A 243,793-nucleotide genomic window follows, 5' to 3' on the forward strand; every position below is an offset into this window, starting at 1 on the left:
TTGCTCCTGCCTGGAGAGCCCTGAGACCAGCCCAGGAAGAAAAGGAGGGAAGGGGCTTCACCTTCAACTTTTACTCAGAGGGAGAGGAGGAGAACAGAAAACATTTAACATCTTTACCATTCTGCAAGGAGTTGGAGAGAGGGGGAAAAGACCAACAACATCCAGTGTGGAAGGAGGGAGACCCAACATTCTACAGGTGGGTGTGGGTGCATTTCCCCAAACAGACTTTGTTGTATCGGTGGGGGGAGGAAAGAAGACCACTGAGGGCCGGAACATCGCGGGGGGTGTGTGTGTGTGTGGTAGTGTGTGTGGGGGCCTTGCTTACAACTAGGCCCCCCCCCCACAATTGGAACCCCCCCCACCCCCCCCACATTTGCCTAGCCTGGGATAGCTGGAGCTACCAGGCTGAAGATTGTTGTTTTTCTTAATCATCCAATTAAAGATCGTTAGGAGTGCCTGGTGGCTCCAGCTACCCCAGGTGAAGACATCTTCTCCCCCCACCTGAAGACCACCTCAAAGACTTTTGTGTTTTGCCATCTGGGGAGTGCACCCACCCACAGCTGCGAGGAGAGACCTGCCCTCGCAGCCCCCCCCCCCTTCCCACCCCCCTCTCTCTTTTCTCTGTTACTCTGTTTCTCCCCTCTCTCTCTGAGAGCCCTTCCTTCCAAATTTAATTTAAAAAAAAACAATTTAAGACAACTGAGCAGAGGGAGCAAGGCCCCTCCCCAATTGCCAACTAGGGGAGAGGTGTGCCTCATTAAGGGCTCCTCTGCTCAGTCATTATACAAGAGGCCAATAAAGACCATTAAGGCCTGTGACTTTGGGGTGGGTGTAGCCCTTAAAGGGACCCCGTGATGGCGACCCCATCCACGCCGGTGGCAGGGCCAGCGAAGACGTATGCGCAGGTGGCAACCGCTTCCACAGCACCTCCTGCGCCACCCGCTGCCCTGCCACCATTTACACTTATAACAAAAAAACACGGGGTCAAGAGCTACACTCACCCCACAATGAGCATTGAAGAGTGCGTGCGGGCGATGGCTGGGGTAGTCGGCCCCTCGGCCATTGTCGCAGCCTCCAAGATGTCTGGGAAGGCCGTGTTCTTCCTGGGGTCGGAGCGGGCGGTGTCCCTGGCCCTCGAAAGGGGGCTCACGGTGGGCGGGACGTTCCTGCCGGTGGATCCCCTCGAGGCCACCGCGCAGAGGGTCATCGTGTCGAACGTCCCGCCCTTTGTTCCCGCTGAGCTCCTCCTCCCTCACCTACAACAACTGGGGGAGGTAAGGTCGGGGATCAACCCCATACCGCTCGGCCTCAGGGAGAACAGCCTGCGCCACGTGTTTTCCTTCCGCCGCCAGCTCTTTGTCCGGCTGGCGCGGGAGGAGACGACGGAGGGATCTTTTAATGTGGTGCACGAGGGGACTGCCTACCGCGTCTTCTGGACGTCGGACGGCGTGCGGTGCCATGCCTGCAGGGAGGTGGGGCACGTTCGCAAGAACTGCCCCGTCTCCAAGGCCGCCAAACCACCGAAGGCGGCCAAGGCTGGCGCCGCCGCCACCCCTCCCCCTAGTTGCGTCCGCGTGCCGGGAGCCATGGGTGCGCGGGCATCATCGGAGGCCTTTGTTTTCAGGGCCTCCGGCGGGGGGGAGGGAGAGCGTCCGACCGGAAAGAAGGCGCGGAAGAAGACAAAACATCAAGAGGCGGGTCCCCTCAGTGCGCCGGATAATTTGACCACCGCGCTCAGCCCAACCCCGTCACCGGCGAGCGCGGGGTGCCCCGAGCCCGTGCCCGAGCCCTTGAACAACACCACAGAGGGGCCCGGGCGCGGGCAAGAAAAGGAAAAGGGGGGGGCGGAGCGGGAGGCCTCGGCAGACATGGAGGTCTCCCTGACTCCGCGCGCCCCCAGGAACAAAAAGAGGCACCGCCCCAATGACGCGGAGGGGGAACAACATCCCTCCGCGGAGGAGTCGGTGCCCGCCGCGTGTCCCGCGTCCCCCACCAGCGCCCCCAAATTGCGCTGCAGGCGCGAGGAGTCTTTCCCCGGGGAGGGTGAGACAGTTGAGGCTGCCCAGCCTCTGCCTCCCGGGGATGGAGTGGAAGATCTGTCTGTCGTGGGGGGCGTGGGGACCGCGGAGGAATGCGTAGCCGCCGGGCCGGGCGTCCCGGGGACTGAGGCGAGCGAGGCCGAAAAGGCCGAACCTGAGCCCGCCCAGCTATTACCCAACTTCCCCCGGGAGTTGCTCGACCCGGCAGAAACACAATATATTGATTTTAATGAAACTGTAGATGCTGGGCCGGGGGGTGGCAGCGGGGAGGGGGAGGAACACCCACCCTCGCCCCTTACTTTGGAGCTGGTGCACTTGGAGGGCCTGGGGATTTCCTATGGCCGGGTCTCTCCTTGTTCCCCGGTTCCTGGGGCGGAGGGGGAACCCCTTCCGCTGTCATTTCCCGACCCGGCACCAATTTTAAAAGAGCCCAGTGGGGACTCCTCTGCCGACGATCCTGGGGGTGGGATCGGGGCAGAGCCAGGGCCGGTTGGAGCGGCCGGTTCATTTGCCGTACCTTGTGCGGTCGATGGGCCGGCTGCTGGCGGCCACCTCCCGGAGGAGGACGGGGACTCGGTGGGGGACGCGGGAGAAGAACTAGAGACCACCGCCAGGGAGGCGGTGGATCTGCTCGCGGCCGCCGCTGAGGCCCTCCTCATTCCTGCAAAGGAACTCCGGGACTTTTTGGCCCAGAGCCGGGGTCGCCGCGACCAAGCCCGACTGGCCCTGGAAAAATGGTCCGAGCCGGAGCTGATCAAGGGGTCCGTCCGCGCCGCCGTTAAAACCTTGGCCGCGGGCGGGCCCTTGACAAAGGAGCAGCACCTTGAGCTGCGCGAGCTCGAGGGACTCCTCGCTGGGCTGCGGAGGGAGCGGAGTTCAACAAAAGACTCCGCTCCCTCCCCCACAATAGGTTAAGGTAGAGGTTGCACTATGCTTTTGCCATGAAGATAACCATAGCCAGCCTCAACATCAACGGCGGCAGAGGGGCACGCCGTAGATTTGACAATTTTTCGCTCCTGCGGGAGGGGAAATATGCGGTGTGCTTCCTGCAAGAAACCCACACCGTTCCGGGAGACGAAGCCACGTGGCTCCTGGAATGGCAAGGAGAGGTCCGCATGAGCCACCTCACCGCCATTTCTAGTGGGGTGGCCATCTTGCTGGGCCCGCATTTTCAGCCGGAGATCTTGGGGGTCGAGGAGCCCGTGCCAGGCCGCTTGCTGCACGTAACGGTTCGCCTGGGGGACGTGCCGCTCCATCTCGTGAACGTGTACGCCCCTCATCCCGGCCCGCAGCAAACGCGCTTCTTTGAAGAGGTGTCCGCTCTTCTTGGCTCCGTCGACGTCGGCGACTGCATTGTCCTCGGGGGGGATTTTAACTGCACCCTCGAGGCGAGGGACCGCTCCGGTGCCCCGCAGTGCATGACGGCGATGGAGAAGTTGAGGGACCTGGTCGGGTCCTTCGACTTGGTGGACGTCTGGCGAAATCTCCACCCCGACTCCAGCGCCTTTACTTGGGTGAGGCCTGGAGTTGGATGGTCTAGAGTCGACCGCCTTTACGTGTCTCGGGCGTACGTTTCCTGCGTCCCGGCGGCCTCCATGCGGCCGGTGCCGTGTTCGGACCACCACCTGGTGTGGGCGGAGCTCGCTTCGCTCCGCGCGAGGACGGGGTCCGCGTACTGGCACTTTAACAACCGGCTGCTGGAGGACGTGCGGTTCCAGGACTCGTTCCGTCGATTCTGGTCCGACTGGAGAAGGAAGCAGGGGGGCTTCCCCTCCTTGAGGCTATGGTGGGACGTGGGCAAGGCTCACGTCCGCGTCTTCTGTCAAGAGTACGCGAGGGGGTCGACCAAGAGGCGGGCGGCCAGAGTCGGGCGCCTAGAAAAAGAGGTGCTCGACCTGGAAGCCTGTCTCGGTCAAGTCGTCCAGGACCCGGCCCTGCGGACGGTGTACGAAGCGAAGAAGGCCGCGCTGAAGGACCTGCAGCTCGTCGGGTCCCGAGGCGCGTTCGTGAGGTCGCGGATCCGGTTCCTGCGGGATCTGGACCGCGGCTCCCCCTTCTTCTACTCGCTGGAAAAAAGGCAGAGTGTCCGTAAGCAGCTCTTGACGCTGCTGGCCGACGACGGCTCTCTCGTCTCGGATCCGGAGGGCGTCAACAACAGGGTCCGTGAATATTACGGGGCTCTGTTCTCTCCGGATCCGTCCAGCGAGGAAGCGCGTAGAGTTTTGTGGGAGGACCTGCCGAAGGTCAGCCCGGAGGGCGCCGAAAATCTGGAAGCTCCGCTAAGCCTGGCGGAGCTGACCGGTGCCCTCGCCCGGCTCTCGAGGGGAAAATCCCCGGGGCTGGACGGGCTGACCGTGGAGTTCCACAGGGCGTTCTGGGACGTCCTGGGGAGCGACTACGCGCGGGTCCTGGGGGAAAGTCTGGCGACCGGGGAGATGCCCCTCTCTTGGCGCAGGGCAGTCATCGTCCTGCTGCCTAAGAAGGGCGATCTCCGCCTCCTTAAGAACTGGCGCCCGGTCTCCCTCCTCAGCACGGACTACAAAATCTTCGCCAGGGCGATGTCTGCTCGCCTTGGTGCCGTGCTGGACCACATGATCCACCCCGACCAGTCATACACGGTCCCGGGCCGGACAATCCACGATAACATCCATCTGGTCCGGGACCTCATCCATTGTTCCCAGGAGGCTGGTCTGTCGGTCGCCTTCCTATCCCTCGACCAAGAGAAGGCGTTCGACAGGGTGGATCACGACTATCTGCTCGGGACTCTGCGCGCTTTCGGGTTCGGGACGCATTTCGTCGCCCGGATCCGACTTTTGTACGCCGCCGCGGAGTGTCTGATTAAGGTTAACGGGTCCTTGACGGCGCCCCTTCGCTTTAGGAGAGGGGTGCGCCAGGGATGCCCCATGTCCGGCCAGTTATACGCTGTTTGCGTGGAGCCTTTCCTGCGCCTCTTGCGGACGAGGTTGACGGGACTGGCTCTGCAAGGGCCGGGCGTGGAGGTCGTCCTCTCGGCTTACGCCGATGACGTGCTCCTCGCGGTAGAGGATCCCGCTGACCTGCGGAGGATGCGTGAGTGCCAGGAGATTTACTCGGCCGCGTCCTCCGCCAGGATCAACTGGGAGAAATGTTCCGGACTCCTGGTGGGTCAGTGGCGGGTGGACTCCCTGCCGGAGGAGCTCAGGCCTTTTGCCTGGAGCACGACCCATCTCCTCTATCTGGGAGTCTACCTTAGCCCCGACGAGGGAGCCTGGCCGGCGAACTGGCAGGAGCTGGAGGCCAAGGTCGCTGCTCGCCTAGGGCGCTGGACAGGACTGCTCCGAGTGCTGTCCTACAGGGGTCGAGCGCTAGTCATAAACCAGCTGGTGGCCGCAATGTTGTGGTACCGGCTGGTCACTTTGACCCCTCCCCCTGCGTTTGTCGCCAAGATACAGAAGAAGCTGGTGGACTTCTTCTGGAACAACAGGAAGCACTGGGTCTCTGCTGCGGTCTTGAGTCTCCCGCTTGAGGAGGGCGGTCAGTCGTTGGTGTGCGTCAGCGCCCAGCTCGCGACTTTCCGTCTTCAGACCCTGCAGAGATACCTTTACGTCGAGCCCCCTCCTAGGTGGTGCGCTCTGGCGAGTTATTTCTTCCGCCAGCAGCTCGACCTCAATTATGACACGCAGCTCCTGTTTGTGAACTTGGGGGGTGCCAGGACCGCCCTCCGGGAGCTGCCTGTCTTTTACAGGGAACTCATCAGGGTCTGGAACAAAGTCTCCACCAAGCGCAGCTCTCCGCCGGCTGGAGTGGCGGCCGTCCTGCAGGAACCGCTGCTCGGGAATCCGTACCTCCACGGCCGAGGCTTTATGTGGCGGTCGGAAGAGAGGGCTGTGGCTGGTGAGGTGACCAGGGTCAGGGACCTGCTCGATGGCGGAGGAGCGGGCTGGATGGCGCCAGACACGCTGGCGCGGCGCCTAAATTCTGCCAACGTCCGCCACGCGGCCGATGCCATCGAGTCGCTAAAAATAGCTCTGGGCCCTGACTCCGTTAGGTGTATCGAGGAGGCTCAAGCACGTGGGGAGATCCCGTCCGAACTGACCCCCGTCCGGACGGAATTCCTCATCGGCGCCAAACCCCGGAACCTCCCTCGGGGGCCGGCGCCTCACAACTTGAGCCGCCTCGGGGAAATCCCCTCCGTGCCTTTCAGTTCCGCGCGGAGGGGTTTCCTGTACGGGCTGCTCCTGCACACCCTCAACTTTGCCATCCTCGCCGGCCGTCCGGACACGCCATGGCGTACCATCTTGCCGTCCGGAGGAGGCGGGGGTCTCCGATGGAGGGCACTCTACGCAGGGGTCCTCCCACTATTCATCGGGGACTTGGCCTGGAGGGTGGTGCACGGAGCAGTGCCGTGCAATAAATTTTTAAGCCGGTTCACGGACTCCCAGGCCGCCTGCAATTTCTGCGGTCTGGAGGAGTCCGTGTTCCATGTTTTTATTGAATGCACAAGGTTGCAGCCCCTGTTCCACTATTTGAAGGGGCTGCTCCTGAAATTCTGGCTGCACTTCAGTCCCACTCTCCTGATCTTTGGGCACCCTGTGCGGAGGGGAGCGGGTAGGTCCGAAGGCCTCCTCGTAGGACTGCTCCTGGGCACGGCCAAGGGTGCCATCAGCCGGTCCAGGCAGCGGGCGGTCGAGGGGGTCGTTCAACCTGACTGCCTGCCTCTCTTCCGCTCTTACATCCGGTCCAGGGTGTCCTTGGAGATGGAGCACGCGGTGTCCACCGGTACGCTCGCGGCCTTCCGCGAGAGGTGGGCACCGGAGGGACTGGAGTGCATCATCACGCCCGGCAACCAAATTTTAATTTGATTTTACGTTTTAAAGTTTAATTTGTTTTAATTGCCGGTGCTTTTAGTGTCCCCCTCTCCTTTAATAGGGGGCACTGGGGAAAATTGTGATTCTAGTGCCAAAAAAAAAAAAAAAAAAAAAAAAAAAAAAAAAAAACACAAAAAAAACACAAAAAAAAAAGGGGGGGGAAAAAAAAAGGGCCTTGTAAATGTCTGGAGTGTCACCCAGGTCGGGTGGCACCGTTTAATGTCTTTATGTTTTGCAGGTAAACTCAAAAGAGTTTCATGCACAAGGAACCAATGGTAGAGCAGTAGAGGCGTGTCCTGCTCAGTTGGAGCTGTGAGCAGTGAGTGGAGCTGCTAGCAACTTTTGCTCCTGCCTGGAGAGCCCTGAGACCAGCCCAGGAAGAGAAGGAGGGAAGGGGCTTCACTACAACTTCTATCCAGAGGGAGAGGAGGAAAAAGCAGAAAACTTTTAAACATCTTTATCATTTCTGCAAGGAGTTGGAGAGAGGGGGAAAAACCACAACAACATCCAGTGTGGAAGGAGGGAGACTCTACATTTCTACAGGTGGGTGTGGGTGCATTTCCCCAAACAGACTTTGTTGTATCGGTGGGGGGAGGAAAGAAGACCACTGAGGGCCGGAACATCGCGAGGGGTGTGTGTGTGTGTGGTAGTGTGCGTGGGGGCCGTGCTTACAACTAGGCCCCCGCCACAATTGGAACCCCCCCCACCCCCCCCCCATTTGCCTAGCCTGGGATAGCTGGAGCTACCAGGCTGAAGATTGTCATTAATCACCCTATTAAGGATCGTTAGGAGTGCCTGGTGGCTCCAGCTACCCCAGGTGAAGACATCTTCTCCCCCCACCTGAAGACCACCCCAAAGACTGTGTTTTTTGTGTGTTTTGCCATCTGGGGAGTGCACCCACCCACAGCTGCGAGGGGAGACCTGCCCTCGCAGCCCCCCCTCTCTCTTTCTCCGTTACTCTCTGTTTCTCCCCTCTCTCTCTGAGAGCCCTTCCTTCCAAATTTAATTTAAAAAAAAAAAAACAATTTAAGACAACTGAGCAGAGGGAGCAAGGCCCCTCCCCAATTGCCAACTAGGGGAGAGGTGTGCCTCATTAAGGGCTCCTCTGCTCAGTCATTATACAAGAGGCCAATAAAGACCATTAAGGCCTGTGACTTTGGGGTGGGTGTAGCCCTTAAAGGGACCCCGTGATGGCGATCCCATCCACGCCGGTGGCAGGGCCAGCAAAGACGTATGCGCAGGTGGCAACCGCTTCCACAGCACCTCCTGCGCCACACGCTGCCCTGCCACCATTTACACTTATAACAAAAAAACACGGGGTCAAGAGCTACACTCACCCCACAATGAGCATTGAAGAGTGCGTGCGGGCGATGGCTGGGGTAGTCGGCCCCTCGGCCATTGTCGCAGCCTCCAAGATGTCTGGGAAGGCCGTGTTCTTCCTGGGGTCGGAGCGGGCGGTGTCCCTGGCCCTCGAAAGGGGGCTCACGGTGGGCGGGACGTTCCTGCCGGTGGATCCCCTCGAGGCCACCGCGCAGAGGGTCATCGTGTCGAACGTCCCGCCCTTTGTTCCCGCTGAGCTCCTCCTCCCTCACCTACAACAACTGGGGGAGGTAAGGTCGGGGATCAACCCCATACCGCTCGGCCTCAGGGAGAACAGCCTGCGCCACGTGTTTTCCTTCCGCCGCCAGCTCTTTGTCCGGCTGGCGCGGGAGGACACGACGGAGGGAGATTTTAATGTGGTGCACGAGGGGACTGCCTACCGCGTCTTCTGGACGTCGGACGGCGTGCGGTGCCATGCCTGCAAGGAGGTGGGGCACGTTCGCAAGAACTGCCCCGCCTCCAAGGCCGCCAAACCACCGAAGGCGGCCAAGGCTGGCGCCGCCGCCACCCCTCCCCCTAGTTGCGTCCGCGTGCCGGGAGCCGTAGGTGCGCGGGCATCGTCGGAGGCCTTTGTTTTCAGGGCCTCCGGCGGGGGGGAGGGAGAGCGTCCGAGCGGAAAGAAGGCGCGGAACAAGAAGAAACATCTAGAGGCGGGTCCCCTCAGTGCGCCAGAAAGATTGACCACCGCGCTCGGCCCAACCCAGCCACCGGCGAGCGCGGGGTGCCCTGAGCCCGTGCCCGAGCCCTTGACCAATACCGCAGAGGGGCCCGGGCGTGGGCAAGAAAAGAAAAAGGGGGGGGCGGAGCGGGAGGCCTCGGCAGACATGGAGGTCTCCCTGTCTCAGCGCACCTCCAGCAACAAAAGGAGGCGCCGCTCCGTTGAGGCGGAGGGGGAACAACATCCCTCCGCGGAGGAGGTGGTGCCTGCCGCGTGTCCCGCGTCCCCCACCAGCGCCCCCAAGCAGCGCCGTAGGCGGGAAGAGTCTGTCCCCGGGGAGGGTGAGACAGTTGAGGCTGTCCAGCCTCAGTCTCCCGGGGATGGCGTGGAAGATCTGCCTGTCGTGGGGGGCGTGGGGACCGCGGAGGAATGCGTAGCCGCCGGGCCGGGCGTCCCGGGGACTGAGGCGGGCGGGGCCGAAAAGGCCGAACCTGAGCCCGCCCAGCCAATACACAACTTACCCCGGGATTTGCTCGACCCGGCAGAGAATGAAACAATTGATTTTAATGATACTGTACATGCTGGGCCGGGGGGTGGCAGCGGGGAGGGGGAGGAACACCCACCCTCGCCTCTTACTTTGGAGCTGGAGCACTTGGGGAGCCTGGGGATCTCCTATGGCCGGGTCTCTCCTTGTTCTCCGGTTCCTGGGGCGGGGGGGGAACCCCTTCCGCTGTCATTTCCCGACCCAGCACCATTTTTAAAAGAGCCCAGTGGGGACTCCTCTGCCGACGATCCTGGGGGTGAGATCGGGGCAGTGCCAGGGCCGGTTGGAGCGGCCGGTTCATTTGCCGTACCTTGTGCGGTCGATGGGCTGGCTGCTGGCGGCCACCTCCCGGAGGAGGACGGGGACTCGGTGGGGGACGCGGGTGAAGACCTAGAGACCACCGCCAGTGAGGCGGTGGATCTGCTCGCGGCCGCCGCTGAGGCCCTCCTCATTCCTGCAAAGGAACTCCGGGACTTTTTGGCCCAGAGCCGGGGTCGCCGCGACCAAGCCCGACTGGCCCTGGAAAAATGGTCCGAGCCGGAGCTGATCAAGGGGTCTGTCCGCGCCGCCGTTAAAACCTTGGCCGCGGGCGGGCCCTTGACAATGGAGCAGCACCTTGAGCTGCGCGAGCTCGAGGGACTCCTCGCTGGGCTGCGGAGGGAGCGGAGTTCAACAAAAGACTCCGCTCCCTCCCCCACAATAGGTTAAGGTAGAGGTTGCACTATGCTTTTGCCATGAAGATAACCATAGCCAGCCTCAACATCAACGGCGGCAGAGGGGCACGCCGTAGATTTGACAATTTTTCGCTCCTGCGGGAGGGGAAATATGCGGTGTGCTTCCTGCAAGAAACCCACACCGTTCCGGGAGACGAAGCCACGTGGCTCCTGGAATGGCAAGGAGAGGTCCGCATGAGCCACCTCACCGCCATTTCTAGTGGGGTGGCCATCTTGCTGGGCCCGCATTTTCAGCCGGAGATCTTGGGGGTCGAGGAGCCCGTGCCAGGCCGCTTGCTGCACGTAACGGTTCGCCTGGGGGACGTGCCGCTCCATCTCGTGAACGTGTACGCCCCTCATCCCGGCCCGCAGCAAACGCGCTTCTTTGAAGAGGTGTCCGCTCTTCTTGGCTCCGTCGACGTCGGCGACTGCATTGTCCTCGGGGGGGATTTTAACTGCACCCTCGAGGCGAGGGACCGCTCCGGTGCCCCGCAGTGCATGACGGCGATGGAGAAGTTGAGGGACCTGGTCGGGTCCTTCGACTTGGTGGACGTCTGGCGAAATCTCCACCCCGACTCCAGCGCCTTTACTTGGGTGAGGCCTGGAGTTGGATGGTCTAGAGTCGACCGCTTTTACGTGTCTCGGGCGTACGTTTCCTGCGTCCCGGCGGCCTCCATGCGGCCGGTGCCGTGTTCGGACCACCACCTGGTGTGGGCGGAGCTCGCTTCGCTCCGCGCGAGGACGGGGTCCGCGTACTGGCACTTTAACAACCGGCTGCTGGAGGACGTGCGGTTCCAGGACTCGTTCCGTCGATTCTGGTCCGACTGGAGAAGGAAGCAGGGGGGCTTCCCCTCCTTGAGGCTATGGTGGGACGTGGGCAAGGCTCACGTCCGCGTCTTCTGTCAAGAGTACGCGAGGGGGTCGACCAAGAGGCGGGCGGCCAGAGTCGGGCGCCTAGAAAAAGAGGTGCTCGACCTGGAAGCCCGTCTCGGTCAAGTCGTCCAGGACCCGGCCCTGCGGACGGTGTACGAAGCGAAGAAGGCCGCGCTGAAGGACCTGCAGCTCGTCGGGTCCCGAGGCGCGTTCGTGAGGTCGCGGATCCGGTTCCTGCGGGATCTGGACCGCGGCTCCCCCTTCTTCTACTCGCTGGAAAAAAGGCAGAGTGTCCGTAAGCAGCTCTTGACGCTGCTGGCCGACGACGGCTCTCTCGTCTCGGATCCGGAGGGCGTCAACAACAGGGTCCGTGAATATTACGGGGCTCTGTTCTCTCCGGATCCGTCCAGCGAGGAAGCGCGTAGAGTTTTGTGGGAGGACCTGCCGAAGGTCGGCCCGGAGGGCGCCGAAAATCTGGAAGCTCCGCTAAGCCTGGCGGAGCTGACCGGTGCCCTCGCCCGGCTCTCGAGGGGAAAATCCCCGGGGCTGGACGGGCTGACCGTGGAGTTCCACAGGGCGTTCTGGGACGTCCTGGGGAGCGACTACGCGCGGGTCCTGGGGGAAAGTCTGGCGACCGGGGAGATGCCCCTCTCTTGGCGCAGGGCAGTCATCGTCCTGCTGCCTAAGAAGGGCGATCTCCGCCTCCTTAAGAACTGGCGCCCGGTCTCCCTCCTCAGCACGGACTACAAAATCTTCGCCAGGGCGATGTCTGCTCGCCTTGGTGCCGTGCTGGACCACATGATCCACCCCGACCAGTCATACACGGTCCCGGGCCGGACAATCCACGACAACATCCATCTGGTCCGGGACCTCATCCATTGTTCCCAGGAGGCTGGTCTGTCGGTCGCCTTCCTATCCCTCGACCAAGAGAAGGCGTTCGACAGGGTGGATCACGACTATCTGCTCGGAACTCTGCGCGCTTTCGGGTTCGGGACGCATTTCGTCGCCCGGATCCGACTTTTGTACGCCGCCGCGGAGTGTCTGATTAAGGTTAACGGGTCCTTGACGGCGCCCCTTCGCTTTAGGAGAGGGGTGCGCCAGGGATGCCCCATGTCCGGCCAGTTATATGCCGTTTGCGTGGAGCCTTTCCTGCGCCTCTTGCGGACGAGGTTGACGGGACTGGCTCTGCAAGGGCCGGGCGTGGAGGTCGTCCTCTCGGCTTACGCCGATGACGTGCTCCTCGCGGTAGAGGATCCTGCTGACCTGCGGAGGATGCGTGAGTGCCAGGAGATTTACTCGGCCGCGTCCTCCGCCAGGATCAACTGGGAGAAATGTTCCGGACTCCTGGTGGGTCAGTGGCGGGTGGACTCCCTGCCGGAGGAGCTCAGGCCTTTTGCCTGGAGCACGACCCATCTCCTCTATCTGGGAGTCTACCTTAGCCCCGACGAGGGAGCCTGGCCGGCGAACTGGCAGGAGCTGGAGGCCAAGGTCGCCGCTCGCCTAGGGCGCTGGACAGGACTGCTCCGAGTGCTGTCCTACAGGGGTCGAGCGCTAGTCATAAACCAGCTGGTGGCCGCAATGCTGTGGTACCGGCTGGTCACTTTGACCCCTCCCCCTGCGTTTGTCGCCAAGATACAGAAGAAGCTGGTGGACTTCTTCTGGAACAACAGGAAGCACTGGGTCTCTGCCGCGGTCTTGAGTCTCCCGCTTGAGGAGGGCGGTCAGTCGTTGGTGTGCGTCAGCGCCCAGCTCGCGACTTTCCGTCTTCAGACCCTGCAGAGATACCTTTACGTCGAGCCCCCTCCTAGGTGGTGCGCTCTGGCGAGGTATTTCTTCCGCCAGCAGCTCGACCTCAATTATGACACGCAGCTCCTGTTTGTGAACTTGGGGGGTGCCAGGACCGCCCTCCGGGAGCTGCCTGTCTTTTACAGGGAACTCATCAGGGTCTGGAACAAAGTCTCCACCAAGCGCAGCTCTCCGCCGGCTGGAGTGGCGGCCGTCCTGCAGGAGCCGCTGCTCGGGAATCCGTACCTCCACGGCCGAGGTTTTATGTGGCGGTCGGAAGAGAGGGCTGTGGCTGGTGAGGTGACCAGGGTCAGGGACCTGCTCGATGGCGGAGGAGCGGGCTGGATGGCGCCGATGCCATCGAGTCGCTAAAAACAGCTCTGGGCCCTGACTCCGTTAGGTGTATCGAGGAGGCTCAAGCACGTGGGGAGATCCCGTCCGAACTGACCCCCGTCCGGACGGAATTCCTCATCGGCGCCAAACCCCGGAACCTCCCTCGGGGGCCGGCGCCTCACAACTTGAGCCGCCTCGGGGAAATCCCCTCCGTGCCTTTCAGTTCCGCGCGGAGGGGTTTCCTGTACGGGCTGCTCCTGCACACCATCAACTTTGCCATCCTCGCCGGCCGTCCGGACACGCCATGGCGTACCATCTTGCCGTCCGGAGGAGGCGGGGGTCCCCGATGGAGGGCACTCTACGCAGGGGTCCTCCCACTATTCATCGGGGACTTGGCCTGGAGGGTGGTGCACGGAGCAGTGCCGTGCAATAAATTTTTAAGCCGGTTCACGGACTCCCAGGCCGCCTGCAATTTCTGCGGTCTGGAGGAGTCCGTGTTCCATGTTTTTATTGAATGCACGAGGTTGCAGCCCCTGTTCCACTATTTGAAGGGGCTGCTCCTGAAATTCTGGCTGCACTTCAGTCCCACTCTCCTGATCTTTGGGCACCCTGTGCGGAGGGGAGCGGGTAGGTCCGAAGGCCTCCTCGTAGGACTGCTCCTGGGCACGGCCAAGGGTGCCATCAGCCGGTCCAGGCAGCGGGCGGTCGAGGGGGTCGTTCAACCTGACTGCCTGCCTCTCTTCCGCTCTTACATCCGGTCCAGGGTGTCCTTGGAGATGGAGCACGCGGTGTCCACCGGTACGCTCGCGGCCTTCCGCGAGAGGTGGGCACCGGAGGGACTGGAGTGCATCATCACGCCCGGCAACCAAATTTTAATTTGATTTTACGTTTTAAAGTTTAATTTGTTTTAATTGCCGGTGCTTTTAGTGTCCCCCTTCCCTTTTATAGGGGGCACTGGGGAAAATTGTGATTTTAGTGCCCAAAAAAAAAAACCAAAAAAAAAAAGAAAAACACAAAAAAAAACACAAAAAAAAAAAAAAAAGGGGGAAAAAAAGGGCCTTGAAAATGTCTGGAGTGTCACCCAGGTCGGGTGGCACCGTTTATTGTTTTTATGTTTTCACAGGTGAACTCAAAAGAGTTTCATGCACAAGGAACCAATGGTAGAGCAGTAGAGGCGTGTCCTGCTCAGTTGGAGCTGTGAGCAGTGAGTGGAGCTGCTAGCAACTTTTGCTCCTGCCTGGAGAGCCCTGAGACCAGCCCAGGAAGAGAAGGAGGGAAGGGGCTTCACCACCAACTTTTACCCAGAGGGAGAGGAGGAGAACAGAAAACTTTGAACAACTTTTAACATTCTGCAAAGAGTTGGAGAGAGGGGGAAAAGACAAACAACATCCAGTGTGGAAGGAGGGAGACTCTACATTCTACAGGTGGGTGTGGGTGCATTTCCCAAAAAGACTTTGTTGTATCGGTGGGGGGAGGAAAGAAGACCACTGAGGGCCGGAACATCGCGGGGGGTGTGTGTGTGTGTGGTAGTGTGCGTGGGGGCCGTGCGTACAACTAGGCCCCCCCCCACAATTGGAACCCCCCCCACCCCCCACATTTGCCTAGCCTGGGATAGCTGGAGCTACCAGGCTGAAGATTCTTTAAATCACCCTATTAAAGATCGTTTGGGATTGTGTGCCTGGTGGCTCTAGCTACCCCAGGTGAAGACGTCTTCTCCCCCCACCTGAAGACCAACCCAAAGACTGTGTTTTTTGTGTGTTTTGCCATCTGGGGAGTGCACCCACCCACAGCTGCGAGGGAAGACCTGCCCTCGCAGCCCCCCCCCCTTCCCACCCCCCTCTCTCTTTCTCCGTTACCCTCTGTTTCTCCCCTCTCTCTCTGAGAACCCTTTCCTTCCAAATTTTTTTTAAAAAAAAACAATTAAGACAACTGAGCAGAGGGAGCAAGGCCTCTCCCCAATTACCAACGAGGGGAGAGGTGCCTCGTTAAGGGCTCCTCTGCTCAGTTAATATACGAGGCCATTAAAGACCATTAAGGCCTGTGACTTTGGGGTGGGTGTAGCCCTTAAAGGGACCCCGTGATGGCGACCCCATCCACGCCGGTGGCAGGGCCAGCAAGGACGTATGCGCAGGTGGCAACCGCTTCCACGGCCCCTCCTGCGCCACCCGCTGCCCTGCCACCATTTACACTTATAACCAGGAAACACGGGGTCAAGAGCTACACTCACCCCACAATGACCATCGAGGAGTGCGTGCGGGCGATGGCTGGGGTAGTCGGCCCCTCGGCCATTGTCGCAGCCTCCAAGATGTCTGGGAAGGCCGTGTTCTTCCTGGGGTCGGAGCGGGCGGTGTCCCTGGCCCTTGAAAAGGGGCTCACGGTGGGCGGGACGTTCCTGCCGGTGGACCCTCTCGAGGCCACCGCGCAGAGGGTCATCATTTCAAACGTCCCGCCCTTTGTTTCCGCTGAGCTCCTCCTCCCTCACCTGCAACAACTGGGGGAGGTAAGGTCAGGGATCAACCCCATACCGCTCGGCCTCAGGGAGAGCAGCCTGCGCCACGTGTTCTCCTTCCGCCGCCAGCTCTTTGTCCGGCTGGCGCGGGAGGAGACGACGGAGGGATCTTTTAATGTGGTGCACGAGGGGACTGCCTACCGCGTCTTCTGGACGTCGGACGGCGTGCGGTGCCATGCCTGCAGGGAGGTGGGGCATGTTCGTAAGAACTGCCCCGCCTCCAAGGCCGCCAAACCACCGAAGGCGGCCAAGGCTGGCGCCGCCGCCACCCCTCCCCCTAGTTGCGTCCGCGTGCCGGGAGCCATGGGTGCGCGGGCATCGTCGGAGGCCTTTGTTTTCAGGGCCTCCGGCGGGGGGGAGGGAGAGCGTCCGACCGGAAAGAAGGCGCGGAAGAAGGCAAAACATCTAGAGGCGGGTCCTCTCGGTGCGCCAGATAATTTGACCACCGCGCTCAGCCCAACCCAGTCACCGGCGAGCGCGTGGTGCCCCGAGCCCGTGCCCGAGCCCTTGAATAACACCACAGAGGGGCCCGGGCGCGGGAAAGGAAAGGAAAAGGGGGGGGCGGAGCGGGAGGCCTCGGCAGACATGGGGGTCTCCCTGCCTCCGCGCACCCCCAGGAACAAAAGGAGGCGCGGCTCCGATGAGGCGGAGGGGGAACAACATCCCTCCGCGGAGGAGTCGGTGCCCGCCGCGTGTCCCGCGTCCCCCACCAGCGCTCCCAAATTGCGCTGCAGGCGCGAAGAGTCTGTCCCCGGGGAGGGTGAGGCAGTCGAGGCTGCCCAGCCGCTGCCTCCTGGGGATGGAGTGGAAGATCTGCCTGTCGTGGGGGGCGTGGGGCCAGCGGAAGAATGCATTGCCGCCGGGCCGGGCGTCCCGGGGACTGAGGCGGGCGGGGCCGAAAAGGCCGAACCTGAGCCCGCCCAGCCAATACCCAACTTCCCCCGGGAGTCGCTCGACCCGGCAGAAAAACAAACTGATTTTAATGAAACTGTAGATGCTGGGCCGGGGGGTGGCAGCGGGGAGGGGGAGGAACACCCACCCTCGCCTCTTACTTTGGAGCTGGAGCACTTGGGGAGCCTGGGGATCTCCTATGGCCGGGTCTCTCCTTGTTCTCCGGTTCCTGGGGCGGAGGGGAAACCCCTTCCGCTGTCATTTCCCGACCCAGCACCATTTTTAAAAGAGCCCAGTGGGGACTCCTCTGCCGACGATCCTGGGGGTGGGATCGGGGCAGTGCCAGGGCCGGTTGGAGCGGCCGGTTCATTTGCCGTACCTTGTGCGGTCGATGGGCTGGCTGCTGGCGGCCACCTCCCGGAGGAGGACGGGGACTCGGTGGGGGACGCGGGTGAAGACCTAGAGACCACCGCCAGTGAGGCGGTGGATCTGCTCGCGGCCGCCGCTGAGGCCCTCCTCATTCCTGCAAAGGAACTCCGGGACTTTTTGGCCCAGAGCCGGGGTCGCCGCGACCAAGCCCGACTGGCCCTGGAAAAATGGTCCGAGCCGGAGCTGATCAAGGGGTCTGTCCGCGCCGCCGTTAAAACCTTGGCCGCGGGCGGGCCCTTGACAAAGGAGCAGCACCTTGAGCTGCGCGAGCTCGAGGGACTCCTCGCTGGGCTGCGGAGGGAGCGGAGTTCAACAAAAGACTCCGCTCCCTCCCTCACAATAGGTTAAGGTAGAGGTTGCACTATGCTTTTGCCATGAAGATAACCATAGCCAGCCTCAACATCAACGGCGGCAGAGGGGCACGCCGTAGATTTGACAATTTTTCGCTCCTGCGGGAGGGGAAATATGCGGTGTGCTTCCTGCAAGAAACCCACACCGTTCCGAGAGACGAAGCCACGTGGCTCCTGGAATGGCAAGGAGAGGTCCGCATGAGCCACCTCACCGCCATTTCTAGTGGGGTGGCCATCTTGCTGGGCCCGCATTTTCAGCCGGAGATCTTGGGGGTCGAGGAGCCCGTGCCAGGCCGCTTGCTGCACGTAACGGTTCGCCTGGGGGACGTGCCGCTCCATCTCGTGAACGTGTACGCCCCTCATCCCGGCCCGCAGCAAACGCGCTTCTTTGAAGAGGTGTCCGCTCTTCTTGGCTCCGTCGACGTCGGCGACTGCATTGTCCTCGGGGGGGATTTTAACTGCACCCTCGAGGCGAGGGACCGCTCCGGTGCCCCGCAGTGCATGACGGCGATGGAGAAGTTGAGGGACCTGGTCGGGTCCTTCGACTTGGTGGACGTCTGGCGAAATCTCCACCCCGACTCCAGCGCCTTTACTTGGGTGAGGCCTGGAGTTGGATGGTCTAGAGTCGACCGCCTTTACGTGTCTCGGGCGTACGTTTCCTGCGTCCCGGCGGCCTCCATGCGGCCGGTGCCGTGTTCGGACCACCACCTGGTGTGGGCGAAGCTCGCTTCGCTCCGCGCGAGGACGGGATCCGCGTACTGGCACTTTAACAACCGGCTGCTGGAGGACGTGCGGTTCCAGGACTCGTTCCGTCGATTCTGGTCCGACTGGAGAAGGAAGCAGGGGGGCTTCCCCTCCTTGAGGCTATGGTGGGACGTGGGCAAGGCTCACGTCCGCGTCTTCTGTCAAGAGTACGCGAGGGGGTCGACCAAGAGGCGGGCGGCCAGAGTCGGGCGCCTAGAAAAAGAGGTGCTCGACCTGGAAGCCCGTCTCGGTCAAGTCGTCCAGGACCCGGCCCTGCGGACGGTGTACGAAGCGAAGAAGGCCGCGCTGAAGGACCTGCAGCTCGTCGGGTCCCGAGGCGCGTTCGTGAGGTCGCGGATCCGGTTCCTGCGGGATCTGGACCGCGGCTCCCCCTTCTTCTACTCGCTGGAAAAAAGGCAGAGTGTCCGTAAGCAGCTCTTGACGCTGCTGGCCGACGACGGCTCTCTCGTCTCGGATCCGGAGGGCGTCAACAACAGGGTCCGTGAATATTACGGGGCTCTGTTCTCTCCGGATCCGTCCAGCGAGGAAGCGCGTAGAGTTTTGTGGGAGGACCTGCCGAAGGTCGGCCCGGAGGGCGCCGAAAATCTGGAAGCTCCGCTAAGCCTGGCGGAGCTGACCGGTGCCCTCGCCCGGCTCTCGAGGGGAAAATCCCCGGGGCTGGACGGGCTGACCGTGGAGTTCCACAGGGCGTTCTGGGACGTCCTGGGGAGCGACTACGCGCGGGTCCTGGGGGAAAGTCTGGCGACCGGGGAGATGCCCCTCTCTTGGCGCAGGGCAGTCATCGTCCTGCTGCCTAAGAAGGGCGATCTCCGCCTCCTTAAGAACTGGCGCCCGGTCTCCCTCCTCAGCACGGACTACAAAATCTTCGCCAGGGCGATGTCTGCTCGCCTTGGTGCCGTGCTGGACCACATGATCCACCCCGACCAGTCATACACGGTCCCGGGCCGGACAATCCACGATAACATCCATCTGGTCCGGGACCTCATCCATTGTTCCCAGGAGGCTGGTCTGTCGGTCGCCTTCCTATCCCTCGACCAAGAGAAGGCGTTCGACAGGGTGGATCACGACTATCTGCTCGGAACTCTGCGCGCTTTCGGGTTCGGGACGCATTTCGTCGCCCGGATCCGACTTTTGTACGCCGCCGCGGAGTGTCTGATTAAGGTTAACGGGTCCTTGACGGCGCCCCTTCGCTTTAGGAGAGGGGTGCGCCAGGGATGCCCCATATCCGGCCATGTATACGCCGTTTGCGTGGAGCCTTTCCTGCGCCTCTTGCGGACGAGGTTGACGGGACTGGCTCTGCAAGGGCCGGGCGTGGAGGTCGTCCTCTCGGCTTACGCCGATGACGTGCTCCTCGCGATAGAGGATCCCGCTGACCTGCGGAGGATGCGTGAGTGCCAGGAGATTTACTCGGCCGCGTCCTCCGCCAGGATCAACTGGGAGAAATGTTCCGGACTCCTGGTGGGTCAGTGGCGGGTGGACTCCCTGCCGGAGGAGCTCAGGCCTTTTGCCTGGAGCACGACCCATCTCCTCTATCTGGGAGTCTACCTTAGCCCCGACGAGGGAGCCTGGCCGGCGAACTGGCAGGAGCTGGAGGCCAAGGTCGCCGCTCGCCTAGGGCGCTGGACAGGACTGCTCCGAGTGCTGTCCTACAGGGGTCGAGCGCTAGTCATAAACCAGCTGGTGGCCGCAATGCTGTGGTACCGGCTGGTCACTTTGACCCCTCCCCCTGCGTTTGTCGCCAAGATACAGAAGAAGCTGGTGGACTTCTTCTGGAACAACAGGAAGCACTGGGTCTCTGCCGCGGTCTTGAGTCTCCCGCTTGAGGAGGGCGGTCAGTCGTTGGTGTGCGTCAGCGCCCAGCTCGCGACTTTCCGTCTTCAGACCCTGCAGAGATACCTTTACGTCGAGCCCCCTCCTAGGTGGTGTGCTCTGGCGAGGTATTTCTTCCGCCAGCAGCTCGACCTCAATTATGACACGCAGCTCCTGTTTGTGAACTTGGGGGGTGCCAGGACCGCCCTCCGGGAGCTGCCTGTCTTTTACAGGGAACTCATCAGGGTCTGGAACAAAGTCTCCACCAAGCGCAGCTCTCCGCCGGCTGGAGTGGCGGCCGTCCTGCAGGAACCGCTGCTCGGGAATCCGTACCTCCACGGCCGAGGCTTTATGTGGCGGTCGGAAGAGAGGGCTGTGGCTGGTGAGGTGACCAGGGTCAGGGACCTGCTCGATGGCGGAGGAGCGGGCTGGATGGCGCCAGACACGCTGGCGCGGCACCTAAATTCTGCCAACGTCCGCCATGCGGCCGATGCCATCGAGTCGCTAAAAACAGCTCTGGGCCCTGACTCCGTTAGGTGCATCGAGGAGGCTCAAGCACGTGGGGAGATCCCGTCCGAACTGACCCCCGTCCGGACGGAATTCCTCATCGGCGCCAAACCCCGGAACCTCCCTCGGGGGCCGGCGCCTCACAACTTGAGCCGCCTCCGGGAAATACCCTCCGTGCCTTTCAGTTCCGCGCGGAGGGGTTTCCTGTACGGGCTGCTCCTGCACACCATCAACTTTGCCATCCTCGCCGGCCGTCCGGACACGCCATGGCGTACCATCTTGCCGTCCGGAGGAGGCGGGGGTCCCCGATGGAGGGCACTCTACGCAGGGGTCCTCCCACTATTCATCGGGGACTTGGCCTGGAGGGTGGTGCACGGAGCAGTGCCGTGCAACAAATTTTTAAGCCGGTTCACGGACTCCCAGGCCGCCTGCAATTTCTGCGGTCTGGAGGAGTCCGTGTTCCATGTTTTTATTGAATGCACGAGGTTGCAGCCCCTGTTCCACTATTTGAAGGGGCTGCTCCTGAAATTCTGGCTGCACTTCAGTCCCACTCTCCTGATCTTTGGGCACCCTGTGCGGAGGGGAGCGGGTAGGTCCGAAGGCCTCCTCGTAGGACTGCTCCTGGGCACGGCCAAGGGTGCCATCAGCCGGTCCAGGCAGCGGGCGGTCGAGGGGGTCGTTCAACCTGACTGCCTGCCTCTCTTCCGCTCTTACATCCGGTCCAGGGTGTCCTTGGAGATGGAGCACGCGGTGTCCACCGGTACGCTCGCGGCCTTCCGCGAGAGGTGGGCACCGGAGGGACTGGAGTGCATCATCACGCCCGGCAACCAAATTTTAATTTGATTTTACGTTTTAAAGTTAATTTGTTTTAATTGCCGGTGCTTTTAGTGTCCCCTTCCCTTTTATAGGGGGCACTGGGGAAAAATTGTGATTTTAGTGCCCAAAAAAAAAAAAAAAAAAAAAAAGTAAAAGGGCCTTGTAAATGTCTGGTGTGTCACCCAGGTCGGGTGGCACAGTTTAATGTTTATGTTTTGCAGGTAGACTCTAAAAGAGTTTCATGCACAAGGAACCAATGGTAGAGCAGTAGAGGCGTGTCCTGCTCAGTTGGAGCTGTGAGCAGTGAGTGGAGCTGCTAGCAACTTTTGCTCCTGCCTGGAGAGCCCTGAGACCAGCCCAGGAAGAGAAGGAGGGAAGGGGCTTCACCACCAACTTTTACCCAGAGGGAGAGGAGGAGAACAGAAAACTTTGAACAACTTTTAACATTCTGCAAAGAGTTGGAGAGAGGGGGAAAAGACCAACAACATCCAGTGTGGAAGGAGGGAGACTCTACATTTAACAGGTGGGTGTTGGTGCAGTCCCAAAAAGACTTTGTTGAATCGGTGGGGGGAGGAAAGAAGACCACTGAGGGCCGGAACATCGCGGGGGGTGTGTGTGTGTGGAAGTGTGTGTGGGGGCCTTGCTACAACTAGGCCCCACACACAACTGAACCCCCCCCCCCCCCCAATTGCCTAGCCTGGGATAGCTGGAGCTACCAGGCTGAAGATTTTTTTCTTAATCACCCTATTAAAGATCGTTAGGAGTGTGTGCCTGGTGGCTCTAGCTACCCCAGGTGAAGACATCTTCTCCCCTCACCTGAAGACCACCCCAAAGAGTTTGTGTTTTGCCATCTGGGATTGCACCCACCCACAGCTGCGAGGGGAGACCTGCCCTCGCAGTTCCCCCCCCACTTCCCACCCCCCTCTCTCTTTCTCTGTTACTCTGTTTCTCCCCTCTCTCTCTGAGAGCCCTTTCTTCCTAATTTAAAAAAACAAACAATTGAGACAACTGAGCAGAGGGAGCAAGGCCTCTCCCCAATTGCCAACGAGGGGAGAGGTGCCTCGTTAAGGGCTCCTCTGCTCAGTTAATATACGAGGCCATTAAAGACCATTAAGGCCTGTGACTTTGGGGTGGGTGTAGCCCTTAAAGGGACCCCGTGATGGCGACCCCATCCACGCCGGTGGCAGGGCCAGCGAAGACGTATGCGCAGGTGGCAACCGCTTCCACGGCACCTCCTGCGCCACCCGCTGCCCTGCCACCTTTCAGACTAATTACCAGAAAACACGGGGTCAAGAGCTACACTCACCCCACAATGAGCATTGAGGAGTGCGTGCGGGCGATGGCTGGGGTAGTCGGCCCCTCGGCCATTGTCGCAGCCTCCAAGATGTCTGGGAAGGCTGTTTTCTTCCTGGTGTCGGAGCGGGCGGTGTCCCTGGCCCTTGAAAAGGGGCTCACGGTGGGCGGGACGTTCCTGCCGGTGGACCCTCTCGAGGCCACCGCGCAGAGGGTCATCGTGTCAAACGTCCCGCCCTTTGTTTCCGCTGAGCTCCTCCTCCCTCACCTACACCAACTGGGGGAGGTAAGGTCGGGGATCAACCCCATACCGCTCGGCCTCAGGGAGAACAGCCTGCGCCACGTGTTCTCCTTCTGCCGCCAGCTCTTTGTCCGGCTGGCGCGGGAGGACATGACAGAAGGGCACTTTAATGTGGTGCACGAGGGGACTGCCTACCGCGTCTTCTGGACGTCGGACGGCGTGCGGTGCCATGCCTGCAGAGAGGTGGGGCACATTCGCAAGAACTGCCCCGCCTCCAAGGCCGCCAAACCACCGAAGGCGGCCAAGGCTGGCGCCGCCGCCACCCCTCCCCCTAGTTGCGTCCACGTGCCGGGAGCCATAGGTGCACGGGCATCGTCGGAGGCCTTTGTTTTCAGGGCCTCCGGCGGGGGGGAGGGAGAGCGTCCGACCGGAAAGAAGGCGCGGAAGAAGGCAAAACATCAAGAGGCGGTTCCCCTCAGTGCGCCAGATAATTTGACCACCGCGCTCAGCCCAACCCAGTCACCGGCGAGCGCGGGGTGCCCCGAGCCCGTGCCCGAGCCCTTGAACAACACCACAGAGGGGCCCGGGCGCGGGCAAGAAAAGGAAAAGGGGGGGGCGGAGCGGGAGGCCTCGGCAGACATGGAGGTCTCCCTGACTCCGCGCGCCCCCAGGAACAAAAGGAGGCACGGCTCCGATGAGGCGGAGGGGGAACAACATCCCTCCGCGGAGGAGTCGGTGCCCGCCGCGTGTCCCGCGTCCCCAACCAGCGCCCCCAAGCTGCGCTGTAGGCGAGAGGAGTCTGTCCCCGGGGAGGGTGAGACAGTCGAGGCTGCCCAGCCTCTGCCTCCCGGGGATGGCGTGGAAGATCTGCCTGTCGTGGGGGGCGTGGGGATCGCGGAGGAATGCATTGCCGCCGGGTCGGGCGTCCCGGGGACTGAGGCGGGCGGGGCCGAAGAGGCCGAACCTGAGCCCGCCCAGCCAATACCCAACTTCCCCCGGGAGTTGCTCGACCCGGCAGAAATACAAACTATTAAGAAATTTAATGACACTGTAGATGCTGGGCCGGGGGGTGGCAGCGGGGAGGGGGAGGAACACCCACCCTCGCCCCTTACTTTGGAGCTGGTGCACTTGGGGAGCCTGGGGATTTCCTATGGCCGGGTCTCTCCTTGTTCCCCGGTTCCTGGGGCGGAGGGGGAACCCCTTCCGCTGTCATTTCCCGACCCAGCACCATTTTTAAAAGAGCCCAGTGGGGACTCCTCTGCCGACGATCCTGGGGGTGGGATCGGGGCAGAGCCAGGGCCGGTTGGAGCGGCCGGTTCATTTGCCGTACCTTGTGCGGTCGATGGGCCGGCTGCTGGCGGCCACCTCCCGGAGGAGGACGGGGACTCGGTGGGGGACGCGGGTGAAGACCTAGAGACCACCGCCAGCGAGGCGGTGGTTCTGCTCGCGGCCGCCGCCGAGACCATCCTCATTCCTGCAAAGGAACTCCGGGACTTTTTGGCCCAGAGCCGGGGTCGCTGCGACCAAGCCCGACTGGCCCTGGAAAAATGGTCCGAGCCAGAGCTGATCAAGGGGTCCGTCCGCGCCGCCGTTAGAACCTTGGCCGCGGGCGGGCCCTTGACAAAGGCGCAACACCTTGAGCTGCGCGAGCTCGAGGGACTCCTCACTGGGCTGCGGAGGGAGCAGAGTTCAACAAAAGACTCCGCTCCCTCCCTCACAATAGGTTAAGGTAGAGGTTGCACTATGCTTTTGCCATGAAGATAACCATAGCCAGCCTCAACATCAACGGCGGCAGAGGGGCACGCCGTAGATTTGACAATTTTTCGCTCCTGCGGGAGGGGAAATATGCGGTGTGCTTCCTGCAAGAAACCCACACCGTTCCGGGAGACGAAGTCACGTGGCTCCTGGAATGGCAAGGAGAGGTCCGCATGAGCCACCTCACCGCCATTTCTAGTGGGGTGGCCATCTTGCTGGGCCCGCATTTTCAGCTGGAGATCTTGGGGGTCGAGGAGCCCGTGCCAGGCCGCTTGCTGCACGTAACGGTTCGCCTGGGGGACGTGCCGCTCCATCTCGTGAACGTGTACGCCCCTCAGCCCGGCCCGCAGCAAACGCGCTTCTTTGAAGAGGTGTCCGCTCTTCTTGGCTCCGTCGACGTCGGCGACTGCATTGTCCTCGGGGGGGATTTTAACTGCACCCTCGAGGCGAGGGACCGCTCCGGTGCCCCGCAGTGCATGACGGCGATGGAGAAGTTGAGGGACCTGGTCGGGTCCTTCGACTTGGTGGACGTCTGGCGAAATCTCCACCCCGACTCCAGCGCCTTTACTTGGGTGAGGCCTGGAGTAGGATGGTCTAGAGTCGACCGCCTTTACGTATCTCGGGCGTACGTTTCCTGCGTCCCGGCGGCCTCCATGCGGCCGGTGCCGTGTTCGGACCACCACCTGGTGTGGGCGGAGCTCGCTTCGCTCCGCGCGAGGACGGGGTCCGCGTACTGGCACTTTAACAACCGGCTGCTGGAGGACGTGCGGTTCCAGGACTCGTTCCGTCGATTCTGGTCCGACTGGAGAAGGAAGCAGGGGGGCTTCCCCTCCTTGAGGCTATGGTGGGACGTGGGCAAGGCTCACGTCCGCGTCTTCTGTCAAGAGTACGCGAGGGGGTCGACCAAGAGGCGGGCGGCCAGAGTCGGGTGCCTAGAAAAAGAGGTGCTCGACCTGGAAGCCCGTCTCGGTCAAGTCGTCCAGGACCTGGCCCTGCGGACGGTGTACGAAGCGAAGAAAGCCGCGCTGAAGGACCTGCAGCTCGTCGGGTCCCGAGGCGCGTTCGTGAGGTCGCGGATCCGGTTCCTGCGGGATCTGGACCGCGGCTCCCCCTTCTTCTACTCGCTGGAAAAAAGGCAGAGTGTCCGTAAGCAGCTCTTGACGCTGCTGGCCGACGACGGCTCTCTCGTCTCGGATCCGGAGGGCGTCAACAACAGGGCCCGTGAATATTACGGGGCTCTGTTCTCTCCGGATCCATCCAGCGAGGAAGCGCGTAGAGTTTTGTGGGAGGACCTGCCGAAGGTCAGCCCGGAGGGCGCCGAAAATCTGGAAGCTCCGCTAAGCCTGGCGGAGCTGACCGGTGCCCTCGCCCGGCTCTCGAGGGGAAAATCCCCGGGGCTGGACGGGCTGACCGTGGAGTTCCACAGGGCGTTCTGGGACGTCCTGGGGAGCGACTACGCGCGGGTCCTGGGGGAAAGTCTGGCGACCGGGGAGATGCCCCTCTCTTGGCGCAGGGCAGTCATCGTCCTGCTGCCTAAGAAGGGCGATCTCCGCCTCCTTAAGAACTGGCGCCCGGTCTCCCTCCTCAGCACGGACTACAAAATCTTCGCCAGGGCGATGTCTGCTCGCCTTGGTGCCGTGCTGGACCACATGATCCACCCCGACCAGTCCTACACGGTCCCGGGCCGGACAATCCACGATAACATCCATCTGGTCCGGGACCTCATCCATTGTTCCCAGGAGGCTGGTCTGTCGGTCGCCTTCCTATCCCTCGACCAAGAGAAGGCGTTCGACAGGGTGGATCACGACTATCTGCTCGGAACTCTGCGCGCTTTCGGGTTCGGGACGCATTTCGTCGCCCGGATCCAACTTTTGTACGCCGCCGCAGAGTGTCTGATTAAGGTTAACGGGTCCTTGACGGCGCCCCTTCGCTTTAGGAGAGGGGTGCGCCAGGGATGCCCCATGTCCGGCCAGTTATACGCCGTTTGCGTGGAGCCTTTCCTGCGCCTCTTGCGGACGAGGTTGACGTGACTGGCTCTGCAAGGGCCGGGCGTGGAGGTCGTCCTCTCAGCTTACGCCGATGACGTGCTCCTCGCGATAGAGGATCCCGCTGACCTGCGGAGGATGCGTGAGTGCCAGGAGATTTACTCGGCCGCGTCCTCCGCCAGGATCAACTGGGAGAAATGTTCCGGACTCCTGGTGGGTCAGTGGCGGGTGGACTCCCTGCCGGAGGAGCTCAGGCCTTTTGCCTGGAGCACGACCCATCTCCTCTATCTGGGAGTCTACCTAAGCCCCGACGAGGGAGCCTGGCCGGCGAACTGGCACGAGCTGGAGGCCAAGGTCGCCGCTCGCCTCGGGCGCTGGACAGGACTGCTCCGAGTGCTGTCCTACAGGGGTCGAGCGCTAGTCATAAACCAGCTGGTGGCCGCAATGTTGTGGTACCGGCTGGTCACTTTGACCCCTCCCCCTGCGTTTGTCGCCAAGATACAGAAGAAGCTGGTGGACTTCTTCTGGAACAACAGGAAGCACTGGGTCTCTGCCGCGGTCTTGAGTCTCCCGCTTGAGGAGGGCGGTCAGTCATTGGTGTGCGTCAGCACCCAGCTCGCGACTTTCCGTCTTCAGACCCTGCAGAGATACCTTTACGTCGAGCCCCCTCCTAGGTGGTGTGCTCTGGCGAGGTATTTCTTCCGCCAGCAGCGCGACCTCAATTATGACACGCAGCTCCTGTTTGTGAACTTGGGGGGTGCCAGGACCGCCCTCCGGGAGCTGCCTGTCTTTTACAGGGAACTCATCAGGGTCTGGAACAAAGTCTCCACCAAGCGCAGCTCTCCGCCGGCTGGAGTGGCGGCCGTCCTGCAGGAACCGCTGCTCGGGAATCCGTACCTCCACGGCCGAGGTTTTATGTGGCAGTCGGAAGAGAGGGCTGTGGCTGGTGAGGTGACCAGGGTCAGGGACCTGCTCGATGGCGGAGGAGCGGGCTGGATGGCGCCAGACACGCTGGCGCGGCGCCTAAATTCTGCCAACGTCCGCCACGCGGCCGATGCCATCGAGTCGCTAAAAACAGCTCTGGGCCCTGACTCCGTTAGGTGCATCGAGGAGGCTCAAGCACGTGGGGAGATCCCGTCCGAACTGACCCCCGTCCGGACGGAATTCCTCATCGGCGCCAAACCCCGGAACCTCCCTCGGGGGCCGGCGCCTCACAACTTGAGCCGCCTCGGGGAAATCCCCTCCGCGCCTTTCAGTTCCGCGCGGAGGGGTTTCCTGTACGGGCTGCTCCTGCACACCCTCAACTTTGCCATCCTCGCCGGCCGTCCGGACACGCCATGGCGTACCATCTTGCCGTCCGGAGGAGGCGGGGGTCCCCGATGGAGGGCACTCTACGCAGGGGTCCTCCCACTATTCATCGGGGACTTGGCCTGGAGGGTGGTGCACGGAGCAGTGCTGTGCAACAAATTTTTAAGCCGGTTCACGGACTCCCAGGCCGCCTGCAATTTCTGCGGTCTGGAGGAGTCCGTGTTCCATGTTTTTATTGAGTGCACGAGGTTGCAGCCCCTGTTCCATTATTTGAAGGGGCTGCTCCTGAAATTCTGGCTGCACTTCAGTCCCACTCTCCTGATCTTTGGGCACCCTGTGCGGAGGGGAGCGGGTAGGTCCGAAGGCCTCCTCGTAGGACTGCTCCTGGGCACGGCCAAGGGTGCCATCAGCCGGTCCAGGCAGCGGGCGGTCGAGGGGGTCGTTCAACCTGACTGCCTGCCTCTCTCCGCTCTTACATCCGGTCCAGGGTGTCCTTGGAGATGGAGCACGCGGTGTCCACCGGTACGCTCGCGGCCTTCCGCGAGAGGTGGGCACCGGAGGGACTGGAGTGCATCATCACGCCCGGCAACCAAATTTTAATTTGATTTTACGTTTTTTAAGTTTAATTTGTTTTAATTGCCGGTGCTTTTAGTGTCCCCCTTCCCTTTTATAGGGGGCACTGGGGAAAATTGTGATTTTAGTGCCCAAAAAAAAAACCAAAAAAAAGAAAAACACAAAAAAAAACAAAAAAAGGGGGGGAAAAAAAAAAGGGCCTTGTAAATGTCTGGAGTGTCACCCAGGTCGGGTGGCACCGTTTAATGTTTTATGTTTTCGCAGGTAAACTCAAAAGAGTTTCATGCACAAGGACCCCCAGGTCCCTCTGCACCTCAGCATGTTGTAATTTCTCCCCATTCAAATAATATTCCCTTTTACTGTTTTTTTCCCAAGGTGGATGACCTCACACTTTCCGACATTGTATTCCATCTGCCAAACCTTAGCCCATTCGCTTAACCTATCTAAATCTCTTTGCAGCCTCTCTGTGTCCTCTACACAACCCGCTTTCCCACTAATCTTTGTGTCATCTGCAAATTTTGCTGCACTACACTCTGTCCCCTCTTCCAGGTCATCTATGTATATTGTAAACAGTTGTGGTCCCAGCACCGATCCCTATGGCACACCACTAACAACCGATTTCCAACCCAAAAAGAACCCATTTATCCCGACTCTCTGCTTTCTGTTCGCCAGCCAATTCTCGATCCATGCTAATACATTTCCTCTGATTCTGCGTACCTTTATCTTTTGCAGTAACCTTTTGTGTGGCACCTTATCGAATACCTTTTGAAAATCTAAATACACCACATCCATCGGTACACCTCTATCCACCATGCTCGTTATATCCTCAAAGAATTCCAGTAAATTAGTTAAACATGATTTCCCCTTCATGAATCTATGCTGCGTCTGCTTGATTGCACTATTCCTGTCTAGATGTCCTGCTATTTCTTCCTTAATGATAGCTTCAAGCATTTTCCCCACTACAGATGTTAAACTAACCAGCCTATAGTTACCTGCCTTTTGTCTGCCCCCTTTTTTAAACCGAGGCGTTACATTAGCTGCTTTCCAATCCGCTGGTACCTCCCCAGAGTCCAGAGAATTTTGGTAGATTATAACGAATGCATCTGCTATAACTTCCACCATCTCTTTTAATACCCTGGGATGCATTTCATCAGGACCATGGGACTTGTCTACCTTGAGTCCCATTAGCCTGTCCAGCACTACCCCTCTAGTGATAGTGATTGTCTCCAGGTCCTGCCTTCCCACATTCCTGTGACCAGCAATTTTTGGCATGGTTTTTGTGTCTTCCACTGTGAAGACCGAAGCAAAATAATTGTTTAAGGTCACGGCCATTTACACATTTCCCATTATTAAATCCCCCTTCTCATCATCTAAGAGACCAACATTTACTTTAGTCACTCTTTTCCGTTTTATATATATGTAAAAGCTTTTACTATCCATTTTTATGTTTTGCACAAGTTTACCTTCGTAATCTATCTTTCCTTTCTTTATTGCTTTCTTAGTCATTTTTTGCTGTCATTTCAAATTTTCCCAATCTTCTATTTTCCCACTAACCTTGGCCAGCTTATACGCATTGGTTTTTAATTTGATACTCTCCTTTATTTCCTTGGTTATCCACGGCTGGTTATCCCTTCTCTTACCGCCCTTCTTTTTCACTGGAATATATTTTTGTTGAGCACTATGAAAGAGCTCCTTAAAAGTCCTCCACTGTTCCTCAATTGTGCCACCGTTTAGTCTGTGTTCCCAGTCTACTTTAGCCAACTCTGCCCTCAACCCACTGTAGTCGCCTTTGTTTAAGCAGAGCAGAGATGGTAGGAGCTTGATACCAGCAACAGAGGTCGCATAAAAGTGCCACCAAAAGAAATGAAGAAACGGTAGAACCACATTGCAGAAGATTACTGTGCAGTGGTGCATACCATGAGATTTGGAAGCCAGTGTAAAAAGAAATGGCACGATCTTGGTCAAGTAGTTAGTGTGAGTAATATTTCCCATTTTTAATTTAATCGTAATTGTAACCTGGCTATCAGTATGTCCCATCTTGCAGACTGACACACTCTGTAAAAAGTTATATTTTACTCTTTGCAGAAGAAATTGGCCCACAACAAAAGGGAGGCAACTCGGACAGGAGGAGGCATGTCCAATCTGCATCCACTGGCACCCTTGGAACAAAGGGTAGCTGCTATGATGAGTCGTACATGGAGAAAAGCAATCAGTACAGCACAAGCTGGGCCCGCACACGAGGAAGAGGGTAAGTCCTGAAACTGCATCGTGGCCTTTAAATCAACTTGCTGCCTAACCTGCTATGTATGAGAGTACTCATGCCACCCATCCAGCCCCCTCCCTTGCTGTTAAACATTAGACTGTTCTGATGTATTTTGCAGAACATGATGATGATGATGATGATGATGACAATGCTGCTGCTGCTGCTGCTGCCAACACTGAGGATCCTGAGGGTATAGAATAAGAACCAGTACAACCAGCTGCGGATGAACCAGACTGGATGATGGCAGCGATGACTGAAATGTCTGCAGGGGAGAGCTTCCAAATTAATGTTTATGAGCCCCCATCAAGGGGCATCAGAGTTTCAACCCCTAGCATAGGTCTTGGTTCCACCTTCCATGGTTTTGCTTCCGATGTTGCGGGTCCCAGTGGTGCTACTGGTATAATGCAGCATTCTACAGTCAGTGCACTACCGTCCGAGCCTACGCCTCCTTCTCGCATAGGTTCTGGTTCCACCTACTATGGTTTTGATTCCATTGCTGCGGGTCCCAGTGCTACTGCTGATATGGAGCAGTTTACACCCATTCGTCCAACATCCCAGCCCGAGCCTCTCTCTCTAGTATGCCGTCTGCAACACAGAGCGTCCTACCATTCCAGCCCGAGCCTCTCCCTCTAGTACTGCCATCTGGAACACAGAGCATCCCACCATTCCAGCCCGAGCTTCTCCCTCCAGTTCTGCCGTCTGGAACACAGAGTGTCCCACAGTCCCAACTTGCGCCTCCCTGTGTAGTGGTGCCGCTTGCAACACCGAGCGTCCCACCGTCCGTGCCCGCGCCTCCCAGTGTAGTGGTGCCACGAGGCAGACCCAGGCAGAGGAGAAGGAGATTGGAGACACGCTCTCCTGAGATGCAGCGTGCAACAGATGCGGCTCAGGTTGTGACATTGGGTATGGAGACCAATGAGCTTACCTGATCACTCATCGGTGGCATCAGTGCAGTGGGTGAAGAGTTGACAGTCCTGATGGGAGAAATAGCAGTAATGGCACGGGAACTTAGGGAGGGAATGTCCGAGGGAGTGCAATCGACGGCACAGGCCGTCAGGGAGGGCATGCAATCGACGGCACAGGCCGTCAGGGAGGGCCTGGTTGAGGTAGCTGCTGCAATAAGGGTACACAGCCCAGCCAATCAAATGACACCCCCATGAGAAAGTGAACATTCACTGAGATATGGATGAGACATGGTTGCAGCCTTTCTTTGCTGCTTTTGTTCTTGTTCTTGATGTAGCTGTAGTAGCGTTTTTCAAATTGAAATTGTTTTGTAAGTTTTGTAACTTTACAACTTATAAGTGATCTCAGGGTTTTCAAGTGATCTTATAGTGTAAATGCTCTCACATTCTGTAACTTATTTAATTTTGCATCTAAAAAGTGATCTTGAAGTTTAAGTGATCTTAGAGTGTAAAATCTTTCACATAGAAATTGTTTTGTAACTTTTGAAACTTTACAAGTTTATAAGTGATCTTAAAGTTTTTAAGTGATCTTCAAGAGTCATATTAAAAAGTATAGTTTGATACAACAAATATTTTATTACAGTGACATTAACTTTTCAATAAAATATTTTTTCATTAAAACTGTTTCATGTTCCATTAACACAACACAACATAGGAACAACTGCAAAGAATAAACATGTCCATGCGCAACAGTGGTCGCAGAGCCCTCAGGCATCAGTAGTTGAAGCGTTCACGGATGAGCTGCTAGTGCAAGGCTCAAGCAATCGTTAAAGGGGCACGATGGACGGCCCTCCTCCGACCTCGTGCTCTGGCATCAGGCACTTGCATGCTTTCCTGATCGTCGTTATCATCCACATCCCGCTCTTCCATAATACTATCACCATGCACTGGACCCTCACGTAGGTCTTCTGGTTCCACAACAGCTCCTGCTGCCTCGTGATGGCTAAGTTATGAAGCATGCAGCACACAACAGTGAAGTGACTGACAATCTGAGGAGAGTATAGCAACTGTCCTCCAGAATGGTCCAGGCATCAGAATCGCTGTTTCAATATGCCAATGGTCCTCTCAATGATGCTGCACGTCGCAATGTGCACCATGTTGTATTGACGGTCAGCTTCTGTCCGTGTCACGCGTAGGGGCGTCATGAGCCAGGTGGTCAGGCCGTACCCTTTGTCTCCCAGTAGCCAGCTCTGCCCTTCTGGCTGCTGCTGAAACATGTCAGATATAACGCTGTCGCGTAGGATGAACACATCATGGGTGTTGCCAGGGTATCTCGCATCGACTGACATGATGCGCTGCTTGTCGTCACACACGAGCTGCACATTGATAGAGTAGAAACCTTTCCTATTCCTGTACTGCTCAGAATCCTCCACAGGTGCTCGCAAGGCTATGTGGGTACAATCAATGCAGCCCTGTACCTTTGGGAAGCTGGCAATCCTGAAGAAACCCACAGCCCTCTTATGCATCGCTTGTGTGGTCATTGGGAAATTGATGAAGTCATTCCTTCACGCATACAGTGCAGCCGTGACCTGGTAAATGCAGGCATGTATTACACGTTGAGAGATGGCACACATATCTCCAGTTGTAGCCTGAAATGATCCCGAGGCATAGAAAGAAAGTGCAGCTGTTACCTTCACTGCAACAGACAGGGCAGTTGGCATTCTGCTTCTGGGCTGCAAATCTGCTCTCACCATATCACAGATCTCAGTGACAATTTCTCTGTGAAAACGCAGCCTTTTCACACAATCAGCCTCACTCATGTCCAGGTACGAGCGCCTGGCTCGATATTGTCGATGTGGGTAAGGTCTCCTGCCCATCAACCTACGGGCTACGACATTCCTGGTGCGGTGAGCTCTAATCAATTCTCTCCTATGCAGTGAATTGATGGCGAACCATTGCAAAATACGTGGTGTTGACAAAGCAACACCCATTCTGCAAATTTAAGTATAAAACTGTCCATGTGGCTGCCTCTCCCTGTCCAAATGGCCTCAGTCCCCCTCACAGCTCGAAGGCTGCTTGATTGCTGTGTCTTTTCCTGCTGTCCAGTCACTGACGATGCCCCTATCCCTTGGCCAAATGGCCTCAGTCCCCCTCACAGCTCGAAGGCTGCTGCTGTATCTTCGGCTGCCATCGAGCCACTGACATCGCCCCTTAAGCGCGGCCGAATGGCCTCAACTCCCTTGGAAAGCTGCGTGTGCCGGTGTTGATTCTTCGGCTGCCGGCCAGCCACTAACGGAATGAAGGCCTGTCTGAAGCACCGCAGCTCGAAGGCTGCTTGCTGCCGCTGTTGGAGCTGCCGTCGAGACACTGATGCCACACCCCTGCCTGTCTCCAACATGAAAGGCCTGCCTGAAGCACAGCAGCTCGAAGGCTGCTGTTGTTTCACACAGGTGGGAACATGGTTTATTTAATCTTTTCTTTGCTTATAAATTTTTATTCAGGTTGGATTTATTTGTATAATATTTGTATAAGTATAACTAAGGATTGATTGTAGAATTTAATGACTTCCCTTCCCCCCCCCCCCCCACCCCCCTCGTTCCCTACGCCTGATTTTCTAAAGTGTAGACAAGGTTTTTTCAAACGCACAAAAATCTTCACTCACTCCATTCTAAGTTAGTTTGGAGTAAGTTTTCACTGCCTAAACTTTGAAAACAGGTGTAAGTGGCCGGACACGCCCCCTTTTGAAAAAAAAATTCTGTTCCAAAGTGAAACTGTTCTAACTGACTAGAACTGGAGCAAACTAAATGCTGAGAATTCAAATTTCTAAGATGCTCCATTCTAAACCAGTTGCTCAAAAAAAACAGGAGCAACTCAGGCCGAAACTTGGCCCCAATAATCAGGCAATGTTGGAATTAAAAAGAGCTACATTCTTAACTGAGACCAGGCCCGAGTTGTATGAAACGCTGATAAATTTGCTTGTGCCTGACAAGCCAAAAGATACAACACTGAAACAGATTCTAACTAAGCTAGAACAACATTACAGCACCGTTCCATTAGAAATTGCTGAAAGTTATCGTTTCGGAATATGAAATCAGAAGGCCGAAGAAAATATCAGTGAGTATATTGTAGCATTAAAAAAGCTACCTATTCACTGTAATTTTGGAAACTTTCAGAACTGAGCGTTGCGGGACCGCTTTGTTTGTGGGATGAAAAATGATGCGATCAGAAGAAAGTTATTGACGACGCCTAACTTGACTTTTGATTTAGCTTGTCAGACAACTAGGTCGATGACACTAAGTTGGGTGGCAGTGTGAGCTGCGAGGAGGATGCTGTGAGGCTGCAGAGCGACTTGGATAGGTTAGGTGAGTGGGCAAATGCATGGCAGATGAAGTATAATGTGGATAAATGTGAGGTTATCCACTTTGGTGGTAAAAACAGAGAGACAGACTATTATCTGAATGGTGACAGATTAGGAAAAGGGCAGGTACAAAGAGACCTGGGTGTCATGGTACATCAGTCATTGAAGGTTGGCATGCAGGTGCAGCAGGCGGTTAAGAAAGCAAATGGCATGTTGGCCTTCATAGCAAGGGGATTTGAGTACAGGGGCAGGGAGGTGTTGCTACAGTTGTACAGGGCATTGGTGAGGCCACACCTGGAGTATTGTGTACAGTTTTGGTCTCCTAACCTGAGGAAGGACATTCTTGCTATTGAGGGAGTGCAGCGAAGGTTCACCAGACTGATTCCCGGGATGGCGGGACTGACCTATCAAGAAAGACTGGATCAACTGGGCTTGTATTCACTGGAGTTCAGAAGAATGAGATGGGACCTCATAGAAACATTTAAAATTCTGACGGGTTTAGACAGGTTAGATGCAGGAAGAATGTTCCCAATGTTGGGGAAGTCCAGAACCAGAGGTCACAGTCTAAGGATAAGGGGTAAGCCATTTAGGACCGAGATGCGGAGGAACTTCTTCACCCAGAGAGTGGTGAACCTGTGGAATTCTCTACCACAGAAAGTTGTTGAGGCCAATTCACTAAATATATTCAAAAAGGAGTTAGATGAGGTCCTTACTACTAGGGGGATCAAGGGGTATGGCGAGAAAACAGGAATGGGGTACTGAAGTTGAATGTTCAGCCATGAACTCATTGAATGGCGGTGCAGGCTAGAAGGGCCGAATGGCCTACCCCTGCACCTATTTTCTATGTTTCTATGTTTCTATGAGCATGGCCGACCAATATTCCCAAGAATTTCATAATAATTTCAGTCATCAGACAACTGAGGTGAATTGCCTGCAGGTTCAAAGTAAAAGATGGTGGGGCCCCAAAGTCTCAGAAACTGGAAATCGGAACAGAGCATTGACGTCCTGCTATTGATGCCTGGGACAACACATTGCTCAAAGTTGTCCATTTGTGAAGGCAGAGTGTTTCGTCTGCAGGAAAACTGGGCATCTTGCGAAGGCATGCCGACTGAAGGGTAAACCAACTTTCAAAGCTATGAGTAGAAATCCCCAGAGTCTACATAGCATGGAAGAACGACAACAGGACGAGGAGGTGTTAGAGTTATATGTCATCAGGAGCACGAGGTTAATGGACGGCGATTCGAAAAGTATCATCATCCACATAGATGTTGCAGGATTCAAGATACCCATGGAAATCGACACTGGTGCATCCGTGAGTGTAGTACCGGAGTCGCTATACCTCGACAAATTGTGGGATTTCCCATTGGAGAAAGTCAAGATAGAGCTGCGAGGCTACTCGGGAGAGAACATTCCGGTGGTAGGTCGTATCACCGTCCCGGTGAAATACAAGGATCAAGTTCAGAGCTTGCCTCTAATAGTAGTGGCAGGAGACAAGCCTGCCTTACCAGGAAGAAATTGGCTGGGGTCACTGAAGCTCGACTGGAGTGAGATTTTTTGTGTTGAAACGAGATTTGCATCAAAGGATGATGCCATCAAGAATTATCCGAAGGTGTTCTGCGAAACGGGCAGTCCGATCCAGGGCTTCAAGGCGAGTGTCAGGGTACAGAAGGACGCGAGATCGGTTTGCTGCAAGCCACATTCCGTACCACAAGCACTCAAGGAGAAAGTTGAGCAAGAACTCAAAAGACGAGAGACTGAGAACATTATTTCTAAGATAAGATAGAGTGAAGTAATTGGGCTACACCTATTGTTTATTATAATAACTTCTTCATTAAGGTGGGAGAATTGTAAAGTCTGTAGCTCCACGCTGTGGACGCCTGTGTTATTGCAGCTAGTGCTGTTTAATAAAGAACAGGTCACCTGACCAGCAGGTCAGAAGATTCCAGAACCTGCAGCCATCTTACAGGTTGTGTGTTGTGTGCACTCTTGAAGATATTACAATTTGTTTCATGGGTTCATTGCTTAAGAACACATTGCTATTAAGAAGTTGTTGGTTTATTAACAAAGGTTTAACAATCATACTAACATTACCAGTTCATCCACTCGGCTGTATACCTTATCATGGATGAGGTAGACCCAACTGACTGGGATTTTATTAAGCCTTCTGAACATCACATGACTGGCTAAGCCATTCACAATGCAACAGCTCTACAACTATTTTTGGTAGAACCTAAATCAAGCGCCTCCTGATTAAAGGGGGGTGGCACTAAAACTGACAAAATAGACCAATTAACTTTTGATGTTAATGGATCAAATTAAAATGTGGTTGCTGGGGGTGGTGATGCACTCCAGTCCGTCCAGCGCCCACGTCTCGCGGAAGGCCGCAAGCGTACCGGTGGACACCGCACGCTCCATTTCTAGGGACACCCTGGCTCGGATGTAACCGTGGAAGAGAGGCAGCCAGTCAGGCTGAACGACCCCCTCGACATCCCGCTGCCTGGACTGGTTAATGGCCACCTTGGCCATGCCAAGGAGCAGTCCTATGAGGAGGCCTTCCAACCTGCCCGCTCCCCTCCGCACAGGGTGCCCAAAGATCAGGAGTGTGGGACTGAAGTGCAACCAGAATTTGAGGAGCAGCCCCTTCAAATCAGAGGCAGTGGGAATTCGAGCGAGCAGTTGAGGAGGAGGCCTATAAAAGACCCGAGAGGCATCGGAGGCAGCGGGAGTTGGAGCGGGCAGTCAAGGAGGAGGGCTATAAAAGGCCCGAGAGGCGTTGGAGGCAGTGGGAGTTCAAGCGGGCAGGCAAGGAGGCCAGCTCATGCAGGGGCAGGGGCAGAAGGTAAACAAAGAAGTGGAAAGAAATCGAAAGGTGATGTCACAGCCAAGTGGGTAAGTGATTGGCTGGTGGATTGGTGAGTACTTAATCTTTTTTTTTCTTATTTAATTTCGTTATCAGGAGGTAACCTTTGACATTGTTGCCAAATTAGGTTAATCTAAGGATTAAGTCATGGCAGAAGAGCTCAGGCATGTGTCATGCTCCTCCTGTGCTATGTGGGAACTCAAGGACACTTCCAGTGTCCCTGCGACTACATATGCGGGAAGTGTATCCTGCTGCAGCTCCTGACAGACTACATTGTGGCACTGGAGCTGTGGGTGGATTCACCCTGGAGCATCCACAATGCAGAGGATGTCATGAATAGCACGTTTATTGAGTTGGTCACACCGCAGGTAAAGGATACACAGACAGATAAGGAATGGGTGACCAACAGGAAGAGCAGTGGAAGGAAGGTGGTGCAGGGGTCCCCTATGGCCATCCCCTTCCAAAACAGATACACCGCCTTGGGTGCTGTTGGGGCGGGATAACTCACCAGGGGAGGGCAGCATCAGCCGCCAAGTTCATGGCACTGTGGGTGGCTCTGCTGCACAAGAGGGCAGGAAAAAGAGTGGGAGAGCTATAGTGGTAGGGGATTCTATTGTAAGGGGAATAGATAGGTATTTCTGTGGCTGCAATCGAGACTTCAGGATGGGATGTTGCCTCCCTAATGCAAAGGTCAAGGATGTCTCGGAGTGGCTGCAGGACATTTTGGAAGGGGAGGGTGAACAGCCAGTTGTTGTGGTGCCTATAGGTATCAACGATATAGGTAAAAAACGGGATGAGGTCCTACAAACTGAGTTTAGGGAGCTACGAGTTAAATTAAAAAGTAGGACCTCAAAGGTTGTAATCTCAGGATTGCTACCAGTGCCACGTGCTAGTCAGAGTAGGAATTGCAGGATAGCTAAGATGAATACGTGGCTTGAGGAGTGGTGCAGAAGGGAGGGATTCAAATTCCTGGGACATTGGAACCGGTTCTGGGGGAGGTGGGACCAGTACAAATCGGACGGTCTGCACCTGGGCAGGGCCAGAACCAATGTCCTAGGGGGAGTGTTTGCTAGTGCTGTTGGGGGGGAGTTAAACTAATACGGCAGGCGGAAGGGAACCTATGCAGGCAGACAGAGGGAAGTAGAATGGGGGCAGAAGCAAAAGATAGAAATAAGAAAAGTAAAATGGAGGGCAGAAAAACCCAAGACAAAAATCAAAAATGGCCACAATACAGCAAAATTCTAAAGGGGCAAAGTGTGTTAAAAAGACAAGCCTGAAGGCTCTGTGCTCAATGCGAGGAGTATTCTTAATAAGGTGGACGAATTAACTGCGCAGGCAGCAATTAATGAATATGATATAATTGGCATCACGGAGACATGGCTCCAGAGTGACCAAGGCTGGGAACTCAACATCCCGGGGTATTCAACATTCAGGAAGGATAGACAGAAATGAAAAGGAGGTGAGGTAGCATTGCTGGTTAACGAGGAAATTAATACAATAGTAAGAAAGGACATTAGCTTGGATGATGTGGAATCTGTATGGGTAGAGCTGCGGAATACCAAAGGGCAGAAAACGCTAGTGGGAGTTGTGTACAGACCAACAAACACTAGTAGTGAGGTTGGCGACAGCATCAAACAAGGAATTAGGGATGCATGCAACAAAGGTATAGAAGTTATCATGGGCGACTTTAATCTACATATACATTGGGCTAACCAAACTGGTAGCAATACAGTGAAGTAGTATTCCCCGGAGTGCATTAGGGATGGTTTTCTAGACCAATATGTCGAGGAACCAACTAGAGGGCTGGCCATCTTAGACTGAGTGATGTGTAATGAGAAAGGACTAATTAGCATACTTGTTGTGCAAGGCCCCTTGGGGAAGAGCGACCATAATATGGTAGAATTCTTTATTAAGATGGAGAGTGACACAGTTAGAAATATAGAAACATAGAAAATAGGTGCAGGAATCGGCCATTCAGCCCTTCGAGCCTGCACCACCATTCAATAAGATCATGGCTGATCATTCCCTCAGTACACCTTTAATTCAGAGACTAGGGTCCTTAACTTAAGGAAAGGTAACTTCGATGGTATGAGACGTGAATTGGCCAGAATAGACTGGCAAAGGGTACTTGAAGAATTGACGGTGGATAGGCAATGACGAACATTTAAAGATCACATGGATGAACTTCAACAATTGTACATCCCTGTGTGGAGTAAAAATAAAACAGGGAAGGTGGCTCAACCGTGGCTAACAAGGGAAATTAAGGATAGTGTTAAATCCAAGGAAGAGGCATATGAATTGGCCAGAAAAAGAAGCAAACTTGAGGACTGGGAGAAATTTAGAATTCAGCAGAGGAGGACAAAGGGTTTAATTTGGAGGGGGAAAATAGAGTATGAGAGGAAGCTTGCTGGGAACATAAAAACTGACTGCAAAAGTTTCTATAGATATGTGAAGAGAAAAAGATTAGTGAAGATAAACGTAAGTCCCTTGCAATCAGGTTCAGGTGAATTTGGATTGGGGAGCAAAGAAATGGCAGGCCAGTTGAACAAACACTTTCGTTCTGTCTTCACGAAGGAAGACTTATTTAACCTTCCGGAAATACTACGGGATCGAGGGTCTAGTGAGGAGGAACTGAAGGAAATCTTTATTAGGTGAGAAATTGTGTTAAGGAAATTGATGGGATTGAAGGGCAATAAATCCCTGGCGCCTGATAATCTGCATCCCAGAGTACTTAAGGAAGTGGCCCTAGAAATAGTGGATGCATTGGTGATCATTTTCCAACAGTCTATTGACTCTGGATCAGTTCCTATGGACTGGAGGGTAGCTAATGTAACACCACTTTTTAAAAAAGGAGGGAGAGAGAAAACGGGTAATTGTAGATCGGTTAACCTGACATCAGTAGTGGGGAAAATGTTGGAATCAATTATTAAGGATGAAATAGCAGCGCATTTGGAAATCAATGACAGGATCGGTCCAAGTCAGCATGGATTTATGAAAGGGAAATCATGCTTGACAAGTCTTCTAGAATTTTTTGAGGATATAACTAGCAGAGTGGACAAGGGAGAACAAGTGGATGTGGTGTATTTGGACTTTCAAAAGGCTTTTGACAAGGTCCCACACAAGAGATTGGTGTGCAAAATTAAAGCACATGGTATTGGGGGCAATGTACTGATGTGGATAGAGAACTGGTTGGCAGACAGGAAGCAGAGAGTCGGGATCAACGGGTCCTTTTTGGAATGGCAGGCAGTGATGAGTGGGGTGCCGCAGGGCTCAGTGCTGGGATCCCAGATATTTACAATATACATCAATGATTTAGATGAAGGAATTGAATGTAATATCTCCAAGTTTGTAGATGACACTAAACTGAGTGGCGGTGTGAGCTGTGAGGAGGATGCTAAGAGACTGCAGGGTGACTTGGACAGGTTAGGTGAGTCGGCAAATACATGGCAGATGCAGTATAATGTGGATAAATGTGAGGTTATCGCTCTGGTGGCAAAAACACAAAGGCAGAATATTATCTGAATGGCAGCAGATTAGGAAAAGGGGAGGTGCAACGAGACCTGGGTGTCATGGTACATCAGTTATTGAAAGTTGGCATGCAGGTACAGCAGGCGGTGAAGAAGGCAAATGGTATGTTGGCCTTCATAGTTAGGGGATTTGAGTCTAGGAGCAGGGAGGTCTTACTGCAGTTGTACAGGGCCTTGGTGAGGCCTCACCTGGAATATTGTGTACAGGTTTGTTCTCCTAATCTGAGGAAGGACGTTCTTGCTATTGAAGGAGTGCAGCGAAGGTTCACCAGACTGATTCCTGGGATGGCAGGACTGACATATGAGGAGAGACTGGATCGATTGGGCCTGCTAATGTAAAGCCTCTGTTTAAAAAAGGGGGCAGACAAAAGGCAGGTAACTATAGGCCGGTTAGTTTAACATCTGTAGTGGGGAAAATGCTTGAAGCTGTCATTAAGGAAGAAATAGCGGGACATCTAGATAGGAATAGTGCAATCAAGCAGATGCAACATGGATTCATGAAGGGGAAATCATGCTTAACTAATTTACTGGAATTCTTTGAGGATATAACGAGCATGGTGGATAGAGGTGTATTTAGATTTCCAAAAGGCATTCGATAAGGTGCCACACAAAAGGTTACTGCAGAAGATAAAGGTACGCGGAGTCAGAGGAAATATATTAGCATGGATCGAGAATTGGCTGGCTAACAGAAAGCACAGAGTCGGGATAAATGGGTCCTTTTCGGGTTGGAAGTCGGTGGTTAGTGGTGTGCCACAGGGATCGGTGCTGGAACCACAACTGTTTACAATATACATAGATGACCTGGAAGAGGGGACAGAGTGTAGTGTAACAAAATTTGCAGATGACACAAAGATTAGTGGGAAAGCGGGTTGTGTAGAGGACATAGAGACGCTGCAAAGAGATTTAGATAGGTTAAGCGAATGGGCTAAGGTTTGGCAGATGGAATACAATGTCGGAAAATATGAGGTCATCCACCTTGGAAAAAAAAACAGTAAAAGGGAATATTATTTGAATGGGGAGAAATTACAACATGCTGCGGTGCAGAGGGACCTGGGGGTCCTTGTGCATGAATCCCAAAAAGTTAGTTTGCAGGTGCAGCAGGTAATCAGGAAGGCAAATGGAATGTTGGCCTTCATTGCGAGAGGGATGGAGTACAAAAGCAGGGAGGTCCTGCTGCAACTGTACAGGGTATTGGTGAGGCCGCACCTGGAGTATTGCGTGCAGTTTTGGTCACCTTACTTTAGGAAGGATATACTAGCTTTGGAGGGGGTACAGAGACAATTCACTAGGCTGATTCCGGAGATGAGGGGGTTACCTTATGATGATAGATTGAGTAGACTGGGTCTTTACTCGTTGGAGTTCAGAAGGATGAGGGGTGATCTTATAGAAACATTTAAAATAATGAAAGGGATGGACAAGATAGAGGCAGAGAGGTTGTTTCCACTGGTCGGGGAGACTAGAACTAGGGGGCACAGCCTCAAAATACGGGGGAGCTAATTTAAAACTGAGTTGAGAAGGAATTTCTTCTCCCAGAGGGTTGTGAATCTGTGGAATTCTCTGCCCGAGGAAGCAGTTGAGGCTAGCTCATTGAATGTATTCAAATCACAGATAGATAGATTTTTAACCAATAAGGGAATTAAGGGTTATGGGGAGCGGGCGGGTAAGTGGAGCTGAGTCCACGGCCAGACCAGCCATGATCTGGTTGAATGGTGGAGCAGGCTCGAGGGGCTAGATGGCCTACTCCTGTTCCTAATTCTTATCTTCTTATGTTCTTATGTATTCACTGGAGTTTAGAAGGATGAGAGGGGATCTCATAGAAACATATAAAATTCTGACGGGACTGGACAGATTAGATGCTGGAAGAATGTTCCCGATGTTGGGAAAGTCCAGAACCAGGGGACAAGGATAAGGTGTAAGCAATTTAGGACTGAGATGAGGAGAAACTTCTTCACTCAGAGAGTTGTTACGGCTAAAGGGATCAAGGGATATGGAGAGAAAGCAGGAAAGGGGTACTGAGGTGAATGATCAACCATGATCTTATTGAATGGTGGTGCAGGCTCCAAGGGCCAAATGGCCTGCTCCTGCACCTATTTTCTATGTTTCTATGTTTCTATGGAAGAGGGGCTGCAACGTCGCACATACAACATAGACGTGGTACATGGACTCCTCCAGACCGCTGAAATTGCAGGCGGCCTGGGAATCCGTGAAGCGATTTAAAAACTTATTACACAGGACTGCTCCGTGCACACTCCAAAAACCTTTCAGGTGCCCCCTTGTTTTTTTTTATTTTGGGTTTTTTTATTCCCGAGGGTACCAAAACACAAATTATACAAGTGCCCCCTGGCTAAAAGGCGGGGGCACTAAAACTGGCAAATTAAACAAATTAAACTTTAAACAATAATGATCAAATTAAAATTTGGTTGCCGGGGGTGATGATGCACTCCAGTCTTTCCGGCGCCCATCTCTCGCGGAAGGCCGCAAGTGTACCGGTGTATACCGGGTGCTCCATCTCCAGGGACACTCTGGCTCGAATGTAACCACAGAAGAGAGACAGGCAGTCGGGCTGAATGTCCCCCTCGACCGTCCGCTACCTGGACCGGCTGATGGCCCCCTTGGCCATGCCCAGGAGCAGTCCTACGAGGAGGCCTTCCGACCTGCCCGTTCTCCTCCACACAGGGTGCCCAAAGATCAGGAGCGTGGGACTGAAGTGCAACCAGAATTTGAGGAGCAGCCCCTTCAAATAATGGAGTAGGGGCTGCAACCTCGCACACTCCATAAAAACATGGAATACGGACTCTTCCAGACCGCAGAAATTGCAGGCGGCCTGGGAGCCCGTGAACTGACATAAAAATTTATTGCACGGGACTGCTCCATGCACCACCCTCTAGGCCAAGTCCCCAAATGATAGTGGGAGGACTCCCACGTAGAGAGCATTCCATTGGGGACCCTGCCTCCTCCGGACGGCAAGATGGTGCGCCATGGCGTGTCCGGATGGCAGACGAGGATGGCAAGGTGGAGAGTGTGCAAGAGCAGCCCGTACAGGAAACCCCTCCGCGCAGAACTGAAAGTCATGGAGGGGATTTCCCCGAGGAGGCTCAAATTGTGAGGCGCTGGCTCCCGAGGGAGGTTTCGGGGCTTGGTGCCGATGAGAAATTCCGTCCTGACAGGAGTCAGTTCGGACGGGATCGCCCCACGTGCTTGAGCCTCCTCGACACACCTAACGGAGTCAGGGCTCAGCGCTGTTTTTAGCGAGCTGGATGGCATGCCAGTACGTCTGGCGCCATCCAGCTCGCTCCTCCACCATCGAGCAGGTCTCTGACCCTGGTCACCTCGCCAGCCATAGCCCTCTCATCTGCCTGCCACTTAAAACCGCGGTCGTGGAGGTACGGATTCCTGAGCAGCGGCTCCTGCAGGACAACCGCCATTCCAGACGGGGGATTGCTGCACTTGGTGGCGGCTCTGTTCCAGGCCCTGATGAGTTCCTGGTGAAAGACAGGTAGCCCCCACATGGCGGCAACAGCTCTACAACTCTTTTTGTTGTAATCAGTTAATCACGTGCCCCCTGATTAAAGGGGGGTCACACCAAACATTTTCAAACAAGTGACCTCTTTTTTTTTTGCTTTTTTTTTGTTTTTTTTTCTGGGGGCACGAGAGGCAAATTATACAAGTGCCCCCTGGCTAAGACGGGGGTGGAGGGGCACTAAAACCGACATTTAAACAAATTAAACTTTAAACAAAGGTAATCAAATAAAAATTTGGTTGCCGGGGGTGATGATGCACTCCAGTCCCTCCGGTGCCCACCTCTCGCGGAAGGCTGCGAGCATACCGGTGGACACCGCGTGCTCCATCTCCAGGGACACCCTGGCTTGGATGTAACCGCAGAAGAGAGGCCAGCAGTCGGGCTGAATGACCCCCTCGACCGTCCGCTGCCTGGACCGGCTGATGGCCCCCTTGGTCATGCCCAGGAGCAGTCCTACGAGGAGGCCCTCCGACCTACCCGCTCCCCTCCGCACAGGGTGCCCAAAGATCAAGAGTGTGGGACTGAAGTGCAACCAGAATTTGAGGAGCAGCCCCTTTAAATAATGGAATAGGGGCTGCAACCTCGCACATTCCATAAAAACATGGAACACGGACTTCTCAGACCGCAGAAATTGCAGGTGGTCTGGGAGCCTGTGAACCGACTTAAACATTTATTGCACGGGACTGCTCCATGCACCGCCCTCCAGGCCAAGTCCCCAATAAATAGTGGGAGGACTTCCGCATAGAGTGCACTCCATCAGGGACCCCCGCCTCCTCCGGACGGCAAGATGCTGAGCCATGGCAAGGTGGAGAGTGTGCAGGAGCAGCCCGTACAGGAAACCTCTCCGCGCAGAACTGAAAGGCACGGAGGGGATTTCCCCGAGGCGGCTCAAGTTGTGAGGTGCCGCTCCCGAGGGAGGCTTTGGGACTTGGCGCCGTTGAAGAATTCCGTCTTGACGTGGGTCAGTTCGGACAGGATCTCCCCACGTGCTTGAGCCTCCTCAACACACCTAACTGAGTCAGGGCCCAGCGCTATTTTTAGCGACTCAATGGTATTGGCCGCGCGCCGGACGTCGGCCCAGTTTAGGTGCCATGCCAGCACGTCTGGCGCCATCCAGCCCGCTCCTCCGCCATCAAGCAGGTCCCTGACCCTGGTCACCTCGCCAGCCATAGCCCTCTCATCCGCCTGCCACCTAAAACTGCGGTCGTGGAGATACGGATTCCTGAACAGCAGCTCCTGCAGGACAGCCTCCACTCCAGATGGGGGAGAGCTGCGCTTGATGGCGACTCTGTTCCAGACCCTGATGAGTTCCTGGTGAAAGACAGGCAACCCCCGCATGGCGGCAACCACACTACAAACCTGTGAGTATACTCAAGGTGCATACATTACACACATGACCAATGTTGTGGTGCCAATGGGACAGATTGTATTGAGTGAGTCTCCAAGAACGGGTTCCAAACTGCTTGATAGTTGCCACGTTGCAGGCGGAAGCCAGACATCATTTGTTCTGACTGGCAGATGAGGATGGGGTGGCACTCAGCCTCAGATAGGCCATGAATTTTCCTGCAGTTGGCAATGAGATTTGTGCTACCTACTCATTGGAGGAGGCGCTTCCTCTCCAAAAGGCAGGCCCAAGCAAGCAATGAGCTGGGTCTTTAGGATTGTGAGGCCATGTTCCTTGTGATCTCCTGGATTGCTACCCAAAATGACTGCATTACAGGGCCTGACCCGAATATGTGGAGGAGGGGACCATTCTAATCACAGCCCTGTCAGTAAAAGCCTTAGCTTTCTCAGGCACATCTCTTCTGTCATTCCTAGTTAGCTGTACCTAGTACATCTGAACCAGTGTATTATCTAAAGGCATTTCTTTCATGGCTCTGACAGACAGTAACTAGTGGGGTACCACAAGGTTCAGTGCTGGGACCCCAGCTATTTACAATATACATTAATGATTTAGACGAAGGAATTGAATGTAATATCTCCAAGTTTGCAGATGACACTAAGCTGGGTGGCAGTGTGAGCTGTGAGGAGGATGCTAAGAGGCTGCAGGGTGACTTGGACAGGTTAGGTGAGTGGGCAAATGCATGGCAGATGCAGTATAATGTAGATAAATGTGAGGTTATCCACTTTGATGGCAAAAACAGGAAGGCAGAATATTATCTGAATGGTGACAGATTAGGAAAAGGGGAAGTGCAACGAGACCTGGGTGTCATGGTACATCAGTCATTGAAAGTTGGCATGCAGGTACAGCAGGCAGTGAAGAAGGCAAATGGCATGTTGGCCTTCATAGAGAGAGGATTTGAGTACATTAGCAGGGAGGTCTTACTGTAGTTGTACAGGGCATTGGTGAGGCCACACCTTGTATATTGTGTACAGTTTTGGTCTCCTAATCTGAGGAAGGACATTCTTGCTATTGAGGGAGTGCAGCGAAGGTTCACCAGACTGATTCCCAGGATGGCAGGACATACTTTTGAAGACAGACTGGATCGACTAGGCTTATATTCACTGGAATTTAGAAGGATGAGAGGGGATCTCATAGAAGCATATAAAATTCTGACAGGATTGGACAGGTTAGATGCAGGAAGAATGTTCCCAATGTTGAAAAAGTCCAGAACTAGGGGTCACAGTCTAAGGTTAAGGGGTAAGCCATTTAGGACCGAGATGAGGAGAAACTTCTTCACTCAGAGAATTGTGAACCTGTGGAATTCTCTACCACAGAAAGTTGTTGAGGCCAGTTCGTTAGATATATTCAAAAGGGAGTTAGATGTGGCCCTTACAGCTAAAGGGATCAAGGGGTATGGAGAGAAAGCAGGAATGGGGTACTGAAGTTGCATGATCAGCCATGATCATATTGAATGGTAGTGCAGGCTCAAAGAGCTGAATAGCCTGCTCCTGCACCTATTTTCTATGTTTCTATGTTAATATGATAGCAGCTCTTTCCTGCTATTGCTGGTCCTCCTCTGCCAATTATAGTGCGAGTGGAGCATTGAATCCGAACAGCGTACATCGCAGTGTACATCTCAGCTCGAGTATATAGTGACTTACCTTCTAGGAAGCAGTCAAACAGACTGCAGCCTCTACGGCAATGGTGGCTTCATAATATGGTTCATTTTCCTCCTGATTTTGCAGTAATAACAACTACCCACCGACATGAAGCCACTTCTTCTAAACGGTAATTTGGCAGCAGGCAAGAAACAGGTGGAAAATGTACTGTAAATAACTCGCCTGAAAGTACTGCTTTGTAACACTCCAATAGCACAGGCACTTCGGCAAAAACCGGAGGCACATAGTGGATATTTATTTGTCTAGATGTATACTCCTATCATAACGAACCACCATTACCACAATGCTAAACTGATGAATGTCTACTTTTATAAATTTTCAAACTTATACTGCTACATATTCTGCTTGATATATTTGTATTTCATCTCCTTGTCAGTTATTTATGGTTTGATATCTTCTGATATCTTTTGTTTTATCTGGAAATGTTTCTGATCATATCCTTACCAAATGTCTACAGGCACATACTTTCCAGCAGGGATCACTGTTTAGATGATTTCCCCTCCCCGACCCAGGCCAGGAGTGCTAAGGTCAATTGTAGTTCCCTATTGCTGAAATCAGATAACTGGGTAGAGACAGGAATCACACCAGGGATCTTGCGTGATAAGATTATAAAGCGTTTTTTATTTTGTTTTGCGGTCTGTGTATAGGCCAAAGGATTACTGGGTCTTTTTTCTTATCTGGATCAAACAGAAGTATCCTTGCTGGTTTCATCTAGGAAGCATTGCAATAGTACGTCTTTTTACTGAGTAAAACCATTCATTTCATTTATAACAATCACATTATCACAATCATCTCAGCCTGTTCAGTGATGTGTGCCCCTTTGTTTAGTTTGGTTTGTAGCGAACTCTGCAGTGGTTAGTAACCAATGACTGATGAACACCAACAATAACATACTGGCAATTATCTAGCGCTTTAACACAGAAAATGTTCCAAGGCACTTCGTAGAGGAGTAATCAAAAAAATGGATGCCCAGCCAAAGAAAGGGATATTAGGAGGGGAAGGAGGTTGGCTTTACGGAGGCTCTTCCAGAGAATTCCAAAGCATGGGGCCCAGATGGCTGCAGGAAGAGCCCCTAATAGTTGGCTGAAGAGAAGGGTGGATGCACAAGAGGCCAGAGCCAGAGGAATGAAGAATTCGGATGGAAGCAGGGTGACATAGGGTTGGAAGAGGTTACAGAGATAGGAAGGGACGAAGCCATGAAGGGATTTAAATATGAGGAATTAGAATTTTATATTTGAGGAACCAGAAGCCAATGCGAGAACTGGGCTGAAGGGTGAGTGGGACTTGGTGCGGGAAAAGATACTGGCAACAGATTTTTGGATGAGCTGACGTTTATGAAAATAAGCAAGTTAGTGCTGCTCGGACACCCGAGTCTGACTGTAGCTGCAATCAACTGAAAGCTTATCGCTGTGTCTCTGTCCATTATAGATCTCTTCATGTTCCATTGAATATTTAATTTCAGTGTATGTTGTAATTGAGAACAATGTGCACTTTTGTGATGCAATAAAAAATACTTCACATCTAAATAGAATCAATACATACTGGTTTTCTGATGTCGGGAAGTGCCAGATCTTTATCAATGGCATCATAAGAACATAAGAACATAAGAAATAGGAGCAGGAGTAGGCCATAAGGATCCTCGAACTTGCTCCGCCATTCAATAAGATCATGGCTGATCTGATCATGGACTCAGCTCCACTTCCCTGCCTGCTCCCCAAAATCCCTTATCCTCTTATCGTTTAAGAAACTGTTTATTTCTGTGTTAAATTTATTCAATGTCTCAGCTTTCACAGCTGTCTGAGGCAGCGAATTCCACAGATTTACAACCCTCAGAGAAGAAATTTCTCCTCATCTCAGTTCTAAATGGGCGGCCCCTTATCCTAAGATCATGCCCTCTAGTTCTTGTCTCCCCCACCAGTGGAAACATCCTCTCTGCATCCATCCTGTCAAGCCCCCTCATAATCTTATACTTTTCGATAAGATTACCTCACATTCTTCTGAATTCCAATGAGTAGGGGACCAACCGACTCAACCTTTCCTCATAAGTCAACCCCCTCATCCCCGGGATCAACCTAGTGAACCTTCTCTGAACTGCCTCCACAGCAAGTATATCCTTTCGTAAATATGGAATCCAAAACTGCACACAGTATTCCAGGTGTGGCCTCACCAATATCCTGTACAGCTGTAATAAAGCTTCCCTGCTTTTATACTCCATCCCCTTTGCAATAAAGGCCAAGATTCCATTGGCCTTCCTGATCACTTGCTGTACCTGCATACTAACCTTTTGTGTTTCATGCACAGGTCCCGTTGTACTGCAGCACTTTGCAATCTTTCTCCATTTAAATAATAACTTGCTCTTTGATTTTTTCTGCCAGTGCACGACCTCATATTTTCCAACATGTTACGCTCCTAATAAAGTGATACAACTGAGTATTGTATGCAATGAGTAAGTGTGACCTTAGCTCCTTTAATTAAACACCAGAGTGCTGGTACAGCGTGGGAGGCCTGCTTATAAACAGTGCTCCCAAAGGATGCTGGGATCCCTTGGGACTCCAACAGGTAGGCCCTTTCATGGTGGTGTGATACAGGTTGCCAAGGGTTACATATATAACATCACTCCCTCCCAAAGTCAATAGTACACTTATTTACAGGGTGAGACGATCTGTGGCTTTTCACTCCCTTGTCGATCGTCTCGGTACAAATGCAGGTGTGGGTGAGTTGGTTAGTTCTTCACTGGGCTGCTGGGTAGCCGGCCTTGCTGGGCTGCTGGGGATGGTGAGTTCGGCTTCGTGGTCAACCATGATGTCAGTTGCCACTTGTGTGTGTGTTGGAGGGTCGAAGGTGGTGGTGTCCTCTTCGGGTTGCTCGTGGCTGTTTGTGAACCGCAATTTGGTTTGGTCCAAATACTTTCTGCACGTTAGTCCATTGGCCAATTTGATCTGAAACACCCTACTCCCTTCTTTGGCTATGACCATGCCAGCAAGCCATTTGGGACCATGTCCATCGTTGAGTACAAATACTGGCTCATTGACTTCAATATTGCATGACAAGTTTGCGCGATCATGGTACATGCTTTGTTCATGCCGCCTGCCCTCGACGTGATCATGGAGATCAGGGTGGACAAGAGAGAACCTTAATTTGAGCGCCCATTTCATGAGCAGCTCGGCTGGGGGAACCCCGATGAGCAAGTGGGGTCTGGTGTGGTAGCTGAGCAGAACTCGGGACAGTCGGGTCTGCAGGGAGCCTTCCAACACATGTTTCAAGCTTTGCTTGATGGTTTGAACTACCCGTTTAGCTTGGCCGTTGGATGCGGGCTTGAACGGGGCAGTTGTGACAAGCTTGATCCCATTGCGGGTCATGAATTCCTTGAATTCAGCACTGGTGAAACACGGTCCATTGTCGCTGACAAGAACATCCGGCAGGCCGTGTGTGGCAAACATTACTCATAGGCTTTCAATGGTAGCGGTGGACGTGCTTACAGACATTATTACACATTCAATCCATTTTGAATAAGCATCCACAACAACCAAGAATATTTTGTATAGAAATGGGCCTGTAAAGTCAATGTGGATCCTAGACCACGGTTTGAAGGGCCGCGGCCATAAATTTAGCAGTGCCTCTCTGGGTGCACTGCTCAGTTGAGAGCAAGTGTTGCATTGGCACATGCATGACAATGACTCTACGTTTGAGTCAATGCTGGGCCACCACACATGGGATTTGGCTATGGCTTTCATCATTACTATGCCTGGGTAAGTACTGTGTAGGTCATGTATGAACGTTTCCCCACAAAAGACAGACCGCCTGTAAGGACATTTCGTCTTTGCGCCTCTGGAACAGCTTGATCTCTTCCTGCATCTCCGCTGGGACACTGGACCAGCTCCCATGGAGGACACAGTTTTTTTACCAGGGACATTAAAGGATCCTGGCTGGTCCAGGTCCTGATCTGATGGGCCATAACGGGTGACTTTTCGCTTTGGAATGCATCCATCCTCTAGAGCAAGTCTGCAGGTTGTGCCAATTCCACCCCGGTGGTGGGCAATGGTAGCCGGCTGAGAGCATCAGCGCAGTTCTCTGTGCCCGGTCTGTGGCGGATTACAAAGTTGTATGCCGACAGCGTGAGCGCCCATCTTTGCATGCGGGCAGAGGCATTGATGTTAATCCCTTTGCTTTCTGAGAATAGCGATATGAGCGGCTTAAGCTTAGTTCCTAGCTGAAACTTGAAACCAAACAGATATTGGTGCATTTTTTTCACCCCGTAAATGCATGAGCTTCTTTTTCAATCATGCTGTAAGTCCTTTCGGCCTTGGACAAACTCCTGGACGCATAGGCGACCGGTTGCAATGTTCCCGATTCGTTAGCCTGTTGTAACACACACCCAACCCCGTATGACGACGCATGGCAAGCTAGCACTAATCGTTTACATGGGTTATACAGAACAAGCAGTTTGTTTGAACATAACTGATTTCTGGCTTTCTCAAAAGCAGCCTCTTGTGATTTCCCCCATACCCAGTCATCTCCCTTGCACAGTAGCACATGTAGGGGTTCTAGCAAGGTGCTTAACCCAGGTAGGAAATTACCAAAATAGTTGAGGAGTCCCAGGAACGACCGCAGCTCCATCACGTTCTGTGGTCTCGGCGAGCTCTTGATGGCTTCCGTCTTGGCGTCGGTGGATCTGATGCTGTCTGCCGCGATTCTTCTTCCTAAGAACTCGACCTCTGGCGCGAGAAAAATACACCGAGCATTTCAACCTGAGTCCCACGCGATCTAGGCGACTTAGAACCTCTTCCAGATTCTTCAAGTGTTCGATGGTGTCCTGATTTGTGACCAGTATGTCATCCTGGCAAACCATGGTGCGTGGAACCGACTTTAGCAGGCTCTCCATGTTCTATTTGAAAATTGCCGCGGCCGAACGAATCCCAAACAGGCATCAGTTATAGATGAACAGACCTTTGTGCGTGTTGATGCAGGTGAGGCCTTTCGAAGATTCCTCCAGCTCCTGCGTCATGTAGGCCGAGGTCAGGTCCAACTTGGTGAACGTCTTTCCTCCAGCCAGAGTCGCAAATAGGTCATCTGTCTTGGGTAGTGGGTACTGGTCCTATAGCGAAAAACAGTTAATCGTTACTTTGTAGTCCCCACAAATTCTGACCGTGCCGTCGCCTTTGAGTACCGGGGCAATCGGACTGGCCCACTCATTGAACTCCACCGGCGCGATGATGCCTTCTCACTGCAGCCTGTCCAGCTCAATTTCCACTTTCTCTCGCATCATATATGGTACTGCCCGTGCCTTGTGGTCGATGGGTCGTGTACCGGGAACCAAGTGGATCTGCACCTTCGCCCCCGAGAAACTTCCAATGCCTGGCTCAAACAATGACAGGAATCTGCTCAGAACCTGGACACATGCGGCGTCGTCGACGGATGAAAGCGCTCGGATGTCATCCCAGTTCCAGCAGATATTTCCCAGCCAGCTTCTGCCATACAGTGTGGGGCCATCTCCTGGCACAATCCACCGTGGGAGTTCGTGCACTGCCGCATCATAGGAGACTTTTACTTCTGCGCTGCCAATAACAGGGATCAGCTCTTTGGTGTCAGTTCTTAGTTTGGTGTGAATGGGGTTAAGCTTGGGTCTGTGTGCCTTGTTGCTCCACAGCCTGTCGAAGGCCTTTTTGCTCATTATCGACTGACTTGCACCCGTGTCCAGTTCCATGGATACTGGAGTTCCGTTCAGTTCAACTTTTAACATGATCGGTGGATATTTTGTGGTGAAGGTGTGTACTTCGTACACTTCTGCCTCCTCAGTTCGAGTCTCTAGTTCAGCCTGATCCACTATGGATCGATCTTCCTCTGCAACGTGGTGGTTTGCAGGGTTTGCAGCTCGTCTGCACATTCGCTGGAGGTATCCCATTGTTCTCAGCCTTTGCACGCATAGTGTTTGAAGCGGCATTGATGGGCCCGATGATTACCTCCACAGTGCCAACAAGGTGTTAACGGCCTCGCATTAATAATTGATGGTGGATTCTGAGGTCGTGCACCTGCCGGCGTGTACGTTCTGCCATATGCATTCCTGCTTGAAAACGACATTACTTTGTACTAGCCAAAACATCCTTATGCTGCGAAATTTGTTTGGTGTTATCGCTGGTGGACATAAATGCCTGGGCTATCGTTATCGCTTTGCTCAGATTCAATGTTTCAACAGTCAATAGTTTGCGAAGGATAACCTCATGGCCAATGCCAAGCACAAAAAAGTCTCTTAGCATTTGTTCAAGGAATCAGTGTAACTATTTACAAGGTGATCTGGGGACTTTCTTTCCCTGGTTGATCAGGATGAACTAACAAGAGCCTTATCTTCAGTGCCTTTTTCATGAGCAGTTCAGCAGGTGGAATCCCAGTGGGGTCTCGTGTGGTAGCTGAGCAGGACTCGGGATAGGCGAGTCTGCAGTGAGCCTTCAGTTACTCTCTTCAAGCCCTGCTTGATAGTTTGCACTGTTCTCTCTGCCTGACCATTGAATGCTGGTTTGAATGGGGCAAATGTAACATGTTTGATCCCGTTACGGGTCATGAATTCTTTGAACTCGGCACTGGTAAAGCAAGGCCCGTTGTTGCTCACAAGGACATCAGGTAGTCTGTGCGTGGCAAACATGGCCCGCAGGCTTTCAGTTGTGGCAGCGGACATTATCTCACATTCAATCCATTTGGAGTACACATCTACAACCACAAGGAACATTTTACCCAAGATCGGGCCTGCATAGTCAACATGGACTCTAGACCACGATTTGGAGGGCCAAGACCAAAAGCTTAGTGGCTCCTCCCTGGATGCATTGCTTAACTGCGAGCATGTGTTACATCTGTGCATGCAGGACTCTAAGTCCGCATCGATACCGGGCCACCACACGAGGGATCTGGCTATCGCTTTCATCATTACGATGCCTGGGTGGGTACTGTGGAGGTCACTGATGAAGGTGTCTCTGCCCTTGTTGGGGACCACTACCCTATTACCCCACAGAAGGCAATCTGCCTGTATAGACATTTCATCTTTGCGCCGCTGGCACGTCTTTATCTCTTCCTGCATTTCCAGAGGGACACTGGACCAGCTCCCGTGAAGCACACAATTTTTAACTAGGACAGTAAGGGGTCCTGGCTCGTCCAGGTTCTAATCTGTCAGGCTGTGACAGGTGATTGCTCACTCTCGAAAGCTTCCATAACCATGACTAAATCTGCGGACTGCGTCATTTCCACCCCCGTCGTGGGCAATAACAGCCTGTTGAGAGCAGTTTTCTGTGCCTTTCCTGTGGCAGATGGCATAGTTGTATGCCATCTCTGGATGCAGGCCGATGCATTAGTATTTATCCCTTTACTCTTGGAAAACAGGGATATAAGTGGCTTATGGTCAGTTTCCAATTCAAATTTTAGCCCAAACAGATATTGATGCATTTTCTTTACCCCATAAACACACGCTAACGCTTCTTTTTCAATCATGCTGTAGGCTCTCTCAGCCTTCGACAGACTCCTGGATGCATAAGCAACTGGTTGCAATTTCCCAGAATCATCAGCTTGTTGCAATACACACCCGACGCCGTATGATGACGCATCACATGCTAGTACCAAACGCTTACATAGATCATACAACACAAGCAATTTGTTTGAGCATAACAATTTTCTAGCTTTTACAAAGGCACTTTCTTGGTTTTTGCTCCATACCCATTTGTCTCCTTTACACAGCAACGCATGCAGTGGTTCTAACAGTGTGCTGAGACCCGGTAATAAGTTACCAAAGTAGTTCAGGAGTCCTAGAAATGACCGCAGTTCTATCACGTTCTGTGACCTCGGTGCATTCTCGATTGCCTCCGTCTTCGAATCAGTGGGCCTGATGCCGTCCGCCGCGATTCTCCTCCCCAGGAACTCCACCTCAGGCGCCAGGAAAATGCACTTCGAGCGTTTTAACCTGAGCCACACGCGGTTGAGTCGACTAAGAACCTCCTCCAGGTTCTGCAGATGCTCGACTGTGTCCCGACCTGTAACCAAAATGTCATCCTGGATGACCACCGTGTGCTTTCCATGTTTCTCTGGGATATCGCTGCGGCTAATCGAATTCCAAATGGGCATGTTATAAATGAAGAGACCTTTGTGTGTGTTGATGCAGGTGAGGCCCTTTGATGATTCCGCCAGTTCCTGCGTCATGTAGGCCGAGGTCAAGTCCAGCTTTGTGAACGTCTTTCCTCCCGCCAGTGTCGCAAAAAGGCCGTCGGCTTTTGGTAGTGGGTATTGATCCTGCAGGGAGAAACGATTGATAGTTACTTTATAATCACCATAGATTCTGACAGTGCCATCTCCCTTGAGCACTGGAACGATCGGACTGGTCCACTCGTTGAATTCGATTGGCGAAATTATGCCCTCTCTTTACAGCTGGTCTAGCTCGATCTCTACCCTTTCTCTCATCATGTACGGTACTGCTCTCGCCTTGTGATGAATGGGTCGTGCCCACGGAATTAGGTGGATCAGCACTTTTGCTCCTTGGAACTTCCTGATGCTTGGTTCGAACAGCAAAGGGAACCTGTTTAAGACCTGGGCACACGAAGTGTCGTCAGTGGACGAGAGCGCTCGGACGTCATCCCAGTTCCAGCGTATCTTTCCTAGCCAGCTCCTGCCAAGCAGCGTGGGACCATCGACTGGTACCACCAGAGTGGTAGCTTGTGCACTGCTCCATCGTAGGAGGCCTTTACAGTAGCATTGCCAATTACGGGAATCAGTTCCTTTGTGTAAGTTCTCAGTTTCCTGTGAATGGGCGTCAAGACTGGCCTTGAGGCCTTGCTGCACCACAATTCTTCGAAAGTCTTTTTGCTCATAATGGACTGGCTCGCGCCCATGTCCAGCTCCATTGACACCGGGAGTCCATTTAATTCAACTTTCAGTATTATCGGGGGACACTTTGTGGTAAATGTGTGCACCCCATATACCTCTGCCTCCTCGGTCTGGGGCTCTAGTTTATCGTGATCTGCTGTGGATCTGTCCTCCTCTGCAACATGGTGGTTTGCAGGATTAACAGGGTTTACAGCTCGCCTACACATACGTTGGAGGTATCCCATTGTTCTACAGCCCTTGCAAAAGTACCCTTTGAAGTGGCAGGAATGGAAATGATGATCACCCCCGCAGCGCCAACAAGGTGTTAATGACCTTGCATTCATCACCCTTGATGGTGAACTCTGAGACATCTGCGGACGCGCAGCTGCAGGCATGTGGGGCCTGCCCTGTACGTTGAGATTTGAAATCGACATCACTTTGTTCAGAGTACTTGTTCACACTCGTGTGCTGAGAGACTTGCTTTGTATTGTCATTGGTGGCAATGAACGCCTGGACTACCCCTATTGCCTTACTTAAGGTTGGGGTTTCTACAGTCAAAAGTTTGCGAAGTATAATTTCATGGCCAATGCCAAGTACGAAAATGTCTCTGAGCATGTGCTCCAAATGTCTTTCAAATTCGCAATGTCCTGCAATGTGCCTTAGCTCGGCGACATAACTCACCACTTTCTGGCCTTCAGAACTTTTTTAGGTGTAGAACGGTACCTCGCCATCAGAACGCTTTCCTTCGGGTTCAGATGCTCCCGGACCAATGTGCACAAATCATCGTACGATTTCTCTATGGTTTTCGCTGAAGCAAGCAAATTTTTCATGAAGCCATACGTTGGTGCCCCGCAGACGGTGAGGAGAATCGCCCTTCGTTTGGCAGTGTTCGCTTCTCCTTCCAGCTCATTGGCCGCGAAGTCGAGTCGCTCCACGACGGTTTCCCAATCATCTCCCTCCAAGAATTTCTCCAGAATGCGTTCGTCATCTGTATCTCGTCGCCAGTTGTTATGTATGAATAAAGAGTCTGACTGGATACTGTGAGCTCAAAGTAAAGTGTGACCTTCGTCTTTTATTGCAGGTCTCCAGAGTGCGCCTCCAGTCTATGAGGCCTTCTTAAGTACCTGTGCTCCCAAAGGATTGTGGGATCCCTTGGGACTCCAGGGGATGAGCCCTCTGGTAGCTGTACAAGGTATATACAAGTTTACATATATAACATCTATATTATTTATGTTCACTTATGATACAAATACATTTAGCAGTATATAAAATATCAGATGCTCAGGCTGAGTTACAGATTTGTATGCAATTCCTAATTATTTGAGGCTAATGGGTATAGTGGCACAATCCTGTATCAATACATAACCCCATAATCATCAAGAGTATCGGATACATTTGTAATTATTGCCAGCCATGACTCCTTTTGAACGACAGGTACACAGTAATTCTTTCCCCTATAATTGTGGAAAGCCTTCAAGGTAATGAGAGAATGAGTTGACTACACTGGTGAGGACACCATCAGTATTTAAGTACAGTGTATGATAGTAAAAATTGACATCTTAAATCAAAGCCAAACATCAGGAAATGATACATCTACATGATACATCAATAAAAGCTTACACATTATAATGGTATTTGTTTTCTGAAAACTCCAAGGACCAGCTGTTGAATAATTAACCGTGAATTTTTCCAGATTTTCAATGGTCCATTTTTTTAGTCTTTGAAGTCAGGATTTCAGCATTACTGTACTCCCTGCATTTCACTGAGACCAATGCCAAGCTCCAGATATTTACCTTTAGAAAATACAAGGCAGTAGAGCCCCATAGACATAAAATATAAATCTGAATGCACCAGATTTTTATGTACAGTTTTTGTTTGCTACAAGTTGCAGTTAGCTTGCTGAAGAAACCCCTTTTAACCCTTCACTTTTACACCTCATAATCACAACCCTCTGGCAAGTCATCGAGAGACTCGAGCTTATTTCAATCGCTACAGGCGACTGAGAAACATCAGCTGTTTCACTGACGATTGCCGTGCATGTTATGGAACCATAGCAGAGGTAAATTTGATCCACTTCCTCTGAGCACTTAAACAATTACAGCTGTTAGAATCAGACTAAATTAATCACAAATGGTTCCGTGGGGCCCAGCACTGGGCGTTTGGGATTTGTGTCACAAATTTTAATCGGGTTTCCGCAAGGACCACCTTGATATAGTAGGATGTTTGTAATAATCACGTTTTGTAATAATGCCTGCCTGTACAATAAGACTAATAGAAGTGACTTCAGCATGTCATTAATCTAACTTTAGCTCTGCACACAACAGTGATTTCCTCTTGGGTAATCAATCAAAAGTTCACATCTGTGAGGTGATCAACTCAAAAAAAACACACAAAATGGATTTTGCGCAACAAAAGATTTAGTCAAACCATTTTAAATACCATGCAAGCAATAAATAAACTTACAGTGCCAGGACTAAAGCTTTTTTGCAAGAAAAGATCAATGCACATTTTAACAGTCCAGTAAATTATCCTGCTGAGTAAATTGATCTAAATGATTTTCCTGTGAACCTGGCACCAGCTTAATTGGACACTACCAAAGCATGATGTTTTACGAGATTGCAAGTGCTACCTTCTTGCTTGACACAACACAGATTATGGATAATAGGAAAAAGTTGATCTATACACAATACTCACTTAATTTAAAAAAAACACGGAGTTGGTTTCCACATGTACGCTGACGACACCCAGCTCTACCTCTCCACCACTTCTCTCAACCCCTCCATAGTCTTAAATTGTTAGATTGCTTGTCTGACATCCAGTACTGGATGAGCAGAAATTTTCTCCAATTAAATATTGGGAAGACCGAAGCCATTGTCTTTGGTCCCCGCCACAAACTGCATTCCCGAGCCACTGACTCCATCCCTCTCCTTAGCATCTGTCTGAGGCTAAACTAGACTGGTCGCAACTTAGGCGTGATATTTAATAACTTTATTTATTTATACTTATATATTTGACCCTGAAATGAGCACTCGGCCACATATCCGCGGCATAACTAAAACTGCCTATTTCCACCACCATAACATTAACCGCCTCGGCCCCTGCCTCAGTTCTTCTGCTGCTGAAACCTTTATCCATGCCTTTATTATCTCTAGACTTGACTACTCCAATGCACTTCTGGCTGGCCTCACACATTCTACACTACATAAACTTAAAGTCATCCAAAACTCGGCAGCCCATGCCTTATCTCGCACTAAGTCCCGATCACCCATCACCCCAGTGCTCGCCCACCTACATTGGCTCCTGATTAAACAATGCGGCAATTTCAAAATTCTCATCCTTGTTTACAAATCCCTCCATGGCCTTGCCCCTCTCTATCATTGTAATCTATTTCAGCCTAACAACGCCACGAGATGTCTGCACTCCTCAAATTCTGCCCTCATGAGCATTCCTGATTATAATTGTGCAACCATTGGTGGCTGTGCCTTCAGCTGCTTGGGCCCTAAGCTCTGAAACTCCCTCCCTAAACCTCTCTGCCTCTCTACCTCTCTTTCCTCCTTTAAGATGCTCCTTAAAACCTATCTCTTTAACCAAGCTTTTGGTCATCTGCCGTAATTTATTTTTATGTGACTCGATGTCAAATTTATCTGTTTTGTCTTATAACTCTGCTGTGAAGTGCCTTTGGACATTTTACTACATCAAAGGCACTATATAAATAAAAGTAGTTGTTGTTAATGTTGGACTATTGAAGCACTGACACAGCATTGACCAGAGCCCCACCAAACCATAGTAAGTGGCTCTCTTAATCACACAGTGCAAGCACCATGTAGTATGGTAATGAGCCATTCTTCCCAGCAAAGTACCAAGTTCAATCCTTGTTCTCTGTTAAGTCTGATCAACCTCAGTTGGATTAGTAGTGGGGTCATTGTAATTTGCCTCAGTGTCCCGGAAATAGTGAAGAGAAAGCTAACTACTGCCTCCGCTACCATTCACTGTCCATTGCTCCCTACTAGAAAGTGTTTCTGTATGGACCTTGAGAAAGGATTGGATCGATGTCAGCTGTGATGTATCTCTTAGTTGAATAGTCTGTTGATATACAGGAGATAATTTTGACATTAACAATACCTGTAGTATAAAACGTGCAATATCGGCTTAGCTGCCTGTTAAACATCTCTCCCGATTTTAGTTTCCACTGACTTTTTTTTACACTCACCCAAAGTCCAAATTACCCCCACACTGTCTAGACTCACAGGAGGAGTGTTTTTACTGACAGTTCCCGCAGCTCACCAGCCACATTTAAATGAGGCCCGAACCCAGATATGGTTCAGGCATCCCGACGCCAGCTTTGGGCAGATGGTGCCGATGCCGCGCCAGCTCCACGCCCAGTTTGGGAGGAAGTCGAATTTCTCTCCCACACATGGCCACTTGGGTAAAGTACCAGAAACCTACTGTACCCCAGCAAGAGGCAGCATCTTCAAGAGACGAGGGAAGAAAATTGATGGAAGAGGGGGGAAATGGACGACAATGTTACCAAGATGGTAACCGCTTTTTTTTCCAGAACAGAAAAGAATTGAAATTGTACTTTAGTTGCGAAGGAAACTGTAGTTTAGCATTCAGTTTTTCCTGCATACTATCCAAAAACATCACGTTAGTTAGGCTGTATTTCAAAACAAACAATGCTCAAGTTCCAGCTGCATAATAGTGTCCATACAGAGTGATTTCCAGGCTATACTGTCATTTTTGCAGAATCTTCAAATAACAGGGCCCAATTTCACAGGAATCTGATTGCTTTTGGGGAAAAGTGCTTTTTTCTTCTCCACTTGGAATATGTAGCATAATTGGAATTTCTATATTGCGAGCCAAAAATTCAAAGTATTTTTTTTATAATCGGGTTGGGCGGGGTTGGGCGGTAGTCAGGAGTGAGTGGAATGAAAGCAGCCACCAATAAGGTAATGAGCGATTCCATCTCCGTTTTGTGCAATAACTGCACAATGCCAAATACTTAACCACTGGGTGTCATTTAAATGTCATTTAAAGGTAGTCATTTAAACGAGACATGTGGTTCATATTATGTTATAAAGAGAGCGAATGAAATATGATTCATTGTCATAGCTCTTCTAACGATGAAAAGTAGATTAGAGCCTTCAAATCTGTACAAGGTATCATCAACTAAAAGTATGTCACTAATGAAACAAATCACCATCATAGACAGTCCCTCGAAATCGAGGAAGACTTGCTTCCAATCTAAATGTGAGTTCTCAGGTGACTGTACAGTCCAATACGGGAATTACAGTTACTGTCACAGGTGGGACAGACAGTGGTTGAAGGAAAGTGTGGGGACACCTAAGGATTAATGAAACAGAATGGTGCCAAGTGACACTGAGTGAGTGGAGAACTTGAGGCAGCATCTTGCCGCAGCATAACAGGGTAGACAGTTCTGGCAGATGATCCATTAAAAAAACAATTCCTCTTGTGCTTCGAATTTGCTACTTTGACTAAAGCAATCGATTGCAATAGTCAAAGTGGCCCTTAGCAAAGTTGATTTCTAGGAACGCACTAGCATTCCTTGCAACTAGTGTTGCTAAGGGCACCTAGTGCTGCTACGGTGCAAATTGTGGGAAATACATCGTATGACATCATCCCATCATATGCATCTTATAGTGTACCTTCCCATGGGTAGGCATATTATGGCCCCGATAATAACTCCGAAGCGGGAAGAGAGCAGGAGGGAAGGATGAGTGGGTGGGAAATCCGGAAATAAGGGTTTCCCATAAGGCCTGCCAGATTCAATGTCAGGACCCGTTTAAAATGTTTTCAGCAGGTTTCCCACCCAACAGCCAGAAAACTTGACAGGGTGCCTGTCAGACGGGAAAGCAGCTGGAAAGCAACTGGGGACGTCGGGGTTTGGATTGGAAGGTCGGGGAGTGATCAGGGTGGTCGGGATTTGGGACAGGGGGGGTCCAATTACTGGGGGAAGGAAGGGTGTCCAGTCTAGGGGGGGGGATAAAGAGGTTAAGTTGGATGGGCCGGTGGGAAGCACACCTGCTCCTCCTGGCCCACAAGCAGTGCAATTACATAGAAACATAGAAACATAGAAAATAGGTGCAGGATTAGGCCATTCAGCCCTTCGAGCCTGCACTACCATTCAATATGATCATGGCTGATCATTCACCTCAGTACCCCTTTCCTGCTTTCTCTCCATACCCCTTGATCCCGTTAGCCGTAAGGGCCATATCTAACTCCCTCTTGAATATATCTAATGAACTGGCCTCAACAACTTTCTGTGGCAGAGAATTCCACAGATTCACAATTCTCTGAGTGAAGAAGTTTCTCCTCATCTCGGTACTAAATGGCTTACCCCTTATCCTTAGACTGTGATCCCTGGTTCTGGACTTTCCCAACATTGGAAACATTCTTCCTGCATCTAACCTGTCCAGTCCCGTCAGAATTTTATATGTTTCTATAAGATCCCCTCTCATTCTTCGAAACTCCAGTGAATACAGGCCCAGTCGATCCACTCTCTTCTCATATGTCAGTCCTGCCATCTCGGGAATCAGTCTGGTGAACATTCGCTGCACTCCCTCAATAGCAAGAACGTCCTTTCTCAGATTAGGAGACCAAAACTGAACACAATATTCCAGGTGAGGCCTCACCAAGGCCCTGTACAACTGCAGTAAGACCTCCCTGCTCCTATACCCAAATCCCCTAGCTATGAAGGCCAACATGCTATTTTCCTACTTCACCGCCTGCTGTACATGCATGCCAATTTTCAATGATTGATGTACCATGACACCCAGGTCTCGTTGCACTTCCCCTTTTCCTAATTTTCCGCCATTCAGATAATATTCTGTCTTCACGTTTTTGCCAACAAAGTGAATAACCTCACATTTATCCACATTATACTGCATCTGCCTTGCATTTGCCCATTCACCTAACACGTACAAGTCATCCTGCAGCCTCTTAACATCCTCCTCACAGCTCACACTGCCGCTCAGCTTAGTGTCATCTGCAAACTTGGAGATATTACACTCAATTCCTTCTTCTAAATCATTAATGTATATTGTAAATAGCTGAGGTCCCAGCACTGAGCCCTGCGGCACCCCACTAGTCACTGCCTGCCATTCTGAAAAAGACCCATTTATCCCGACTCTCTGCTTCCTGTCTGCCAACCAGTTCTCTATCCACGTCAATACATTACCCCCAATACCATGTGCTTTAATTTTGCACAACAATCTCTTGTGTGGGACGTTGTCAAAAGCTTTTTGAAAGTCCAAATACACCACATCCACTGGTTCTCCCTTGTCCACTCTGCTAGTTACATCCTCAAAAAATTCTGAAAGATTTGTCAAGCATGATTTCCCTTTCATAAATCCATGCTGACTTGGACTGATCCTGTCACTGCTTTCCAAATGCGCTGCTATTTCATCTTTAATACTTGATTCCAACATTTTTCTTACTACCGATGTCAGGCTAACCGGTCTATAATTCCCCATTTTCTCTCTCCCTCCTTTTTAAAAAAGTGGTGTTACATTAGCTACCCTCCAGTCCTTATGAACTGATCCAGAGTCGATAGACTGTTGGAAAATGATCATCAATGCATCCACTATTTCTAGGGTCACTTCCTACAGTACTCTGGGGATTTATCGGCCTTCAATCCCATCAATTTCCCGAACATAATTTCCTGACTAATAAGGATTTCCTTCAGTTCCTCCTTCTCGCTAGATCCTCTGTCCTCTAGTATTTCCAGAAGGTTATTCCTGTCTTACTTCGTGAAGACAGAACCAAAGTATTTGTTCAATTGGTCTGCCATTTCTCTATTCCCCATTATAAATTCACCTGATTCTGACTACAAGGGACCTACGTTTGTCTGATATCACTTCTGGAAGAGAATCCTGGAAGTGGCATGGAGCAGCTCCCCACTTTACTTTCCTCCGCTCCTTGTCCAGGTTACACCAGTTCAAACTGCCTCTTGGTGCCTAAGATGGGAAATGTTCTGTTGCCACAACTAAGATCCCTCAATATGATACGCACAAAGTTTTTGAGAAATAAACAGCACAAGTAATCTCCAGCAATTATGACCATGGCCATTTTGGAACCGTACAGACAGCTGCACTAGCCAATTATTGAGGGTCATCGTGAATTCTGTGGCTCAGAATATTTGAACTTTTAGCGATTCTATGAAATTCAAGCAAATAAACCAGGAGAAAGAAAATATTGAATTTTAATTATTGTTTATATTTTCTGCCCTTCACCTGCATGAAGCTTTCTATGTTAAATACCGTTCCTCAGCCAACTGCAGATGGTTGATCTGCTTCCAGGCCTCTGCCAAATGCCAGCAGTGTTTTCTATTCAGCTGCTCCGAGAGTGGCCTTGCACAACTTGTCCTCTAAATACCCCCCGCCACCCTTCTCTGGCCAACTGCATGATCTATGGCCTGTGCTTTCCCTGACTGCACAACCATGACCAGATACTCACTATTGGGTTTCATCACCTCTGTGGGCAACACATTCACATTAAATTCCTGCTTGTGCTATTTCAATTAATTGGGAGAAATTTCAAAAATCTGAAACCCTGACTACACCCCACCTCAAACTTCCGGTTTTAACAGAGGCGGGCTGGTGGCGGGCGACTAACCTGCTCACGAGGAGCTGGTCAGTTATTTAAATATGCTAATGAGGCTGCTGCCTCAAATTGTAAAGGTCTTTTAGATTTAATGGCTGAAGTGAGGCTCAATCATGCTACTGGCCGGGAAACAGAGAAAAAAATCCAATTAAATGCAGCAGGACCTCTGCGATACCCGGATCTTTGGGTTTCAAGCCTCCCTCACCTCCCTGTACATTTCAGGATCATTAAATTCCTGTCTGTGCTATTATATAGAATTAAATAGAATTATACTGTACAGAAAAAGGTCATTTGGCCCCACAGGTCTAAGCCGGTGTTTATGCTCCACACGAGCTTCCTCCCTCCCTTCTTCATCTAACTTTATCAACATAGCCTTCTGTTCCTTTCTCCCTCATGTATTTATCCAGCTTCCCCTTAAATGCATCTATGCTATTCGTCTCAACTACTCCCTGTGATAGCGAGTTCCACATTCTCACCACTCTGAGTTATTGGATTTATTAGTGACTATCTTATATTTATAGCCTCTAGTTTTTTACTTTACCACATTTTGATTTATTCAGTTCCTGTCTGTGCTATTTTACGCAAGGGGAAAATCGGCCAAAGGAAAAGACCTTCAGAGCTGGTGATGCCGGCTGGCCCCCCAAGCAACATTTCTCAGCCTCCCTCCACTAGTGGGTGCTCAAGATACATCCATACTGACACGGGAACCTGTCGAAGATATGTTACTGGTGACCGCACCCTGACCAATCTTCCCTTTAAGCACGGTCGCGCAGCACTCTGGAGCTCCTGCACAGCTGGCTCGCCAGCCTTTCAATGAGAAAAGCCACACATGTGTGATATTTTGAAGGGGCCACGCAGCCCCTTAAAGGGGCCGCGCACCCAAAGTAAAATTAATGGGAACACTGACTCTGAGCCTGGATACTCCAGCAGGGTCAGGAGCGGAAGTTAGCAACACTTACACTGGCAGAACTAGGCCGAGAATTTTCTGGGCCAATGTCTACATGTGTGCATTTGATCTGAGTTAATTTAGGCCAAAAGATAAATCAGTCTGCTTTTGCCCAAAATTAAAAAGTAAGGTATTTTCTTTGCATTTGCTCACACAAGACTTGGTTTGAACTTGCTTCTGGCAAAAGCATCGATGTGTTGGGATTGTCAAAAATCTGCATAAAAATACTTAATAATGGGAACAGCATTGAGCTCACCGGAGACACACAGTGGTGTTGCGTTACATCCTTTGCCAGTTAGCTTTCCCCACTTGACAGAATACAGATATTCTGTGTTTTTTCCCACACCGCCCAGTCACCAGGACAGCAATACAATCCATGTTTTAAGGTCTGCACAACTGCAGACGTTTCCTTCCCAGATGTTTCGTCCAAAGTACATGAAGGAAAACATTATTTTTTTAAACAGTTCTGTTAATTTACAGTAATCTCAGAAGAGTAATGAGTACAATGTTTTGGGGGGAAATAGTTAACCTGCAAAAATATTGAAAATTCCACTTAGCTCAAATAGAAGAAATCTGTAAGTTTTTTTAATGCAACATGATTTCCACTCTGGCACAGGAGTGTGATGTAATGTTTGTCATGTTATAGAAGCAGAGAATCATACAGCACAGAAAGAGGCCATTCAGCCTGTCCTACCTGTGACTGTCATACTTTTCATGAGCCTGTAATATTTTTATTATTTACTCTCCCTCTGAAAGGTGTGACAAGGCTTACAATATTTTTTAAATCTATCTTTCTTTGCTTTATATCTTTACAAAAACATACTGCATACTATACTCGAGACCTAGAGCAGGTAACCACAGGCACGCCAAGGCTTTTGCTGGCTAAATGGAAATGAATAAGCTTCTGATTACACCCCTCCTGCCGAGTGGCCAATCGAGGGTATATTTTACAAATTTCTGGTATGGAGATTCACCTACCAGGAGGACATAGTGGGGACTTGAGTGCCCATAGTGGACCCTGAAGATTTTTTGCAACCCATTAAAACTCAAGAGTGCATTCACAAAATCCTCACCTGTGTTTCCACTTAATATGTACTAAACAGTCAAAGAAATCCCAAGTACTTAGTACAGGCAGGGGGAGAGACTCAGATTCCAATGGGTCTCTCAGCCATGGAAATGCTTTAATGCACTGCACCAGCAGAGTTTGAAATTCATTAGTGCAACAGTTTTCCCTTGAGAGCTCAATGGACAAATGTGCTGGCCGATGTGCTACTGAGACACATAAATCAAGCCCATCTTGTGATAGGTTATCAGATCTCAGCCAGGACAGCAATGGGATTGCTGCAATTGGTTTCAATATCCCATTAGCAGAAAGATGAAATAAATCACCTTGGGTTCCTGCTCCTGATCACTAACTAGGAAGTACATCTAGGAACATATCAGATGGGGGAACAAGATTTGGAATAGTTTTGAACCACTATGAATGAGCCAGATGACATACTGCCTGGGCTCATAAATGAAGAATGGTCATTTAGCATCCATGGAACTGTACCCCAGCATGAGTCAATAGCTTTACAAGAAATGAGGAAAAAGACACTCATTTTTGGCAATGAGACATAACCTATTGGTAAAAAAAAACATCATCACTGGGAGACCAATAATTACATTGACATTTGGGTCATTCAAAGCTGATCACAGAGTGAGACCTCAATAAAATATAACCCTTTTAAAAATGATCATCCACAATTGGACATTGTTTCCTATGGACTAGTGTTTGGAAAAACCTGCCAGGATTCCCGTTCCTGATAACTATCCATTGACTCCTGCTGGAAAGTGGGTATGTCCATGGATGTCATTTAGGAATGGGATCATGATGGGATTTACAATCACGGTAGAACCTAAGAAAATACGAAATAGGAGCAGGAGTAAGATATATGGCCCCTCAAGCCTGCACTGCCATTTAATAAGATCATGGCTGAACCTCTACATCAACTCGACTTTCTTGCACTGTCCCCATATCCCTTGTTCTGTCAATCTCAGACTTGAATATATTCAATGACTGATTATCCACAGCCTTCTAGGGTGGAGAATTCCAAAGATTCTGAGTGAAGACATGTTTCTTCACCTCAGTCCTAAATGGCCAACCCTTTATCCTGAGACTATGCTCCCTAGTTCTAGACTCTCCAGCCAGGGGGAACAATCTCTCAGCATTTCAATGAAATCACCTCTCATTCTTCTAAACTCCAGAGAATATAGGCCAATTCTACTCAATTTCTCCTCATAGGACAGCCCACTCATCTCAGGAATTAATCTAGTAAACCTTCATTGCACCCTCACGAATGTCCTTCTTTAGGTAAGGAGATCAAAAATGTCCACAATATTCCAGGTGTGGTCTCAACAAAGCCCTATATAATTGCAGCAAGACCTCCTTACTCTTATACTGCAACCCCTTTGAATTGAAGACTAACATACCATTTGCCTTCCTAATTGCTTGCTGTACCTGCATGTAAACTTTCTATGATTCATATACAAGGACACCCAAATTCCTCCGACTACCAACATTTGCTAGTCTTTCACACTTACCCACAATATACTCCATCTGCCACCTTCTTGCCCAATCGCTTAGCTGGTCTACAGCCCTTTGCAGCCTCTTTACATCCTCCTCACAACTTACTTTGTCACTTAGCTGTGTAGCATGAGCAAACTTGGATATATTACACTTGGTTCCGTCATCCAAGTCATTGATATTGATTGTAAATAGCTGAGGCCCAAGCACTGATCCTTGCAGCAACTCCATTACTTACATCGTGCCATCCTAAAAATGACCCGTTTATTTGTATCTCTGCTTTCTGTCCATTAACCAATCCTCAATCCATGCTAATATATTACCCCCAAACCCACGAGTCCTAACCTTGTGTAACAACCTATTGTGTGGCACCTTCTGAATGCCTTCTGAAAATCCAAATATACTACATCCACTGGTTCCCCTTGATCTACCTTGCCCGTTGCACCTTCAAAAATCTGTCAACTCCCTTTCATAAAACCGAGTTGACTCTGTCTAATCATATTGTGGCTACTGACATTCACTGTCTGGGCTCACACTTAAAGAATGTCCACCACAACGAGGTTTAATTGGTGATATGTTTCCCATTCTACATTGACGAATGTCACCAGCAGGCAATACCCTAACCTAATTGGTCTTTCACAACAGTTGTGAGGCTGCAGGTATTCATGCTGCTGTTTCTCAATGTGCTGTTCCAAAGAAAATTCATCTGCTTTGATATTGTAAGCCAAAATCATTTTAGAACAGATTCTAAATTAATAATTCAACACTCCATGCCACACTAAGGTATAATAAGGGTTCATACCCATGTGAAGATTGTGCTTAATCTTGGGAGTGGAGTCAGTAAGCAGTACCTGAGGGCTCAAGGGCAGCACAGACCTGCCCACTCTGCGATATGTGCGAGCACTAGGTCCATGCAGCAGAGCAGGTCTCCAGTCATTCTGATTAATCCTTGCCATTGGATAAAGGCTTAGCTCTGTCAAGCCCGTGTGGTGACTGATGTGCAACGGTCACTACACGTTAAAAAAAAATCCATTCAGGACTGGAACATCGGGTCATCCTAGACTGGCCATCCTAGATTGGGTCTTGTGTAACGAGAGAGGATTAATTAACAATCTGATCGTGCGAGGCCCCTTGGGGAAGAGTGACCATAATATGGTAGAATTCTTCATTCTGGTGGCAAAAACACGAAGGCAGAATATTATCTGAACGGTGACAGATTAGGAAAAGGGGAGGTGCAGCGAGACCTGGGTGTCATGATACATCAGTCATTGAAAGTTGGCATGCAGGTTCAGCAGGCAGTAAAGAAGGCAAATGGAGTATTGGCCTTCATAGCTAGGGGATTTGAGTATAGGAGCAGGGAGGTCTTACTGCAGTTGTACAGGGCCTTGGCAAGGCTTCACCTGGAATATTGTGTTCAGTTTTGGTCTCCTAATCTGAGGAAGGATATTCTTGCTATTGAGGGAGTGCAGTGAAGGTTCACCAGACTGATTCCTGGGACGGCAAGACTGACATATGAGGAGAGACTGGATCGACTGGGCCTGTATTCACTGGAGTTTAGAAGGATAAGAGGGGATCTCATAGAAACATATACAATTCTGACGGGACTGGACAGGTTAGATGCAGGGAGAATGTTCCCGATGAGGGGAAGTCCAGAAACAGGGGACATAGTCTAAGGATAAGGGGTAAGCTATTTAGGACTGAGATGAGGAGAAACTTCTTCAGTCAGAGAGTTGTTAACCTGTGGAATTCCCTACCGCAGAGAGTTGTTGAGGCCAGTTCATTGGATATATTCAAGAAGTAGTTAGATATGGCTCTTATGGCTAAAGGGATCAAGGGATATGGAGAGAAAGCAGGAAAGGGGTACTGAGGTGAATGGCCTACTCCTGCACCTATTTTCTATATTTCTATGTTTCTATGTTTCTATGTTTCTATGTTTCTATTAAGATGGAGAGTGACACAGTTAATTCAGAGTCTAGGGTCCTGAACTTAAAAAAAGGAAACTTTGACGGTATGAGACGTGAATTGGCTAGGATAGACTGGCGAATGATACTTAAAGGGTTGACGGTGGATAGGCAATGGCAGACATTTAAATATCACATGGATGAACTACAACAATTGTACCTCCCTGTCTGGAGTAAGAATAAAAAAGGAAAGGTGGCTCAACCGTGGCTAACAAGGGAAATTAGGGAAAGTGTTAAATCCAAGGACGAGGAATATAAATTGGCCAGAAAAAGCAGCAAACCTGAGGACTGGGAGAAATTTAGAATTCAACAGAGGAGGAAAAAGGGTTTAATTAGGAGGGGGGAAATGGAGTATGAGAGTATGGAGTTTTTTTTTGCAGGGAATATAAAAACTGACTGCAAAAGCTTCGATAGATATGTGAAAAGAAAAAGATTAGTGAAGACTAATGTAGGTCCCTTGCAGTCAGAATCAGGGTAATTCATAATGGGGAACAAGGAAATGGCAGACCAATTGAACAAATACTTTGGTTCTGTCTTCACTAAGGAAGACCTCTCGAAAATACTGGGGACTGAGGGTCTAGCAAGAAGGGGGAACTGAGGGAAATCCTTATTAATCAGGAAATGGTGTTAGGGAAATTGAAGAGACTGAAGGCCGATAAATCCCCGGGGCCTCATAGTCTGCATCCCAGAGCACTTAAGGAAGTGGCCCTAGAAATAGTGAATGCATTGGGTGTCATTTTCCAACATTCTATAGACTCTGATTCAGTTCCTATGGATTGGAGGGTAGCTAATGTAACACCACTTTTTAAAAAAGGAGGGAGAGAGAAAACAGGGAATTATAGACCGGTTAGCTTGACATCAGTAGTGGGGAAAATGTTGGAATCAATTATTAAAGATGTAATAGCAGCGCATTTGCAAAGTAGTGACAGCATGGATTTATGAAAGGGAAATCATGCTTGACAAAACTTCTAGCATTTTTTGAGTATGTAACTAGTAGAGTGGATAAGGGAGAACCAGTGGATGTGGTGTATTTGGACTTTCAAAAAGCTTTTGACAAGGTCCCATACAAGAGATTAGTGTGCAAAATTAAGGCACATGATATTGGGGGTAATATATTGACGTGAATAGAGAACTGGTTGGCAGACAGGAAACAAAGAGTGGGAATAAACGAGTCCTTTTCAGAATGGCAGGCAGTGACTACTGGGGTGCCGCAGGGTTCAGTGCTGGGACCCAGCTATTTACAATATACATCAATGATTTAGACGAAGGAATTGAATGTAATATCTTCAAGTTTACAGATGGGTGGCAGTGCGAGCTGCGAGGAGGAATGTAGGAGGCTGCAGGGGGACTTGGACAAGTTGGGTGAATGGGAAAATGCATAGGCAGATGCAGTATAATGTGGATAAATGTGAGGTTATCCACTTTGGTTGCAAAAACAGGAAGGTAGATTATTATCTGAATGGTGACAGATTAGGAAAAGGGGAGGTGCAATGAGACCTGGGTGTCATGGTACATCCGTCATTGAAGGTAGGCATGCAGGTACAGCAGGCAGTAAAGAAGGCAAATGGCATGCTGGCCATCATAGTGAGGGGAGTTGAGTATAGGAGCAGGGAGGTCTTACTGCAGTTGTACAGAGCCTTGGTGAGACCACACCTGGAGTATTGTGTGCAGTTTTGGTCTCCTAATCTGAGGAAGGACAGTCTTGCTATTGAGGGAGTGCAGCGAAGGTTCACCTGACTGATTCCCAGGATGACAGGACTGACATATGAAGAATGACTGGATCGACTAGGCTTATATTCACTGGAATTTAGAAGAATGAGAGGGGATCTCATAGAAACATAGGACAGGTTAGATGCAGGAAGAATGTTCCCAATGTTGGGGAAGTCCAGAACCAAGGGTCACAGTCTAAGGATAAGGGGTAAGCCATTTAGGACCGAGATGAGGAGAAACTTCTTCACTCAGCAAATTGTGAACCTGTGGAACTCTCTACCACAGAATGTTTTTGAGGCCAGTTCATTAGATATATTCAAAAGGAAGTTGGATGTGGCCCTTATGGCTAAAGGGATCAAGGTGTATGGAAAGAAAGCAGGAATGGGGTACTGAAGTTGTATGATCAGCCATGATCATATTGAATGGTGGTGCAGGCTCGAAGGGCCGAATGGCCTACTCTTGCACCTACTTTCTATGTTTCTATGTCCTTCATTGAAACATTTGTGAACTCTCGTGGAAGCAAGTCACCCTCGTTCGAGGGACCGCCTATGATGACCCGAGAATGGCAATGGGAGATGGTCCAAGAAAGGGAGAGAGAACTAGTGAGATTGCCCATTGTCCACACCTATACTCATACATCTCCTAGCTACCAATCTGAGGCTAGTATTAGCAGAAGTCTAGAAGATGTCTCCCTTGCTTTCTGTTACTATTGAGGAATAACACACAACGTGGGGCAGCGATGTGGGAAGGGGATTCTAAACAGATGGGAGAAAAGTAAACATGGAGGTACAAATATATAAACTATTCACATACTTTATAATTATTTTACATTCAATGAACTTTTACAATGTAAAATTAATTTACCCACATTGAAGTACAAGAGATAATTTTTGTTGAAGTGTTTGAATGAAGAAGCTGTTTATGACACGATTAAAGAAGTGTTTAAAGACGTGTTCGTGAGGCAGATTGCTGGAAATGTGCAGCAGGTCTGTCAGCTTTGGAAGAGGAAAGACCTGCTAAGTATTTCCAGTTTTACTTTTCAATCTCGCGGGGAAATCAGTTATTTGTAATCGAGAGAAATTGAATGGTAGGGTAGGAGATTACCCAAGTTTAATTTAGTTTTAATAAATAACTAAGTTAGCATGTGAGGTTTGCCCTGGCATCCATCATCTTACCTAGGTTAGTACCTGTTAGTATTAGTGCCTGAGTTACTACCTGGATGGTTCAGCAGTGCTATACCGAGGTTGGGGACCAGTCTGCTGAAATTCTCAGCATAGCATAGTCATCAAAAAGTCCTGTATATCATCATCATAGGCAGTCCCTCGAATCGAGGATTACGCTGCCACGCCAAAAAGTTCACAGGTGTTTCAATGAAGGACCTAAAATTTCAGGTCCCAAACTAAATCTTGATGGGTGGAAGATGCCTGTGCGTGGATTTCTTTAACGTGTGGTGACCGTTGCACACCAGCCACCACAAGTGCTTGACAGAGCTAGGTCTTGGTCCAGTAGCAAGGATTAACCAAGATGACTGGAAACCAACTCTGCTGCACAGACCTAGTGCACACACATATCGCAGTGTGGGCTGGCCCATGCTGCCCCCGAACTCACGCCTCTCCTGGGCCCCGATCATGTCCCTCTACAATCTCTCGCCACTCTTTTGCCCCGACCTCGCCGCTCCTGCTGCACCTGCCCATGCTCCAATTACTGACATGGACCTTGCTAACATCCCTTTCCACTGCCGTTGCCCTCCTGCTCCAGCACGTGCTGCTCCCTGGAGTGGTACGCCGCCACGCTCCTTCCACTCCCCTGCCTGCTCCGATGGTGATCGCAGGCCGGGGACCGCACAGACTGCTGGGCCACTCAAACATCCATAGTAACAAATTCTATATTTTATTTCTCTCGGCACAAAAGTTAGAAGCTTAAGTGTCGGTTTCACCTTCGTAGACTCATAGAAATGCTTCTCTTTTTTTTTCGTCTTTTAAACCTATACTTACCATACTAATCTCCCGAGGGAGGTGAATAACCTCAACTAAAACATCCAAGAAGATATGAAAATTTTCAGTGACTCCAAAGGTAATCGAACAAAAACTTTAACCTCACATTTTGACCTTCTCTGTTCAACACGGACCAGCTACATTCCACAGGTGATAGTTCCATTGTCCTAGCTACAGTGTTTCACAGAGTATTTAATCATCAGTCTTTGTACTTAGCGTTATAACCTCTGAACCAGATATTTAACCAGCTCATTTTCAAAGACCTTCAACTGCATTTGCTGAGAGTCTATTCCACGTAACTACTACCCTGTGGTGAGTAAAAATGCTTCTGATCTCCAGTCACATTTGAAGCTTGTTAATTTTGTATTTGTGTGCTCTGGTTCTTCAATCAAACCATCAACTTCCATCCATATTATCCATGCCTTTTATTGAGGCTCTCATTGTGAATTCCCAATTAGTTTCAGCCTTGTCACTTTTCATTGAAGCCAATCTAATTATTGAATAGTTTCAGTGAACAGTTAATCATCACAATTAAATCTTCCGATTTCATAGATCTGAATCTTAAAAAGTAATTGCTGTGCTAAGAATCGCTATTTTACTCATTAAAAAATCAAAATGATAATCTACATGTGTGCAATGCCTCAACTGTCAGCAGTAACATGTTGCTGAGGAATTAATTCATAACTTTACTTAAGCTTTTAAAAGAAACAAAAGACTTGCATTTATATTACGCCTTTCATGACATAAGGACGTCCCAAAGCGCTTTACAGCTAATGAAGTACTTTTTGAAATGTAGTCACTGTTGTAATGCAGGAAACTCGTCAGCCAATTTATGCACTACAGTGTGCCACCAGGAGCTATGCACCCATGAAATAAGCAGTGTGTCCTGAGTGACTGCGGGTGCTTGACATTATTTCACATGTGCAAAAGATCCACTGGTACATGGGTTCTGGTATTTTCACACACAAGAAACACTGCCCTAACTACAATGAAAAGGCCACAAATTCACTGTTGGCCAGACCCAACGAGGGATAGGGACACATCTAAAACATCAAACTGTTGCAAAACATTATGATTTCAATGAAAACCTGTTTGAATTTTCTATTTATATTAACTTATTTATTTAAATAATTGTCTAAACTGTGAGTTAGGGTGACATAATTGAGATATTGACATAACCCAGGGGGCTTCAGCAGTGTGCCTTTACCACTGGACACTGTGGCTTCTCCAAGCATATCATCAGCACTCGCTGTTTAAATAAAAACTATAAAATGACAGAAAAAAATTCAAAGGGATGTCAAAGCTGATCCTAATTCATTTTAACAGGTTCTTTGAGGTTTATAACCACCTCTTTAAGACATTTGTTTAAAGTCTTGAATAAAATGCCCAGTATTGGATAGCTTGGCCATTTTGTACACCAATAGCTTCCTCCTAACAGACACACACACACACACACACACACATATTACTATTGATATCCCAACAACAAGCCCCTGGGTCTAGTGAAATACTCCATCAGCACCTCTGAATATTGTAAGTATTAAAAAAACAGGGTTCAACAGAACTGCTCCACTTTAGGAAGACTCTCCCGCTAAACAAAGCAATACACCAACCTCAAGTCAGACAGACGCAGAGGGGACACCGCCTGGATGAAATGTTAAAAGACTCCATCGGGACCTATCTAAATCAGATAATCTGTTGAATACTTGGCTACGAGAGAAGTCGATTCACAAATGGTTGTGGAGCAGCCAGAGATTTCAGCAGAAACAGGTTAGCTTAAAATGGAGAGGAAGGACTACAAGATGTTCACTATAGAATCAAGGTCGAAGGGGAACAGTGCAAAAAAATTAAATCATCAGGGGACATCTGTGATAACTTGAAGGGACGACAACTTGAGTTTAGAGGAAACAAAGAGCGAAGGGAATTCATAAAGAGTACATCTGTGAGAAGTTAAAGCAAAAAGCAGTAAATGTCAGAAGGGGGAAGCAAAAGTAAGCTGGAGGCCATGAGCTGTTAGGATATTTACGAAAGCTACCAGAGCACATATTGTACTGCCCTGTGCCCGATAAGAATGGGGTGAGCCGGGGGATAAGATCATGGCGTGCCACTCACCATCTTCTTGCTGACCTCGCACCCCACACCATTTTAATGGGTGCGTTTTGGTCATCGCGTGCCTAGGCTGGCAAATGCTTCATTGAAGATTAAATGTTGTGATCTGATAAATTCAACCTGAACCCGCCATTACATAGAAACATAGAAACATAGAAAATAGGAGCAGGAGTAGGCCATTCGGCCCTTCGAGCCTGCACCACCATTCAATATGACCCTGGCTGATCATTTTTGCAACTTTAGAAACATAGAAACATAGAAAATAGGTGCAGGAGTAGGCCATTCGGCCCTTCGAGCCTGCACCGCCATTCAATGAGTTCATGGCTGAACATGCAACTTCAGTACCCCATTCCTGCTTTCTCGCCATACCCCTTGATCCCCCTAGTAGTAAGGACTTCATCCAATTCATTTTTGAATATATTGAGTGAATTGGCCTCAACAACTTTCTGTGGTAGAGAATTCCACAGGTTCACCACTCTCTGGGTGAAGAAGTTTCTCCTCATCTCAGTCCTAAATGGCTTACCCCTTATCCTTAGACTGTGACCCCTGGTTCTGGACTTCCCCAACATTGGGAACATTCTTCCTGCATCTAACCTGTCTGAACCCATCAGAATTTTAAACGTTTCTATGAGGTCCCCTCTCATTCTTCTGAACTCCAGTGAATACAAGCCCAGTTGATCCAGTCTTTCTTGATAGGTCAGTCCTGCCATCCCGGGAATCAGTCTGGTGAACCTTCGCTGCACTCCCTCAATAGCAAGAATTTCCTTCCTCAAGTTAGGAGACCAAAACTGCACACAATACTCCAGGTGTGGCCTCACCAAGGCCCTGTACAACTGTAGCAACACCTCCCTGCCCCTGTACTCAAATCCCCTCGCTATGAAGGCTTTCTTAACCGCCTGCTGTACCTGCATGCCAACCTTCAATGGCTGATGTACCATGACATCCAGGTCTCGTTGCACCTCCCCTTTTCCTAATCTGTCACCATTCAGATAATAGTCTGTCTCTCTGTTTTTACCACCAAAGTGGATACCTCACATTTATACACATTATACTTCATCTGCCATGCATTTGCCCACTCACCTAACCTATCCAAGTCACTCTGCAGCCTCATAGCATCCTCCTCGCAGCTCACACTGCCACCCAACTTAGTGTCATCTGCAAATTTTGAGATACTACATTTAATCCCCTCGTCTAAATCATTAATGTACAGTGTAAACAGCTGGGGCCCCAGCACAGAACCTTGCAGTAGCCCACTAGTCACTGCCTGCCATTCTGAAAAGTACCCATCTACTCCTACTCTTTGCTTCCTGTCTGACAACCAGTTCTCAATCCATGTTAGCACACTACCCCCAATCCCATGTGCTTGTGTGGGACCTTGTTGAAAGCCTTCTGAAAGTCCAAATATACCACATCAACTGGTTCTCCCTTGTCCATTCTACTGGAAACATCCTCAAAAAATTCCAGAAGACTTGTCAAGCATGATTTCCCTTTCATAAATCCATGCTGACTTGGAACTATCATGTCACCTCTTTCCAAATGTGCTGCTATGACATCCTTAATAATTGATTCCATCATTTTACCCACTACTGAGGTCAGGCTGACCGGTCTATAATTCCCTGTTTTCTCTCTCCCTCCTTTTTTAAAAAGTGGGGTTACATTGGCTATTCTCCACTCGATAGGAACTGATCCAGAGTCAATGGAATGTTGGAAAATGACTGTCAATGCATCCGCTATTTCCAAGGCCACCTCCTTAAGTACTCTGGGATGCAGTCCATCAGGCCCTGGGGATTTATCGGCCTTCAATCCCATCAATTTCCCCAACACAATTTCCCGACTAATAAGGATTTCCCTCAGTTCCTCCTCCTTACTAGACCCTTTGACCCCTTTTATATCCGAAAAGTTGTTTGTGTCCTCCTTAGTGAATACCGAACCAAAGTACTTGTTCAATTGGTCTGCCATTTCTTTGTTCCCCGTTATGACTTCCCCTGATTCTGATTGCAGGGGACCTACGTTTGTTTTTACTATCCTTTTTCTCTTTACATATCTATAGAAACTTTTGCAATCCGTCTTAATGTTCCCTGCAAGCTTCATTTTCCCTGCCCTAATCAAACCCGTTGTCCTCCTCTGCTGAGTTCTAAATTTCTCCCAGTCCCCGGGTTCGCTGCTATTTCTGGCCAATTTGTATGCCACTTCCTTGGCTTTAATACTATCCCTGATTTCCCTTGATAGCCACGGTTGAGCCACCTTCCCTTTTTTATTTTTACGCCAGACAGGAATGTACAATTGTTGTAGTTCATCCATGCGGTCTCCAAATGTCTGCCATTGCCCATCCACAGTCAACCCCTTAAGTATCATTCGCCAATCTATCCTAGCCAATTCATGCCTCATACCTTCAAAGTTACCCTTCTTTAAGTTCTGGACCATGGTCTCTGAATTAACTGTTTCATTCTCCATCCTAATGCAGAATTCCACCATATTATGGTCACTCTTCCCCAAGTGGCCTCGCACAACGAGATTGCTAATTAATCCCCTCCCATTACACAACACCCAGTCTAAGATGGCCTCCCCCCTAGTTGGTTCCTCGACATATTGGTCTAGAAAACCATCCGTTATGCACTCCAGGAAATCCTCCTCCACCGTATTGCTTCCAGTTTGGTTAACCCAATCTATGTGCATATTAAAGTCACCCATTATAACTGCTGCACCTTTATTGCATGCACCCCTAATTTCCTGTTTGATGCCCTCCCCAACATCACTACTACTGTTTGGAGGTCTGTACACAACTCCCACTAATGTTTTTTGCCCTTTGGTGTTCTGCAGCTCTACCCATATAGATTCCACATCATCCAAGCTAATGTCCTTCCTAACTATTACATTAATCTCCTCTTTAACCAGCAATGCTACCCCACCTCCTTTTCCTTTTGTTCTATCCTTCCTGAATGTTGAATACCCCTGGATGTTGAGTTCCCAGCCCTGATCATCCTGGAGCCATGTCTCTGTAATCCCAATCACATCATATTTGTTAACATCTATTTGCACAGTTAATTCATCCACCTTATTATGGATACTCCTTGCATTAAGACACAAAGCCTTCAGGCTTGTTTTTTTAACACCCTTTGTCCTTTTAGAATTTTGCTGTACAGTGGCCCTTTTTGTTCTTTGCCTTGGGTTTCTCTGCCCTCCACTTTTCCTCATCTCCTTTCTGTCTTTTGCTTTTGTCTCCTTTTTGTTTCCCTCTGTCTCCCTGGATTGGTTCCCATCCCCCTGCCATATTAGTTTAACTCCTCCCCAACAGCACTAGCAAACACTCCCCCTAGGACATTGGTTCCAGTCCTGCCCAGGTACAGACCGTCCGGTTTGTACTGGTCCCTCCTCCCCCAGAACCGGTTCCAATGCCCCAGGAATTTGAATCCCTCCCTGCTGCACCACTGCTCAAGCCACATATTCATTTGCGCTATCCTGCGATTCCTACTCTGACTAGCACGTGGCACTGGTAGCGATCCCGAGATTACTACTTTTGAGGTCCTACTTTTTAATTTAGCTCCTAGCTCCTTAAATTCGTTTCGTAGGACCTCATCCCTTTTTTTACCTATGTCGTTGGTACCAATGTGCACCACGACAACTGGCTGTTCTCCCTCCCTTTTTAGAATGTCCTGCACCCGCTCCAAGACATCCATGACCCTTGCACCAGGGAGGCAACATACCATCCTTGGGTCTCGGATGCGGCCGCAGAAACGCCTATCTATTCCCCTCACAATTGAATCCCCTATCACTATCGCTCTCCCACTCTTTTTCCTGCCCTCCTGTGCAGCAGAGCCAGCCACGGTGCCATGAACTTGGCTGCTGCTGCCCTCCCCTGATAAGTCATCCCCCTCAACAGTACTCAAAGCAGTGTATCTGTTTTGCAGGGGGATGACCACAGGGGACTCCTGCACTACCTTCCTTGCACTACTCTTCCTGCTGGTCTTCCATTCCCTATCTGGCTGTGGACCCTTCTCCTGCGGTAAGACCAACTCGCTACACGTGCTACTCACATCATTCCCAGCATCGTGGATGCTTCAGAGTGAATCCACCCTCAGCTACAATTCCGCAATGCGGTCCATCAGGAGCTGGAGGCGGATACACTTCCCGCAGATGTAGTTGTCAGGGACACCGGAAGTGTCCCTGAGTTCCCACATGGTACAGGAGGAGCATATCATGTGACCGAGCTCTCCTGCCATGACTTAACCCTTAGATGCACTTAAATTGGCAACAACAATGTTAAAAGTTACTCACTGTTATAGAAGAGAAAAAAGAAAAACTACTCACCAATCACCAGCCAATAACTTACCCCCTTGGCTGTGACGTCACCTTTCTATTTCTTTCTACTTCTTTTTTCCTTCTCCCTGTAGCTGTACAAGCCACGCCTCCTCCTCGACGCTGGGCCCCGGACTCCCTGCTGTGCCTTTTATAGGCCTCTCACCGAAGTCCCGACTGCCTCTCCACACACCTCCTCGACGCTGGGCCCCGGACTCCCTGCTGTGCCTTTTATAGGCCTCTCACCGAAGTCCCGACTGCCTCGCCACGCACCTCCTCGACGCACTTAAGTACCCCATTCCTGCTTTCTCTACATACCCCTTGATCCCTTTAGCCGTAAGGGCCACATCAAACTCCCTTTTGAATATATCTAACGAACTGGCCTCAACAACTTTCTGTGGTAGAGAATTCCACAGGTTCACAACTCTCTGAGTGAAGGAGTTTCTCCTCATCTCGGTCCTAAATTGCTTACTCCTTATCCTTAGACTGTGACCCCTGGTTCTGGACTTCCCCAACTTCGGGAACGTTCTTCCTGCATCTAACCTGTCCAATCCCGTCAGAATTTTATATGTTTCTATGAGATCCTCTCTGATTCTTCTAAATTCCAGTGAATAATAGCCTAGTCAATCCAGTCTTTCTTCACATGTCAGTCCTGCTGTCCCAGAAATCAGTCTGGTGAACATTTGCTGCACTCCCTCAATAGCAAGAATGTCCTTCCTCAGATTAGGAGACCAAAACTGTACACAATATTCAAGGTGTGGCCTCACCAAGGCCCTGTACAACTGCAGTAAGAACCTTCCTGCTCCTATACTCAAATCCTCTCGCTATGAAGGCCAACATGCCATTAGCCTTCCTCACTGCCTGCTGTACCTGCATGCCAACTTTCAATGACTGATGTACCATGACACCCAGGTCTCGTTGAACCTCCCCTTTTCCTAATCTGTCACCATTCAGAAAATATTCTGCCTTCCTGTTTTTACCACCAAAGTGAATAATCTCACATTTATCTACATTATACTGCATCTGCCATGCATTTGCCCACTCACCTAACCTGTCCAAATCATCCTGCAGTCTCTTAGCATCCTCCTCACAGCTCACACTGCCACCCAGCTTAATATCATCTGCAAATTTGGAGATATTACATTCAATTACCTTCATCTAAATCATTAACATATATTGTAAATAGCTGCGGTCCCAGCACTGAACTTTGTGGTACCCCACTAGTCACTGCCTGTCATTCTGAAAAGGACCCATTTATTCCTACTCTTTGCTTCCTGTCTGCCAACCAGTTCTCTATCCACATCAAGACATTATCCCCAATACCATGTGCTTTAATTTTGCACACTAATCTCTTGTGTGGGACCTTGTCAAAAGTTTTTTGAAAGTCCAAATACACCACATCCACTGGTTCTCCCGTGCCACTCTACTAGTTACATCCTCAAAAAATTCTAGAAGATTTGTCAAGCATGTTTTCCCTTTCATAAATCCATTACTTTAACTTCATGTCACGAGTTCGGCACCTGGTGCCGGCTTCACCAGGGAAACTTGGCACCAAGGAGTAGCAGGCCTAGAAGAGGGCGGAGAAGGAAAATTATTTTTAATTTTTAATCCTTGTGGGCCAGGAGTTCTCCTCCAGACCCTATGAGATAACATAGGGCCTCTCCATCCCTGGGGCCCCTTCCCCCAACTGTGATCACCTATTACCACCAGCCCCCATCCCCGATCCACAATATGACTACCGGGGACCATTCCCACAGGCCTCACTGCCCCCATGCTCGGTGTTTGCCACAAGTCAAAATTGGGGCTTAATCTACAAACATTGAACAATTATTAAGTCTCATAAATTATTTGATGGTTATTTGATATCAGGTAGTATAACCTGTACTGACAGGTTTCTTTTACAGCTATAATACAGTACTGAGATGTCACACAATTCCAGCTCTTCCTTTTGTCTTATTTTGAGTTTTAAAAATAGTTAAAGGTGATGCCTTACATTAATGGTTTGAAAGACATTTTATCACTTAAGGAATTGAGTACTATGGATTTAACAGTAACACATTATTATTTTATTACAGAGCAGGACCAGAGGGCACAAATGGGTATAATTAGAATCAATAGTGGGTCTCTGTCTCTACTGCCTTCTTTGACATAAAGATAAACTGCTAGATGACATAGAATTACATGGAATATATGGCACAGAAACAGACCACTCGGCCCAACCAGTATATTCCAGCATTTATGCTCCACTCAAGCCTCCTCCCATCTTTCCTCATCTAACTCTATCAGCATAAGCCTCTATTCTCTTCTCCCTCATATGCTTATTTAGCCTCCCCTTAAATGCATCTACACTATTCACCTCAACCACTCTCCATGGAGCATTCTTACTGCTCTCTGGGTAAAGAAGTTTCTGCTGAATTGCCTATTGGATTTCTTGGTGACTATCTTATATTGATGGCCTTTAGTATTGCTTTTCCCCACAATTGGAAACATCTAGAACGGCGCCACCCCGCAAGCCACGCGCTCAAAACCGCAGCGAAAACTTTCTCGGTATTCTCCACTCCCTCAGGTCGATCCAGGCCCTCAGCGCGGCGCAGCACAAGCTGTGGGGGGGCGGAGCCAGGTCCCTGCGCTGACAACAGTGCCGGGACCTCTGCACATACGTGCTACAGTGTGTGTGCATGTGCAGTAGCTCCAGGCGCCCGAAACTGTGTTGGAGGGGCCCGAAGCACACCGCCCCTAGCCCTGGCCGAATAGGTTCACTGGGACGACGAAGATCAGGCTGCACCTCCCTCCTCCAGCTCCTGCTTTGGCTGTAGCTCCAGCTTCCTCCCCTGTTCAGCTCACTCTCCCTCTGGCTCTCTCACCCCCCCTCCGCCCAGCTCCCGCTCCGCTGCCCAACCCCCCACAGCTCCCGCTCCGCTGCCCGACCACCCCCCCCCCAGCTCCCGCTCCGCTGCCCAACCCCCCCAGCTCCCGCTCTGCTGCCCGACCCCCCCCAGCTCCCGCTCTGCTGCCCGACCCCCCCCAGCTCCCGCTCTGCTGCCCAACCCCCCACAGCTCCCGCTCCGCTGCCCGACCACCCCCCCCCCAGCTCCCGCTCCGCTGCCCAACCCCCCCAGCTCCCGCTCTGCTGCCCGACCCCCCCCAGCTCCCGCTCTGCTGCCCGACCCCCCCCAGCTCCTGCTCCACTGCCCGACCCCCCCAGCTCCCACTCCGCTGCCTGACCCAACCCCCCAGCTCCCGCTCCGCTGCACGACCCCCCCCAGCTCCTGCTCCGCTGCCCGACCCCCCCCCCCAGCTCCTGCTCCGCTGCCCGACCCCCCAGCTCCTGCTCCGCTGCCCGACCCCCCCCCCAGCTCCTGCTCCGCTGCCCGACCCCTCCCCCAGCTCCTGCTCCGCTGCACGACCCCCCCCCAGCTCCTGCTCCACTGCCCGACCTCCCCCAGCTTCCGCTCCGCTGCACGACCACCCCCCCAGCTCCCGCTCTGCTGCACGACCCCCCAGCTCCTGCTCCGCTGCCCGACCCCCCCCCCAGCTCCCGCTCCGCTGCACGACCACCCCCCCAGCTCCCGCTCTGCTGCACGACCCCCCAGCTCCTGCTCCACTGCCCGACCCCCCCCCCCAGCTCCCGCTCCGCTGCACGACCACCCCCCCAGCTCCCGCTCCGCTGCACGACCCCCCAGCTCCTGCTCCGCTGCCCGACCCCTCCCTCAGCTCCTGCTCCGCTGCACGACCCCCCCCCCCAGCTCCTGCTCCACTGCCCGACCTCCCCCAGCTTCCGCTCCGCTGCACGACCACCCCCCCAGCTCCCGCTCTGCTGCACGACCCCCCAGCTCCTGCTCCGCTGCCCGACCCCCCCCCAGCTCCTGCTCCGCTGCCAGATCCCCCCAGCTCCTGCTCCGCTGCCCGACCCCCCCCCAGCTCCTGCTCCACTGCCCGACCCCCCCCAGCTCCTGCTCCACTGCCCAACCCCCTCCCAGCTCCTGCTCCGCTGCCCGAACCCCCCCAGCTCCTGCTCCGCTGCACAACCCCCCCCAGCTCCCGCTCCGCTGCACGACCCCCCAGCTCCTGCTCCGCTGCCCGACCCCCCCCCCCAGCTCCTGCTCCACTGCCCGACCTCCCCCAGCTCCCGCTCCGCTGCACGACCCCCCAGCTCCTGCTCCGCTGCCCGACCCCCCCCCCCCAGCTCCTGCTCCACTGCCCGACCCCCCCCCCCCAGCTCCTGCTCCACTGCCCGACCTCCCCCAGCTCCTGCTCCACTGCCCGACCTCCCCCAGCTCCCACTCCGCTGCACGACCACCCCCCCAGCTCCCGCTCCGCTGCACGACCCCCCAGCTCCTGCTCCGCTGCCCGACCCCCCCCCAGCTCCTGCTCCGCTGCCCGACCCCCCCAGCTCCTGCTCCGCTGCCTGACCCCCCCCCAGCTCCTGCTCCACTGCCCGACCCCCTCCCAGCTCCTGCTCCGCTGCCCGAACCCCCCCAGCTCCTGCTCCGCTGCACGACCCCCCAGCTCATGCTCCACTGACCGACCCCCCCAGCTCATGCTCCGCTGCCCGAGCCCCCCAGCTCATGCTCCGCTGCCCGACCCCCCCCCAGCTCATGCTCCGCTGCCCGACCCCCCCCAGCTCATGCTCCGCTGCCCGACCCCCCCCCCAGCTCCCGCTCCGCTGCCCACTAGCCCACCCCCCTCCCCCAGCTCCAGCTCTGCTCCAGCTCCGCTCCCACTTCCTTCGGCGGGGCCCACCCGCCCGCCATCTTGCTGGGGGTGGGCCCCGCCCGAAATCTTCGGCCCAGCTTCTTCACGTCGGCATGGCCCGTTCAGCCTCCTCCCTCTCCTCTCCCCCCCTCCTCTCTCCTCTTCCCCCCTTCTCTCTCCTCTTCCCCGCACCCCCTCTTCTCCCCGGCCCCCCTCTCTCCTTTCCCCCTCCCTCCCTCTCCTTTCCCTCTCCCCTCCCTCCCTCTCATCTCCTCTCCCTTCCCTCCCTCCCTCCCCCTCCTCTCCCCTCCCTCCCTCTCCTTTCCCTCTCCCCTCCCTCCCTCTCATCTCCTCTCCCTTCCCTCCCTCCCTCCCCCTCCTCTCCCCTCCCTCCCCTCTCCTCCCCCCCTCCCTCTACCCCCCTCTCCTTCCCTCTTCCCCCCTCCCTCCTTCCCTCTCCCCCTCTCTCCTTGCCTCGCCCCCCCCCTTCCCTCTCCCACCCCCCGTCTCCTTCCCTCTCCCCTGCCAGCTTCCCACCTCCCTCCCTCTCCCCTCCCCCCCACCCCCTCCCCTCGCTGTCAGAAACACATAGACACTGACAGATAGAGAGAGGGACACTGACACTGACAGGCAGAGACAGAGAGAGACACACTGACAAATAGAAAGAGAGAGAGACACACTGGGGGGTCCATCCCAGCATGCTGTTGGAGGGCTCCCGGTGCTACAGTCGGTGAGTAGAAACTTAATTTTTTATTTATTGATTTTTAATTTTTTAATTTTTTATAAAAAAATTTTTGATTGATTTATTGGTTGATTTATTGATTTATTTATCATTTATTATTGATGGCTCTTTATTTGTAAAAGTGATGTGTTTCATGTTTGTAAACTTCCCTTTCTCTCCGCCGCACCCCCCCCCCCCCCACCTCCCCATTCCCTACGCCTGATTTGTAACCTACGCCTGATTTTCTAAGTGTAGGCAAGGTTTTTTTGGGCGTACAAAAATCTGCACTTACTCCATTCTAAGTTAGTTTGAAGTAAGTTTTTACTGCCTAAACTTTCAAAACAGGCGTAAGTGGCCGGCCCCCCACCTTTTGAAAAAAAAAATCTGTTCCAAAATGAAACTGTTCTAACTGACTAGAACTGGAGCAAATTAAATGCCGAGAATTGCAATTTCTAAGATACTCCATTCTAAACCAGTTGCTCCAAAAAAATAGGAGTAACTCAGGCCAAAACTTAAACCCACTGTCTCTGTGTCTACTCTATCAAAACCTTTCATAATTTTAAAGACCTCTATTAGGTCACCCTTCAGCCTTCTCTTTTCAAAAGAAAAGAGATCCAGCCTGTTCAGATCGTGGAGGGAAGGGAGAGATCATGGTGGGGGGAGGAGAGTTCGTGGGAGGAGGGGAGCGATAATGGGGGGGGTGGGGGGTGAAGGAGGGACATTGTGTGGGGGAGGGGAGAGATCGTGGGGGGAGGGGAGAGATCGTGGGGGGGAGGGGAGAGATCATGCAGGGGGAAGGAGAGATCGTGGGGGGGAGGAGAGATATCATGGGGAAGAGGGGAGAGATCGTGAAGGGAAGGGGAGAGATCATTGTTGAGGGGGGGGTGGTAGGTCCGATTCAAACTCCAGCTATCCAGCTGGCAGAAACAGTGAAGGCCGGTGGTTAAAATATAAGTTGTTTCCCGCAGAATTCCCGCCGCAAATGCACCTGCCACTATTTTAGCCCTCCCAATTCTGGCTTGGTTGTGGGGGGGGGGGGGGGGGGGAGGGTGGGAGCGGCAGGAAGGTGCCCACCACAGGCAGGCAGGGGGTCCTCAGCAGTATGTCATGAAGTAATTCTGACTCCAACATGATTTTTACTCCGGATAGCAGCTGTGGCGCCCAATGTCAGTGGCATCAGTGAAACCTTGCTGCAGGCAGGATCATGACAGGAAGAGGCCCAGGTAAGAACATAAGAACATAAGAAATAGGCGCAGGAGTAGGCCATACAGTCCCTCAAGCCTGCTCCGCCATTCAATAAGATCATGGCTGATCTGATCATGGACTCAGGTCCACCTCCCTGACACTCCCCATAACCCCTTATTCCCTTTAAGAAACTGTCTATTTCTGACTTAAATTTATTCAATGTCCCAGCTTCCACAGCTCTCTGAGGCAGTGAGTTCCACAGATCCACAACCCTCTAAGAGAAGAAATTTCTCCTCATCTCAGTTTTAAATGGGCGGCCCCTTATTCTAAGATGTTGCCCTCTAGTTCTAGTCTCCCCTATCAGTGGAAACATTCTCTCTGCATTCACCTTGTCAAGCCCCCTCATAATCTTAAACGTTTCGATAAGATTGTTAAGTATCGAATAACTCCACGAGGCTAAGCATGGTGAGTTAGTTCAGGCATGACCTTACTCCAGTTTATTTATTCTCAAAGTGAAGATTCAACAAGGCTGCCAACATTATACACATGGCTTGCACATGTTTGCCAGTGCCCATTAGGACTCTGACAGTCGCGCCCTCCGGTGGCAGGTAAAACCCAATTCACATATATAACATCATTCCCCCCAAAGTCCTTGGTACAGGTTGTATTTACAAATTGAGAAGGTCCGGGGCCTTCCGCTCCCTGGTTGACCTTCTCAGTTCGAACCCAACCTTGGGTGAGTTAATAGGACCATTGCTGCATTGCAAAGCAGTCGGTCTGACAGGACTGTCGGGGATGGGAGGTTCGTCTTCGTGAATGACACAAGGGTCAACTGATGGTTGGATGTGTGTTGGTTGGTCGATGATGATGTCATCTTCAATTTGTTCTGGGTTGTCTGTGAATCGCAGTTTGGTTTGGTCGATGTGCCTCTTGCACGTTTGGCCATTTAGCAGTTTGACTACAAACACCCTGTTCCCCTCCTTGGCCAAAACCATGCCAGCAACCCACTTTGGACCATGACCATAATTGAGGACAAACACAGGCTCATGAACAGCAATGTCACGTGATACAGCCGCGTGATCGTGGTACCATTGCTGCCATTACATTCTGGTTTCGACATGATCATTGAGATCTAGGTGTACAAGGGAAAGCCTGGTTTTGAGGTCTTTCTTCATTAACAACTCGGCATGAAGGACCCCGGTGAGCGAGTGGGGTCTCGTCCGGTAACTGAGCAGAATGCGGGACAAGCGGGTCTGTAGGGAGCCATGAGTCATGCGTTTTAGGCTCTGCTTAATGGTTTGGACAGCCCGCTCCGCTTGACCGTTAGAGGCGGGTTTGAAAGGGGCAGACCTAACATGCTTGATGCCATTAGGGTCATAAACTCGTGGAACTCCGAACTGGTGAAACACAGTCCGTTGTCGCTGACAAGGACGTCGGGCAGGCCATCGGAGGCGAACATGGCCCGGAGGCTTTCAATAGTGGCTGTGGATGTGCTGGATAACATGATTACGCATTCAATCCATTTGGAGTAAGCGTCCACTACAACTAAAAACAGTTTGCCGAGATAGGGGCCGGCAAAGTCTATGTGGATCCTTGACCATGGTTTGGATGGCCATGACCACAGATTCAGCGGAGCCTCCACAGGTGCGTTACTCAATTACATGCAAGTGTTGCACTGATGCACTCATGACTCCAAATCCGAGTCAATGCCGGGCTACCAAACATGAGACCTGGCAATGGCCTTCATCATGACAATGCCATTGGGTGGGTATTTCCCTGCCTTTTTTGGCATAACAACACAATTACCCCATAATAGACAATCAGATTCTTTGCGGCAGCTATAAGGCTTAATTTCATCCTGCATTTCCCTGGGAATGGCAGACCAATTTCCATTTAGAACACACCTTTTTACACTTGCCAGTACAGGATCCTGGCTGGTCCAGGTCCTAATTTGGAAAGCCGTGATAGGTGATCCCTCTCTCTCGAAGGCATCCATGAGCAGCAGCAAGTCTGCGGGCTGCGTCATTTCCACGCCGGTTGTGGGCAATGGTAGCCGGCTAAGCACATCAGCACAGTTTTCAGTGCCTGGTCTGTGGAGATGACATAATTATAAGCGGATAATGTCAGTGTCCATCTTTGGATGCGGGACGAGGCATTGGTGTTTATACCTTTGCTCTCAGAAAACAATGAAATGAGTGGCTTGTGGTCTGTTTCAGGCTCAAACCGAAGCCCAAACAGGTATTGATGCATTTTCCTAACCCCATATACGGATGCTAAAGCCTCTTTCTCTACCACACTATAGGCTCTTTCAGCCTTAGACAGGCATCTGGATGCATATGCAACTGGTTGGAGTTTGTCAGATACATTGGCTTGCTGGAGCACACAACTGACCCCATATGATGAGGCGTCGCAGGCCAGCACTAACCGCTTACATGGGTCATAGTGTACCAGTAATTTATTGGAACATAGCAGGTTCCTGGCCCTCTCAAAGGCTCTGACTTGAGATTTGCCCCAAACCCAGTCGTTACCCTTTCTCAGCAACATGTGCAAGGGCTCTAGCAATGTGCTGAAACTAGGTAGAAAATTACCAAAATAGTTGAGAAGACCCAGGAACGAACGCAGCTCCATCACACTCTGGGGTCTGGGTGCATTCTTGATGGCCTCTGTCTTCGAGTCCGTAGGCCTGATGCTGTCTGCTGCAATCTTTCTCCCCAGGAATTCGACTTCTGGTGCCATGAAAACGCACTTGGAGTGTTTTAACCTGAGTCCCACTCTGTCCAGATGACATAGAACCTCTTCCAGGTTGGCAGATGTTCGGTGGCGTCGCGACTAGTGATCAGGATGTCATCTTGGAACATGACGGTTCTCAGGATGGACTTCAGAAAACTCTCCATGTTTCTCTGAAATATGGCTGCCGCCGAGCGAATTCTGAAAAGGCACCTGTGGTATATAAACAGTCCTTTGTGCGTGTTGATGCACATCAGTTTTTTCAAAGATTTGACCAGCTCCTGTGTCATGTAAGTGGAGGTCAGGTCCAATTTGGTGAATGACTTCCCCCCCCCCGCTAGCGTTGCAAACAGGTCATCAGCCTTGGGTAATGGGTACTGATCCTATATCGAGACTCGGTTGATCGTTATCTTGTAGTCGCCACAGATCCTGACCGTGCCATCACTTTTCAACACCGGGACAATTGGACTGGCTCATTCATTGAACACGACTGGTGATATGATTCCTTCGTGTTGGAGTCTGTCCAGTTCGACCTCGGCCTTCTCCCTCATCATGTGTGGAACCGCCTGAGCCCTGAGATGAACGGGTCTTGCATCCGGGCCTAGGTGGATCTGCACCTTGGCTCCCGTGAAGTTGCCGATGCCTGGTTCGAACAACGAGGGAAACTTGCTCAGCACTTGAGCACAAGAAGCATCATCCACTGATGATAAGGCTTTAATATCATTCCAGTTCCATTTAAGTTGCTCAAGCCAACTCCTGCCGAATAGTGTTGGGCCATTGCCTGGAACGATCCACAACGATAAATCATGCACAGCTCCATCGTATGGTACCTTTACTGCCGCGTTGCCAATGACTGGAATGAGCTCTTTGGTGTAGGTACGCAACTTTGCATTGATTGGGCTCAGTTTGGGTCTTTTTGCCTTAGTGTCCCACAGCTTTTCGAAAGCCCTCTGGCTCATTATTGACTGACTCGCACCGTGTCCAATTCCATGGATACTGGAACCCCATTTAATTTAACTTCCAGCATTATCGGAGGACTTTGGTAAAAGAATGTACCCCATACACTTCTTTGTCCTGTACCTCGGGTTGAGTTGCCTGTGCCGCTTGATCCACGCTGGATCGATCATCTTCAGCCACGTGGTGTGTCGCAGCATGCTTGCTCGGTTGCGGACACATTTGCTGAAGGTGCCCAATTGTTGCACAGCCTTTGCACACGTATTGCTTGAATTGCCATTGATGGGCCCGATGATAGCCCCTGAAAAGCCAACAGAGCGAAATTTGATTCACCCCAGATGGCGGACTTTGAGCAGATACAGGTCGTACGAATGCAGATGAGTAGGCTCTGCCATGTGCAGCTCTGTCTGCTGACGATATTATTTTATGCACAGTACTTGCCAGTGAGTTTCAATGCTGGGAAGATATCTGTTTCAAGTTTTCATCCATGGACATGCAAGCCGGGGCGATTGTGATGGCCCTGCTCAGGTCTAGAGATTCAGCAGCCAGCAGCTTTCGAAGGATGACCTCGTGACCAAAGCCATGCCGAAAAAGTCCCGCAGCATTTCCTCCAACACAGCTCCGAATTTGCACGGCCCAGCGAGACGTCTCAGGTCGGCGACAAATTCCGCCACGTCCTGGCCCTTGGAGCGATTGTGTGTATAGTAATTATACCTCACCATGATGATGTTTCCCTTTGGTTTAAAGTGGTTCCGAACTAGTGTACTCAATTCATCATAAGTCTTATCCATTGGTTAAGTTGGTGAGAGTAGATTCTTGATAAGGCCATAAACTTTTGACCCACAAATGATGAGGAGAACCGCCCTGTGCTTAATTGCGTTATCGATTCCTTCCAATCCATTGGCTACGAAGTACTGTTGAGTCAAATAGTGAAATCCTCCCAGTCTTCCCCTTCCATGAATCACTCCAAAATTCCAACAGTCATGGTTGCATGAAATTTTTCATATTTTTCATATTTTTAACTCGTCGCCAATTGTTAAGTATCGAATAACTCCACGAAACTAAGTACGGTGAGCTAGTTCAGGCATGACCTTACTTCCAGTTTATTTATTCTCAAAGTGAGAATTCAACAAGATTGCCAACATTAAATACACGGCTTGCACATGTCTGCTAGTGACCATTAGGACTCCGATAGTCGTGCCCTCCGGTGGCAGGTAAAACCCAGTTAACATACATAACAACGATCACCTCTCATTCTTCTAAATTCCAATGAGTAGAGGCCCAACCTACCCAACCTTTTCTCACAAGACAACCCCCTCATCTCCGGAATCAACCTTGTGAACCTTCTCTGAACTAGCTCCAAAGCAAGTATATCCTTTCGTAAATATGGAAACCAAAACTGCACACAGTATTCCAGGCGTGGCCTCACCAATATCCTGTACAACTGTAGCAAGACTTCCCTGCTTTTATACTCCATCCCCTTTGCGATAAAGGCCAAGATTTCATTGGCCTTTCTGATCACTTGCTGTACCTGCATACTAACCTTTTGTGTTTCTTGCACAAGTACCCCCAGGTCCCGCTGTACTGCAGCAATTTGCAATCTCTCTCCATTTAAATAATAACCTGCTCTTTGATTTTTTTTCTGCCAAAGTGCATGACCTCACACTTTCCAACATTATACTCCATCTGCCAAATTTTTGCCCACTCACTTAACCTGTCTATGTCCTTTTGCAGATTTTTTTGTGTCCTCCTCACACATTGCTTTTCCTCCCATCTTTGTATCATCGGCAAACTTGGCTACGTTACATTCAGTCCCTTCTTCCAAGTCGTTAATATAGATTGTAAATAGTTGGGGTCCCGGCACTAATCCCTGCGGCACACCACTAGTTACTGGTTGCCAACCCGGAATAAACCATTTATCCCGACTCTCTGTTCTCTGTTTGTTAGCCAATCCTCTATCCATGCTAATATATTACCCCCAACCCTGTGAACTTTTATCTTGTACAATAACATTTTATGTGGCACCTTGTCAAATGCCTTCTGGAAGTCCAAATACACCACATCCCCTTTATCCACCCTGTTCGTTACATCCTCAAAGAATTCCAGAAAATTTGTCAAACATGATGTCCCCTAAGTTTGATTCAAAACATTATTTTTTACAGATTTCCATTTGGCCCAGGAAGAGCTGGAGTGCTACTAGCCCTACTAACAAACCTTGGATCTCCCTTGCCCCATACTTCCCACACACCTATTCCCCTGCCACAAGCACCATCAGAATCCTCCCTACGAAGGCTGCCTCCTGCCGCTTGAAACCTTGCTACCGCCTGCCAGCCAGGTAGTGATTCCCGCTGGCTCCAGGCAGGAAACTTGGCTCCTGGATGCAGATGAGGTCCGTAAGCGATACAGCCATCCAAGCTTCTACTCACACCATTGCCTGCATGCCGCACTCATGCCCCGAGTTAAAATTGGGGCGTTTGTCTTACACAGGATTGTAAGAGCTGAGCTTTGTGCTACTCTGTTTAATTAAATGTGCACAATTCTCCTTAAGATGTGAAAGACTTGCATTCAAACCGTGCCTTTCACGGCCTCATGATGTCGCAAAGCGCTTTACAGCCAATGAAGTACTTTTGAAGTGTCGCCACTGTTGTAATGTAAGAAACGTGACAGCCAATTTCCACACAACAAGGTTCCACAGACAGCAATATGATAATGAGCAGATGATTTATTTCTAGTGATGTTGGTTGAGGGTTAATCATCATCATAGGCAGTCCCTCAAAATCGAGGAAGACTTGCTTCCACTCTAAAAGTGAGTTCTCAGGTGACTGTACAGTCCAATACAGGAATTACAGTCTCTGTCACAGTTGGGACAAAAAGTCGTTGAGGGAAAGGGTGGATGGGGAGTCTGGTTTGCCGCACACTCCTTCCGCTGTCTGCGCTTGTTTCCTGCATACTCTCGGCGACGAGACTCGAGGTGCTCAGCGCCCTCCCAGATGCTCTTCCTCCACTTAGGGCGGTCTTGGACCAGGGTTTCCCAGGTGCCGGTAGGGATGTTGCACTTTATCAAGGAGGTTTTGAGGATGTCCTTGAAACGTTTCCTTTGCCCACCTGGGGCTCGCTTGCTAAACATCCATAAGACAAAGTTCCTCCACTAACCTGACCCCGCCATACAGCACTACCCCCAGGTCATCAAAATCCATTCATGGCCTTGGACAACGTGGACCATTTTCCATACCTCAGGAGCCTACTATCAGCAAGGACAGTCATCAACGATGAGGTCCAACACCACCTCCAGTGCGCCAGTGCAGCCTTTGGTCACCTGAGGAAGAGTGTTCAAAGACCAGGACCTCAAATCTGGCACCAAGCTTATGGTCTACAGGGCTGTAGTGGTACCCGCCCTCCTATATTGCTCAGAGATGTGGACCATATACAGGAGACACCTTAAAGCACTGCAGAAATACCACCAATGCTGCCTCCGCAAGATCCTGCAAATCCACTGGGAGGATAGACACACCAACGTCAGTGTTCTCGATGAAGCCATTGAAGCACTGACCACACTCGACCAGCTCCGCATGCCCGACACGAGACTCCCAAAGCAAGCCCTCTATTCGGAACTCCTTGAGGGATAAATATTGGCCAGGGCACCAGGAAGAACTCCCCTGCACTTCTTTGGAATCGTGCGATGAGATCTTTTACCTCCAACTGAGAGGGCAGTCGAAAGATGGCACTCCCTCAGTACTGCACTGGAGTGTCAGCCTGCAATTTGCACTCAAGTCTCTGGTGTGGGGCTTGAACCCACAACCTTCTGACTCAGAGGCGAGAGTGCTACCCACTGAGCCACAGCTGACAGTAACACAGCAGCAATCAATAAAGCCAATGGAATTTTGAACAATGTAGCCAAAAGAGTAGACTTGCAAGTCAGAGAAAGTCATAATCAAACTGTATAGTGCTCTGGTCAGAGCACACCTTGTAGTCAATTCTGGTCATTGAGACACAAGGAAGACACTGGCATCGGAGGCTGTTCAAAAAGAGCCACAAGGCTGATCCCTAAATTAAGAAATCTGAGTTATGAGAAAACATTGGAGCAACTTGGACCTTTTAAGCTCAAAAGAAAGCATCTGAAACATGTTCTTATAGAGCTCTATAAGATTGTAAACAGTATGAAATGCAGAAGGTTACTCAAATCAAATTGCAAGAATAGGACAAAGAGGCACAGGTTCAACCTAGTTAAAGGTAAATTTAGGACTGAAAGCAGGAAGTTTTTCTTCACACAAAAAGTGGAATGGTGGAGTAGTCGAAGCAAAAACTTTGAAATCATTTAAGAAACAACTAGATATTCAATGAGGAGTCTCTGGAGCCATTCTGGATGGATTAACTAAGATGTGCCCAATGGCCTTCCTCACCCTGTGGCCCTGTGAAGAAATAATTGTGCCATTTTGTGATTAATATGGGATTCACAGGATATCATAGTATCATAGTGGATATGACCTAAAACAAGCACCAAGCACCAAGCTATACAGCTCACCACTGGCAACCATTAAGCAGTAGATTTTCATTTCAAACTCCAAAATCCTTTGTGCGTATCCTGTTTTGAGCATTTATGTCTCATAAGATGGAAAAATATACATGCCTTCTTTATTCTCGTGTTCTTACTTTTCTAAATTAACTTAAGCTGCAGACTAATCCGTCTGTAGACATCTTCGTTACCATCATAAGTTGGTATTGCCCATATACTTGAACAGTACTTTGAGGTATTGCTCCCTAATCTTAAGATAACTTCGCCGAGTTAACAGAAAGTCATTTTTATCAGTGCATTGTATGCCTAGGTTCTTACAGTATTTACTTCATTTACTCTATAAATACGTTTCTGTAAATCGACTGCAGTTGGATGGAACAAATCAATGTCACTTGTAAATCCCAGCTAACATCTTTCCACGTATCTTCATTTCTCACATCAGCCACCCAGAGATTCAGTCAAGATCTTTTCCTGCTATAGATTGAGCAAGAGTAGAACAACCTGGTCCTGTCGGCATCCGGCATTCAACTGATCTCAATCCAGCCAGTCAGGCCCTTGGCCACGCTGATTTATAAAGGTGTGTTATCGAGTCCAGCAAATCTTTCAGCGTTCCGTATGACCCCACAACAAGCTCAGTTTAATCCCACAAAGTGTTATTCGGCATATTTGGTATGGTGGAAAAGAGGATTCCTGATAAGAACAAATGTTTCCGTCTGAGAATTTTATAAGTAACGGTTGGAATATCCAGACAGGAAGTTTGGAACACTGACATGACTGTTTCAACATAATACCTATATAGATAAAATCTCCCTTTTCAAGGTTTGCCAAACTTTTCCTTTCAGAAATAACACAACCTTACCAAGCGATGTACATGTACTGTAATTTCTTCTGGCTGGCCCGGTTAAAGTGAGCCTGCTTCATTGCAGAGCGAAGACAGCCCAGAGGTGAACCCCAAACTTTGTGGCTAAAGTGTAACCTTGCAGTGTGCACTAAAAAGAAGCACTCCTGCCGAGAGAGGCCAGCTGTTACACGATACTGGGGCCAGTGGACCAGACTGACACAGAGTGGTACTTAAACCTGCAGGTGCCTGTTAAATTTCACCAGAAAGATTTACAGAGAAGTGTGAAAAGAATGCTTCTAAGTGTTAAAGCTCCTTAAAATTAAATTAATGATAATAATACGCTCCAGCAATCCTCCCCCAACTTGAAAGATGTAACTCTCATAACTTATATGCTCTGACTGACGGCTCGCTGGAGAAATTGGAATTTAAAACATGGTTCATTCTGAAGAAAGTATGCTTGTAAATTTATCTACCTGTAAGACAATGTCAAATCTTCTGTCTGAACTTTGTGTGTTATTTTAATAGATGTCAAACCCCATTCTTAAATCACTAACTGCAATATCTCTGAGTGTATTTCACATGTGTGGTCTATGGAAAATTATTCTTTTTGCCTTTCATTGTTAAAATGCAACCCCATGTACAATACATCAGGACTACCACACAAGCCTTCCCACATCATGTATGAGCATCAGACCTGCCGAGCTTCTTCTCTCTGCTGGGATAGATTTTGACTTCGTCCAATCGTGTAAAACGGGTGATTGTGAGCCGGCAGCCTGTTTTACATCTCTCATAATTGAAGTCAATGGAAATAAAAATCAGGAGAGATGTAAATCGGGCTGTCGACTCGCTATCACCCATTTTATACAAAGCCAAAATCTACCCCATTGATTTGAGAATGCTTTGCTGTCCTATGGGGTAGAAAGGACCCCCGACTCGTTCTCCTGAACAGAGAGGCCCAGGCTCTCCACAAAGTGAGTCCCAGGCCTCATCCACACCTTCGGGGTGAACTGCCAGCACCAGTCCTGTCTGCACACGCAGCTCGCCCCACGAGAAAAATCCATTTCAGGCCACTGGCACTGGCTCTCAGGTAAGTTTCAGGAGATGGAGTGGACCGGCCAATGAAATAAAGAAAGACTTGGATTTATGTAGCGCCTTTCACAACCACCGGACGTCCCAAAGCGCTTTACAGCCAATTAAGTACTTTTGGAGTGTAGTCACTGTTGTAATGTAGGAAACGCGACAGCCAATTTGTGCACAAGCAATCTCCCACAAACAGCAATGTAATAATGACCAGATGTTTTTTTGTTATGTTGATTGAAGGATAAATATTGACCAGGACACCGGGGGTAACTCCCCTGCTCTTTTTCGAAATAGTGCCATGAATCTTTTATGTCCACTTGAGAGAGCAGACGGGGCCTCGGTTTAACGTCTCATCCAAAAGACGGCACCTCTGACAGTACAGCCTAGATTTTTTTTTGTGCTCAAGTCCCTAGAGTGGGACTTGAACCCACAACCTTCTGACTCAAAGGCGAGAATGCTACACACTGAGCCACAGCTGACACAATGGGTGAGGGGGCGGGGGGGGGAGGTTGTTCCTCCTGGCTCCATAAAAAGGTTTTTGTGGGGTCCTTCAACAGGTGTTAGGCCCTGTATTAACTCATTTAAGGGTTATCCTCACCTCCAATATTAAGTGTGAGGACTCATGGGCTTCTTTGTCTCTAAGATTGAGACCATCCGTTCGGCCGCCTCTGCCTCTTCCCTTCCTTCCCCAGCCCACCGGGCCAAACTTCCTTTAAGAATCACCCCTGCCCTAGCCCTGACCTCACATCTTTCTCCAGTTTCTCTCCAATGTCCCCTCATGACCTTTCCAAGCTTATCCTGTCCATGAGACCCACTTCCTGCTCCCTCGACGCTATTCCCACCAAACTGCTGACCACCCAACTTCCTTTTCTGGCTCCCATGTTAGCTAACATTGTTAATGGTTCTCTCTCCTCAGGTACTGTCCCTCTCTTCCTCAATTTTGTTGTTATCACCCCTCTCCTCAAAAAAAAACCCTCGACCTTGCAAACTACCGCCCCATCTCCAACCTCCCTTTCCTCTCCAAATGGCTCTCATCAAAGTCACAAATGACATCCTTTGTGATTGTGACACAGGCAAACTATCTCTCTTCATCCTTCTCTGTCTGCTGATTTGACACGGTTGACCATTTTGTTCTTCTCCATGCCTCTCCACCTCTGCAGGACTGCATTCGCCTGGTTTCATTCTTGTCTATCTAATCGTAGCCAGAGAATCATCTGCAATAGCTTTTCTTCCCGCCCCCACATCGTTACCTCTGGTCTCCCCCAAGAATCTATCCTTGGCCCCCTCTTATTCCTCATCTATATGTTGCCCCTTGGCGACATTATCCAAAAATACAGCATCAGTTTCCACATGTAAGCTGATGACACCCAACTCTACCTCACTGCCACTTCTCTCGACCCCTCCACATCTCTAAATTGTCAGACTTTCTTGTCCGACAATGAGTTCTGAATGAGCAGAAATTTTCTCCAATTGAATATTGGGAAGACCGAAGCCATTGTTTTCGGTTCCCGCCACAAACTCTGTTCCCTAGCCACTGACTCCATTCCTCTCCCCAACGTCTGCCTGAGGCTAAACCAGATTGTTCACAAACTTGGTGTCATATTTGACCCTGAAATGAGCTTTTGACACATATCCACAGCATAACTAAGACTGACTATTTCCATCTCCTTAATATCGTCCATCTCCGCACTTGCCTCAGCTCATCCGCTGCTGAAACCCTCATCCATGCCTTTGTTATCTCTAGACTTGACTATTCCAATGCACTCCTGGCTGACCTCCCACATTCTACCCTACGTAAACTGGAGGTAATCCAAAATTCGGCTGCCCGTATCCTAACTTGCACCAAGTCCCGCTCACCCATCACCCCTGTACTCGCTGACCTGCATTGGTTCCCGGTTAAGCAACGCCTCGATTTCAAAATTCTCATACTTGTTTTCAAACCCCTCCCTATCTCTGTAATCTGCTCCAGTCCCACAACCCCCAAGATATCTGCGCTTCTCTAATTCTGTCCTCTTGAGCATCCCTGATTATAATCGCTCAACCATTAGTGGCCATGCCTTCTGTTGCCTAAGCTCTGGAACTCCCTGCCTAAATCTCTCCGTCTCTCTTTCCTCCTTCAAGACGCTCCTTAAAATATATCTCTTTGACCAGGCTTTTGTTCACCTGCCCTAATTTCTCCTTATGCGGCTCGGTGTCAAATTTTTAAATCTCATAATACTCCTGTGAAGCGCCTTGGGATGTTTCACTACATTAAAGGCGCTATATAAATACAAGTTGTTGTTGTTATAACATCTGTTTTTAGCATCCATCTGGGATGCCTCAAAAATGGTTCCCTCAAATTTAGCAGTGAGTCCAACACTTGCGCAGAGTGGCTCCATGGTGAGGGATTGCATTACTACAAACTTGTGTCACAAATAAAGAAAATAACTTACATTTAGAGAGCACCTTGCACAATCTCAGGATGTTCCAAAGTGCTTCACAGCCAATGAAGTACTTTAGAAATATAGTCACTGTTACAATGTAGGAAACATGACAGGCAACTTATACACAGCATGGGCCCACAAACAGCAATGAGATATATGACCAGATGATCTGTTTTCAGTGGTGTTGGTTGAAGGATAAATATTGGCTAGAACACCGGGAGAACTCCCTTGCTCTTTATCAAATAATGCCATGGGATTCTTTACATTCACCAGTGAGGGCAGACAGGGCCTCAATTTAATATCTTATCTGAAACAAACCAGAGAGGGTGCAGAGGAGATTTACTAGAGGGCTGAAAGATTTCAGTTATGTAGAGAAATTAGAGAAACCGCAGTTGTTCCCCTTAGAGCAGAGAAGGTTTAGGGGAGATTAGATAGAGGTGTTCCAAGTTATGAGGGCTTTTGATAGAGTAAATAAAGAAAAACTCTTTCCACTGGCAGGTGGATCGTTAAACAGAGGACACCGATTTAAGGTATTTGGCAAATGAACCAGAGGCAAAATGGGGAAAAAAATTACGCAGTGAGTTGTTATTGTTATATATGTATACTTGTATTTACTCTGTACAGCCACCAGAGAGATCATCCCTGGAGTCCCAAGGGATCCCATAATCCCTTGGGAGCACGGGTATTTAAGGAGGCTTCACAGGTTGGAGAGGCACTCTGGAGACCTGCAATAAAAGACTACGGTCACATTTTACTTTGAGCTCACAGTGTTCAGTCTGACTCTTTCTCCATACACAACAACTGCCGATGAGATACAGATAGCGAATCCAAAGATACAGAGAACAGTGGGCATCCTGGAGAAATTCTCGGAGGGAGATGATTGGGAAACTTTTGTGGAGCGACTCGACCAATACTTCGTGGCCAACGAGCTAGATGGGGAAGAGAGTGTTAACAAACAAAGGGCGATCCTCCTCACCGTCTGAGGGGCACCAACGTATGGCCGCATGAAGAATCTGCTCACCCCAGCGAAATCCACGGAAAAATCATAGACGATTTGTGCACACTGGTCCAAGAGCATTTGAACCCGAAGGAAAGTGTTCTGATGGTGAGGTACCGGTTCTACACCTACAAAAGGTCTGAAGGCCAGGAAGTGGCGAGTTATGTCGCCGAGCTAAGACGCCTTGCAGGACATTGCGAATTTGAAGGACATTTGGAGCACATGCTCAGAGACTTTTTCGTACTTGGCATTGGCCACAAAACCATACTTCGCAAACTTTTGACTGTAGAGACCCCAACCTTAAGTAAGGCCATAGCGATAGCCCAGGCGTTCATTGCCACCAGTGACAATACAAAGCAAATCTCTCAGCACACAAGTGCTGCTAGAAGTACTGTGAACACAGTGATGTTGTTTTTGAATCGTAACGTGCAGGGAAGGTCACACATACCTGCAGCTACACGTCCGCAGATGTCTCAGAGTCCATCATCAAGAGTGATGAATGCAAGGCCATTAACACCTTGTTGGCGCTGCGTGGGTGATCATTGTTTCCATTCATGCCGATTCAAAGAGTACGTTTGCAAGGGCTGTGGAACAATGGGACACCTCCAACAAGTGTGCAGGCTAGCTGCAAAGCACCATGTTGCAGAGGAGGACAGATCTACGAAGGATCACGATAAACCAGAGCCTCAGATTGAGGAGGCAGAGGTACATGGGGTGCACACATTCATCACGAATTGTCTCCCGATAATGCTGAATGTTAAACTGAATGTTGGACTCCCAGTGTCAATGGAGCTGGACATGGGCACGAGCCAGTCCATCATGGGCAAAAAGATGTTCGAAAGATTGTGGTGCAACAAGGCCTCAAGGCCAGTCTTAACTCCAGTTCGCATGAAACTAAGAATTTATACGAAAGAACTGATTCCTCTAATCGGCAGTGCTACCGTAAAGGTCTCCTGCGATGGAGCGGTGCACAAGCTACCACTCTGGGTGGTACCGGGCGATGGTCCCACGCTGCTCAGCAGGAGCTGGCTGGGAAAGATATGCTGGAACTGGGACGACGTCCGAGCGCTATCGCCCGCTAACGACACTTAGTGTGCCCATGTCTTAAACAAATTTCCTTCGCTGTTCGAACCAGGCATCAGGAAATTCCAAGGAGCAAAAGTGCAGATCCACCTAATTCCGGGGGCATGACCCATCCATCACAAGGTGGGAATAGTACCGTACATGATGAGAGAAAGGGTAGAGATCGAGCTAGAGCGGCTGCAAAGAGAGGGCATAATTTCCCCGATCGAGTTCAGCAAGTGGGCCAGTCCTATCGTCCCAGTCCTCAAGGGAGACGGCACCATCAGAATCTGTGGTGATTACAAAGTAACTATCCATCGTTTCTCCCTGCAGGACCAATACCCAATATCAAAGGCCGATGACCTCTTTGCAACGCTAGCGTGAGGAAAGACGTTCACGAAGCTGGATCTGACTTCAGGCTACATGACGCAGGAACTGGAGAAATCATCGAAGGCCCTCACCTGCATCAACATGCACAAAGGGCTTTTTGCTTATAACAGATGCCCATTTGGAATTAGATCGGCGGCGGCGATATTCCAGAGAAACATGGAAAGCTTACTGAAATCGGTCCCGCACACCATGGTCTTCCAGGACGACATCTTGGTCACAGATCAGAACACAGTCGAGCATCTGCAGAACCCGGAGGAGGTTCTTAGTCGACTCAACTGCATGGGGTTCAGGTTAAAACGCTCGAAGTGCATTTTCCTGGCGCCTGAAGTGGAGTTCCTGGGAAGGAGGATTGCAACGGACAGCATCAGGCCCACCAACACGAAGATGGAGGAAATCGAGAACGCACCAAGGCCACAGAACATGACGGAGCTGCGATTGTTTCTGGGACTCCTGAACTATTTTGGTAACTTCTTACCAGGTCTCAGCATACTGTTAGAACCACTGAATGTCTTACTACGAAAAGAGAATGAATGGGCTTGGGGCAAAAGCCAAGAGAATGCCTTCGTAAAAGCGAGAAAATTGTTATGCTAAAACAAATTGCTTGTGTTGTATGATCCATGTAAGCGTTTGGTACAAGAATGTGATGCATCATCATATGGCGTCGGGTGTGTATTGCAACAAGCTAATGATTTCGGGAAACTGCAACCGGTTGCTTATGCATCCAGGAGTCTGTCCAAGGCTGATAAAGCCTACAGCATGATTGAGAAAGAAGCATTAGCGTGTGTCTATGGGGTAAAGAAAATATATCAATATCTGTTTGGGCTAAAATTCGAATTGGAATCTGACCATAAACCACTTATATCCCTGTTCTCCAAGAGTAAAGGGATAAATACTAACGCATCGGCCCGCATCCAGAGATGGGCGCTCAGGTTGTCCACATACAACTAAGCCATCCGCCATAGGCCAGGCACAGTAAACTGCGCCGATGCTCTCAGTAGGCTGCCATTGCCCATCACGGGGCTGGAAATGGCGCAGCCCACAGATTTAGCCATGGCTATGGAAGCATTTTAGAGTGAGCAATCACCCGTCACTGCACCGGCAGATCAAAACCTGGACAAGTCAGGACCCCTTATTATCTCTAGTCAAAAGCTGTGTGCTTCACGGGAGCTGGTCCAGTGTCCCAGTGGAAATGCCAGAAGAGATAAAGCCATTCCAGCGGCGCAAAGATGAAATGTCTATACAGGCAGACTGCCTTCTGAGGGGCAATCAAGTAGTGGTCCCCAAGAAGGGAAGAGACACCTTCATCAATAACCTCGACAGTACCCACCCAGGCATCGTAATGATGAAAGCGATAGCCAGATCCCACGTGTTCTGGCCCAGTATCGATGCGGACTTAGAGTCCTGCATTCACAGATGTAACACATGCTCGCAGTTAAGTAATGCACCCAGGGAGGCGCTGCTAAGTTTATGGTCTTGGCCCTCCAAACCGTGGTCTAGGGTACATGTCGACTATGCAGGCCTGTTCTTGGGTAAAATGTTCCTTGTGGTTGTAGATGCGTACTCCAAGTGGATTGTGTCATGTTTGTAACTACAATGTAACACCACTGTATTTACTGTATACACTCAACTCAGATGCACACCTTGACCACAGGGGATGAACTTGTGGGAGACACTCCTTACCTGATCACACAGGTATATAAAGGGAAGTTCCACGCAGGGTCATCACTTCTGGAGTCCTGTAATAAAGAGTCAAAGTTACAGAGGGGCCTTGTCCCTGGAATGTGCCTCGTGTGGTTTCATGCTGTAGAGTAAGGACTTTACATTGGCGACGAGAAACGGGAATTCACGACCCATGAGAATGGCCACCGGTAGCACAGAGGAACGGTACTGTGTTGGGACAATTTTGTCGAGAGGCTTCAGCAAAGCTTCGTTACTAAAGACTGGCTGGGGGTTGCAGCGGCTGACAAGCTCATCTCCTGACCAGCTGCGGGCCAAAGACTTATGCGCTCATGAAGCACCCGAAAAGCCGGCGGACAAAACCTTTGAAGAGCTTAGCAAATTAATCGGGGAGCACCTCAAACCGGCAAGCAGCATACACATGGCTCGACACAGATTCTACACCCACCGACGTCGTGAAGGATAGAGCATACCGGACTTTGTAGCGGCCCTCCGGCGTCTGGCCAGCCTCTGTAAGTTCACAGATGCCTGCAGGGGGGAGTTGCTAAGGGACTTCTTTATCGAGGGTATCGGTCATGCGAGAATTTTTCGCAAGTTAATTGAGACCAAGAACTTGACCTTGGAAGCGGCAGCGTTGTTAGCTCAAACTTTCATGGTGAGGGAGGAAGAGACAAAAATGATTTACGCGCGCCATTCTGCCTCTAACGCGGCGATGGATCTGAGAGTCAACATCATCAATGCTACTCAGAGCCCCGCAGGCAGGCAGGGGCAGTCCGACATTTACCAGGCAGCATTGGCCCCAGAACAGGACCTCAACAGAGACAATGCCAGGGTGAACGGATGTTCACGCCGTCACAGTAGACAATGCGGCCCGGGATGGGGCCATTGACATCCACTAATAGGGTACTTAAGAGCAGTCAAAGGGACAGTCAGCATGGAATTCCTAGCCATAGTCCCTCTGTCCCCAACAATGGAAACTTTAACTCATGCTGGGGGTGTGGGCGAAAACACTCAGCCAGATCTTGCAGATTCCAACAGTTTATCTGCAGAAACTGCAATCTCAGTGGCCATTTAGCTCGAATGTGAAGAAAACCTGCAACCAGACTAATGTATGAGGCAGATGGACCAGAGGAGGGTTCTGTGAGGCAGAATGACTTTTGGGGCAAATCGATGGATGCCGAGGTTCAGTGGGTCCATGCAACGAATATTCACAGTTCATACACCAAAACGCCACCAATGATGATGAGGGTTTTGTTGAACGGTATCCCAGTACGCATGGAGCTGGACACCGGGGCCACCATGGGCGTTCAGCAATTTGAGAAGCTATGGCCACTCAAAGCTAGTAGGCCCAAATTAGAACGTATCGAGACACAATTATGGACTTACACCAAAGAAATCGTTCCGGTGCTAGGCAGTGCAATGATGGTTGTCACACACAATGGGTTAGTGAAGGGGTTTTCCCGGGCAATGGTCCCACACTGTTGGAGAGGAGCTGGTTAGCCGAGATGAACTGGAAATGGGGGGATGTTCACGCAATGTCCTCGGTGGAGCAAAGTTCGTGCTCACAAGTCCTACAACAATTCGATTCACTATTCCAACCTGGCGTCGGGACTTTCAAAGGCACTAAAGTAGTGATACACACCACCCCGGACGCCATGCCAGTGCACCACAAAGCCAGAGCGGTGCCATATGTAATGCGAGAAAAAATTGAGAGCGAATTGGACCGGCTGTTGCGAGAGGGCATCATCTCGCCTATTGAATTCAGCGACTGGGCGAGCCCCATCGTTCCCGTTCTAAAAGCAGATGGCTCTGTCAGGATTTGTGGCGATTACAAGGCCACCATCAATCAGGTGTCCCTACAAGACCAATAGCCGCTAGCAAGAGCAAAGGACCACTTCGCCACGCTGGCAGGCGGCAAGCCGTTCACCAAGTTGGACCTCACTTCAGCCTATATGACCCAGGAACTGGCCGACGAATCCAAACTACTGACCACTATCACCACGCACAAAGGACTGTTCGTTTATAACAGGTGCCCGTTTGGCATTCGATCAGCGGCCGCGATTTTTCAACGTAACATGAAAAGCCTGCTTAAATCCATTCTGGGAACGATCGTATTCCAGGACGACATCCTCATCGCGGGTCGAGACACCGAGGAACATCTCCACAACCTGGAGGAGGTGCTACGCCGACTGGACCAGGTAGGCCTGCGACTCAAAAAGTCTAAATGCATGTTCTTAGCTCCTGAGGTTGAGTTTCTGGGCAGGAGGGTTGCTATAGATGGGATTCGGCCCACCGAATCCAAAACAGAGGCGATTCGACGAGCACCCAGGCCCTGCAACACATCGGAGCTGCATTCATTCCTGGGACTGTTGAACTATTTCGGGAACTTTCTGCCGAACTTGAGCACATTGTTGGAGCTGCTACACGTACTCCTGCATAAGGGTTGCGATTGGTTTCTGAGGGACTGTCAGGAACGGGCTTTTGATCGGGCACGAAACCTACTTTGTTCAAACAAGTTGTTGACCCTGTAAACATTTAGTTCTGACATGTGATGCATCGTCCTATGGGGGTTGAGTACGTGTTGCAACAGGGTAATGTTGAGGGTCAGCTACAACCTGTGGCTTATGCCTCCAGGTCGCTTTCTCAAGCAGAACGGGGATATGGGATGGTCAAGCAGGAAGCGCTTGCATGTGTCTATGGTGTAAAAAAAAAATGCATCAGTACCTCTTCGGTAGGAAGTTTGAATTAGACAGACCACAAGCCACTCACATCCCTGTTGTCAGACAGCAAGGCTGTCAATGCCAACGCATCAGCTCGCATACAGCGGTGGGCTCTCACGCTAGCTGCTTATGACTACTCCATCCGGCACCGGCCCGGCACTGAAAACTGTGCTGACGCGCTCAGCAGGCTCCCACTGGCCACCACCGAGAGGGCAGCTGAGCAAAGCGCTGAGATGGTCATGGCTGTCGATGCCTTTGACAGTGCAGGCACCCCCATCACAGCCCGCCAGATCAAAATCTGGACAAACAGAGATCCCCTTCTATCCTTGATTAAGAAATGTGTCCTGACTGGGGATTGGGCGCCCGCACACGGAGCATGCCCTGAGGAGGTCAGACCGTTCCACAGGCAGATGGATGAGCTCTCCATCCAAGCCGACTGCCTACTATGGGGCAGCCGGGTAGTCATGCCCCAGAAGGGCAGTGAGACATTCATCAGGGAACTCCACAGCGAGCACCCAGGCATTGTGATGATGAAGGCCATTGCCCGGTCACACGTTTGGTGGCCTGGAATTGATTCAGACCTGGAACACTGTGTTCGCAGGTGCACGACCTGTGCCCAGCTGGGTAATGCCCCCAGGGAGGCCCCGCTCAGCCCGTGGCCCTGGCCCACCAAGCCATGGTCCTGCATTCACGTTGACTACGCGGGCCCGTTCATGGGGAAGATGTTCCTCATTGTAGTAGATGCGTACTCGAAATGGATCGAGTGCATCATCCTGAATTCATGCACGTCATCCACCACCGTGGAAAGCCTACGTGCGATCTTTGCAACCCATTGCTTGCGGACATCCTGGTTAGTGATAATGGCCCATGTTTCATGAGCTATGAATTCCAGGAGTTTATGTCGGGCAATGGCATCAACCAGGTCAGGACTGCGCCGTTCAAGCCGGCCTCCAATGGCCAGGCGGAACGGGTAGTCCAAATCATTAAGCAAGGTATGCTCAGGATTCAAGGACCCTCCCTACAATGCCGCCTAGCGTGCTTCCTGCTGGCCTATAGATCCTGCCCGCACTCGCTCACGGGGGTCCCGCCCACAGAGCTACTAATGAAATAGACACTCAAAACTCGGTTGTCCCTCATCCACCCAGTCCTGACCGACATAGTTGAGGGCAAGCGCAAGTCACAAAATGAGTACCATGACCATAATTCAAGGGGGAGATGTATAGAAATAAATGATCCTGTATTCATCCTCAATCACACCATGGGGCCTGCAATTGGCAAAGAGGGGAATAGGGTCATTGTGGTAAAACTTAACAATGGCCAGATATGCCGTAAGCATCTGGACCAAGTTAAAAAAAAGGTTCAGCATGGATATGGGGGAACCTGATGAGATGGAGCTCACACTACCGCCAGTGAACGTGCAACAAGAGCAATCAGAAGAATGCACAGTCCCTGTGGTCAGCCCGGACAGGCCGGAATCACCACAGGTGACAGACGCTCACGTCAGTGTCCAACAACCAGAGCCCCAACTGCGGCGCTCCACGAGGGAGCGTAGACCACCTGAAAGGCAAAACCTATGATCCCAATAAGACTTTGGGGGTGGGAAGGTGATGTCATGTTTGTAACTACAATGTAACACCACTGTATTACTGTATACACTCAACTCAGATGCACACCTTGACCACAAGGGGTGAATTTGTGGGAGACACTCCTTACTTGATCACACAAGTATATAAAGGAAGGTCCCACGCAGGGTCATCACTTCTGGAGTCCTGTAATAAAGAGTCAAGGTCACAGAGTGGCCTTGTCCCTGGAATGTGCCTCATGTGGTTTCATGCTGTAGAGTAAGGATTTTACAGATTGAATGTGAGATAATGTCGGCTAGCACGTCCGCTGCCACTACTGAAAGCCTGCGGGCCATGTTTGCCACACATGGCCGACCCGATGTCCTGGTGAGTGAATTCAAAGAATTCATGACTCGTAACGAGATCAAACATGTCACATCTGCCCCGTTTACACCAGCGTCCAATGGTCAGGCAGAGAGAGCAGTGCAAACCATTAAGCAAGGCTTGAACAGGGTAACTGAAGGCTCACTGCAGACTCGCCTATCCCGAGTCCTGCTTAGCTACCGCACGAGACCCCACTCACTCATTGGAATCCCACCTGCTGAACTGCTCATGAAAAGAGCACTTAAGATAAGGCTCTCGTTAGTTCATCCTGGTCTACATGAACAGGTAGAGAGCAGGAGGCTTCAACAAAGTGCATACCATGATAGCGCAAATGTATCAAGCGAGATTTAAATCAATGATCCTGTATTTGTATTAAATTAAGGCTAAGGTCCCAAGTGGCTTCCCGGCACTGCCATGGCCAAAGAGGGGAGCAGGGTGTTTCAGGTCAAACTTTCAAATGGACTCATTCACCAAAAACACTTGGACCAAATCAAACTCAAGATTCACAGACTATCCTGAGCAACCCATCTTGGACCCTACCTTTTTTGATCCCCCAACATACACACCAGTGGCAACCGGCATCACGGTTGACCACGAAGCAGAACCCATTATCCACAGCAGCCCAGCAGGGCCCAACACACCAGGCAGCCCAGCAAGGCCAGCTGCACAGCAGCCCAGCGAGGGCCCAACAAATGATTCACCAAACCAGCTTTCACACCGAGATGATCAACCAGGGCAAGAAGGGCCCCAGATCGACTCACATTGTAAATAGTTACACTATTGACTTTGGGGGGGAGTGTTGTTATATATGTATACTTGTATTTACTCTGTACAGCCACCAGTGGGCTCATCCCCTGGAGTCCCAAGGAATCCCATAATCCCTTGGGAGCACAGGTATTTAAGGAGGCTTCACAGGTTGGAGAGGCACTCTGGAGACCTGCAATAAAAGACTAAGGTCACACTTTACTTTGAGCTCACAGTGTTCAATCTGACTCTTTCTCCATACACAACAGTTATGATCTGGAATGAACTTCCTGAAAGGGTGGTGGAAGCAGATTCAATAATAACTTTCAAAAGCGAATTGGATAAATACTTGAAGGAGGAAAATTTGCAAGGCTATAGGAAAAGAGCAGGGGAGTGGCACTAATTGGATAGCTCTTTCAAAGAGCCAGCACAGGCATGATGGGCCGAATGGCCTCCTTCTGTGCCATGTCAATATATGATTCTAGATTTTCAGGAATGGAGACTATCCGAAAACTCTCCTGATATGACGACAACACTGTATCAAGTTTTGTGCTGTTATATTTTGATTAAATTGTAAAATAAAACTCACTGCCGTGTGTTCAACAGCTAAAACGAGGCAGAATTTGGGTTATGGTGGTCCTACCCATTACAGCTGCAAAGTGATAGGTTTGATAGAGACAAAAAAAACACATCTATTTAACTAAAGAAATACATACTTGCATTTCTATGGCACCTTATCATGTCAAAACATCTCAGAATGCTTCACAAAATTAATTAATTGTGAGTGGAGTGTGCCATCATCTAGTTGCCAGAACCCAGTGATTTGTAAGATCACACTCCCAGTGCCTGCAGCTGTGTAATTGTGATTTTGTAAGCATAGAAATAGGATTTATGGTTGCAGTTCTGGGGCCACGTGGATAATCCTTTATCTCAAGTATGACCCATCGCAGAAATGTTTCTTTGTTTTGGGCCTGTTTGTAAATTCTCACTCAACATACCATTAATCTTACTTTCGTCATACACTATTTGGGTTTAAATATGTAACCTTATATTATGATTTTCCTCTATGTTTTTGAGTGTAAGGGGTTTTCAGGGAGTGTTGTTATACCTTGGGTGTCTCTCTCTGGGCTTCTGCCCTCACAGCTTATGCCTGGCCTGTGAGGTACCCTGAGTGCTGCAAGAGCACCCCTGGAGAGACTGTGTCCACAGCTTATGAAGGGGGATTTTGAGACTCGTGCGTCCCCACAGCTTATGCCTTGCCTGTGAGGCATCTGTGTCAAACACTCCTATCCCCTTCTTCCCTAGCCTGTGACACACAATTGAGCATTTTCGAGGTGCTCCTAGCTTCCTTTACACTGTTCTGACATAAGACTCACGATCAGGAGATGTAATACAATAGATATGAGACAAGGTGATTCCAAGAGGAACTTAAGGCTTCCAATTTATTTGACAAGGTGTATCTCAACAAACAGCAATACACCAACAAAACAATCCCCCTAAATCCCACTAAACGGACACAACGCAAATATTTAGACAAGTTTAGCAGTACAATGCCCAACCTCTCACCTTTCCTGGCCTAACTGAGTTGAGAGTTCTGGGAACCAGAGGTTATACTCACTACTGTGCCTTCTGCAGTCTGGTGGTTTGTTTCTTCTATCTTCAGTGTCTTTGGACACTGGTTTTCCTTCAGTGTCGAGGGGCTTGCTGGTTGTTGGATCACGAGGGCAGGGAACCACACACACTACGTCAGAAACCCCTTTTTATAGCCAGATTATCCAGTCCACCTCTCCTGCTGAAATCGATTCTTCCCATTGGTGGGCTTTGTGATTTTGAAAAATGCAGCAGTTTTAGATTATTGCGGGTTTTTTCCACTGATGTTAACCTACTCAAGGTTTGAATGAGTGTTGATTGCGTTGGCCTCCTGTAGCCATTGTGTAGGCCCTTGGGTTGCTTTGGGTTCCCTGGTTTCTGAAGGTCTGCATAATTTTCCTCCAATTCAGGTTTTCTAACCTACTCAAGGTTTGAGTAGGTGTTAATTGGATTGGCCTCCTGTAGCCATTGTGTAGGCCCTTGGTTTGTTTTGGGTTCCCTAGTTTTCAAAAGGTCTGCATAATTTCCTTCCATAGTGTAAACATGGGGAAGACAATAGCCCGATAATGGCTATGGGTCAGTCCCACAGTTTTCGAGCAAGTGCTCTCCCATTGGCTTGAAAGCCACATGCTTCGGGCTGACTCTGTCCCACCATTGGCCCTCCAGTGTCCTCCCCCGTCCAATCACTGCTCTGCCAAGGTCAAACCGTATCGGTTTCAATTCACAGCACAGACCGATCCCACAGCCCTTTTCCTTCTGGGTAAAATGAGGGGGTTTTCGTCCTCCCCTACATGAGACATTAGAAAACTTTGTGTATGGAAGGAGGGAGGAAGAAAGGACAAGGAAGGTGGTAGTTTCAGGTTCAGTTTTGCCTAGCAGCAGTAGCAGAAGCCTGTGGCCAGCTCTCTGGTTCATCAAGAAATAATATGCTGTATTTCCAAACAAGAACACATTATTTACATGAGCCCTTGCTGTCTCAGGCAGCTCTTCCAGTTCTCCCCAATGCTACATCGCTATCTGCCCTATTAAAAACAAATTTCATATCGGCACACGCTTCCTACCCATCACACTTCAGATATCCATCACAGATGCCACACACAAAATATACGAACAAAAAAGAAAAATACCAGTGTCACGAGGGCTTCAAGATTGCATTGAAGGTAGCATTTCTAGTGCTAATGCAGTGGAGTGCACCAGAAGAGCGACCTGACCTGAAGTGAGTGGCGGGGCCAATATCTTGTGCCTGGTGGTAATTTAAATATTGTGATTAACTATACGTGCAGTGCCTGGGATTGGGGGCACAGCCAATTGCAGGGAATAACTTTAGATTTTAAAGGCCAGCCGCCATGTTGTGCTGGCTGGATCCTTGCTGTTGAGGCTGTCGGGGAGCAGGTACAGTTACTTTCAGCAGAGGATGGTAAATCAGCCTGATGCCAATCCTGACAGCAGGTTGTAGAGTTTATTGATCTGCCAGTAATATAGGAGGCGGTGTTTCTCCCGATGTTGGAGGCGAACAGAGTGATCAGTTCCACAGGAATGTGGTGAAACACAGGGCAGTGTGCTCGCTTTGAAAGGAATCTCACCTTCTGTGAAGGGAAGCACCTCCTGTGGCAAAACGGTCATTTCAATCCCAGCCTCGGTCATTTCCTATTCCCATTCTCTCTCGGTCTCTCGAAAAGATCATACACCATTTCGATGCTTATAGCCGGTTAATCGTGTTAACATCCACGTGCTCGCTATAAGCGGTGGGGTCTGTATTTAAAGTGTGTTCCAAAATGACATGCCTGGTGATGGAATATGGGAACCAAGTCATTTCTGTGTTCTGACGAATGGTCATTGACCTGAAACGTTAACTCTGTTTCTCTCTCCACAGATGCTGCCTGACCCGCTGAGTATTTCCAGCATTTTCCGCTTTTATTTCAATTTTGTGTGAATCTGATATCTGAGCCACACAGATTTACAGAATTCCAGGTTGTTGTTTATTAATTGGCTAGCCACAATCATTAATGGAATCAGTAGGATGGACTGGTCAACTAGCCACTCAGCTACAGATAACCCTGCAAGCCCAATTGGAGCTAATCGCAGAGAGCTTATAAGTTCTCTGTGTCGGTAAACTGCATGGTTTTAGCCACAATTCCAGTAGTACCACTGCACACAATTGGGAGGGTCCCTAAATCTCAGCTCTTGACAACTTGCATCCAAGTTCTCTGGACTTGGTTAAGTGGCATGTGTCCCTAAAAGGAGAGAGTGGACTCTCTATCGGGCAAAAAGAAACTCGAACTGAGTTGGTTTGGAAACCCTTTCGCAAATTAATGGGCTTCTGCAGGTGTTAACCAACTAGCCCATAAAAAACTGTTATTTTCCGATACTGCTTCCATCATGTTATATGTATTTGTAGATTCTGATTATAGTATTTGCAGTTCCTGTTCGCAGCCCATAGCTACAGATTCTAATTTGTCAACCATTGTTATGGGTTCTACTCTTCTGATTGGTCAGTGAGGGTGACCCAGGTTGCACCAATCAAAAATCAAAATTAACAAAAAATGCCCCCTTTTTAAAGGGACGCAAACAATAAAATCCCAAATATAAATAACACAAAGGAATTCTGTCAAATTAAATAATAATATTATTCCCTGTGTCTACCATGCACTACAGTCCCTGTGGTGCCCACCAGTCACTGAATGCCTCAAGCGTACCAGCAGACATGGCATGCTCCGATCCAGAAGCAAGATGTTGGCAATGGGGGTGCGGCACCTTGGGGTGCTGTTCCGCGCTCTGGGACCACTGGGAGCCCTCTGCCACCAGTGTTCCTGGCTAACAGCTCCAGGGCCTCCTCCATCCCTTCCAAGTTATGTATTATTTGTTGGACAAAAACTCGGTGCCAAATATGTTCTTGGTACTTAGTAGGCTTTTTGCTGCTGGTGAATCTCCCTCGTGCCTCCCACAACATCCAAACAAGCACACACCACACCCACACACACTTTCAGTCCCTCTCTGCTCCCTCTCTCTCCTGAATGGGGAACAATGAAATAGCAGACCAATTGAACAAATACTTCGGTTCTGTCTTCATGAGGGAAGACACAAATAACCTTCCGAATGTACTAGGGGACAGTGGGTCTAGTGACAAGGAGGAACTGAAGGATATCCTTATTAGGCGGGAAATTGTGTTAGGGAAATTGACGGGATTGAAGGCCGATAAATCCCTGGGGCCTGATCGTCTGTATTTCAGAGTACTTAAGGAAGTGGCCCTAGAAATAGTGGATGCATTGGTGATCATTTTCCAACAGTCTATCGACTCTGGATCAGTTCCTATGGACTGGAGGGTAGCTAATGTAACACCACTTTTTTTAAAAAGGAGGGAGAGAGAAAACGGGTAATTATAGACCGGTTAGCCTGACATCAGGCGTGGGGAAAATGTTGGAATCAATCATTAAGATGAAATAGCAGCGCATTTGGAAAGCAGCGACAGGATCGGTCCAAGTCAGCAAGGATTTATGAAAGGGAAATCATGCTTGACAAATCTTCTGGAATTTTTTGAGGATGTAACTAGCAGAGTGGACAAGGGAGAACCAGTGGATGTGGTATATTTGGACTTTCAAAAGGCTTTTGACAAGGTCCCGCACAAGAGATTGATGTGCAAAATCAAAGTGCATGGTATTGGGGATAATGTACTGACGTGGATAGAGAACTGGTTGGCAGACAGGAAGCAGAGAGTTGGGATAAATGGGTCCTTTTCAGACTGGCAAGCAGTGACTAGTGGAGTGCCGCAGGGCTCAGTGCTGGGACCCCAGCTCTTTGCAATATACATACATGATTTAGATGAAGGAATTGAGTGTAATATCTCCAAGTTTGCAGATGGCACTAAACTGGGTGGCGGTGTGAGCTGTGAGGAGGATGCTAAGAGGCTGCAGGGTGACTTGGACAGGTTAGGTGAGTGGGCAAATGCATGGCAGATGCAGTATAATGTGGATAAATGTGAGGTTATCCATTTTGGGGGCAAAAACACAAAGGCAGAATATTATCTGAATGGCGGCAGATTAGGAAAAGGGGAGGTGCAACAAGGCCTGGGTGTCATGGTTCATCAGTCATTGAAAGTTGGCATGCAGGTACAGCAGGCGGTGACGAAGGTAAATGGTGTGTTTGCCTTCATAGCTAGGGGATTTGAATATAGGAGCAAGAAGGTCTTACTGCAGTTGTACAAGGCCTTAGTGAGGCCTCACCTGGAATATTGTGTTCAGTTTTGGTCTCCTAATCTAAGGAAGGACGTTCTTGCTATTGAGGGAGTGCAGCGAAGGTTCACCAGATTGATTCCAGGGATAGCTGGACTGTCATATGAGAAGAGACTGGATCAACTGGGCCTTTATTCACTGGAGTTTAGAAGGATGAGAGGGGATCTCATAGAAACGTATAAGATTCTGACAGGACTGGACAGGTTAGATGCGGGAAGAATGTTCCCGATGAGGGGAAGTCCAGAACCAGGGGACATAGTCTTAAGGTAAGGGGTAGGCTATTTAGGACTGATATGAGGAGAAACTTCTTCACTCAGAGAGTTGTTAACCTGTGGAATTCCCTGCCGCAGATTGTTGTTGATGCCAGTTCACTGGATATATTCAAGAGGGAGTTAGATATGGCCCTTACAGCTAAGGGGATCAAGGGGTATGGATAGAAAGCAGGAAAGAGATACTGAGGTGAATGATCAGCCATGATCTTATTGAATGGCGGTGCAGGCTCGAAGGGCCAAATGGCCTACTCCTGCACCTATTTTCTATGTTTCTATGAATCGCGGGAATCGAGCGTTGCCATGCCGTTGCTAAGGAAGGCGACACTTTATGGCAGAAGGTCAGAGAGATTGAATGCTAACGCCCATTTCATATCGCTCGTAGTAATGCCCAATTTCAAAAATGGAAACTAGAGGCTTTGAGAATGGGCGACAAGTCGGCGATCTGAAAACCCATTTTTACTGCTTGCGCCGGAAATAATGCCCATTTTTGGGCGATCTGCACAAAAGTATAAAATATAGCCCATGATCCTCCAACTTGCCGCCCCCCTCCGCACTGGGTGGAGTGTGGAACTGAAGTGCAGCCAAACATTGAGGAACAGCCTCATCAAATAGTGGAATAGATGCTACAAACTCTCACATGCCATGATTACGTTAAAAACAGACTCATCCAGGCTGGAAAAGTTACAGGTGACCTGGGAATCTATGAATCAACTTAAAAATCTATTGCACGGGTCAACACTCTCCAAGCCAGATCGCCAATGGAACAGGGGAGGACTCCCGCGTAGAGCCCTAAACTGGGGACCCCCGCCTCCGCCAGCCAGCAAGATGGAATGCCAGGGCATGTCCAGACAGAAGACGAGAGCAAGGAAGTGGAGAGTGTGCAGAAGCAGCCCGTACAAGAAACCCCTCACTGCAGAGTGGGGTTATGGGTTCTAGTTTGTGCAGGTTGTAATTTACAGGTTCTAATATGTACTGACTCTATAGTTTGCTGTGTTTGTTTGTAGGATTTAGTTTGTGCTGACTCTAGTTTGCAGACTTTGGTTGTAGGTTTGAGTTTGCAGACTTTGGTTGCGGGTTCTAGCATGTGCTGCCTGTAGTTTGCATTCTTTGGTTGCAGGTTGTGTTATTTTCAGCAGCTTCAGTCGGTGCTGCAGCGCCACCCGGTGGAACACTTGGCACACGCCCGAGACAGGACTCGGTCGGTGGCGGACGGCGGTTGGTGCAGGCGGTGCTCCGGGTCCGCTGAGGCTGCGAGCGGTTGTCAGCGGGTCGGTACCGTTTTGTTTTCTCTAACTAAAGGCGGCCGATACTGATGCGCGGTTCGCGCTTTTTAGCCTTTCCGCTCCATTACTGTGACTTGGTACTCGCGATCCGGCTTGCCGTTACCGCGGCTGAGCCCGGCGGAGGCCGAGTGAGAGCTGTCGCTGCCGCTGCCGCCGGATCTCAGTGAGGGTTCTCCTGCAGCAGTGCCACCTGCAGGCTGGGAAGAGCAGCAGCTGCTGAACCTGTGGTGGATTGTGTCCAGGGTCATGGCTCAGTCAATAGGCAATTTTCAGTAGGTGGGGAGTAAATAAACCCACATCAGTTTGTATGCATTCCCATTTCAAAATTATAATTTTGGAGGAAAATGAGGAAGGAGGGAATGTGCGTAAAGATAAAAGAAATAAAGAACTTCAATGTATATAGCAGCTTTAACAACCTCAGGATATCTCAAGGTGCTTGACTGCCAATTAAGTACTTTAAAAAAAAGTGTAGTCACTATTGTAATGTCGGAAATGCAGCAGCCAATTTGTGCACAGATTTAAAGTAATTGGTAGGAGGTTTGGAGATGGTTAGAGGGGAGATTTTTTTCACCCAGAGGGTGGTGGGGGCCTGGAACATACAGCTTGAAAGGGTGGTAGAGGCAGAAACCCTCCCCACATTTAAAAAGTACTTGGATATGCACTTGAGGTGCAGTAACCAACAAGTCCAGGCAATATCCTCATAAATCTCTGTACCCTCTCTAGTGCAATCACATCTTTCCTGTAATGTGGTGGCCAGAACTGCATGCAGTACTCTAGCTGTGGCCTAACTAGTATTTTATACAGTTCAAGCATAACCTCCCTGCTCTTATATTCAGTGTCTCGGCTAATAAAGGCAAGTATCCTGTACGCCTTCTTAACCACCTTATCTACCTGTCCTGCTACCTTCAGGGATCTATGAGCACGCACTCCAAGGTCCCTCTGTCCTTCTACACTTCTCAGTGTCCTACCATTTATTGTGTATTTCCTTGCCTTGTTAGCACTCCCCAAACACATTACCTCACACTTCTTCGGATTGAACTTCCACAAGCAGCAATGTGATAATGACCAGATAATCTGTTTTTATGATGTCAGTTGAGAATCTTAGAAATTTACAACACGGAAGGAGGCCATTCGGCCCATTGTGTCCATGCCAGCCAACAATGAGCTATCCAGCCTAATCCCACTTTCGAGCTCTTGGTCCATAGCCTTGTTGGTTACTGCACCTCAAGTGCATATCCAAGTACTTTTTAAATGTGAGGAGGGTTTCTGCCCCTATCACCCTTTCAAGCAGTATGTTCCAGGCCCCCACCACCCTCTGGGTGAAAAAAATCTCCCCTCTGACCCACTCCAAACCTCCTACCAATTACTTTAAATCGGTGCCCTTGGTTGTTGACACCTCTGTTAAGGGAAATACGTCCTTCCTATCCACTCTATCTAGGCCTCCCCATTATTTTATAACACCTCAATAAGTCTCCCCTCAGCCTCCTCTATTAAAAGAAGACAATCCCAGCCTATCCAATCTTTCCTCAGCTAAAATTCTCCAGTCCAGGCAATATCCTCATAAATCTCTGTACCCTCTCTAGTGCAATCACATCTTTTCTGTAATGTGGTCACCAGAACTGCATGAAGTACTCTAGCTGTGGCCTAACTAGTATTTTATACAGTTCAGCATAACCTCCCTGCTCTTATATTCTGTGTCTCGACTAATAAAGGCAAGTATCCTGTACGCCTTCTTAACCACCTTATCTACCTGTCCTGCTACCTTCAGGGATCTGTGAGCACGCACTCCAAGGTCCCTCTGTTCTTCTACACTTCTCAGTGTCCTACCATTTATTGTGTATTCCCTTGCCTTGTTAGCACTCCCCAAATACATTACCTCACACTTCCCCGGATTGAATTCCATTTGCAACTGTTCTATCCACCTGACCAGTTAATTGATATCTTCCTGCAGTCTACAGCTTTCTTCTTCATTATCAAACACACGGCCAGTTTTTATATCATATGAAAACTTCTTAATCATACTCCCTACATTCAAGTCTAAATCATTGATATATACCCACATATTGCCATGTCCACGCACAGATTACCTTCATGGTCTCTAATATGCCCTACTCTTTCTTTAGTTATCCTCTTGCTCTTAATGTATTTATAAAACATCTTTGGGTTATCCTTGATTTTACTTGCCAATATTTTTTCATACTTTCTCTTTGCTTTCCTCATTTTCTTTTTAATTTCACCCCTGCATTTTCTATACTCTACTAGGGTTTCTGCAGTATTGAATCCTCAGTATTTGTCATAAGCCTCCCTTTTTTTCTTTAACATCCTTGAGTGCCTCCCAATGCTCTGACACTGATGTACCTCAAGCAGCTGTTTCCATCCACTTTGGCTAAATCACATCTCAGCTTAGTAAAATTGGCTTTTGCCCAATTGAGAACTTTTATTCCTGGTGTATCTTTGTCCTTTTCCATAACTACCCTAAATCTAACTGAATTATGATCACTAGCACCAAAATGCTCTCCCATTGATACCCCTTCCACCTGCCCAACTTCATTCCCTAAAACGAAGTCCAGAACTGTCCCCTCCCTTGTTGAGCTTGTTACATACTGGCTAAAAAGGTTCTCCTGAATGCATTTTAGGAATTCTGCACCTTCTATACCCTTCACACTAATTCTATCCCAGTTAATATTAGGGTAGTTGAAATTCCCTACAATTACTGCCCTATAGTTTTTGTACTTCTAAGAAATGTGCCTACATTTTTGCTCTTCAATCTCCTCCTGATTGTTTGGGGGTCTATAGTACACTCTCAGCAGTGTATTCACCCCTTTTTTGTACTTCAATTCAACCCAAATGGCCTCATTTGATTATCCTTCTAACATATCAACCCTCCTCTCAGCTGTAATTGTTTCTTTAATCAATACTGCGACCCCCCCACCTTTTTTCTATCCCCCCTCTCTATACCATCTGAAAACCCTTAACCAGAAATGTTGAGCTGTCATTCCTGCCCTTTTAGCCATGTCTCAGTAATAGCTAAACTATCATGCTCCCATGTTGTGCCCTACGCTCATCTGCCTTATTTCCCAGACTCCTTGCATTGAAGTGTATACCATTTAGCACTGCCAAGCTCCCTTGTTGTCTATTTTCTAGCCTTTGTTTCCTCTGCATTCCAAACTTGCTTACTAATTTTCTGCCTTCCATTTCCAGCTTTGCTTCTCTCATTTCTGAACCTACTCTCAGGTTCCCATCCCCCTGCCAAGCTAGTTTAAACCCTCCCTAACAGCACTAGCATGCCCCCGCAAGGATATTGGGGGTTAAATTTTGGACAGGACACCTCAGTGGATCAGATGGAGCTGAGTGGGAAGACTCCCATTGGCCAGTCTGTTTCATTAATGAGCTTGGCTATCTGATCAATAATCAGCATTGCCTTGGAATTCTTGGTGAACCCTGGAGGAGGGCGACTAATTTGACTTCACTTTGGAAGAACTCCCCACTCTTATTTGTAATAGTACTATGGGATCATTTACGTCCACCTGAGAGGGCAGACGGGCCTCGTTTTAAGGTCTCATCCAAAAGACGACACCTCCAACAGTTCTCCCTCAGTACTGCACTGAAGTGTCAACCTGGATTATGTGCTCAAATCTCCAGAGTGGGGCTGCCATGATGTTTCTGTGTTATTTGGGTTCATTTACACCACAGCTGTACCTTTTGGAGCGAAGTGGTTTCACTTTGCATTGGCGCTGCATGCCCCAAGCCTTAGGGAGTTGAACCAGCTAGAACCAGTTACCAGCTCAGACCACTGATAAGATTCCTGCTGTTCAGACACATTGCAGGGTCAGCTGGAGCTGAGTGGGAAGACTCCCAGTGACCTGCAGATTCCAGTCTTGAGCTTGGCTGGCTGATCAATAATCAGCATTGCCTTCGAGTTCTGTGCATCTGCCTTGCTGAACCCTGGAGAAAGGAGTCTAATTTTACTTCACTTTGGAGCTTGGCTGAATGGAAGAAGACGAAGTCTCAGTGTGCTTCGTGTTGGATTCAGTTTGGACCGTAATACCCAATTTACACTACCCAGGTTTTAGCATTCGTGCAAAGCTGAAATTGCTATGCGCCAACATTAAACTAACATGGATTTCCCAATTTTGTACATGTTTTCCACACTATCTTTCTCGCTTCCCACCTATTAATGTGCTGATTCAAGCTTTTTAATTAATATAATTGTTCATAAATTACACTGCGGCATAGGAGCGGGCAAGTGCTTAATTCGATTGAAATTCTTCTCGCTGCTATTTCAGTGGAGGCATTAACCCATTCAGAGTGAGCAATTTCAAACAGATTAATATCTTAGACCTCAGTTTATCATGTTCTGACTGTTTTGTATCTGATCCACAATGTCAGAGTTAATATTGTTTCTTAAAACCAAACGTTTCATGAGTTACACGATGGTAATGATTTGATTGTCTACTGAAAACCACCCAGATAACTTTACCGTATAGCTGCACTGATAGTAGCATTTAGAAGCCAATAACTTTATTGCCTTATAACACATGTCTGCAGCCCAAGGCCCCTTCACCATTTTGACTGCAGAGCAAATGATGATCACCGTTTGTAGTCTAAAGTGGTATCCATGGAGGGTTACTGACTTATTTCAACTGTTTCAATTAGCAGATTTCTCCAATGCAAACAAATAGTTTAGTCAGCCAGTGCAGTTGTAAATTGCCTGTACCTTGGCACTGAGGTCAGACAGAAACCCTCCATGTGACAAATTATATGACCTTTGACTATGTGTTGAAAGAGAAACACAATGGCACTACCAAGAACATGAGAGAAAATGTGTGTTAAATGGCGGTTTTGCATGATAATCGGGGTGGGAGGGGATAGACCTCAGTATCATTTTCATCATGATAATATGTAAGTGGTACAGTACGTTTCCAGCCATTTTAAATAATTGTGTTACTTTCCCAAGCAACAGAAGAGGATTTGCAAGACGGTTTTTCATGAAAATGTTGCCTCTTTAAAACTACAAACTCAACCTTTTGCATACTTCAGTGAGTGTCAAAATTTCAATGATGCTCTTTGCTGCAAAATTAAATCCCATTTATACGTCCCTCAATCCATCTTCTGGACTTTACTTTGCATTTTATTTGATGTTGTTCCAGTTCACACGGTAATTATAGCCAGTGGATTGCATGGGTGAGTTCCAAGTGTGATGCATTTTGTGTTCAGGCAACAACAATTGAAAAGGACTTTATAAGTTGAGTTCCAAGTGCGAATTTTTAAAACATTTTCTCATCTCTGACCATCCAGTGGCTTCAGAGGTAACTATCATGCTTCACAGATTCAGTCCGTTGCAGTTTTGAACTCCCTGACCTCTTTTTCCATTACATTGATGACTGTGTTGGTGCTGTTTCCTGCTCTCATCCTGATCTGGAGAATTTTATTAACTGTGTTTCAAATTTACAGCCATCCCATCCCTTTATGTGGACTTTTCCTTTCCCTTCCTGGATTTCTCTGTCTCCAGGAATGGGCTTTCCAGAGATGTGTATTACAAGCCTACTGAGAGTCACAGTGACCTACTTATACTCCTTCCTACACCATTTCCTGTAAGGACTCCATTCTTTTCTCCCAGTTTCTCCTTCTCCATCGCATCTGCTCTGATGATGCCACCTTCCACATGAGTAATTCTTAAATCCCCTTCCTTTTCCTCAGCCATCCCATTTCCTGTGCTTCTACCCTCGCATGTCTCACCTTCCACCCCAGCAGCATTAACTCCAACGTTAACTCTGCTTCCTCCACAGATGCAGCCTGACCTGCTGAGATTTCCAGCATTTTCTGTTTTTACCCCCAGCAGCTTTGTCTTCCAACATATCATCTTCTGCCATTTCCAACGTGATCCCACCATCAAACACATCTTCCCCGCCCCTCTCTGCCTTCCGAAGGGACTGTACCTTCAGTGGCAGCCTCGTTCACTCTTCTGTCACCCTGACCAGCGGTCCCCTTCCCATGTAAACGCAGGAGGTGCAACACCTGTCTATTCACTTCCTCATACACCACTGACTAGGTTCCCAAACACTCCAGCAATGTACGTGTATGGTGCATCCTCCTCTACACTGGGGAAAGCAAATGCAGATTAGGCGGCTACTTTGCGAAACACTACTATTCTGACTCCCAGGTGTGACCTGAGCTCTCTTTTACTTGCAACTTAAATTCCACCCCCCCCCCCCCCACTCTTTTTATTTGGTCTTCACCTCTGTTCCAATGAAGTTCAATGCAAACACGAGGAACAACACCCTATCTTTCTATCGGGCACTTTGAACACCTCTGGCATTAATATTGACTTTAATTATAACTCGCATTTTCTCTTTGGCAGAATTGCTGGTGGTGTGGGATGACTGCTGGTGTTTCACGACCAGAGGGTGGGTGGGGGTGAGAGAGAAGGGTCATGTGGTCAATTCCCCCTTCTTGCGATAAGATCCTGATAGTTCAGAAGCCTGACAGTCAGCAGCATCCGCAAGGGAATAAAAACTAGATTGTGCAAAAGATCAGCTGCTTTGTGTTTACCTTCAGGGGGCATTGTTGCCATGGTAACATGTCTTGCAAATAGACTGTACAATGTGTGTTCAGGCTTACAGTGCGCTGGGGCACATTGAGAGCTCAGCTATGTAATGCTCTCATTGTGTCATCCATCACACTAGGGCTATAAATATTATAGTTTGACTAAAACTAAGGTAAAACTCTGAAAACACGGTGCAATATTTCCCAGAGGTCAGCGTATATCAGGCATATTTCTTCCTTCAATTTTCTCCGTTCGTCTCATGTTGGGACTGATTCTTACCGAGGTGTAATTCCAGGGGTGTCAGCCGCCCTTCACTACCTCATCCATGTTATTACTCAATCTCGTATGACTATACGCCACTTGTCCCTCTAAGAAGTTGGACGCGGACCACTCGGGGCTGCATGTGAGCCTCGATAGCAGGCTATTTGCCACGAAAGGAGTCATAGCCAAGTCAAATCTCACCTGGAGTCTATGTGCATACTTTGGGCATAAGTCACTGTATAGCAATCAAGAGAAGAGGACACGTTGATGTTTCCGTTCCCTAGAATGGGGCACTCAGGGCATTTGCAGCATCAAGCTGATGGTCAGCTAACACAGTAAGGATTGAATTGATTCTGGAGCATTCTGTTTCGTATGGCATTGCCTTTATAGTTTAGGCCATTGGGGGGAGCTCCAACATGCTCGATATGTTATATAAATAATATCTGTAAAGCTTACTGTTCAAACGAATGAGGCATTCCTCAAACTCCCAAATGTGAAACATCATAACAATAGAGTTTTATAATTCTTCAAATCTTTAAATAACACTCATTACTTAGAATTGTTCTAAACACAAGACTAGCTAAGTTAACAACAACTGCTTGCATTAACATAGCATCTTTAACGTAGAAAAATGTCCCAAAGCACTTTGTAGCAGCAGAAACAAACAAAAATGTGCACCAAGCCACAGAAGGAGCTATTTGATGGGGTAACCAAAACTTGGTCAAGGACCTGGATGTTAAGGAATAGAGGGATGTAGAGAGGCAGAGGGGTTTAGATTGGGAATTCCAAAGCAAGGGGGGGAAAACATCTTAAGGCACGGCCGCCGATGGTGGGATATAGCAAAGAAGGAAAACAAAAGGCCAGAATCAGGGGAACGGAAAGTTCTTGGTGTGGTTGGGGGGGTGGGGTTGTAGGGCTACAGAGATGGGGAGGGTCAAGGCCATAAAGGGATTTAAACATGAAGATGAGAATTTAAAGTTGGAGGCACTGGAGCAGCAGATGGGCAGGAGCAGTGTTATATAGCTGGAAGTAGGTGGTCTGTGTGATAGAGAGGATATGGAGAGGAAGTTCAGCTCGGAGACGAATAGAATGTTGTAAACAGTCTGGTTCAACCTGAGAGTGGCCAGAGAAGGGATGGAAACAGTGGTAAGGGTACGGAGTTTGTATTCTGGCCTCTTACACATCCCAGATTTTCATTGCTCCACCAATGGCAGCTATGCCTTCAGCTGCCTAGGCCCCAAGCTCTGAAATTCCCTCCCTAAACCTCTCTACCCCTCTCTCGTCCTTTAAGACGCTCCTTAAAACCTACCTAAAGGGGGGCAGGCAATCATTGTTGCAGCTCTCTACCAGTGCTGTTTTATGTCACCTTATCACAATTACGTGACAGTGTCCCACAGTACTCACCAGCCTATTTATTTGTTTCTCCCTCATTGTGGATTAGCACTTATTCCCCACGCAGCAACTCTTTCAAATTGCCCAGGTGAAATCAGGAACTTGACAGCTGCATTTAATGGCTCATGTTGAGGAACCCACTTTTCATGCTAGTCAGTAAAAGCTGTAAGGCTTTTTTAACCAAGTTCTTTTTTTGTGGCATGTTCATATTCTTTAATAGGAGTAATCCAACAGTTCAGGCACCACCTCCTCTCCACCATCTTTCTCTTTAGTCAAGACATAGGCAAAATATTTACCTATGCAATTTTTGATTATTATTTACAAATTGACAAACCTCTCCTCTCAGGGGTCCCACAAACCTTCTAAAAATCCTTGTATTACTTACATACTTACAAAATACTTTATTGTTCCTTTCCATATTTAAAAGGATCCTGATTATCCCATTCTTAACATTAGCCCAAAAATTGTGGAAAAGTTAATGCCACGTTCACAGCACATGCCATTATTAGTGTGTAAAAAAAAAAGCCCAGAGGTTTGTGGCAAGAAAAAGATACGCCGTGAATTGCAAATCACTACAAATTGCTCTGACAAAAGCGGGAGCTAACCGTCAGCCACCCCATGAGTGTGAAGAAATTGCTCGATTTGCGCCGTAAATACGAATTAAACTCGCCGCATAAAGTTAGGGCTGCTATTTCACAGTGTAAGGTCTCTGTTAATGGGATGATTTATGGTGCTGACATGCCACTCAATGGTGGAGACCCAGAAAGGGAACAATTGAAACTGTGGAGGCTCACTCACGCAGGTAGTAAATTGTTCCTCGAGGTTTTAAAAAAAAAATTAAAATTCTAATTTTTCCTTTCTCTTTTCTCTCTCTTAATCCAACCTTTCTTTCCCTCTTTATTTCTCTTGCTGTATCTAATTTGACTCTAATTCACCCTATTTCCTTCTCCATCATTCAATGTGTTTCTTTCTTTGTCCTTAAATTTAATTGGTTAAGGAGAGTCTATCTTTCACCAAGGTCCCAGATGCCCTGTTGACCTCGCTGTGCCATCATCAACTCACACTTTCAGCAGTTAACAGTGCAAAAATAATTGGAGCTGAAGGATGAGGAAAGAATTTCAACTCATGGTGCTCACCGTGAGGTGCCCCTCCAGCACATTCTGGGACAATCTGTTTTCTTATTTACTCATATTCCTCTTTCGTGTTTTCAATTGGTAACTGTGTCCGGCGTTTGGGGACAGTTGGAAACAGGAGAGGTTTTTAAAATGTATTCATTCACGGGATGTGAGCATCACTGGCAAGGCCGGCATTATTGCCCATCCTTAATTGCCCTTGAGAAGGTGGTGGTCCTTGAACTGCTGCAATCCTTGTGGTGAAGATACTCCCACAGTGCTGACTTTGTTGTAGCAGTTTGATACAACTGAGTGGCTCGCTAGGCCATTTCAGAGGGCAGTTAAGAGCCAACCACATTGCTGTGGGTCTGGAGTCACATATAGGTCAGAATTGGCAAGGACAGTAGATTTCCTTTCCTAAAGGACATTAGTGAACCAAATGGGTTTTTCTGACAATCCGGTAGTTTCATGGTCATCATTATTGATACTAGCTTTTTATTCCAGATGTATTTGATTAAATAAATTTAAATTCCCCAGCTGCCATGGTGGGATTTGAACTCACCTCCCCGGATTATTAGTCCAGGCCTCTAGATTACTAGTCCAGTATCATAACCACTACGCTGCGTTGATTTTAATTTGAGCATTCACATCATATATTTTCCAACAGAACTTTTCATATTGAACGAATAAGATTAGCATAAATAATAAATGTCTACCTGTTTGATATTTGGCAGGTATTGCAATGAATGATCTGAAAGAGGTGACCTATAGAGCTCATCAGATTGAGAAACTTATTTCAGAAAACAGCATCCAGGATATAAAGTATCTTTTGAATGATTTTGAGGGTATTCCAGTCACCCCTGAAATACTCCAGGAGACCGACCTTGTTAAAGCTGTATATAGAATTCTAAAAACTTGCCCTGATGCAGATACCAGAAGGAAGGCACGGAACCTACTGTCTGCATGGAAGAAGCTTTACAGGACCAGTGGGTTCCAGGAAAAATATCAAGAAGACAGACTCCGTGTTGCCGACGAAGAAAAGAATGAGAAGTCAAATAAAATCATTCAAGAAAAAATAAAGGCTGGATATGAGGTAGATGGAATTGAGTCGCCCTGTAGAAACCCTATACGGCAATTCAAAGACATTCAGATAACGATGGGAACTGATGTCATTCACAATCTCCCTACAAATGAATTGCTTGAAGAAACACACAATGAAAAGCAACTTTCAACAGGGAACAGTTCAGTAGTAATCAGCAATGATCCAGCTCCTAAAAAGCAACATACAATAGATATACAGGCTGTACGGTCTAAGTGTGTAGAGCTTCTTTTCCAAGCCCTAATTGGTTCAGAAACAGCTGATGGGACAGTGATTGAAATGTGGCAGAGTGTTGCCAAAGAAGTCGAGCAATCCATATATACATTACACGTGAAAAATGATAAACGGTACAAAGCTTGCATTCGAAGCAAGATTGCAAATTTAAAGAACCCTAAAAATCCTCATTTAAGACAGAAGATATTATCAGGGGAAGTAACTCCACAGATGTTTGCAGAGATGTCAGTGATGGACATGGCAAGTGAGGAGCTGAAACAGCTAAGAGCATTGTACACCACCTCTGGGCTTCAGAACCATCAGCTGCCCCATGGTCTGGAAGGAACAAAGACAAACAAAATCAGATGCAAACGGTGCGAAAAATTTAACTGTACAGTGACAGCAATTGCCAGAGGTACACTATTTATTCCAGGTTGGGTGTGCAATGGAAATCCCGATGAACAGATGATGACATTTGTCATTTGCAATGAATGTGGAGAAAAATGGTATAACGGTGGCTGGATTTCTGTTTAGATGTGACAAAGGAGTGATTTGATTTATTTATTTCCTGTTTAACAACTAGTGACTATCTTGTGTCTGGCTTTGGACTAGGTACTGAATAATACAACAAAAATCTTTTATTTGTTAACCAATAAAAGCATACTTCCTCTTATAAAGTATCTAGGAATCATTGCAGTGTCTGTATTTGTTGTTCTCCTGTGTCAGTTTGCTATCTTTCTACACTCCTGAACTGTATTATGTTTCCAATAACAATGCATAATCTTGAAACCTAATTTTAATGTAGGTCTTCTGCTTGGATGAATGACAAAGGACTGCAGGGTGATGTTTGGTCAGACTACAGATCAATTGGCTGTGAGTTGCTACAGCTGTTGTCACAGTAACATAATGTGATACATAGTAGAAAGATCATTGGCTGATATTGCAGGGAACACACTCCTCAACTGCTAGCCTAGCCCTCAGTCACACTATTGTCTTTCAGGCCAAAATGTCTACCACATGCAGGCCACCGGAGAGAGCTTCTCCAACCTTACTCACACTGAGGTCATCATGCGGAGGCACTCAGCTATTACTGTGGCAGATTGCGAGGTCAGTGGCATCTTACTGGCATGAGATTACCAACTGAGTATCTGTACTGTTGCCCTGGCATCCTTATGAAGTACTGCATAGCCACAACCTTCCACTCCCATCTCTGTCTCCTTAATCCCCATGACGTGATGCTCACCCATTTTTGGCTTCTACCCTCCTTACCTGCAGGTCCATCTCGGCAAATAGTGACATGGGATGAGGAGGATGATGAGGACCAACCCGTCCAGGAGTTGTAGGGTACTGCTCTCTCAGGATAACAACACATGCCAGGATTCCAGCCATCCCCTCACAGCAGTAAACCAGTGGAATGTGGGAGGTGACACCAAGCTGCCAAAGACCAACTTGGCATGAGGCAAGGGCCACCTCAGTCTCATGAGCCTTCTGTAGAGCATGAGCAGTCAACCAACTGCCGTGATCCTAGCACCTAGAGCATGGGAGTAGGTGAACAAGGCACATGAAGGCATTCAGGGGAAGCACAGTGTAAAGAAAGAGTAGGTTAATTGTGTACAGTTTGGAATTCACTGTGATAAAGTATCATGTGCACTGATGTGGTGTTTTGTTGGTGATGAAGGTTAGAGTCATACAGGAAAGGGTGCACTTGTGTGATGCTGAAGTCTTCACTACTATGACGCTTGACATGACCATGTAGAGCAAAGAGGGCTGACGTCATCTTATGGGATGGGTAGCGGTTTTCTGGAAATGTCTCTTTATTGGCAAGTGGGAGGTGGTAGAAGGAGGAAGGGCTACCGTGTGAAAGGTAAACTTTATTCCTCAGAAGAGAAGCCTTCAGTGGTGAGAGGTGCAGTGATGTCTCTTGCAGTCAATGTTGCCTGAGGCTCCTTTGCTCCATCCTGTCATGTTATTGCCCATCCATGATAGTGGCATACTAAAGTGTGCCCTAGCAAACACCATACCTGCCCCTGAGAAGCCCTTGCTGTGGGTAGGAGATGGGAGCGGTCTGAAAATCTGCTGAAATTCTGACCTTCTGAAAGGCAATCAGAAGTGAGTGCAGGTGTCTAGGCAAAATGCAAAAAAAAACTTTGAAAACATTTCCTATTGACAGAAAGTTTCAGTGAAAGATTTGCAGACTCTTCTCTGTCGGGAACTCCTCATTTACCCCAGTACCAGCTGAATCCTGGCAGTTGCCGCCCCTCATACAAGCAGGTGTAAATCCAGGGAACTCCCATCTACAGTGATGGCCAACAGGTGCCACATGTAAATGAGGTCAGTGACAACTCACTGGTGCATTGTGGGCTAGCTCCAGAAGCACAAGGAAGCTCAGGCAACACCATTTAAAGGCACACAGGCATTGGAAATGGCTTCAACATGAATTTCCTCACTGGAATTTGATGTGTTATACACTCATCAAAGAAAAAATTCGACTTTTCCACTGAGACCGATACATTTTCTGTAATCATTGAGTGGTTTCAAAGTCTGAGTATTATCAAAAAAAAACATAGGTTTTCTTGCCTCTCTTGTTATCTGTATCTGAGTTAGGATCTTTTGTCAGAGGTAAAAATTATGTATTAACTTAAAAAAACACTTAAAAAAATTAATTCTCCGGTTTATTTTCAAGTCGTTTGGAAAAACAAAGAAATTTGAGAAATATTGTTGCAGCATGAGGAGAAACACTGCCAATTGCACTGAGATGATCAAACTGAAACCCTGCTTGCTTCTTATGCTCAGACAACACATCCTAGGAGCTGTAGGCCCAGGTATGGAAGGAAATTCCTTTTAGTTAACAGAGTGATAGCTTTGGGAAAAATATCAACTGCAAGACCTCCAAGTAAAAATAATACTGAAATTACAAAAGAGAATTTTATGTGTATGTTTAATATTATTGTGCAATTTGTTATTTTTACATGCCTTTACTATATCAGTGACTTTATTTGAATCCAAAGTTCACAGGATAAGGGAACAAAATACCGAACAAAAAAGATTTTATGTGTTTGCCTCTTATTGATAGCTGTTGCAACAGCCCATTTTAGATCTGTAATTTTTAGAATTTCACATTTGATGGTTTAAATCCATGCTTGATATATGCTAATTTATGCATTCTGCACCCGTTCATTTGTGTTTTATCAGAAATGTTGACAATGATAGGCGGCTGAAAGTAGGACTCAGAATCTTAAGTGTGACACTTGATAAGTGATGTGAAAGTGTAACAGGCAATAGGAAGTGCAGCACCAAAATGTGACAGACAAACTGAGCACGAGATGGGCTGAAATTCCTTGAGCTCACACCAGTGCTGGAAGTAGCAGTGAGGCAGGACTTCTGGCCACCTATCTGGCCGAACAGTGACTACGCCCCAAATTTTGGGATGGGGAACATTAGCATAAAAGTGGGCACGTGAGCGTCTGTTACTTGGGAGTTCAGGAAAATAGGAGCAGCTGTCACTCATCTCACCCTTGACACTCCTTCACTCCCACCACGGCCTCGCCCCACCCTATCTTTGTAACCTCCTCCAGCCCTCCCACCCTCCGATATCTCTGTGTTCCCCTAACTCGGTCCTCTTGTGCATCTCCCACTTCCGGCGCCCCACCATTGGCGACGTGCCTTCAGCTGTCTAAGCCCTAATCTCTGGAATTCCCTCCACAAACCTCTCCACCACTCTCTCCTCCTTTAAGATGTTCCTTAAAACCTCTTTGATCAAGCATCTGCCCTAATATCCCCTATGTAACTCGGTGTCAAAGTTTGTTTGATAACGCTCCTGTGAAGCACCTTGGGATGTTTTACTATGTTAAAGGCGCTACATAAATGCAAGCTGTTGTTGTCAGGGTCCTAGGCCACTGGCGAGGTGCGATTCATCTCTACCATAGTTACAGCAATGGAATGGGGTCACAAATTTCTATCCTTATTTGTAGGTTCAGTTTTGCAGTATGTGGCGATGAATGGAATGAAAAACAATTCCTAGTTTTTAACAGCTTCTAATAATTTTACACAAACTGAAACCAGCCACTGTCTATATTTAAGTCTCGCATTTATATATTATGGAGCAGAATAATTTCCTTATTATGGTTATTATGGTTTCATTAAACCGTTATGATCCTTATATTGTTCAGGTTTCTATAATTAATCTTCAGTGCAAGTGTACATTTTATGTTTATACCAGTAGATTGACCCCATTTGGCATTACTCACAGGTGGTAAGGGCACTTGCTCTCAAGTTAGGTTGAAGTGCAGGAAACATGGCTGTAGAGTTGGCTCAGCAACCACTTTTTATGGTTCTGGGATATGATTGGTCCTTGTTAAGCAGATGACAGATAATATCACAAAGTTAGCATGGCCAAGTCAGAAAAGCACTACCTCTTTGAGCACATCTCCCAAACCCACAACTTCCACCACCTAGACAAGGGCAGCAGGTGCACAGGAACACCATTAACTCCACATTCCCTTTCAAATCATGCACCATCCACACATGGTCATAAATTAACATTCCTTCATTGTCCCTGGATCAAAAGCCGGGAATTCCCGACCGAACAGCACTGCCGGAGTACCTTCACCACACAGACTGCAGCGGATCAAGAAGGCCCATCACCACCTTTTCTAAGGGAAACTAGGGATGGGGAATAACTGCTAGCCTTGCCAGCAAGGACCACAGTTTGAAGAATGATAAACAAAAACATTTATCCAAACATTCATATAGACACAAAATGTTTCATTAGTAAGATTTTTTTTTTAAACTTGCTCGTACATGCAAGCCCATTGGTGCTTTATGATGGTAGGAATTGTTAGGAAATAATTTGCAAAGTGGATTTTTAATCTCCGCTGTACCAAGTAACTAAGGCATTTCTCCTGAGAGGCAGGGAGAATCAAATCGCAAAACCTTTGCACACTTAGTGCATGGATCAAAAACAGCAGATGCCTCGGAAACAGAAAGGGATCGATCTTAACATCACTGAAACCGTATTAACCGTAGGTGCTAAAGGCCTTAAAATGGGGTCGGTAGACTTACCGCCAATGCTCCAGCTGCCACCATTTTGTAAAGGGCCTACCCCTGGGTGGCTGCAGTGCCTGGCTCTAACCATGCAAATCGAAATCTCAATGATGTAGTTAGGACACTGATTGAGATTTTAAGGGATACATGAGTGGAACGTGTATCACGCATGCATGGCCCATATGTGCTGGCATTGAGTGGCCTAAACAGTTGTCTTTAAAGGGACCACTGTTGGCCGTTCGGGAAACAACCACAAAAATATTTTACACTTGTATTTTTATTGAGTCAGAAGGAGCAGGGTGTATCTCCAGGCTCCACAAAAATACTCCGGGCTGCTACAAGCCTGGACTCACCATCTAATCCCAGAGGGCCCTACTCCTCTGCTGTAAGTCAGAGCTGGAATTTGGAGTGCTTACTGGAGCTATGATTATTCGGTTGAACTGAGCTGACCATTCGTCTATAAATATCTTGGTTCTTCCGGATTGGCTGCTGTTCATATCATTAGAGAAAATTCCTTCACTCTTTATATTGGCTCCAGAATGCAGGCTAATTATCCTTCACTTCTAAACCCAAATGAACGTGCCAGGACTTGTTCATAAATTAATTCCCTGCCAATCTGAATTTTGTTTCTGAATTAAAAACCTCAAAGCAACATAAACCATGAACTTTTGGAATTTCAAAGTGTTAGCAACCCCACCTAGTCAGAAGTTTTAAGCTCCACTCCAGTTCTTGAGCTGCTACTTACGTGCAGTATCCAGTTCCTATGGATTGGAGGGTAGCTAATGTCACCCCACTTTTTTAAAAAGGAGAGGGAGAGAAAACATGGAATTATAGACCGTTTAGCCTGACATCTGTAGTGGGGAAAATGTTGGAATCAATTATTAAAGATGTAACAGCAGCGCATTTGGAAAGCAGTGACAGGATCGGTCCAAGTCAGCATGGATTTATGAAAGGGAAATCATGCTTGACAAATCTTCTAGAATTTTTTGAGGATGTAACTGGTAGAGTAGACAAGGGAGAACCAGTGGATGTGGTGTATTTGGACTTTCAAAAGGCTTTTGACAAGATCCCATACAAGAGATTAGTGTGCAAAATTAAGGCACATGGTATTGGGGGTAATGTATTGACATGGATAGAGAACTGGTTGGCCGTCAGGAAGCAAAGAGTAGGAATAAACGGGTCCCTTTCAGAATGGCAGGCAGTGACTAATGGGGTACCGCAAGGTTCGGTGCTGGGAACCCAGCTATTTACAATATATATTAATGAATTAGACGAAGGAATTGAATGTAATATTTCCAAGTTTGCAGATGATATTAAGCTGAGTGGCAGTGTGAGGAGGATGCTAAGAGGCTGCAGGGTGACTTGGACAGGTTAGGTGAGTGGGCAAATGCATGGCAGATGCAGTATAATGTGGATGTGTGAGGTTATCCACTTTTATGGCAAAAACAGGAAGGCAGAATATTATCTGAATGGTGACAGATTAGGAAAAGGGGAGGTGCAACGAGACCTGGGTGTCATGCTACATCAGTCATTGAAAGTAGGCATGCAGGTATAGCAGGCAGTAAAGAAAGCTAATGGCATGTTGGCCTTCATAGTGAGAGGATCTGAGTATAGGAGCAGGGAGGTCTTACTGCAGTTGTACAGGGCCTTGGTGAGCCCGCACCTTGCAGTTTTAGTCTCCGAATCTGAGGAAGGACATTCCTGCTATTGAGGGAGTGCAGCGAAGGTTCACCAGACTGATTCCCGGGATGGCAGGACTGACATATGAAGAAAGACTGGATCGATTAGACTTATATTCACTGGAATTTAGAAGAATGAGAGGAGATCTCATAGAAACATATAAAATTCTGACGGGATTGGACAGGTTAGATGCAGGAAGAATGTTCCCGATTTTGGGGAAGTCCAGAACCAGGGGTCACAGTCTTAAGGATAAGGGGTAAGCCATCTAGGATCGAGATGAGGAGAAACATTTTCACCCAGAGAATTGTGAACCTGTCGAATTCTGTACCACAGAAAGTTGTTGAGTCCAGTTCGTTGGATATATTCAAAAGGGAGTTAGATGTGGACTTTATGGAGAGAAGGCTGGAGTGGGGTACTGAAGTTGCATGATCAGCCATATTGAATGGTGGTGCAGGCTCGAAGGGCTAAATGGCCTACTCCTGCACCTATTTGCTATGTTTCTATGTATCGAGAGATGGCTGCATTGTCTGAAGTGTCATCCTTCAGTTGTGACATCTGCAAGTCCGAATGGGTGTTAAAGATCTCATGGCACTATTCAAAGAACAGAATTGTGGAATCATCTCTTAAATTGAAATTTATTAAAGGTGTAGTAGAAAAACAAAATATTAAATGCTATGAAATGCACTTATCACTGCACTTTCATGTTATAAATAATATGATGTACTTTATTTCTTATTGCAATCACTAACTCAAACTTTAACGTTCATGTTATGCAACTAGGTCATTCATTGTGTAAACGATCTGTGTTACACTGATCATCTATGGTTAACATTGCAATGAAGTCAAGTCACCAGATAAATTAACATTGTTTCTCAGACTAGCTTTTTAAAAAATATTAAAAATAACTTACTTTAAATGAAATTTGTATTATATATCATGGATAGTGGCAATAGAGGCTGTGGATTAACGCGATTTAGATAATGTGCTATTTAATTTCCCTAAAGGTTTTAACTCTCCCACAGCTCCTGTTTCACGATCTGTCATTTTGTGTATCGCATTGTGTACTGTTTTTATGTAGCATCCAGAAATAGATGGATCTTAAAATTATAGCTAGACTGTGATATTTTCTTTAAATGATCGGTAACATATGAATATTTTCACAACACAGCTGCACAACAGAGAGCGCAGCCAGTCCCGGCATTTTGGTACTGCCTGGTCATCATTATCATCAGCGTGGCGGTGATTTGCCAGTGCAGCGAGCTCTTTGCAGCGCTAATCTCAGGAGGAGGCCAAAGGTCGGCTCGGTCTCCCACTGTCAGTGTAGAGGAGCGGGGAAGAAAAGAGCGACCCGAACATTTGCCATACGTGCTCCAAAAATATTAGCTGCCGCCCGATGTCTGTTGATTTTTAAAATTTGTTTATGACATGAATGCAGATAAAAGAGATTTTATCACCAATCATTTGTAATGGAGTTCACCCATTGATTTACTGACCCAGAAATACTGTAGGTCTCCTGGAAAGCTGCCAGAAAATGCAACCCCCAACCACTGCCACCGATGAGCAAAAAATGAAGGTTTAAAAGAAGAACCTTGGCAAAGGAGGTGTTTGAGGTTCCGTCGTCCATACTCACGAGTCCTACCAGACTCCTCATGGCCGTTAACTTTGCCAAAACACCTTTTGCGGCAGCAGGCACTATTGTGATTCAGAAGAGCGCCGCCTGCTGCTTTTTCGCCATTTCATGGTGCTAACGGGTGGCACAATCCACCCAAATTTCTAGGCCCGAGCCTCTTAGAACATGGTATAGGGGCATTAAAAAAAGGTCCGTTTAATGATCGTTATTTTTGTTTACTTTAAATGAGTATATACTTGTTGAGCAAAAGACTGACTCGCCTGTCAAGTAAAAAAGGTAAATAAAGAATTACTAACTTGGCTGTAGAAGCATTTAATTCCATTCAGCCACACCTTGGAATTAATTGGATTGTTGCTTAATCTTGGTTTACTCTCATTACTGATCTTGCACAAGGACCCATGAGTGACTCTGGAATCTGGCATTTCCAGCAGGGAGTGGCACTCGAAGGGAACACATGTTGGGAAATCACTGGCGCGACAGCCCACGATTTTCTGTTTATTATTTCTCCACAAATTCCCAAGGTACCTAATTAACTGCCTGATGTTGTAGTGTTGTCTTAAACCAAACAGACTAGGAAAGGCTGTGGTTAGAGGTGAGTTAGCTGATCTCAACGGGGGTGGTGATAGGTGTACAGTAAATGACTTGAATGCCTCTAACGAAAGGGAAAACAACCAAGATTTCTGCACCTGATCACTATCCATGTGTGTATGTGAGAGCGAGAGTGGGGAAAGGGCAGAGCTCAGCTGCGATTACCCTCCTCCCCCATGGTAGGCTGTTGCTGCTTGTGGAATCAAAACTTAACATGAGTCTCCAGCAAGAAAGGTGGGAACAGGGGAAAAAGTAAACGCCTTGCTTTGTTCGTTTTGTAAGAAGCATCTAAAACTTAACAGTTTTCTTTTCTGACCAGTACTGTTTTTTTGTTCTGGAAAAGATGTAGGTGGCAGCTGCTTTCTTCAGATTGTTGTAGTTGATTTTTAACTTTTAAAAGCATGCACCTATAGAGGTTTACAGTTTTGGCCAGGCCACATGACACTTTTGGGAAGGTACACTGTGGCTCCTACAATTTGGCTTATTCTTCATGGCCCGGTGAGGAGAATCCTCCTGATAAGGGTTGAAGACACCAGCTAAATGACTACCAAGGATTTCCCACCTCACCTCTGGGTGCTGTATTGACTGTCAATCTACTTACATTTCCCTTGTAAAGCACACACTTTGGGAACCAAACAAGAAGTGTGTTACAATGAGAATAGTGTAACCAAGAGTTCTTTAAAATCAATTGACTGATTCAGACTCATTTTTTAAATATTTACATTGAGTTACATTATCACAAGGTCAGAAGATAAATACATCCTGAAAAGTGGTAGCATTGTCCTCACTCATCAAATTTAAACATTTTTGTTAACTATAGTTCCTTTCATATTGTTGCTATTTAAATTTTGATTGTGGGAGGTGGGTGTCCGTGAGCAATCTCCTGGTGTCTATGCTACTCAATCCAGCTCTCTTAGCCCAATAGCTGACTCGGAGACTGTTTCAAGGGTGTGTTACTGTAACTATTGTAACGTATGGTCTTCTTATGCTCCTCCGGGTGCCCAAGAGAAGGATGCAGCCGAGCCAAATATACAACCTCAACCTAGCACCTCATTGCACCTGTGATACCCGTTCCTGTGACACCCAGATATATCCACTTTGAGGCGGTCTGTTAGAGAACTGTAAGACGAAACAATAAGGGAAGCATTGAGAATAAGTGAGAAGAAAAATGTACAGGTGGAGTTGCAGAAGAAAGGGGGGGGGGGGGAAATGGCCCCCTTCTTTAAGGCCCGTTACCTCTAATGGGGTGGTAAGGCGTTTCCGCCTGGGGGCAGGTGACAGGGCCGACCCATCCGCAATTGCCCCTGAGCCGGGGGTGGCCGAAACGGGTTTCCGGCGTGCCCCATGTTTCCGCCCCACCGGAGAAGATACAGGCGTGCCAACCCCTTACCACCCGGTGGCAACCCCTTACTGCCCCGCAGGAGCATGGCCGCCGCCGGTCAATGCCCCTGGCAGCTTCGCAAGGCGGGAAGCTGCCAGTTGGCTGGGCGGTGCGGCCGCCTTTAAAGGGTGAGGACGCACTGTCGCCACTGCCATTTTATTTTAATTGTCGGCCGACTCCTGAGTCAGCCCAGCAATGACGGCCGCTGGTTCAGCCTGGCCACCAACAGGCAGCCCGGAAGCTCCTCTTGAATGCCGGGCTGCTGGCCCGGCCGAACCCCTCCTTGGTGGGCTCCACATCGGCCTTGCAGCGTCCATCCCCTTTAAATGAAGGGGAGGAAAGTCGCGACGCGCCTGCGCAACATGGCATGTCTGCATCGCGCTGACGTCATCGCCGTCCCGCTCCCTCGCAAACCCGCCCCTACACTACCTCAAACAGCGCTCCAAATCGCAGGAAGATGCTGTCAGAGTTAAAGAACCCAATTTTCCAGCTCTTCCCTCTGACTCCCGCCAGACGGTAAATTTCCAGTTAATTCAACGTGCAACGGAGGGCAATTTCGGCCCCACAATCTCCTTGCCAGAAAACCAATTTTAGACCTTTTTAAGCCGTTGTGCCCATGGATTCAGACCACACAAAACCTGCCTGCAAACATTCTATGACAGCTCAACATCAGCACTTCATTTAAGACTATGTTATGCAGCCTGTACAGTTTAGGAGCATTACCAGGAAGCTTACTGCCTGAATCTATGCAGTTCCCCTTGACCATCTGAACAATCTGGAGAACAGCTTGGGGATTGTGGTTATTTCATTGCTCCCTGCAGTATAGCACACATTGGCCAAGGTTCTAAGATCGGGCCAAGCTTCCCCCACATATGCTTTGACTGATTACTATGGAGACCTTGAGCTTGGTCTGCTGCTGGGGCATCAGATTTAGACAGCAATAGCGTAAGGCGTGAAACACATCATTGTTGACTAGAGGGTTCACCTCCACAGATTGCAGGACATTATAAGGAGCAGAAAATTAGGCAGCGGAAGACACACCATACATTCTGACTAAGGGGAAGTACCAGGGTAAAACAATTAACACAGCAGCCCCATACAGAACAAGGGTTGATTGATACTGGAATGTGCTCTGACAGTTCTTTGATAATGGACTGATTCAGGTTTCTGGGGTCAAATAAGATTGCATTCACGACTGCTGATATACAGCTGGGTCCAATTGAGAGCAAACTTTATTTGGCATAGAGATTGGGATTGTGCAAAAGGAACTGTTATGCACTGGCAGGAATAAAAGCTATTAATGAAAGATTTAGTGATTAGATTCTGATAAATGAGGCGTGCTGAGCAGCTGGTTCTTCAGGCAATTCTTCCTTCTTATGATTGGTCTCTTCTTCTTCAGCTTCTTGCTGCTTTTCTTCTCCTGGCTGATTCATTGTTAGGCCCTTGATCAATGCAAGCAAAAGAATCACTGTTTGAGGATTCTGAAGGTGTGTTCCACTATGACCCTTGTGGATTTGTGGACTACAGTGTACACCAGCCAAGCTCTTTTCCTTGGGTCTCGTAAAAGGCATACCTGGAGTCATGGCCTTTTAAATACGGCTAGAACCAGTGACTGCTGCTGGATGAACCATAGGAGTTTTCAGGGTAATTCTTCACCCTCCTTTGCTCCTCCTTTTGAGTTCTATTCCTGCTATTGTTACGTTTAGAATAACTCCACAAGACCGTATCTCTTAAGCTCAAACTGTTGTGACCTTGATCTCGTTATTGTAACTCCAGAGTGAGGAGGCAGCATGGTAGACTGCCTTTTATACCTGCTTGCCCAGGGTGTGCAGGTGACCCTTGGGTCTCCCACAGGTGCGCTCCCGGTGACAAGTCTTATACATTGGTAATGTTTACATACATAACATAATTCCCCTCCCCCCCCCCTCAAAGTCTTATGTACAAGTTACTTACAATTTGAGGTGATCCGGGTCTCTGCATTCCCGGGTTGATTGCCTGAGTTGAAGTCCTGGCATGGTGGGTTCATCCTCGTGGTTGACCGCGAGGTCGATTGCTGGTTGGGTGTATGTAGGTGGATCAGTGATGGTAATGTCCTCTTCAAACTGCTCTTGGTTGTCAGTGAACCGCAGTTTGGTTTGATCCAAGTGCTTTCTGCATGTTTGTCCATTCAAAAGTTTGACAACAAACATTCTGTTCCCCTCCTTGGTTAACACAGTGCCAGCAACCCATTTGGGACCATAATTAAGAACAAACACAGGGTCATTAACTTCAATGTCGCGTGATACAGACGCGCGATCGTGGTACACGTTATGCCGGTGACACCGGGTTTCTACATGATCATTAAGATCCGGGTGGACTAAGGAGAGCCTGGTTTTTAGTGCTCTCTTCATTAGCAATTCTGCAGGAGGAACCCTGGTAAACAAGTGGGGTCGCGTGCGGTAGCTGAGCAGAATCCGAGATAGCCGGGTCTGCAGGGAACCGTCCGTCACGCGTTTCAAGCTCTGCATGATGGTTTGGACTGTCCGTTCCGCTTAGCCATTGGATGCGGGTTTAAACAGCGCAGACCTGACATGCTTGATGCCATTGCGGGTCATGAACTTGTTGAATTCCGAGCTGGTGAAGCATGGTCCATTGTCACTAACAAGGACGTCGGGCAAACCATGGGTGGCGAACATGGCCCGGAGGCTTTCAATGGTGGCAGTGGATGTACATGATGCGATTATTGTACATTCAATCCATTTTGAGTAAGCATCCACTGCTACTAGGAACATCTTTCCTAGAAAGGGGCCAGGGAAATCCACGTGGACCCTTGACCACGGTTTGGAGGACCATAACCACAGACTCAGTGGGGCCTCGCTTGGTGCATTGCTGAACTGTGAGTATTGCATTGGTGTACGCATGACTCCAATTCCGAGTCAATGCCGGGCCACCAAACGTGCGACCTGGCGATAGCCTTCATCATGACTATGCCTGGGTGGGTACAGTGAAGGTCGTGTATAAACGTTTCCCTGCCTTTTTTTGGCAAAATTACATGATTTCCCCCATAGGAGGCAGTCCGAATGGATGGACATTTCGTCCTTGCGTCGGCTTAATTTCGTCTTGCATTTCCCCTGCGACCACCGACCAGCTCCCATTGAGGACACAGCTTTTTACTAGTGATAGCACCGGGTCCTGGCTAGTTCAGATCCTCTCAAAAACATCCATTACAAGGAGCAAGTCTGCAGGTGGCGCCATTTCCTCCCCGGTGATGGGCAATGGTAGCTGACTGAGAGCATCCGCACAGTTCTCCGTGCCTGGTCTGTGGCAGTTTCATAATCATACGCAGATAAAGTTAGTGCCCATCTTTGGATGCGGGACAAAGCATTGGTATTAAAACCTTTGCTTTCTGAGAACAACGAAATGAGCAGCTTGTGGTCGGTTTCGAGCTCGAACCGGTGCCCCAATAGGTATTGTTGCATTTTCTTAACCCCGTATATGCATGCTAATGGTTCTTTTTCAACCATACTGTAGGCTCTTTCAACCTTAGATAACCTTCTGGACACATATGCAATCGGTTGCAGTTTGCCTGACCCATTGGCTTGCTGTAACACACAACCGACCCCGTACGAAGATGCATCACAAGCTAGTACTAAATGTTTACACGGGTCATACAAAACAAGAAACTTGTTGCAACATAACAGGTTTCTAGCCTTGTTAAAGGCTGTCTCTTGAGCTTTACCCCAAACCAAGTCATTACCTTTGCGTAGCAATAAATGCATTGGTTCCAGCAAAGTGCTCAACCCTGGTAGAAAGTTACCAAAATAGTTGAGGAGTCCCAGGAACGAACGCAGCTCCATCACATTCTGTGGTCTGGGTGCATTCTTGATGGCCTCCGTCTTGGAGTCCGTGGGTCTGATGCCATCCGCCGCAATCTTTCTCCCCAGAAATTCGACCTCTGGTGCCAGGAAACATACTTGGAGCGTTTCAACCTGAGTCCCACTCTGTCCAGTCGCTTGAGAACCTCTTCCAGGTTGTGCAAATGTTTGATGGTGTTGCAGCCAATGATCAAGATGTCATCTTGGAACACCATGGTGCGCGGAACCGATTTCAGCAGACTCTCCATGTTCCTCTAGAAATTGGCAACGCTGAACGAAACCCAAAGGGGCATCTGTGATATATGAATAGTCCTCTGTGCATGTTGATGCATATCAATTTTTTTGAAGGTTCAGTCAGCTCCTGTGTCATGTAAGCAGAGGTTAGATCCAGCTTGGTGAACGACTTCCCCTGCTAGCGTTGCAAACCGGTCATCCGCTTTGGGTAGTGGGTACTGGTCCTGTAACGAGACTCGGTTGATCGTTACCTTGTAGTCCCCGCAGATTCTGACCGTCCCATCGCTCTTCAACACCGGAACAATTGGACTGGTCCACTCGTTGAACTCGACTGGCGATATGATCCCCACTCGTTGGAGTCTGACCAGCTCGATTACGACTTTCTCTCGCATCATGTATGGAACCGCCCGGGCCTTGTGATGAATGGATCATGCATCAGGGGCTAGATGGATCTGCACTTTGGCGCCTGTGAAGTTGCCGATGCCTGGCTCGAATAACAACAGGAATTTATTTAGCACTTGGGCGCATGAGGCGTCATCCTCTGAAGACAGTGCTTTGATGTCGTCCCAGTTCCATCGGATCTTTCCTAGCCAGCTTCTGCCGAACAGCGTTGGGCCATCGCCTGGTACAATCCATCGTGGTAAATCATGCACAGCTCCAACGTACGATACCTTCACTGCCACACTGCCAATGACTGGTATGAGCTCTTTGATGTAAGTGCGTAGCTTGGTGTGGATCGGACTTAGTTTTGGCCTTTGTGCCTTGTTGCCCCACAGTTTCTCAAAAGCCTTCTGGCTCATAATTGACTGACTCGCCCCCGTGTCCAATTCCATGGAAACTGGAATGCCATTTAATTTGACTTTTAACATTATTGGAAAGCTTTTGGTGGTGAAGGTATGTACCCCATACACTTCCTCTTCAGCCTCGGGTTGAGTTGCCTCTCTTACACGTTCAGTGTGATCCACGCCGGATCGATCATCTTCTGCCGGCTCTGCCACGTGGTGAGTCACAGCACGTCTGCACATTCGCTGGAGGTGCCCCATTGTTCCACAGCCCTTGCACACGTAGTGTTTGAATCGACATTGATGGGCTCAATGATTACCTCCGCAGCACCAAACATGTGTTAATGGATTTGCATTCACACCCCACGGCGGACTCTGAGTCATCCTAGGTCTGACCTCTGCAGGCGTGTAGGCCCTGCCATGTACACTTCTGTCTGCTGAAGGCGTTATTTTATGCACAGTACTTGCCGGTGAGTTCCATTGCTGCAATGATATCTATTTAGTGTTATCATTCGTGGACATAAAAGCCTGGGCTATCGTGATGGCCTTGTTCAGATCTAGGGATTCGGCAGACAGCAGTTTGCGAAGAATGACCTCGTGGCTGATTCCAAGCATGAAAAAGTCCCGCAACACTTCCCCCAAAAATCCAGCAAATACGCACGGTCCCGCAAGGCATCTTAGGTCGGCGAAATAGCTCGCCATGTCCTGGCCCTCAGAGCGGTGGTGCGTATAAAAGCGATACCTGACCATCAAGATGCTCTCCTTCAGCTTGAGGTATTCCCAAACCAGAGTACACAACTCTTCATATGTCTTGTCCGTTGGTTTCGTCAGTACTAGCAGATTTTTGATGAGGCCATGTATCGTGGACGGTGAGGAGAATTGCCCTGTGCTTGATCACGGTTTCTGCCTTTTCCAGCTCTTTGGCCACGAAGTACTGGTCAAGATGCTCAACGAAGACTTCCCAATTATCACCCTCAACAAATCTCTCAAGAATACCAATGGCAGCCATAACTGCATGAAAGTTCGTGATCTTTTACTCGTCACCAATTGTTACGTTTGCCTTTTATAACTGCTTGCCCAGGGTGTGCAGGTGACCCTTGGGTCTCCCACAGGTGCGCCCCCTGGTGGCAAGTCTTACACATTGGTAATGTTTACATACATCACAGCTATTGGGCCATTCTGAGAACCTCAAACTTGAGAGGGTTTACGCGCAAGCTTCTTGAGACACCACTATGTCTGGGTGTCCTAGAGCCGCAAGAATAGCAAATTGAGGCAGGAGGCCAGGAACACCCCCTTCCCCACCTCATTAGAAATGGAACGTGGGCATGCGTCTAATGCAAGTGCAGATCCTGCTCCACTGCTTGGGAGAAGTCCTGGAAATCCAGGGACAACAATCTCTCTTCCCTATTTCCTGACTTGGATTAGAGAAAAAGTCAGGTAAAGTTGACTCAGTAAGTTTTGCATTTAGTTTTGAATAACTATGTATTTGTGTTAACTAGGGATTTCATTATGTTCATCAATGACTTGGTGGTACTTAAATATAATTACATCATGGTGATCATGTTTTTTTTAAATCTGAATCTATATTGTGTAACTTTTGTTTTTTTATACCCATTTTACCCCACCTCCTCCTCTGAAGGCATTCATTGTTGCTGGGTTTGATTCCATTTGTACCAGTCACCCTCTAGTATTTGCCCAAGTAACCATTCATTATGTGTGAGCCCTATTAAAGGATGCACTTTTATATAGCATCTTGCACGTCCTCAGGATGAAGTGTCGTCCCCACTGTGATGTAGGCAAACACATCAGCCAGTATGCACGCAACAAAGTCCCACAGACAGCAGTGAGAGAAATGAGCAGATAATCCTCTTCAGTGATGGTGGCTGGGGGATCAATGTGAGGTAGAGCACCAGAGCAAGCCCCTGTTATTCTTTCAATAGAATCTTTTACATTCACTTGACCAGATAGACCGACCCTCAGTTTAATGTCTCAGCTTACTTCTGACAATGCAGCACCCCCTCAGTACTGCACTGAAGTATCAGCCTAGATTGTATGCTCAAGTCATGCAGTGGAACTTGATCCCACAACCAAGTGATGTAGAGATGACAGTGCTACCACTGAACCGAAGCTGAAACTTGGTTGAGTATTATTGAGTTTACACATGGAGTAAATTTCCTTTTATGTGCAGAATTGTACATATTATTTACAAGAGAACATTGTATTTATAGTAGACTGAGCATCATGGAGAAACACAGACAGGAAATTCGACCATAGACATCACAGCTGAGACCAATCTTGCCCTTACCCAATGTCCCATTGAGTACAAATTAGGAGATGGTTTATTTTATCCTCTATTTTCCAAGACCACTGAGGATAATTATATTGCCCCAACTACCACCCAGCTAATATCAGATAATTCAACAATGACTACAAATCAGACCTGGGACCTTTTATGGCTCAGTTACATCTTGGCTTTACCAACTGAGCCATCGGGGGAGATAGTGTACAACTTTCTGCAATACTTTGGTTTATCGAATTTTTATTGCATCAGCTAACATTCTATGGCAGTTTATATACATAGCAAAATGAGAAAACACAAGCCATTTTGTCCTGTGTAACATCATCCTTGTTAGGAGAAAGAAACAGTGATGACATCCTCCTGGTGCAGAAAACAACAAAATATTTTTCCATAAAACTGTTACAGGCGCTTCAGAACAACTACCAGGTTTAATTTTGAGTAAAACTACGCAAATATATTGTTTACATGGAGTAAATTTCCTTTTATGTGCAGAATTGTACATATTATTTGCAAGAGAACATTGTATTTATAGTAGACTGAGCATCATGGCGAAACACAGACAGCGACTGGAAGTATGGTCAGAACATGCCAATGTTAAAAATATCACTCCATCAGGACCGAAATGCTCTCGTATATAATTGTAAAAACTGAATTGAATAATTCGTATAATTACTTATCTTCCCGGATAAGTGTTCATGATTATTCACATTCTCCAGAATATTAGGACAAAGAATGACTTATTGCTTTCAAGGTTGATGCATATTTCATTTCTTAACGGGAAAAGGAAGGTCTAGGAAACATACTTTCCCATTCTCTATTGGAAAAAATATACAGGTATAAAAGTATGAATTGATACTTTTTTTAACAACAACAAATGTCTTGCCAGATTGGAGACCCTCCATGTTAGGTCTCTCACCTCTAGGCCACTCCAGTGACATCACTTACAGGGAGGTGTCCCAAAGCAGCCTCATTGATTGCAGTGGCTGCTGTGATATTGAATTGGCCTAGGAACCAACCTGAAGTGACCTAGCCCAGAGAAAAGATACTACTTAGTGGGTACACTGCATATTTTATTTCAGTTTCAAGTGCTTGAATATTTTATAACAATGTAAGAAATATTTCCCAAATGGCTCAGAAGTGAAGTCTCTGTACCATACAGACCAGGTAGTTTCCAGGCCTTGATCCCTGATCTGTGTTTAATTAGCTTACGTCAGCCAGTAGGGAAACTACAATAGGCCCTAAAGCTAGAGCTCCTGCTCCTGAGCATCACAGAGCAACCGTTGCTGGAGATGCACATGGGTGGACAGAATTGGACCTGGCTGTGATTAAATAAACACAAGAGTACTGGCCACTTGGGAATTGTACTCGTGGGTGACCACTGCCTGTGGAACCAATAACCAGTAAGGCAATTTACTGGACGAGAGAATATTGGAGAGATAATTGTATAAAAACTTTCTATAAAAGCAATTAAATGTGTAGCACAATTCAAAATCAAAGCCATTTATGATTGCTTTTGTCGAAGAGCTTATCCCTTGTGTCAACCGTGGCTCAGTGGGTAGCACACTTGCCTCTGAGTCAGAAAGTCAACTTCCACTCCAGGACTTGAGCACATAAATCTAGGCTGACACTCCAGTGCAGTGCTGAGGTGCAGTGCACTGTCGGAGGTGCTGTCTTTCGGGTGAGACGTTAAACTAAAGCCCCATCTGCTCTCTCAGTTGGACGCAAAAGATCCCATGGCACTGTTTTGAAAAAGAGCAGGGCAGTTATCCCCGTTGTCCTGGCCAATATTTATCCCTCAATCAACGTAACAAAAGCAGATTATCTGGCCATGATCACACTTCTGTTTGTGGGAGTTTGCTTCTGCGCAAATTGGCTGCCGCGTTGCCCACATTACAACAGTAACTACATGCCAAAGAAGTATTTAATTAGCCGTAAAGCGCTTTGAGACGTCCGGTGGTCTTGAAAGGCGCTATATAAATGCAAGTCTTTCTTCTTTCTATGCATATATCTATGTGTGAGATGCAGTACACATAGGGTTAATTCATTTACTGATTTAAAAATAACTTTCAGGGAGCATGCAGTGTCACACTGGTAGCATGTGATATAAGTGATACATCAATGATTAGTAGTTAGACAGGGTTCTGTTGTGTGATTAATAGAATGTACTGAAGATGGAGATATGAATGAATGAGTCAAGTTCCACCGGTGACTGAAGTCACATGAGACTCTGCTGCAGCGCCCAACCCAGCTGTGTTACTGTAGCAGAGAGCAGCAGCCACAGAGATAATACCAGCTCCCAACGTCTTACGCAACTTGAAGGCAGCCACTGTCCCTCACAGGAAACAAAACATAGATCCCTTTGGACTCTGCAGTAGAAATGAGCAGGTAGGCACAATGAGCAAAAATAAATTTCACCTGGTTTTTAGGATTTGAGCAGTGTATAAGGCATGAGTGCTATAACGGTGGGGAGTGACTAGCAGAAGGCCTGAGGAAAGAAAATGTACTGAAATCAGCTGTACTAGTAAATGGAGATGTATCAAAATAATTGTACCACAAAGTTAAGAGTATAGCATATTTTAACTTTATATGTCATTGAGCAAGTTGCAGTAGGTGTTCCCTTCCAGTCACAAATTTGTCAAGTAAGTAACTTTATACTTCTAAACAAAGATATTTAAACATCTTTATTGTCCGATATTTAAAAATCTTTTATAAGTAATTCTACGTTATAAGGTTATTATAATTTCATTTCCTGTTCAGTTCCTCTCTGTCATAAACAATTTTGCAGCCAAGAGACCAAGCAAGTAATCTACTGACAAACCTCTCCTAATGTTGAGCTAGGCACGAAGAGGTGTTCAACAATGGCCTTGATTGGCTCACTGATTGATTCTACCTCACTTACAGTGGCCTTGATTGACTCACCAATTGATCCCACCTCACTTACTCACCTTGGCTTTAATTGGTAGCCTGTGAGAGCTTAACCAAGGTTGCAGGGGTACTATGTGGGGAATGCATATGCCTACCATGGTGGCATGGTTTGTTGACATGCTAATTTATTGTGCCACTCGTAAATGTAGTTTAGCTATTGCAGTTAAATTTAGATTTTTTTTTTAACTGTAATTTATGCAAGAAGTAAAATTATTGTAGAGCATGCTAACCCTTACTATGACACCAACACCTTAATTCATCAGGTTGCAATCTGGCTCCAAGGATGCAAATGACATAATTTATGATGCAGAAAAAATCGTGTCATGAATTTTCTATCATAAAATCATGTTAACTTTTAGCCTACTTGGTCTCAGTTAGCTGAAAATCCACATAATCATGACATTGAAAGCATGAGTCTACTGTTACTCCTGGGTGTTTTGCATAGGAACATGAGTAAGCCATTCAGCCCCTCGAGTCTGCTTCACTATCCAATTAGATCGAGGCTGATCTATACCTCCACTCCATTTACCCGCCTTAGCTCCGTGTCTCTTGATACCTTTAACAAACAAAAATCTATCAATCTCAGTTAAGAAAGCTCCAATTGTCCTAGCATCCACACCTTTTTGGGAGATAGAATTCCAGGTTTCTACTATCCTTTGTGTGAAAAGGTGTTTCCTGATTTCCCTCCTCCAATGGTCAAGCTCTAATTTTAAGATTTTGGGCTGGATTTTCCTTTTAAATCGCCCCCGCCCGATTCTTAGCGGTGTTCCGGCAGTTGTGTCTTTTTCAACCGCCGAATGCCGCTGGTGCGCGCTCCCGCGGTTTTCGGGTGCTCCATATCAGTGGCGGCGAAGCAGTGCAGGAGCGAAGTGCAACGGGCGGAGTGCAGCAAAGGAGGCCTATGGACTTGGGAATCTTCAGCTCCCAAGTTGTGCACACGCGCGCGTGGCTGTCAAGCTCCACCCCCCTGTGAGGCATCAATGAGAGGCCAGAGACTGCTGGCCTGAGATCACTGGGGGGGGTGGAGAGATCGCTGTGGTGATGGTGGGTGGGGGGAAGAGAGTGAGATCGCTGTGGGGGTTGGGGGTGAAGAGAGTGAGATCGTTGTGGGTGGGGGGGGGAGTGAGATCGCTGTGGGGGGGTGAGACAGACTGGGAGGTGAGATAGACTGGGAGGGGAAGAAACTGGGCAGTGAGAGAGACTGTGGGGAGAGAGAGACTGGGGGGGGGGGTAATGTGAGTGAGACTAGTGAGTGAGAGGGACTAAAGGAGTAAATAAGGCTTTATTGGACCATTTATATTATTGCCTAACACTAGAAAATACTACAATTCATTTAAAAATACATCAAACTGTGGAGAACTATAAAGATCTGTGTAATATCAAACAAACCTGTCAGATCTGTGTCCATACCGCCCACTTAAGATCCAGTAAGACCTACATTTTCAGGATGGTATTAAGGTCCGGTGGTAAACGGATCTTAATGATGAAACTTCCATTTTGGGCAGTATTTGGGCGGTAATATATGGGTGGACAGTATCGAATACCGCCTGGCGATAATGACTGGAATTTACCGCCAGGTGGTATCTGGGCGGTAAATGTGTTTTTTTCGATGAAACTTGTATTTCTGGGTGGTAAATGGACGATTTGAGAGGAAACTCTAGCCCTCTGTACCCTCATTCTTAATTCCCTCATCAGAGGAAACAGTTTCTCTGTATCTACTCTATCGAATCCTTTTAACATTATAAACACCTTGATCAGATCATCCTTCAATCTTTTATACTCAAGGAAATACAAGCCAAGATTATGCAATCTGTCCTCATAGGTTAACCCTCTAAGCCCCGGTATAATTCAGGTGAATCTATGCTGCACCCCGTCCAAGGCAAATATATAGGGCTCAGTTTTCCCCAGTGATTTGCGCCATTTGTTTGGCACCCGCCACTTTCTTTGGCCTAACTTTTAAAATCCAAGTTTCCCCAAAGATTGTGCGTCAGCATAACTCAGTTATGATTTTTTTTTAGGTCATTTTTTTTTGTGTCATGGGGGGGGGCGGGGTAACCTGATGTCTGCACCAGTTTTTCACAATTATGCAAGTTTGGCCAACTTACAATTCTCCTAGGACGGCGTGTGTGACCACTCCCAAAAAAAACCTTCTGGGCATTTAAGAAAAACCAGCACACATCAAAAAATCGGCTGTGAAAGACGCCATTGTTTTTAGGCGAAGTTTTGGAGGGAGTCAAGAACACACAAATATGCATCATCAAGCTTAAAATTTTCCAGCTGAAAACACAGAAAATGGAAGTTTCATGCAATTCTTTAAGTTTGGATTTTTTTAAAGTGCCACACCACCACCAAACGTCTCCAAACCGGGCTCAAGGGTCGGAGCGTCGGCCGGCAGAATCGGTCCCTTGCCCGGACACGGGGGAGTTGGTGAGGGGGTGGTGGGCGAGGGGGGGGGGCTGCGTGGAAGCCGAATTGAAGGGATGAGAAGCCTTACACTATTCAGCAAACACCATCAAATGAAGCCTGGGGTTGGTGTGGGGGGCTGGATGGAAGCCGAACTAAAGGCATAAGAAGCCTTACATTATGCCACTATGTATCCGATGAAGCCTGGGGGTTTCCCGATCTAAGCAAGCCCAATGCGCATGCTCAGACTTGGGTGTGGTCCATAGCAAGGCATCGACCTTAGGTACAATTTAATCATGGGAGCAATATTGACAATGCCATACCTTGTGCAAGCCTTCTGCATGATGGTGCTGCGGAGGAGACAATTGATTCAACGTCATCGCATGAGGAACCTCAGAGCACGTAGGATGATGGGAAGGAGGCCTTACCCACATCTGGTATATTGAGACAGGCATTCATACCTGCACCTGAGTGATGCAGGCTGTGTCAGAAGGTTACGTTTCCGCAAATAAATTGTAACTGAGATCTGTAAGTTAGTTAGTGAGACCTGCAACCTAGAAGTGTCAGGAGGACTGCTTTGTCAGTTGAAGTGAAGGTTACAGCTGCACTTTCATTCTATGCATCTGGATCATTCCAGGCCACACTGGGGGGTGTGCACCATTTTTCAATGTACAACACATATTTGCATTCGGCAGGTGACTGCTGCACTATATGCCTGGAGAAATGACAACATAAAGATCCCCATGACCACCCAGGCAATGTGTAAAAGGGCTGTGAGCTTCTCCAGGATTACTGGATTCCCAAAGGTACAGGACTGCATTGATTGTACCCACATCGACTTGCGAGCACCTTTTGGAGGATTCCGAGATGGATAGGAACAGAAAAGGCTTCCACTCCGTGAATGTGCAGCTCGTGTGTGACGATATGCATCGCATCATGTCAGTTGATGCAAGATACCCTGGGAGTACCCATGATGTGTTCATCCTATTCGAGACCGCTATATCTGCCATGTTTCAGCAACATCCAGAAGGGAAGAGCTGGCTACTGCGAGACAAAGGGTATGGCCTCGCCACCTGCCTCATGACGCCCCTACGCGTAACCTGGGAATACAATATGTTGCACATTGCGACATGCAGCATAATAGAGTGGACCATTGGCATCTTGAAAGGCTACTTGCAATTGTCCCCTGAGATTGTCGGTCAGTTCACTGTTGTGTGCTGCATGATGCATAACTTAGCCATCATGAGGCAGCAGCAGCAGCTAGTAGAAGACCCATCTGAGGTGAGAGTGGCTGATGATGAGGAGGAAGTTGCAGATGATGATGAGGAGGACGAGGAACCATGCAACTACCTGAACGTGGAGCACGACAGCGGAGGAGGGCGGGCCGTCGTGCCCAATTAACGATTGCTCGAGCCTTGCACCAGCAGTTCATCCCTGACGGCTCAGTGGCAACTATTCCACATGGACCATATTTACTATTTGGACCTGTTCTGTAATGTTGTGTTGTGTTAATGGAACAACTAATGGAAATGATTCAGTTATAATTTAAAATATATTTTATTCAAAAATTTAACAAACATTTGTTTGTACTTACCTTTTAATAAAAATATTCTTGTATCAAACTTTAAAGTTTTCAGTTAAGATCACTTACAAACTTTTAAACTTGTAAATTTACATAATTTACAAAAAACTTTTAATTTGAGAACAGTTACAACAGTAACAACAACAAACAACAACAACAGCAAAGAAAGGCTGCATCCATCTCTCCTCCATCTTATTCTAAGAACGCCCACTGTGCTTGGTCTTGTTGACTCCATCCCTGCAGGTGGTGGCGCAGCGTTTCTTGGGTTGGTACCAAGCTTATTCTTTCGAGCATCTCGGGTAATGCGCACTTCTTGATGAGGGGCGTAGGCAGGCGGTAATGTGGAAAGCCCGGCTTGGGCCTCTTCAGAGACTGGTCTGGGGATTGGAGTGGGAGTGGCAGTTGATTCTGTCAATGGGCTCGGGGTCTGGGCATGTTCCTTTATTGCAGGAGCTAACTCCGACATTCCCTCCCTCGTGCCCTGATAGTGTCTCAACTACCTGCAACATTCCCTCCCTCATGTTCGCCGACTGTGTCTCAACTACCTGTGACATGCCCTCCCTCATATTGAGCAACAGTGTGTCAACTACCTGTAACATTCCCTCCCTCATGTGCCCTGACAGTGTCTCAACTACCTGTAACATTCCCTCCCTCATGTGCCCTGACAGTGTCTCACCTACCTGCGACATTCCCTCCCTCGTGTGCATTGATATTGTATCTGCTGCCTGAGACATTCCCTCCCTCATGTTCCCGGACAATGTTCCCATTTCTCGTGAGAGTATTGTTACTTCTCCCGACAGTCCCGATCCCGATATCTCATCACCCACCCCACTGATGGTGTCCAGGAGTGATCACGTAAGGTCAATGCTCTCCTCATTCATTGCCATCATCTGAACCTCATCTGGTAGATCCTGCACCTCAGGAGAGCGTTGTCGAGCTCTCCTTCCCCTACTCACCCTGGGTGTGGCTCGCTGCATCCCACTGGGACCCGCAGCCTCGGACTGTGGGGCCCTGGGTGTGCCTCACTGCACCCCACTGGGACCCGCAGCCTCGGACTGTGGGGCCCTGGGTGTGCTTGCTGTATCCCACTGAGACCTGCAGCCTCGAACTGTCGGAAACCATGGAATGTCCCAGCAACACTCGTACCACTCAGGAAAGGGGCTGGCACCTCAATGGGCGGCACCTGCACCTCCTCCAAAGTGAGTATAACAGTGGGGGCTTCATCCATCCCCTCCCCTTCCCCCCATGCTCTTGGTCTGGCAGGTGGGATTGGAAGATGTTCTCCTCTTCATGCTCGTCCTTGTTTGAATCATCATCTGCATCGTCAGGATTGGCCTCAAGTTCTGCAAAATATAACAGAACGGACAAATGGTTAGCAACAGAGGAGGGGGCAGGGTGGGTTGCATGACTGGGTTCACACAGCGCAGGCAGCAGGCTGATTTGGAAGACCACGATGAATGATAGCACATTGCATCAACCGAAACGTAGCTGATGAAGACATCCCCATGAACTGAAGCATGGCTAGCCCGCACAGTACTTAACATTTAGCAAAGCCAGACTCTGGAATTTGCAGGACTTACCCTCTCCCTCGAGTGTGGGCCCAGCTTGTGCAGTGGTGGTTGTTTTTCTCCAGGCAGAGTTCATTCCCGTTTGTTGTGTGCCACCTTCCTCTGCAAAGATGCAAACATAACTTTTTAGAGAGGGTGTCTTTCTGCTGGGCGGGTCACATACAGATGGTCACATTTACAATTGTAATTCCATTGAATAAATTAAAATATTACTTACACTAACCACTTGACCAAGGTCCTTCCACTTCTTTTTGCACTGACCTCCAGACCTCGGGGTGGCCACCATTGCACAATAATCTTCTGCAAGTTGGTTCCAGCGTTTCTTCATTTCTTTTGGTGACACTTTTATGTGACCTCTGCTGGTGTCCAGCTCGTGCCATCTGGCCTCAATTACAGTAACCAGCGCCTCCACTTCATGCTGTAAAAAATTCTTAGGCCTTGAGCTGCGTTGCATCTTGTACTGCAGCTCCGATTTTTCCAATGAGAATTAAAGTTCCCACACAAACCTGGCTCTTTAAAAATGGCCGAATGCAGACCGAGAGCTGTACTGGGCATGCACGCCCATAGCAATCACGTCAAAAACTTACTTTTTATTCGCGCATGCGCAGAAGGCGGTGGCAGCATTTATTCAGCACAGACATTAGGCTCCACCCCCCGAAGCTACAGGACAGGCTGCACGGCGCCAATTTCAAAAAATAGAACGGGGAAACTTGCTACTTATCTTTTTGGAGTAGTTGCGACCAGAAAAAACAGGCGTAACTCTGGCAATACACTAAAAAGCGGCATTGAGGAAAATTGAGCCCATACTTTGTGAGGTGCGTTGTCCAGAACTGAACACAGTACTCCAGGAGGGATCTGACCGAGACAATAGAATTGAAACATAACTTCTTCCCTTTTGTAATCCAGCCACCTTGAGATAAATAAACAACTTTCAAAGTCTCCCTATGCTAATATAAACTCCATTGTACAGCTATGTTGCTTATTTTTTTTCATTGTGCAATATTTTGTATTTAATACTCAAAATTACATTTTGTTTGCTATTAGTTTGCCCAGTTACAGATTTAAATTGTTCTGCAAAACCTGAACCTCATTGTCTAATCCTATTTTAATGCCCTATGCAAATTTAAGAAGCTTATAATTGGGTTCTGCATGCAGGCTAGTTATGTACATTGGAGAACAGCCCATGTGCATGACTTCATTCAGCATCACACACCCCTCCCTCCTCCACTCCCCACTTTGATGCCATGTCATTCCTGAGTGCTTTCTATGTCCTGTGGTTTACTGGCAGTAATTAATATTTATCATGCTGTTGAAAGGGTACTGAGACTTGAAATGGACAACACTTAACTTTCTATGGCGAGTTTAGATCATATCTACCGTGCAAGTGCAGGAACGTCACGCCGCTCAGTGCATTTGAATGGTGAGCCAGACAGCGAGATGCCGTTTTCGCGAAGCTTACAGCGGAGCAGCACATCTTAGACAGCAACTTTTGGATTTCCGTGTTTAATCACACATCTGCCCTCGCCTGAAGTTGCTGTGGCATTTTCACATAAATAACAGCATGCGCTATTACCCTCACTGTTTTGACAGCAACTTTTGGCCCATTGCTTTTCTTCTGTTGTTACCACTCTGTTGGATTTGAAGTATGTGGCACCACACTTTATGGCAGATTTCCAAACTCTCTAAACTTTGCCAGGATATTGGATGAATGTCACATTCCTTAAGCCTTTGCTTCAGTTTTATCCTGGAAACATTTCCTCGGACCCCTTAGTGCTCGGTTTCCTGTTATCAGCTTGTTTTGCAAAGCCATTTGTCTCGCAGTCAACAACAGAGGTGTGAATGTTTGAGCATGACTTTGATGCGAGTCATGTTAGGGAACTGTAGCATTTCAGTACCTATCACTCTGTCTTGCTATTTTGTTTTTATCAGAGATTGCGTGTGCTTTTAGCGGAATTTTTCTAGCTGTTTTGTGTGCCAATGTAAAAGCCCAGGTTTTGAACTGTGCACCCAAAACTTGGTCCTATAAATTCAGGCATCAGTGGTTCAAGTGAAATGTTGCATTGGCATTTTGAAGGCAGCTCCTGAGTTCCTAGCGCTGGTATAGTAAGGAGTTTAATTTCTCAAAGCAGTAACCATTTTCCTAAAACTTAAAAAGAGTTAGGTCTGGGAACCTGTATTATTCGTAAGAGTAGATAGTGCCAGCCTGCCAGTGCGCACTGGAGAATTATCACTGCACCCAAAGATGGAGGTCCGAAGATTGTAAGAAATGAATCTTTGGGCCATATCCAAGTATTCAAGATGCCTGTCCCACCTCCATAGGCAGTTCTCCCGATGGAAAAATGCAGTTTGGGCCACCTGCCTCACCAGCAGAGGCCTTCAGGAAAGTGCCAGAGGTGGGAGAGTTGCTGGCAGCAGCCGTACTGTGGAACTGCGAGGCACAGTCCTGCTGGCTCCACAGATCTTTACGGTAGCTGGCGCATCCACATCTTGAAAACCTGAGCGGAGAAGGGCTTGAAACAGGCATTATGCCGCTCATTCACATATGCCGCGGGGCCTAATGCTTGTTTTCAGACCCGACAATGTTCAGGTGTCCTTGGGACATGTCAGTTCTACAGGCATAGTGTGGACCAATTTCCACAGGCATATCCAGGAGCAATTTCTACAGGCATAGTGAGGACCAATTTCTACAGGCCTAGCAAGGACCAATTTCTACACCCTAGTCTTTTTTGTTTGCACTTTATTTTATTTTATATCTTTCTTTTATCTAGTCTTCATGTGCTCTGCAACATTGCCACCCAAGGTGATGGACTGGAGAACTGGCAATGGAATATGGAGTCAGCTTCCACATGTACGCTGTTGACACCCAGCTCTACCTCACCATCACCTTTCTCAACCCTTCCATTGCCTCTGTGCTGTCAGCCTGCTTGTCCACCATCCAGTCTTACATGAGCTGCAATTTCCCTAAGCTAATCATTGGGAAGACCAAAGCCATTTATCTTTGGCCCCTTCCACAAACTCCATACCCTTGTCACTGACTCAGCCATTGACCACACCATCGTCCTCGAACACCGCTCCTCCGTCATCTAGCTGGGTAGGACTGCCCACAACAGGCTCCATTCTTATCTATCCAGTTGTAGCCAGAGAATTACCTGCAATGGCTTCTCTTCCCGTTGCCTCTGGAGTCCTCCAAGGATCTATCGTTGGCATCCTCCTATTTCTTATCTACATGCTGCCCCTCGGCAACATTATCCGAAAACACGTCAGTACGTCACGTGTACACTGATGACACCCAGTGCTTCCTCACCACCACCTCTCTCAAACTCCCCCACTGTCTTTGATTTGTCACCCTGCTTGTCAGACATACAGTCCTGGATCAGCAGAAATTTCCTCCAACGAAATATTGGGAAGACGGAAGCCATTGTCTTCGGTCCCTGCAACAAACCCCATTCCCTAGCCATGAATTACATTCCTCTCCTGGGTCACTGTCTGAGGCGGATCTAGACTGTTCGCAACCTTGGCATCCTATTTCACCCTGAGATGAGCTTCCGACCACATGTCCACTATAGGGGCCAAAATTGCACCTTCTGATAAGGTCTCTGGCCACCTGACAGCGGCGGCCAGGGGGCGGTGCAGAATGGCCACCGAGTCTCCGTGGAGGGGCCGCCATTTTGGAAATTGCCCTTCCTCAGGTTTGGAACGGTGTCCGGGACTGCTCCACCCGTTTTCCTGCTGACACCTTACTGACTGGCGGACACCCCCTCGTGCAATTGCCCCTTGGGAAAATGCCCCTTTCCCGGAATTGCCCTGTGGGAGCGCCGTTGTCGTCACCGCCTATCAGTGCCCCCGATAGCTTTTGTTGTCAGTACACTCTTTGTGGCTTGGCAGCGTGGCCACCCTTAAAGGGGAGGGGTAGCTGCCGGCAATGCCATCTTATTTTTTTTGTCGGTCAACTGCAAGGTCAGCCCGACAATTATGGCTATGGGTTCAGCCGAGCCGCCAACAGGCAGCCCTGGCCCAGCCGAAACCCTCCCTGGTTGCCCAGTGTTTGCCACTAAAGTGGTTGCAGAGTTCACAGCAGTCCACCCCTTTAACTGATAGGGAGAGACGTGACGCGCCAGCACGATGATGTCATCAGCGCGTCACTGATGACTTCGAGTGTCGGCTACTCTGCCCCGCCCCCACTTCCGCCCCCATGATGAGGCCACTTCTGCTCTGCTCCAAAAAAATCCCCGAAGTGCTGAATTTCAACGGTTAGGCTGCCCCATGCATTGGGGCGCTCCTCGTTTCGGGCTATGGTCAATTTTGGTCACCTACTGTCTCTGCCCTGCCTCAGCTCATCCACTGCTAAAACTCTCATCAATTCCTTTGTTACCTCTCGACTTGACTATTCCAGTGCTCTCCTCGCCAGCCTCCCATCTTCCAACATCCATAAACTTAAACTCATCCAAAACTCTGCTGCCCATATCCTAACTCGCACCAAATCACGTTCACCCATCACCCCTTGTGCTCGTTGACCTATATTAGCTCCCAGTCCAGCAAATCCCTCTACAGCCTCCCCACCCCCCACCACCCCCCCGATCTCTGTAATCTCCTCCAGCCCTACAATCCTCTGAGACTTTTGAGCTCCTTCAAGGTGCTATATATTTGCAACTTGCTGTTGTTGTTGTTGTTTTAGCTTGCACGAGACAGCTTGCAATCTCCGCATCCTATTCGACCCCAAGCTGTGCATCTAAATCTATATCCTTTCTATGTCAAAGATTGCCTACTGCCACCTCCATAACATCACCCATTTCTGCTTCTGTCTCAGCCATTCTGCCACGGAAAGCCTCATCCATGCTTTTGTCACCTCCAGACTTGACTATTCCAATGCTCTCCTGGCCAGCCTCCCATCCTCCATAGTCTGCAAACTTCAGCTCATCCAAAACTCTTAGCCCATAACCCATCCTGCGATGAGTATGGCTCACCCGTCACCACTTGTGCTCATTGGCTCCAAGTCCCCTGATGTCTCAAATTTAATCCTGATCCTCGTATTTAACTTCTTTCATGGTCTTGCTGTTCATATCTCTGTAATCTCCTCCTTCCTTAGAAACATAGAAACATAGAAAATAGGTGCAGGAGTAGGCCATTCGGCCCTTCTAGCCTGCACCGCCATTCAATGAGTTCATGGCTGAACATGCAACTTCAGTACCCCATTCCTGCTTTCTCACCATACCCCTTGATTTCCCTAGTAGTAAGGACTTCATCTAACTCCTTTTTGAATATATTTAGTGAATTGGCATCAACAACTTTCTGTGGTAGAGAATTCCACAGGTTCACCACTCTCTGGGTGAAGAAATTCCTCCTCATCTCGGTCCTAAATGGCTTCCCCCTTATCCTTAGACTGTGTCCCCTGGTTCTGGACTTCCCCAACATTGGGAACATTCTTCCTGCATCTAACCTGTCTAACCCCGTCAGAATTTTAAACGTTTCTATGAGGTCCCCTCTCATTCTTCTGAACTCCAGTGAATACAAGCCCAGTTGATCCAGTCTTTCTTGATAGGTCAGTCCCGCCATCCCGGGAATCAGTCTGGTGAACCTTCGCTGCACTCCCTCAATAGCAAGAATGTCCTTCCTCAGGTTAGGAGACCAAAACTGTACACAATACTCCAGGTGTGGCCTCACCAAGGCCCTGTACAATTGTAGCAACATCTCCCTGCCCTTGTACTCAAATCCCCTCGCTATGAAGGCCAACATGCCATTTGCTTTCTTAACCGCCTGCTGTACCTGCATGCCAACCTTCAATGACTGATGTACCATGACACCCAGGTCTCTTTGCACCTGCCCTTTTCCTAATCTGTCACCATTCAGATAATAGTCTGTCTCTCTGTTTTTACCACCAAAGTGGATAACCTCACATTTATCCACATTATACTTCATCTGCCATGCATTTGCCAACTCACCTAACCTATCCAAGTCGCTCTGCAGCCTCATAGAATCCTCCTTGCAGCTCACACTGCCACCCAACTTAGTGTCATCCGCAAATTTGGAGATACTACATTTAATCCCCTCGTCTAAATCATTAATGTACAGTGTAAACAGCTGGGGCCCCAGCACAGAACCTTGCGGTACCCCACTAGTCACTGCCTGCCATTCTGAAAAGTCCCCATTTACTCCTACTCTTTGCTTCCTGTCTGACAACCAGTTCTCAATCCATGTCAGCACACTACCCCCAATCCCATGTGCTTTAACTTTGCACATTAATCTCTTGTGTGGGACCTTGTCGAAAGCCTTCTGAAAGTCCAAATATACCACATCAACTGGTTCTCCCCTGTCCACTCTACTGGAAACATCCTCAAAAAATTCCAGAAGATTTGTCAAGCATGATTTCCCTTTCACAAATCCATGCTGACTTGGACCTATCATATTACCTCTTTCCAAATGCACTGCGATGACATCCTTAATAATTGATTCCATCATTTTACCCACTACCGATGTCAGGCTGACCTGTCTGTAATTCCCTGTTTTCTCTCTCCCTCCTTTTTTAAAAAGTGGGGTTACATTGGCTACCCTCCACTCCATAGGAACTGATCCAGAGTCAATGGAATGTTGGAAAATGACTGTCAATGCATCCACTATTTCCAAGGCCACCTCCTTAAGTACTCTGGGATGCAGTCCATCAGGCCCTGGGGATTTATCGGCCTTCAATCCCATCAATTTCCCCAACACAATTTCCCGACTAATAAGGATTTCCCTCAGTTCCTCCTCCTTACTAGACCCTCCGACCCCTTTTATATCCGGAAGGTTGTTTGTGTCCTCCTCAGTGAATACCGAACCAAAGTACTTGTTCAATTGGTCCGCCATTTCTTTGTTCCCCGTTATGACTTCCCCTGATTCTGACTGCAGGGGACCTACGTTTGTCTTTACTAACCTTTTTCTCTTTACATATTTATACATATCTATAGATATAGGAATAAGGTTGTATTCCTTACAACCCCCCCACACCTCACACGCCAAACACTCCATTCCTCTGATGCTGGCCTCTTATGCATTCTCTCCCGCCTGCATCTCATTATTGGCAACCATGTCTTTAGTGACCCACGCCCCTTGCACTGAAAATGCCTCCCTAAACTCCTCCATCTTTTTGCCTCCCTCTCCTCCTTTAAGACTTTCCTTAAAGCCCATCTCTTTAATCAAGTTTTGGTCACTGCTCCTAAAATAGCTCTTGTCTTTTTGCTCAGTATCCATTTTTTTGATTACAGCCTAGCTAAAGACAAGTTATATAAATGCAGGTTGCTGATCAACCCGCTAATAGAGTGTCCACAATATTGGCCTGGGGTGGCTAGTGCTCTAATTTCTCGCTCTAGGTATAGAAACACTTGGTCTCCCCTGGTGATACATTTGAAATCTGGAACGGATTGTGTGGTGAATCACAAGTATAAACTTACCTACTCCGTGGCTGAAAGATTACTTTCCAAGTTGATATTCTTGTCAAGATCACTGGCAACAAACAAAGATTTCCTTGTATTATGGCCAGCTCTTAGGTTCTACTTCCTAAATGTGCTGGTTGACACTATGGTTACTGCAGCTTTAAAGAGGCATTATTTCTCTCGATGGGAACTTTTTTGTTTCTAGGTTATGTCTCTGGAAAAACGAATTCTAAAAATCTCTCAATGAAAGACATTTGTGCTGTAGCGGATATTGTATCTGCTATCCTGTAAAACAATTTAAATTATTTTTGAAGGTTACTTAGGTCATGTCCGAAGCCAGCATTGTCCAGTTTTAAGATTTTGGACACATAGTGTTGGAAAGCAACATTATGTGTAATTATGCAGTTTAACTTTAACTGGATGTCCAAGTATATTTTCTGTTGTGACTCAATTGCAAGTTAGGGTTTTGGATTTGAACCATTCCTTTTTGTCTGCGGTTCTGTTGTTTATTAAAGGCGCTTGACCATTTACATTTAGTTATGGCCCCATCTGAATCTGTATTTCTCTCTTGTGTGGTACCTTATGTAAGAAAAGAGAAAGACTTGCATTTATATAACACCTTTCATGACCACTGAATGTCCCAAAGCGCTTTACAGCCAATGAAGTACTTTTTGAAGTGTAGTCACAGTTGTAATGTAGGAAACACGGCAGCTAATTTGCTCACAGCAAGGTCCCCCACACAGTAATGTGGTAATGACCAGATCACCTGTTTTGGTGATGTTGGTTGAGGGATAATGTTGGCCTGGACACCAAGAGAACTCCACTGCTTTTTCGAATAGTACCGTGGGATCCTTTACATCCACATGTGGGGGATGATGGGACCTCGGTTTAACATCTCATCTGAAAGGCAGGATGTCCAACAGTGCATCACTCCCGCAATATGACATTGAAGTGTGAGCCTGGATTATGTGCTTGGATCTCTGTATTGGAGATTGAAATAAGCAGTCTTGGTGATGGAGAGGATGTGGAGTTTGAAGCACAGTTCAGGATCAAACCATTTAGTATCATATCGTTCAGCCTGAGACAAGAAGAGGGAAGAAATCAGTCAAGGGAGTAGAGTTTTCAGTGGGTGCTGAGGACAATAGCTTTGGGTTTTCCTGATTGTTGTGTATGCAATAACTCAATAGACTGAATACTGTAAACTCCAAACAGGTACAAACCTGGCTCTACTCACATTACAAGATGGCTGACCTTTTATACCTGGGCCATACACGCGTCCGCACAGCCTAATGACTTCCGACAGTGGCGCCACCTGTTAGCCGGTAAACCCAAGCATATATATATGACAATATCACCCTTTAAGATATTAGTAACGGTCTTTTTACAAATTGAGATGGTCCAGGGCTTTCTGCTCCTGAGTTGAACATCTCAGTTCAACTCCAGCCTTGGGCGAGCGTTCTGAGTTATAAAAACATAGAAAGTAGGTGCAGGAGTAGGCCATTCGGCCCTTCGAGCTTGCACCACCATTCAATATGATCATGGCTGATCATGCAATTTCAGCACCCCATTTCCTGCTTTCTCTCCATACCCCTTGATCCCTGTAACGTCCACATCTAACTCCCTTTTGAATATATCGAACAAACTGGCCTCAACAACTTTCTGTGGTAGAGAATTCCACAGGTTCCCAATTCTCTGAGTGAAGAAGTTTCTCCTCATCTTGGTCTGTTATGACTGGGGGCCGGGTAGCCGATCTGATGGGAGTGACCACGTCAGGGATTGAAAGTCCAGATTCATTGACCATGTCAGTGATTGAAAGTCCAGATTCATTGATGACAGCGGAGTCCTCTGATGACTGAGGGTAGGTTGGTTGGTCACTGATTGTGTCTTCCTCAGACTGTTCCAGTTCATCCGTGTGCCGCAGCTTTATCTGATCGACATGTTTCCTGCATGTCTGCCCATTCTTGAGCTTAACGATAAACACTCTGTTACCTTCCTTGGCCGTAACAGTACCGGCAATCCATTTGGGATCTTGACCGTAATTTAGTACATACACAGGATCATTGATAGAAATGTCGCATGACAAGTAGTGCAATCATGATACCCTTGCTGACGTTGACGTCTGTATTCGACACGGTTATTCAAGTCAGGGTGGACAAGAGAGAGCCTGGTCTTGAGACCTCTCCATCAATAATTCAGCAGGGGAGACCCCAGTAAGCGTATGGGGTCTTGTCCTGTAACTAAGCAATATGGATGACAAGAGAGTTTGCAGTGAACCTTGAGTTAAACGTTTCATACTCTGCTCGATGGTTTGGACCGCACGCTCTGCTTGTCCATTGGATGCGGGTTTGAATGGTGCTGACCTCACATGTTTGATACCATTGAGTTTCATGAACTCTTGAAACTCCATACTGGTGAAGCAAGATCCATTGTCGCTTACAATGATGTCAGGCAGACCATGCGTAGCAAACATGACACGAAGGCTCTCAATGGTAGCTCTGGATGTGCTGGATGACATGATTATATACTCTATCCACTTGGAATAAGCATCCACCACAACTAAGAACATCTTTCCCAGGAAGGGACCGTAAAGTCGATGTGGATCCTGGACCATGGTTTAGATGGCCACGACCACAGACTCAGCGGCGATTCTGCTGGTGTTTTACTAAGCTGCATGCAAGTGTTGCACTAATGCACACATGATTCCAGATCAGAGTCAATTCCAGGCCACCATACGTGAGACCTGGCAATGGCTTTCATCATGACAATACCTGGATGTGTACTATGTAGATCATGCACAAATTTCTATCTGCCTTTCTTAGGCATAATAACACGATTACCCCACAGTATACAATCTGATTGAATGGATAATTTATCTTTGCGATGGATGTAAGGTTTGGTCTCCTCACACATTTGCTTGGATATGGCAGACCAATCACCACTCAGGATACGTTTCACAACCGATAATATCGTGTCCTGACTGTTCCAGGTCTTAACTTATTGGGCCGTGACAGGGGTTCCTTCACTTTCAAAAGCATCCATGACTAACAATAGGTCTGCTGGTTGTGACGTTTCCACCTCCGGTGTGGGCAACAGCAGACGGTTCAATGCATCGGCACAATTCTCAGGGCCAGGTCTATGCCGAATGACATAATCATAGGCAGATGTCAGCGCCCACCTCTGGATGCGGGACGATGCATTGGTATTGATACCTTTGTTTTCCGAAAACAATGAAATGAGTGACTTGTGATCTGTTTCCAGTTCAAACCGAAGACCAAACAGGTACTGATGCATCTTTTTAACCCCATACACACAGGCTAGTGCTTCTTTATCTACCATGCAGTAGGCTCTTTCTGCCTTTGACAAACTTTTTGAAGCATATGCAACAGGTTGTAATTTGCCCGACTCATTAGCTTGTTGGAGCATGCAACCAACTCCATATGACGAAGGATCACAGGCCAATACTAGACGCTTATATGGATCATAATGTACCAGCAGCTTGGTAGAGCAAAGTAGATTAATAGCTTTCTCAAAAGCTCTATTTTGAGATGCACCCCAAACCCAGTTGTTGCCTTTTCTTAGCAGCATGTGCAGTGGCTCTAATAAGGTGCTCAATCTAAGTACGAAATTATCGAAGTAGTTGAGTAGACCAAGGAACGAACGCAGCTCTGTCACATTCGGAGGCCTGGGTGCATTTTTGATGGCCTTGGTTTTCGAGTCCATAGGCCTGATACCATCAGCAGCAGTTTTCCTCCCCAGGAATTCGACTTCCGGTGCCATGAGGACGTACTTCGAGCGTTTCAGTCTGAGTCCTACTTTGTCCAGACGATGTAGAATCTCTTCCAGGTTGTTCAGATGTTCGGCGGAATCACGACCTGTGACCAGTATGTCATCTTGGAACATGACAGTTCTGGGGATGGACTTCAGTAAACTATCCATGTGTCATATATGCATACTCTGTACATACTATGCTGGTACCTCTAGAGGGTGCAACTGTGGGAGGCCCAGGCAGCGGCTGTATAAAAGGCTGGTCACCACATTGCTGCCTCACTCTGGGAGACAATAAAGAGCTGAAGGTCACAGCAGTTCAAGCACAGCACTAGGCCTCGTGAAGTTATTCTACAGATAAGGAGAGACATATAACCATGTTCCTCTGAAATATGGCTGCAGCTGAGCGAATTCCAAAAGGGCACCTGTTGTAGATAAACAGTCCTTTGAGTGTTGATGCACGTAAGTTTCTTCGATGTGTCGACCAGCTCCTCTGTCATGTAGGGCAACGCCAGATCCAGTTTTGTGAACGACTTCCCATTGACTAGCATTGCAAACAGGTCATCAGCCTTCGGTAATGGGTATTGATTCTGTTTCGAAACTCGGTTGATCGTAACCTTGTAGTCTACTGACAGTGCCATTACTTTTCAACATGGGAACAATGGGGCTGGCCCATTCGTTAAATTCAATTGGTGATATGATCCCTTCACGCTGGAGTCTGTCCAGTTTGATTTCGAACTTCTTCCTCATCATGTACAGAACTGCCCAAGCTTAATGATGGACAGGTCTTGCATCCGAGTCCACGTGGATCTGCACCTTGGCTCCCATGAAATTGCCGATGCCTGGTTCAAACAGCGAAGGGAATTTGCTCAGCGCTTGAGCACATCGAGTATCCTCTTCCGACGACAACGCTTTGATCTCGTTCCAGTTCCATTAGATTTTTTCGAACCTGTTCCTGCCGAACAGCATTGGACCATTGCCTGGAACAATCCATAACGGTAAATCGTGAACCGCACCATCATACGACACCTTGATTTGAGCTGGAAATCGATCACAAGCCCCTCACATCCCTGTTCGCTGAAAACAAGGGGATAAATACTTATGCCTGAGCCCGCATACAAAGGTGGGTACTCGCACTATCAGCATATAATGATACCATCCACCACAGGCCAGGCAACGAGAACTGTGCGGATTCTCTCAGTTAGCTACCATTGCCTACCACGGGGGTGGAAATGGCGCAGCCTGCAAACTTGTTGATGGTGGCGCAGCCAGCAGACTTGTTGATGGTCATGGAAGCATTTGAAAATGATAAATCACCTGTCACGGCCCGCCAGATTAGGACTTGGACCAGCCAAGATTCTCTGCTGTCCCTAGTAAAAAACTGTGCTGCATGGGAGCTGGGCCAGCATCACTGTTGAAATGCAAGAGCCAATCAAGCCGTTCTAGCGGTGAAAGGATGTGCTGTCCATTCAGGCAGACTGCCTGTTGTGGGGTAACCACGTAGTGCTACCAAAAAAGGGCAGGGAGACGTTCATCTCGGATCTCCACAGCACACACCCGGGTATAGTAATGATGAAAGCGATAGCCAGATCCCACGTGTGGTGGCCCGGTATCGACTCTGACTTAGAGTCGTGTGTAAGGCAATACAGCGTATGTGCTCAGTTGAGCAACGCGCCCAGAGAGGCACCACTAAGTTTGTGGTCCTGGCCCTCCAGACCATGATCGAGGACCCATGTCGACTATGCGGGCCGGTTTCTCGGTAAAATGTTCCTGGTGGTGGTGGATGCTTTTTCAAAATGGATTGAATGTGAAATAATGTCGGGAAGCACCGCCACCGCCACCATTGAAAGCCTGAGGGCCATGTTTGCCGCCCATGGCCTGCCTGACATACTGATCAGTGACAACGGGCCACGTTTCACCAGTGCCGAATTTAAAGAATTCATGACCCGCAATGGGATCAAACATGTCACCTCGGCCCTGTTTAAACCAGCCTCCAATGGGTAGGCAGAGCGGGCAGTACAAACAATCAAACAGAGCCTCAAACGAGTCACAGAAGGCTCACTCCAAACCCGCCTGTCCCAAGTACTGCTCAGCTACCGCACGAGACCCCACTCGCTCACAGGGGTGCCCCCGGCTGAGCTACTCATGAAAGGACACTTAAAACCAGACTCTCGCTAGTTCATCCCTACCTGCATGATCAGGTAGAGAGCAGGCGACAGCAACAAAATGTAAACGATGGTCGCACCACTGTGTCACGGGAAATTGATCTGAATGACCCTGTGTATGTGCTAAACTATGGACATGGTCCCAAGTGTATCATGGGCACAGTGATAGCTAAAGAAGGGAATAAGGTGTTTGTAGTCAAACTGGATAATGGACAAATTTGCAGAAAGCACCTGGACCAAATGAGGCTGTGGTTCACAGACTGCCCTGAACAACCCACAACAGGCACCACCTTTTTTGAGCCCACAACACACACCAAAGGATCAACGACACCACGCCGGACCAGGAAATTGAACCCATCACACCCAACAGCCCAGCAAGGCCAGGCTCATCCAAGCAGCCCTGCAGGAGCAACAACACGCCAGCCCAGCGAGGGCACAGCCAACACACCAGAACAGACATTTGTACCGAGGTGGTCCACCAGGGAAAGAAAGGCTCCCGACCCCCTCACCTTGTAAATAGTTTGCACTTTGACTTTGGTGGGGGGGAGTGATGTTGTGTACCTGTAAAGCATGCACTCCCATGTTCCGCCACCAGGGAGCTCATCCCCTGAAGTCCCAAGGGATTCCAGCATCCCTTGGGAGCACTGTATATAAGCCGGCCCCTGAGGCCTGTTCCTCACTCTGGAGTGTCTTATTAAATACTGAGGTCACTGTTACTTTAACCTCCCTGTGTGCAGCCTCATCTGTGTTAGGAACACAATAAAGATCACCTCTCATTCTTCTGAACTCCAATGAATATAGGTCCAACCTACTCAACCTATCCTCATAAGTCAACCCCCTCATCTCCGGTATCATCCTAGTGAACCTTCTCTGAACAGCCTCCAATGCAAATATATCCTTCCTTAAATACGGAGACCAAAATTGCACACACTACTCTAGGTATGGCCTCACAATATGCTGTACAGTTGTAGCAGGACTTCTCTGCTTTTATACTCTATCCCCCTTGCAATAAAGGCCAACATTCCATTTGCCTTGCTGATTACTTGCTGTACCTGCATACTAACTTTCTGTGTTTCATGCACAAGGACCCCCAGGCCCTTGTGCATGAAAAAGCACTTTGCAATTTTTCTCCATTTAAATTAGAATTTGCATTTCTATTTTTACTGTCAAAGAGGATAACCTCACATTTTCCCACATTATACTCCATCCGGCAAATTTTTGCCCACTCACTTAGCCTGTCTATATTCCTTTGCAGATTTTTGTGTCCTTCTCACAATTTGCTTTCCCACCCATCTTTGTACCATCAGCAAACTTGGCTACATTACACTCGGTCCCTTCATTAAAGTCATTAATATAGATTGTAAATAGTTGAGGACCCAGCACCGATCCCTGTGTCACCCCACTAGTTACTGTTTGCCAACCGGAAAATGACCCATTTATTCCGACTCTCTGTTTTCTGTTATTTAGCCAATCCTCCATCCATGCTTAATATATTACCCCCAATCACGTGAACTTTTATCTTGTACAGTAACTGTCATGTATTCAACCAGCATTGTAACCCATGTATAAACTGACAAGTTGTACACTGTGAGAATAATGACCACTAGATGGTGAACTTTTGGGAGACACTCCTAACCTGGACCTTCAGGTATAAAAGGGGAAGCTCCACCCACCTTCATCACTTGAGAGCTATGGAATAAAGGACAGGTCACAGACTGACCTCTCAAGCATGGGCCTCGTGTGCATTTATACTGCATTGAGGCACAGAGCCTTCAGGCTTGTCTTTCTAACACACTTTGCCCTTTTAGAATTTTGGTGTAATGTGGCCATTTTTGCTTTTTGCCTTAGGTTTCTCTGCCCTCCACTTTTACTTTTCTTCTTTCTATCTTTTGCTGCTGCCCCCATTCTACTTCCCTCTGTCTCCCTGCATAAGTTCCCATCCACCTGCCATATTAGTTTAACTCCTCCACAACAGCACTAGCAAACACTTCCCCAAAACATTGGTTCCGGTCCTGCCCAGATGCAGACCGTCCGGTTTGTACTGGTCTCACCTACCCCAGAATCGGTTCCAATGTCCCAGGAATTTGAATCCCTCCCTTGTGCACCACTCCTCAAGCCACGTATTCATCTGAGCTATCCTGCGATTCCTACTCTGACTAGCACGTGGCACTGGGAGCAATCCTGAGATTACTACTTTTGAGGTCCTACTTTTTAATTTAGCTCCTAGCTCCCTAAATTCGTCTTGTAGGACCTCATCCTGTTTTTTTACCTATATCGGTACCTATTACAAAGAAGTCCTGCAGCATGTCTGCCAAAGCAGTTTCGAACTTGCATGGTCCAGCTAGAAGTCTTAGGTCGGCAATGAATTCCGATACTTCCTGGCCCTCAGAACGAATGTGCGTATAGAATCGATATCTTGAGATGATAATGCCTTTATCTGGTTTGAAATGGTCACATACCACAGCACACAATGTTTCATAATCTTTGTCCATTGGACTTAAGGACGAGAGGAGATTCTTTGAGTCCATAGATTTTTGGACCGCAAACCGTGAGGAGGACCGCCCAGCGCCGAACGGCGTCTGCCTCTTTCTCCATTTTGTTGGCCACGAAGTACTGTTTCAAGTCTGCCCAATCTTCTCCCTCCACGAATCGCTCCAGAATTCCAATTGCGCTCATTTTTGCATGCGAAGGTTCTTGTTACCTCGTCGCCAAATGTGTAGCAATAACTGAATAAACTGAATACTGTAAACTCCGAACAGGTACAAACCTAGCTCTACTTTATTAGGGCCCAAAGTGATCACAGTACAAGATGGCTGGCCTTTTATAGCTGGGCCGCACACATGTGCTCACAGCCCAATGACCCCCGACAGTGGCGCCACCTGGTGGCTAGTAAACCCAAGCAAACATACATGACACTGATGTACATCTGAAGGAAGTTGTGAATAATCCACGACTTGATGACAATTACTTAAAATTATATAACTTTAACACACTCACTTATAGAAATGAGCCAAGTGAGGCTACACGTCAAAGAATTAGAATTTATGCATTGTTTATTGAATACAGAAACTAATACTTTCTAGTTATCAAAATCATTCTCTGTGCCACATGACTTTGTTAAGATATAGGCTGCCACGTTAGAAGGGTGAATTGTTACAGTAAAATGTACAGAAATGTCTACGATTTTTATCGGAGTATCAAGGACCAATACATTTTTCACAGTGTAATCTGGAACACAATATTATGCCACCCAGTTTCAAAAAGGCACCAAGAAAATCAAATGTTCTAACTAAGCTGCAATAAGGCTGCTCGCTCCTCCTCCGAAACTGCTGTAAAAGTTGGTAAGTCATTTCCATTATTATAATAAAGTCTAATAATCTATTACATAATCATAAATACATGCACTGTAAAATCCAATATTAATGCACACAATGGTATGTGATAGCCTTGTAAATCTTCAGCTCGTAATATCCTGCATCCTCTCTCATTTACTGTGTTCTGAGTAAATAATTCAAGTACTTGTTCTCATCTTCTGAAATAGCATCACTGTAGACAAACTAGAGCTCTCTGCAGAGTTTGAAGTCTAATGATATAAGCTGTTTCTTATGTCTTCACAGATGAGTCAACAACATGCCCTATTGAGTCGATGCAGGAGGCTATCTCAGTTTCAGAGGATGATGGATATATCCACACAAACTTGCACAGGATCTCGGCCCAGACTAGCGGTGTGCTGCTGATCAGTACTTAGAAAAGCACACTGCCTCTGCATTGATCCACCACAAAGCCTTCTCGGGGTTTGGCAAAGTGCGCGTGGAGCATCTGTCACCCTAATTGGCGAGGTACTGACCACACCATGGAGCCTGCTTGTGCTGCAGAGGAAGTGTAGCACATTCATGCCACTGTGCAATGGGGGAACATCCATATGCACAGTATCATGATACTATTGTGTACCATAATGTAAAGTTGTGAGAAAACAGTAGGCCTCCTCATTGTAGCACCAGGATTTTGCTGTTCAGGCCTCCTTTTCGGGTTCTGAAATCTAGTGCATGAGGTTTAGGCTGAGGATCCTCAACCCAGTAGCTCTCTGGATTCGAACATACGGCAGTTCCTCAACATACGAGTGAAAAGAACAAATGCACAGTTTTAAGATAAGATAACTTAGAAATCGCAGCATGGCAGTTTGAGAATTTGAATTTAGTTTAAAAAGAAACTATTTTTTCACTTCCAGGTTTATATCAGTAAAAGTGACCATGAAGCTGTTGGATTGCTGTAAGAACAGGTTACCTTTAGAGAAGGTATCCTGCCATCCTTGCCCGGTCTGTACTATATGTGACTCCACTCTCACGTTAACATGGCTGACTCTTAACTGTCGTCTGAAGTGGGCCTAGCAAGCCACTTAGTTTAAGGATGGGCAATAAATGCCAGCCTTGCCAGCAATGCCACATTCTGAGATTGAATAATTTTAACAATCAACAATCATGGTTGGCTTTACAGAGAAACACTTGAGGTTAGAACCTCCACTCCTTCAAGTGACCTGGGAGCAAAGAGGCTGAAAATTGGGGCAAAACCCACCTCTGCTGGGTTTTTCTGTCCTTCGACACCTGCCGCAGCAAATTGTGATGGAAGAGTATGGGTGTTTCTTCTATCTGTGGCCCTTCTATCGCTATATCAATTTGGCAGTTTCCTGGTATCCCCAGGACATCCTGTCAAATACGCCAGCCATATAGCCAGAGGTATGCACGCCAGCAGAAAGCAGGTGTACGTGCTGCACCGGGCCCCATGTAGGCTCCACTAAAAGGAATTCAAATGGCAATTGATCCCAGAACGATGGATCGCTGTTTGACTCTGGATCCACCAGTGGGGGAGCATTGAGCAAGGGCCTTTGCGAGGTTTTCAGTCTTCAATCAGACTTGCCTGTGAGCTCCCTCCCTCCAGTTGCTTGGAGCTGCTCTGAAATCCCAGTAGCTCTGCAGGTTGGGCCCCACAGTAGCACTGCTAGTGGCGTGGACACCCGCTCCTAATATTAAAATGGTCCTGTCCCCAGGATTTTGGGTCATGGCAGGAACAAAGTGGCAAGCAGAAGTTCTTCCCTTTTCTCTTTTTAAGGTGTATATGAACGTAGCAACACTCATAAACAATGTGTAGTGAATGAGATGCTGGGAAGACTTTTTGCATGTGCATCAGCATGGGCCTTACACTAAACATCCATAAGACAAAGGTCTTCCACCAAACTGACCCCACCCCCAGCACTGTCTCCCCCCCCCCCCCCCCCCCCAGTCATCAAGATCCACAGCACGGCCCTGGACAACGTGGACCACTTTCCATACCTTGGCAGCCTACTATCAGCAAGGGCAGACATCAACGACGATGTTCAACACCGCCTCCAGTGCGCCAGCGCAGCCTTCGGCCGCCTGAGGAAGAGAGTGTTCGAAGATCAGGTCCTCAAAACTGGCACCAAGCTTATGATCTGCAGGGCTGTAGTGATATCAGCCTCCTGTATGGCTCAGAGACTTGGACCATATACCGTAGACATCTTAAATCACTGCAGAAATACCACCAACGATATCTCCACAAGATCCTGCAAATGCCCTGGGAGGATAGACGCACCAACGTTAGCGTCCTCGATCAGGCCAACAACCCCAGCATTGAAGCACTGACCACACTCGACCAGCTCCGTTGGGCGGGCCACATTGTTCGCATGCCTAACTCGAGACTCCCAAAGCAAGCGCTCTACTCGGAACTCCTACACGGCAAGCGAGCCCCAGGTGGGCAGAGGAAACGTTTCAAGAACATCCTCAAAACCTCCTTGATAAAATGCAACATCCCCATCGACACCTGGGAGTCCCTGGCCAAAGACAGCCCTAAGTGGAGGAAGAGCATCTGGGAGGGTGCTGAGCACCTCGAGTCTGATCGCTGAGAGCGTGCAGAAAACAAGCGCAGGTAGCGGAAGGAGCGTGCGGCAAACCAGACTCCCCACCCACCCTTTCCTTCAACGACTATCTGTCCTACCTGTGACAGAGACTGTAATTCCTGTATTGGACTCACTTTTAGGGCCCAAGTTTCCACACGATAAAAAACGGGCGCCCCTCTGAGCTGGGCACCCGTTTTTCGCGCCTAAAACGGCGCCGGAAAAAAAACTCGCGATTCTGGCGCGTTCTGCAGCTCCTTGTCTACCTGGCGCAGCGCCCAGGAGGGCGGAGCCTACACTCGCACCGATTTTGTAAGTGGGAGGGGGCGGGTACTATTTAAATTAGTTTTTTTCCTGCCGGCAACGCTGCGCGTGCGCGTTGGAGCGTTTGCACATGCTCAGTGTCAAAAAAACATTGGCACTCGGCCATTTTTGTAGTTCTTTGTAGCTGTTTAATTTTTGAACAATTTTTTAATAAAAGCACATTGCCATCAGCACATCTCACTGCAGCCTTCTCACTGTCTCCTTCCCCCACCACCCCGCTGGAAGAACGGGCACCTCCTCCCCCCCCCCGGCGGGAAAGAACGGGCGCCTCCTCCCCCCCACCCCCCGCGGGAAGAACGGGCGCCTCAGGCTGACTGCAGCATTCACCGTGCCTTCACACAGGTAGGAAGATGGTTTATTTAATCTTTTCTTTGCTTATAAATGTTTATTCAGGTTGGATTTATTTGTATAATATTTGTAGAAGTATAAATAAGGATTTATTGTAGAATTTAATGACTTCCCTTCCCCCCCCCACCTCGTTCTGGACGCCTAATTTGTAACCTGCGCCTGATTTTTTAATGTGTAGAACAGGTTTTTTCAGTTCTACAAAAATCTTCACTTCCTCCATTCTAACTTAGTTTGGAGTACGTTTTCACTGTGGAAACTTTGAAATCAGGCGTCAGTGGCCAGACACGCCCCCTTTTCAAGAAAAAATTCTGTTCCAAAGTAGAACTGTTCTTCCTGACTCGAACTGCAGAAAAAAAAAATGTGGAGAATTGCGATTTCTAAGATAGTCCGTTCTCCACCAGTTGCTCCTAAAAATCAGGCGCAAATCATGTGGAAACTTGGGCCCTTAGAGTGGAAGCAATTCTTCCTTGATTTCAAGGGACTGCCTATGATGATGATTGCTGGCAGGACTAAGGCGAATGCAGACTGGGAAATTGGGTGGCAAACACTTCCGCTTGTTCCTTGCTGGATTCACGCTCTGACCCACTTTCTATTCAGGCTGTATTCTCATTTTGAGCAGGACTCTACTTATACACATAGCCAACATAGTAATGGGGCCTTGAACAGTCTCATTGAAACTTGCGATGTCTGGATGGAAATCCAACCTATTGGGACTGCCATCCATTAAAATGAGACATTAAAAAGAAGCCGATCAATGTCCCAATTTAAAGGAACAGAATGAATAAAAGCTGGATGCATTTCATTCCAGATTTTGTATATTTCATTCAGTGCTTAGTGTATTTTTTTCCACTAATGTTTAGTGCATTGAGTAATTTGAGTACACTGCTAATGTTTTTTTTAAAATTCAATTGATGTTTCAGATATATTAATTTGTTTTGTTCCAGCTAATGTTTCATGCATTTCCCTAGTGTTTTCCGGATCTTGGAGTGAATGTCTATATAGTTAGAGAAGCAGCAGAATTATAGAATTTTACTGCATAGAAAGAGGCCATTTGGTCCATTTATGTGCTGGATTGAAAGAGGTATCCACTTCCACCTGCCCTTTAAAATGTTTCTTTTTCAAATTTTTATCCATTTCCTTTTTAAAAGCCACTTTGGATTCCGCTCCATCGTAAGGCATTCCATGTCTCAACAACCCTCTTTTTATCATTCTAACCAATAGTGCAGGGAAACTTACTGTGCAGGAACGCTTTCTAAGCTTCTGAATAATGGGCCCAGCCATAAAGAAGATGGGTGAGCCAAGTTTGATGGGCAGGAAGGGGCAGTAGCACCCTGAAAATCACAGTGATGCACTTACCGGCCCAGTCCTGTTCCATTTCAAAGAAACATAGAAACATAGAAAATAGGTGCAGGAGTAGGCCATTCGGCCCTTCAAGCCTGCACCGCCATTCAATGAATTCATGGCTGAACATGCAACTTCAGTAGCCCATTCCTGCTTTCCTGCCATACCCCTTGATCCCCCTAGTAGTAAAGACTACATCTAACTCCTTTTTGAATATATTTAGTGAATTGGCCTCAACAACTTCCTGTGGTAGAGAATTCCACAGGTTCACCACTCTCTGGGTGAAGAAATTCTTCCTCATCTCGGTCCTAAATGGCTTACCCCTTATCCTTAGACTGTGTCCCCTGGTTCTGGACTTCCCCAACATTGGGAATATTCTTCCTGCATCTAACCTGTCTAACCCCGTCAGAATTTTAAATGTTTCTATGAGATCCCCTCTCATTCTTCTGAACTCCAGTGAATACAAGCCCAGTTGATCCAGTCTTTCTTGATAGGTCAGTCCTGTCATCCCGAGAATCAGTCTGGTGAACCTTCGCTGCACTCCCTCAATAGCAAGAATGTCCTTCCTCAAGTTAGGAGACCAAAACTGTACACAATACTCCAGGTGTGGCCTCACCAAGGCCCTGTACAATTGTAGTAACACCTCCCTGCCCCTGTACTCAAATCCCCTCGCTATGAAGGCCAACATGCCATTTACTTTCTTAACCGCCTGCTGTACCTGCATGCCAACCTTCAAATTTGCCCATTCTTGAGCTTAATAACAAATACTCTGTTGCCCTCCTTGGCCATGACCGTACCAGCAATCCATTTGGGACCCTGACCATAGTTCAATACATATACAGGATCATTAACAGAAATCTCGCGATACACAATTGCACGATCGTGCTACCCTTGTTGACTTTGTCTTCTGTATTCAACATGATTACTTAAATTCGGGTGCACAAGAGATAACTTGGTCTTAAGACCTCTTTTCATCATGAGTTCAGCAGGTGAGACCTCTGTGAGTGTGTGGAGTCTTGTCCTGTAACTCAGCAGTATGCAGCACAAGCGGGTCTACAGTGACAGTTAGGTTACTCTCCTCATGCTTTGCTTCATAATTTGTACTGCATGTTCAGCTTGCCCATTGGACGCAGGCTTGAATGGTGCTGACCTTGCATGTTTTAGGCCATTAAGTTTCACAAACTCCTGAAATTCCTGACTGGTGAAGCACGACCCACTGTCGTTCACCACTATGTCAGGCAGACCATGTGTCGCGAACATAGAAACATAGAAAATAGGTGCAGGAGTAGGCCATTCGGCCTTCGAGCCTGCACTACCATTCAACAAGATCATGGCTGATCATTCACCTCAGTACCCCTTTCCTGCTTTCTCTCCATACCCTTTGATCCCTTTAGCGGTAAGGGACATATCTAACTCCCTCTTGAATATATCCAAAGAACTGGCATCAACAACTCTCTGCAGGTTAATGACTCTCTGATTGAAGAATTTTCTCCTCATCTCAGTCCTAAATGGCTTACCCCTTATCCTTAGACTGTGTCCCCTGGTTCTGGACTTCCCCAACATCGGAAACATTCTTCCTGTATCTAACCTGTCCAGTCCCGTCAGAATTTTATATGTTTCTATGAGATCCCCTCTCATCCTTCTAAACTCCAGTGAATACAGGCCAAGTCTCTCCTCATATGTCAGTCCTGCCATCACAGGAATCAGTCTGGTGAACCTTCGCTGCGCTCCCTCAGTAGCAAGAACATACTTCCTCAGATTAGGAGACCAAAACTGAACACAATATTCCAGGTGAGGCCTCACCAATGCCATGTACAACTGCAGTAAGACCTCCCTGCTCCTATACTCAAATCCCCTAGCTATGAAGGCCAACATACTATTTGCCTTCTTCACCGCCTGCTGTACCTGCATTCTAACTTTCAATGACTGATGTACCATGACACCCAGGTTTTGTTGCACGTCCTCTTTTCCTAATCTGCCGCCATTCAGATAATATTCTACCTTCATGTTTTTGTCCCCAAAGTGGATAACCTCACATTTATCCACATTATACTGCATCTGCCATGCATTTGCCCACTCACTTAACCTGTCCAAGTCACCCTGCAGCCTCTTAGCATCCTCCTCACAGTTCACACCACCATCCAGTGTAGTGTCATCTGCAAACTTGGAGATATTACACTCAATTCCTTCAACTAAATCATTAATGTATATTGTAAATAGCTGGGGTCCCAGCACTGAGCCCTGCGGCACCCCACTAGTCACTGCCTGCCATTCTGAAAAGGACCCGTTTATCCCGACTCTCTGCTTCCTATCTGCCAACCAGTTCTCTATCCACATCAGTACATTACCCCCAATACCATGTGCTTTAATTTTGCATACCAATCTCTTGTGTGGGACCTTGTCAAAAGTCTTTTGAAAGTCCAAATACACCACATCCACATGACATTGAGATTCTCTATGGTAGCCGTGGACGTGCTGGATGACATGATTATGCACTCTAACCACTTCGACTAAGCATCCACCACCACTAAAAACATCTTGCCCAGGAAGAGACCTGGAAAATATACATGGATCCTGGACCAAGGTTTGGATGGCCACTGTTGTGTCCTTACACACTACAGCAAATCAACACAAGGCACATACTGGATACAAGGTGACCTGTACCTTTATTCACAGGACCAAGAAGTGATGACCCTGCGTGGGACATCCCTTTATATACCTGGATGACCAGGTGAGGAATGTTTCCCACAAGTTCACCCCCTGTGGTCAAGGTGTGCATTTCTCAGGTGTATACAGTTGCAGTGTTGTTACATAAAGGTTACAGTTATGTGAGGTTACAAACATGACATCACCTCCCCTCAACATCTTTGGGTCAAAGGTTGAGTCTTTCATGCGGTCGACGCTCTCACGTGGAGCGCCGCAGTTGGGGCCTTGTAGTCGCCACATATCCTGACCGAGCCATCCGTTTTTAGAACAGGAACAATGGGGCTTGCCCAGTCGCTGAATTCAACGGGCGAAATTATGCCCTCTCTTAGCAACCTGTCCAACTCACTCTCAATTTTCTCCCGCATCACATACGGCACAGCTTTGGCTTTGTGGTGCACTGGTGTGGCATCCGGGGTGATGCGTATCCTTACTTTGGTGCCTTTGAAAGTCCCGACGCCAGGTTAAAATAATGACTCGAACTTTAGTCGACCTGTGAGCATAAATTTCGCTCCACAGATGAAATGGGTGCACATCCCCCCCCCATTTCCAGTTCATCTCGACTAGTCAGCCCCTCCCCAAAAGCGCGGGACCATTTCCCGGGACAATCCAGACTGGCAGCCGGTTCTGAGATCCATTATGTGTGACCACCAGCATTTCACTGCCTAGCACTGGGATGATCTCTTTGGTGTACGTCCGTAATTGCGTGTCAATGCGTTCTAGTTTGGGTCTGCTAGTTCTGAGTGGCCACAGTTTCTCGAATTGTTGGACACTCATAAGTGACTGGCTGGCTCCTTTGTTCAGCTCCATGCGTACCGGGATGCCGTTTAACAGTACTCTCATCATCATAGGTGGCGTTTTTGTGTATGAGCTGTGGATGTTTGCCACCTGGACCCGTTGAACTTCAGCGTCCATTGCTGTGTCCCAGGCATACCCCTGCCTTGCAGACCCCTCTTGTGGTTCATCCACTTCGTAAACCAGCCTTGCTGCGGGCTTCCTGCACATCCTGGCTAAATGTCCACTCAAGTTACAAATTCTGCAGATGAATTGTTGAAACCGGCAGGTCTTCACAGAATGTTTGCCCCCGCACGTCCAGCATGAGCTGAGATTGTTGTGAACAAAAGAGCTGTTACCAGGCATTCCTCTCTGATTGTCTCTTTGATTACTCTTGAGCACTCTGTTTGTGGGTGTCAATGGTCCCATCCCGGGACGTATTGTCCCTTGTGATGGTGTAAAGATCCGTTCAACCTGCCATTGTCTTTGTTGCGGGCCCACCCTAGAGTCTGTTACTGCCTGGCTGGTGTCGAATTGCTCTTGCCTGTCTGCGGGGTTCTGAGTCGCGTTTACCATGTTAACTCCCTGCTCCATCGCCACGTTGGGAGCAGAGTTGCGTGCGTATATGATCTTGGTTTCCTCCTCCCCCGCCATGAAGGTTTGAGCCATCAACGCCGTTGTTTCCAAGGTCAAGTCCTTGGTCTCAATTAGCTTCCTAAAAATCCCGGCATGACCAATGCCCTCAATGAAGAAATCCCTTAACATTTCCCCCATGCAAGTGTCTGTGAACTTAGAGGCTGGCCAAGCACCGACGGTCTGCAACGAAGTCCGGTATGCTCTGCCCTTCCCGACGTCGTTGTGTATAGAATCGGTGTCGGGCCATGTGTATACTACTCGCCGATTTGAGGTGCTCGCCGATCAGTTTGCTGAGCTCTTTGAAGGTCTTGTCCGCCGGCTTCTCGGGTGCGAGCAGGTCTTTCATCAGCGCGTACATCTTAGGTCCACAGCTGGTCAGTAGATGCGCCCTTCGCTTGTCAGCTGCTGCTGCTCCCAGCCAGTCCTTCGTGACAAAGCTCTGCTGGAGCCTCTCAATGAAATCGTCCCAGTCCTCACCAACACAGTACCGTTCCTCCCTGCTACCGGTGGCCATTCTCTTGAGTCAGTGATTCCCGTTTCTCGTCGCCAAATGTTATGTCCTTACACACTACTGTAAGTACCTTTATTCACAGGACCAAGAAGTGATGACCATGCATGGGACCTCCCTTTATATACCTGGATGACCAGGTGAGGAGTGTCTCCCACAAGTTCACCCCCTGTGGTCAAGGTGTGCATTTCTCAGGTGTATACAGTGTACAGTGTTGTTACATAAAGGTTACAGTTATGTGAGGTTACAAACATAACAGCCACGACCACAGACTCAGCGGCGATTCTGCTGGTGCTTTGCTAAGCTGCATGCAAGTGTTGCACTGATGCACGCATGTTTCCAGCTCAGAGTCAATTCCTGGCCACCATACATGGGACCTGGCGATGGCCTTCATTATTACTCTACACGGATGTGTGCTGTGTAACTCATGCACGAACTTCTCTCTCACTTTCTTGGGCATTACAACGCGATTGCCCCACAGTATGCAATCTGCTTGAATAGACTGTTCGTCCTTGCAACGAATGTATGGTTTGACCTCCTCACACATTTGCTGAGGTATGGCAGACGAATCGCCTTTGAGGATGCAACCCTTTACCACTGATAAAATCGGGTCCTAGCTGGTCCAGGTTTTAACTTGTTGAGCCATGACAGGGGTTCCTTCACTCTCAAAAGCATCCATGATTAACATTAGATCCGCCAGTTGTGGCGTTTCCACCTCCGGTATGGGCAACGGCAACCGGCTCAAAGCATCGGCACAGTTCTCTGTGCCAGGTCTGTGGCAAATGACATAATCATAGGCAGATAATGTCATCGCTCACCTTTGGATGCGGGATGAAGCGTTGGTATTGATACCTTTGCTCTCGGAAAACAATGAAATGAGCGGCTTGTGATCAGTCTCTAATTCGAACCTCAGACCGAACAGGTATTGATGCATCTTTTTAACACCTTACACACACGTTAAAGCTTCTTTTTCTATCATGCTATAGGCTCTTTCCATTTTAGCCAAAATTTTGGATGTATACCCAACAGTTGAAGTTTCCCCGACTCATTGGCTTGTTGGAGTACACAACCAATTCCATATGACAATGCGTCACAGGCCAAAACTAAACGTTTACATGGGTCATAATGTACCAGCAGCTTGTTCGAGCAAAGCAGATTGGTGGCTTTCTCGAAAGCTCTGTCTTAAGATGCATCCCACACCCAGTTGTCGCTTTTTCTCAATAGTATGTGTAGTGATTCTAGAAAGGTGCTCAATTTAGGTAGGAAGTTGTAAAGTCCTGTCCCCTCAGTACAGATTCACACGAGGCATATAGTGAAGTCAAGGTCACTCTGGACCTGCACCTTTATTTCACAGCTCTGGAATGCTGCACTTGCCTGAGACCTGTCCTTATATACCTGTCTCTTGCAAGTGCACCCCCTGGTGGTAAGGTATGCTGGTGGTTACAGGTCATATCTTATTACAGTCATGTATAGCATGTTAGGATACAGTAATATATAATAATGTAAGATACATGACATCACCCTCCCCCAAGGTCTTATTGTCTTTATAGGTTCAGTCTCTCAGGTGGTCTACGCTCTCGCGTGGAGCGTCTGAGTTGTGGTTCAGTTGTTTGCCTTGGTGTCTGTTTTTCTTTGGGTGTGGTTGCTGGTATCTCGCCTGGGCTGTCTGCTTCGATTGGTGTGATTGTTGTTGACTCGCCTGGGCTGTCTGTTGGGATTTCCCTTTCGTCAGGTTGTTCCCTCTGTCTGTCCACCAGGTGTGGTGCGAGTTCCACATTGTAGTCTACCTCTGGTTCCGCAGTGTTGTTGGTAAATCTGCTTTTGACTTGGTCTACATGCCTCCGGCAGGTTTTGCCATTATCCATTTGTACTACCAGCCGTTACTGTCCCTGCAAGTCATTTGGGACCCCTGCCATAGTTTAATACAAACACTTTGTCCCCTATCTCATTCCATCTCCCCCTCGAATTTCTGTCATGGTACTCAGTCAGCTTACGGCGCTTTGCCTCAACAATTTCGTGCATGTCTGGGAGGATTAATGAGAGCCTTGTTTTTAAAGTCCTTTTCATCAACAGTTGCGTGGGGGGGATTCCAGTCAATGAGTGCGGACGAGATCTATATGCCAGCAGCAGTCGCGACAGGTGACCCTGCAGCGTGGGACCTTCGATTTTAAGCATGCCTTGTTTAATGATTTGCACTGCTCTCTCCGCCTGGCCGTTGGAGGCCGGCTTGAACGGTGCCATCTTGACGTGATTTATGCCGTGGTCAATTGTAAAGTCTTGGAATTCTGCGCTGGTGAAGCACGGACCATTGTCACTGACCAATATGTCAGGGATTCCGTGCGTTGCAAACATGGTTGCGAGGCTCTCCACAGTGGTGGAGGTTGTGCTCGAGTTTAAAATGGTGCATTCAATCCACTTTGAAAATGCATCTACAACTATGAGGAACATTTTGCCCATGACTGGGCCCGCATAGTCTACGTGCACCCGCGACCATGGTTTGGTAGGTCAGGGCCAGGGGCTCAGTGGAGCCTCCCTGGGGGCATTGCTGAGTTGGGCACAAATGGTGCACCTTCGGACGCAGAGCTCCAAGTCCGCGTCAATACCAGGCCACCAGACGTGGGATCTGGCTATGGCCTTCATGAGAACGATCCCCGGGTGCTCGCGGTGGAGCTCCCGGACAAATGCCTCTCTGCCTCGCAGAGGCATGACTACACATCCGCCCCACATCAGGCAGTCTGCTTGTAGTGATAGCTCATCCTTGCGCCTGTGAAAGGGTTTTAATTCCTCGGGGCAGGCATCGCGAGTCTGCCCAGTCACTGGTTAGGACACATCTTTTTACTAAGGATAACGTGGGGTCGCTGGCCATCCAGGCTCTGATTTGGCGAGCCATCATGGGCGAACCTGTGGACTCTAAGGCGTTGATTGCCATGACTATCTCACAGTCCTGTTCGTCAGACCCTTCCGTAGTCGCCAGGGGTAGCCTGCTGAGCGTGTCGGTAATGGGTACTGATCTTGTTTCGAAACCCTGTTGATCGTAGCCTTGTAGTCCCCACAGATTCTGACTGTGCCATCGCTTTTCAGCACAGGAACAATGGGGCTGGCCCATTCATTAAGTTCAACTGGTGATATGATCCCTTCATGCTGGAGTCTGTCCAGTTCAATTTTGACTTTCCCTCTCATCAAATACAGCACTGCCCGAGCTTTGTGACGGACAGGTCTTGCATTTGAGTCCACGTGGATCCCGTGAAGTTGCCGATACCCGATTCGAACAACGAGGGGAACTTGCTCAATACTTGGGTACATATATCCGCCTCCAATGACAATGCCTTTATGTCGTTCCAGTCGCATTTGATTTTCTCCAACCAGCTCCTGCCAAGCAGCATTCGGCCATTGCCTGGAACAATCCACAGCGGTCACTCGTGAACCGCACTGTTATATGACACATAAATGTGATTGGCAGTGTACAAATGAATCAGTTCCTTGATGTATGTGTGCAGCTTGGCGTTAACAGGACTCAGCCTGGGCCTCACAGTCTCAGTATCCCACGCTGAAAAATGCTTTCTCGTTCATGATCGATTGACTCGCCCCTGTGTCCAGTTCCATTGATACTGCTATCCCGTTAAACTTCATGTTAATCAAAATTGGTTTACGTTTGGTTATGAAGGAGTACAGTCCATACACTGCCTCCTCTGGCATCTCGGATTGCGTATCCGGATCCACGCTAGTCTGACTCTCATCCTCCACATGGTGTGTCGCAGCTCGCTTGCTCAGATGCAGACACTTGCGCTGGAGATGCCCCGCTCTCAGACAGCCTTTGCAACTATATTGCTTAAATCAGCACTACTGGTGCCAATGATTTCCTCCACAACGCCAACATGGAGAAGTCGGATACATTCCCGCTGGTAGACTTTGGGCAGCCACAGGTTTCGCGAACGCAGCCGGATAGGCCCTGCCATGCGCCGCTCAGCCGAACGCTGAATCAGTCGCATTTATAGTACTTGCCGAGGTTCGGTTCTTCACTGCTATTTGCTTTAGACTCCTGTCAGTCATCATACATGATTGAGCGATCTGGATGGCCCTTTTTAAATCCAACTCCTCCACCGTCAGAAGTTTGCGCAGGATCACCTCGGGAGTTCTTTGTTATACCAATAACAAAGAACCCCTGCAGCATGTCTGCCAACACCGTTCCGAGCTTGCACAGTCCCGCTAGACGTCTCAGCTCAGCAACGAAATCCGCTGCCCCTCTGGCCCTCCGATCGAACGTGTGTATAAAACCTGTATCTCGAGATGATGATGCCGTCATCTGGCTTGAGGTGCTCCCGTACCAATGTACACAGTTCCTTGTATGTTTTCTCTGTTGGATCACAAGGAATAAGCAGATTCTTTATCAGACCGTTGATTTTTGAACCGCACACAGTGAGGAACACGACCCGGCGCCGATCTGCATCGTCGACCCCCTTCATTTTGTTGGTCACGAAGTACTGGTTCAAACAGCTCACAAAGTCTTCCCAATCTTCTCCCTCCATGAATCGCTCTAAAAATCCATTTTGCAAACAAAGGTTTTTGTATTCTCGTTGCCAAATATTATGTATGCAATAAAGGTTCAAACTGTTTAACTAAGCAAGGTATAACCTTGGCTCTGCTTCATTTAGGCCCAAATTACCTGACTCTGAAAATGGCTGGCATTTTATACCTGAGCAGCATCTTGTGCGTGCTGCTCAGTGGCCTCCAACAATGACGCAATTTGGTGGCTACAAACAGAATGTACATACATGACAATGTCAATCACTGAGTGGTCTAACCAGTGGTCCTTAAGGGGATTGTTGCAGGTCACTCAGATAAAGATATGGTTTTGGCTTTTATTCGAGATATTTGTGGAGCCAGGAGAAACATAAACACTGCCTCTGGCCCCACAAAAATCTTCCAACTCACTGCTGGCCAGACTGCGTATCCCCTCCGCCACCCCTACCCCGCCATGATTGTCTCACCCTCCCGTGGATAACATTTCCAGCTCTATTTCATAGCAGAGCCCCTGAAATTACTGCCCCCCTCCCCCAATAGAACAGTGCTCGCAGCCCGCCAGCAATATTGAAATAAGGCCTGCCCATCAAATAGAAACATAGAAACATAGAAAATAGGTGCAGGAGTAGGCCATTCGGCCCTTCCAGCCTGCACCGTCATTCAATGAGTTCATGGCTGAACATGCAACTTCAGTACCCCATTCCTGCTTTCTCGCCATACCCCTTGATCCCCCTAGTAGTAATGACTTCATCTAACTCCTTTTTGAATATATTTAGTGAATTGGCCTCAACAACTTTCTGTGGTAGACAATTCCACAGGTTCACCACTCTCTGGGTGAAGAGGTTCCTCCTCATCTCGGTCCTAAATGGCTTACCCCTTATCCTTAGACTGTGTCCCCTGGTTCTGGACTTCCCCAACATTGGGAACATTCTTCCTGCATCTAACCAGCCCAGTTGATCCAGTCTTTCTTGATAGGTCAGTCCCGCCATCCCGGGAATCAGTCTGGTGAACCTTCGCTGCACTCCCTCAATAGCAAGAATGTCCTTCCTCAGGTTAGGAGACCAAAATTGTACACAATACTCCAGGTGTGGCCTCACCAAGGCCCTGTACAACTGTAGCAACACCTCCCTGCCCCTGTACTCAAATCCCCTCGCTATGAAGGCCAACATGCCATTTGCTTTCTTAACCGCCTGCTGCACCTGCATGCCAACCTTCAATGACTGATGTACCATGACACCCAGGTCTCGTTGCACCTCCCCTTTTCCTAATCTGTCACCATTCAGATAATAGTCTTTCTCTCTGTTTTTACCACCAAAGTGGATAACCTCACATTTATCCACATTATACTTCATCTGCCATGCATTTGACCACTCACCTAACTTATCCAAGTCGCTCTGCAGCCTCATAGCATCCTCCTCACAGCTCACACTGCCACCCAACTTAGTGTCATCCGCAAATTTGGAGATACTACATTTAATCCCCTCGTCTAAATCATTAATGTACAGTGTAAACAGCTGGGGCCCCAGCACAGAACCTTGCGGTACCCCACTAGTCACTGCCTGCCATTCTGAAAAGTCCCCATTTACTCCTACTCTTTGCTTCCTGTCTGACAACCAGTTCTCAATCCATGTCAGCACACTACCCCCAATCCCATGTGCTTTAACTTTGCACATTAATCTCTTGTGTGGGACCTTGTCGAACGCCTTCTGAAAGTCCAAATATACCACATCAACTGGTTCTCCCTTGTCCACTCCACTGGAACCATCCTCAAAAAATTCCAGAAGATTTGTCAAGCATGATTTCCCTTTCACAAATCCATGTTGACTTGGACCTATCACGTCACCTCTTTCCAAATGCACTGCTATGACATCCTTAATAATTGATTCCATCATCTTACCCACGACCGATGTCAGGCTGACTGGTCTATAATTCCCTGTTATCTCTCTCCCTCCTTTTTTAAAAAGTGGGGTTACATTGGCTACCCTCCACTCCATAGGAACTGATCCAGAGTCAATGGAATGTTGGAAAATGACTGTCAATGCATCCACTATTTCCAAGGCCACCTCCTTAAGTACTCTCGGATGCAGTCCATCAGGCCCTGGGGATTTATCGGCCTTCAATCCCATCAATTTCCCCAACACAATTTCCCAACTAATAAGGATTTCCCTCAGTTCCTCCTCCTTACTAGACCCTCTGACCCCTTTTATATCCAGAAGGTTGTTTGTGTCCTCCTTATTGAATACCGAACCAAAGTACTTGTTCAATTGGTCCGCCATTTCTTTGTTCCCTGTTATGACTTCCCCTGATTCTGACTGCAGGGGACCTACGTTTGTCTTTACTAACCTTTTTCTTTTTACATATCTATAGAAACTTTTGCAATCCATCTTAATATTCCCTGCAAGCTTCTTCTCGTATTCCATTTTCCCTGCCCTAATCAAACCCTTTGTCCTCCTCTGCTGAGTTCTAAATTTCTCCCAGTCCCCGGGTTCTCTGCTATTTCTGGCCAATTTGTATGCCACTTCCTTGGCTTTAATACTATCCCTGATTTCCCTTGATAGCCACGGTTGAGCCACCTTCCCTTTTTTATTTTTACGCCAGACAGAAATGTACAATTGTTGTAGTTCATCCATGCGGTCTCTAAATGTCTGCCATTGCCCATCCACAGTCAACCCCTTTCGTATCATTCGCCAATCTATCCTAGCCAATTCACGCCTCATACCTTCAAAGTTACCCTTCTTTAAGTTCTGGACCATGGTCTCTGAATTAACTGTTTCATTCTCCATCCTAATGCAGAATTCCACCATATTATGGTCACTCTTCCCCAAGGGGCCTCGCACAACGAGATTGCTAATTAATCCTCTCTCATTACACAACACCCAGTCTAAGATGGTCTCCCCCCTAGTTGGTTCCTCAACATATTGGTCTGAAAAACCATCCCTTATGCACTCCAGGAAATCCTCCTCCACCGTATTGCTTCCAGTTTGGCTAGCCCAATCTATGTGCATATTAAAGTCACCCATTATAATTGCTGCACCTTTATTGCATGCACCGCTAATTTCCTGTTTGATGCCCTCCCCAACATCACTACTACTGTTTGGAAGTCTGTACACAACTCCCACTAACGTTTTTTGCCCTTTGGTGTTCTGCAGCTCTACCCATATAGATTCCACATCATCCAAGCTAATGTCCTTCCGAACTATTGCCTTAATCTCCTTCTTAACCAGCAATGCTACTCCACATCCTTTTCCTTTTATTCTATCCTTCCTGAATGTTGAATACCCCTGGATGTTGAGTTCCCAGCCCTGATCATCCTGGAGCCACGTCGCCGTAATCCCAATCACATCATATTTGTTAACATCTATTTGCACAGTTAATTCATCCACCTTATTGCGGATACTCCTTGCATTAAGACACAAAGCCTTCAGGTTTGTTTTTTTAACACCCTTTGTCCTTTTAGAATTTTGCTGTACAATGGCCCTTTTAGTTCTTTGCCTTGGGTTTCTCTGCCCTCCACTTTTCCTCATCTCCTTTCTGTCTTTTGCTTTTGCCTCCTTTTTGTTTCCCTCTGTCTCCCTGCATTGATTCCCATCCCCCTGCCATATTAGTTTAACTCCTCCCCAACAGCACTAGCAAACACTCCCCCTAGGACATTGGTTCCGGTCCTGCCCAGGTGCAGACCGTCCGGTTTGTACTGGTCCCACCTCCCCCAGAACCGGTTCCAATGCCCCAGGAATTTGAATCCCTCCCTGCTGCACCACTGCTCAAGCCACGTATTCATCTGTGCTATCCTGCGATTCCTACTCTGACTAGCACGTGGCACTGGTAGCAATCCCGAGATTACTACTTTTGAGGTCCTACTTTTTAATTTAGCTCCTAGCTCCTTAAATTCGTTTCGTAGGAGCTCATCCCTTTTTTTTACTTATGTCGTTGGTACCAATGTGCACCACGACAACTGGCTGATCTCCCTCCCTTTTTAGAATGTCCTGCACCCGCTCCGAGACATCCTTGACCCTTGCACCAGGGAGGCAACATACCATCCTGGAGTCTCGGTTGCGGCTGCAGAAACGCCTATCTATTCCCCTTACAATTGAATCCCCTATCACTATCGCTCTCCCACTCTTTTTCCTGCCCTCCTGTGCAACAGAGCCAGCCACGGTGCCATGAACTTGGCTGCTGCTGCCCTCGCCTGATGAGTCATCCCCCTCAACAGTACCCAAAGCAGTGTATCTGTTTTGTAGGGGGATGACCACAGGGGATGCCTGCACTACCTTCCTTGCACTCCTCTTCCTGCTGGTCTTCCATTCCCTATCTAGCTGTGGACCCTTTCCCTGCGGTATGACCAACTCGCCACACGTGCTACTCACGTAATTCTCAGCATCGTGGATGCTCCAGAGTGAATCCACCCTCAGCTCCAACTCCGCAACGCGGTCCGTCAGGAGCTGGAGGAGGATACACTTCCCGCACACATAGTCGTCAGGGACACTGGAGTCGTCCCTGAGTTCCCACATGGTACAGGAGGAGCATAACACCTGACCGAGCTCTCCTGCCATAACTTAACCCTTAGATAGGCAACAACAATGCTAAAGTTTACTCACTGTTATAGAAGAGAAAAAAGAAAAACTACTCACCAATCACCAGCCAATCACTTACCCCCTTGGCTGTGACGTCATCTTTTGATTTCTTTCTACTTTTTTGCCTGCCGCTGAGCCTTTATAGGCCTCACTAACGCCAGGAACTCCCGCCTCTCGGACTGCCGCCGCCTCTCGCTGCCGCTGAGCCTTTATAGGCCTCACCAACGCCAGGAACTCCCGCCTCTCGGACTGCCGCCGCCTCTCGCTGCCGCTGAGCCTTTATAGGCCTTACCAACGCCAGGAACTCCCGCCTCTCGGACTGCCGCCGCCTCTCGCTGCCGCTGAGCCTTTATAGGCCTTACCAACGCCAGGAACTCCCGCCTCTCGGACTGCCGCCACCTCTCACTGCCGCTGAGCCTTTATAGGCCTCACCAACGCCAAGAACTCCCGCCTCTCGGACTGCCTCTCGGGTTTTGCAACAAGCACATTGGAAAGGCAGCGCAATCACACCACTGGCCACTCAACAGCTGCCTGCCCAGAGATAAAGTCAACTCTGAGATCTGTAAAGTGTTTCCACAAAATGAACATTCATTCAATTCAGCGTATACCGCTAATGCCTTAATGCTGAGTTGGTTTGAAAGCATCTAATCATAATGCTTCATGGTTGAAATGGAACTAGATGAAAGAAAGTATTCAGCGGAGATCAGCAGGCAGCAGAGCCAGTTGGGCCACGTGCACATTGATGCCAACCAACCAGCTCTGCACCCTCACCTGGCAATGACATGTGGAATTGGCTCTGCAGGCTCTAAGTTACCATGAAACTGCTTGCAGATCCCATCTGCTGTAAGCATACTTGTAGCCAGTCATGCCTCCTCTGTTTCGGATGCCCCAACAGTTCGTCACCATCCTCCGCCTGCTCCATGACGACATGCATACCGTGCTCCTTACCAACGGATTCATTACAGACCCAATCCACATCCAGACCGGGGTCAAGCAGGGCTGTGTCATCACCCCAACCCTCTTCTCAATCTTCCTCACTGCCATGCTTCACCTCACAGTCAACAAGTTCCCCACTGGAGTGGAACTAAACTACAGAACCAGTGGGAACCTGTTCATCCTTCGCCATCTCCAGGCCAGGTCGCGCTACAGTATGCGAACGACGCCTGTGTCTGCGCACATACAGAGGCTGAACTCCAGGACATAATCGACGTATTTACTGAGGTGTACGAAAGCATGGGCCTTACACTAAACATCAGTCAGACAAAGGTCCTCCACCAGCCTGTCCTCGCCGCACAGCACTGCCCCCCAGTCATCAAGATCCACGGCGCGGCTCTGGACAACGTGGACCACTTCCCTTATCTCGGGAGCCTCTTATCAACAAGAGCAGGCTTTGATGACGAGATCCAACACCGCCGCCAGTGCAGCCTTCGGCCACCTGAGGAAAAGGGTGTTTGAAGACCAGGCCCTCAAAGCTGCCACCAAGCTCACGGTCTACAGGGCTGTAGTAATACCCGACCTCCTGCATGGCTCAGAAACATGGACCATGTACAATAGACACCTCAAGTCACTGGAGAAATACCACCAACGATGTCTCTGCAAGATCCTCCAATTCCCTGGGAGGACAGACGCACCAACATTAGCGTCCTCATTCAGGCCAACATCCCCAGCATTGAAGCACTGACCACACTTGATCAGCTCCGCTGGGCAGGCCACATAGTTTGCATGCCAGACACGAGACTCCCAAAGCAAGCGCTCTACTTGGAACTCCTTCACTGCAAACAGGCCAAAGGTGGGCAGCAGAAACTTTACAAAGACACCCTCAAAGCTTCCCTGATAAAGTGCAACATCTCCGCTGACACCTGGGGGTTCCTGGCCAAAGACCACCCTAAGTGCATCCGGGAGGGCGCTGAGCACCTCGAGTCTCGTCATCGAGAGCATGCAAAAATCAAGGGCAGGCAGCGGAAAGAGCGTGCGGTAAACCAGTACCACCCACGCCTTTCCTCAACGACTATCTGTCCCACTTGTGACAGGGACTGTGGTTCTCATATCGGACTGTACAGCCACCAAAGAACTCATGTTAAGAGTGGAAGCAAGTTGATTCCGAGGGACTGCCTATGATGATGATGACTTGTAGCCAACCTGCTTGATGGAGTAGTACTGTGAGGTGCAGGCAGGGTTATATTTTGACTTCACCTCCTTCCAGTTTAGCATAGGGATAACCTGCCCCATCAGCCAATGTGCTGCCCACAAATATATGCAACAAGTAACTGATGTATCATTCAACATTTTATTTCCTTTGCTGTCGACGAGCACAAAGAGCATGTTAGAGCTGCCCAGTGTCTCTGCACTGCTGTATTTCCACAGGTAAAGGGGGCCCAGCAGTAAATGTGCAGCAGGTTGTTTCACAGCAGTTTGTGGCATGCGTACTTGGGCCATCTACCTGGGAAATGATACTTTGATCATTTCCTTAGGGCCTGCCATCTCCTTCTACATCTGTTCCCAAAACTTGTGGTAAGTACATGTCGCAGTGCTGTTATCTGGGCAGAGTGTACTGTACGACAATCCTGCTCATACAAAACTCATACAATAATATGTTCATCACGCTAGCCATCAAATCGAGGGTTCAGATACTGTACCACCCCATCGCTTGGCCATCGCTTGGCCACAGATTCCATTTCCTGCCTCTACATATAACTTGTGTGCCATGTTTTTGGCAGCCAGTGGTTTTTGTCCGTTTTAAAAATATTTACCCACTTAAGACTACCTATAGAAAGGTTATGGAAACATTTCCCTTATCAATACAGCCTTTATAAAGGCTGCTCCCATATATGCAGCCACATTCCTTTCAGAGGCGGCATCCTTTTAAAATTCTTTACAATTGTACTGTGAGCTCAATGCTCTCTATTTGCCTCCATACATCTCTCGTGTGGTGTCAGTGTGTTAATCTTCTCCCAGTCCTGCTCACTTCCTTGGATAGCTGTATACCTTGTGATACTCTGGATGACGCATTGCCGCTCTGCATGGCTTTGCTGCATGAAGTTAAAACATCAGACTCTCTGTCAGTAGCCAGACTGGCTCAAGCCTCTGCTCCATTATCTTGCCCGTAATGGAAGCCACAGATGATTGTGGTGATTTAGAGAATAGGCTCCTCTTCACCCCTGCCGTGACGCCATTGTTCTTTTTCCTCCTCATGCTTTCACCATTCTTTTACTTTTGCAAGCTTGCACTGCTCCTCCTTGTGCTTGTATTGTTTCTTTACAGCTTTCAGCTTAAACCATTCTAGCTAGTGTGCACAAACATTGTCCTCCCCTCCCAATTCTCTCCCTCCTACTTGTTCCATAGCCAGTTCCAGCTTTGTTTTGGGTACCGATCTCACCACACTGCAGTCACTGACTACACACGTGTTCATTGCAATTGCTAAGTGATTCTGCTTGTGTAACTTAACATCGGCCTGCTAGTCTGCGTGTGAAATTAATACCACACCTTCGCCACTGCCAATTGTTTCAACTCCGGCTTCTCCAGTTACTCTTTCTTGTGCATAGCTCCTGTAGGCAAGCTCACTGCTTCCAGAAAGTGAAGTGAGACCTTGTGCACAAACTAATTTGGAATAACTTGCCCGGTGTGAATAAGAAAATAATTTATTGGCTCTGATTTTACATACCAGTCATTTTACTAACAGACTGAACTATCAAACACATTTTTGCAGGAATGAAGTAATTTACAACAAGCATTTGCAGACAGTTGTTTGAAATCATATCAAATAACCCAGGAGCTTTGAATCAATTCACAAAAGGGTTAAACAAACACACCAGTCAGTTGAGTTCCTTTGAACAGCTTTTTTCACAGACCTCCCCAGCAATAAATGGGCAAGCAATGCTCAGAAGGCAATAGCTGTCTAATCTCTACCAATTGGAGTCTTTTTTGGAATTACGTAAGCATCTCCCCTACACCTCCAGCTTTACAACAGTGACTAACTACACTTCAAAAGTACTTAATTGGCTGTAAAGCACTTTGGGACGTCCTGAGGTTGAGAAAGGCACTATATAAATGCAAATTCTTTCATTTATCTTGACATACAGTTCTTTCTTTATTTTCACCTCTGATGGATGAAAACCATAACTAAGTAGTACTTTATACATCAAAAAGATTCAATCCATTACCCCTAAAACTCTTTGAAATATCAGGGCTAATTCCCTAATTTGGCAAAAGGTGATCCATGCTCTCTGAGCACCCAAGCTGACTGCATAGTAGCTTAACCTTGCCACATTGTATGGGAGTAGGTCATTTAAATAATTTAAACAAGCTCCTTGCAAGTGTTTCTCATTCACAAGCAACATTAACTGGGGCAGGGAATCTGAATGGCTGCTGCACTTAAAGTGAACAGCTGCCTTTGTTTTCAGGCTGAGTATTTTCTTGGATAACATGGCTGGAAGACAGTGGTAGTTATTATGTATAAAAGAACTCCACGAGGATGAGTACTGTGAGCTAAACTTAGTGTGACCTTAGTCTTTATTACAACTCCAGAGTGCCTAAACAACATGGCAGCCAACCTGTTATACTGGCCCTGCACGTGTGTGCAGGTGACCATTAGGACTCCAACAGTCACGCCCTCTGGTGGCAAGTATTACATAGTTGCATACATAACATCACTTCCCCCCCCTGCCAAAGTCTTTGGTACAAGTTATTTACAAGTTGAGGCGAACCGGAGCCTTTCACTCCCTGGTTGATCATCTAAGTTCAAACCCTGGCATCTGTGAGTTGGTCGGACCATTGATGTACTGCACCGCGGCTGGTCTGACCGGACTGTCAGGAACGGTGGGTTTATCCTCGTGATTGACAGCGAGATGATTGCTGGTTGGAGTGTGTGTTGGTGGATTGTCGATGGTGATGTCCTCTTCAAGTCATTCCTGGTTATCAGTAAATTGCACTTTGGTCTGATCTAAATGCTTTCTGCACATTTGGCCATTTAACAGTTTGATTATAAACACCCTATTCCCTTCCTTGACCAAATCATCATCATCGTCATAGGCAGTCCCTCGGAATTGAGGAAGACTTGCTTCCACTCCTGAAGTGAGTTCTTTAGTGGCTGAGCAGTCCAATATGAGAGCCACAGACTCTGTCACAGGTGGACAGATAGTTGTTGAGGAACGGGGGTGGGTGGGACTGGTTTGCCGCACGCTCTTTCCGTTGTCTGCACTTGATTTCTGCATGCTCTCGGCGTTGAGACTCGAAGTGCTCAGCGCCCTCTCGGATGCACTTCCTCCACTTAAGGCGGTCTTGGACCAGGGACACCCAGGTGTCAGTGGGGATGTCGCACTTTATCAGGAAGGCTTTGAGTGTATCCTTGACACAACTCTTTACTAATGATAGCACTGGACCCTGGCTGGTCAAGGTTCTGATCTGGCAAGGCGTGACAGGTGACCCCTCGCTCTCAAAAGCATCCATGACCAGTAGCAGGTCTGCGGGCTGCGCCATTTCAACCCCAGTGGTGGGCAATGGTAGCCGGCTGAGAGCATCGGCAGAGTTTTCAGTGTCTGGTCTGTGGCGGATAACATAATCATAAACGGATAATATTAGTGCCCATCTTTAGATGCGGGATGAAGCATTGGTATTTATACCTTTGCTCTCTGAAAACAGCAAAATGAGCGGCTTGTGGTCAGTTTCAAGCTCAAACCGAAGTCCAAATAGGTATTGGTGCATTAATCAGGAAATTGTGTTTGGGAAATTGATGGGATTGAAGGCCGCTAAATCCCCAGGGCCTGATAGTCTGCATCCCAGAGTACTTAAGGAAGTGGCCCTAGAAATAGTGGACATATTGATGGTCATTTTCCAACATTCTATAGACTCTGGATCAGTTCCTATGGATTGGAGGGTAGCTAATGTAACCCCACTTTTTAAAAAAGAGGGAGAGCGAAAACAGGGAATTATAGACCGGTTAGCCTGACATCGGTAGTGGGGAAAATGTTGGAATCAATTATTAAAGAAGTAATAGCAGCGCATTTGGAAAGCAATGACAGGATTGGTCCAAGTCAGCATGGATTTATGAAAGGGAAATCATGCTTGACAAATCTTCTAGAATTTTTTGAGGATGTAACTAGTAGAGTGGACAAAAGAGAACCAGGGGTGTATTTGAACTTTGAAAAGGCTTTTGACAAGGTCCCACACAAGAGATTAGTGTGCAAAATTGAAGCACATGGTATTGGGGGTAATGTATTGACGTGGATAGAGAAATGGTTGGCAGACAGGAAGCAAAGAGTAGGAATAAACGTGTCCTTTTCAGAATGGCAGGCAGTGACTAGTGGGGCACCGCAAGGTTCAGTGCTGGGCCACCAGCTATTTACAATATACATTAATGATTTGGATGAAGGAATTGAATGTAATATCTCCAAGTTTGCAGATGATACTAAGCTGGGTGGCAGTGTGAGATGTGAGGAGGATGCTAAGAGGCTGCAGGGTGACTTGGACAGGTTAGGTGAATGGGCAAATGCATGGCAGATGCCGTATAATGTGGATAAATATGAGGTTATCCACTTTGATGGCAAATTCAGGGAGGCAGAATATTATCTGAATGGTGACAGATTAGGAAAAGGGGAGGTGCAATGAAACCTGAGTGTCATGAAAGTTTGCATGCAGGTACAGCAGGCAGTGAAGAAGACAAATGGCATGTTGACCTTCATATCCAGGATAGCGAGAGAGGATTTGAGTATAGGAGCAGGGAGGTCTTACTGCAGTTGTACAGGGCTTTGGTGAGGCCACGCCTTGAATATTGTTACAATTTTGGTCTCCTAATCTGAAGAAGGATATTCTTGCTGTTGAGGGAGTGCAGCAAAGATTCACCAGACTGATTCCGGGACGGCAGGACTGACATATGAAGAAAGACTGGATCGACAAGGCTTATATTCACTGGAATTTAGAAGAATGAGAGGGGATCTCATAGAAACATATAAAATTCTGATGGGATTGGACAGGTTAGATGCAGGAAGAATGTTCCCAATGTTGTGGAAGTCCAGAACCAGAGGTCACAGTCTAAGGGTAAGAGGTAAGCCATTTCGGACCGAGATGAGGAGAAACTGCTTCACTCAGAGAATTGTGAACCTGTGGCATTCTCTACCACAGAAATTTGTTGAGGCCAATTCACTAAATATATATGTTCAAAAGGGAGTTAGATGTGGCCCTTACGGCTAAAGGAATCAAGGGGTATGGGGAAAAAGCAGGAATGGGGTACTAAAGTTGCAAAAATGATCAGCCAAGATCTTATTGAATGGTGGTGCAGGCTCGAAAGGCTGAATGGCCTACTCCTGCACTTATTTTCTATGTTTCCATTTCTATTTTCTTAACCCCAAATACACATGCTAACGCCTCTTTCTCGACCATACTATAGGCTCTCTCAGCCTTAGACAGACTTCTAGATGCGTTTGCAACGGGTTGGAGGTTGCCCGATACATTGGCTTGCTGTAACACACAGCCGACCCAATTCGATGAGGCATCACAAGTTAGCACTAAACGTTTACGTGGGTCATAGTGTACAAATAACTTATTTAAACATAGCAGGTTCCTGGCCTTCTCAAAGGCTGTGCCTTGAAATTTGTCCCAAACCCAATCGTCACCCTTACGTAGCAACATGTGCAAAGGCTCTAACAACGTGCTCAGCCCGGGTAGAAAGTTACCAAAATAGTTGAGGAGTCCCAGGAATGAATGCAGCTCCGTCACATTCTGTGGTCTGGGTGCATTCTTGATGGCCTCTGTCTTTGAGTCCGTGGGCCTGATGCCATCTGCTGCAATCTTTTTCCCCCAAAATTCGACTTCTGGTGCCAGGAAAACACACTTGGAGCCTTTCAGCCTGAGTCCCACTCTGTCTAGGTGACTTAGAGCCTCTTCCAGGTTGTGTAGGTATTCAATGGTGTCACGACCGATGATCAGGATGTCATCTTGAAACACAACTGTGCGCGGAACAGATTTCAGCAAACTCTCCAGGTTTCTCTGGAAAATGGCTGCAGCCAAGCGAATCCTGAAAGGGCACCTATGGTATATAAACAGCCCTTTGTGTGTGTTGATGCACGTCAGTCTTTTTGAAGATTCAGCCAGCTCCTGTGTCATGTAGATGGAGGTTAGGCCCAACTTGGTGAACGACTTCCCCGCCTCCCCCCCCCCCCCCCCCCCCGCTAACGTTGCGAACAGGTCATCCGCCTTGGGCAGCGGGTACTGGTCCTGCAGTCAGACTCAGTTAATTGTTACCTTGTAGTCTCTGCAGATTCTGACCGTGCCATCGCTTTTCAACACCGGAACAATTGGACTGACCCATTTGTTGAACTCAACTGGGGATATGATTCCTTCGAGTTGGAGTCTGTCCAGTTCGATCTTGACTTTCTCCCCCATCATGTACGGAAACGCCCGAGCCTTGTGATGGACGGGCAGTGCACCGGGGCCAAGATAGATTTGACCCGTGGCGCCTGTGAAGTTGCCGATGCCTGGTTCGAATAATGAGGGAAACTTGCTCAGCACTTGAGCACACTGAAGATAGTACTTTGATGTCGTTCCAATTCCATCTAATCTTTTCTAGCCAACTTCTGCCAAACAGCTTTGGGCCATTATCTGGAACAATCCACAATGATAGGTCATGTATCCTACATGGCTACTGTCATAAGGTGTGCCACCAGAGGGCACAGAAATGGGAGACTTGTAGGTTACCTGTACAGGTGTGCCAGCCCTAATATGAAAGGCAGGCCACCAGGTGTGATCCTCACTCTGGAGTTAACAAATAAAGGACTAAGGTCACTACAGTTCAAGTACAACACATTGCCTCGTGGAGTCATTATCAGAGCAACCAAGGACACAACAATTGGCGACAAGATTATCGCAGTCGACATCGTGGATGGAGGAAAGGTGGCGCCCAAACCACGAGGTGAGGCGCTGAAGAAAAAGATGGCCACAGCCAGACCATGAGGTGCAGCGCTGATAGAGCACCACGTGGCACCAAACGGACGAGAGGATTGGGGTACAGAAAGCAAGGCTCTCTTAAAGGAGGCCTGCAACCCACTACAAATAAAGAGACAGTTCCACACACTCGAGCAATATAATAGCAACTGTAAGTTAGAGGTAAAATGTGTAACTGACGATCAGAGTTCTTTACATGCAAAAAGCAAGAATAAGTCACGCGATCATGTAAAATGTGTAATTGATGATCAGAATTGTGTACATGCAACCAGTGAAGAAAAGTCGCTCAATCGCGATCGGAGCTACAGAGTATCCACAACAAGTAATGAAAAGTTGTGCGATGTAAGATTTCAACTGCAGGCAACCAATGCAGCGGGCAGACACCCATCAGGAGCACATAGGTCCAGCAAGCTACCCAGTACTGTAGCCTGTGACCCTAGGACCAGAGTTATGTACCATGTAGTGTGGCCACAAGCAGCCAATACACACGAGCTGCAGAGCAAGCGATCTCAGGAGGGCAACGGCACCAGTATCGATACCCTGCCCCTGATCGGCTCCACCTCTCAGGCACCCGATGACACCAACCGCCACGAGCCTGAAAGAGCAAACTGTGCTAAGGCGCAGCCCCCAGACCCCACTGCCACCAAGGCCATACCCGGAAATGAAGGGTCATCCACTACAATCCCCCCAAAGAGGACCAAGACCAGCCAGGATCCTAAACCAAACAATGCCCAAGCTAGCGAGTCAGCAGTTCCCTGCTAGATGACAGCTCCTCAGGGAGCAACAGCAACCCAGGGCGCAAAGAAAGGACAGGGAGGTCACAGGCATCTGTGAGCCTGCCCGACGCTAGGAACCATGGCAACAGCCCCAAGAGCAGGCAACTTGAGCCAACTGGGTTCCCACTGCCAGCACTGGGCACCGCACCACCACCAGACTGCAGGGACACCATCCAGCAGTTCTGGAACTAGTTTGTCCTTACGCACTAGTCACCGCATCGATAATGTATCTCACCAGTCTAACGTACTTGTCTCACAACGGAACCACAAATGTAATGCAAACTTGTTTTTCTGAACTTGAATGTATATGAATGCAATGAGCCTCCGGCATAATCTATATGTGGGGGGCGGGGGGGCGAGAATGGAATGGTCAGGGACACACACAAACAGCAACCACCAGCACTCTACTGCAACAACCACTCACCCAAGATTGAAACAACCTGCCAAGGATCAACCAGATAGAGCCCACATAGAGCTAAGCCCAGAGCACAGTCAATGCAGAGGCGATTTGCACTAAAGGCTTAGGGGAGAGTAATGCCATGTATCCTACATGGCTACTGTTGGTACTATCACAAAGTGTGCCACCAGAGGGCACAGCAGTGGGAGACTTGTGGGTTACCTGTACAGGTGTGCCTGGCCTAGTATAAAAGGCAGGCCACCAGGTGTGATCCTCACTCTGGAGTTAACAAATAAAGGACTAAGGTCACTACAGTTCAAGTACAACACATTGCCTCGTAGAGTCATTATCAGAGCATCCAAGGACACAACAGATAGGTCATGCACAGCTCCATCATATGATACCTTCACTGCCACACTTCCAATGACTGGTATGAGCACTTTGGTGTAGGTATGCAGCTTTGCATTAATCGGGCTCAGTTTGCGCTTTTGTGCCTTATTGCCCCACAGTTTCTCAAGCCTTCTGGTTCATTATTGACTGACTCGCACCTGTGTCCAACTCCATGGATACTGAAACTCCATTTAATTTGACTTTCAGCATTATAGGAGGGCTCTTGGTGGTGATGGTATGTACCCCAAACACGTCTTCCTTGGGTTGAGTTGCCTGTGCTGTGTGATCCACGCCGGATCGATCATCCTCTGCCACGTGATATGTCGCAGCACGTTAGCACACTCGCTGGAGATGCCCCATTGTTGCGCAGCCTTTACACACATAGTGCTTGAATCGACATTGATGGGCCCGATGATTACCCCCGCAGCACCAACATGATGCTAATGGATTTACATTCAGCCCCGATGACCTGATTCATCACAGGTCTTGCAGCCACAGACGTATAGGCCCTGCCATATGCGGTTCGGCCTGCTAGCGACGTCATTTTATGCACAGTAGTTGCCGGTGAGCTTCGATGCTGAGAAGATATCTGTTTGGTGTTATCTTTCGTGGCCATGCATGCCTGAGCGATCGCGATAGCCCTGCTCAGGTCTAGGGTTTCGACAGCCAGCAGCTTTCGAAGAATGACCTCGTGGCTGATGCCCAGCACGAAAAAGTCCCGCAGCATTACCCCCAACGCAACTCCAAAATCACAAGGTCCCGCGAGGCGTCTCAGGTCAGTGACATAATCCGCCACATCCTGGCCCCCGGAGAGATGGTGCATGTAAAAACGATATCTGGCCATGAGGATACTCTCCCTCGGCTTGAGGTGGTCCCGAACCAGCGTGCACAACTCTGTATATTCCGTCTCCATTGGTTTTGTTGGATTCTTGATGAGGCCATATATTTTAGGCCCACAGATGGTGAGGAGGACCGCCCTGCGCTTGACCGTGTTAGTGTTTCCTTCCAGCTCGTTGGCCACGAAGTACTGGTCAAGACGCTAGGCAAAGGCTTCCCAATCATCACCCTCTACGAATCTCTCATGGTTGCGTGAAGGTTCGTACTCTGTTACTCGTCGCCAATTGTTATGTATACAAGAACTCCACGAGGCTGAGTACTGTGAGCTAAACTTAGTGTGACCTTAGTCTTCTTTATTACAACTCCAGAGTGCCTAAACAGCATGGCAGCCAACCTTTTATACTGGCCCTACACATATGTGCAGGTGAGCATTTGGACTCCAACGGTCGCGCCCTCTGGTGGCAAGTATTACATAGTTGCATACATAACAGTAGTACTGGGAGATTTTACAGTCAGGGATAGAGAGGACCATTTTTTTGCAGTCGTGATGAAGAGACCCAAATGATCTGTTATCTCCTTGGTACTAGGGTAAAGGATATCATGGAAGGCTGTAAAGACTTCTGGGAAGGACGTGAAACAGCTACAAGTTGTGGTCCATGTTAGAAACTAGCAGGAAACTATAGACCTGTGAGCCTTACATCTGTCATTGGGAAAATGCTGGAGTCCATTATTAAGGAAGTTGTAGCAGGACATTTAGAAAATCATAATATAGTCAAGCAGAGTCAGCATGGTTTTATGAAAGGGAAATCAGGTTTGACAAATTTGCTGGCATTCTTTGAGGATACAACTAGCAGGATGGATAAAGGGGAACTAGTAGATGTCATGTATCTGGATTTTCAGAAGGCATTCAATAAGGTGCCACATAAAAGGTTACTGCACAAGATAAGAGCTCACGGGGTTGAGGTTAATATATTAGCATGGATAGAGGATTGGCTAACTAACAGAAAACAGAGAGATTACAAAATGCTGCAATACAGAGGGATCTGGGGGTCCTTGTACATCAAACACAAAAATTTACCATGCAGGTACAGCAAGTAATTAGGAAGGCAAATGGAATGTTGGCCTTTATTGCAAGAGGGATGGAGTATAAAAGTAAGGAAGTCCTGCTAGAACTAGGGAGCATAGTTTCAGAATAAGGGGTCGCCCATTTAAAACAGAAATGAGGAGGGTGTTTGTGGGACCACACCTGGAGTACTGCATACAGTTTTGGTCTCCTTATTTAAGGAGGGATATACTTGCATTGGAGGCAGTTCAGAGAAGCTTCATGAGGTTGATTCCTGAGATGATGGGGTTGTCTTATGAAGAAAGGTTGAGCAAGTTGGGCCTCTACTCATTGGAGAGGTGATCCTATTGAAACGATTCTGAGGGGGCTTGACAGGGTAGATGCCTCGTTGGGGAATCTAGAACTAGGATGCATAGTTTCAGAATAAGGGGTCGCCCATTTAAAACAGAATGAGGAGGAATTTCTTCTCTCAGAGGGTTATGAATGTTTTGAATTCTCTACCCCAGAGAGCTGTGGAGGCTAGGTCATTGAATATATTTAAGGTGGAGATAGGCAGATATTTGAACGATAAGGGAGTCAAGGGTTATGGGGAGTGGGCAGGGAAGTGGAGTTGAAGCCAGGATCAGATCAGCTATGATCTTATTGAATGGCGGAGTAGACTCAAGGGGCCAACTGGCCTACTCCTACTCCAATTTCCTATGTTGTTATGGAACCACCATCATCATAGGCAGTCCCTCGGAATTGAGGAAGATTTGCTTCCACTGTTAAAATGAGTCCTTAGGTGGCTGAACAGTCCAATATCAGAGCCACAGTCCCTGTCACAGGTGGGACAGATAGTCGTTGAGGGAAGGGGTGGGTGGGACTGGTTTGCCGCACACTCTTTCCGCTGCATGCGCTTGTTTTCTGCATGCTCTTTTTGGTCTTTGGCCAGGGTCTCCCAGGTGTCAGTGGCGATGTTGCACTTTTATCAGTGAGGCTTTGAGGGTGTCCTTGTAACGTTTCCTCTGTCCACCTTTGGCTCGTTTGCTGTGAAGGAGTTCTGAGTAGAGCGCTTGCTTTGGGAGTTTCGTGTCTGGCATGCGGACAATGTGGCCAGCCCAGCGGAGCTGATCGAGTGTGGTCACAGTCAATGGAACCAAGGACATGATAGAAATATATTTGAGGTTTTGCAGGGGGTGTTTATGGAATTAGGCACTAGATTGAAAAAACAAATCTTTAAGGGTGGTAATCAGATTGTTTCCAGTGCTACATGCTGGACAGGTCAAGGAAAAGATGATTAGGAAGGTCAACAAATGTCCACAGAGCTGGTGGAGGATGGCAGGGTGCACAATCTTGGGCATTGGAGTGAGTTCTATAACAAGGGAGGGCTATACCAAAGGGATGATCTTCATCTAAACTGAATTTGCATGAATATCCTCGTGGAGAGGGCAAATAGAGCAGTGGGGTTGATTTAAATTAATACAGCAGGGTTTGGGAAAGTCTAAGTCTGAGACTAGTGAAGGAGAGTAGGATTAATTGGAATAGTATCAGAAGGCTTAGCTGAAGTAACTAGTGATAAAATTATATCAGAAGAAAGAAAAAGAAAGAGCTATGCGTAGTGACAAATAGAAACCGTGGTAGATGGGACAAGGGACATTAAAAATGAAATAAGAAAACCTGGTAAAAGAATAAGGGCTGGATTTTTGGCTTTTGAGATTTCGGCACGGTAAATGGTGGCGGGGCAGTCCTGATAGCGCCTAGAAAATGTTTGCGCCTTTGTCTGCAAAATTCGACAAAAAATGGGGTTCTATGATTGGGGTTGCAAAATCAGGCATTACACAAGGAAGTTTTTTACGCCTCAGCCGAAAATCGCGGCGTTAAAAAAGTTTTGTTGATTTAAGAGATTTCTTTGTTGTTCAGTGCCCTGCAACATAACGTTGTATATTGTATGGTTTTCTTTTGGTGGGGAGAGTTTTTGTTACTTTGTTGCAGTAAAAGTTATGGTTCATCCTTTGCCATTGGTGCCTTGTGTATCATTCCAACGTTCACCGGAGATGTGCAGGTAGCGTCTCCAGTATTAGCTCCATCCCTCAGTTTCCTCCATTTAGGAGAACTGGTCCATTATGAGCTGGCGACGGGCAACTCTTGGTCCAGCAGCATCTCCATGCTGCCTCCCCCATGGATGGTGTGGCTATCCAATGGGGGCCTCGCCAGGCTCCTCTTCATCGTCCTCTTTCTCCTGAGGTGGGCCTCCAATCCCCACTGGTAATGCTTGACCTCTCATGATGGCCAAGTTGTGCAACATACAGCACACCACAATGAATTTGGATACCTGTTGAGGGGAGTATTGAAGGCTGCCTCCAGAGCGGTCCAGGCATCAGTCTGGGTTTGAGCATTGGTGCCTGTAAACGCATGGGGGGGTAAGCCCTCCTCCCCAGACGTCTTCGGCCTCTCCTCATCTGTGGGCCGACATGGCGAAGAGCCCTTCTTCTAGCTTTAATGCCGCCTGGCAATAGCATGCAGCATGATATGCTGGCGAACTAGTAATGCCTCCATTAAATTCTCTCACTAACATTGTAAGGACACTGTAATGGCAGATAAAACTGCCGCTTTCAAGTCGGAGCTTCACGCAGCATGATGTGTGCAACGATTGCAGTCAATGTGACCTGCCATTTAGGATCCTCAACCCTCCATTTAAATATGCCACCAATACCACCTGCTACACCCTGGGAATGCCTGGTTTTTCAGCCGTTTCCTAGGGTGAGCGTATAATGAGGCATTGGGGCCTAATTTTGCATCCGGGGCACTAGAGGAGCATTACACAACGATTGACGTCATGATCTCAGTGAAACTAGAGGGCAGGGTCGTAAGTTTGTGTGCTGCTACAAACCATGAGCCGAATTTGCCGACTGGGCGGTAAAAGCTGGACGCCTGCTGTAATGCCTAGAAACACCCTTTACCACCCCTCCGGGGCACTAACAGAGGTGCAAGCGAGCCGAAAATTCAGCCCTAAGTGTGAACATTCCAAAAATCTGGAGTCATAACTCAGTCAGTAGCTACACAAAGTATTCCAAACAAAACTGGAATGTTAAAAGCATTAATAGCTATGGAGGGATATGATATAATAGCTATAACGGAAATGTGCCTTAAGTTTGGACAGGGCTTGAAACTTAATGGAGGAGATTTTTGAGTCCTGAGGAAAAGGAACAGTAGTGCTCCGAAAATCGTGGGGAAGAACTTACCGCCACATTCCCACCGTCTCTGTGGCCATAACTATTTTGATGGGGTCCTTGGAATAGGTGGTCCTGGTGGCCACTTGAAGCAAATGCACAGCTAATTTAGGGATTTAAATCAGGGTCCGATGACCTCAGTAGGACCCCAATGCCATTTTAGGATGCAACTAGGCGGAGCATGTGCCATGCTGGTGGTCCAGTGGAGGAGGAGCCCAAAGGTACGTATTTTTGTGGGACCAAGAGGACCAAGAGTACTCCGCCAGGTTCCACAAATGTAAACCGGGCTGTTGCTGCCCCTCCCGAGAATGTAGCTTCAACTTACTTATTGTCGGGCCTGGAGACCAGCTGGGCTGCACGATACTGCAATGGCTTGGAACCCGGGATGCTCGATTTCCACCTGCAGCCCTATGTTGATGAAGTCCAACCATCAAAATGGACTTGGCCTTTCATCATCATGCTCTGAACACTGCATGGAGGGAACAACTACCCCAACATTCCTGGTTAGAATATTGTCAGGACAGAAATGGGATGGCAATGTTATTGAAAGATTCTATCACAGTGCTGAATGTAAGGATGTATCAGGAGGTTATGGTAAGACAGACTCAATATGGGTAAAGGTAAGAAAATAGGATGTAAAATGGAACTATTACAGGTGTGCATTACAGGCCACCAAAAAATGGAGATGAAATAGAGATGGAAATCTGAAGACAGTTCAGCGAAATATGTAAGGACAACAGGGCAATAGTACTGGGCTTTTAACAATCCCAAGACAGACTGGAATAAAGCTAATGCATGTGGTCAAAGTGAAGCACGCTTTTTTAAATACATCCTAAACTGTTTCTTAGATCAGTATGTTTATAGTCCAACAAGAAAAGAAGCATTGCTTAATTTAATTCTGGGAAAAGAACTGGGATAAATAATTAATGCGACGATAAAAGAATAATTGCATAAAAGCACCCACTGTGTAGATAGGCTCAGTGTAAGAATAGAAAAGAACAATGAAGTGCCCAAGATAAATCTGCAGGACATAAAAAGGCAAAGTCCAGTGAGATAAGAAGGGACCTGACCCAAATTAACAGGATGACAGGTCAGCAGTGGGAAATCTTCAAATATAAGATGGATAGATTACAAAATAAATATATTCCTATAAGGTGAAAATGAGGTGCATCAAAGAAGAATAGAAAGATTAAAACTACACTATATGATTAAAATTAGGGTAACAACGTTAAAGGAACTAATGAGGAATATAGAAAGTAGGTAGGTGAGAGGAAGATTAGAAGAACTAAAAGGGAATATGAAAAGGCTAACAGATAATGTAACATAGTAAGGCTGAGGAATTCTCACCCCGCTCTCAAAATTGGGGATACCGCCCCTGAGAGGAAGTGGAGCACATTTCCTCTCTGGGGTGAACGGGTCGTGAGCGAGGCGCAGCGCTATGCACTGGGCTGCGTAGCACTGCCGCGTAAGAGGGGCTCTCCCCTTCATTAAAGGGGAGGGCCCAAGCTGCCAATTTTGTGGAGCCCTACCTGGACCACCGGAGAGCAGAATGTCGGACTGCCAGAACGCAGCATGGACCCCGCGTTCAAAGCGGCAATGGGCCGCGACAAGTAGGTCGGCACATTTTTTATTGACCCGCCTGCCACCTCCCTTTTAACTTGCCTCCTGCCACCTCGTTTACATCCCCTGAAGTTGTCGCTGTCCTCGCCCGGCGAAGCTTCAGGGGATGCGGACAATTTCTGTTCAGGGGCAAAAACGGGGCGTTGCGCACGTTGATAATGTCATCATCGCCAGCGCAAACTTCCACAGAAATTAGCCGCACCCAGACAAAATGTCAGGGCCCCTAACGGGAGGTGCAAACCACCCCAATTTCTCCTCCTAAGGGTTTTCATAAACATATAAATAGTTAAAGCAAAGGTAACATAGTAACAGTTTCAGGCAGAAGAATATAGTATGACCAAGCCTACCTATCCACTGTATTCTCTTGATGCATTTAAAATAACCCTGAATCCCAGCAATGCTCTGCGATGAATGTAGGAGTCTAATTGAGAAGGATTAAAGTATGGCAAAGATAGTAAAATAAAAAAATAAAAATTTGCGTCAATTTTTTCAAGTGATGTTGGAAGTGTGAATGGAGGTATATTGGATATGGAACAATTATTAAAGATAACTCCTGCCTGGCCTCCCACATTCTACACTACATAAACTTGAGGTCATCCAAAACTCATCAGCCCGTGTCCTAACTCGCACCAAGTCACGATCACCCATTACCCCTGTGCTTTCTAACCTACATTGGCTCCCGGTTAAACAATGCCCCTTTTTCAAAATTCACATCCTTGTTTACAAATCACTCCATGGCCTCGCCCCTCACTATCTCTGTAATCTTTTTCAGCCTCACAACCCCACAAGATGTCTGTGCTCCTCAAATTCTGCCCTCTTGAACATCCCTCATTATTACTGCTCAACCATCGGTGGCCGTGCCTTCAGCTGTTGGGCCCTAAGCTATGGAACTCCCTCCCTAAACCTCTCCGCCTCTCTACCTCGCTTTCCTCCTTTTAAAATGCTCCTTAAAACCTACCTCTTTAACCAAGCTTTTGGTCTGCTGCCTTAATTTCTTCTTTTGTGGCTCAGTGTCAAATTTATCTGTTTTGTCTTATAACACTGCTGTTGAAGGGCTTTGGGATGTTTTACTGCATTAAAGGCACTATATAAATAAAAGTTGTTGTTTTGAAAACATTAGCAGAACACAGGGTAGATAACTCACAAGGATCTAATGGCATATATCCTAGATTGTTGAAAGAAGTCAGAGGAGAGATAGAAGAGGCTCTGGCCACAAATTCTTCAACGTTCCTTAAATATGTAAATTGTGGCATTGAACAGGGGAGTAGCCAATGTACAGCTTTGTTCAAGAAGGGAGAGAAGAATAAACCAGATAACTACAGAACAGATAGTCTAATGTTAGAAATGGGCAAACTCTTAGAACCATAATTCATGATAAAATCATCAACATTTAGAAATGCATGGATTAATCAAAGAAAGCCTGTTCAAGGGAAGTCATGTTTTACAAAATGAGTAGAGGAATGATAGACTTTAACCACATTGAGCAGTGCACATCCCTATGCTAGATGTGTGAAGGCCAGGCTCCAGTAGAAGGTACAACAAGGCAGGTCGCTTCAGACCAGTGTCGGAGCTAGGTTCGGCTTATTGGGGGTATCTAACTCGAGATTTGGCTGACTTGACAGTAAAGGGACCAAGTTGCAAACTGGAGAATGCTGACTTAGCCAATCTGAAACTACACAGACTTGCAGGCTGAACCTGAAGGTCGAAAACACAGCTTCCTAGAAGCAAAATGGAGACAGTCCTCCAAAGCTGTGTTGGCTGAGCTCAAAATGAATATGGAGGGGGTGGGGGGGCGGAGGGGTCATGACCCCACTGGCTCTGCCGCTGCTTCGGGCATGTCCAAGTAAGTGTACTTCTGTTGGAATATATAATTCCTGGGCTGCTTACGGGTGGGTGCACGTCTCCCTTTCCTCTGTCCTAAGGAATTTGTCTTCGTCTGACAAATCCAGAACAGCCAATGGCAGGAGTAGTGGAATGCCTGCCTATGCTGATCACTCTGCTTGCAGCTATAGGGGACAAAAGGTTGCACCAAGTATGCTGATGTTGAATGTGTGCACTGAAAAAGAGTTGAATTGAAGAAAATCAGCAAGCACCACACTGGATACAATACACAAAGTTTCGTTGGGCAAGTCATAAACAGCAATCAAAATGCACCTCTCAAAAATATTGTAACCTAGTTTTAAGTGGCGGAGTTTTGGATTGAACAGCTACAAGCTCTCTCAGTGCTCATTTTATATGGGTGCTAGGTGATCAAGGAGTTGCACCTCAGAAGACCATAGGTAATCATTGTGGGACCAATTTAAATAATTCTGTCAGATCTTTTGAGGCCAGCAAAAGCATGTAGTGCTGCCTCAAAGACTTCATAAACCTCTTCTCCTGTGAAATCAGGAGTTCAACTCAACACATACTAAGGCCTATCAGCCCGATTCCACAGACGTCGAATACTGCCGCTCCTCGACTATGACATTGGTTCTTCCGGCTCTCATTTGAGAAATCAATCTACAAGGATTGCATTTTAATTGAAAAATGAACAGCTAGTTTTATAGCAGATATATAAAGACATGATAATGGCAAACTGTGGTGTCTGGACAGCATTGACTCTATTAAGACTAAGATTATGATGTTGCTTAATGACCTGCTGATAAATGTTAATTGTTCATAGCACTTTATGATTGTTTTTCCAGACACACATGTCTGATAATCAATAGTACTGGTTTAATAAAAAGGAAGAGTTGCTAATGCTCAAAATGTGAAATGCTGGAAATAGACAGCAGGGTAATCAGCATCTGTAAAAAGAAGCAATAAGTTATGATGTTTTCTGCATGTATATTTCCTTGGGACTTTTTATTTCCGATTTCCAGCATTTGTAGACCTAACAGTCTTAGCCTAATGGACTTCTTTCCAAAATACTTGATGCATGGCCACACAAAGCACATTTTCTAGCATGTAGTTTCAGAAGGTATTTTGAGGGTGGTATCTTTCTTTAAAAAACCTGTTTTAAACTACGAAATGCAGAACAGAGTGCAGATCCATAAACCGTCAACAAAAATACATAATTTTAATCAAAAATAAGCATTGTTTTATTGAAAAAGCTATCCAGGGGCCCATTGTGTCAACATTAGAAATTCCTGGGTAATGCAGATGCCAGGTGTCATTGTTCATTAATGTGAAATGCAAACATTTCCCATTGTTGATGGCAGAACTAAGAAGTTCTAACTATTAGGGAAGACTGAACAGGCTGGGGCTATTTTCTCTAGAGAATAGAAGTCTGAGGAGTGATGTAATAGAAGTATTTAAAATGATGAAGAGTTTTGTAGGATAGATGTAGGGAAGATGTTTCAACTTCTGGGGAGTCCATAAACAGAGGACACAAATATAAGACAGTCACTAATAAATCCAATAGGGAATTCAGGAGAAACTTCTTCACCCAGAGAGTGCTTAGAATGTGGAACGCGCTACCACAGAGAGTAGTTGAGGTGAATAGGAAGATGCATTTAAGGGGCAGTGAGATAAGTACAGAGTTAAGATGGCCGCCGGGGTGGCAGCTCCCTGCGGAGCTCCTCTGCTAAAACAACTTTAACCTCGTCAGCTTCCGTCATCCGACAACTTTTTACCCTCACCCTCCCCTCTCCCACTGTCTAAACTTCCCCTAGCCTTAATAGATCCTAATAAGGGGTCCATTTTCTTAATAATTTACCTTAAACACTAATCCTACAAACCCCACAAATTCGGGTCTACCTCAGGCATGAACCTTCCCTCCAAACGCCCACGCCTCTCATCGGCAACTATGACCAGACTACCAGACTTCCAGCGACCGAGCCTCCTACAATGGCGACCTGGACCTGGACCTCTTTCTTCAACGTTGATCCTTGGCGATGCCTGGTGAGCTAGGTGAGCCTCCACTCAGGCGATCGGGCCCCCTCCAGCGGCGATCGGGCCCCTCCGGCGGCGATCGGGCCCCCTCCAATGGTGATCGGGCCATTCCCAACAACAATCGGGCCCCCTCCAGCAGCGATCAGGCCCCCTCCAGCAGCGATCAGGCCCCCTCCAGCGGCGATCGGGCTTCCTCCAATGACGGCGGCTGGGCCTATCCTCCTCGGCGGCGATAGGGCCTCCTCCTCTCCAACAATAATGGCTGACCTCCCCTCCTCCTTCAATGGTGGCTGGACCTCACCTCCTCAACGGTGGCTGGACCTCACCTCCTCAACGGTGATCGGGGCTCTTCCCCTTCAGCGACGACTGGGCCTCTCCTTCACCATTGGTGACCTGACCTCTTCTCCCCCCGCACGTGGTGAGTACCATGGCTGTGACTGTCATGTATGTAACCATCACACAACTGTAACCTTCATGTAACTGTAACCTTCATGTAACCACTGCACACTGTACATATATCCTAGAAATGCACACCTTGACCACAGGGGGTGAACTTGTGGGAGACACTCCTCACCTGGGCATTCAGGTATTTAAAGGGAGGTCCCACGCAGGGTCATCACTTCTTGGTCTTGGGAATAAAGATCAAGGTCACGTAGTGACTGTCTGCAGTACATGTCTCGTGTGATTTTGTAGCAAGGTGCAGGGACACCACAGTGACCACCCTGACCTTCCACACTGAACTCCAGCGGACCGCTGACCCTCTCAATGCCTGCCCCCAATCAAGCTGCAGGCCACCTACCATCAAGTGCGTTACCCAGCGTCGAGCTTGCGGCCAACATCTCGCCGTAGGCAACTAGGCTCATACAGCAGTGCCTGGTCTCCAGTCATCTTGGACCCCCTTGCCACTGGACCAAGACCTTGCTGAGCTAAGTCCGTGTGGTAGTCGGTGTGCAATGATCACCCCACGCTAAAAGAACTCATGCACAGGCATCTTCCACTCATCTAATATGAAGTTCGGGACCTGGAACGTCAGGACCCTCATGTGTAAAGTCCTGACCCTGCAGTACAGACTTACACGAGGCACATGCTGAAGTCATGGTCATTCAGGACCTGCACCTTTATTTCATAGCTCTGGAATGCCTCACTTGCCTGAGACCTGCCTTTATATGCCTGTGTGGGACAGGTGTGCAGTGTCTCCTGCAAGTGCACCCCCGGTGGTAAGGTATACTTGTGGTTACAGGTCATATCTAGTTACAGTCATGTATAGCATGGTAAGATAACAGTTACAAACAGTGGTATGAGATACATGACATCACCCTCCCACAAGGTCTTATTGTCTTTATAGATTCAGTCTCTCAGGTGGTCTACACTCTCGCGTGGAGCGTCTTAGTTGTGGTTCAGTTGTTTGCCTTGGTGCCTGTTTTTCTTTCGGTGTGATTGCTGGTATCTCGCCTGGGCTGTCTGTTTCGTTCAGTATGATTGCTGGTATCTCACCTGGGCTATCTGTTGAGACTGCCCTTTCCTCAGGTTGTTCCCTCTGTCTGTCCACCAGGTGTGGTGTGAGTTCCACGTTGTAGTCTGCCTCTGGTTCTGCAGTGTTGTTGGTGAATCTACTTTTTTCTTGGTCTACATGCCTCCGGCAGGTTTGGCCATTGTCCATTTGTACAACCAGTAGCCTGTTTCCTTCCTTGCCTGTTACTGTCCCTGGTGCCATAGTTTAGCACAAACACTTTGTCCCCTATCTCATTCCACCTCCCCCTCGAATTTCGGTCATGGTACTCCACTTTGAAAATGCATCAACGACTACAAGGAACATTTTGCCCATGAATGGGCCCGCATAGTCTACGTGCACCCGCGACCATGGTTTGGTGGGCCAGGGCCAGGGGCTCAGGGGGGCCTCCCTGGGAGCATTGCTGAGTTGGGCACAAATGGTGCACCGTCGGACGCAGAGCTCCAAGTCCGCATCAATGCCAGGCCACCTGATGTGGGATCTGGCTATGGCCTTCATGAGAACGATCCCTGGGTGCTCGCGGTGGAGCTCCTGGACAAACGCCTCTCTGCCTCGCAAAGACATGACTACTCGGCTGCCCCACATCAGGCAGTCTGCCTGTAGTGATAGTTCATGCATGCGCCTCCTGCCTCTGCCCAGTCACCAGTTAAAACACATTTTTTGACTAAGGATAACGTGGGGTCGCTGGTCGTCCAGGCTCTGATTTGGCGGGCCGTCATGGGCGAACCTGTGGACTCAAAGGCATTGATTGCCATGACCATCTCACAGTCCCGTTCATCGGACCCTTCCGTGGTCGCCAATAGTAGCCTGCTAAGTGCGTCGGCACAGTTGTCTGTGCCTGACCTGTGCCTTATTGTGTAGGCGTAAGATGCCAGCATGAGTGCCCACCGCTGAATGTGCGCCGAGGCGTTGCCGTTTATTGCCTTGCTCTCGGATAGTAGGGACATGAGGGGTTTGTGGTCGGTTTCTAACGCGAACTTGGCCCCGAAAAGGTATTGGTGTATCTTTTTGACACCGTACACGCACGCGAGCGCCTTCTTCTCCACCATAGAACTAGCTTTTTACCTGGGTCAAAAAAAGTCAAAACACTGTTGGAACATAGAAGGTTGCGTGCCTTATTGAAGGCGCGTTCCTGGGCGTCCCCCCCAAAACCAATCGCACCCCTTTCTGAGTAGCACGTGGAGAGGCTCCAGCAGCATGCTCAAGTTCTGCATAAAGTTCCCAAAGTAATTGAGTAGCCCGAGAAAGGCGCGCAGTTCCGAGACATTCTGGGGCCTGGGTGCCTGACGAATTGCTTCGGTTTTGGATTCTGTTGGGCGGATTCCATCAGCAGCAATCCTTCTGCCCAAAAATTCAACCTTGGGCGCGAGAAACAGACACTTGGATTTCTTAACTCTTAGGCCTACCCGATCCAATCGCTTTAGTACTTCCTCCAAATTGTGGAGATGGGAGTCGGTGTCCCTGCCCGTGATTATGTCACCTTGAAACACAACCGTCCCCGGGATGGACTTGAGCAGACTCTCCATGTTGCACTGGAATATAGCAGCTGCTGTCCTGATGCCGAATGGGCATCGATTGTACATGAAAAGGCCTCGATGTGTGTTGATGATGGTGAGTAGCTTAGACTCTTCAGTCAGTTCTTGTGTCATATACGCAGATGTGAGATCTAGTTTTGAGAAAAGTTTTCCTCCAGCCAATGTGGCAAATAGATCCTCCGCTCTGGGCAGCAGGTATTGGTCCTGTCGGGAGACTCTGTTTATGGTAGATTTGTAATCCCCACACATTCGTACGGATCCATAAGGCTTCATGACGGGGACGATGGGACTTGCGCAGTCGGTAAATTCCACGGGTGAGATAATGCCTTCCCGCAGAAGCCAGTCCAGTTCATGTTCAATCTTTTCCCTCATCACATAGGGCACAGCTCTAGCCTTGTGATGGACCGGTCTAGCATCCTGTGTGATGTAGATTTTAACTTTAGCCCCTTTGAAGATGCTCACACCTGGCTGAAAGAGATGTTCAAATCGACTTAGAACTGTTGAGCAGGAGGTCCGTTCCTCTGACGACATGGCGTGCACATCATCCCATTTCCAATTTAGTTTTGCCAGCCAGCTTCTCCCCAACAGTGCTGGGAGATCTCCGGGGACAATCCACAGGGGAAGCGGGTTCACCGTCCCTTTGTGTGTGACTGAGAGCATGGCGCTGCTAAGGACTGGGACAATTTCTTTGGTATAGGTCCTTAGTTTGGTGTCGATCCTTGTGAGTTTTGGTCTGTTGCTTTTGTGCGGCCACAGCTGGTCAAATTGTTGGATGCTCATGAGAGATTGACTCGCTCCCGTGTCTAGTTCCATGTTGATGGATATCCCGTTGAGTAGGACCCTCATCATTATTGGAGGCGTCTTGTTGTAAGAACAGTAGACATTGATCGTGTTGACTCGCTGTACCTCGGTGTCCCGGGCACTGTCCCCACCTTCTTCTGGTCCGCTTTCCGACCCTTCCGATTCGTATACCTGTCGAGCTGCTGTTTTTCTGCACATGCGGGCCAGATGCCCTGTACAGTTGCAGTTTCTGCAAGCGGCATGCTGAAATCGACACCCCCTTGATGAGTGCCTTCCCCCACATCTCCAGCACAGACCGCTTCCATTGTTTCCGAAGGATGAGCTGCGTCTGGCTGATCTCTCTTGAGCTTCTCTCAGTTTGTAGTTGATTGCTCGCATTGTGGGTTGATGAGGTGCGAACGGCCGTTCATGTGGCCCTTGATGGCTTCTGATGCCACTGCCTGCTGTTGAAGGCCTGCTCTCCTGCCTTTCTCTGTGTGTGGGGGTAGGGGCTTGTTTCACGCTGTGAACCCCTTGTTCCAATGTTTCGTTAGTTGTCGTACCTGCAGTATAGATCAACCTCGTTTCTTTTTCTCCTGCCAAGAATGTCTGTGCGACCAGTGCTGCTGCCTCTAGGGTCAAGTTCTTGGTCTCTGAGCTTTCGGAATATGCCTGCGTGGCCTATTCCTTCAATAAAAAAGTCTCTCAGTACTTCTCTCCTTAGTTCATCGGAGAACTCACATAAACTAGCCAGCCTCCGAAGTTCCGCCACAAAGTCGGGTATGCTCTGGCCCACACAGCGTCTGTAGTTGTAGAACCTGTGTCTGGCCATGTGTAGGCTGCTCACTGGCTTCAAGTGGTCTCTCACCAGTGTGCTTAACTCTTCAAACAACTTGCTTGCTGGTTTCTGGGATGCCAGCAGGTCCTTCATTAAGGCGTATGTTTTCGAGCCACAGCTGGTCAAGAGATGGGCTCTTCTCTTGTCTGCCTTATCATCGACCAACCAGTCTTTGGTTACAAAGCTTTGCTGGAGCCTTTCTATAAAGTCCTCCAGCATTGTATTTCTCATCTGAGCCGTTGGTAGCCATTCTGTGGATTCTGTGATCCCGTAACTCGTCGCCACTGTAAAGTCCTGTCCCTGCAGTACAGACTTACACGAGGCACATGCTGAAGTCAAGGTCACTCAGGAGCTGCACCTTTATTTCACAGCTCTGGAATGTCTCACTTGCCTGAGACCTGCCTTTATATACCTGTGTGGGACAGGTGTGCAGTGTCTCTTGCAAGTGCACCCCTGGTGGTAACGTATGCTTGTGGTTACAGGTCATATCTAGTTACAGTCATGGTAAGATACAGTTATATACAGTGGTGTGAGATACATGACATCATGGACAACTCCAACAGCGACAGGCCAGTATGCCGCACCGCCATAGTTGCCCGAGAACTTAGACGATTTGACATCGACATTGTTGAGGCCAATTCACTAAATATATTCAAAAAGGAGTTAGATGAAGTCCTTACTACTAGGGGAATCAAGGGGTATGGTGAGAAAGCAGGAATGGGGTACTGAAGTTGCATGTTCAGCCATGAACTCATTGAATGGCGGTGCAGGCTAGAAGGGCCGAATGGCCTACTCCTGCACCTATTTTCTATGTTTCTATGTTTCTATGCCCTAAGCGAGACCTGGGAGGCAGGGGAAGGCCAGCTCAAGGAACATGGTGGAGGTTACACCTTTTTCAGGAAAGGAAAACCAGAGGAAGAACGCTGCTTTCATGGAGTCGGCTTTGCCGTCAAAAATGAACTAGTTGGCCGCCTCAAAGACTCCCCCTGCGGGGTTAACGAATGCCTCATGACCCTTCGCCTTACCCTATCCTGGAACCAATGCGCCACAATCATCAGTGCGTGCGCCCCAACACTCGATGCAACGGATGAGGCTAAAGAGGGTTTTTATTCCATCCTCGAGACATCCCTGTCCCACGTCCCCAAGAACGACAAATTGATCCTCCTAGGTGACTTTAATGTCAGGATCGGTAAAGACACAGCCCTCTGGGGAGACGTGATTGGCAGAGAGGGGGTAGGGAAATCCAACTCCAACGGCACCCTACTCCTGACAAAATGTCTGGAACCTGAACTCCTCATCACCAACACCCTGTTCCACCAGAGGGACAAATGCAAAGCATCGTGGCAACACCCTCGCTCCAAACACTGGCACCTGCTGGACTATGTCATCGTCTGAGCCAGGGATCGCAAGGATGTGCGCATCACCCGCGCCATGACAGGAGCTGACGACTGCTGGACGGACCATCGCCTTATCCGTTCCATCATCAATATTAACATAGCTCCAAAGCAGAGAGCACAGTAGAAGCAGTGCTGCAAAAAAGTTAACACTGGGGCACTTAAAGACCCTATATAGCCAGCGCCTCACAGCCATTCTGGTGTGCCTTGATGACCCTGAGATGCTGAATGCCCACAGCGCTTGGTCTGCCCTCCAGGCCTCCATAACCAGTGCTTGTGAAGAGGCACTTAGTTACTCAACCAGAAAACACCAGGACTGGTTTGATAAAAATGATCAGGAGCTCCAAGAGCTAATAGATCTAAGCGCAGAGCATTTCTGAGCCTCAAGCAACAACCCAACTCAGGAGCAGCAAAGCAACATCACAGATGGCTCAAGGCTGAGATCCAACAAAAAACCCGGGACCTAAAGAACAGGTGGTGGATGGAGAAAGCGCGAGTGATAAAACAACTAGCCGACAGCCACGACACGCGAGGATTCTTCATTGCAGACAAGGCCACCTATGATCCAAACTCCCAAGGCCCCACCCCACTCCTGGCCAAGAACGGGGAAACACTCATCAAGGACACCGAGGCAGTCAGGGCCCGCTGGAAGGAGCACTTCGAAGATCTCCTCAATCGAGACTCTGCCTTTGACTCGAGTGTTCTCGACTTCATCCCATAGCAGGCGACCCGCCACCAACTCAGTGAAACCCCAACGCTGCACGAGATAGGAAAAGCCATAAAACAGCTCAAGAATAACAAGGCTACGGGAGCGGATGGAATCTCTGCTGAGGCGCTAAATATGGCGGAGAGGCGCTGCTAGCACAGATACATGACCTCATCTCTCTCATTTGGAGGGAGGGGAGCATGCCGGGAGATCTCAGAGATGCAGTGATCGTATCCATTTTTAAAAAGGGGAATAACTACAACTCCCTGCTATCAACCACTGGAAAGGTTGTCGCTAGAGTTCTCCTCAATCATCTTCTCCCTGTGGCCACAGAGCTCCTCCCGGAATCACAGTGCGGATTTCATCTCCTATGGGGAACAACGGACATTATCTTTGCAGTACGACAACTGCAGGAAAAATGTAAGGAGCAGCGCCAGCCCTTATACATGGCCTTTTTGATCTTACAAAGGCCTTTGACACTGTCGATCGTGAGGGGTTATGGAGCGACCTCCTCTGTTTTGAATGCCCCCGAAAGTTTGTCAACATCCTACGCTTGCTCCACAACGACATGCAGGCCATGATCCTTGCCAACGGATCCATTACAGACCCATTTCACATCCGTACCGGGGTCAAACAGGGTTGCGTCATCGTTCCAACCCTCTTCTCAATCTTCCTCACTGCCATGCTCCATCTCACTGTCGACAAGCTCCCCGCTGGAGTGGAACTAAACTACAGAACCAGTGGGAAGCTGTTTAACCTATGACGCCCCCAGGCCAGGTCCAAGATCACCCAAACCTGTCACTGAACTGCAGTACGCGGATGACGCCTGCATCTGCACACATTCTGAGGCTGAACTCTAGGATATAGTCGATGCATTCACCAAGGCATATGAAAGCATAGGCCTCACGCTTAACATCCGTAAGACAAAGGTCCTCCACCAGCCTGTCCTCACTGCACAGCACTGCCCCCCAGTCATCAAGATTCACGGTGCGGCCCTCAGCAACGTGGACCATTTCCCAAACCTTGGGAGCCTCTTGTCAACAAAGGCAGACATTGATGCGGAGATTCAACATCGCCTCTAGTGCGCCAGTGCAGCCTTCGGCCATCTGAGGAAAAGAGTGTTCGAAGACCAGGCCCTCAAATCTACCACCAAGCACCAAGGTCTACAGGGCTGTAGTAATACCCGCCCTCCTGTATGGATCAGAGGCATGGACGATATACAGAAGACACATCAAGTCGCTGGAGATATATTACCAACGATGTCTCCGCAAGATCCTGCAAATCCCCTGGGAGGGCAGATGCACCAACCTTGGTGTCCTCGCCCAGGCTAATATCCCCAGCATTAAAGCACTAACCACTCTCGATCAGCTTCGCTGGGCAGGCTACTTAGTTCGCATGCCAGACACGAGACTCCCTCAGCAATTGCTCTATGCGGAGCTCTTTCATGGCAAACAAGCCAAAGGTGGGCAGCGGAAACGTTACAAGGACACCCTCAAAGCCTCCCTGGTGAAGTGCGACATCACCACTGACACCTGGGAGACTCTGGCCGAAGACTGCCATTCTTAAGAACATAAGAAATAGGAGCAGGAGTAGGTCAAAATGCCCCTTGAACCTGCTCCGCCATTAAGTAAAATCATGGCTGAACTTCTGCATCAACTCTACTATTCTGCTCTATCTCCATATCCCTTCATTCCCTTAGTGCCCAAAAATCTAGAGACTTCAGTCTTGAGTATACTCAACAACTGAGTATCGACAACCCTCTGGGGTAGAGAATTCCAAAGATTCACAACCCTGAGTGAAGAAATTTCTCCTCTTCTTAGTCCTCTGCTCAGCCAGTGGCTCAGTGGGTAGCACCCTTGCCTCTGAGTTAGAAGGTTGTGGGTTCATGTCCCACTCCAGAGACAAAATGTGCAATGCTGAGGGAGTGCTGCACTGTCGGAGGTGCCGACTTTCAGATGAGACGTTAAACCGAGGTCTTATCTGTCATCTCAGGTGGATGTAAAAGATCTCATTGCACTATTTCGAAGAAGAGCAGGGGAGTTCTCTCCAGTGTCCTGGCCAATATTTAAACCTCAATAAACATCAGTAACAGATAACTGGACAATATCATATGCTGTTTGTCGGAATTGGCTGTCGCATTTCCTACATTACAACAATAACTACACTCCAAAAAGTACGTTATTGGCTGTAAAGCGTTTTGGAGCATCCTGAAGTCTTGAGAGGCGCTACATAAATGCAAGTCTTTCTTTCTCATCTCGGTCTTGTGTGAGTCCAAGACAGTGAAAAGCTGCAATCAACGCTGGTCACGGCTGACTTCCACATTGAGACACACAGTTTGCAATAGATGTCAGTCACTGGGCAGAAATAGCAGTATGTGTGAGTGACTGGCTGGGTGGGGTAGAAGGGAGCCGGCTGGCTGGCGGTCACATGACTCCCCGGGTTCCTGGCGTGACTGTCACCTGAGGGGCGTCACGTGCGCTCGCTCGCGGGGCGGCCGTTCACGCGCACCCCACCGACGTAACTTCCGGCGTTGGGGCCGCCGCTTGCCCGGATGTAGTTTGGTGGCGAGTGCATAGTGAGCGAACGGGAGAGCGGCGGGCCGGGAGAGTGGTGAGTGGGGGTGAGAGAGGGCCGGCTGGGCGAGTGGTGAGTGGGGGTGAGAGAGGGCCGGCTGGGCGAGTGGTGAGTGGGGGTGAGAGAGGGCCGGCTGGGCGGACAGCGCTGCGCTGCGTGTGTGTAGGGAGCTCCAGGGAGCAGCGAACAGTGACGGACACTCGGTGAACTTTGTGGCGTCTCTACCTCCCCCCTTCCCTCTCCCCCCTTCCCCCTTCCCCCTCCCCTCTTCCCCCTTCCCCCTCCCCTATCCCCGAAGTCGCCGTCTGACTGACTGTTTCTGTTGCGCATTAGTTATAAACACAACAGGCAACGGCCTCGTTACCCCGAGCGCCCGCCTCACCCTCCTGCACACACAGCACGGCAACATTACGGGGCAATGTGTGGGAGCAGGGCTGGGGCCAGGGCAGTCGGTGCAGCACTGTACTGTATGTCTATATACACACACACACACCGGGTGCTGCTGGTGTCCATTTCGTGTGTTTAGTGGCGTACCTTTATGTTTATAAAGAAAAAGGTCACCTGAAAGCAGGCAGTCCCGAGCTAAAGCACTTGGGCACTGTCAGTCGCTACCTTGCCGGCGGGGCCATGTCAGGACAGTTAAAGGCAGCATTGGTTTGCAATCTGGGCAGGGATTTTTCACTTGAGAGTCACTGTTTGCGCTGGCTGTCGGTCTGCTTTAATTCCTGTCTCGGGCTATGAATTCATATCATTAGTGTTGGTACAACACAAGTGCACCAATAAAGCAACGTACCGCAGACGCTGGGACACTCAGCAAGTTGGGCAACGTCTGTTGGGAAAGAAAAAGCGTGGATGGTTCAGGTTCGTCAGATTGCCAGTCTTCAAAATCCTTTAGACTGAAATACTAAAAAGCAAAAAGAGTGTATAGTGAGGAAATTAGACTTCATTCTGTCATTAGTGGTGTTGTCCAGTTCATTTTTTGACTCGTGATTATTTAGATGTAGTATTTGGTGTAACTCATCACCTGAATGTAGTGTACAAATATTTACTTGCCACATCTGGTTGCCAGAGTCTGCTTTCAGGAATTCTGTTAGTTTTTTCAGCATTTGTCTGTGAGAAGGGCAAATTGTATTGGTCTCTACAGGATACTTTTTGTGCTGAAAATGCTCAGATTGTAGCAGATCATAGTGTTGCAGAGCACCACATGCCAAAAAGCAGTTGTGCATTCAAATTGGCTCACAAACCTACTTTAGTGAAAGGTGTGATCAACTGATCAATCAATTGCTTTGGAGGCTGGGGAGACCAGGAAGGCAACAACATCTTGTATAGTGGGTTTCACAGAAAAATGTCCTTACACACCTCAAGTATTTAATCAGGAAAAGTAGATGCTGAGCCAAAGGAGGAGATAATAGTTGGAGTAAGCAGAAACTTGGTCACAGGTAGGTTTTCTAGAGCGGAGGCAGAAAGGTTGCAGGAGGGAATTGTAGAAGTGGCTGAAGTGGGGCAGGTGGAGGTAGCGGTGTGTACAAAAGGCAAGATTCAGAGAATTTTGGGGGAATTGTAGATCTGAAGGAGGTTATGGGGTCAGTTGCTCTGCTCTGGGTAGTAAACACTGGTTTAGTCTAAGACAATGGTCGTGGAGTGGGATCGAATTGGAGTTGAGGGAACATAGTTTCTATTAGGGGCCATTGGCAATGGTTTTGTTTTCATGTTTCATGATCGTGGCGGAGGTGCGGCAAAAGGGGTACAGGGCCCAGAAGAGTTGAGGGCCCAGGGGCAGCATGGACTAGCCCACACTGCGTGCAGCAGAACAGGTCTCTAGTCCTGGTTAACCATGGCCACTGGATAAAGGCCGAGCTCTGTCAAGCCTGTGTGGTGGCTAATGTGCAACAGTTACCACACGTTTTATTTTAAAAAAAATCCACACACAGGCATCTTCCACCCCTTGAGTTCAGGACTGGAATATTGGGTCCTTCATTAAAACATCTGAGAACTCATCCCTTCTGGTGTGGAAGCAAGTCATCCTCATTCATGGGACTGTCTATGATGATGATGAGTAAATTGCAGGTCATTCACAATTGAAAGTCGGACATGCAGTCATGTCAACACAGGAGTAGAGGTCGAGAAAGGTGGCGGGGAGGTAGAGCTGGGTATCCTTAGCATACACATGGAAGCCAGATGTGCTCAAGTTCATGCTGCTTTGTCTTAAATGAAATGGAGGGCATACCAGAGAGTTAAGAGATGGGAGAGAGTTATGATTTTTATTGGGATAAGGGCATCAAAGCTGCACATGAGGGAGTGGTTGTGCAGATCGATTGTTGCAGAAGTATTGTGGCAAATGGAAGGCCAAAGGCTAGACAGGTGCGATTTAGAAAGTGCAATTATAAGTGACTGAGAGGAAAGGGTTTTTTTTTTAAAAACAGGATTGGAACAGAAGGAAGTGGAGAGCAGTGAAGTCAGAGGAGAGGGCAATGGGAGCTGAGATGAAGATTGAAATCACCAAGGATATGGAGTTGCTCAGTGCAATCCAAGGGTGGATATTTGTACAAAACTCTGAGGCTTGGGGTTGGGTGGTGAGGGGTGAAATACGGTTAAGTGCTCAAAGGAGAAGGTAACAGAGGAGTAGAGGGAGAGACCCAAGCGTGATTTGGTGTTGAGGATCACTCCGCTACCACGATGGTTTGGGCTGGTGAGGTGTTGTCATCCGTGAGCTAAGTTTCAGGATATCCATGCAATAATCCACAATAAGGTTGGCATGGTCCTTGATCGCAATTAAATGGATTTTCTAGAAAGAAATATGGAGAAGGAGTAATGATTGGTCCACTGGGAGATCTAAGGCAACAGTGGCGGGTAGGGTGCGATGGATGGGGAGGAGGTTGATGAGGTTAGCTGCAGGTGCGCTAGGTGGAAATGTTAGCGAGAGGACCATGGGATAGTTTGGGTTGGTGCATATGAGGTAGCAACGAGTGCCTGCCTCAGTGGGCCTTTAATGAACTGCTGAGAGGTTCAGTGGGTAATCAGGATTCAAGCATGGAACAGCTGCAGAGGTGTAGAAAGGGAGAGGTTTAGTGGTTGAGGCAAAGTATCCAAGAGGGGAGAAGAGATTTCTATGTTTTTTTCTATGATTGAATGATGGGGAAAGGAGAAGAAAAAAGCTTGCATTTATGTAGCATCTTTCTTTGCTCAGGACGTCTCAAAGCGTTTTACAGCCAATGATGTACTTGTTATATGTAGTTACTGCAGCCAGATTGTGCACAGCAAGGTCCCACAAATTGCAGAGATTATGACGAGGTAACCTGGTGAGAAGAGCCTGAGAGAGGCAAACAAAAGGAATAAAAGATGCAAGTAATGGGCTCGGGTCTGAAGCAGCATGCACATGCAAATAGTTAGGGAATTCAGGTTTCACAGAAAATATTGTCTGCATTAAGTCTCTCTGAAAATAGTAACAACTATTAAGAGTCGGTTGTGCACTAAGATAAATCTCGTGGCAGCTAGTGACATAATCCAAAAATGAAGCAATTGCTGAGAACTTAGCACAGACAGAGCAGTAGCCCTTGGGGGTTAAAGGAGAACTCGATTGCCTTATTGCAAAAATGGAAATGTATATCTGATCAGCAGCCCCGCTCCCTCTTCCTTATCTAAATGTTGCCAATCACACAGGCTAACTTCCATATGTACACTGATACCCAGCTCGACTTTGTCACTTACCTTAATCCTACCAGTGCTTCTGTGCTGAGATTGCAATCAATGTACCCTTTAATTTTTAGGGGGTAACACAGCCCCTTTAACGGGCTGCGTGGCCCATTCAAACCTCAATGCATGCGTGGATTTGTGCATTGTAAAGTTGGTAAGCAGCCTGCGTAGTACCTCGAGGTGGCTGCGCAGCTTAACGTGAATATTGACCACGACTTTCTTCAGCTGAACATCGGGAAGACTGTAGTCACTATTCTCAGTGCCTAATTAAACTCTGCTTACCGAACGCTGATTTCATCCTCCTCCTTGATCTATCACTCGGGCAGAAGAACACGGAGTCCCATTTGACCCTGAGCTTCAAACCTCACATCCTCTTGGTCACTGTGGTCACTCCCATTCTCAAACTCTCCTGGCTTCCTGTCCCTCCCAACACATCTTAATTCCTTGTGCTAATTTTCAAATGCTCTGTGGCCTTGCTACACCATACCTCTGCAACCTTACTTGAAATATAGTTTTCCACCTGTACCCTTCTGTCCTTCGACTCTTGCCTCCTGTGCAACCCTCCCTCCACCCAACAATTTGGGACACAACCTTCAGTCTCTCTGCAATTTCCTCTCCACATGCCTCTGGCTCTCCTCAACCTTTTAGAAATCTTAAGTCTTCTCTTTCTCCAAGTTTCCTAAAAAAAAATCTTGGCTTGAAAATGTGTTCATCCTACTACTTTGTAAAGTGCCTTGGGATTTTTTGTGCATTAAAAGTGCTACATAAGTGCAAGTTTTGAAATGACTCCAGACAGGTCGTCATCATCACAGGCAGTCCCTCGAAGACTTGCTTCCACTCTAAAAGAGAGTTCTTGGGTCCAATACGGGAATTACAGTCTCTGTCACAGGTGGGGCAGACAGTCGTTGAAGGAAAGGGTGGGTGGGGAGTCTGGTTTGCCGCACGCTCCTTCCGCTGCCTGCGCTTGCTTTCTGCACGCTCTCAGCGACGAGACTCAAGGTGCTCAGCAGCCTCTCTGATGCACTTCTTCCACTTAGGACGGTCTTTGGCCAGGGAGTCCCAGGTGTTTATCAAGGAGGCTTTGAGGATGTCCTTGGAAACGTTTCCTCTGCCCACCTGGGGCTCGCTTGCCGTGTAGGAGTTCTGAGTAGAGCGCTTGCTTTGGGAGTCGTATGTCAGGCATGCGATCAATGTGGCCCGCCCAATGGAGCTGGTCGAGTGTGGTCAGTGCTTCGATGCTGGGGATGTTGGCCTGATTGAGGACACTAACGTTGGTGCATCTGTCCTCCCAGGGGATTTGCAGGATCTTGCGGAGACACCGTTGGTATTTCTCCAGCGATTTGAGGTGTCTACTGTATATGGTCCACGTCTCTGAGCCATGCAGGAGGGCGGGTATCACTACAACCCTATAGACTATAAGCTTGGTGCCAGATTTGAGGGCCTGATCTTTGAATGACCTCGCCCTTGCTGATGGGCTCCCAAAGTATGGAAAGTGGTCCACGTTGTCCAGGGCCGCACCGTGGATCTTGATGACTAGGGGGCAGTGCTGTGTGGCGGGGTCAGGTTGGTGGAGGACCTTTGTCTTATGGATGTGTAAGGCCCATGCTTTCGTACGCCTCGGGGAAGCTGTTGACTAAGACTTGGAGTTCAGCCTCTCTGCGCAGATGCAAGCGTCGTCCGTGTACTGTAGCTCGACGACAGAATCTTGGCTCTGACCTGGAGGCGACGAACGTTGAACAGATTCCCATTGGTTCTGTAGTTTAGTTCTATTCCGGCGGGGAGCTTGTTGAGTGTGTGGTGGAGCAGTGCAGTGAGGAAGATCGAGAAGAGGGTTGGCGCGATGTCTTGACCCTGGTCTGCATGTGGATTGGATCTGTGTTGGATCTGTTGGTCAGGATCATGGCTTGCATGGCGACATGGAGCAGGCGGAGGATGGCGACAAACTTTTGGGGGCAGCCGAAACGGAGGAGGACGCTCCATTGTCCCTTGCGGTTAATGGCGTCGAAGGCCTTTTGTAAGGTCAAAGAAGGCCATGTACAAGGGTTGGTGCTGTTCCCTGCATTTCTTTTGCAGTTGTCACGCCGTAAAGATCATGTCCGTTGTACCCTGTAATGGACGGAATCCGCACTGTGACTCCGGGATGAGCTCCTCAGCCACAGGGAGAAGACGGTTGAGGAGGATTCTAGCGATGACCTTCCCAGTGGCTGATAACGGAGATTCCTCTTTAGTTGCCGCAGGCGGACTTGTCTCCTTTTTTAAAGATGGTCATGATTACTGCACTCTGAGATCTCCCAGCATGCTCTCCTCGAGAGTCATTTCAAGTTTTGAAATGACTCCAGACAGGTATGTCAAGTTGGATTGCGTTAGTTCCACTGTGGAGACTAAGACAGTGCATCAAGACTTGGCTGATCCTGCTCCCCTCTAATCTGACTCTAAACTCTGGTTATAATCATCCTAGTTTCCTTAGTAATTTCATCTGATCTCTGCTATGGCAGTAGGCAAAGATGAATACATAACTGGTGAGAATGGAAATTCTGAAAAAGGTTGGTGGGTCTCATCAGAGTTGGGAATGAGTGTTCTACAAAGTATATACCTGGCTATTGAGGCAATATTGTCATTTTTAAGTACGTTTTCATTGCTGCAAGGTCCAGTGTATCAGCTGCACTAATTTTACAGCTGACATTCTGGTTAGAATCTTCTCACCAGTTATGTTGTATTCCTACATTTGGAGGATCATAGAAACATGCATAAAAATTGAATTAAGCAATTCAAGTAAAATAGCATGGGAGGAAAAAAATGAACAGATTATTTGAGTTAAATTACTTAGGATTAACAGGAGTCGAATGTAAACAGTTTTGTTTTCTAGTCTTGCACATTGAGAATTTTAGTTGGGAAAGTTCCAGTGATGACTTCTATAGGTAACCACTTTTGTTCGCTAAGAGTAATACCCTGTACTCGTCAATCTCCTTTCGGCATTGCACACGGAGTCAGGACCAAGTGTAGTCTTTGGGTGACGCTGAGTTTGGGGACCAGGACTAATTTGGACAAGGTGTGCAAATGTAATTCAGTTCTCATTTTAAAGTCATATATTCTGCCCTTAGTTTTGTAATACTTAGATTTGATTATTTGTATAGCGGAATAAAGAAGTTTATATCAATTTGGAAGTAGAGTTGGTTAGAGCACAGGTGTTTTCTGTGGTACAAAATGAGGGGCCAGCGGAAGGACGGAAGAGCTTGCAATTATGTAGTGATTTTGATAACCTCAAGATGCTCAAGTGCCTCACAGCCAATGAAGTACTTTTGAAGTGCAGTCATTTTTGTAATGAAGGCAAACGTAGCAAGGTTCCAAAAATAGCAATAAGGTAATTGACCAGATGATCTGGAGAATCAAAAACTGAGATGCCAGCACTGTGGAAGGGTGGAATTACAGTATATGTTTACATGGATAGCTGTCATTATAAATGTGGAAATGGGAATTTTTAATACAAAGTTGACAAATTTAAAGGGATTGAAGATTTTGTAGACAGAAGAAATGTGCAGTTGTAAAATTGTAAAATATATCATTCATATTTTGTGCTTGAATTGTGCAGCATCCACTGCTAGCAAAATGGGCAGTCATGCAGGTTACCTGCTCCAAGGTGTCTTCCAATACTGTTCTGAAACACAATTCAAGAGTGGCTTGGGATGATCTTCCTCCCATGTTTTCCTTCCTTCCTTTAGGGGAATTCTGATGCTCCAAAGGTGGTATGGCTGGGATTGGAAACCTGTGTCCCATGTTTTTTGCATTACTGTTCTAAAAGGGCGTGCCACCATGCTGCTCTGTTGCACATGATTTTACATAATATAGTATATCAAATGGATTATGTTCCTCCTCACTCTAACTTCCTGACTAAGGACCGTTCCCAGGCATCCTCAGATGTTGGCTGAGAGAGATGCTGAGAGATACATAAGCAGTGTGCAGATTACGTTGTTTTCTGGTATTTGCAAAATATATAATAGGCTGAAGTTCAGCACTTCAGTAGAAGACAAGATACCACTCAGCATGCAGGATAAATGTCACATCAACAAGCTCAGATGAAACAAATTGACTCAATGGATTAACAAATTAAAAGCAATATAAAGAGGGAAAAATGACAACTACCGATCCTGCAAAGGGAAAGAAATTCACTGGGGTGATTATAATATGTAGAAACAAGTTAAAGGGGCAGAACAAAAGCATATCAGAGGCTAAACTTCACAGTAAAAACATTCTTTCAATGCTAAAGCAGTAGGAGGACAGTCAGAAGCAGTGACAACCACAAAAGGTGCAAATATAATTGAAATTGAGGATAAACATAAGAAAATAGTCTGGATGATTACCTCCTCAAAGTATTGATAAGGCAAGAAATAAATAACATGTCCTCCCCTGAGGTAACCAAAGTAAAATCAATAACTTCAATACAAACGAGATACAGTCCGATAGAAGCTAAAAGGGCTCAAAACAAATCGGGAATGGATGGTATTTATCCCAGAGTGCTGAAGAGAATAGGGAGGTGTTTGTGAGTCACTGAAACCCATTATGAGGGAGACACTGGAGATGTACCAGCAGATTGGAAACAGGCCTGTGTGGTGCTTGTATTCAAAGGCTGATAAAACAAGTACAGGTGCATTGGTCTCACTTTAATTATTTGTATGTGTTATCAGGAGTAAATTTGAGGGTCTGTACAATAGTAACCTAGCAAGCCACTCAGTTGTAACAAACCGTTACGAGAAACAATAAGAACAATAAAACCGGACGGACCATCCGGCATCGATCTTGGCTACGGACACAACAACGGCACACCCAGCCCAGTCCTCCTCACCAACATCTGGGGACTTGTGCCAAAATTGGGAGAGCTGTCCCACAGACTAGTCAAGCAACAGCCTGGCATAGTCATACTCACAGAATCATACCTTTCTTCCAATGTCCCTGGCTCCTCCCTGGGTATGTCCTGTCCCACCGACAGGACAGATCCACCAGAGGTGGTGGCAAAGTAGTATACAGTCAGGAGGGAGTGACCTTGGGAGTCTTCAACATTGACTCCGGACCCCATGAAGTCTCATGGTTTCAGGTCAAGCATGGGTAAGGAAACCTCCTGTTGATTACCACCTACTGCCTTCCTTCAGCTGATGAATCAGTACTCCTCCATGTTGAACACCATTTGGAAGAAGCACTGAGTAGCAAGGGCAAAGAGTGTACTCTGGGTGGGGAACTTCAATGTCCATCACCCAAGAGTGGCTCGGTAGCACAACTGCTGACCAAGCTGATCGAGTCCTGAAGGACATAGCTGCCAGACTGGTCCTGCGACAGGTGGTGAGAACCAACACGAGAGAGAAACCTACTTGACCTCATCCTCACCAATCTACGTGTCCATTACAGCATTGGTAGCAGTGACCACCGCAGTGTCATTGTGGAGACTGAGTCCTGTCGTCATACTGAGGATATCCTCCATCATGTGTGGCACTACCACCGTGCTAAATGGGATAGATTCAGAACAGATCTAGCAACTCAAAACTGCCCATTAGCAGCAGCAGAATTGTATTCCAACACAATCTGTAACCTCATGGCCTGGCATATTCACTCTACCAGTACCATCAAGCCAGGGGACGAACCCTGGTTCAATGAGGAGTGCAGAAGAGTATGCCACCAGGGGCAGCACCAGGCGTACCTAAAAATGAGGTGCCAACCTGGGGAAGCTGCAACACAGGACGGCATGCATGCTAAAAAGCAGAAGCAGCATGCCATAGACAGGACTAAGAATCCCACAATCAATGGATCAGATCAAAGCTCTGCAGTCCTGCCACGTCCAATCATGAATGGTAGTGGGCCATTAAACAACTAACAGGAGAAGGAGGTTCCATGAATATGTCCATCCTCAATGGTAGAGCCCAGCACATGAGTGCAAAAGACAAGGATGATCCATATAGGCATTCTCCTGAGGTCCCCACCATCACAGAAGCCATTCTTCAGCCAATTTGATTCACTCCACGTGATATCAAGCAACGGCTGAACACACTGGATACAGCAAAGGGTATGGGCCCCGACAACATCCTGGCTGTCATGCTGAAGAGCTGTGTTCCAGAACTAGCCGTGCCTCTAGCCAAGCTGTTCCGATACAGCTGCAACACTGGCATCTATCTGTCAATGTGGAAAACTGCCCAGATATGTCCTGTGCACAAAAAGCAGGACCAATCCAATCCGGTCAATTACTGTCCCATTAGTCTACTCTCCATCAGCAAAGTGATGGAAGGTGTCAACAGTGCTATCAAGCGGCACTTACTCGTCAATAACCTGCTCACCGATGCCCAGTTTGGGTTCTGCCAGGGCCACTAGGCTCCAGACCTCATTACAGCCTTGGTCTAAACATGGACAAAACAGTTGAATTCGTGAGGTGACGTGAGTGTGCCTTCGCCCTTGACATCAAGGCAACATGTGACCGAATGTGGCAACAAGGAGCCCTAGTAAAACTGAAATCAGTGGGAATTGGGAAAAATCCTCCTGGCTGGAGTCATACCTAGCACAAAGGAAAGTGGTGGTTGGAGGTCAATCATCCCAGCCCCAGGACATGTCTGCAGGAGTTCCTCAGGGCAGTGTCCTAGGCCCAACCATCTTCAGCTGCTTCATTAATGACCTTCCTTCCATCATAAGATCAGAAGTGGGGATGTTCGCTGCACAGTGTTCAGTGCTGTTCGCAGCAACTCAGATAATGAAGCAATCCATGTCCACAGGCAGCAAGACCTGGACGACATTCAGGCTTGGGCTGATGTGTGGTGTGACTGTTACTTGCCACTTAAGTGCCAGGCAATGACCATTTCCAACAAGTGGCATTCAATGGCATTACCATCGCCAAATCTCCCACCATCAACATCCTGGGGGTCACTATTGACCAGAAACTTAATTGGACCAGCCACATAAATACTGTGGCAACAAGAGCCAGCCAGAGGCTGGGTATTCTGTGGCGAATGTGTCTCCTCTTCATTTCCCCCAAAGAATTTCCACCATCTACAAGGCACAAGTCAGGCATGTGATGGAATACTTTCCACTTGCCTGGATTAGTGCAGCTCCAACAACACTCAAGAAGCTCAACACCATCCAGGATGAAGCAGCCCACTTGATTGGAACCTCATCCAACACCTTAAACATAAATTCCCTCCACCGTATACCGTGGCTTACAGCGTGTACCATCTACAAGATGCACTGCAGCAACTTGCCAAGGCATCTTTGGCAACACCTCCCAAACCCGCGACCTCTACCACCAAAAGGACAAGGGTAGCAGGCACATGGCAACACCATCATCTGCAAGTTTCCCTCCAATTCACACACCATCCTGACTTCGAAATATAGCCGTTCCTTCATCGTCACTGGGTCAAAATCCTGGAACTCCCTTACAGCACTGTTGGGAGTACCTTCCCCACATGGACTGCAGCAGTTCAAGAAGATGGTTCCTCATCACCACCTCGGACAATTGGGGATGGGCAATAAATGCTGGCCTTGCCAGGGATACCCATATCCCATGAACAAATAGCAAAAATAATAGTCAACATAGCTATGTGGAGAAGGTACTCCCAACAGTGCTGTAAGGGAGTTCCAGGATTTTGACCCAGAGAGGAAAATAATACCTGACCAACTTCCTCGACTTTAAGGAAGTAATAGACTGAGAAAATCCATACGTAAAATACCCAAGCTTCCAAAAGGCATTTGACCAAGCCTTACGTGAAAGGCTGTTAGTCAAACTCGGTGGTAGATATTCGGGGAAATCCCTGGGAAAGGACAAGAAACTGGCTGAGGGGTAGAAAAGGATTACTCATTGGGACCCATGTTGGAAGTGAGGATGGGGGAAATACTGAGTAGAGTGAATTGGAGGGGAACTTGCAGATGATGCCATGTGCCTGCTACCCTTTTGGTGGTAGAGGTCGTGGGTTTGGGAGGTGTTGCCGAAGATGCCATGGCAAGTTGCTGCAGTGCATCATGTAAATGAAACTCAAATGTAAAGTGGTCAGATTTGCTGATACCAACCTGGGAGGGGCAGTAGCATCAGCGGAAACAGCTCAGAAATTAATGTTGGCCAAACAAGTACGTAGACAGATCAAGGGCAGATGCAGTTTAATGCAAGGTACTGCACATAACCAGAATAAATGAGCAGCACCTGCAGTGAATGGTGTTGAAATAGCTAAGGATAAGAGACTTAAGAATCCTTTTCTTGATGTTTAACATATTCCAGCTAATGCAACAATCCACCAAACCAATAGCCAATGTAGTAGAATATAAGTCAGAGGACATGATCAGATTTTATTGACTATCAAACTAGTAAAAGGCAAATTTAAGATGGTTATTAAGAAATTTTTCACTGATCAACTCAAGAAAAGGACTCCCCAATGAGGGGGATGGAGGGGTAAACTCGAATAGTTGAGGGCTTGAGGGAGCTTCTGGATTAATTAATTAAGATGGTTGAATGACCTCCCTCATCAGTAATTAACTTGTGTTATACAGAGTGTTACAACTTCACATATTGGCTGAGTAGTAGAGTGCTGAGACCAACAGTGTGTAGACTGAGCTATTCCCCAGTATTAAATATATAATTTCTCCCATCACCAGTACATGCCTCCTTGTGCAAAATGGGTGGGAGTGGAACTTAGGACCCTTCCATTCATTCCATTACAGTTCTTGTCTGTAAAGAAAGTTGTCACACAAGATCATTTTTACAAATGAAATATGCAGACCTGGTGGGAAGATCAATTTTCAATGTCTTCAGTCTGCTTGCAGGTGATTGGGCAGAAAGTTATATAGGAAATGTCTGTGTTGTAGAAGTGTAGAAAAGCAACAGTCAGGTGCTGGAATGAAGTAGTTAAGTGTTGCGTAGCAAGGTTGCATACCATACACCTATAATTGCAATGTTTTTTATATTACAAGTACATAAAATGTTAGTTTGAAATTTGTGATGACTGAATTTTTGTATTTTTAAAATGGGAGCTGATAGTAAATATCTGATCTTATTTCAATATTGCTACATGAGCAATATTTGCTTTTGAAATAATTTTGTATTTTAGGCTGGCAATGAGTTATATTTTGTAGGCATTATTCCAAACTCTGATTCTCAGCAATATGACTCATAACCCACACCATATCTAAATAACTGACAATGGATTATATGATTTGCAGAAGTGAACATTCATGTGCTAATCTGTACGATCAGTGCCCGTTACAGTTCAGGCTTTCTTCCAGTACTTTTAACTTGTGTTCACTACAAAATGATAGTTTCCATTAGACCAAGTTTCTGATGAAACTTGCACCAAGAATTACACAGCACAGAAGGCGGCCATTTGGCCCATGGTGCCTGTGCTGACATGCATGAATGAAACATGGTGTGAATGGCAGCCTTCTGTGCTGTGTAATTCTATGGGATGCAAGCAATCTGATCAGAACTGGTGAAGTGCAAAGGGTAGATAAAGCTAATGAAAATTAAAGCAGGTTTGGAATCCGACTGGGCATAAACGTAATTCTCTTTTCTCGCCTTTTTCTGTGGTTCAAGCAGCTGGTCTGTACTAATTGTGCAGCCAGTAATGCAGACTATTACCACAGACTAATCAGTCATATAGCACTCAATATTTTAATGTATTTAATCACATTCCTACAATAACAAATAATATATGGGCTTTAATTATTTTACTGTGAAGATGGACTATAGTGAATATTCACTAGATTCTTTGAGGTTTTTAATCTGCTGTAGGAAGGTGTACAGGATATTTGCTTAAATATACAGCATTGTGCAAGATGTGATTTATGTTTATTTAGGACCAATTTATATACTTAATGAGATTAGTATGTTTCATTATACCAAGAAAAAAAACTTCCAGATAAGTAGTGGAATAGCAAACCTGTAAAACTGGAAAAGTGAGACTTGCTGACACTGAGCAAGTAAATCACTTAAAAGCCTTGCATTTATATGGCGCCTCTTTCAATCTCTATGTCTCAGTGCTTTATAGCCAATTAAGTATTTAGTGTAGTCACTGTTGTAATATAGGAAACAGCAGTCAATTCGCTCACAGCAAGGTCCTGCAAACAGCAATATGGTGACCAGATAAACTGTTTCAGTGATAGTTGAGGGATAAATATTGGCTAGGATACCAGGGGGAGCTCCCCTGCTTTTCTTCAAAATAGTGCCATGGCATCTTTTACATCCACCTGAGAGCAGACGGAGCCACAGTTTAACGTCTCCATCTGAAAGACGATGCCTCAAACTGCAGCACTCCTCCAGTACTGCATTGGAGTGTTGGCCTAGATTTTGTGCTGGTCCAGATTTGAACCTATATAACCACCTGACTCGTATATCGAAAGTGCTACCAACTGAGCCATGGCTGATGCTAAGCATTTACCTATTAGGGGTGGGTGAATGTTGATCTCAGTTAAGTTGTGTGGGACTTGGAACAAAATCCTGACTTCATGTGCTGCTGCTGAACAGCTCAGAATTTTTAGTTTGACCATGTTACAAACAAATTTAGATTCTAGATTGAATTAGCACTATGTATAAATATATACAACAGTGGAGGCTTTTCAAAATGCTCATTAAACGATAATATAATTCACACAACTTTTTTTTCAACTTAACTTTTTTTTTTACACAGAAATCTAATGATGCATTAATCTGAAAAGGTAAGCAATATTGACTGGCTATTTTTCAGTTTCTGTAGCGCTTTCTAACTTAAATATTTCATCTAAACATTAATTTGCTAAAATATAAAAGCTGAAAGTGTTCACATTTGTGCATTGTGTAAGAGGTGGGGAACAATTTCTTAACTGAAGTATGATTTTGTTCTAAAGTTTGTGTTTGGGGATTGTATATATAAATTTGTAGGGCCAGAGTGGTTTTGTATGGTGTTTGTGACCTAAAGGGTCCAGGTGACCTTGGAATGAATAAACCTTCAGCGTTTTATAGTCCTTTTGAAAGTTGGGATTACTTTACAAATTTAAAATACATAATTTGTCATGCAGTTTTAATCTTGAAATGCTTTTGATTTCAGTGACCAAGTCTCATTTGCATTAGTTTACCATGGTTCTTACTAATGTAAACATATATGGAAGAGATAAAGGTGAAACTTAACATAGACTTACGTAAATGTATGTTTAAAAAGTTGAGTCACGAGTTGGTAATCTCATGATTGGCATGACGGGTACAGCCTTTATGATGTAAGCACTCTAGGGTAGAGTCATGTAACAAGAAGAAAGATTTTATTTAGAGACATGGTATTTTAGAGAGAAAATAACCGATTGCTATAGAAGTTTGTTTCAAGATTGTAACACCAACTTGAAGGGTTCAGAATCATGTCCAAACATAGATTATGGGTTCAGATCATGTCCCTTAGCAGAGGGGTCCACAACCAGGGGCCATCGATTTAAAGTACAGGATAATTGGTGGGAGATTTAAAGGGGATTTGAGGGGAATTTTTTTCACCCAGAGGGTGGTAGGGGTCTGGAACTTACTACCTGAAAGGGTGGTAGAGGCAGAAACCCTCACCAGATTTTTGAAGTGCCATAACCTATAGGGCTATGGACCAAGAGCTGGAAAGTGGGATTAGGCTGGATAGCTTTTTGTCGGCCGACACACATGATGGGCTGAATGACCTCCTTCCGTGCTGTAAATATCTATGATTCTATGATAGAGCAGGTTCAAAGTGAATTGAGTGTATCATATCTATGAATCTATATTCAACTTTTTAAGTTTACTTTTCCATAAGTGTTTGTATATTCTGGTCAGAACTTGGACGTTTGGCTTTGTATCACATGATGGAGAAATGGGGTCTTTACAAGATTTGGGTTGGTTCAGACTTTCACTGTCGGCTGTTAAGAGTATGGTGTTAAGAAAACGTGTATTGCATTGCTGTTTGTAAACTGAAACTACTTTATCATTCTGCTGTAGCAGATTTTCAGTCAATCTGTACAGATCATATACATGAATTTGGTAAAATGTGTTCACAAAAACAAAAGTATGTTGAACCAGAGAATATTTATATCTTGTCACAAAGATTTTTTTCTCCTGCCGTCTAAATATTTTAGCATGTTATGCCATTACATTTAATAGTCTAGATTTTAAACTTCCTAACTATCTTCAGGTGCTGAATCCCTTTTCAAAATGAGTACTGCTGATACAATCCAGCTGTTTCCATGTCTTCAGTAGGAGTGCTACCTCTAATTTCCCCAGTGAGTCTGAGACCATTGTATACAGTCATGCAAACACTCTGTATGTTGCATTGATAACCTGTATAATATTTTTGTTAAACTTAACAGAACTTGTTTGCAACTCGTGCTTCCAATTTTAACATTGAGCAAGCCAGAAACTAACCCCATATTTTGCTCTATCCAAAATGATTTTTAAGAATGAGCTTTCCGTTAGTAGGGTTATCTTTATCCATTATCCATACTGTCCAATTATTTGGTGTTCACATACATTTTAAAATGTGCCTGCACCAAAATTGTGTGTAAATTAATGCATTGAACTTAGAGGTTATCGCCATCCCATGTCCCTGTAGCCAAATGATGAGATGACCAAGTGACGATAAAATATTTCGGCCTAACTGCTTAGCGGTTCATCAGTGATGTGGAGTAATTTGATTTCCCCCCCCCTCCCCCCCCCCCCCCCCCCAATCCCCTCCCTCTGAATAAGTGCTTTCACACGCCCCCTGCCCCCCCCCCCCCCCTCCCCAAGTCCAACAAGTGTTAATGATAGACTGACAGATTGAAACATTACTAACATCAAAATGTACCAGCACTCTGTAGTGGTCACTTTTGCTTATGTTTCTAATCTTTGCCATCTATTCCATATATATGATGAACACCTGTGTTGTGTGTTTTGTTATAGGCTATTTTGATTTCGTAATTTAAAACATTTGAGGCTACCATGGCTGGAAAATCAACCCTGCTGAAGGTGATCCTACTGGGAGATGGTGGAGTAGGAAAAAGTTCGCTCATGAACAGATATGTGACCAATAAATTTGATATACATCTGTTTCATACAATAGGAGTCGAGTTTCTAAATAAAGATTTGGAAGTAGATGGACATTATGTGACGATGCAGATATGGGACACTGCTGGTCAAGAGAGGTTTAGGAGCCTTCGGACACCATTTTATCGAGGCTCAGATTGTTGCCTCCTTACTTTTAGTGTGGATGATCACCAGAGCTTCCAAAATTTGGGCAATTGGAAAAAGGAATTCATCTACTATGCAGATGTCAAGGAGCCAGATAATTTCCCATTTGTGGTTCTAGGTAATAAAATTGATGTCAGTGAGAGGCAGGTTTCAGCAGAAGAGGCTCAAGCTTGGTGCAAAGATAACGGCAACCATCCTTATTTTGAAACTAGTGCAAAAGATGCCACCAATGTTGCAGTGGCCTTTGAAGAGGCTGTTCGTCGTGTTCTTGCTGCCGATGATAGATCTGACAGTTTCATGCAAACGGACACGGTGAATCTAAATCGAGGGAAGAAGCACAGCTCTTCCTGCTGCTGACTGTGACGGGGAAGATGCAATGAACTTTCCACTGTGTGCCATTAATTTACTGACTGGTATTGTCTGGGGTCGTGCAAATCTGCTGGAGCTGTTTTGAGGAAACCGGTGTCAACCAGCTGAAGAGACTGAGTTCCACTGGTTGTGAAAGGATATGGATACACACACACAATACTAATGTGCCGAGTTATCCACAGATAACTGACTTATTCAATGTTCGGATGATGGGATTAGACAAAAGGGTTTTGAGAGTTTAAAATCAACTTTTAAAAATGGCAAAACTACACTAGCTTTAAATTAAAAATAAAATGAATTTGGTGTCGGTGGTACAATATTTTTAACTGAAGCATAATTTTTTGTGCATCAGCACCATACTGTAGCTTGAGATAATGGTTGGAAACTTGGAATTTAATTAACTCTAAACATTGTCATTTGTGTAAAATGCTGGTTCCACAAAACATTCCCTTGTGTATTGGTGCTTCTAATCTGACCCTGAAATATGCCATGATGTACTGTTAATTATTGTTTTCCCTTCTTTACAAAGAAAACAAAATTAAATAAGTTCTAATTATTTACTGATTGGTTAGAAACCTTGTCTATTCTCATTCCTAATTTTGACACGTAATTAAAAGGTCTACTGATGAACATTATTTTGTTTTCTGCTAAGCTATGTATTTGCAGGCACTGAAAATGTCATCTACATGTCGAGTTTGGTTTAAGTTTGCAGAATGTTGCAATGTCAAATAACCATGAGGTACTGTTCCATTGTTGACTTCATTTAAGTTTGAGGAAAGGTAGAGGTTTGCTCAACAATTCTGGGTTAGTCAGCTGCCAGGGTTCATTTTGTTAATGCACAAATAAATCAAGAAGCATTGAGATCACATGGAATGATATAAAGGTACAGTGTATTTTGAAATGACCTGTCAAGGACTGAAAATTTCAATTCAATTCTGCTTTATATATAAAATGTAACTAGATTCAGCACCACTACATGAAGCATCTCTGCATTCATTTTTTTCTTTCCTCAGGGTCAACTGTAACCTGTAATACAAGTTATTATTGTAGATGCTCTTATATTTTGGGCAATGATATGATGTCACATGTACATGTTATCTATTGGACTGACTTGGCCTTTTTTAATTACACCAATTTTTAAATTGTACATGTGTACATTGGTGTGTCTAAAGATCATCCATGATTTGAGACTGTTGAACAAGATGGGATTTACAACCACTGGCTTGTGGCTTAATATTTTTAGATTTTGGCTCCTTCTGCTGCTATATGTTCCATTGTATGCCAAAGCTAGGTATTTTTTATACGTAAATATTTCACCACTAAAAATGTTTATTTTCTCTTTCTCTTAGTGTAATCTTGTCTTTCCTAGCCAAGAGTACTGGTTACAAACCTGCTCCAAGGCCTTTACTGCTGCTTAGCTGGGTGTTAGGTGTGCAACAGCAGCTTGGTTGTCCAATTTTTCTCTTTTGCAGTGTTTTCTTCCCATAGTGGCATAGTTGAGATCAGAAACATGGCATATGGGAATCATTGAGGTAACTTAGGTTTCAGCATGCAGTTGGAAGACCCAAAATGATGGGCCATTATATTATCCTTCTTGAGCCATTTATTAAGTACAATGCCAGACTTATTACCGAGTAGCCGAACCAGGGCTTAGTAAAATAATGAATTCAGTTAAAGTAGTGAAAGGTGGAATGAAACCAAAAATAAAAATGCTTTACTCCTAAGCTTTGCTGCAGTAAATATGCTTCTCATAATAGTTAAACTGTGTCCCATTTACCACATTAAGATCTCTACTGTCAACCTTGGCTGATAAAATACTAAGTTAGGAAATGGAAACTAGTTGGAAATAAACATTTTAATGTTGGTATGGGTTACATTGTTAACACATCACTGCATTCCTTCTACCGAAAATTGAATAGGCATTCCCATACGTGTCCTCTTTCCAGTCTGTCAGTACGCTTTCTGATCACTGCTTTTGTTAGTCGCTGTATAAAATTCTTCAATCACTTGCTGATTTTTTTGTCTTTTTTTCAGTAACTGAAATTTCTCGTGCAAACTAAGGTTTTAAACAGTTTGAAAATCAAAATTACATATTTCATCATTTTCTTCACTGATTTTAATACCTTCATTTTAAAGTTTTAATTGAAAACTTAAGTCTGTCCCAAAAGCATGGGCTTGGCCTTGGTTGTTTAGATGCAGAACAATACTGGAAATACTCAGCTGGTCAGGCAGCATCAGTGAAGAGAAAGAGATAATGGTGTGAGGCAAATGGGGTTGGTAATAGGACGTAAAGAAACAAAAGATGAGCCTAGAGGAACTGTAAATGGCAGCAGCCACTTCATTACCAGCACCTGCTGTCTGGAGAGAAAAAAAGCAGTGGTTCTGATCTATAGTTGTTGAAATCAATGTTGAGTTGGGATGTTTTAAGTGCCTAATGGAAAGATGAGGTGCTGTTCATCGAGCTTCTGTTGAGCTTCATTGGAACAGGTGTAGGAGATCAGAGTGGGACGGAGAATTAAAATGACAAGCAACCAATCTACATTGTCTCCCCAATGTAGAGGAGACCTTGAGCAGAAAATGCAACATACTAAATTGAGAGTACAAGTAAATCGCTGTTTCACCTAGGAGTGTTTAGGCCCTGGGAAGGGAGGTGAAAGGACAGGTGTTGCAATTCCTGCGCTTGCATGTTGGAAGGGGAGCGGGTGTTGGGGGTGATTGGAGAGCCTTCGGAATGCTGAAAGAGGGGAAAATGTGTTTGGAGGAAATGGCAGAGCATGATCCATTGAATGTGGAGGCTAGTGGGATGAAGACAAGGGGGGCACATCACTGTTTCTGGGAGGGTGAGAGTGCAAAAGTGGTGGGAAATGGGACAGGAATATCAAAGGTCCTGTCTCAGTGGAGGAGAATCCTTAGTTGAAGTAAAAGAAAAACTGGTGTGGAAGGTGCATTGTCAGAGCAGATGTGAAGAAGAAACTGGGAGAATGGAAGAGTTCTTGCAGGAAGCAGGCTGTTGGGAGTTGGTGGGCTTAGTCGATATTGGTTGACAGCCTATCAGAAATGGAGATAGAGAAGTCAAGGAAGGGAAAGAGACTGAGCTGGAGGAAGGGATGAAATTGTAAGCAAAGTTGATATTTTTCAGTTTGTGGCGAGAGCAGGAAGCGTCACTGATCAATGTACTGCAAAAGGTTGAGGGAGGGGAGTCCAAGGAGAAATTGTTCAATGTAAGAACAAGCTCAGCCAGGCGGAGGAGTGTGCAGGTGGATGGAGACTGGGCCTATGTTCACTGAAGAGGTGGAGGACCTGATGGAGGTGTACAGGGACTGGAAGTCTATGATGAAAAGGAGATTGTTAGGGCCAGGAAACGTCAACATTTTATTTCACTGAAATATATCCAGTCACTTATACTTGCTGTATTCAAATTAACTGCCATGTTTCCATAGATTACAATGACTGGACTTCAAAAAAATAATACATTGGCTATTGAGTGCTTTGGAACATCCTGAGATTATGAAAGTTGTTATATAAATGCAAGTTCTTACATTGATACTTTTGCCCAAAGCAGTGACGCTGCTTGCTGCAGGCAGGTTATACAGTCTGATCATCTGCACTGTGCACAATTTCCAAGACTGCACCATTTATTTGGAGGACAACTTTCAGGTAAAATTTATAATCTGTTTCTTAAATAGGTTGTTTGTGGGAATATAGCAAACTATATTGATCACACATCTGTTGATTTCCAAATATAAACCTCAAAGCACACGAAACTGAGATTCTTTACCCTAAAAATGTTTTTGAATTTTGAAAGCAAATAACCTCTGTTACTTTTTTTAATGAAATAAAAACATTCTAATACTTGTAAGAGGGAGCGACTGAAATGGAGAAAGACAGGTGCACACCCGTCCAGGAACCAATTTGAAAATATCAAGTTTCATGTTTGCAGAGATCTCGAGTTACAAATTAATACTGCCAGTCCTGGTACTAGCAGACCTTCCCCTTCTCATCAATGCTGACAGATGCCAGTGAGCCAAACCTCGTGTTTCCCCTCCACCATGATGCTAAACCAAAAATTTCTTCCCCATCTGACACCACGCGTAAAGTGCCTGCATCCCCACTGGAGTTCTACAAAAGTCAGGGACCAGCGCCCAGTGCTGCCAAAGTGTAGGATCACCCCTGGTGTGGTTGGATACCATTTTTGTACCTATTACTAAATAACACCGGTAATTTCCACAGGTGTTCTGATCTCCTGGCAGATCATCAGTGGGTGTTGTGGAGAAGCAACTATTTCGCTGGGATTTATTATCTTCTGAAATTACAGCAGGAAAACTCTGTCCCCAGAAATCTAACTTGAACATCTTGGTTTGTATCCTTGGCTTTAAAACTGGAGATGTACATAGATACCCCTCATTATGGTTTTCATAGAATAATTAATGGAATTGTGAAATTGGTACTTGAAGACACGAGCAAAAACCCACAATACAAGATAATTAGAATTACATTTATTTAATCACTAAATCAGTGGCGTAGATGTTATCTCCTACATTGCATAAATATAAAATAGCATCTCATCTGACTCCACATAAGCAACGCAGCAGGTGATCTACAGGGGGGATGGGGGGGGGGTGTGCGGAATGTGATCTGTTTTCCCATCTGGATCATGTTCTTCCCGCATCCCTAATGTTCTGTCCATGGTTTAACGTCCAAGGAGTTCATGAACTTCTACCCCAAGTTCATGACCACCTCTCCTCTTCCCCCCTCGCCAAGCACCACTCCTCTCCCTGTCTCCGGGCTCCTCTTTTCCACCACCCCGTCCTCCGATCCCCTGACCCTCTCCAGAGGTAAAGCAAGATTGAGTCTGCAGCTAGACGCATGCATGTTTGGAACCGCCGGTGTGCATGCAGTTTTGAAACCATTTGGCCAATTTTCATTCTATTAAAATATGGTGCGGTGCTATTCTAACTTCTGTTAAAAATTGAGACTTTTAGGTTATCTGATACCTCCTTGATTCAACAACTGAAACCCTCTCACTTAAATTGTCAGGGGCTTATTTACTGGCACAATATAAAAAGTATACTGAAGATGTAACAAGATAATTATGAACGAAGGAGGCCACTTGGCCCATTCATCAATGATCTTAATACCCTCCCATATAATAACGAATTGTTGATTCTTAACCAATTCCAGGTTCTTTTGTTCCCACTACACTATCTGGGAGTCCATTCAATAGGTTAATTTCTGTGTGAAGAGCTTAAAAATCAGTCCTAAATTTGCCTTTTACTAGTTAAACCAATGAGCCCTTGTTCTACTGTTTAGTGTAACTGTCTTGATTTACTTGCTCCATATAATTTACAAGCCAATGCAGTAACATAGAAATTTACAGCGCAGAAGGAGGCCATTTCGGTTCATCATGCACGCGTCGTCTGACTAAGAGCTACACGGCCCTTGGTCAGCAGCTCTGAAGGTTACATATAAATCGGAATAAGATGGATGAATTAACTGCGCAGATAGCAGTTAACGGATACAATGTGATTGGCATCACGGAGACATGGCTCCAGGGTGACCAAGGCTGGGAACTCAATATCCAAGGGTATTCAGCATTTAGAAAGGATAGAAAGGAAAAGGAGGCGGGGTGGCGTTGCTGGTTAAAGAGGAAATCAATGCAATTGTAAGGAAGGATATTAGCCTGGATAATGTGGAATTGGTATGGGTGGAGCTGCAGAATTCCAAAGGGCAGAAAATGCTAGTGGGAGTTGTGTATTGACCACCAAACAGTAGTAGTGAGGTTGGGGACAGCATCAAACAAGAAATAAGGGATGCGTGCAATAAAGGTACAGCAGTAATCATGGGTGACTTTAATCTACATATAGATTGGGCTAACCTAACTGGTAGCAATGTGGTGGAGGAGGATTTCCTGGAGTTTATTAGGGATGGTTTTCTAGACCAATATGTCGAGGAACCAACCAGGGAGCTGGCCATCCTAGACTGGGTGATGTGTAATGAGAAGGTACTAATTAGCAATCTTGTTGTGTGAGGTCCTTTGGGGAAAAGTGACCATAATATGGTAGAATTCCTTATTAAGAGGGAGAGTGACAAAGTTAATTTGGAAACTAGGGTCCTGAACTTAAGGAAAGGTAACTGACGGTATGAGGTGTGAATTGGCTAGAATAGACTGGCAGAGGATACCTAAAGGGTTGACGGTGGATAAGCAATGGCAAATATTTAAAGATCACTTGGATGAACATCAGCAATTGTACATCCCTGTCTGGAGTAAAAATAAAACTAGGAAGGTGGCTCAACCATGGCTAACAAGGGAAATTAAGGATTGTGTTAAAACCAAGGACGAGGCATATAAATTGGCTAGAAAAAGCAACAAACATGAGGACTGGGAGAAATTTAGAATTCAACAGAGGAAGTCTAAGGGTTTAATTAAGAAGGGGAAAATAGAGTATGAGAGGAAGCTTACAGGGAACAAAAAAACTGACTGCAAAAGCTTCTATAGATATGTGAAGAAAAAAAGATTAGTAAAGACAAACGTAGGTCCCTTGCAGTCGGATTCAGGTGAATTTATAATGGGGAACAAAGAAATGGCAGACCAATTGAACCAATACTTTGTTTCTGTCTTCACAAAGGAAGATACAAATAACCTTCTGAATGTACTAGGACAGTGGGTCTAGTGAGAATGAGGAACTGAAGGATATCCTTATTAGGTGGGAAATTGTGTTTGGGAAATTGATGGGATTAAAGGCCGATAAATCCCTGGGTCCTGATAATCTGCATCCCAGAGTACTTAAGGAAGTGGCCCTAGAAATAATGGATGCATTGGTGATCATCTTCCAACAATCTGTCGACTCTGGATCAGTTCCTATGGACTGGAGGGTAGCTAATGTAATGCCACTTTTTTTAAAAAGAAGGGAGAGAGAAAGCGGGTAATTATAGACTGGTTAGCCTGACGTCAGTAGTGGGGAAAATGTTGGAATCAATCACTAAGGATGAAATAGCAGTCCATTTAGAAAGCAGTGACAGGATCTGACCGAGTCAGCATGGATTTATGAAAGGGAAATCATGCTTGACAAATCTTCTGGAATTTTTTGAGGATGTAACTTGTAGAGTGGACAAGGGAGAACCAGTGGATGTGGTGTATTTGGACTTTTATAAGGCTTTTGACAAGGTCCCGCACAAGAGATTGGTGTACAAAATCAACGTGCATGGTATTGGAGGTATTGTACTGACATGGATAGAGAACTGGTTGGCAGACAGGAAGCCGAGAATCGGGATAAACGGGTCCTTTTCAGAATGGCAGGCAGTTACTAGTGGGGTGCCGCAGGGCTCAGTGCTGGGCCCCCAGCTCTTTACAATATACATTAACGATTTGGATGAAGGAATAGAGTGTAATATCTCCAAGTTTGCAGATGACACTAAACTGGGTGGCGGTGTGAGCTGTGAGGAGGACGCTAAGAAGCTGCAGGGTGACTTGGACAGGTTAGGTGAGTGGGTAAAAACATGGCAGATGCAGTATAATGTGGATAAATGTGAGGTTATCCATTTTGGGGGCAAAAACACAAAGGCAGAATATTATCTGAATGGTGGCAGACTAG

The 243,793-nt window shown here is 48.0% G+C and overlaps 2 protein-coding genes across 9 annotated transcripts; both read left to right on the top strand.

Moving 5' to 3' along the window:
* Window positions 1-116,887: 116,887 nt before the first annotated feature.
* Window positions 116,888-128,226, top strand: LOC139275832 (transcription elongation factor A N-terminal and central domain-containing protein). The gene is made up of 2 exons (XM_070893042.1): window positions 116,888-116,966; window positions 127,028-128,226. The coding sequence occupies exon 2, from the start codon at window positions 127,036-127,038 to the stop codon at window positions 128,137-128,139; it is 1,104 nt and encodes a 367-aa protein (XP_070749143.1). The 5' UTR covers window positions 116,888-116,966; window positions 127,028-127,035; the 3' UTR covers window positions 128,140-128,226.
* A 19,135-nt stretch (window positions 128,227-147,361) lies between these two features.
* Window positions 147,362-238,213, top strand: rab9a (RAB9A, member RAS oncogene family). Of its 8 annotated transcripts, none has more exons than XM_070893889.1 (3): window positions 147,362-147,481; window positions 233,314-233,341; window positions 235,545-238,213. In XM_070893889.1, the coding sequence occupies exon 3, from the start codon at window positions 235,584-235,586 to the stop codon at window positions 236,187-236,189; it is 606 nt and encodes a 201-aa protein (XP_070749990.1). In that variant the 5' UTR covers window positions 147,362-147,481; window positions 233,314-233,341; window positions 235,545-235,583; the 3' UTR covers window positions 236,190-238,213. The 8 variants fall into 8 exon arrangements, with proteins under 8 accessions (XP_070749990.1, XP_070749994.1, XP_070749991.1 ...); XM_070893890.1 differs by lacking the exon at window positions 147,362-147,481 and adding an exon at window positions 170,667-170,749; XM_070893887.1 differs by lacking the exon at window positions 147,362-147,481 and adding an exon at window positions 218,922-219,026.
* The last annotated feature ends 5,580 nt before the right edge of the window (window positions 238,214-243,793 follow it).

Source organism: Pristiophorus japonicus, chromosome 11 (assembly GCF_044704955.1).
Source record: "Pristiophorus japonicus isolate sPriJap1 chromosome 11, sPriJap1.hap1, whole genome shotgun sequence".
In the NCBI taxonomy this organism is placed as follows: domain Eukaryota; kingdom Metazoa; phylum Chordata; class Chondrichthyes; family Pristiophoridae; genus Pristiophorus; species Pristiophorus japonicus.

What these genes read in the sequence shown, in the direction of transcription:
- LOC139275832 (XM_070893042.1), top strand. Translation starts at nt 127,036, where the DNA reads ATGAATGATCTGAAAGAGGTGACCTATAGAGCTCATCAGATTGAGAAA.
- rab9a (XM_070893889.1), top strand. Translation starts at nt 235,584, where the DNA reads ATGGCTGGAAAATCAACCCTGCTGAAGGTGATCCTACTGGGAGATGGT.